The sequence below is a fragment of the Mustela putorius genome, unplaced genomic scaffold, assembly GCF_011764305.1.
Source record: "Mustela putorius furo isolate JIRA1106 unplaced genomic scaffold, ASM1176430v1.1 tig00003834_pilon_pilon_pilon, whole genome shotgun sequence".
Classification (NCBI taxonomy): Eukaryota; Metazoa; Chordata; class Mammalia; order Carnivora; family Mustelidae; genus Mustela; species Mustela putorius.
Genome location: NW_025421987.1, coordinates 136,600,417 through 136,822,624, shown reverse-complemented (window position 1 = coordinate 136,822,624; position 222,208 = coordinate 136,600,417). Strand labels below are relative to the sequence as shown.

The window sequence follows — 222,208 nt, the reverse complement described above, 5'->3', positions numbered from 1 at the left end:
CGGCAAAGAAGGTGGCCCATAACTTCAGGAGGAGCAAAGTTTCTAGTTAAATAAGACATAAAAAGATGGTATAGGAAGATGGACATTAAAATTGTTTCTAGAGACACCTTTCTAAATGAATCCTGAAGGAGTTGGGGCTCACTCTTGTATCTGGTTTAAATCATCTCTTATACTGGAACAGTTAGATCTTCTGGATGAAAGTTCGACCTGAGGACGCTTTCCTGGCACGAATTTAGGTGCTGAGGATGGTCAGACTCCTTGTGAAAGTGAGTTCTAAAGAACTGCACTGTCCCGTACTGAGCACTTGAAATGAAGCTAGTTCAAACCAAGATACAATGAAACTAAAATACCCACCAAATTTCAAAGACAGGATAAATAAAAGAATGTAAAATATTCCATCAATTTTTTTATATCTATCTCACATTGAAACGGTGTCTTGGAAATACTGGTTAAGTAAAATAGTAAAATTAATTCTTTTCAGTTCTTATAATGTGACTGATAGTATATTTGAAGTTATATGTAGCTCACATATTTCTGTTGCGTAGTTCTATTATAGAACGATGCTTAGGAAAGTTTTTGTCTAGACAAATGCCTTTTTAAATTAATAAAGAAATGTGAATTTAAGGAGTAGGAATTGATAACAAAGCTTCTTAAGCAAAACTGGCAGTGATAACTTGGAGATAAATTACATATGCTGCATTTTAGTACAGACACATACATTCATTTATTTATGTGTTCATTCAGCAAAATATTATTTAGCACTGTTAAGTGCCAGGCAATATATTAGGTGCTGGAGATCCAGTGGTGAGTGCTCATAATCCTGACATTCTTAGAGTCCCAGGGTAAGGCAGAAATTTAATTAAACACGTAAATAAATACGGAGTTAATTATAATGAAGAAAAATAGTTAAAAGACAGGAAAGAATCCCTGAGTCAAGACGTGAGGATGGAGTTAACTTGACAAGGAGAGGATACAGTCCAAACAAAAGTCTTGTGGCGGGAGAGAGCATGGAATATTCCAAGAATTGAGGACCAATGCTTTGAGTTCAGAGAACAAGAGGATGGAAAAGGCAGAGGTTATACCCAGCAGGGTCTTTTAGAGCAATAGCAAGCTGTTGAAGGAGTTTAAACAGAGGAGGAAGGGAAATGATCTACATTTTTTTCTTCCAAATGTTTAAGTTTTAGTTAGTTACGATCTGCATTTTTGAAGAATGATTCAACAAATGTCCGTTGGGTACCCATGATGTGCCAGGCATTGCTCAGGTTTGTTGCTCTCGACGATGTGGTGGTAACCTGCCAGAAATGCCTTGTAAGATTGTTGGGTCCCACTTTGCACCTGAAGAACACTGAAGTCATGACATCCTTTTAATGTGCAGAGTGTCCAGCAGTATGTCTAGAAGTTCACTTTTCCTGAAAGGAGAATTGGCCTTGGGTAATAATTCATAGTACAAAGCTAATTGTTTTGCCCAGTGGTCAATGACATTGGAAAGAGCAAGACTGGAGAACTGGTGACAAGGAATATTTGGGAGGGGATATGCTAATGGACCTAGCATAATGAATCTTATGAATCAAATAGATGAAATGAACTGCTTTATGGAGGAAACTTAGCCTCCTTTTCCTTTTCCAGGCTCAGTGCTTACTCAATGGAATCATGAATGAAATGGAAATGATAGCAGGACTGGAGCTATGCCTGGGATCACCAAACCACTGTTGAGTGTTCAGGTTGCCAGCAGCATTGACCATTTCTGAGTTGGTGAGATATGCCCTGCTCCAGGAGGACCAGCCAGCCACTCAGAGGCAAGTCAATTCCTTTGACCCAACCCAGTCAATGAGAGAGAATAGTTATTTTCCTCTCTGAAATTGCTTACTCTAGATTTAGATTTGCTTTCCTGCTTCCTGTGCTGCTGTCAGTACCACCATCTGGGGATTTATTGAATGTTTTGTACATAGTCATTGCATCTGACACCATGTAGCTTCTGACCAAAAAACTCACCCTGTAATGAAAGAAGTGATGCAGTGGGTTACTGCCCATAGAGTTCATTGGTCTAATTGTATCGTGTGTCACCAAGAAGCACATGTCTTACTGAAGACTTAGTTATGATGCCTTCTGGGAGATAGCCCTTTTTGCAGCAAATGCTTTGAACTGGTGTCCAATAGTTAGGACTTTTCGTTCATGTCCTTGCTGTCAATTGTTGTATAGCTACCTCCAAAACTTAGTGGTTTAAAACAACTGCAACATTTACTTTGCTTTCAAATCCATAACTTCTGCAGGATGCAATGAGGACAGTTTATCTTGTTCTACTGTCCACTTGGTACCAGCTGGGGCAGCCAAAAAATTGGGGGCTAAAATCATCTAAAGTTTCACTTTTTCACGTGTCTGGGGACTGATGCTTAGTCTGCAGCCAGAACACCTACTTCTGGCCTTTTCACAGTGCTGTTTGGTTCCTCACAACATGGTAGCTGGGTTCCAAGGGCAAAACATCCCCAGAGAGAGAAATCTGGATGGGAACTCTAATGCCTTTCTAAACCAACAATGGAAGTCCTGCAGTGTCACTTCAAAATCACATTGGTTCATTAGGACTTAGTTACTAAGGATAGTTATGTCAAAGGAAACTCCTTTTCTTTCTTTTCTTTCTTTTTAAAAAAAGTTTCTTTAAATTCAGTTAATTGACATATAATGTATTATTTGCTTTGGGGGTGCAGGACTGTGATTCATCAGTCTTATATAATACCAAGTGTTCATTACAATGCATATCCTCCCCAGTGTCCATCACTCGGTTATCCCATCCCACTACCCCCACTCCCCTCCAGCAACCAGAGACTCCTTTTCTTAATGGAGAAGGGTCAAAGAATTTGTGGATATGTTTTAAAACTATCAGGCTTCCATATGCAAAAATAATGGATTTAGGAACAAAGGGCTATTAATTTTTTCTTAACTGCCAGTCTCAGAGATTCTGGGTTTTGCTGGTTTAGAGGTCTGTTACCAAAGAAAGGAATTATTCCAACACAGGCTGAGCAGTGGTTCCATTGATTTGGGGATGAGACTGCTATCTAACCATTCTGTGTGTCTTGAGTCATTGGATAGGCAAGAGAAGGAAAAGGAGAAGAACAAGGTTATGATACTGGCTAGAGTGATTCACCCTGATCATCAAGCAGAAATAGGTTTGCAGTTATACCTTTATTATTTATTTATTTTAAAAGATTTTTATTTATTTGACAGAGAGAGAGATCACAAGTAGGTACAGGCAGGCAGAGAGAGTGGGGGAAGCTCCCCGCTGAGCAGAGAGCCTGATGAGAAGCTTAATCCCAGGACCCTGAGATCATGACCTGAGCTGCAGGCAGAGGCTTAACCCACTGAGCCACCCAGGCATTCCAGCAGTTATACCTTTAAACAGATAGTTCTATCAAATACACAGACCCCTAAGCAATGAAGGTACTGGCTGAAGGCAAAGGGAACACAGAATGGCTGATGGAGAAAGGAAGTCACCAAGGATGGTGCAGTCCTCATCATCAGGGAAAGAAATGAAAGCTGGCATCTTTACTTGAATCTCCTATCTTGATGAGTATCATATGCACTTTTATGTGTTTAATTTTTTATTTTCTTTCTTTGCCCTCTATTTCACTACTGTATGTAGGGTGTGCTATTGTTCATAAACTTGATTATTCAGCCTATAAATTGCAAAGGATTAGATATCAACTAGAGGTTTTAGACTTAGAAATGGACAGACGGATGTGGTAACTGATGAAACGTTGGCTGACTTTCTTGGAGGGTAATAGAGTGAGTGCATCTTTGACTGGATGAAGGATATTTGCAACATTTTAAGTGGCAAGTATTTTTGAAGTATAAGCATTGAAAGCAGTGGTTGTACCAGTTTTAGGCAGCCAAAGGGATGACTTTGAGTTAGACATTTTTGTGGTTTTATTTTTTGCTGTGCACCATTTTAGTTCTTTTTCTGTGTTTGGGGAATTACCTACAGTGTGTCTTGGTGGTGATGAGCAGTGCTTACAGAAAGTGAGAAAGACGGTTACTCACTTTTTCTAGCCTTCTTACAGTGAGAGTATAGGCATGTGACCTCAGTTTGCTCAGTGAGATGACATCTTGAACTACAACTTTGTGAGAAATTGAGCCAGCACATTCAGCTAACATGATCTCAAATTCCAGATCTATAGAAACTATCTAAGGTAGTAAGTCCTTATTGTTTAGGTACCTTCCTTTTGGGATGATTTGTTACAGAATAATAGGTAACTGGTACAATCCTCCCTCCTCCATAAGGAGAGGAAATGTCACAGCCTCTTCATAGCTCTGCAAAGATATTCTCACCCTCAGCCTCTGCAATCGCTCTTTCATTCTTTGTCTTCTCTGGTGTAACTGCCAGGAGGCTTATCCTGGCAGAATTCCTTCAGCAGTTTCATAGCACTTCCTGCATGGGCAGATTGGCATCTTTATTCAAAATGTAAGAAAGAAAAAAAAAAAGTAAGAAGGCTTGACACCTATTATATTGTTCTTAGATGTGGAGACACTTGCCTTTAGAATTCTGAAAAAAAAAAAAAAATCCACACACATATTAAATAAAAATGCAGTAAATATAAATTAGAGTTATAGAAGACTTCTACTTCCAAATAAAAGAGATATGTTCTTATTCAATCTTTCTCTGGGGGTTGGTCCTTCCAGTTACACATATATTGTGGTTCTTACGAAGGTAAATGAGATAATCTTAGCATAGTAGCTGGTATGCAGGAAATATTCAATATATTTTAGGTATAATTTTTGATCGTCACCTTCTCAGGGAATATTGCCAGAGTGCTATATTTTCCTAGGGTAGATTGTCTCAGAAGTTTAATGTAATGTAGGCTCTATCACCTTTTAAAGTTTTCAGACCAATTTGAAATTTCATACCTTTTGGTCTTACTTCCTCTCTTGTTCTCAACAGCCTGGAAAAAGATCCATGAAATGAAGGTTGTCCATGCTTAAATTCATGTTTTATGGCTCAAAGATCAAACCATTTATTGAACAAAGTGAAGGTAACCTTGTATGTCTTTGTACCATATCCCAGATTTGCCGTCACCAGGAGGAGACATAAATGTTGTCATGCTTTTTGTTTTAGTTGTCTAAGATGAATTAATAAGTTTTGAAAATTCGTTTACAAACATAAAACCCTATAGAGCCTTAGTTTGCAACTACTACTGTTTGTAGTACCTAATGCATTAATTTGGATATTTGAAAGGTGAATTTTTAAAAGTGTCAGATTGGGGTGCCTGGGTTTTTCATTCGGTTGAGTGTTTGTGCCTTCAGCCCAGATCATGGTTCCTGATCCTGGGATCCAGTCCCGCCTCAGGCTTCCTGCTCAGCAGGGAGTCTGCTTCTCCCTCCTCCTTTGCCACACAGCCCCCCCCCTCCCCAAATGTGCTCTCTCTCTCACAGAAATAAATAAAATCCTTAAAATTAATTTTAAATGTCAAATTTTAAGCCTCACACAGATGTGCTAAATAAACTTGTTAATGTAAATCTGCCATGATATCAATCAGAAACGTGGAGAAATTGAGAAGCTGCATACATTTTCTTTAACTCTTTAATGATTTTCTACTAAGAAGAATGTTTCATTTATAAGAGTACATCACCATAACTACATAAGTATGTATAAGTAAATCAATTTCATATAAGTAAATATAGAAACTCAGAATGTTTAAGATGTTTACCTCAAAAACTGTGTGCTATTTTGTCTTGTCAGTAACTCCTTGGGTTTAAATGTGGCCTTAGAAGGCATGGTACTAAATCACTCATCATTCAACAGTTCACTTATTTCTGAACATACTGGGAGAAAAATAGCCTTTGGTTCTTCTTATTTCTTTCTATCTATATTTTTACATGCTTATGTAGAAATATATACCAGTCTCTTTCACTCCAAAAATGTTACCACCTCCATCCAGCTTCCCACTGGAGGGCAGTAGAGAAACATTGATATCATCCCTGATTTTGGCCTTCTCTGGTTGTAAGGTGACAAAATCAAAACTTAGAATGGATTTCCTACTGCAAAAATGTCATAACCGAAGTACCTTTTTGGGAAATCTACTTGTTCCCATAAAAAAGCCATAACTTATTAGAAAAATTCAAGAAAATATAGCAAAAGTTATGCACTTATAAGCATTTACTAAGTGGAAGAACAAAATTAAAACTACATCAGAAATGTACTTTTTTGGGGGCACCTGGGTGGCTCAGTGGGTTAAGCCGCTGCCTTCGGCTCAGGTCATGATCTCAGGGTCCTGGGGTCGAGTCCCGCATGGGGCTCTCTGCTCAGCAGGGAGCCTGCTTCCCCTCTCTCTCTCTGTCTGCCTCTCCGTCTACTTGTGATTTCTCTCTATCAAATAAATAAAATCTTTAAAAAAAAAAAGAAATGTACTTTTTTTGTGGTGGGGCTTTTGTACCATAGCTGACTGGCTGAAGCTTCCTAAAATGCTAGTCCTAAAAAGTACTTTGAGTATGAATATTGCTCTATAAATTTTGGTATATAAATATCATATGAGATTATTAAAATTATATGAAGTATAATTTTGAGCCCTCAGCCAGTCAAAATGATGGTAAAGTCTACCTCAGTCTTTGCTTAGACTCCCCTAGCCATCCTGATCCATGATAGTGAAGGAGCAGGAGGCTGGCTGAGGACAAAGCAAAAGCTGGAGCCTTGCACCCCCCCTTCACCCGCTCCCCTCCATATGTGTAGCATTCCTCAGGCACCCCTGACTGCCATAAAACGATAAATAGTTAACTTGCAGAGATCACAATCCTGCAAGGTAGGAGTCTCCCCTGGTTTGCAAATATCCTTGAGATTTACAACAAAGAAGTTACCTTATCAATAGCTCTAATGTCACCCTCCCCTCCATGAAAAACCAAAGGAGGCCGCGGGAGGTAGAAGGAAAAGTAAATACTTCTAAACCTAAATCTCATTAACAGGGATGCTTGATAGCAGGAATGTAACATTCCACCAGGAGACTCCCAATTGTGTTCAAACTATCAATCAATAAGCTCAGCCCCACCCGAAACTTGTTTGTATCTGTCTATAAAAATCCTGCACCGACCCAGCTCCGGACCTCTTGGCGTTATCGGCAACAAGCCGCCCAGAGGTCCAGGTTCGAACCTGCAATAAACGACCCTTGCTGATTGGCTTTGACTCACGTCTCTGGTGGTCTTTTATTAAGGTGGGGGTAATACTCAATTGGCATTTCATTAGTCACCCATAGATTTTGGGAGTCACCCACAGGTAACAGGAAGCATCAATAGTTCCAGTCCAGAGTGGTTAGGTCTGAGATGCCCAGTGTCATTTGAAAGTGACGAGGCCTCTGGTCTTTTCCTGCACTGGGACTGGGATTTTTTTTTTGTTACAGTTGGAATTCTCAGAGCCTCAGTCCCTGCCTCCCTAAGATCACTAGCCATTAGCCATGTTTGATCAGTTTCTGTCACTGTTCAGAGGAAAAATTTTCATTTACCCTTCAAGGTTCTTTTGGCTGGCCGAATTCAATTGACGTGAGGCAGATTAACAGGAAAAAAAATTAAATTTAGTTACATACATAGTTACATACATATTTAGTTATATACATAATAGGTGGACTCATAAGAATATGAGAGCCATAGTCAGGCAATTGAGGCTTATCTAGAGCCAAGGAGAAGGAGGTGGTGGTCTGGGACTTCATGAGGAAGAAAGATAAATCACAGGAAGATGAAAAAGATAAACATTTGGTAATCTGATGCTTGCTGGACCATCCAGAAACAATGGACATAGGAATTTACGCAAACAGACTTTGCTACCTTGCTCCCTGTCTACCACCCCAATTCATATTATGCTGTAATTTTCTATGGTGAATGCTCCCTTCCTGGAGCAGGTTCTATGTCTAAATTCTTTTCAGTCAGGGGGACAGTCAAAGCTTCTTCCTGAGCCTTTTGTTTCTTAAAAGCAAATCAGCTGAAAATAATTCACATGCCAAAGAGACACATTTTGGGGTGGCAGATTTTCTCCCCTGCAGTCACCATCCTGGATGCTTTCAGCAGTATCCACAGGTCGTCACCCCTGGCAGAACCTGTCCTCCTGATTTCATTGACTTCTCTGCCCTCCTAAGAGAATGGATTTTTCCTCTGCACACGCTTTCCCACCTCGTTTAACCTTTTCAGTGAGTCCAGACTTTCACTAAAGGCAGACCAGAAGTAGTCTTTAGGCTTAAGGCCCACTAAGCACTGTGAACTGGCAACAATCAGCAGAAAGTAGGGGAGGGTGGAAAATTGCAGCAAAAACAAAATACAGTCTAATGTCTCAACAAACTATCCTCCACAGAAGCTGGAGCTGGAGACAATTCTTTTCCTAGTAATCTCCCTATGGAAACCACAGGCATTCTTCTTGCCTCTAAGCACCTTTAAACTGCATTCAAAATTAGGGTTGTGAGTCTGGAAATCTTTCTTTGCTAATTTGTTGTTACATGAATGCCTGTAGAAGTGCTTGAATGGTAAATGCTGTGGGAGGGGCAGTTTCCATGGTGACTTTTCAATGCATCCTTTTTCTTGCACTTCAATTAGATTTTCATTGCTGAGGGATTGTGAATGAGAAGGTGAGGACTCAGTCACATATGGAGGGCAGGAGGTTTGAGAGACATAGCCTTTCTAGATGCAGGTACGTTCTAAATCCACTGAGTTGTGCTATGCTTGCCTGGCCCCATCTCTTCACTGTAGCCCCAGCTCCATTGTGGGAAAAGATGTTTGCAACACCCATGACAGAGGACCAATCTGTTATTATTAACAATATCAAAATAATAGAAAAAAATGGGCAAAGGACATGAATAGGCAGCTTACAGATAAAGAAAACTGATAGTTTATATTGTATGAAAATTTGCCAATCTAATCCATAATGAAAGAAATACGTGTTTAAGTTAAGATTCCATTTTTTACCTACCAGACTGGAAAAGATCTAAAGGTCTGATAATGTGCTGTGGTCAGAGAATATGAAAAACCATCATTTTTATACACTCTTAATGGGAAGATAAATTGGTATAATTTCTTCGGAGAGTGATTTAGTCCTAGGAAGTCATCCTACAAGTGTAATTAAATTTGACTTAAAAACACAAGTAAAAGCATATTTATCAAAGCCTTGTTGAAGCAAACGACTAGAGCAGATTAAATGAGTTACTGATACATACAGTTACTCACACAGGGGCAATGAGAGATAAAAATAAAGTTGGGTTTTCCACAGATCCCATAAGTTGTATGTTCAACCAATTGGCTAAACACCGTTAAGAATAATTATCAAAAAAAAAAAAAAAAGACTCTCATGCAGATATAAAATGAACACATGCTGCAGATTTAATTTCCTTGTAACAAAGGAAGTAGGCAGATGTCACCACTAGCTCACAGGAGAAATCAAAGAAGGACAAATTTCTGTGGAGTAAAGGAATGTTGAAATAAATGAGCAAAACGGGCAGTAAAGGAATGTTGAAATAAATGAGCAAAACGGGCAAAACTGGTTTTTCCACTGGTTGGGGAGCTTGTCCCTGTGATGAAGTCCCAGAACCTAAGTCAGGTTCGGTGGGGTGAGGTTTGGAGCTGACGACTAAAGAAAGAATTCTTAAGACATCTTTGGTGCAAAATGGTGGTTTATTAAAGCACGGGGACAGGACCCGTGGGCAGGAAGAGCTGCTGCCGCGGGTTGTGAGGAGTGGCTGGTTATATACACAGGAGTTGGGTAGGTGAGGACAAAGGGGTGTCCAGAAGGGCTATTGGGGCAAAGAATACTATCAGGATATTGAAGGCTTGGTTACTATCAAGTAAAGACAATTGAGAGTCTCCTGGTGGAAGAGACTCTCAAGCATCCTTGTTAATGAGATTTAGGTTTAGAAGAAATTTAACTTTATTTACTTTTCCTTCTACTTCCACCTCCTTCGGTTTTTTTATGGAGGGGATGGTGACATTAGGCTTGAGGAACTGAGTTCTGTGTCTTTGGAAATTGGGCTATTGATAAGGTAACTTCTTTGTTGTAAATCTCAAGGACATTTGCAAACCAAGGGACACTCCTGTCTTGCAGGGTTGTGATCTCAGCAAGTTAACTATTTATCATTTTATGGCAGTCAGGGGTGCCTGAGGAATGCTACACATATGGAGGGGAGTGGGTGAAGGGGGGGTGCAAGGCGCCAGCTCTTGCTTTGTCCTCAGCCAGCCTCCTGCTCCCTCATCACCTGTACTGGCCGGAATTGATTTGCGTGTGGACAGACAGGAATTACTTTGCATTGTTATCTGTAATTTACAGAGTTGTAAAAGAGCTCTCAGAAACTGATTCATTTAGGCTGCAGAGTGTGCTGAGGCTCAGTTTCCACTGTAGCTATTTTCTGTACAAGATTTAAGTGATTTAAGTGATAAATGCAAGGAGTCTAACAGAGTGTAAAACACTGGGGTCCCAGTTATATTCAAAAAAAGATATTCAGGTATACACACATATATATGTACATATGTATATATATTATATATAATATATATCTTATATATATGTTCTCTATATATATATATATTTTTTTTTTCATTCTTCAGGGAAGACAGAAATCGGTAATTGTGGCTGACACACTGGAGAGGGGCTGAAAGTTGGGAATTTGAGGTGAAAAAAATCTGTTTTTCATTATACTCTTAAATATTGCTTGCTATATATATTTTTTTACTTTTGCCATGAGCATGTATTATTTTTCCAAGGCAATCTTTCATAAACCTCCATGTCACAAATAATAAAGCAATGACATCTATAAATCCAGCATTGCAAGAAATACAAGGAGAAATGGATAAAAATGTAATAATTGGGGGAGGGGAACCCTTAACAAACCTCTTTCAGGTTTTGATTGTTGAGCAGACAAAAAATAAAGCTATGAAAAGCAGTTTTTCAACATGGATTGCAAAGGAGGAATAATTAAGGGGTTTCTTTAGAAAAGCTTTTTTATTTCAAACCTATGCAAAAGTAAACAGACTGACCTAATGAATCTGGGGTACCCACCACCTCAGCGCTGGCAATTTTACCAAGTCATGGGCAGCTAATTCTCTACCCACTTTCCCCCTTCCTATACTAAAGCAATCCCAGAAATCGTATATATATAAACATTTTGTCCAGTGAGAGCTCTAAAATATAAGGAATCTTTTAAAAACATAACCACCAATACCATCATCACTTTTTTAGAATTAAAAATTTGTATGTTATGCCCAGGTTTTCGCGTCCCAGAGACCACCAAGGAGCCAACACTGATGCAATCACATGGTTTATTTGACAAGCTTAAGCTTGGGCCCAAGTATACCCGATGCAGCGGAGTAGGGACTTGGACCCCAACGCTAGTTAAGGCAGGGGTTTTTATGGGTCATTTCAAGAGGCTTGGAAGGGAGAGGAGGAGACGTTTCAGACTTTTCTGCAGTGAGCTGATTAGCTGTTGCTGGGCTGTTTACAGGGTTAGGTACTTTCTTGGAAGTGTTTACAGGGTTAAGTATTCCTGTTACTAAAGCAGGGTGCTGATTAGCTATTGCTGGGCTGTTTACAGGGTTAGGTACTTTCTTGGAAGTGTTTACAGGGTTAAGTATTCCTGTTACTAAAGCAGGGTGAGGATCCCTAGAACTAAAGCAGTGTTGGGGGGGGTCCCTGGAACTAAAGTAAAGTAGGGGAAAGGTCAGCCCTTGGGCCTGAGATGGCTGCCAAAGATAGGATGGCTGTACTTGTGCTAATGCTAAACCTGAGGTGGGATGGACTTAATTTTCTCGGCCTCCACACATAAGCACAATATCGTTATCATATTTGAAGAATAAATAGCAGTTCTTCAACTTCATCAAGGATTCAGTGTTCAAATCTCTCATTGTTTTATTAATGTCATTAAAAAAAAAACCAGTTTTATTTGAATTAGGACCTGAATAAGGGCTACACATTTGGATTAGTTGATGGGTCTCTCAAGTCTTTTATTGTAATTTATAGGTTATCTTGGGGAGTCATGCTTCTAGAAACTATTATTGTCTAAGTTCCATCCCCAAAGCGTTGAATTTTACCTGAGCTCCTGGAAAATAGGGACAGTTTAGAAATACACACACACACACACACACACACACACACACACACAACCTCTTTTGTGTTCTGGAAAAGAATTACTGCAAAGAACCATCCTTTCCCATATGACTTAGGTAAGACTCACATATGCCCCCTTATTTACCTATGGCAAGATTAGGCACAGACCCTCCCGCCCATGGCCTCATGAATGATTAGCTGAACTGCTTGTTTCTACTGACCAATCAGAACAAAATGCTGGTTAACCAAACCCTGGTTAAGATTCTCTCCTACTGGGGTGCCTGGGTGGCTCAGTGGGTTAAGCCGCTGCTTTCGGCTCGGGTCATGATCTCAGGGTCCTGGGATTGAGCCCCGCATCGGGCTCTCTGCTCAGCAGGGAGCCTGCTTCCTCCCCTCTCTCTGCCTGCCTCTCTGCCTGCTTGTCATCTCTCTCTGTCAAATAAATAAATAATCTTTAAAAAAAAAAAAAGATTCTCTCCTACTTCCAAGTCTCTGAGCTTTGACCTGCCCCCAGCATGAACCAATGCATAACTCCTTCATAACAATCTCTCCTTCTAAGGAGTTAGTTGGACAGTGAGGTAGTCCAGGCCAGGGTCCCCAACAAGAAAATATGGAGTCAGGATAGCTAAAATAAAACAGCACTAACATCCTGTTTTGCAGCTTAGACAGGACTGCACTGACATTCTGCTTTGCAGCCTTCGCAGAAATGACTTCTGCAAAACGTCCTAGAATAAGACAATTACCCACAAAACATTTGTCACTATCACAGGCAAGGGGCAGTTAAGACATAAGCTCCCAGATGTTAGCAAAAAAGACCCCTCAGCACGTTGACGTTAACCTGATAGGTAGATAACATGATGAAAGTACTGTTTGGTGTGACGCAGCACACCCTGATTGCTTAAGATAGTTCCACAAAACAGCTCATAAAACCTCCTAAATTGGGGCGCCTGGGTGGCTCAGTGGGTTAAAGCCTCTGCCTTCGACTTCGACTCAGGTCATGATCTAAGGGTCCTGGGATTGAGCCCCACATCGGGCTCTCTGCTCAGCGGGGAGCCTGCTTCCCTCTCTCTCTGCCTGCCTCTCTGCCTACTTGTGATCTCTGTCTGTCAAATAGATAAATAAAATCTTAAAAAAAAAAAAAACCCTAAACTTAGAAACTCTGAGGGCAACCTTCTTGAATCTTTCCCTCTCTGGGAGCTTTGTACTGTCACTCAGTAAACTTGCTTTGCTGCCTACCACTCTTCTGGTCTACCTCTTCATTCTTTGAAGCAGCATGATCAAGAACCGCTAGTGCTAAAGGCAGAGAATTCTTGCTCAGGGGAAAACATTCTGTGATCTACTCTTTAAGTCACTCTTTCACCCCACTTCTCCACACCTAGTTCCTTCTAGTCTTGTTTACTCTTCTCTATAAAGAAAAACTCCTTCGAGATCTTATGTCATAGTTTCTCCTTGCAGCAGCAGTTCCTCTCACCCCCTTTGCATTAGTCCTTTCCAGTAGTCTCTCCTTACTAAATCTGGATGTTTCTTATTTGACAATACCTAGAAATTTTGATGTATTTATTTCCAGTTGATTATAATTTGAAATGAGATTTGAGAACCATGCTTAGCAGATGGGAACTGTACAATTAACTAGGATAATCTAATACATATATATCTGTGTTAGTCTGTGTTCCTCCAGAAAACAGATTCTGAGGTGAGGTCTTGTGCAGATAGTTTATTTAGGCAGTAATCTCAGGAAGCAAAAGAAAAAGAGCAGGGACAGTGAGCCAGGAAGGAGGAAAGTCCTGTCCAGGGTGCATTATGAGCAGGTTTCACATGTGGGTAACTGAAGTTCAGTTGCTGTGGGAGATCCTTTGAAGAACATATAGAATGTATCTTAGATATGACCTCTCCAGGGACAGCAAAGCTGGAATATTTATCCACTTTCCTCTGTCCTTCACTTGCTGAGAATTATCTCTGAGGGTTTTAAGTTCCAAACATTGCTGGCCATTTTCAAGCAGAGAAGAAGAGATGCATAGGTTTTTGAGGGGACTGTCAGCACATTGTCGCTTATAGCTGCAGGCAAACTCAGAGGGAACCAAGGGGGTATGGATGGGATCAAGAGCCTGTATACTGTATTGAACTTTATATGTTCAAATATATACTTTTCATTTCTTGCAAGTGCCAATTGAACAGCAAAAGTTGACCAAAAAATTCCCAAAACTTTCCCCAAATAGAAATTTTAACTAAGATTAGTTGAGTATTTCCTATATGCTAAATGATTTACATGTATTGTCTTAATTTAACACTCAGGACAAACACCTGAGATAGGTATGATTATTACTTTAATTTTACAAATGAAGAAATTGAGCCTTAGTTTAAATTCTCTGCCCAAGGTTATATAGCCAGAAAAGACAGAGCAGGGATTTAAATCTCAGATTTTTGACTCAAGAATGCAGCTGCTAACCACTATGGGGTATGCTTCCCCACAGCCTTTAATCACAATGTGAGAAAACTACATTAGTTATTGTTAATTATGCTAGAATAATACTAGAAATTCTAGTTAATGTTAGGAAAAACAATGGTATAATAATCCAACAATATATACTCCCATCATTTGGGAATTTAAAAAAACTGTCTACAGAGAAAATGAAAGCACCAATAAGAAAAACCCTCTAGAAGCAAGGGCAAAATGAACTATTGGGACTTCATCAAGATCAAAAGCTTCTGCACAGCAAAGGAAACAGTTAACTAAACCAAAAGACAACTGACAGAATGGGAGAAGATATTTGCAAACAACATATCAGATAAAGGGCTAGTATCCAAAATCTATAAGGAACTTATCAAACTCAACACCCAAAGAACAAATAATCCAATCAAGAAATGGGCAAGGACATGAACAGACATTTCTGCAAAGAAGACATCCAGATGGCCAACAGACACATGAAAATGTGCTCCACATCACTCAGCATCAGGAAAGTACAAATCAAAATCACAAGGAGATACCACCTCACACCAGTCAGAATGGCTAAAATTAACAAGTCAGGAAATGACAGATGCTGGCAAGGATGTGGAGAAAGGGGAACCCTCCTACATTGTTGGTAGGAATGCAAGCTGGTGCAACCACTCTGGAAAACAGCATGGAGGTTTCTCAAAAAAGTTGAACATAGAGCTACCCTATGATCCAGCAGTCACACTACTACCCTAAAGATACAAATGTAATGATCTGAAGGGGCACGTGTACCCAAATGTTTATAGCAGCAATGTCCACAATAGCCAAACTATGGAAAGAACCTAGATGTCCATCAACAGATGAATGGATAAAGAAGATGTGATTTATATATATATATATATATATATATACACACACACACACACACACACACACACACACACACACACACACACAATGGAATAGTATGCAGCCATCAAAAGAAATGAAATCTTGCCATTTGCGACAATGTGGATGGAACTAGAGAGTATTATGCTTAGCGAAATAAGTCAATCAGAGAAAGACAATTATCATATGACCTTCCTGATATGAGGAAGTTGAGAGTCAGCGTGGGGGGTTTGAGGGGTAGGAAAGGAATAAATGAAACAAGATGGGATTGGGAGGGAGACAAACCATAAGAAACTCTTAATTTCACAAAACAAACTGAGGGTTGCCGGGGGGAGGAGGGGAGGGAGAGGGTGGTTGGGTTATGGACACTGGGGAGGGTATGTGATATGGTGAGTGCTATGAAGTGTATCAGCCTGACGACTCACAGATCTGTACTCCTGGGGCTAATAATACATTATATGTTAATAGAAAAACTAACAAGAAAAACCCTCTATGTCCAAATTTATGAGTTCTGGTTAAAGCTATGCTGAAAAGAAATATTGTTATAAGTAAGAGTGACATTATATGAATTAAACATTCTGCTCAAAAGGTTAGGAAAAGAATAAACTAGTTGGATAATGTAAGGAACGAATAAAAATGACAATAGAGTAGACTTCTAATTCAGCTCAAGATGGAGTAACAGGAATTGGAAGTACCCTCGCCCCTGAGCAACCAAAAAGCAGACAAAACATGTAAAACGGGGATTTTTCAAGACACTCAATATCAAGCAACATAGGACTAGTGATCTCTTGACAAGAAACAAGGTGAGTCCTGCCAGGCCTTGGTGGGGGAAGGGAAACCCTGGCAGAGCCCAGCAGACTCCATGAGTTGAGGAGGAGCTGAAAGTTTGGAGGAGAACAAGAAAGCTGGAGTTCTCAGGATGGGTTACCAAAGAGGAGAGAACTGCAATGGAGAGAAACCCAGAGGCCTGTAGAGTGCTCTCAAGTATTCAGCAGAATATAGACCAGCAAATGCATGTAAGGAAACAACTTGAGTTGGGTGCCTCGGTGGCTCAGTCGGTTAAGCAGCTGACTTCAGTTCAGGTCATTATCTCAGGATCCTGGGATTGAGCCCTTTGTCAGGTTCCCTGCTCAGTGGAGAGTCTGTTTGTCCCTGTCCCTCCACCTCTGCCCCCTGCTCATGCTCTTTCTCTCTCTCTCTCAAATAAGTAAATCTTAAAAAAAAGAAAGAAAGAAAGAAAGATAGGAAACAACATGAGGATAGGGAAAGCAGCACCAAATTATGAGAGGTAACAATACAATGTACAGTGCTCACATAGAATAGTTCCTGCCCACCAGCCAGACTGGGAAACCTCAAGATTTACAGGGCACTGAGTAAAGTACACAGAAGTGTCTTACCTCTGTAATGGGAAATGATTAGCCCTAGAATGAGCACTGTGGAAGTCCCACCTAACACATCATCAGAGCAAGACCCAAAAGAATAAATGCACTTTTCTTTTTTTAATTTTTTTTAATTTATTTTTTTTTATTTTCAGCATAACAGTATTCATTATTTTTTGCACCACACCCAGTGCTAAATGCACTTTTCAAGTAACTTAATAGTGTCCCAGAACAAAGCTCAGGAATGTTTATTCAAACACTAATGTCCATTCCTGACAAGTAAATTTTACATCTTCTATTCAATAAATAACTGCCAGGCAACACAAAGAGGTAGGAAATATGACCCATAACGAGGAGACAAATTATTCAGTCGAAACCACACAAAATGGACACAGAAGAGTTAGCAGACAAAGATATTAAAAATTACAACCATGAGGCAACCTGGGTGGCTCAGTCAGTTAAGTGTCTGACTCTTGATCTCACTTGGGTCTTGATCTCAGGGTTGTGAGTTCAAAGCCCATGGTGGGCTCTGTTGGGGTCCGTTATCAAAGAAACAAGACTGAGACAAAGTGAAAGTTATGCAAAGCCTTATTCTATGCCAAGCATTATAAGTCAGACTGACCGGCTAGGGGCTGCCTCTGAAGAGAGTGACCCCCTCCTGATCCCACAGGCTGGTTTTATAGGGCATAACTGCAGACCCAAAGTACGTGGCTTCTATTGTTAAGGCGTTTACTCCTGGAATCGATACCCAGAATCATACCAGGAACTACTGGGGCATTTATTCCCGGAATGAAGTCCGTGGATGTAAACAACAATATGGCTACCTAGGCAATATCGAGTTTCTCTGGCTAAGCAGGCCCTAATAGTTAAACAGGTTTTAACATTAAATTGGCCCTAACAGGCTCCATGCTGGGCATGGAGCCTACTTTAAACCAAAAAATGTCCTGACAATATACATATGTTCAAAAAGTTAAGTAGAGACATGGAAGATGTTTAAAAAACACTCAGAGCTTTCAGAGGTGAAAATTAATAAGTGAACTGTAAGACAACTTCAAGCAGCCTAATGCAAGTATAGTTGGAGTCTCTGGAGAGAGAGAGGGAAAGAGAGAAAAAAATATTTAAATAAATAATGATTGAAAATTTCCTAAACTTGGGCCGCCCTTGGATGGCTCAGTCTCTTAAGGATGTCTGCCTTCAGCTCAGGTCATGATTCCAGGGTCCTGGGATGGAGCCCCACATCAGGTTCCCTACTCAGTGGGGTACCTTCTCTCTTTCCCTCTGCCACTCCCTCTGCTTGTGTTCTCTCTCTCTCTCTATCAGAAAAAAAAAATCTAAAAAGGAAAAAAAAGAAAATTTCCCAAACTTGATAGGAAGTATAAATACTTACATACTGATGTATATATATGAAATCTCACAAATACTCAAGCATAAAAAGCATGAAGAAAACATAGAGGCCCATCATAATCAAATTGCTTAAAACCAGTGATAAAGAGAGCATCTTAAAAATAGCCAGAGAAAAATAGCACGCCATGTATAGAGAAACAAGAGTGAAGATGATTTCAGATTTCTTTTTGGGAAGAGAAGATAATAGAGCAGAAGATAATAGAGCAAATGAGAAGATAATAGAGCAATATCTTTAAAGTACTAAAATTAAAAAAAAAATACTGTCAAACTGGAATTCTATACCCAATAAGAATATCTTTCAAAAATGAAGGTGGAATGAGGTGAAAGATGTTGTTAGACTTAACAAAGTCTGAAAGAATTAAATCACTATGACATCGCATTCAACAGGAAATATTAAAGGATGTCCTTCAGGCAGGAGGAAAATGATTCCAGATAGAAACCTGGATCTATACAAGGGAATAAAGACCACTAGTTATGGGATCATTTGTTTTTTTCAGCAGGCTCCATGCTCAATGTGGTGTTCAAGCTCACAACCCAGAGATGAAGAGTCACATGCTCTACCAACTGAGCCAGCCAGGTGCCCTGAAATAGGATCCTTTTAATGCTTAATAATGCATATCTCTGAGCTGAGTGGATGCTCAGGCAATGCCTCATACTTGCAGCTTTCTCAGGAGGATTATCCTTGAACAACCAAGATTATTTGCCCAGAGGTGCCTGGGAATGATGCTGCTGCTTTGTCCTGGCAGCCTATAGTCAATGACTGACCAAGGTGGAAATGTAAAGCCCTTGGCTCAAGATGGGACATGTTCTGTGGTAATTGTTTACCCTCCATACCTCCCTGTGTAATCAGAATGAAGCTAGACTTCACCTGAAACCACATTCTTGCTTTCCCTTTCCTACCCTGCTTCTCTCATTCCCTTATCAGATTCTCTTGAGAGTGCTTGAAAAATAAATCACAGATATATGAACCTCTGTCTCAGGTTCTGTTTTGAGGAACCTGATTAAGGAGAGGCAGATACATATTTGTATCCAATGTAAATACCGACCAAAAGGCATCCATGTTAAGGGAGCCTCACAACAATGAAGTGGATAACTATCCTGTTGATATGAGTGAGTTCTCTTTTTTTCAACCACCATGTTGCTCACTCAGTGTTCATGAATAAAGTGGCCATGGCATCAGAAAGGCAGGCCATACCTCAGTTTAACAACATGGACCTTTTCACACTATGACTTATCTGGCTGTTGCTACTGTCGAGCACACAATATGCTAACAGCAGTGCTGAGCCCCTCATATGGCATCATTCCCTTGAGGAACTAGCCAGCCCCACCTGGTGTGGTAGGTCAGTTACATTGGAGCCCTTCCATCATTAAGTAGGAACTAATTTGTCCTCACTGATTATTCTCTGAATATGGGTTATTTCTCTCTGTCCATTGGCTTCTGCCATCACACTTGTCCATGGACTTATTGGCATTCAACGGCATTTCTTTTCACCATCACGGTATTACATACAACATTGCTTCCAACCAAGGAACTAATTTTACCATAAGCATATGCAGCAAGAGATTCAACTAGTCTTATCATGTGTCTCAAAATCCAGAAGCAGCTGGTCTTACAAAAATGTTGGAATGGTCTGCTGAAGACTCGGTTATGGTACCAGCTTGGAGACAGCACCTTACCAAATTGGAGTGTTATTTTATGGGTTATGATTTGGACCAACAGTTAATATATGTTGCTTTTTTTTTTTTTCATGACAAGAGCACACTGTTTGGGAGGAGCTTCTCACAACTAATAACACACTTGTAAAAGTTTAGCCTCTCATTTCTGTAACCTTAGCTCTTCTCATCTAGAAGTCTTAATTACCAAGAGTAGACTGTTCGCACTAGAATACATAACAATGGTTCCATTGATGTGGAGGTATTTCTCTACATAGTGGAGACAGATAAGACTATGTCTGGAATTGGGATTCACTAGGATGCTGCTTCTGCTGTTGCTGCTGCTGCTACTTTTTCTTCTTCTTCTTTAAGTAGGCTCCATGCCCAGTATGGAACCCAACGGAGGGCTTGAACTCACAACATGAGATTAAGACCAGAGCTAAGTGTTGGACACTTAACCAACTCAGCCACCCAGGTGCCCCTCATTGGGATGCTTCTTAATACTTGTATGTTCAATAGGTGTGTGGGGGAAAGGGTTACTAGCAACCCCAAAAGGCAGGATGATTAAGGACTAAAGTCCATAAAGAATGAAGGTTGGTTTCCCCTCACTAGGTAAAGAATTCCAAGCAGCCAAGGTCTGAATGAAGTCAAGAGTAACATGGAATAGGTAGATGAAGACGGATATGACAAATATCTGTAATGGCCTTATGATCAGTTATGAAGTTGAGAACTAAGGCTGCTATATTATGTGTATTTTAACGAGTAATTTCAACACCTCCTTTCCTTCTCTGTCATTTTGCATAGAGTTTTGGCAGTGCTTAACTTTATAATTTAATTAAATGGAAACCAGATTATGAGGAGTCACACTCAGACCCGTCAGCGCTGCATATCCCTTGGAGATCCTAGACTTGATATGGACAACATGGTAGATGGAATTATATTTCCCCTTGCTGTGGAAAGGGTGTGAACATCTTCATTTGTAAGATACATCTTCTGCCTGACATTTTATTATGTTGGTCTCAGGCTATTCATAGTGTTGCTGTTGGATAGGAATGCCTGAGGCACTTGTCCAGACCTGTATTACTTTTAGCAAGCCCCCACAGACATTTCCCCACCAGGGCCAGTCTTGGCTGGATTAGCCCTTGTGATTTTTATTATGATTTCAGGATGCATTTCAGCAAAAAACCATCAGAGAAATTTGAGGAACATGATTTATTACTCACAAGTCCTGAAGGATATACAGCATGCTAGGGGGACATACAGTGAGGTCAAAGGTAAAGGGAGAGAGAGAAAGGACCTCGGGCTCTGCCTTGATTAGAACCCAGGGGTGGAGTATTTCAGGTTTCATGGGTTTACTCCTCACTGGCTAATTTAAAGCTTAGAAGTGAGAATTAGGGCATGGCAAGGGAGAAGTGGGGCATTCAAGTGGTCAACTGTCTAGGTTACCCAGGGCTTTCTGAAAGAGGAAACTTCATGGGTAATGATGGCTCAATTCCAAATCTGATTGTTTTCCTAATTCCATATCTGAGTGTTTTCCATACAACTGGCAAAATGTGTACTCAAGATGGATGTCTTTCCAAAATGGATGCCTCAGCAATCAAAATATATTTTTTTAAGATTTTATTTATTTATTTGACAGACAGAGATCACAAGTAGGCAGAGAGGCAGGCAGAGAGAGAGGGGGAGGCAGGCTCCCTGCTGAGCAGAAAGCCCGATGCGGGGCTCGATCCCAGGACCCTAGCATCATGACCTGAGCTGAAGGCAGAGGCTTAACCCACTGAGCCATCCAGGTGCCCCAGCAATTAAAATCTTAATGCTAGGCACTCACGCTGCAGTTTTGTTAGGTAGAAGCATGAAGTTGTTTTAGAGAGTTAAGTATGGGTGGAAAGATGGGAATGAATGCTGAGTAGCAAAAGGGGTGGACTGTGCTGATGTGGCTCTTGTTTATGCCTCACACTTGTACCCTCCGACTGCACTTTCCAGACCCTCATGTCCATTGGCTTCTGGCTGGGTTTAGCACTATTGGAAACCAGAAAGGAAAATAATGGAGGAAACTAGGGAATTTCTTCCTCTTCCTCTGTTCTGGGCATCATCTCTGGCAGGTTTCAGGTCTCCTCCATAGACCAACTATGGCATGTACAAACGTTTCTGTATGTGACAGTGTATGTGCACTTCTAAAATGTGCCACTGAAATCTGTCTCTGGACCACTCTGTTTACTAGATCTGCCAAGAAAAAGGGTTGGAAACACTATTATTAAAAAAAAAAAAAGATTTTAATTATTTATTATTTAGAGAGAAAGAGCACGTGTGCACTAGTGTATGTGTGATCAGGGAAGGGGCAGAGGGAGAAGGTGAGAGATAATCCCAAGCAGATTCTGTACTAAGTGTGGACCCCAACACAAGCTCGATCTCACCATCCTGAGATCGTAACCTGGACTGAAATCAACAGTCAAGATGCTTGACCAACTGAGCCACCCAGGTGCCCCCTGGAATATGTTCTCAAATGATACAGTCTATTAAAGGTGGTTTCCTTTGAGTGAACATTATTGATGACTTTTCTTCATTTGGTTATTTTTAAAAAGAAAAAAAGTATATCCCCTCTCACCTCTGTTAATACACTGATGAATAGTGCAAACTGTCACCTGGTATTTATTTTCATGAGCCCCTAATTGCAGCTAATCAAGCATTTACCTTGCACTTACAAGCTCTTGCTACAGGTACATTTTTATATATCCTCTGTAAAGAAACATAATTGCAGTAGAAGTCATAGAAATGAACATAAGAAAAAGTAATAGATGAGTATCATCACTTATTACTTAAGCATAATTCCTTTTTTCTAGCCTCATAGAGATCAGGAAGAGAAAACAGCATCTTAAATAGAATTTACAAAGCAGAGAAGCTGTTGACAAGATAAAAACCCATGGCATTTGCATGTAATGGAACTGTATCCAGAATGCTAATTTTATTCAATGAATAGAATTATAGATTTTTAAATTTGTATTTATCAAAGAGCAAATCAAATATTATTTTCTTCTCCAAAATGTTTTTATTTCTATGGTAAAAATAAAAGAGTTTCCTCATCTAGATCAATCTGACTGACCTGCCTTTGCTGTTCAGAATATTTTTGGTAGAACATACAGTAATTTTTAGACTTCATTGTAATCTTAGCGACTGTTAAGGGCAGCCCTCTAATTTAACAGGAAATTGAGACCAAGTGCCTTGGTTAGGCGAGTAAGAGGCAGAGCAGAACCACAAAACATTCTCTTGACTTTACCTTCGCTGCTTGTTATACATACTAGTGGTTCTCAAACAGTGGTTTATTCTTCAGATCACACCTACCCTGCCTCAGCATTCCCATTCCTGTGATTCTCTTTTGTTCCCTTCTTCAGCTGAAAATCAGCATATTATCATCTTCCACCTCTCAAATCAAAACTTAGAATCCCTAATTTACTATGCTATTATCTATTGATTTTCTGCTGTGGGAGATACAGAGTTAGCTATCTCTTGCCCCTTTTTAAGCCCCCTGATCCTGTCCCCAGCCCCTAACATGCTTATGTCATACTTTTGTTTAGACAATATCAGTTTACATGTGAATGCTTTTCTCAGCTGAGCCATGCCGTATGCCCTGGATACCTTCCTTCTCTGTTCGATTGTCTCTCTTCTCTAGAGTTTTAAGGTTGTTTGCTTAGGTCTACTTGACACTAGTGTAATTCAAACACTCTAATAGCTGTGTAAATCAGCAATTCTCAAACTTTTCGGTCTCAGAATCCCCTTTCACTCATAGTATTATGGAGGATCCCAAAAAGTTTTCATTAATGTAGGTCATATCCAGTGACATGTGCCATGTTGGAAACCATATTTATATATAAATAAACACTGAAAAATATTTATATAAACATTCAAAAACATTAATAAATCTATTTCATAGAAACAACACTTTTTATGAAACATAACTGTATTTTTCAAAACAAAATAAACTTAATAAAAAAAGAGGTATTACTTTATATACTTTCAAGTCTCTTTAATGTTGGGTTTATTAGTAGACAGCCTGCTTCTCATTTGTACTTCTGCATTCAATCTGTCATTTGTATGTTGTATGTTAAGTAGCCTCTGGAAAACTCCACTGTATACTCATGTGAAAATAGTTTGACCTTGCAAATTCCTTGATAGGGTCTTGAGGACCTCGTAGGGTCACTGGACTTCACTTTGAGAATGACTGGTCTACATATTTTCAAATGCAACAAGTATTCCAAAAATTTAATCTTTTAAAATGGAATTGTTTCTGGATCCTTCTGACTGCTCCAATATAGCCTGGTTTCCCTCTGCACCCAGTGCTCAGCTGTTATCCTGGCATCTGCCTTCACTTCTCTCCAAAGGTAATCAGGCCTTTGTTTCATATATCCCAAGGCTTCCATTTCTTGTTTTGGTGGAGTATATCCCACAGTAGCTTTCTTTGAAATGAGGAGACACATTTTCCTAGACCTTACATATCCAAAAATATGCTACCTTCATACTACATTGAGAATTTGGCTGAATTTATAATAATTTGGAAATTATCTTTCCATCATTATTTTGAATACATTATTCTCCATAGTCTTTTAACTGCCTATATTGCCATTGATAACTCAAAAGCCATTGTGACTCCTGATCCTTGTGTTTTACCCTCAGGGAACTTTTAGAGTTTTCTCTCTGTTCCCAGTGTTCTGAAATTTCACAGTGATATGTATTGGTGTGAGCCCACTATGCTGGCATTTCCTGGGTCCTTTCAATTTGGAAATGTATCACTTTGTGTGATATTGTGGTATAATAAGAAATACATATTTTGTCTTCATTTCTGATTCCTGGTATAAAGCTTTTAAAAGCTTTGGAATTTCCTGAGTGGTAGGAGGGAGAGGAGAATCTTTTGTTAATTATAAAACCTCCCTTTCAACCGTACCTGAGTTTATGTTAAGGAAGTGACTCTTGAAGGTTGGGGGCTGGTTGCTAGAGGAAGCAACCATGTGATTAGAGGGTTGGAACTTTTAGCTTCACTTCCTTACAGGAGTTGGGGAAGGGAAGGTAGGACTAGGAATTGAGTTAAACATCATTGGCCAATTATTTAATTAATCATGTCCACATAATGGAACCTCCATAAAAACCCTAAATGAAAGGGTTTGGAGAGCTCCTTGTTTGGTGAAGCTTGGAGGGTGGTGCCCCCCAGACTTCATGGAAACAGAAGCTCCTATGCTTGGGACCCTTCCAGACTTTGCCCTATGTACCTCTTCATCTGGCTGTTTATTTATATGCTTTATAATACATGGGTGATATTGAGTAAAGTGTTTCCCTGAGTTCTGTGAGCAATTATAGCAAACTATCAAACCTGAGGAGAGAGCTGTAGGAACCTCCAGTCTGTAACCAAATCAAACTTATGACTTGTGATTGGTGGCTGAAGTGGGGGGGAAGTCTTGTGTGATTCAGTCCTTAGCTCATAGGGTCTGTACTAACTCTAAGTAGATAGTGTCAAAATATCTTGGTGGGGTAAAATGTGACACCTAAACATTTGGTGTCAGAAGTGTTTTGAGTAGGAAAAAAATTTTCCTTTTACTTTCCATCCTGTGAAAAATTTCCTTGAATCTCTACTTTGATGATACTCTCACTTAAATCTTTTCTCTTTCTGGAACTATTATTCAGATGTTGGGCCTTCTGAGCTTGTCCTCTAACTCCTGGTCCCTTTTTTATGTGTCTGATTTATTTTCCATTTCTTCTATTGAATATTTATTTATTTATTTATTTTATCTATTTATTTGACAGAAAGAGAGAGAGCACAAAGCAGGGGAGCAGTAGAGAGAGAGGAAGAGGCAGGCTCTCTGCTGAGCAGGGAAGCTCAAAGTGGGGCTTGATCTTGGGACCCTAGGATCATGATCTGAGCCGAAGGCAGATGCCCCGATTGACTGAGCCACCCAGGTGCCCCTTCTGCATTTTTCATAATTTCTTGTAATAGCATTACAGTCCTCTGAAAGTTACTTTTTAAAATAGTGTCTTTATACAAGAATACTAATTCAAAGGATTCAAGGATTCATGCTTCCTGGTGTTCATAACAACATTATCTACAATAACCAAATTATGGAAAGAGCCCAAATGTCAATTGACTGATGAATGGATAAAGAAGATGTGGTGTGTGTATGTATGTATGTATGTGTGTGTGTGTGTGTGTGTGTATACAATGGAATATTACTCAGCCATCAAAAAGAGCGAACTCTTACCATTTGCAATGATGTGGTTGGAGCTAGAGGGTATTACACTAAATGAAATAAGTTGGTCAGAGAAAGAGAAGTACCATATGATTTCACTCATGTGGAATTTAAGAAACAAAACAAATGGAAAAAGAGGAAACAAATAGAGAAACAAAACAAATGGAGAAAAGAGGAAAATCAAGGAACAGACTCCTTTAAAAAAAAAAAAGATTTTATTTATTTGAGAGAGACAGAGAGAGTGCACACATAAGTGGAGGGAAAGGAGCAGAGAGAGAGGGACAAGGAGACTCCCCACTGAGCTGGGAACCCAACATGGGGCTCAATACCAGGACGCTGGGATCATGACCTGAGCCTAAGGCAGTCACTTAACTGACTGAGCTACCCAGGGGATCCCCCAAGGAACAGACTCTTAACTATAGAGAACAAATAGATGGTTACCAGAGGGCAGATGGGTGGGGAGTGGTTCAAATGATGGGGATTAAGGTGATCGGGATTAAGATGAGCACTGGGTGATGTATGGAAGTGTTGAATTACCATGTCATACACCTGAAGCTAATATTACACTGTGTGTTAACTAACTGGAATTTTTTTTAAAAAAACACCCTTGAAAAAAAACAGTGTCTTTATCTTGTTCCATGCCTGTAACATCTTTTCTTAGTATTCTGAGGATATTGATGACTTTTTTTTTTCTGTTTTCTTCTCCTTGGAGAATCTCTGTTTCCTTTAGTTTGCTTTTATCAGTAAGTTTGCTAGTCTCCATCTTTCATGTTAAAAACTCTCCCTAGATGCCTGGCATTCTTGGTTGGTTATATAGTGGTAGAGCAGGAATTCCCCGATTGGCCATATCAAATGTGGGCTTCACTGGAGGATTATCTGGCTGGGTCATTTATCAAGGAAACTTTAATGTCAGTATCATTAGGTCTTTTTTCCTGTGTTGGTCAGATTCCCCACAGAAGGCCCTTTCAATCTCCTGCTTAGAAGGTTGTAAAAGAAAAATACTCCTTACTGTAGTCTGAATGTCTTTGTCCTCCCAAATTCAAATATTGAATTCTTAATGCCCCATGTGATGGTATTAGGAGGTAGGGTCTTTGGGAGGTGATTAGGTCACAGGGCTCTCATAAATGAGATTAATACCTTTATAAAAGAGGCCCATCTTTATAAAAGATGCTGTTCCTTCTGCCATGTAAGAATACACTGAAAGGCCTGTGACCTGGAAGAGGGTGCTCACCAGAATCTAACCATGCTGGTACTCTGATCTCTAGCTTCTACAACTGTAAGAAATAAATTTAAGTTGTTTATAAACCACCTAAACTGGTATTTTGTTATGGAAGCTTGATACTCCTTTTTTTTTTTTTTTCCTATACTGTTGTCAATTTTGGTTACTAAAATGTGTGGACTTTTTCCCACATCAAGCAATTCTTCTTCAACACTCTGGTGGGCCTGATTGGGTTTCCTGTGATGTAATTCAATTCTGATGCTATCTACCTGGAGACAACGTAAGGTCTCACAGGTTGAGGGTTCATTTCCACCAGGCTTCCCCTATTTTGGACACAAGTCCAGGCTGTTACCTGTGCTTCTGACAAGCTATGAATTGAAGGCTCCTATGATCCTTTCCTTATGTTTGATCAGTTTGCTAGGGCACTTCACAGAACTTAAGAAAAGTTTACCTGCTATCATTCATTTATTAAAAGGTTACAGTCAGAAGAGAGATGTAGGGGGTATTATGCTAAGCAAAATAAGTCAATTGGAGGAAGACAATTATCATATGATCTCTCTGATATGAAGAATTTGAGGGCAGGGTGGTGGGAGGGGGGTCATGGGGGAAAAGGAAGGAAAAAATGAAACAAGATGGGACCGGGGAGGGAGAAAAACCATAAGAGACTCTTAATCTTAGGAAACAAACTGAGGGTTGCTTGGGGCAGGGGGATGGGCTGGCTGGGTTATGGACCTTGGGGAAGGTATGTACTATGGTGAGTCCTGTGAATTGTGTAAGACTGATGATTCACAGACCTGTACCCCTGAAGCAAATAATACATTATATGTTGATAAAACACATAAATCAATTTAAAAAAAGAGAGAGAGAGACATAGGGCAAGGTATGGGGAAGAAGTGTGGAGTTTCCATGCTCTCTCCAGGTACAAAACCTTTCCAGGACCTTCAGGTTGGTTACATCCTGGAAGCTCTCTGAACCCTGTCCATTTATGTTTTAATGGAGGCTCCATTATGTATGTTCAACTGATTGAATCATTGGCCTTTAGTGATTAACTTAATATAGTCCCTGTCCTCTATTGGGAGGTCAAGGGGTAAGATTATTAGTACCAACTCTCTAATCACATGGTTGGTGCTCGTGGCAACCAGTCCCCCAACCTGAGTCTATCTAGGAACTTTACAAAAATTACTTCATTAATGTAAACTCAGCTGTGGTTGAAAGGGGCTTGTTATACATGAGCTATTTTAGGAACCAAGGACAAAAGATAAAATATTATGGCAAAAGACGATCCTGTCATGCTTTATCTTTTAAGATATTTTAGGAACTCTGTGCCAGGAATGGGAAAAAGACCAAATGTATATATTTGTTATTACAAATTACAATCTCACAAAAGTATATACAGGTTCCAGTGTTCTGTAACACTACGAAGGAAGAACACTGGGCATCTTAGCACTCAGCAAATAAATACTCAGTCTTCCTAATTTCAGGATGGTGCCTGTTGCAGACATTGTTAGTCCACCTAGAACTACCCCTCCAAATCTTTTTAAAGTTTTCAATATACTTTATTTTTTAGATCAATTTTATGTTCATAGCAAAATTAAGTGGAAGGTACAAAGATTCCCTAAATTCCTTCTGCTGCCACACATGCATAGCCTCTCCCACTATCAATGTACTAAACCAGAGTGGTACATTTGTTACAGTCAATGAACCTATACTGACATCATTATCACCCAAAGTCCATGGTTAACAATAGGGTCCACTCTTGATGTTATATCTTCTAAGGGTTTTAATGAATATATAATGTCATGAAGCCACCACTATAGTGTCACATCGGATAGTTTCAGTGCTGAACCTACTCGTTTCCTTCTTCACCCCTAACCCCTGGCAACCACTGGTCTTTTTACTGTCCTCATACTGTCCAGAACATCATATTGTTGGAATAATACCATATCTAGCCTTTCCAGATTGTCTTATTTCACTTAGTAGTATGCATTTGAAGTTCCTCTGTCTTTTTTCATGTCTTGATAGCTCATTTCTTTTTAGTACTAAATAATATTCGGTTTTTTATGTACTGTAGTTTTTTTCATCCATTCACATATCTTTTGCCTCTGTGCTTTTGTTTATTATCCCCAATGGTGAAACTCAGCTCTCTTTTTACTTCATAAACATATTCCATTCATACAAAACATCCTTGAGTAAAAAGATTTTATTATAGCACTGGCCATGGGGCATATTATGGACAAAATAAACTTACAAGTTCATGATTTCATAGTCTTTGTATCTCAATTAAACTTCTTCATACCTTATTGGTTAAGAATCATTGGTGAGATTTCAAAGCTTACTATAAACTATAGTAATCAAAATATTGTGGTACTAGCATAACCAGGTAGATGAATGGAATAGAATTGAAAGTTTGCCGATAAACCCACATATCTCTGGTCAACTGACTTTTTTTTTTTTTTAAGATTTTATTTATTTATTTGACAGAGAGAAATCACAAGTAGATGGAGAGGCAGGCAGAGAGAGAAAGAGAGGGAAGCAGGCTCCCTGCCGAGCAGAGAGCCCGATGCGGGACTCAATCCCAGGAGCCTGAGATCATGACCTGAGCCGAAGGCAGCGGCTTAACCCACTGAGCCACCCAGGCGCCCCTCAACTGACTTTTAACAAAGATGCAGAACTGTTCATTGAAGGAAAGAAAACACCTTTTCAAAAAATGGTACTGGGGCAACTGGATAACCACATGCTAAAGAATGAAGGTGGACCCCTTGATTCATACCATATACAAAAATTAACTCAAAAATGGACCAAAGACCTAAATGTAAGGACTGAAACTGTAAAACTCTTAGGAGCTAATACAGGTATAAACCTTCATGATCTTGGGTAAGGTAATGGTTTCTTAAATATGACACCCAAAACACAAGCAACAAAAGGAAAAATTAGATAAATTGAACTTCATCAAAATTAAAACTTTTGTACACCAAAGGGTACTATCAAGAAAGTGAAAAGGCAACTCACAGAATGGGGAAAATATTTGCAAATTGTAAGATCTGATAAGGACCGCATATCTAGAACAATGAAAGAATTCTTACATTTGAACAAAAAAGAGATAACCCAATGGATATTTCTTTTAAGAAGATATACATGTAGGCCAGGAAAAATAGTTTTCCCTGTACCCTTCCAGGTTCTTGGCTGAGATCCCCCTACAATAAAAAGATTAACAGGAGAAAACAAGTTTAATTACATATGTATGTACCAGAACCCCATAAAGATATGAGACTCAAAGAAGCGACAAAATAGGAAGATCTTATACCTTTTAGACAAAGAAATAACAAATTTCTGAAGAATTGACTAGTAAATGGGTTTGGATTAAAGGTAGTTAAATGATGAAGAAGAAACAAGGTTTGTTTATACACCCTTTTTGACGCTGAATTCCCAGTTTCTAGCGATAAGGATACTTCCTACCCTTCTGGCATAGGGAGAGGGACCTATTACATGGGAGATTTATCTCCCACTTTCAGAGGGACAAAGGCAGGTCAGAGTGTCTGTCTTGCACTGGCTGTTTCTTGTAAGGACCTATTTTACTGTCCCTACTCCCTTTCCCCAGGGGAGTTAAAAAACAAGTCCTGGAAACAAGTTCCAGGTGTGGAGGCCAAGAAAAACAAGGCTGTACCCACCTCGAGTCTAGCCCTGACATAAGTACAGTCATCCTGGCAAAGCAAAAGCTGGCACCTTGCACTGTAAAAGTGGGTTAGTGTAAAAAAAAAAAAAAAAAAAAGTGGGTTAGCGTAAGAATGGCCATCCTGAAGGCCAGGAAGCCATTTTTCTGAGCGTCCCTAACCAGCCCACAGGGTGCACATAACTTGAGATAAGAGAAAGTAGCTAAAACCTAAGAAACAACTTAATCATATACCACCAGGGCAGTTAGGCAATGGCACCACAGGGACCAAATGTTAAAAACAAATAGCTAACTTGCAGAGATCACTATCCTCCAAGACAGGAGTCTCCCTTGGTTTGCAAATGTCCTGATGATTTATGACAAAAAGGGCTATCTCTTCAATGGCCCAATTTCCAGAGACAAATGGCTCAGTTTCTCAAGGCCTAAGATCGCCCTCCTCACCATAAAACAGGGAGGCTGAGGCAGAAGGAAATGTAAATAAAGTTCAATTTCTTCTAAACCTAAATCTCACTTAACCACCAGGATGGCGCCAGGGTGATGCAGGGGTGTCAAAAGGTTAAACAAAGTTAAACTGTCAAAGTGGGGTGCAAGATATGTATGTAGCTATGGAAAAGTGCCTTGAAAATGCTATATAAACCCTTGTCTTTGAGTGCTCGGGGTCCTTGTTAAAACCCGCTGCGCCGGGCGGATACTTGGACCCCAGCTAGCTGGAAATAAACCTCTCTGTGTGACTTGCATTATCAAGAGTGTTCTCTGTCTAATTGAGGGGTGGTCGACTCCGAACCCTAACATACTCCAGTTTAATTCAAAATAATCAGTATGCCAAATGACAGAATTTGGGGTGATATATCCTGAGCCCTAACGTGCAAATAGTCAACAAGCACATGAAAAGATGCTTAACATCATTAGTCATTAAAGAAATGCAAATCAAAATCACAGTATGTTACTGATGAGGGAGCAGGAGGCTGACTGAGGACAAAGCAAGAGCTGGCGCCTTGCACCCCCCCCTTCCATCCGCTCCCCTCCATAGGTGTAGCATTCCTCAGGCACCCCTGACTGCCATAAAATGATAAATAGTTAACTTGCTGAGATCACAATCCTACAAGACTGGAGTCTCCCTTGGTTTGCAAATGTCCTTGAGATTTACAAACAAAGAAGTTACCTTATCAATAGCCCAAATTCCAAAGACACAGAACTCAGTTTCTCAAGCCTAATGTCACCCTCCCCTCCATAAAAACCGAAGGAGGTGGAGGTAGAAGGAAAAGTAAATAAAGTTAAATTTCTTCTAAACCTAAATCTCATTAACAAGGATGCTTGATGGCAGGAATGTAACATTCCACCAGGAGACTCTCAATTGTCTTTACTTGATAGTAACTAAGCCTTCAATATCCTGATAGTATTCTTTGCCCCAATAGCCCTTCTGAATACCCCTTTGTCCTCACCTACCCAACTCCTGCGTATATAACCAACCACCCCTCACAACCCGGGGCAGCAGCTCTTCCTGCCCACGGGTCCTGTCCCCGTGCTCTAATAAACCACCATTTTGCACCAAAGATGTCTCAAGAATTCTTTCTTGGTCATCGGCTCCGGACCTCAGCCCACCAAACCTCACCTAGGTTCTAGAACTTCATCATATGGCGCCCAACGTGGGGCTGTGAGTCTTTACATTTGGACTCTGAGCTTCGGTGCAAAATTGGTGAGTACTTTCTTTCCATTTACTCTGATTTCAGGGGCTTTTCAAGGAGTATGGTCTTATTGGAACACTTGCATGTCAATTGCTCAGGCTGTAATCCTCTAGCCCGTGGCTACTCTATGGGGAGGAGAGCGTCTGCCTTTTGGCTGTAAGCTAGTACCCTGGCCGGAATGGCAATAAGACCCAGAAACTTGATGGCCTCACTCTATTCCTGTTCTTATAGAAAGTTGTCTCTCTTGGGCACGGGACAGCCAACTAAGTCACCAGGACGGCTGCCAATCTTAAGACTCCCGTGTGAGGTTTCCTCCTGAATGATCTAATGTGATCCCCTCCACATGCCCGGTCTAGCCACTTCTGGCCGCGGGACCTCCACTGGGAGCCAGTCAAAACCAGTACCCGATTGAATTAAAACGCAACCGGGGACCGTTTCCTAGGGAAGTTGGCTGCAAGGACCACATGTGTTGGAATGTCGCATAGACCATGATGGATTTCAATCTTTACTGTTTCTCATCAGTGTCTTCTGCAAACCGCCTAAAGCTATGAAATTGGGTAATTTCCCCTTGCCAAACTTTTCTAGTATTTCCATGGGTTAATATGACAAAACCGTATGCAGTCTTCAGGACATACGATAGCATGGCACAAGAGTTTTAGTCCATTCACCAGGCACCCATCAGCAGCCTAGGATGTGATGGGGAAGTGGAGGGATGCCGGCACCCCTCCAGGGCCTTTAACGGCAGGAATGCCTTCCCAGGGAAGGCAAAACGGTGATCAATAGCGATTTTTGTTGAGGGACGCCTCCGGTCGCTTTTGACACACAGGAACCTCTGACATATCCTGCGTGGGACGCTACCCAGGAGTCAGGGGGGATTTGGTAATGGACCTTCTTTACTTTTCTGGAAGCATGGCCTCAGTAGACTTCTTCAGTTCCCAAGGACTCTACCTTGGGGTGCCTTTTAACCCACTGGAAATAATTTGGATTGCAAAACTTAGGAAAGGACTGAGCTCCTGTAACACTGCATGGCCTCAGTGGGATCTATCAGTTAGATCTCCTCTGCAGGAAACAGGGCAAATGGACCTAGGATACCTTCACCGCTCGTACCTAGGCCTTCATTGCTCTACACCAGGACCCCAGACTAAGGGGCTTTTGCGGAATGTGTTTGCCCAAATGAGTCAGCTAGTAAACTTTCTCCTGACATATTGGATGGTAATTACGTAAATAAGCCTTCTAGTAAACCCAGGTTGCTGGGCCATCCCTAGCAAAGGGGACTCTGGCTTTATTTCTCTCTGTTTCTCCTAATAGATGTGGGGGCTTCTCCCTCACTCACTTCCCGTGTTAATGGCTATAACTGGAGCCAACTGGGGTCGGTCTAACTCGAGACAGAGACTATAAGGAATATTCCCAAGCAGCTGCCGAAACTCTCTTTGTTTCGGGGAAGTTTCCCTATGTTCTCTGGCCTGACTTGGACTGCCTAACCCCTCCCCCCTTGCTGGTGGGAAAGCATGGCATCTGCTCCTCTGTTGGGGCTTATGAGCTCTGAAACCGGGAATCCCTTCTCTGCCTCCTGGCAGCACTTTGTTTCCTCTGTTTTCCCCTTCTGTTTCTGCACCAAGGTGCGTGCAGCCTGCATGACTGGCCTCTAGATCATGCACCACAGCTCCTTCTCTCTCCACTGTAAAGGAGCAAGAAGAGCACCCCTGGACCTAACACTCCCCACTCCAGATCTTCCCACGCATGTCTCCGGTAAACATGCAAAGTGGAGTGGGCCCAGGTGGAACGTAAATCAGTATTGGAACTAAGTTAAGTTTGTTGGTTTAATTAAGATAGATGCATCTTTGAAGTTAACAGCAGTAAATGTGAAGCTTTATTCTATCAAAGTTTACTGAAGGTTAAATAAGCTTGTGTTATTAAAATTTGTTAGCAAAGAAATGACTAAACTGATGGTTAATTGTCTATCTCAAAGTTCTAATGGGTAATTGCTGAAGTAGCTTTCAAAGTCTTTGGTAACCTGAAAGTTTTAAAGTTTTGCTTGGATGACAAATGGAATTAAATTGTGGACACCTGTATCTTAACCAAACAGGATAAAATGCTAAGTTGTTAATTACTGGATGTAGGTTTGTGCTTTTTGACTTCTTACTGCAAAGAAACTAAGAGTATTTAAATCTGTTGGTAAACTTGTTTGCCACTTAACTGATTCATAAATTGCCACCTGAAGAATTCTGTTGTAACAGTTCACAATTGGTTAATAACTAAAGGTGTTTCTAAGAATACAAAGTTCTGCTTAGTGTAACTAAGACTGATGGAAATAAAGGGAAACTGTATGTAGGAAAGTAGGAGATATGTAAGAAAGACTTAAGGAATGGGAATACATTTTGTTGAAGGTAAAGGAAGGTAATTTTGTCCTAAATGAGATGGTTGTTTAGAAGGAAATGGCTTGGGACAAAACCTGAATGCAAAGGAAAGTTGTAGAAGGTTTGTGAAGGGAAATCTTCAGAAAAGGAATTTTAGCTATAGTCAAGAATGAACGAAGATTGAAATGAATGGGTTTTAAAGGTACGTTGGAACAAGACTGAAATTGTCTCTGTTCAAAAGGACAATGTTTTCTTAGATCAATTGATCTGCTGTTAAGAAAATGTAAATGGTTTTCTCTTTGCCTGGCCAGAAAAACCAGTTTCTATGCTTTGTTTTATCAGGTGTTTAACATCCCTAATTATATTTAGGCATGTGCTTCAACACTTTCTAAGATTTTAGCAAATGTTGACAAGATTTAAATTGTAAATCTCTTTAACTCAGGCTTTTCCTTGGTATGTGAAGTTGCTCATGAAGTACTACTGAACCAGTGACAAACCTTGGATTACATTTGGGAAAATGCTATAACTATTCTAGAGATTCTACACACTTCCTAAAGTTTTAATGTTTTGAGAGATCACCGCTTGATACTGTAATTATGGAAATGTTATGTATCACAGAAATAACCTGATTTCCTTGCAGCTAAATTGTAAACTCCTGTGTCTCTTTAGCTCTAACCATACCCACTCTGAATTTTTGTCATTTATAATTGTTTTAATTCTCTTGTAAAATTATCTTCAAGGAGATTCCTATAAAGGACTTTCAGGACAAATATAGATATTTGATATGCTTGAAAATCCTAAAACTGAAATGGGTAAGAATTTCCAAAACTGACTAAAGCCGCATTCACCAGAATTAGTAACATGGGACTAAATTAACTAAAAGATTGTAGTGTTGTGTCTGTTAATGTTTTGTCTTACTTTAAACATTGCTGGTTCTCTCTACTGTTTGCTCTTACAGACTAGGGATACTCCCTCCTAGTTATCTGTAACTTATAGAGATGTAAAAGTGCTCATTTGTAAAAGTGCTCAAAGCATTCACCTTTTCTCTTTATCTGAACCCTCTGAAACCAAAAGGTCTCAGTAAGTATTCTTTCTTCCATGGCAATCAGTCATTTGCACAAGTTCAATAAGAATCTGTTCTCCTTGTAACAGGAAAGAATTGGAAACACGGTATTTTACCAAGGCTTTGACTGGGATGTCATATTTGAAAAGACTCAGATATGACCAGACAGCTTTAAGGAACTAAGGTTGACTTTATGAAACCTGGAGCCATAAAGCCCCTTGGGACTGTTGGCCTGATACCTTGCTTACAGAGTTCCCAGCAGCCTCACCAGGTGAGTAAAGAATGTCACTCCTTGGTAGGTGCAGTCTCAGGAAGAGGAACTTGCCCAAATCAACAGGTATTGCAGGCATGCCTGATGGCAAGTACAGGGCTTGGCTTCTGGCCCGGAGAGGCTACTAAAAGTTCAACCTAGAGATTCCTTATACAAAGTTCCAGCAAAGCAGATTCTAAAAGATCTATTGATCACACTCACTGTTCTTGCTGAGCTTATGTAAATAATAGGCCAAGTTTGTTAAAACTGGACTTGTTTCACAAGTGAATTAGTCCTGATTTGGCTATCTCTGTAAATGAGGATTATTTTAGAGAGAAAAATTGTTTTAGTAACACCTTTATGGATGTTAAATTCTAGATTTGATTGTCTTTAAATGTTTGTTTACCTATGCTAAACAATTTGAGGTAAACTTCAGAAAAGTTGCACAATAGCTTCTTTAGTCGATCTTATTATTTTGTGGATATATGAACAAGACCCCACAGCACATGATTAAACAACTGGAAAATGGGATTGATTCCCCTACAATTGTATAACTTAACTAACCCCTTATGTGTGGCTGGGATAATGAAATTGCCTAAAAGCCACCATACCACACTCCATAGGATTAACTATGTATGGACTTGTGGAGATAATGGATGACCCCACTTTCTTTATGAGTGGATTGGATGATGCATGGCGGACTCCCCTTATCTCTTGACAAGTTTTCTCACTTGCCAGTGATCCTCTGTAATCAGGATATTGTTAAGGCTGGACCACTCAAAGGTCTTATTGGTTTTATCCCTTAGTCACATTTATCTTAGAAGTCACCTCTGTTGAGGTGCAATTGCAAACAGATGCTTTAGCGAAACTTAGAACAGCCCTCCTCATAAAAAGAGCCTCAAAGCTCACTATGGGACAGTCCTTGACTGTAATGATGTCACATCAGGTCCAGATTTGTCTTAGAAGCCAAAGGCCACCAATGGATGATGTAGGCCAACTAATTAAATATTGGACTATACTTACAGATATGCCAGAAATAATACTTAAAATTTGTCAAACTTTAAACTGAAAGACCCCTCTCCTAGACAAACCCCTCCCCTAGTAGATAGATAGGATAACTAACTGCTTGTTTGCTTTTCTGTAAACCGCTGGCTATTAGGTATGAAATTAGGTTAGGTTATTAATTGTGTGAATTGCTCTCTTACCTTTCTCTAGCCGCGTGGCTTATAGAAATAATAGAGACGCCATGATGACACTCCTCCCTTCCCCCAGGGTTGAATTCAATGTAACTGCTCTTTTGCCTTTCTGTAACTGCTTGGCTTTTAGGGCATGACACTTGACTCCTGTTTGAACAAGATACCCTCTCCTAATAGCAGGGGCATGGTCATGTAGGCAGGGGGCCACATAGTCACGTAGACAGGATGTCTTTCTGCTGAGTAATAAGGTCTAACTTCCCCTCTTTGTTTCCCCCTTCCCGCCGCTCTCTTCGCGCGCGTGGGTCCCTGGAGCCATCCCGCAAACTCCAAGTATGCCTTTTTCAAAAGTTCAAACTGTCCACCAATCAATTGCGCCCCACCCAAAACTTGTTTGTACTTTCCTATAAAAGACCCTGCTTCACTCCGGTCGGTCGGTGTGCTCGGTTAGCTGTGCTCGGTTAGCTGGAGCTGCCGACCACCCGCCGGTACCTGCGTGACAATAAACCTCTTGCTGTTTGCATCCAGTGGCAGTGTTGGATTCTTGGGTAAGGGGATCCGCGGGTCTTTCAAAACCTAGTTACCTGTATGCCTGAACCTGACTACTGTACTTCTTTCTCTATAGAGCAAAAAGGTTATTGATCTTGCTTACTCTATTTGTCCAGATTTAAGATGCCCCTGTTAAAAATATGAATGACAGTTGGTTTTCTGATGACAGTAGTTTTCATAGAAAGAATAAGAAAAGCTAGGTGTGCCATAGTGCTCACTAGCACTTTGCAATTGCCAAAGCCTAAGAATTAACATTTATATTGACTCCAAATGTGCTTTCCTGGTACTACATGCCCATGGAGCTATTTGGAAGGAAAGGGGATTGCTGTCAATCCATAACTCCCCAATCCAATATGGGCCTAAGTTCCAAAACCCTCCTTATTGCTATACTAAGGATGGCCTTAGATGTCCTGACAGCAGCCCAGGGTGGCACATGTGCAATTATCAAGACAGAATGTTGTGTGTACATTCCAGACTATCACAAAAATGTCACAGGACTAATAAAAGACATGAATACCCAGATTAAGGCCCTACAAGATCCTTCTCTCTCAGTGAATGGTTAAGTTCCTGGTTTGAAGGAGGACTATGGCCAAATCTCCTTTTCGGGCTTCTCATTCTTATCGCCTTATTAACTTTAATATGTTGCTTTGTTCCATGTTTCTCTACTTGGTGCCGAGACTCCATTGCTGCAATGACTTCACCACGACAGATGATCCTTACCACGTGCAAAGACACTCCTTCACTGTCAGCGCTGGATTCGGCTGCCTCCGCCTTTCGTAACTCCCCTATACATTTCTCCACTGATCAATATTGACCCCAGTAGGTAGGGACAGCTCTACGCCCCTATTCAGCATGAAGAAGTTACAGAAGATGAGACCTTCCACCTTCAGCCACCTTAAAGATTTAAGGGTCAAAATTGTTCAGGGGGGAATGATGAGGGAGCAGGAGGCTGGCTGAGGACAAAGCAAGAGCTGGCGCCTTGCACCCCCCCCTTCCATCCGCTCCCCTCCATAGGTGTAGCATTCCTCAGGCACCCCTGACTGCCATAAAATGATAAATAGTTAACTTGCTGAGATCACAATCCTACAAGACTGGAGTCTCCCTTGGTTTGCAAATGTCCTTGAGATTTACAAACAAAGAAGTTACCTTATCAATAGCCCAAATTCCAAAGACACAGAACTCAGTTTCTCAAGCCTAATGTCACCCTCCCCTCCATAAAAACCGAAGGAGGTGGAGGTAGAAGGAAAAGTAAATAAAGTTAAATTTCTTCTAAACCTAAATCTCATTAACAAGGATGCTTGATGGCAGGAATGTAACATTCCACCAGGAGACTCTCAATTGTCTTTACTTGATAGTAACTAAGCCTTCAATATCCTGATAGTATTCTTTGCCCCAATAGCCCTTCTGAATACCCCTTTGTCCTCACCTACCCAACTCCTGCGTATATAACCAACCACCCCTCACAACCCGGGGCAGCAGCTCTTCCTGCCCACGGGTCCTGTCCCCGTGCTCTAATAAACCACCATTTTGCTTGGTCATCGGCTCTGGACCTCAGCCCACCAAACCTCACCTAGGTTCTAGAACTTCATCATTACCACTTCCTACCCATAGGTTGGCTATACCTAGTATGCAACATTGTGAATATACTAAAAACCATTGATTGTATACTTTAAAATGGCTTAAGTATTGAATTTTATGTTATGTGAATTTTACCTCATTTAAAAATACTGAGTTCAGGAGGCTGATGTAAAACTTGGACTCTTTGGTATGATCACAGTATTTATTTATCCATTTAATAAATGTTAAGTGAGTGTCTTCAATGTGCTATATAGTAGAATGCATGCTAATAAAATTAAATCATGACAGCTATTCTCAAAAACTTGAGTCTAGAGGAGGAGGTGGATTATCTAATTAGGTTACATGGGGTAAGTGTTGTAACAGAACTGAGAAAAACTTGTTTGAAGCACAAAGGAAAGGGAGAACAACTTTGGAAGAGTTGAGAAAGTCTTTACAGAGGAAACGTTTGAACTTGATCTTGAAGGAGAACAGTTTGCTGAGTCGTCCAGTGGTATAAAGAACATGTGCAAAGTCAGGTATGAAAGAATGAGCTATATTCCAAGAATGAATTTCCCTATTACTATGCAAGCCTTGAAGACTTGTATAGCCAGACCCAATCCAGTCCAGATCAAACGAGGCACAAACCCAGAATCTCTCAACGGACTCCCATTAGGAGGAAGGGGTTTTAAGCTTTGCCAGACCTCAGCTAATCTATGTGAGGCATAGACCGAAATACTTTGCCCCCTAGAGTCCTTTATAGTGTCTACAACAGTCAAATTGGAATGCAGCTTACTTTCAGTAGGTGGCAGTGTTCACAAAGCAGATATTTTTGTGTCCCGTTCCCTTGCCTCCGGATTTTAGCTGTAGTTGTTGAACACAGCCTAAGGGCTCAAACATAGGAAGCTAGACCCTGGAAGGACCTTGGCCAGCATCATTTAGGTTCTAAATGACCACCTTTACCCCCAGTGGACTCCTCACATTTCTCCCAGTGGAGTCCTTCCACCCAGAAACTGCAGTGCTAATTCCTGGTTTTGAGTGCAAAGGAAACTGCATTATCAGAGTGTTTATTATTGGAGTACCCATAATTACATGTTGGGAAGCAAAGGTCCTCCCAACATGAAATGTTCACTAGCAAATCCTTATAAAGCCAGTCCCCCTTCACATCTCTCTCTGGCTTAACACTGACATCTACTCCCACCCAACATTAATGTCAGATGTTTTCACTGTGATTACTATGTCAAACAATTGCAAAGTGAAATTGCCAGTCTTGCAAAAGACTTCACTAAGATAATGGTAGTGTTGGTGGAGAACTGATTCAGTAATTATTATTACTGAAGCCTCCAAGAAATGAGGGTCTGGCAGAGTTTATCTGGTCACAACTGAAAAAGAGAAAATCAACAATGATGATAGCATAATGGAGGCTTCAGAAAGGGATGAATAGAAATTCAAAAATTAAGAGTAAAGTGGTAGAAAAGTGATAAAGCCCTTGACTATTTTGCAAAATTTACTTTCTTTAAAACTTCACTGTGAAGATCCAATGAAAAGTGATGGGTGCCATATTTCGCTATCTTAATAATTTCTTCTTTCAGAAAAACGTATGCCCCAAACATGATTTGATTCATTTTTCTGTTCAAAGAATTAGTCCATAGTTGAGTTATAATCAAAATGTGGCTAAATATAAAATAAATTTACTATAATAATTTTTAGTTCTTTTGAGATAAATTTCTTTTTTTTTAAAGATTTTATTTATTTACTTGAGAGAGAGACAGTGAGAGAGAGCATGAACGAGGAGAAGGTCAGAGAGAGAAGCAGACTCCCCATGGAGCTGGGAGCCCGATGCGGGACTTGATCCCAGGACTCCAGGATCATGACCTGAGCCGAAGGCAGTCGTCCAACCAACTGAACCACCCAGGCGTCCCTTGAGATAAATTTCTATCACCCCTATCATTTGCTATAAAATGTTGCTTAAAGTGACCTTTTGCCAGGACCAATTCTTTTTCCCTGGAGAATTCCTTAATTTTACCCTGCAAGAGCTTATAGGGCCCACTAGGCATAAGAACATTTTAGATGTGTTGGTTAGTGGAAATTACAGATCTGGTTCCAGATCACTGGCCTAGCTCCTTCCCCCAAGAGGAGTGAGGTGTCCCTATTGTTGGGTCCATGGTCAAAGGAGCGAGACTGATACAAAGCGAAGGTCAAGCAAAGCTTTATTTTGCGCCATGCATTGAGAATCAAACTGACCACCAGGGCCATCTCTTGCAAAGAGGTGACCCCTCCCAGTCTCACAGACTAACTTTTATAAAGCAAAGGCCATGTGGTCGAGCCTGGCCACACACAGGTGGCCAATTGAATTACAATTTACCCTATAGTAGTTATTTGAACTAGCCTGTCACTCTGGTCAGAACTGGCACCCAAAAGGCAGGGTCCACATTCTTGGGTGGTTAGGGAGGTATTTTCCTGATTGGATGTCTCCACCTGACTTGGCTCATCCTTGTATTCTGGGCTCTGTTATCTCCCCATGACCTGACACGTCCTGGTATATGAGCTCTGTTATCAGGGACTGGTCAGTCATATTTTACTGGTTTCCCAGACTTGTTTCTAAGTAAGTTCCTCTTACTTAGGGGATAGGGTCAATCTAAGTTTACTGTATAAACAACAAAATGGCTTGCTCTGGCTAAGTAGGCCCTTACACTTACGATGACTGCATCAGTTATCATAGACTAGAATCATGAAGATGTTGATCTGGCTCATAGAAGTTGCTCTCTGGGCTTTGTGAGAAATTCAGCTGCTGATGTAACTGGCTGTTCTTCCTTCCTTTAATGCTGTAGTTACATTTCTTAAAAAGTGGTACATGTAAATAAAAAATTTATTAAATGAGTCAATTCTGTGGGAGGGGCAAAATCCATGTTTACAAAACAGAGAATCCCCCTGATGTAGTAGGAGGTTGTTAAAGCAAAGAATCCTTCCCTTTTCAGAAGGGGGTTTTATGAAAATCCTTCCCCCATCCCTAATTTATAGATATTTAGTGTATCTATTTTTAATTTTATTTTTTTGGAAGATTTTATTTCTTTAACCAATGGAGCCATACAGGTACCCCAGTGTATCTCTTTTTTAAATTGCGTGACAAGGGTGAAAGTGGGGAGGTCAGTTAGGAGGTACTTCCACTAAGGGAAGCAGGTACTGATGGTTACTTAAATTGACATAGAGGCAAAGAAAGTGTTCAGATCTGGTTGGCTTTGAAGGCAGACCCAACATTTATCCTGATACATTGGATATGTGATGCAAGAGAAACAAAGGATGATTCTAAGTTTCTTAGTTACTAGAAGGATTGAGTTTCCATCAGCTGATGGGGAAGACTATGTTTCAAGTGTGAGAAAATCTTAGCAGTTTAGTTTTGGATATGTTAAGTTTAACATCCCAGTGGAGATATTAAATAGGCAGTTGAAAATAAAAGCTTAGAGATTAGGAGAGTGGCATAGGCTAGATATATAAACTGGAGATATAAACAACCCTCTATTGTTATCAATAGATAGATGATAAAGTCACGTTGATAGATGAGGTCACCAGGGGTAGTAAAGAAGAAGAGAAGGGGCCCAAGATGGATTTCCCAGGCACTAACACGTAAAGGTGTTGAGGAGAATAGGAGGACCCCAAATTGAAGACTGAGAAGGAGCCACCAGAGGAGAACCAGGGGAGTATGGTGACCTGGAAACCAAGGGAAGAAAGTATATATAAAAGGAGAGAATGGTCAGCTGTGTCATATGTTACTAAATGGCTGAAAACCAGTCATCAGGTTTAACAGCGTGGGCTTCAGTGGTGACCTTGACATGAGAAGTTTTGTTATAGGGGTAGAAGCAAAAGCCTAGTTAGAATGGGATTCAGAGAGGACAGGAAGAAAAGAACTGGAGACAGCAAGAATTAGACAACCATTTTGTGGAGGCTGAGAGTGAAAGGAAGTAGAGAATTGGGGCAGAAATTTATAGGGGAAGGGGGTAAAGAGAAGGTTTTGATTTATTTTTTAGTATGGGGGAAATAGTATGTTTTTAAGCTGGTAGGAATGATTCTTTAAAGTGGGAAACATTTTTGATGCAGAAAAGAGAAGAGAGAAATGATGAAACTATGTCTCTAAATTTACAAGAGGGGATGAGACAGATGGCGCTAGTAGAGGGCCTGGTTTTAAAAAGGTCATGGAGATGTCACCCAAGGTAACAGGGAATGTATTGGTTAGCTTTTGTAGCATAACAGATCACCCCGAAACTTAGTGGATTAGCGGATCAGTGGAGTGGTTCTTTTTGTCTGGGCTAGCTTGACTGATCTTTGCTGGGCTTGCTGTGGGTCCACTAATAGGTTGGCTAGAAGTTGAATCATTATTTGGCACTCACGCACCACTCGTATATCTGGCAGTTGGCTGTCAACTGGAGTGCCTTGGTTGTTTTCCACATGGCGACCACTCTGCCAGGAGGCTTACTTGAATTTGTTCACATGGTAGTCTCAGATTTCCAAGCTCAGCAAGGGAAGACCAACCCCAATGCGCAAATATTTCTCAAGCCTGTATTTGCATCACATTGACTAATGCCCTTCTGGCTAAAGCAAGCCAGATGGCCAAGCCCTGATTCAAAAGTTAAGAGAAACAGATTCTACTTCCCGATAAAAAAAGCTGCACAATGACATTGCAATGATATGGATTCAGGAAAGGGAAGCATTTGTGGCCATTTTTTTGCAATTGCTACAGGAAGGAAGGCAATGAATATGGATGCAGATACCAATAGGTGAACAGATATAATTGTAGGATTTGGGGGAATTCTCTTCTGAATGCTTCAGTTTTCTCAAAGATAAGGTCTCAAGTTCAAGGCCCACACCAGGCGGATGTTGATTTATTCATTTACAAAGAACGACAGAACTGCTTAGAAAACTAGGTCTTTATGGCCCAAGGTCCTTCTTTAGGGAAATGTTTCATGGAAGCCACCCAACCATGAAGCCTGGGGTTTCTGCAAAAGGGGCTTATTGGATAATTGATGACTGATGTCATGGAGCTTGATGCAAGATGTACCCATCCTTGAAAAGGACAGACTCCTCAAGCCAATTGAAATATCCCATCTGTTAGGCACTCCCCACTCTAGACAGTGCTATATGAGCACCACTGGACTCTGCTTTTTGACTGTATTTTCTCTGTGGACCAGGCCCTCTCTTGTTTAGTATAAATGTATTTGATTGGAAATTAATAATTTTAGAGGGAGGAAAAGAAGCTAAGGTCAATTTTAGGGACTGAATATTAATGTCCCCACTTAGTATATTGAAACCCTAACCCCCTCTTTGATGATACCATAGGAGGTGGGGACTTTGGGAGGTAATTAGGTCTAATTGAAATCATGAGGTGGGATGCTCATGGTGGAATTAGTGCCCTTATAAGAAGGCACCAGAACTTATGCTCTGCTATCTCTCTTCATCATGTGAGGATACAACAGTAAGTTGGCCAGGAACTGTAAACTAGGAAATGGTTCTCACCAGATACTGAATCTATCAGCACCTTGATCTTGGACTTCCCAGCCTCCAGAACTATGAGAAATATTTGTTATTTAAGCCTTCGAGTTACGGTATCTGCTATAGCAGCCTGAGATGACTAAGACAGTCATTATAATTGTGAGACATCTAAATATGGGGTGACCTGGTTGAGAAAAGGCAAGACATGGTTTGGTTCAATGCTTCTAAGTGGCACTGGAGATTCATTTTTGGTAGGGCTCTCTTTTTGCTGATTCCTGTAAACTTGATCTTAGATTTTTCAATGAGTAAAACTCCCAGGAGTGCCCCAGGTCTGGGATCTGTTGCCCCTGTCAAGACCCTTTAGAAAGTTTCTTTCTACTCCTATGGGCACCCCAGAGAAGTCCAGGTGGCTCCCCACATACTTGGGAGACACAGTCACCCCAAACAACTAGTCAGAGCTGACCTGTGACAGAAAAGTGAGTTGGGAGAATCAGATTTTCCTTTCCTCTTCTCACTGCAACTCATTCCCTGGGGCTGAGTGGGCCAAGTGGAGCATTACCACTTCTCCTTCAACCAACTGTATCTGTCCTTGAAATTCAAGAAAAAGCACTGGATTAGAGTCAGGTCCCATCTGGGCAATGTGATGCTTGGCAAGTCACTTAACCCATCTGTGCATTGGTTTCCTAATCTCTAAAATAGTGTCTATGCCACTCTGATGGGGTTGCTATAAGAGTTAAGTAAGATCAAATGTGTGAAAGAATATTAACAAAATGTAATAACTGTAATAGTATTTTTACTATTTAAAATGAGTCAAGTAGAAGGTAAGGGGATTCCTCTTTTTGTTGATACATGAGTCATTTATATAATATGCATGAGCAGGAGTAATGGGAAGTTGACTATCTATGGGGGAAAGATGGATCAGCCAAAGGGATGCAGGTTGTCTGTAAAGACCGATAACAGAAGTCAGCAGTTATATTGAGTAAAATTGTGGACCTAGGGGAGAACAGTAGATTGTCTATTAATGTTTTGAGGCATAAAAGCACAGGTTATATGCTTTTAGGCAGAGACAGGAGGATTGAGCATTGAACGGCATGGATGAGTTGGCCATTGAGATCTTTACTCTGTAATTAACCTTGATGGATCAATTCATCAGGCCTTCAATGAAAAGCTTCACTGATAGAGGATGTGTGGAATGCAAAGGATGCGTTGAACTGTTCTGGCACTCCAGGATCTTGGGGAGAACAGATTTATGAAACAACTGGGAACTACTTGCAATCTAAACTACAAACTGAAAATTCAGCTGTTTACCAGGACCCAGCAGGTGATGCAGCTGAGGAGGCAGGCCATTTGTAAGAAAAACCAGTGCCTAGAGGCAGTATCAATGGCATTTGGCCTTAGTTTGAAAATACAGGGAGTGGTAAAGACAGACACAAGCAGGACATGTGTCCTACTGAAAGAGCCAAGAGCCTCAGCTTGGCTTCACAGGGCCTCGTAAGAATGCAGGCCGATAATTGCTGAGCCTTCTGGTTTGGTCAAAAGAAGTAAGAAATCCAGCTGTTTATGTGGAATTTCTCAATTTTTGTAAGTTCTCAACTAATTTTAAAGATTGCCAAACACAGTTGAGGGGCTCTCTTTGTTATTTTTGCAAACACATGGTGGTGACTGGAAAGGTGGGAGGCTCTGAGGGAAGAGAGGTTGGGGTAAGCCTAGCTAGCATCCTGGGACTGAAGGATGGGCCTTCTGACTGGCAGGATGGTGGGTACCCAGCTCATTCTGGGCAGGGGACAGGATGCAGAGGCTCATCTCCCCTGCATTACTCCTGTAGCCCAAGCACTGGCCCTGGCTTGGTGTGCTTCACCCTCTTGACAGCTGCATCTCTGAAGGGAATGGTGGGGCCAGGGGTGGAGGGTCTTCCGTTGCCTCATTTTTTAGCCAAACAATATTGAATTATAAAAGTGGTTCAAGGCAAAATTTGCTCACATTTGGAGAGTATAAAATAAAAAGAGCTCCTTTCCCTTCACTTCCATTTCTTTTTGTCATTTTTTCTCTTTCATTTTTTAATTCCCATTTCTAAGAGGTAATCACCAATATTATGTTTTTGTGTGTGTCACTCCAGAAATTCGCTAAGCTTATAAAGCCCTATACCTCATTCCTTTTCTTCCCAAGAGTCGGAAGAAAGGTACAATTAGCCATTGAACAAAGAACACAGTCCCACCTCTGAGCCTTTGCACCTGTAGAGTCTCCTCTTTTCCTTGTCCCCTCACCTCCTTGTGATGGTACCTTGAAAGGCAGCACAGCGTGGTGGTAAAGAACACAAATCCTGAATCAAACTTTCTGGCTCCATGGCCGCTCTACCACTTGCTAGCTAGCTGCTACTCAACTTTTTCATGCTATGATTTTCTCATCTGTAAAAGGGGGTTAAAATCAGTCTATCTCAAAGAGTTGTTAAAAGGAATAAATATGTTAAAGTGTATAAAGGACTTGGGGCAGGATTTGGCACAGACCAAGTGGTATATAAGTGTTTACTATTACTATTCTCAAAAGTTTAGTGCTTATTTCCTCTCCACTAGGAAACCTTCTTCAGTTATCCCTAATCCCTGCTCCTCTGCCCCTCTTCTGTTTATCTCTTTTAGGGCTAATCACGCCACCTAATTGGCACCCCATTATATTGCTCATACTGTCTCACAGTCCTTCAGTGTGTGCGTGTACTGTGGACCTGCCGGGCCAGGCAGCACACCTCTTACTTCTTTGTGTCTTTGTTGAGGCACTGCATGAACAGAGTTAGGGCAGGAATGCAGGTGCAGGTGCCGGGGACTCCACTGCAACAAGGAGCCTGGGACCCAGCTGCCCCTCTCCTCCAGGCCCCGGGGCGAGAGGTGAGAGGGAAATGGAGTGCTTCTCTTGCTTCGAGCTGCTCTTCATATTCCCCAGAAGGTACCCTGCCAAAATTTAGAGCAAACAGTTTTAGAAACCCTTCCCCAGCATCAGGGCCCCAAGGGCGGCACTGCTCGGCACTTCTCTTGTCCCCAGGGAGCTTCTGAGATCATCTCAGTAAAATTTTAATGCCTGGAAGTCAATTAGAGTGATTTCTCCTGTAATCAAAAAAGGCAGTGCTTTTATTGGAAAGGTGCAAACTAGAGGGAGGAAGGATGGCAGCTGTGTGAGGCTCTCCAGCTAATGGCTTGGGCTGGTAACGTTGTTCCCACTGAGTCAGGCTGTATATCCCAGGCATCAAGCCGAGGGGGCTGTGGAGTGGGCAGGGTGGGAAACAGATGGAAGGCGGCCTCAATGATTATCCCTAGAGTGTACTGAAGTGTTCTCAGAGCCAGTTTATGCACTTGCTTTCCTGGACCCCCCACCAGATCCACCAAGTGAGAATCATACCCCATCTCTCATTTTATAGATGAGAAACTGAGGTTCAGAGAGGTTAATAGGACACTGGACTTGAAAACCCACTTTGTCTGCTTCTTTCCAGAAAGCAGACCGGGCTGGAGTGATGAGTATGAATGGGGTGAGGGGAAAGCCCTGCTCTCTCTAAGCACATCCTTCATAAGAGCCACCTTTTTTTGCCTGCTAAGGGGATTCTGGAAATCTGTTAGAGGAAGTCATGTGAAATGTATGACTTAGACGTTAGTAGGCAGAGGCATGGCTTGCCCATGTCTGTTCCAGTTACTGCTGCATAACAAGTCACCCCCAAACTGATTGTCTTCCAACAACCATTTTATTATATTCACAGGTTGTGTCGCTCTGGAATTCAGGCCAGGCAACAATGAAGATGTGGTATGAGGTATGTCTGTTCCATGATGCCTGGGGCACCAGCAGGGAAAACTTACTGGTGGGGGTCACTTGACTTCTGGGGTGAAAACCTTCTAAGGGTCCAACTGGCTGGATATTCAGTGTTGCTCATTACATGTCTGGAAGTTGATGTTGGCTGTCATCTGGGAGCTCAGCTAGGGCTGTTGATTAAAGCTTCATTCCACATATGGCCCCTGTAGCATGGCAGTCTCAAGATATTTGGTGCTCTTATATGGGGGCTGGCTTTCCCCAGAGGGAGCATCCCAGGAGAACCAGGCAGACCTTTTTTGATCTAGTATCACTTCTACACTAGACTCAAAGGAAGGGACACAGGCCCCACCTCTCAATAGAGCCAAAGAACATGCAGCTGTTTGTTTGTTTGTTTAAACCACTGTGTTGTCTTGTTTCTTTATGTCCTTATTTCTTTATTTATTTTTATGACCCCACTAATTCCTAATTAGTTTAGAAATTGTAGTTGGAGTCAGCAGGTGCTGAAATCCTGACTTGGCTTTGCCACTAACTAGCTGTGTGACCTTGGAAAAGTCACCCTAACCCATCCAAATTTTGTTTCTTATTTATAAAATAATTTATGTGAAATAAGTACACCTTTAGATATCTTTTATCACTTATAAAGTATCTTTAAAACGTAGCTGTCCTAAAAAACTCTGAACAGTATTATTGGAAAGAAATGGAATATTCCCAAACTGTAGGCAGAACTCTTTTGCTGGGCAGAAGCTTGGTAACAATGGAGAAATGTGGAGAGGGTGTTGAGAGCAATGGTGGGGAAATAGAGTGGACCTGGAGGTGAGAGACATGTATGAGACCACCTGAGACAGGAAGAAACTAGAAGGTGACCCAAGAGGACAGCTGTGGGCTGCAGAGCTGCCACTGCTGCCAAAGACAGGAAGAACATTGTAAGGAAGAGGAATGGGGTTGTCCAGAAAATTTGGCGATGGAGACCACAGGATATGTACCTGCCCAGGGAGGTCAGAAGATGAAATTGCTGTGACATAATAGAGGAAGGAAGAGTTTTTCTCCTTCAGTGTTCTGTGTGCCTCAGCCCAGGGTTGGAGGGAGCACATACAAAGACTGGGTGGATGAATGTCAATGGCAGGCATCAAAGCTGTGCACTCAGGGGAAGGAACAGCTAGGAAGGACTGATTTTGTGTATGTGCAACCTTGTACAGACACACAGAGCCTTGCACTTAGAAAGACCTTGCACTTGGTTTAATGCTCTGCTATTACCATTTTGAAATTCTTAATAATTTATGAAAAAGGAGTCTCACAGTTCAACTTGCACTGGTCCTGCAGGAAGGGCAATTTGACTATTGCCTTCAGGCTTAATCCTGAGGCTCAGCTGCAGAATTTGTGCCAAATCCCTCACGGGATAGCAAAGTTGAGGTATGTGCTTCTATGGATGGAGGCTGAAGATGGGGGCAGAAGGAGAAATGTCCTGCTGTAAAGTTAGATGGGCATAAGGCAGGGTCATTTCTTAAAAGAACCCTTCCATAAGGACAGACCTGGCACAAGAGAGCACCTGCTCTCTCAAGCAGACCTGAGTCTTTCCAGAGCCTGGTCTTTGCATTTTTAAGTAAGACTCAGTGAATCTGATCAGTTAGCATTCACAGAAATGTCAATGCCCAGAGTGAGTTTGATAGTTTTCACAATTTGACTATCTCGGGACTCAAGTCACTGCCCTTCAGCTCACAGGGGTGGATAGCTTTCTCCTTCCTGTGCAGCCTGCTTAGGAGCAAACTCTTGGGTCTCAGAGTATCTTGGAGAGATTAATACCTTCCTCAGTACTCAACCCACATTCCTTGGGGAATCTTTGAGAAGTTTCAGACACTGGAAGAGAACCTGTCACCTGTGGCAGAAGGCATAAACTATAAACATGGGTCCTAGGCATGCCTGTGCCTTTAGTTAACCCTATAAGGTCATGGTGATTCCTGTAAAATAATATAATATAATAAGTTAAGATAATAAGATATAATATAATAATAATAAGATATAATATAATAATATAATAAAATAAGAGAGGGATGTGTGTGTCGGGGGCTAATTCTTACCTCTTAACACTGACTAGTTGCCTTGGTTGATGTCTTTTACATTTCAGCTCCGGGTTTCTTCTTCCTTCAACAGATATGGTTACCTCCCCATATCATGATTCATGAACTCGTGTGGGCTCCTCTATATATTCTGAACCCTAAACAGGAATCCATGAAATTTTTTGGCAAGTAGGGCTTTGTGTCTCTCCAGCCCAGCTCCCCCTTCAGTGGAGGAACAACTGGCCCCACTGAAGTCCATTCCACACATCTGGAATCTCTCCCTTACTTACTCATTTATATATCTATAATCTAACTATTCTGCTCCAGCCTTGCCCATTCTCCAGGTCCCTTCTTCCAGTCGGGTCCCTCCGACACCCTCACTGGCTCTGTCTATACTGTGTTCTGACATCTGAGTGGAAAGTGTGGGAACCAATCATCAAGACAGCCCCTAGTGATTCTTGCCTCTTGGGATTGTGCCCCTCTCACACTGAATAGGGCTGGTCTGTAATGAACATCACTTGCCTGGAGTAATGCAGCTGCCTTGTTGTAAGGACACTCAGGTAGATTGTGGAAGGGTCCAGGTAGTAAGTAATGGTTACTTGGTAACCATGGCAAGTAAGTAATGCTGCCAGTGGCCAGCACTGGCCAGTGAGTGAACCACGTGCAAAGCACATCCACCAGCCCCAACCAAGACTTCAGGTGATGTGACCCCAGCCAAAAGCCTCAGGAGAGAACATGAGTCAGAAGCACCCAGCTGGTGACTCCTGAATTCTCGACCACAGAAACAGTGAGATAATGACAATCTATTGTTATTTGAAGCCAATACATTTTATGGTAATTTGTTATGTAGCAGTAGATGACTAATAAAATGACAAGTCTTTCCCATGGTTTTTACCATACCAGTAAATGGCAACTATGGAGTTGGTTTAGTCCAAAATCTAAGAATAAACCTTGATTCTTCTCTTTCCCTCACACCCTATACCAACAAGTGTTTTTCTTTTTTTTTTTTTTAGGTGAGAAGGAGAGAGGGCACACGTGCAGGGTGGGGGGGGGGAGAGGCAGAGGGAGAGGGAGAGGGAAAATCTTAAGCAAGGGTCATGTCCAGAGTGGGGCCCAAAGTGGGGCTTGATCTTATGACCCTGAGATCATGACCTGAGATGAAACCAAGAGTTGGATGTTTAACTGACTGAGCCACCTAGGTGTACCCACCAATGGGTTTTTAAAGTCAACTTTTCCTTAAAACCATATTGCAAATCTGTTCACTCTTCTCCATCTCCACCTCTCTGACTTGCACCCAAGTCATGGTCACATCTTCCTGGATGCCTGAAAAAGTGTCTTCCCTGGTCTTACTATACTTTCTACACTTGTCTTCCACAAGAAGCTCTCAAGACAGCCAGCCAGAAGGATTTTTTTTTTTTTTAATCAGAATATGTCACTCTGTTCAAGCCCTCCAGTGGCTCTTGCCAATCATAAAACCCAAACCCCTCACTGCATCCCAGAGATGCTTCAGGATCCAAGTTCTGCTTAGCTCTCTCTTCTCATCTTCTCTCTTTCTATTCCCTTGCTCAATTACTTGGCTTTAGTCACATTGGCTTCCTTACTGCTCCTTGATGATGTTCCCTGCCAAGGTCTTTGCATTCTTTGTTGCCTTCCTAGAATGCTTCTTCCCAATTCTTTGCCTACCTTGGTACATACTTAATTGAAGGCTCAGCAGAAATTTCATCTCCTTAGAAATTTCATCTCTTTCTTTTTCTTTTTTTTTTAAAAGATTTTATTTATTTATTTGACAGAGAGAGAGATCACAAATAGGCAGAGAGACAGACAGAGAGAGAGATGAGGAGAAGCAGGCTCTCTGCTGAGCAGAGAGCCCTATGCGGGACTCAATCCCAGGCCCCTGGGATCATGACCTGAGCCGAAGATAGAAGCTTAACCCACTGAGCCACCCAGGTGCCCCTTCATCTCTTTCTTGACAACTCAGTATAACCAATTCCCTTTTATCATCTATTCTCTTGACTTCACCAGTAGGTACCATATTGAAGCTAGGGTTCTTGGGTTGAAAGCTATAAAACTAGTTCTTTCCTACTTATTATTTTATTTTATTTTGGGGTGGAAGGGGTAGAGGGAGAGAGAGAGAGAGAATCTTAAGTAGGCTAAAAATGCCCAACACAAAGCTCAGTCTCACAATCCTGACATCATGACCTGAGCCAAAATCGAGAGTTGGATGCTTAACCAACTGAGCCACCCAGATGCCCCAACACTTTCCTATGTAAACAAAAATAGCAATCTTGAGAACCCAGGAGGAGCACATTTGATTGAAGGCAGTGCTGAAGAGCCAGGAAGAAGCAGGTATTGGGCAGTTCTGAACAGGAAGTTTCTGAATAGAGTACCTGCCCCTGTACAGGGGCCTCAGTTGAAGAATGAGGAAGCCCAACTGGAGAAATGTGGTTTGCGACAGCTGCTAGTGAAAAGGACTGGTCATACAGCAAGACTGCTCCAGGATTTGAGGAGGGGGTGCAGAGAAGAAAGAAAGAGAGCTTGGGGAAGGATGACCACTGTAGAAACCTTCCCAAAGCAGTTGGACAAAAAAGAATTAGAAATGTGATGAGCAGCGCCTGACTTTGCCCCATTCTTCTGTGAACAAATGAGTAAACTGCTCTTTATCTATATCAGAGGCCCATTTAGGAAACAATGGAAAAAGCACACAGACCTAAAGGATTTGTAATGTGTAAGTAGTTTCTGTTTCTAACTTCCTGGTGGGTAGAACCCAAAACAAGCTAGCTTAAGTAGAAAGGGTTTTTAAATTTATTTTATTTTTATTTTTTTATTAGAGATAGATCATTCTTTATGAACCTGCAGGTGTCTCATGATGGCCAAAGGACTGGGACCAGAAAATTCAGAGTATTTAGCAACCTATAGGTGTTCTTCCCCTGCTTCTTATAGCCTCCCTGTGAGGTAGGGACTATTATGAACTTGTAGGCAAGGAAACCAAGGCATAGAGAGATTGAGTAACTTGCCTTAGGGTCACACCTTGTCTTGCCTCTAGGATAGGAAGGTCATTGTTCATCCGCATAGTCTCTGAGGGTTTCAGTATGTCCTTGTTCATTCTTCCACCACTTCTTTTCCCCATTCAAATGAGATTAAACTCCTGGCTCAGGTGAGGGCAAGCTGCAGATAGCCCGGTATCCACTGAAATTCTATTTCACAGGGCACTGTGGTACCCGCTCTCAGTCCCCAGCCCTCCTGATTCCTGTGAGTTCTCGAAGGTAGGGGGGATATCCAGCATCCACTATTTGAGGTCTGACTTTTGAGGAATGACCACTCTGGGTAGGCTGACACGGAACAAAGAACATCAACTCTCAGGGTAGAGGCGGGATCATTAAGACCATTGACTCCAGGGGCCACAAGCCCACTTGCTGCAAGAACCATTCAGATACTGTAAACAAAGTAAAGAGTTGGGTCTAGTGGTCCCATTTAAAAGAGCATGGCTTCTACTCATTTCTGACTTTTTCTGCCATGTTGGACTGGCACCCAACGTTGTCAGACTTCCTGATTTTTTTCAGAGAAGTCAGAAGTGTTCTCCTACTTCATCAGATCACTGTGACAATTAAATGAAATAACCCACATGAGGTGCTTGGAGCATGTATTCAGCCCTTGGTGGAAGCTCTTGCTATTATTAATACAACACCTTCACGAATGTGGAAGCCAAGGCCCAGAATGGGCTCCAGCAAGATTACAGTTACTGGTAGGTGTTACATGACAGCCCAGGTTCCTGGGCCAGGATTGTCCTTCCTGGCTTCCCTCTCCTGCCCCCTCCCCTTTCCTGAGCCATCAACCATCTTTATTATGTAGCATGACACATTTCAGGTAACCATGTAATGCTTTGCTGTTGTACTTTAATGCATATTGCTGCTGTTTCCCTATTTTTACAGAAATCTCCTTCCCTTGATAAATGAAACTGTTCTTAAAGCTTATCCCAGTAGAATAGTCCATAAGGTTCTTTTATGTTCTTTTAGGTTGATATAGGAAGAGCCGCTTTAAAGTAGCTCCCCACCCTGCTTTATCAGCTCTGTGGGGTTGTATTCTATAAACTCAGACTTTTCCATTTAAATCAGGGGCTTACCTACTGTTTACCCACAGACCATTAAACCATTAAGGAAAGTGGTGCCTAGCGGGCCAGGGCAATCTGTGCACTTTGTTGGGAGTAAAGCTCATTTCCTCTTGCTCTATGGAAAATACCCTTTATACTCATGAAAAATTCCAGGAATTCTGTATCCTGAGCTGGCCCAGGTGTGGTTCCCAACAGGGATACCATTTCCTCTGGAGTACTCAGCTTTTTGGCTCCCCCTCCCAGCTTTAAATAGGCCTGGTGTTGACCGTCATCCCTACTTTTGTCTTCTATTCATTCCCATAGTTCTGAGTCAGTGCTGTCTCACTTTGTACTCTGTGTCAGATTCATCCCATTCCTTGGAAAGTCTGAGGCCAAGTGGGATCATTCCCTGTTCCTCATGATTTTTGAACTGGAATTTTCCTGTTGATTGCCCTGTTGCTAACCTCATTCTTTGCCTTAGGATGGCTGCTATTGCACTTGACTTCAATAATCTGCCATAAGCTGAAGGCCTGCTGCCCTTTCCCAAGACTGTGGATGAGAGTGCAAAAATAGAGACTCAAGACTGATCCCTAAGGACATCCCCATAGTCCTGGGCCTGGGAAGCACTGGCTGCCTTGGTTTTCAGCTCTCAGCTGACAGAACTCTGATTCATACTAAAGCTGACTTGAAGCCATTTTCCAGGTCTGTGTTTCTGAACTTTTCTTGGGGGTAAAGGACTGGGTGGTGATAAGATGGCGGAGAAGTAGGATGTGCTGTTTCCATGGGTCTCCCAAAGTGAACTGATTATCTACCAAAGAACTCTGATCACCCATGAAATCAGCCTGAGATTAGAATTATACACTTCTGGATCTCTACAGGGACAGAAGATGCCAATGGACAGGTAAAGTGGAGTAGGAACATTGGATTGATATCAGAAGATAAACAAAAGGGGGAGGGAGCCACCAGAAGGGACCTATGTGAGGGGAGATGGTTGCACCCTTTGCATTTGTCCATCAGTTCAGGAAGTGACACCTTTGGGTAATAAGAATGTCGCTAATAGATGGGAAGCCCAACTCTAGAGAAGCCTTATGGTTGATTGGAGGCTAGGGTTTTTCCTATTGAAGAAGATAAGGATCCACATCAAATAAACTGTAACCTTGGAAACAGTGACAGGGTAATGACAGACACAGACAGAAGGGTGGAAGTCTGCAGAGGACTAGACAAAGGAAGACCGGAGAAAACCAACATCAAGGTTTATTCAGCTGCAGCCCAGGGAGTGAGGCACTGTGTCTGGCATTCTGGTGTGTCTCACTCTGGGTTTTAGGCATACCAGTTCTCTATTGCATCAAAAATTTCAGGCTCTGTGTAAGTTTAGGGTATAAAACAAAACAAAAAATGTGTCCCCAACTGCCTTGTCCCCTTTGCCTCACTTTCACCCCCAATGAAAAAACTTCTGGTTACTAATCTGGCTTCCCTGGAATCCTGATACTGGGATGAGGCTGCCCAGGATAGCAGTCACAATTGTTTTACTAAATAAATAAAATGTTTCTGATGCATCAAAGCTTAGGACCAAATTTTGGGTCTGACCTGGCCCAACTGTGAGCTCCTCCCTGCTAGACACTACCAATTACTAGAAACTCAAAAAGCCCCCAAATCTCCACTGGTCTCAGTTATAATCTATAATCTATAATCAGTTATAACTATAATCTATAATCTCAGTTGTAATCTCCTGATTACAGTTATAGCGTCCTCTCATACATTGCTCCTTGTTCTCCTGCCTTTCCAGTGGCATTCGGTTTACAATCTGTGTGGTACAGACTTGGAGAGGACAGTGACCTTTCTGCACTCTGCAGTGAGAGTGTGGGGTAGCTGTGAGGCCTAACTCCCATTAATGACTGAGATCACCATGCCAGATTTGCCTGCAGTGGTTCTGGGTCTTTTGTGGCACTGCTCACCCATTAACTTCCCTTCCTGGAAAGATGTTTTAAAAACCACTTTGCCTTTGGAAGTGAGCCCCTTCTTCTTCAGTGCTCCATGATTTCTCCATACGAAGTAAATTGTTCTTTTCTTTCAAGGTAAATTGGTAATTTTTCTTCCTCTCAAAGAAAGCAGAAAGAGATCCCTTCATTCACATCCAGAGTAATGCTGAAAAGGATGACTGGTCCCAACACTTAGGTGCCCTGAGCAGCCAGTGCTGCCTGTTTCTCTGAGCATCTCCTCAGGCCTGGCTCTGACTCACGCACAACCCTCTTCTGCTCAGTCCCCAGCACAGGGCACTGCGGTGCACGTGGTGTGTGCTGTAGGCAGGCTACAGGCCTGGTTTCAGTCTCAGTGTGACCACAGAACAGCGTCCTCGCTTGTGGACCAGAGAGCCTGAATGCAAGGTTGGGGCCATGCTGAAGAGGGTTTGAACTATTTGCCAGGGAAGTTTTGAGATGTTATGTTGGAGGGAATGGGAGATTTAAGTTTTTCAGCTGAGAGGCAACCTGCTCATACATGAATTTTCAACTGTCTAGAAAATCAGTTAAAGAAGATGGGCTGGAGGGGAGTGTTGTAGTGGTCCAGATGCCAGAGGGCACACATTAGAGATTGGCAGTGGGAGATGGGAAAACCAAGTCAGAAGAGGTTTTGGAGGAACATCATGCAGACTTGGCAGAGAAGGGTTTTAGAAAGGGTAACATTTAAAGGTTCAGGGAAGTCCATTTTAAACTTTATTAATTACGTATTTATTTCACATATCGAAGTCCCTTTCTGTTATAAGCTCATTTGTATGACATGGAGCAGGTCTGCAGAGAATGAACATAGTAATGGCAGCATCTAGAGGACTCAGAAGGTTCAGAAAGCTCTGACTCTCAAAACCTGTGAGCAACACACCACACTCTACCTCCGTGATCCCAGAAAGCAGTTGTGGCCTCACTGGAGAGAGCTTGCAGCGCAATGCCTCATTGTCAAATCAGAAATACAGAAGTGGAATAGGGAAGGGAAGACTCACACCTACAAGGAATTATAAGACTTTACTACTTGATACTTGAAAAACCTAGAATCATTGATTGATTGATTGATTGATTGATTCAGTCATTCATTCATTCAGCAAATACCATTAAGTAACAACACTTGATTCTAGAAATTCAGTGGTGAGCAGAACCAACAGTGTTCAATAGCCCTGGTGGAATTTACATAATCCAGAGACAAAGATGGATGTTAATGGATCCCATAAGCAAATGGAAAAGTATGGCTAGGAGAAATGCTGAGGAGAGACCTGCAGTGCTCTGAGACTTCAGAGGGGGTGGATTTGGTCCACTCAGGGAGGTTTGTAAAGGTTTTCCCAGGGAAATATCTTACACTTGTATTTGAAAGGCTAGAAAGTGTTTAAGTAAGCTACGAGGGTAGGAAAGAACGTTCTGAGCAGGAGAACAGCATGTGCAAATACCCTGTGGCTTCAGGAGGCATGGTAAATGAAGGAGCAGGAGGCTGGCTGAGGACAAAGCAAAGGCTGGCGCCTTGCACCACCCCACTTCACCCATTCTCCTCCATATGTGTAGCATTCCTCAGGCCCCTGACTGCCATAAAACGATAAATAGTTAACTTGCAGAGATCACAGTCCTGCAAGGTAGGAGTCTCCCTTGGTTTGCAAATGTCCTTGAGATTTACAACAAAGAAGTTACCTTATCAATAGCCCAATTTCCAGGGACACAGAACTCAGTTCCTCAAGCCCTAATGTCACCCTCCCCTCCATGAAAACGGAAGGAGGCGGAGGTAGAAGGAAAAGTAAATAAAGTTCAATTTCTTCTAAACCTAAATCTCATTAACAAGGATGCTTGATAGCAGGAATGTAACATTCCACCAGGAGACTCCCAATTGTCTTTACTTGATAGTAACTAAGCCTTCAATATCCTGATAGTGCTTTTTTCCGCATGCGTGGGCTAACCGGCCAGTTCTGCTTCTGTAAGATTGCTTTGTCTGCTTTCCCGGGGGGTCCCCTGACCCAATTCACTGACGCCAAGTATGCCTGTTCAAACTGTCAATCAATCAGCTCAGCCCCACCCGAAACTTGTTTGTACCTGTTATAAAAACCCTGCACCAACCCAGCTCTGGACCTCTCGGTATTATCGGCAACGAGCGCCCAGAGGTCCAGGTTCGAACCTGCAATAAACGACCCTTGCTGATTGGCTTTGACTCATGTCTCTGGTGGTCTTTTAAGGTGGGGATAATACTCTATTGGCATTTCAGTAAACAATAAGGACAGAAAGGAAACTGTTGTGGCCAAGTGGAAAGGATAGGGAAAGAATGAAGGGATCCAATGCTGGAAGCACAGGTCAGACCTAATGTTACCTTCATGATATTATTATTCAGGATTACTTTCTATTTATGGCAAGTGTTATTAGTTTTAAATGGGTAGTGGTAACATTCAGATTTTTTAGAAGAACATATTTAAGATTAAAAATTGACTTGATTTAAATAAGAATATGATCCCAGCGTCCTGGGATCGAGTCCCGCATCGGGCTCCTTGCTCAGCAGGGAGCCTGCTTCTCCCTCTGTCTCTGCCTGCCATTCTGTCTGCCTGTGCTCACTCTCTATCCCTCTCTCTCTCTGACAAATAAAATCTTTTAAAAAAATAGTAAGTTTATAGTTATACAGGCGGTAAACAGAACTGGCAAAAATTACAAACATGGCTCAGAGACAATTCTTGTGAAATGAGTATAGATACTGGAGGAAACGGACCTGGTTTGAAATGCTGGTCCTTCCACCAGTAGCTCAGTGACCCTGGCAATGAGTATCAGTTTTCTTGTCTGTAAAATAGGGATGGTAACACCTATGTTATGTGGGTTCTTGCAATGAGTAATGAAATATTGTAGAAGGTTCTGGCAGTGCTTGGCACATCACAGGTAATCAGAGAATGTTCTTCTAAGGAGAAGATAATTTTTGGAAGCATCAAGTATGGTGATAATGGTGGGGAGAAGCTGAGGATGGTTTGATTATTCAAATGTTTCTGGCTGGAAATGGTACAGATTTGATACAGAATAGTAGCAGGAAGAGGAAGAGAAGAGAAGAGAAAAGAAGAGGAGAGAAGGTAACACTTGAGTTTAAAAAATGACCCATCTGCCTATTAGCCAATATGTAGAGAAAAACCATGCATCTAAGTGGAAATTACAGAGTAAGCCAAAGTACAGAATTGGGAACTCATAGGCATATTTAGTGGGGGATATGAAGATGATCCAATTTGAGTCCCAGTGGGAAATGAGTCTAGAAAGGCAGGTAAGGGTAAGTCCATAGTGTGCAGCTTTATCTGCAGTGTGGACAGTGCAGTGACCAAAACAAGACAGAACAAAAAATAACATAAACAGTGTAATGACTGACATTTGTTGAGTGCTTATGATGTGTCAGGCAATGTTTGAAATGCTTTACAAACACTATTCATTTTCATATCAACCTCATGCGTCATGTGAGTTATCGTTTTCTATAACTTACAGATGAAGAAACTGAGGCACAGAGAGTTTAAGTGACATGTTCAAGGTTGTGTAACTCTTATTCAATGGCTACCAGGGAGTCCTCCAAGCCTCTGAACAGCTCTGGCACGTGTAGGGCAGATGGAGGGGAGGAGGAACGGAGGCAGGCTGGCCAGGGAAGAAACCGTGGCAACATTTCAGACAAACAATGAGAGCTGGACTAGCCTGGAGAAATTCCCAGTGAAGTAGAAACCCACTCGTTTTGTTTTGTTTTGAGTAATCACTATGTACTCATCAATAATAATTTTATTCATGTTCTCTTTTATTTTTTATTTTTTTTTAATTTATTTTTTATTTATTTTCGGCATAGCAGTATTCATTATTTTTTCACCACACCCAATGCTCCATGCAATCCGTGCCTTCTATAATACCCACACCTGGTACCCCAACCTCCCACCCACCCGTCAATTCAAACCCCTCAGATTGTTTTTTAGAGTCCATAGTCTCTCATGGTTCACCTCCCCTTCCAATTTCTCTCAACTCCCTTCTCCTCTCCATCTCCTCTTGTCCTCCATGCTATTTGTTATACTCCACAAATAAGTGTAACCATATGATCATTGACTCTCTCTGCTTGACTTATTTCACTCAGCATAATCTCTTCCAGTCCCCTCCATGTTGCTACAAAAGTTGGGTATTCATCCTTTCTGATGGAGGCATAATACTCCATAGTGTATATGGACCACATCTTTCTTATCCATTCATCCATTGAAGGGCATCTTGGTTCTTTCCATAGTTTGGCAACTGTGGCCATTGCTGCTATAAACATTGGGGTACAGATGGCCCTTCTTTTCACTACATCTGTATCTTTGGGGTAAATACCCAGGAGTGCAATTGCAGGGTCATAGGGAAGCTCTATTTTTAATTTCTTGAGGAATCTCCACACTGTTCTGCAAAGAGGCTGTACCAACTTGCATTCCCACCAACAGTGTAAGAGGGTTCCCCTTTCTCCACATCCCCTACAACACATGTTGCTTCCTGTCTTGTTAATTTTGGCCATTCTGACTGGTGTAAGGTGAGATCTCAATGTGGTTTTCATTTGAATCTCCCTGATGGCTAGTGATGATGAACATTTTTTCATGTGTCTGATAGCCATTTGTATGTCTTCATTGGAGAAGTGTCTGTTCATATCTTCTGCCCATTATTTTTCTGCCCATTTTTTGATATGATTGTCTGTTTTGTGTGTGTTGAGTTTGAGGAGTTCATTATAGATCCTGGATATCAACTTTTTGTCTGTACTGTCATTTGCAAATATCTTCTCCTATTCCGTGGGTTGCCTCTTTGTTTTGTTGACTGTTTCCTTTGCTGTGCAGAAGCTTTTGATTTTGATGAAGTCCCAAAAGTTTATTTTTGCTTTTGTTTCCTTTGCCTTTGGAGAGATATCTTGAAAGAAGTTGCTGTGGCTGATATCGAAGAGATTACTGCCTATGTTCTCCTCTAGGATTCTGATGGATTCCTGTTTCACATTGGGCTCTTTTATCCATTTTGAGTTTATTTTTATGTACGGTGTAAGAGAATGGTCGAGTTTCATTCTTCTACATATAGCTGTCCAGTTTTCCCAGCACCATTTATTGAAGAGACTGTCCTTTTTCCACTGTATATTTTTTTCCTGCTTTGTCGAAGATTATTTGCCCATAGAGTTGAGGGTCCATATCTGGGCTCTCTACTCTGTTCCACTGGTCTATGTGTCCGTTTTTATGCCAGTGCCATGCTGTCTTGGTGATCACAGCTTTGTAGTAAAGCTTGAAATCAGGTAACGTGATGCCTCCAGTTTTATTTTTGTTTTTCAACATTTCCTTAGCAATTCGGGGTCTCTTCTGGTTCCATACAAATTTTTGGATTATTTGCTCCAGCTCTTTGAAGAATACCAGTGGAATTTTGATCGGAATCAAACTACTAGAACTCATACAGCATTTCAGCAACGTGGCAGGATACAAAGTCAATGTACAGAAATCAGTGGCTTTCTTATACACTAACAATGAAAATACAGAAAGGGAAATTAGAGAATCGATTCCATTTACTATAGCACCAAGAACCATAAAATACCTGGGAATAAACCTAACCAAAGAGGTAAAGGATCTGTATTTGAGGAACTACAGAACACTCATGAAAGAAATTGAAGAAGACACAAAAAGATGGAAGACCATTCCATGCTCTTGGATCAGAAGAATAAACATTGTTAAAATGTCGATACTGCCTAGAGCAATCTATACTTTTAATGCCATTCCGATCAAAATTCCATGTTCTCTTTTTTTAAGCGGAAATGCATGTGGATCCAAATCCACCATAAGACATCTGATTAAGAGGGTCTGTGGGAAGTTTTCAGAGATTTGCTTCTCAGCCTTGGTTAGGAATCTCTGCTCTCAAAGGATCCACACTCTGAGCAGTATTGGATATTAAATTATTTCCCTCAGATACTTCTAGTTCTACATTTAATCATAAACCGCTTCCTTCTGAGGGGGAAGTTTCCTCTGAGTTTGGACAGAGGGATTAGAGAAAGCGGAGTTGCTCGGAATGAAGAGCAGGGAGAATTGGAGACCCTGGTTGCCAAAAAGAGGGGTGTGGGAGGGAGAAGGATTAAGCCAGTGAGGTCACGTGAGGCCTGAGGCTTTGAGGTGTGACCAAAGAACTGTTCAGATCAGGAGTGTCCAATCTTTGATTTGAAACAGTTTGTGTTTCTGTAATGTACAGGCCTTGCCACCATCTCCCCAGGCCCTCAGGAATACCCCCTGTATGCAAAAATGTCTCATGTGATGTGTGAGTGGCCAATGCTTTGATTGTGTAAAAACTGAGAAACAATTCTCATACATATGGAAACTCATACAGATTTGTGATGGTATGTGTATTTTTTTGTGATGGTATGTGTATTTTTGTTCTTTAACTTTCATTATCTGTTTCCTTATGTTTTAACTGTGTCTCATAACAAACCTACAACTGGATTTTTAATTTTAAATCTCATATGACAACATTGTTTGAAACTGGAGAGCTCTATTAACCTTTATAGTGATTACTGATATACTAAGATATATTCCTACTATTTTATTGTTTTCCTTTTTAACTTGCTCTTTTCTAATTTGTTAAAACAGTCTCTTCTTTTTTGTTTTGTAAAAAAGTTGTGATAAAATACACATAACGTGAAATTTTACCATCAGTTACTTTAAGTGTACAGTTCAAGTGTTAAGTATATTCACATCATCATGAGACCAATCTCCAGAACTCTTTTAGCTTGCAGAACTGAAACTCTATATCCATTAAACAACAACACCCTACTTTCCCCTCCACCTAGCCCCTGGCAACCACCATTCCACTTTCTGTCTCTGTCAATTCACTTCTCTAGGTACCTTGTGTATGTGGAATCCTTTTGTGATCGGCTTATTTCACTTAGCGTAGTGTCCAACAATCTCCATCCTTGCCTTTTTATCTTTTTCTTTCTAAGATTTTCTTCTCAACTTGTTTGCAAGTTATACACTCTGTGCCTACTTCTTAGCAAGTTATTTTAACATGCCTACACTAGTTTAAATTTAATCAACATTTTAATCCTACTTAATTAGACAATCTGAGGATCTAAGAATGCTTTAATCCTTCTCCCTGATATCTAGTATTTTACTCTCTAGCCTACCTGTCACACCTCAAATTGAGCATTATTATTGTTACTGTTATTGTTACTAACTTTTAAGTCAGTGTTTGTTTAGTTTTACCCACATAGTAACTTATTTTTTATGTTTGTAAGTGTTAAATTAGAGTAGACATTTACACCAGTGTGGAACGTGCTTAGCATTGTATGTTCCAAAACACCAGGACAAAAGTTTACCCATCACTAAAAACCAATTACCTCCCTCCTAAGATGTCACACTGGCAGGTAACTAGATTAATAAATCTAATCCAAATGAATAACTCCTGTACTATGCAATTTCTGTTTTAGAAATGCATGGGAGAATGATTCAGCTAAATAGCAGATGTTATATGATTTAAGATCATCAGTATTTTTAAAACTGGATATTACTGTGCACAGGTAGAAAATACTGAGTGACAAAAGATCTTTAAAACTGTGCATGAAATTCCTTTCTTGTTTACCAAAAAAAAAAAAAAAAAAAAAAAAAAAAGATCCTGGAAAATCTGTTTGTTGATAATTCTCTCCCTGTGTGTTTTAGTAAGTGGTGATGCTCCCATTCAAGGAATCCATTAGCCTAATTTTCTAATGGAGGAAGATGTAAAAGATACTCACCACTTTCCATGGAACAGGCATCTATCAACTTAAAACCAAAATTAATAGTAATATAGGAAATTCAGAAACAATAAGATTTTTGCCTTATGTTTCATGGACGGTGCTGCTGTTCCAACCTTGTAAAGCAAACCTGCTGCTTTCCAAATCCCCCAAAATTAATATACTCCCCTATCTTACCATACAAACCAGTGCCCTTTGGTTTCTTTAGAAAAAGGAAGGGCTAAAGGGCTGTTGATCATGAAAGAACAGTTTTGATTTGGGACCTTCTACACACAAAAATCATGCTGAGTGGCCACTTATTTTACAGAGCAATTTAAATATTATGCAGTAGCCAAATTATCTTGGTCCATCCACCCTTTGGAGGGGAAAAATTCACTTAGTAAGATGTGTATCAATAATAAGTAGCTTAAACTATCACCAACAAAGTATCTAGTTTGGTTTTTAAAATGGAAAGTCACACATTTTTGAAAGTAAATATAGTTGAAGCTGTGAATCAATTATAATTTTGAACTTAATGAACTATGCAGGAGCAAGGGTTAATAAACCAATGTGCTCTGCATTTGTCCGAGTACTGATATTTCTGTATATAAAGATTTAGCACATATAAAAGCTATTATGAGAAGTGAAATATAATTTTCCCCAGCAATGAAAATATTAAAACTAAGTTAAAATACTAAAGTAGTATTTCACACAGCATAAAAATGGACAAATCAAAGTTTACATGACCCAACTGACCATGTATGAAAATGCAAAGTGGGTATTAAAATTGATATTATGTCCAATATTTAAAACTAGTTTGTAATTGGGAGAACATCTAAATCCTTATGTAACAAGTGAAACAAAGGCTTTAAATTGGTATACACTATTCACACATGTATCTCAAGTTTGGAAATGCGTATTTCCAAGCAGCAATACAGAAGTATTCACGAAGAATGCGTAATCTCTGAAAATTATGAAAACATCGCTGCTACCAATACATGTCTAAATGCAAACTGACTCCCATATTGTTACTTCTGTGTAGTGAGAGAAGGTTCATTTTCAAAGCACATAAAATTCAGTCTTTAGGTATGAATGGTATGAATGACAGTCTTTTTTTTTTTTTTCTTTTTTAAATCTTAAGTTGTTTGGGATCCTTAAGCATGCAAAACCTCAGATGGGAGGGTCCACAGAAGAACCAAGATTGTCTTATGGCATCCAGTTAAGGCAGAACTGGGAATGCCTCAGGATCAACTATGCCAGGAGTAGAAGCACTTGAGTTGTCACGTCTGTTGCCATGGTTTGACATTTTGATGTCCACCATGCCCAAGGCCATATTATCCTCTCCTGCCACCATATCCTGAGTGGCTAAAGTCTCCAAAACTTATCTGCAGCTGAGATATTGTGTCATTAGCTGGCTTCCAGAAATGATGGTCCATAACCCAATCAAATGATAGTCCAAGAACAAATCCCTTCTTCCACTGCCCTTCCGTATCTTCATTTAGTTTTCAGATATTAAATTCTACTTTTGCCCAGTTCTTATTCTGAATAGCTTTCCTCTCTTCCAAAGTCATTTCTTTTGGACCCTCTTCCCTTATTTCTTCAACATCATTCTCCATATCGTCAGTGTCTGCAACTGGATATTCTTCACCTTCTGGTGTTTCCTCAGTCACACTTGATTGATCCAAGTTACTGCAATTATAACATACTTGTCTGAATTGTATTTTGGGGACTCTGTTAACTCATCTTGACAGTTCTCCAGTTGTGAGATCTGCTACCTCCACATTTGTCCTCGTGCTTCAGGACACTATAATGTCACTTCCATGATGCCTTTCAAATTCATGTTTGTCACCAGAATGAAATCTATTTCCTTGGCCCATTCCATGTCCAGAGTCTCCTCAACCTCTTCCAAGACCCTACAGACTTGGATAAGCCAGTCAGTAATCTGTCCACCCACTGAAAAGTCTCCTCCTTCATCCTTTTCTTCAAGTGGCTTTTTATTTTATTTATTTATTTTTTTTACACTTGAACCAAAGGCAATCTTTATTTACTCTTCTTTTTAAAGCAGTCTAGTTTAAAAACGAGAGATCAAGAGAGAAGAACAGGAAAACTTCCATAGATAGACAGGCATGCGTGCGCGCGCACACACACACACACACACACATACAGACAGATGGGGCGGGGGTGTGTCAGATCTTCTCCATCTTGGAGATGAGGTCATCACAGATCCGGGTCAGTTCCTCATTTTCCTTAGTCTTTTGCTCCACTGTCTTCTCCAGTGAGTGGATGCGCATCTGCTCCTTCCTCAGGCTGGCCTGGAAGGCCAAGGACTCTGCTTGGGCCTTGCTGCGCACCTGGGCAATCTCCTCGCTAGCCAGTTGGAGCTTCTCCTCCGCATGGGCCTTCAGGGCCTGGTACCGCTGGCCCTCCTTTTCTATCCTTGCAATGTAACCCTCCACACACTTCTTCAGCAACTCTTCATTCTTGCGGTAACCCTCAATCACCTCCTTCTGTTTCTCAAACCGTTTGAAGAGGTCAGAGAAAGACTTTTCCATGGAGCTCAGGTCTGCAGTCAGCTGCTCTTTTTCCTTTAGGATCTTCTGGATCTCTGCTTTTGCAAGTTCCTTCTGCTTCTGAGCCTCCTCCATCGCCTGGTACACGATTCCCTCAAAGCCATCCATGATCTTCCCCATCTCCAGGTTCCTGGCGCGCAGTGTCTCACACTGGCTCCTCAGCAGCACGTTCTCCTCGCGTGTGGTCTCCACCACTGCGTCCAGGTCCTTCTGGCTGTACTGCAACACGTCCACGATGGAGCCCATGGACAGTGGTGGCCCCCCAGGCCCAAAGACACAGGGAGGGGGATCCAGCATGGGAGCATCTGGGGGTCCCAGGAAGTCAAGTTCCACGAGCTTCGCCTCTGGCAAGTTTCCTGAGGAAGGCACGGCCACATCCTGTGCACTGCTGGTCTCTGGAGCCACAGGCCCTGGTCTCTGAGGGCTGTCCTTTAGGAGCGGGTCAAACTTGAGGTACAAATACTGTTTTCTCAGGGCTGACTCCTTAAACGAGGAACCCCCAAACTGCTCCAGATAATCCACCTCAGCTCCAGAGCCTAGAACCTCAGTGGGGTCTCGGAACTGCTCCTCAGCCAGCTCTGCGGTGGGCTCCAGGTCCTGTGGAGTGGGGGGTGCTGGCTCACCGCCCAGGCCACCCCTGGAGGTTGGTGCACCTGCAGGGTCCGCAGCTCCCTCCTTGACTGCTTCACCTGGGGTCCTGGCTGCGGTCTGCACCCCAGGCGTGTCATCCGAGGAGAATGAAGGCACCTGCAGGCTTGGAGAGGAGGGCCCCGTGGCCTCGGGACTAGCAGACACCTCCTTGGCCACAGGCCCGGCTGGCCTGCTCTGTGGGCATTCTGAGGGCTGGGCCTCTCCTCCTTCAAATGGGTTAAAGATTGGGTCATCCAGATTGTTCCAGTCCAGGCTGGAAGACCTCCGGGGCAGGGGAAGGGGCCCCTCACTGGCCTCCTCAGGGGCCTTTTCTTGCCGTGGTTCTGACATCCTAGGGGAAGGTTTAGGGCTAGGTCTCGTCCCCAATTCCCTCAGTGCAGGCAATGTTTTGCTGGTAGTATTGTCAGATAAATCAAATTCTAGCTCTATGGGCCTGCCATTCCACGAGGTGGCTCTCTGGCCATCAGCTTCTTTCTTCTGAGGACTTGGGGCTGTGGCCCCTCCAGCCTTCAGATGGCTGGCCAGTGTGGCATCTTCAGGACCTGAGGGCTCTTCAGGCAGGTCTACAGGGGACCCTTCTCCACCTGCTCCTGCAGGGTGAGTCATAGGGGACAAAGCAGCCACCCAGTTTGGGCTTTCTCTGGTGGCTTCGGGAGGGTCTTCTGTTTGGTCTGGGGTAGCCATCTGGGAAGGGTCTTCTGTGATTTCCAAGGTGGAGGGAATACTCTTTTCTGAGAAATAAGAATGAACACTTTCCTCCAAGGCTTGCTCGGGGCTCACAGTCATTTGTCCTAGAGAAGCCACTTGATTTTCAAGACGTTTTGGCATCTGGGGAGAGCTTGAGGGATCCAGACTGGCCAGGTGAGCTGAGGTGGGCCCACTGGAATGCTGCCAATCTTCAGGGGTTGCTCTCACATCTGCTGGAGCGGGGATGGCATTGGCCATCATTGGTTTGTGGAGAATTCCATTGGTCATTTTGGTGTCCACTTCCTTGGTGAACTGTTGGTTCTCTTTCTGGGTCTGGTTTTGAGGAGAATTTTCTAAGCCAACAGTATCCTCCAGAGCAAAAGGAGCCTCGAGCTTGCTGCTCATGCTAGGACTCAATATCCGGTGTGTCTGTGGGTCCCGCAGAGGAGTCTGGAAAGTCACTTTCATAGTTTTGAGTACGCTTTTGGGTGGCACATTTTCTTTCTGTGACAGACGAAGAACAGATAGTCCCGGCGGTGAAAACAGGAACTCACAGTTCTCTGCACTTTTGTCACCAGTGACGTTTTCATCATTGTAGATCTGCAGACTCATTCTGCTGGCGGCCACACAAAACCGAGGGAGCGGGAGGCGCGGAATCCGGGAGCCCGTTCGCCCGCCACGGATTCAAATACCGACGGTTGGCGCGCGCGGCCTCAAGTGGCTTTTTAAATCATCATCACAAGGTGGTCACCTTTCTGGTCTCCTGTTAATTATTTTCCCTTCATGCTGCAGCTGTTGATTAGGTCTTCTTTGAACACCTCTTATTCTTTCTTTCTTAAACGCCATGGGCAGTTACATTTCCTCTTTCTTGTCAGCCACACTAACGTTGGGGGAGCAGCAGGCAGTGGGTTCTTATGGTCTTTCTGGGACTCTTTAGGCAGCTGTTTGCCTTCTGCAGTGGAGTTGGTCTGGACTGTGGCTTGAGCTGCCCTCTTGGCCCCAGGGCCCCCAAAACCATTTCCACTGGTTTTTTCTTGTTCTCTGCTGCTTCAATACCTCATAGGGGTCCGAGTCATTGTCAGATTACCAGTCGAATCAGTTGGTCACCACACAGCTGAAGCTTTCTTGTAAGTCCGTGGCCCATTCCTCCACAGATTGCAGGTGGCAGTGCTGAGCCAGGAGCACCTGCCTGAGCTCTTCCCACAAGATGGCTGGGGCCCACATTAACATATTTTTACTCGGCATCCTTTTATGTGTCTCACACTTTCCATCTGGGAAAATTTTTCTTCAGCTTGAGGTATATTTTTAGTGAGGATCTTTTGTTGATATTTTTCTTAGTTATTGTCTTAATCGTCTATATTTCACTCTTGTTCTTAAGGATATATTTGTTAACTTGGAATTTTAGGTTTACCTTTTTCCCCCTCTCTTGTCCCATTGGACATTTTATTCTGTTCCTTTCTGGATTATTTTTTGCTGTTAAAGTGTCAGCCATCCATCAGAAATGATGAATACCCAACTTTTGTATCAACATGGATGGGACTGGAAGGGATTATGCTGAGTGAAATAAGTCAAGCAGAGAGAGTCAATTATCATATGGTTTCACTTATTTGTGGAGCATAAGAAATAACACAGAGGATATGGGGAGATGAAGATGAAAAGGGAGTTGAGGGGAATTGGAGGGGGAGATGAATCATGAGAGACTATGGACTCTGAAAAACAATCTGAGGGTTTTGAAGGGGCGGAGGGTGGGAAGTTGGGTGAGTCTGGTGGTGGGTATTATGGAGGGCATGTATTGCATGGAGCACTGTGTGTGGTGCATAAACAATGAATTCTGGTACACTAAAAAGAAATTAAAAAAAATTACAAGTTAAAAAAAGTGTCAGCCATCAATTAAATTACCATGCATTGGTACATGATTTGTCTTTTCTCCATAGAAGCTTTTAGAATGTAGTCACTTTTGGTATTCTGAATTTTTTTATTAAAATTTTTTCCTTTCTTTGGATTTATTGAGATTCTTGGACTTGAAGATTAATCTTTTCTAACAATTCTGGGAATTTCTCCACTATTATCATATACTTTGAATGTTCTTTTCTTTCTTCTTTTTTTTTTTTTTTTGGTTTTAAAGGTTTTATTTATTTACTTGACAGACAAATCACAAGGAGGCAGAGAGAGAGGGGAAAGCAGGCCCCCTGCTGAGCAGAGAGCCCGACGCGGGCCTTGATCCCAGGACCCTGAGATCATGATCCGAGCTGAAGGCAGAGGCACCAACCCACTGAGCCACCCAGGCGCCCCTGAATGTTCTTTTCTTAATTCTATTATTTCCTTATGAAACTTCAATTTGAACTTATGTTAATTGGGCTTAATCTATCTTCCATGTCACCTAACTTGTCTTACTAATTTTGTATCCTGGGCTGCACTTTGGTCTAATTTCCTTATATTTATCTTCTAGTTTTAAATTTTTTCTCTTCATATATGTCTAATCTGCTGCTTTATTTCTGTATTGCATTTCTAATTGTAGTTACTAAATATTTTATCTTTTAGATATTCTTTTTGATTCATTTTAAAATTTGCAAAGATCATTGTTTATAGTCTCTTGTTCCCTCATATTTTTAAGCTTCTTTATTAATACCTAACTTTTCTGTAAGATAATTCTAGAAACTAAAATTTTTATGTTGTCTATTACTTTGACTCGTTCTCACTCATGATGACTTACTTCCTTGTGTGTTTTGTGATTTTGATTGTGGACTGCTAAGTTTTTTTTTTTTTTTTAATTTTTATTTATTTATTTTTAAAAGATTTTGTTTATTTATTTGTCAGAGAGAGAGAGCGCACAGGAAGCCAGAATGGCAGGCAGAGGCAGAGGGAGAAGCAGGCTCCCTGCCGAGCAAGGAACCCGATGCAGGACTCGATCCCAAGATGCTGGGATCATGACCTGAGCCGAAGGCAGCTGCTTAACCAACTGAGCCACCCAGGCATCCCTGCTATTAAAACATTATTGTGGGAATTTTTTACGGTCCTGGATCACAGTGCAACTTCTTCAGAAAGGATTTGTGTTTACTTCTGCCAGTCTCCTTCTATAGGCAGATTTTATTTCTTGTTCACCTTGCATTATGGACATAAACCCTTTGATGCTCCTACCTTACACAGTGGACTATTCTTAGATATCCCACTTTAGATGGGCCCTAGGCTTTCTGGCCTGACCCACACCCCGTGAAGACATGTATTGGAAACATAAGGTCCCTAAGGCTTGTCAGAGATCCTTTAGAGAAAAGGTGGTTCCAATACTTTTCCATTCAAGGGTCTCTGTTTTGTCTATCTGTAGAGTCCTTAGAGCTTTTTAAACATTTTAATTTTCCATATTTTATTTATTTGTTTATTAATTAAAAGACTTTGTCAGAGAGTGAGCGTGCATGTGTATGCGCTCAGGCAGCGGGGAGTGGCAGGCAGAGGAAGGGCGGAGGAAGAAGCAGGCTTCCTGCTAGGCAAGGGGCCCAATGTGGGATTTGATCACAGGACCCTGGCAATATGACCTGAGCCGAAGGCAGCCACTTAACTGACTGAGCCACCCAGGCGTCCCTTATTTTATTTGTTTTCCCCTTATTTTATTTTTTTTAAGAGAGAGAGTGAGAGTGGGGGAGAATCAGGAAGACAGAATCTTAAGCAGGCTCTGTGCTCAGTGTGGAGCCTGATGTGGGGCTCAGTCTCATGACCCTGAGATCATGACTCAAGCTGTGCTCAAGAGTTTGTTGCTTAACTGACTGAGACACCAAGGTGCTCCTAATTTTTCATCTCTTACCATTTTATCTGGTATATTAGTTGTTTCAACTGCACAAAATTTTCAAGGTATCTAACTCTCTATACTGTTGGAAATGTTGCTCCAGGGTCTTTAAGCTCACATTTTCTAATACAAAAGCCATTATCCCGTATTCTGTTCTTTGTTAGCATTTGAATTTTGAGATGTATGTGTGTGTAGTATATGTAAATATATATATGTATATATATATACATATATATATATGTATATACATATATATATATGTATATATATATAATCACTTATATGTATATATATAAAATCACTTTTTTCCCCTATACTGACTCCTGACTCTAAGAAGAGCCTGTAAGCCTCTAATTAACAGTCTTGTGAACAAGTTTTTTCTCCTGAGATAACATTTATTTACACAAAAACTTAATGAAAGGAGTATAGCAATTAAAAACTTTTCCTTGTGATAAAACTGTAGGTTGAGAATAGTCTTTAAACCTAAGATTAAATATAAATTTAAATTTGTGCTTAGGAAAAAGGATATGGTCTTCAAACTTATACTTGGTGTTATATCTTATAACCTTCTTTTTCTATTTCTGTAACCATAAAAATGTCTCTTGGTAGTATTTGTTAAACTATCTTGTAGACATGTAGACTTCAACATTTGAATGTTGTCTTCCATATCAAGTAACTATAACTCTCCAAGCCTTGCTAATTAATTGTCGTGTAAACATTATGTGTGAAATTCCAGTCTTTAACAGTTCTAATGTTTCTAAATTTCTTTCTTTGCTGATGTTACCAGGCTCGCTTTCCCTGCTTCTTCGCTCTTTGGCCACAGGATTATTAATAAAATCCCAGACTCTAACAGATGATTTGTCTTAAACTAAACTAAGTGTTAGAAAGATTTTTTATTTTTATTTTTTTCTGTGCAGCCCACAAGTTCAATGTCGGTTCTCTCAACTGAGTAAAGGAAGAAGCTGTGTCTTACTCTTTTCTGGGTCTCCTTAACCCTCTCCCCCACTAAGTCCTTTATAATTTAGTAGGAACTTAGGTTATATATGTATACTGAATAGAACAGAAGCATAAGGAAAAAAACTGTCAAAATCTAAGTTTTTGAACAGAGATTAAATCTGTTATTGAGGCTACCTGGCTTTCTTTAGGGTGAGAGATATCTGAGTGGGGTTCTATGGGGGCAAGTTTGGTGTTTAGATACTAAGGGATCATAAGGTGACCTCCTGACTCTCATACCATCTCTCTGACTCTCTCTCCTTTAGGACACTTGGCTGTAGACAGCTACAGCCTGTAGGGGAGCAGATTGTGGATAATGGGACAGGGCCACTGCAGGGGGCTAGGGATTGCGGTTGGCCCCATGCTTGTCATCCCTGTATGATGGGTTTGTGGTCCTGGAGAGGCTACAAGCCTGAGACTGCTGCCACCTCCCATCCTGTTCAGCCAGGCACAGTGCTTTGTTCTCTCCAATTAACTGTGCATAACAACAAGGAGTGAAACCAAGTGATTTAAGCAATAATTTATCATATTCAGTTCACCATTAACAGCCATCTAGTGTTTCCTTTGCCCTTTTAAATGAGTCTTTGTTCTGGTGCTCAGCTCTTCTGTGTATTTCATAAGCTTTTAGTGAGCCTTTCCCTCCCTCTCTCTCCCTCTCTCCCGCCCTCCTCCTGTTTTCCTCGAGCTCTGAAGCACGAGTGTCTTTCTGGAAGCAGCTGAGCCGTCTCTCATCTAGCTTCCTTCATTCCATTTAATAGGGAACTTGAATGTTAATTTATGACCATGAACTCCAGGCTGGGTGCTGCTTGATGCAAGGGAAGAGGACACAGTCTTTGCCCTGGACCAGCCTGCAACCTAAATGGGGGTGATGAGGCTCATCGAACATGAAATGAAATGGGCAGAGGAGGAAGTGGGGGACAGTCGATGTCACCAAAGTAAGACCTTGCTGTGAGAAAAGCTCCCTAGAGGAGAGGCTTCAGCTGAGTTCTAAATGTTGGTGTGGATTCAGGAAGGACATAAGGGATAGGCCAATCTGTGAAGGGTCCTAGCAGGAGCATGGTGTGGATTTGGGCATGAGCCTCCAAATAACTTGAGAGTAGGCCAGCATCACCCAGGGTGGCCATTTGTCTGCCTGCTTTTGCTTTGTCTCCTCTTTGGGATCACCAGGTCTGTGAGCCTCCCTTTCTCAGCCTCATGGTGTTTAGGGTATGGGGAGCCCAAGCTTACAGAAGAAGTCAGGTAGTGGCCCCAGGGAAACTTTATGTTTTCTGGGTCTTATTTACTTTCACGTCTCTTTTCTGCTGGGTTTCCTCTCTCTCTTTCTTTCTCTCTCTCTCGCTCTATGTATGAGTGAGTATGAATGCATACCTGGGCTCCCAGGGATCCTCATCAGACACTTGTGCTCTGGATTTGGGCCTGGGGTGGTAATAAGAAATTTGGGGTAACAGGGCTGTAGCTTTGAGTCACTGAGACTGTGAGACCCTCGGACCCCACAGGGACCCTGGTAGCAGCTTTGTCTTCTGTTGAGGTCTGTTGGGCTCCCTGACAGTAGAAGATGTGTCTAAGGGTGTGGAGGTAGGGAAGCCTAGGCCTTCAGAGGACCTGAAGGAGACCCATATGGGCTTTTCTCTTGAGCAAGGTACCAGGGCTCTGGGAGTTCACTGAAGGTCCCATCATCAGGGTGCGCCTACTGCCGACTGACCTGACCCTGTCTAAGAAAAAAATTCATGCTGGGTGTTATGGGGGAGTGATCTCACTGGCCCTAAGGGGCTTAGATGATGACAAGTTGGACTGTTCAGGGCATAGATAATTCAAGAGTAGAGAGGAGCAGAGGGGGAAAAGCTGCAGAGGGACTCCAGTGGTCTGACTCTCCAGGCATCTAGGAACCTGTATATGGTGTCTTTTAAGACTAAGCTGCCTTAAAAATAAGTCATCAAAAAATTAATTGAGATTTCTGGTATCCATTTTAATTTCTAAAATTAAATGTAAAATTGACAGCAAACAAAGTAAGACAGTATTACTTTTAGTTCCAAATTATGGCAGTCCAATGAGGTGGAGACATGCTTCTAACTAAAATTTCTTTTGCAGAGAACATATATTTATTTGAAGGGAATACTCAGATAAATTGCTTGAGATGGCAGATGAGACCCAAGGGCATGCATTTTAAAAAAGTAGGGAATATCGTTCAAACTGTTAAACTCAAGTCATGGAAAGAAATATGCCTCATTCTTGAGAGGAAAGAGGTAGGAAATTAAAGTGAATGAAAAGAATTGAGGGCCCAGTGGGGCTGGGGAAGGCCAAGAGAGATTTCCCCAGGCCAAAAGCGAGGGACAGCAGGAGTGGGTCCAGGAGACAGCCGAGGGGCAGACAGCTAACCTCTCTGCCACAGATAAAAGGATACATTCTTCCGATAGCCACTGATGGCCACAGGCTCAAGTATTCCAGAGGTTTTGGTAAGGCCACCTTTTATGGAGGTAGCCGGAGGAGCTACTGTGCCCCGGATTTCGAAGAGAGCTGAGTCATGTTTGGTTTCTGTGTGAAGCACTTATCCAAGATGCAGCTGAAGAGGAGGATCCTTCCGATACCTCCTGTGACACCCAGTCCCTCTGTTTCTGAACTTGAACCTCAGAAAACCTTGTTTCTCTTCTATACACATTGTGAATTCATTTCCAGATGGCTTTACATTTGCTCCAGAAATACCAACATACATTTTCTGCTCAGTCAGGAAAAAGCACAGAAAAAGCTGAAATGACAAAACAACTAGGGCATCATGAGGCAAACCTTTCCGAATTCTTCAAAGCACACTCAGCTGCAGCCCCAAGACCACCTTTCAGCCTCTAGGGTATTAAGAGCTACTGGAGAGGAGAGTTGAGGAGGGGGGCTGGAATGGGTGGTCAGGCAAGGCAGCTTCATAGGTCAGATGTATTTCTTCCTGTCCCTACAGCTCAACTCTCTTCCTCTCTGTGTTCTCTGAGGAGTGAATGCACAGAGGTCTAATGTCAGGCAGGCCCCTGAGTGCTCAGAGCCTAGACCTGTTCCTCTTGTTTACGTGTTGGGAGTGCTGTCCCTTTAAGATTTTTTTTTCCTTGCCTTTTTCCCTTCCCTTCCTCCTCACCAAGGGCAAACAGAGAAGAATGAAGCCAGGGTAAATTGAGAAAATATTTGAAGCCTATTAAGTGTGGCTACAAGTTTATTGTGATTCTTAAGTTAATTATATCCTTTTTGACTTCCAGCCAGTCCCTTCACTGGGCTTGCATATAGACTTGGCCACCTATCCCAGCCTCAGGCTGGCGGCATGCCTGTCTGCCTGCCTAGTTCTCGGCCTCCCTCCCTTCCTTCCTCCACCTAGTCCCCTCTCCCTCCTATGCAGACAAGTTAGCAATCCACTGTAGCTTAAATACGGGAGGGGCTGTGGTGGATATCAAGAATTTGGAACGTGGGTACTTGTGTCTGTGGGGGTGGGGTGGTAAGGGCACTGTAGTTAGCAGTCAGCCACGTGTGTGAACACTGACTCTTACCACAACCACCTACATTTATTTTAGCTTGTGCTTTACAGTTCACAAAGTGGTGTAATCCCCCGATCATTTAAACCTCATGAATGCTGTGGACAGTAGGTGTTATCAGTGCCATTTCTGGAAGAAGAAACCAAGATTTAGAGACATTTTAAAAAGAGAGCTCATGGCTTTTAGGTGGCACAACAACGTAGGATTGGTGTCCGGGTCTTTTTGGTTTCCAAAGATCCATAAAGTTGTATCTTTGTTTAATATTTAAGAGTGTACAAAGAGAAGTTCATACAAATTGCCTCATTTAATTCTTAAAACATTGTGATGTTGGTGCTGTTCCCATTTGGGGGTTCTTTAGGAGCTGCTTCTCCTGGATCCATTCTCAGCTTGTCAGTGAGAGCTGCCTGACCTCCAGCTCCCTGACCTCTGTTGATGGTTCAGAGTCAGGTGCTGGAACCAAGTGGGATGATTCAGGTCTTCCTCAGGGATTTTTGTGTCCCAGAATAAAAGGGCTTTGCATTTAAACACATAGGTCCACTAGGACCACAGAAAGCTAGTGTATAGTAGAAAAGTGGAGCGTTAGAGGCTGAGGAATAGCAGTAGAAACAGGAGATGAAGAGAGATGGAGCTTTCTGAGTTTCCTATAGGTCTTCAGTTTTTGGTTCTATCCATGAGGGTTCACAGCATTTCTTCCTTGGATTCTATGTGACACCTGTAATCCTTGTCAATAAAGTCTCTTTTCTGCTTATACTGCATACTGTGCTTAGGATTTTGTTACTTGCAACTAAAAGACCCCTCAATACCACATACCAGAAATACACATCATATCAGCATACATATCAGAAAGTAGAAGCACAGTGAACTAAATACTAAATGCAGGAGCCAGAAATGAATTGTGGAAGTTAGAAGATGAAGCAGTCTTCACTCTTGTGTTGCAAGAGACCTCAGGAGCTGGACATTGAAACCTTTGTCCAGTCTCTACATGTATGTGCAAGCCTTTGGCTGACCCTGTGGCATTAGGTGAAGGCAGAATATACAAGAACCAGCTTTTAGGTTTCTGAGTAGAACAGCTGTTTTTGGTACCACTGCTACATTTCCTCAGATCACCTCTGACTTCAGCTAAATCAGTCACAGCCAATTAGTTCCCCTTGGTTAGTTTGCTCCCCCCAAATTTTCCCATAAATGTTCCATCCACTTTCACTGCCACACCTGCTGTGGTGCATGTCACTACCCTCAGCATTATCCATGAACATTGTTTACTTGCATGGATGTCTTATTGTCAGTGAGATACCAATGGGGTGCACATCAGGGAAACAGAAGATTTTGGTGGTTATAGGTTATCAGAAGCTTAAGATTTTGCCAGTGCCAGGCCTGTGACTCAATACAAGTTCAAGTTCAAACTCAGTGGTTTTCAAATGGTATGCAAGGCCATGCAAAATTTCCTTTTCCCTAGTGTCCCTCTCCTTGTCACCTCTCCATCCTCATAGAACCACTTGAGATTCTCTACACATGTCCTGTCCTTCCAGGCCTGTGTGTCCTTGTTCCGGCTTTTCCTGGAAAGTCCATCCCTACTTTCTCTGCATATTGAGTTCTCATTCATTGTCTCAGCTCAAATCCTACCTCTTCTTGGAAGCTTTCCCAAAATGAGTTGCTCCCGGATTCCTTCTGTGGAGACCTCTTTTTGCATCTTGCTTGCAGCTTCTTGATGTTGTCTTTCTTGCTTATAGTTCTTTGTACATTTTTCTTTCTCATGCAGCAGATGGCATGCTCCTTAAGGACTCAGGTCTTGTTTTCGTATTTTCAGATATTCAGAATAGTGGAGGTTCAATGTCATCTTTGCTAAATAAACAGATGGATGGATGGCTGCAGTTAAAGCTGATGATTCTGATTTGGCCACTGATGGTGGCCAAGAGAGGTGACAATGCTGAATGGGTCCAAGAAAGCAAATGTGGGGCATCCTGACCCTGTGCTGATATTAACATCTTCTTACTATGAGGACTCAACACAGGGATTCTGCTCCAGCTCTCTTTTTTCTTTTTTTAAATTAACAAATAATGTATTATTTGCTTCAGGGGTACAGGTCTGTGAATCATCAGTCTTACACAATTCATAGCACTCACCATAGTGCATACCCTCCCCAGTGTCCATCACCCAGCCACCTTATCCCTCCCATTCCCCTCCCTTCCAGCAACCTCAGTTTGATTCCTGAGATTAAGAGTCTCTTATGGCTCCCTGGTCCCATATTGTTTCATTTCTCCCTCTCTTCCTCCACCACCCAAGCCGGGCTTCTCAAATTCCTCATATCAGTGAGATCTTACAGTACTGGTCTTTCTCTGATTGACTTATTTTGCTTATCTGCTCCAGCTTTCAAATGCATATTTGCCTTCCCCAAGTTCTCCAGCGAAGGAGTGAGTCTGGGGAAAGTCCTGAATGCAAACCCCACACTGTTCGGCTGGCCTGTGTTTGTATGTTACTCTTTAGAAGCCCTTACATTTGGAATCATTTGCATTCACCTTGAAGATGAAGCTAGGATGTTCTCTGAAACTTCAGAGTGGGAAGTCAGAAAATGACTTAATAGCTTAGGAAAATAATATTTGCAAAGAGTTTATATTTAAAAAGGCCAGGACCTTTTAAGATAATGGATTTAGAGGCCTCCTTTACCTCTTGCCACACGTTTTTATCCATATAAAAATGCTTATTTATTAACTCTAAGTACTTCTCCTCTTCTTTGGCCTTCTGTTATTCTGAGAATCACTCTGAAATCAGAGAGGGTTAGAATTTCTGATCATCACTGCTTTAAAAAGTGAGGGCATATACATTGTGCCAAGCCTGGTACTAATCCCATGTCTGTGATTTCAGTTTTTCTGTGTGGGATCTAGGTGTTGAGTCAGTTGGGGGATAAAAAAACCCAGGCCTTTTCCCTCTTAAAAAGGAAGATACTTACATCCAGTGTTTGCAGTATAGCTATCATCACATTTGCTTCTTAAGACTAAGGAGGTTTGAAAGAATTATCCCATTTTATACAAATAAAATTAAGATTCAGAGAAATTCAGTGCTTTATCCAATACCATGCAGCTTTACTGGTAGAGCTGGGATTTATGCCCAGTTCTTTTGACAAGTGTTCAGTGCCACTTCTGGCAGGACCCAAATCTGCCTGTAATTCTACTCCAACATTCCTTTAAACACCTACTTCCTACCTCCTGCCCCCATGTAAACACCCATCTTGAATTGTTTATCCCTGTTGGCTGTCAGCTAGCCTTTGGAAGGTGACAGTGGCTGAAAATAGCTTATGGTGTGACACTTTACAAAGAGATCCAAGTTGTCCTTGAGAATTAGTAAAACAAAAAGCTAACTCGGGGGAGTTTGGGGTTTGAGGACAGATACATTTCTGGAGTTGCTTTGGAGGCCAAGGGATTTTCTTGGTGTCCTTTATGACAACCACATAGGCAAGCATGTGTTTTCCTAAGTGGGGACCCCAAGTGTTGGTGGCAAAGAAAAAAGAAAGAAGGAGCAGCTGACTGGGTACCTTATGAACAATTTCACATTGTGGGCCTTAGTAAGTCCTGGGGGGCAAAACCCCAGAGTGCCTGGTTTAGATGGCCTGCAGGCTACACTGCTTGGAGAAGCCCAGCATGGCTTTTCAGATGGACTCTTTGCAGTTCTCTCACCCACTTGGATGAGGTCAAAGAAAAGAAACAACCTGTTTCTTTATTAATGATGCTTTCTGCAGAGTTAGATTAAGCGCTGATTAAAGGCAGATGCTTCCAAAGTATAAATGTAAGTACCATCTCAGTCACTTCTCCGGTTACAGGGTTTCCTACACGATTCTTTAAAATCACTTTGGCCATGTTCCCATTTGCCTTCCTCACGCTCTCCACCCAGCTTCCGAGCCGCCCCTCCCAGAAGGCCTCCAACTGCCAGGAGCAGGAGCTCAGACTCTGAGAGACTTGCGTGGAGAGCTTTGAGAGGTACCACTGGGGCTGCGTGTCTGGAGCCACCTAACCAAGGCAGGTAAGTCCTCTGGGCTGGGGCAGCCCTATTCTTCTGTGCTTTCAAGGCTAGACTTGTCACTGTGGAACTTGCTGTGTTTTTTCCATCAGGATGGGGTACAGGCCTTTTGTAATCATTTCCTGCTCAAATCAGAGTCAGGAACCAGGTACAAGATGCATGGCTCAGGTTACCGGGTCCATGGAGGTGTTTCTCCTCCTGTCAAGTGCTCTGAGAAGGCCTGAGGCCATGGGGACAGGAGACAGCTACCCGCCTAGTAAGTGCTTACAACACTGGCCTTCATGTCAGGAATTGGGTTTTTCTAGAGAAGATATGTTCAAGTCCTGAGACTATCATGCAAATCTTCCAAATAGTTTCTGAGTTCTTTGTGCCCAATTAATTTAATCAGAAATTAATGTATACTTAAAATTTTTTTTTTCTGAAGAGCTAATCAATCTGGGATTGATTTTGGATTGAGATCAGTAGTGTCGAAGTCTGTTCATGTTCATTTGTTTTCTGATTTTCTTATGGGATGTTATTTTTTGTGAGCCGCATTGATGGACCTGCTTCTGTGTCACCAAAGTTAAGATCTTGTTGTTTAGACAACCACCCCAAATGGACAAAGGGCCATCTTGTAGGGTACATTACCATTGGGCTGTCTGGGTTGGGTGTATGGGAAGGTGTCATGGTGGGGCGGTGGAATGCATGTGGGAGTGACAGGTGAATTCAAAGGTGGCAGTGAGGCTGATGTCCTGGGAAGCACATCACACAGTGAGGGTGTCATAGACCCCGCCCAGCCCAGCTGCAAGCTGTGTGGCTTTCTTCTCCTGACTCCCTTCTCTCACCTCCTTGAGGTGTCTTAGCTTGGAGTACGAAGAACTAGGCAGGTAGGTGGATTATATGGTGGTGATTACTTGGGACTGAGTTTCTCTAGCATGTCCTTATGTGATCATAGGCAAGTATCTCAATTTCTCTGAGGTCTCCTGTTCTCTTCTGTAGAATGTGGATGATATACCAACATCTACCTTGTAGATCTCCTGGGAAGTTAAGAGAGATTATGAGAGATAATCTACTTAAAGCATTTGACCCAGTGCTTAGCCCATAGTTTAGAGCTCTTATTAATCTCAGTGCAGAGTTTCAGATTGAGTATACCAAAGCCACATCGAAATGTTTTGGTCGTGTAGTTGCAAACCTCTGGTGGCTTCCCCAGTGACTTCCCCTGCTGGTTAGGGTAAAGTGTGAGGATCAGGTTGTCCAGTTTGGCTTCTTACTGACAGAGAAAATTGGAGAGAAACAGTAGTCTAAGAAGACCTAAGGTTAAAACCCCTGCCTATTAAAAGAAGGACACAAATAGTTCCCCTTCATTCTAGATGACTATTCCCTTTCAGAAACCCCCAACAGATAATATTTATCTCATGACATTGTTCTTTTTCTCCATGAGATTGTTCTGAGGATTAAATGAGATAATGTAACGTTAACACACTTAAAATTTTACCTGAAACAGGATAGAAGCCATTAAATGATTGCTATCACTGTAAAAATGTTTGTAATACCACATTAATTGAAAAGTTTATCAAGGCAAATTGCATATGCATGACAATGTCAGCTACTAAATATATGGACATAAAGATTGCCAGAAAGAAATATACCAAAATGTTAAAAAACGTGCATATGCTAGGTGGCTTTTGTTTGTGGGTGATCATTTCCTTTTCTTGTTTTCTAAATTTTATTTAATGGATGATTCCATCATCCAGGGCCCTGGCAGGAAACAGATGGCACATTTAAACTGGGCATTTTGAGGCTATTTTATTAAAGGGATATTTTTTAAATGGAGGCAGAGTTCAGGAAGAGGAACCAATGAGGGTGCAGTTTTCAGGTATGGTGAGAACAGGGTATCATTAGACCTACATTTGAAGGGGCCCAGGAAGGGAGGTTTTACAGAACCAGGGAGAGCCCTGTGGATGGGTCACATGGAAGGAGCTGTGGTACATGACCGCCATTGGGTGGAAGGGTGGGGAGGAAAAACCGGACTTCACCCTCCTCTATTCTCTGGGTCTCTTGCTGGTGCCTCCCATCAGCCAAAGCTAGCCAGAAGCCAGAGTCCAGGGATCCCACTAAGGGGCCCATGTGAATCAGTTGCACAGGCTCTGAGCAGAAAGAAGAGGATAGGGAAAGGTCTGGTGGGCAAACTGCTGATGTGTAGCACAGTGAAGTTATGCAAATTTTATAATGACTGGTAGAGTCATAAATAAGAAACAAAAACCCTTGCTGCCCTCAGTGTTTTCACACATGTGCACATCTCCCATTGTCCTCCCAGCTCAATGATTTCTGATTCTTCATTAACCACTGTGTCCTCTGGGTTCCCACAGCAACTAAATTTCTCCCAAGTGCAGCCACACTCACTGTATGGTTTCATCCTCTATCCTTGACTCACCTAAATTCCCACGTTGTAAGAACCTTGAGGGCTGGGATGGTGTTTTTTTTTCTTTTTCTTTTTTTTTTTAATTATTTTTTTAAAATTTATTTTTTATTTATTTTCAGCATAACAGTATTCATTGTTTTTGTACCACACCCAGTGCTCCATGCAATCTGTGCCCTCTCTAATACCCACCACCTGGTTCCCCCTACCTCCCCCCCACCACTTAAAACCCCTCAGATTGTTTTTCAGAGTCCATAGTCTCTCATGGTTCACCTCCCCTTCCAATTTCCCCCAACTCCCTTCTCCTAACTCCCCATGTCCTCCATGCTATTTGTTATGCTCCACAAATAAGTGAAACCATATGATAATTGACTCTCTCTGCTTGACTATTTCACTCAGCATAATCTCTTCCAGTCCCCTCCATGTTGCTACAAAAGTTGGGTATTCATCCTTTCTGATGGAGGCATAATACTCCATAGTGTATATGGACCACATCTTCCTTATCCATTTGTCCGTTGAAGTGCATCTTGGTTCCTTCCACTGTTTGGCCACCGTGGCCATTGCTGCTATAAACATTGGGGTACAGATGGCCCTTCTTTTCACTACATCTGTATCTTTGGGGTAAATACCCAGGAGTGCAATTGCAGGGTCATAGGGAAGCTCTATTTTTAATTTCTTGAGGAATCTCCACACTGTTCTCCAAAGAGGCTGCACCAACTTGCATTCCCACCAACAGTGGAAGAGGGTTCCCCTTTTTCCACATCCCTTCCAACACATGTTGTTTCCTGTCTTGCTAATTTTGGCCATTCTAACTGGTGTAAGGTGATATCTCAAATGGCACAGGGCTCTGATTTCTAATTCTAGTTGGATCAATTGATTTTTCCAGTCACCCTGGAATTTTTTTATTGTGTGCTTGGGTTAGGTGCCCCATGTTTTGGATTTCAAGCATCCTCCGTTTTTTGGCTTCTCTTTTCATTGTTTGGGAGCATATACTCAAATGATTTTTTTGTAAAGAATCATTCAGTGTCTGAAAAATTTGCCATCATACTTGATTATTAGTGAAGCTTGGAAAAGAATTGTATTCAGCCAATTTGATTCTTCAACCAATTTTCCATGCAATGCAATCTATTTTCTGTAAGAAAAATTTTCAGAATCAAGTATTTGAGGTATAAGTTTCACAATGAAGACTTGAATCATTCTAAATTTTATCAGTTACACCATATTAAATTTTATTAATTTAATTTTGCATGCATAGCCTATATTTCTATAGTCCATTTTTGAGTCTGCGTTTATTAAAGATATTTGATTCTTTCATCAGTTTTTTCAGTTATTAAGAAAATTTTACTGCACGTCATTTTATTTCATCAGATTTACTTAAGTTGATATTATTTATTTATTTATTTACTTATTATAAAGTCCTCTTATTTCCGGGTCAATTTTTATAGTTTCCAGTGTCAACTTTAACATGTAGTTCTTTAGTTATTTCAGCATCTATAACAAATTTTAATGTGCACACTTTGTAGGGGTCTCAATTTTATTTTGTGTTACTTATTTCCATCAAGCCTCTTTTCTACTAGAAATTGAGTAAAATATTCCCAGCTTCAGAGTAACGGGGTCAGAGTGTCCAGTTTCTTCTTTAAGAAACGCTGCACTACATTCCTTGCTATCACTTAGCATAAGGTCTAGTTTATGCCATCCAGGGTCTTTCAAGGCTCATCTATTTTCTAGGATCACCTAACTTTCATATGCTGTTGACTGCAGAGGAATTCATCCCTGACTCAAATGTCTTTCGTGAGCACTAGAACTAAATACAGTAGAATCTCTTTATATTTCCACTTCATTTATACCAATTCAATCATATATGTTTATGAGAGAAAGGGGAGTGGAATGGAAGGGAGGGGGAATGGAGGGGTGGGAAGAAAGAGAGAGTAATCTAAGTAGTGTGGCCAATTCCATCATCCAGGAACATCCAGGAACATCCATCATTGACCTTGAATGAATAGAACAGAATACAGTGAATCTAGATTCCCTATGTCATTTCAGTTGATATATGATATATACCCACACTGTGGGCTTCAAATTACTCTTAGTATGTTTAAAGACATATACATTGCCTTTATCATGGCCCTTAAACACAATTCAACCAATCTGTGGGTTAACTGAAGAAAAGGTGACTAGTCTGGCACCAGAAGAAAAATTGTCCATATTCACCTTGTTGACCACATAGGTGGGATGCTTCTTCAGTTTGGTGCCTTCCTGAGGAATTTTCAAGAGAATTTGATTTTTTTTTCTTACATGCTTTTTTCAAAGGCTAATGTGTGTAAGCTATGATTGCTCTGTGTTCAAATGCCCCCTCATTCTCTCCACTTGCAGGTGGAGAGAAACAGCTTCAATTCCATCTGTTTTAAATTCCCTCTTTTCCCCAAAGCTTCTTCCTTCCATAGTACTCTCTGTCTGAATGGGTGGCACTGTGCTGACCCAGCTGCCCAAGGCAGGAACCTCAGCTCCTTCCTGTCCCTCAAATCTCTCCCTCCCCATAAATCACTGATCAAGGGTATTTCTTAAGTGACTTTCAGATCCACCCACTCCATTCCGTCATCCTTACTGGTTGTGATTGTTGGAACATTCTCTTCAGTTCCAGCTCCTCACCTCCTTTAGCCCCCGGTACTAAGTCCTATCCATTCTCATCAGTAAGAGAGATATTTTTTTTAAAAAACCTGATAGTGTTACTCCTCTGTAACAACGACGACCACCACACACTCTTTAGCAACTCTCCATTACCCTCGGGGTGAAAACCATGATATTTACTAAGTATTATACGGCCCCACATGCTCTCTTAATGCTGACTGGGACCTTATCTGACAATTCCATTCCACAAAATCTCCATCCCAGGCAGACAGAACCTGTTGACAGGCACCATGTTCTTTTTCACCCATGGGTCCCTGTACATGCTGTTTGTTTCTCCTACGACATTCTAATGTCCTTCTTTTTTCTTGTCTGTGTCTTATATCACCTTTAGGTCTCAACTGGGACATTAAAGCTTTGGCATATCATCCCTGATTCCCCGGGATCGGTTAGACACCTAACCCATGCACAAACATAGCACCCTCTACCTCTCCCTATATTAACATCTGTCTTACTCTATTGTAATTTCCTATCTTTTATCTGTCTTCACCACTACTACACCCGGGCAGCATAATTTGTAGGACCAGGAGGAGGGGCTGTTGTTTCTTCTCCATTAGTGCCTAGCCATGTTCTTAGAACAGACACTGAGCATATGGTTGCTGAATGAACAAACCAATGCTATGTTGGATTACCCACTGTAATTCTCTGGAGTGCCTTGGAAATCAATATTAGATTGACATTCAGGTATATAAGAAAGGAATAGTGTGCTTGGCATGGGCAGTGAAGGCATTTAACCTGAGCACTACTGCATTTTCTCAGAGCCTACTTTTAAACTTCAGGTTGTAGAGGAAGTCTTTATAGAAGGGACTGTCAGGGATAGGGGCCAATACAGCTATTATCCCATGGCAGAATGACCCTGTTAGTTTTGGCAAATCCTTGCTGCTTTCTTGGGGTCTCATTTCTGCCAGATCAGGGTTTCAGAAGTAAGAGAGTTGGCTTAGAATCATAAGTGTTAGTGTAAATGTTTGTGCCTGTGTTCGTAACCTTTTTGTTTCCATTCCACCACATTTTAAGACCTTTGCTGACCAGTGAGAAGACACGTGCACTTATAGTTTTGATTTTGCAACTCATATCTATGTCCCACTTAATTCCCTATCCTTTCTGCTCCTGTTCACACTGCGGCCACTGAGCCACCATCTGCAGGTCCAACTTTAGTAGTTTGGCAGGTTCGGTATTACTGTCTTGCTCAAGGCTCATCTATTTTCTAGGATCACCTAACTTTCATATGCTGTTGACTGCAGAGGAATTCATCCCTGACTCAAATGTCTTTCGTGAGCACTAGAACCAAATACAGTAGAATCTCTTTATATTTCCACTTCATTTATACCAATTCAATCATATATGTTTATGAGAGAAAGGGGAGTTTTAGAGACTGGGCTTCTTCTGCCCATTGTTCCTGAACTTAACTTGCCACTTACATCCAGGTCCTCCGGGAATGATGGCCTGTTTTGGTCTTCCCTGTGCCCCAAATCCCTGCTATATCGACAATGGTTGTCACCTCTTCTGACCTGCTCCACAGCCAGTGAACTCCCAAGTCCCCTCACTTCACTTAATTCTTATAGCTGCCCATTGAAAACATCCTTAGAAAGTGGAATTCCAGGACAGGCTGTGTGGTTTCTACCTTCCAGAGCTCTCTAAGGACCTACCACTTATCTCTCTCTTGAGGATGAAGATGGATGACAGGTGCTACCCAGTGATCTTTCCAGATGAGCGGAATTTCCGTCCCTTCACTTCTGACACCCTGGCTACAATTGAGAAGGGGATCGCCATCCAAAAGGAGAAAAAGAAGTGCAAAGACCAGACAACCTTAGAACCCCAGCCTCGGCCTCAGCTTGACCTAAAGGTCTCCAGGAAGTTGCCCAAACTCTATGGTGACATTCCCCATGAGCTGATAGCAAGGCCTCTGGAAGACTTGGACCCATTCTACAGAAATCATAAGGTAGTTGACTGGGGGTCTGGGGTGTTCTAACCATGCAGTTATAATGACAGTTACAAGACTCTCCAAACACTGATCTTGGAGCTTACAGGGATGTCTGTCTTTCTCCTTTGCTATCACCACTTGTTGATGCCTTTGTACTGCTGAAAACCTTTTTCAGTTCTCATTTTCTTTCTGTATTGTATATCTTGGCAAAGAGGAGGAAGACTAGAAGCAGCAGGAAGCTTAAAAGGAAAACAGAGGGAAAAAATGGTGTCAGAAAGAGGACTGGACTAACAGAAAAATTGGGTGTAGGCCATTTAAGTGATTGGCTTTTTGACTTCAGATAAGCCACTTCACTAAGCCTTATTTTTCTGATCTGTAAAATGGGGATCATGTCTGCTTCCTATAACATGGGTATGATATGGAAGTACTTTATAAACTGTAAAGCATTATTCCTAGATGAAAGATGAATATCACTGTCCAAAAATGTCCATTTCAGCAGTAAGAGTTTTCCTCATCAAACTTCTCAACTATAGGCTTTTTAGGCTACTAAAGATTTTTCAAGGCCTGAGCCACAGACCAACATGACACATAATAGAATAAATGAAGTCCAAGAATATGGCAGTCAACTGGGCATATGGAAAATTTTTTTTCACAATTACCTGCATTTTATTGACAACAGTAAATGAGCAAAGTGCTACTGCCATAAATATGCCTGCTCTCTTGTTATCTTATATCTTTTTTTATTGTATTTTATTTTATTTCATCTTATTTATTTTATTTTATTTTATTGTCTTATTTTATTATCTTTATTGTCTTACATCTTATTTTAAGTCAATACATTTATGCTAATTTATAAAGTCTTAGGAGACTGGAATCTCTTCCATATATTCTTATTTATAAATCATCAACAAAACATCACAAATTTTAGGTATTTAGCAAATGAATTTTGATGGTGATGCTGACTTTTTTTTTTATTGTAAGTACCCTTTATTAACATATAATGTATTATTAGCCCCAGGGTTACGGGTCTGTGAATCGCCAGGTTTAACACTTCACAGCACTCACCATAGCACATTCCTTCCACAATATCCATAACCCCACCACCCTCTCCCTACCCCTCACCCCCCAGCAACCCTCAGTTTGTTTTGTGAGATTAAGAGTTCCTTATGGTTTGTCTCCCTCCTGATCCCATCTTGTTTCATTTATTCTTTTCCTACCCTCTAAACTCCCCACATTGCCTCTCAACTTCCTCATTATCAAGGAGAGCATATGATAATTGTCTTTCTCCGATTGACATATTTCTTTAAGCATAATACCCTCTAGTTCCATCCACATCGTCACAAATGGCAAGACTTCATTTCTTTTGATGGTTGCATAGTATTCCATTGTATATATATACCACATCTTCTTTATCCATTCATCTGTTGATGGACATCTAGGTTTTTTCTGTAGCTTGGCTATTGTGGACATGACTGCTATAAACTTTCGGGTGCATGTGGGCATATGGAGAATTTTATGTAAATCCATGTCAATATGTGATAGGCTTGCTGTTTAACTTACCTGAATGTAGTTCTTATAGGGATATTCTAGTAAAAGTTCATTAAAGGGACTCCTGAGTGAGAAAATGTGAGCTCTGGGTTGTTCTGATGGCTGTTTGAAAGACTGGGGCAGTGAGAACAGTCCTCTCCTTTCAAGAAAAGCTCAGAAGACCTTACCATTATCATATCACCCAGCAGAGAATGGAAAATCTACCTCACCAGACTGAGTTCAGAGAGGAAGGAAATTTGGGGAGAAGTCCTAGAAATACGAGACACTGAAACCATTTTATGCTGGCAACCATAAGAAATTTATCTTTCCAGAGAAATGTTGCCTGGTATGTCCTTATATTGGGACAGACCTAGGGTTACTAGGCCAAATGGGAACTGTGTATATAGAGGAAAATGGGGTGTGAGTTGGAAAATCAAGAAGGGGGATGAGAGATGAGGGAACAGAAACAGTCCAGTATTTCTCCTTCTTATGCCCCAGAACTCCAGAGTCTTCTTGGAGGCAGAGTTGTTAAGTATGGGTTAACTGTTGGAGGTCTTCTGCCTCAAGACTGGAGCAGGCAGCAGCTTGGTGTGCTGTAGACAGTCCTGAGAGGATAGATTCCTTCTCAGCTTGGGCTCCTGCTTTAAATCAGAAGACATGATACTTCTTTAGAACTTTGCATACCCATGACTCCATATGGCTGGCTGGTACTCTCAGAAGTCATGTGAGATATATGTGAAAGTTAGCACTCCACCTCGCAGATGAGGGAGATAACGACTAGAGGGGGCAGTGGATTAGGCCGGGCCAAACAACCAGTAAGGGATGGAGTTGTGACTCAAACCCAAGGGCTCCTTCTGTAGTCTAACGCTACTTCCTATCTTTAGAAATTTCCATTTTGAAGAGCTACAGAGACAGGGGTGGGGTCAGTAAGCAGACAGAAGGAGCTGGTACCTATCATTTTAATAATTTAAACCCTGACAAGTATAGTTAAATACACCATTAGTTGAAATATTTAAAACAGTCAGAGATGGCATTAATAAATATCAAGGGACACAGAGACAGAGCCATATCATGCCACCTATTAATCTGGGGTGACCCACCTCAGGGAGAGGTTTGCTTTCTGCCCTGAAATTATCTTTCTATTCAAAGGAAGGGCCCAGAATCCCTAAAGTGGGTCTTGGGCTCCTGAGCTCATAACTTTCAGAGAACTCTGTGGCCCATTTCCTTTTGTTGTAGAGGCAACAGAAAATATCCTACTCCATTTTTTCTTGCAGCCAGATGGCCAGCAGACAAGTAAGTTCCAGCAACTCAACGAAGGGTGGTTGATGGTTGGCAGTGACTGAAGTTCTGGTACCTCAGCCAAGGCAGCATCCACCCTCCTATATTGAGCCTGGGTGACAAGGCTTATCTTTTCTGCATAAGAACATACTGGATTACATGTCAAGTAGTACTTTTGCAAATCTTAAAGGAGCAGAGATATGGGGAAACAGGGACAATCCTCATTCTGTGAAGACTTTTGTAACTAATAACTTTAGGGACATATAAGGAGACAGCCAGATTATGGCTTAATGGAAAGAAGAGGTCTGGGAGTTGATGTTAGGAGCCTCTGAGTGATGGATTGTTGTCTGGAGGCTGCTTCATTCCCAAAGCCCAGGAAGACATGGTAGGAAGAAATGGGTGCAATTATGGTATTCTTCAGTGGATCCCAGTGGGCATTTTGGATGGGACAGCATACCATTTAGCAGATCTGTCCTGGGTTTGGCATCCATGGACCTACCCAGTAAAGGTCAGTAGGGCCTCCAGTAATTGTGACAGACAATCAGAAACACCCACATGCATTTCCAGATGCCTTCTGTAGGGCCTTTCCCACCAGTTGGGAACCATAGGTGGATTTGCCTGAATGTCTGTAAGGAGAATGGGAGAGCAAGTCTGGGAACCTTGATGACTTTTCTTGATGATCCTCAAGGTTAGAATTGACTTACAGACTATCTCATATAGAACAGCTCAGGTACAACAATATGGGCTCTCTAGGTCCTTGACTATTCTAAGGTTTGTTATGAAGTTTTCATTTATAATCAAAATAATTTAAAATAATCTGCTGAATATGAATGTTCAATACTACTTCCATCTCTCCAAGTTCCTTCTAGTTCTTATCTCCATAGATACATACCATGGAGTATGAAATGAAGGATTTTGCTTGTCCTGGTTACTAGCCTCTGCCCATGTTTTTCTGCAGGGTGTATATGTTCCATTTCTGGAGCCTCCAGAGTATTACACTAGGTAAACCGTCCACAGCCCAGTACTTATCTTGGGATTCTGAGTGAGACCTAGGCCACGTGGTGCATCTGTTGGTGTCCAGAGTCCCAGTGTAGACTGGTCAGAAAGTACCTCGGGCTTCAGAATAACAGCACTGCCATCAGAAACTGTCAGGGTCATAATGAGCCAAGCCACACCTCAATCTGTGGTTCCACTAAATTTTCTCTAAATGAAATCATGATAAATATTGTTTTGTTACTGCATGTAATTCTTGTTGTGTTTTTTTTGTTTTTGCAGACATTTATGGTGTTGAACAAAAAGAGAACAATCTACCGCTTCAGTGCCAAGCGTGCCTTGTTCATTTTTGGGCCTTTCAATCCAATCCGGAGTTTAGCCATCAAAATCTCGGTCCATTCATATCTTTTCATTGCATCTTTTACTAAGTCCAGGTCATGTTAAAAGTGCAAGAGCCCCAGATTGTTCACATGCTTGTTGAGTGGAAGTAGCTTGTTCTTGAAACAAATTCTGGCTGAGGGCCTACTGCTGTGTGGCAGGGCCTCTGCTACTGCTATGTGTGAACAAGACTTGGCCCTGCACTAGGATCCTATGACCTCAGAAGGAGATGGGCCTTAAAGGAAGGCAATTTCGTTAGTGAGATGGGCAGTTTGGGAGGAGTAGTAGTGCTTTGGAGGCATCCAGGATAACTTTCTGGAGAAAGGAACATCTAAGTTGAGACCCAAACAAAGGTTGCAAACTATTAGCCTTTGCTCTGTATTTAGCTGCTCAGTGTGTTGTGCTGGACCTACACAGTGTTTAAAACTTTCTGGAGACACTCTATAATGCTAAAAGTCCAGATTTGCAGCATCTTTTGAAGATGGAACCTCTATGAAGACTAGGCCTGCCTTCCTACCTGGCAAAAATCAGTGTTGTGAGGAAGCACTGCCTCTTTCAGAGGAGTTGTGCAAGCTCTGCTTTACCCCATCTCAGCCCCTCTCTGTGACCCCGCATCTGCCCACCTCACCCATTTAAATGAATCCCTGAACTCTTAAGACTTTGAGATTCCATCCTCAGTGTTAAAGAGTAAAGACAGTCAGCACTGCCAATATGGGCAGCAGGTAGTGGGGACACCAGACAGTTTTAGACTGGGAGACAAGAGTGCTAGACATAATGAAGTACTGGGGAATGGGAAGGGGTAACTATTCAGGTTGGATTCTCTAGAAGCAGAGCCCGAGATGGAGATTTTTATTTAAGTGATTCAGTTGCAGAGTGCTCTCTGGAGAAGGAAAGAGGGAAACAGGATGGAGCAGAAAGTGAAGGCTAGTGAGGATGGGGTCTCAGCTGATCCCACATCAGCTTGAGCCTGCCAGGAGCTCTGGAGCACTAAATAAATCACAGAGCTGCTCCCCTGGAAGCAAGGGGCAAGCTTTTCTATGTCTCAGGCCGTCAGACATGAGGAAGGGAGCTATAGCCCTCCAGGTGAGGAGGCTGCCATTTGGCTGAGGACAGTTCTTCAGGGGAAGGGACAGCTATAAGTTGTTCTTTGCCAACACTCACAGTAAGCAGACAGGTGCACCTGTGGAAAGGAGACCTGGAGGTATGCCCACAGCCTTCACTGTGATTGATGACATGTGCCACCCTGTAGTGTATCTGCCTTAACGAACAGCAGTCACATTGTTCAGCATGTTCATCATCTGCACCGTCATCATCAACTGTGTGTTCATGGCCACCGCCTACAGTAAGGAAAGCAGTAATGCCGACAGTGCTGAGTAAGTGTTTGTCCTGCGCTTGTCTGTCCTAAGGTTTTAAAAAAATTCACCTAAAAGACTTGTGATTACATCAGAGTTCAGATATATAAAGACAAACTCACCCATAATCCCACTTCCCCAGCACAAATGCTGGCAGAGCCCATTTTAGTTTGGTATACATATTTTTATTTTGTTTTTTAAAGACATTTTAAAATAATAAACAGCACACATACAAATTTTATGTCTAGCTTTTAAGTGGTTTTCCTTGGGTTTACATAGTCTTTATAGGAATCTACTTTTATGGTTATATAATATTTTACCAGGTGAATAAACCATAATTAACTTCTAGCATTTTACTACTATAAATATTGGAACAAGCAACATTTTTGCATATAGCTACTTTTTAAAAAATTACTATTTTCTTAAGACAGAGTGTTAGAAATGGGCTTGCTGGATTAAAAGTTACATTTTAATGCTTGAAAAATATATGGTGGCAAAATAGTTTCCAAAAAATTTGGAAAAGTTATTAATTTATAGAGTTGAAAATATTTACATTTCCTTAATTTCTGGTTGGGTTGGACTCTTTTGTTTTAGTTTGTGAATTGGGTATTCCCATCTTTGACCATGTATCATTTTTGCTTTTACCCAGGTGCATTTTGGTGAGTTTTTGTATAACTAAAATATTTACTTTTTGTAATTTTTAGTTGGCTATTCAGTCATATAAGTTAATTTTTCAACTCAGAGAGTACTGTATTTTAATAAATATTCTCTTATATGTTGTCTTGGTTTTTCTAATTTGACATATTTACTGCTTTAGTTTTTCAGGAATATATTAAATAAGAAATTGACAGAATAATAAGAGATCTCTTATTTTGATCACATATTTAATTATGTGATAGAAACCACCACAATCAACATTACAGTACATTCCAGACACCGTAAAAGTTTCCTCATGCTTCTTGGCAGTAAGTCCCCTAACCCCAACTCCTAACGCTAGGCTTGATCTGCTTTCTGTCACTCTAGGCTAGCCTTGCCTTTCTAGAATTTCATATAATGGACTCATATGGTATCTATGATATCATACTTTCATGTCTGGCTTCTTCCACTTAGCATGTTTTGAGGTGCATCCGTGTTCTTGTTTATATCACTAGCTTTCCCCCTCTTTGTTGTCGAGTTGTATTCCTTTGTATGGGTATACCACAATTTGTTTTCCCATTCACATGTGGGTTGTTTCTATTTTTGGTTATTATGAACAAACTTGCTATGAATATTTCTGTATAAAAGTCTTTTTGTGGCTGTATGTTTGCATTTCCCCTGGATAAATATCTAGGAGTAAAATTGCTGTGTGTTATATGGTGAGTAAATGAGTAATAATAAACTGCCAAACTTTTCCAAGGCGGCTGCACTGTTTTGTAATTCTGCCGGCAACATATGAAGGTTTCAAAGTCTTTATTAATTTCATCCTTCAGTTTACTTTGAATTTAATTGCTTTTGAGTTTAATTTGCTTTTCCATTTCTAGCTTCTTAAAGTAGAAACTTGGTTGGTTTGAGATCTTTCTTCTTTCCTTGTACAATTGTATAAAGCTATAAATTTCCACCCAGGTACTGCTAAAGCTTCATCCCAAAGATATTGATACCCTGTGTTTTTATTTTATTCATTGCTTAAACATATTCCCTACTTCTTCTTATGATTTCTTCTTTGTCCCATACGTTATTCAGAAGTGTGGTTTTTTAAATTTCCAAATATTTTATATTTTTCTAGTTGTCTTATCATTGACAACTTCCAATTTAATTCGGTTGTAGAGAATATACTCTGTAAGATTTCAACCTTTTGAAATTAGGAGAAATTTATTTTATGGTTCTACCCTGGGAAATTTTTCACATGGATTTGAAAGAATGTGGATTCTACAGTTGTATGATATGATATTCTGAAGATGGTCAGTTAGGGTGGTTGATAGTGTCATTTAGATTTTATCTTTTTACCATTTCTATTAGTACTTCTATGAATTACTGAGGAGAGGTTTCAAATCTCCATCTATGATTGTGAATTTGTCTATTATCCTTTTCTTTTTGGTAAGTTTTGCCTCGTGTTTTTTGCAACACTATTATTAGGCACATACAGATTTATGGTTATTATATCTTCCTAATATGTGCATTCTTTTATCATTATGAAATGTCTTTCTTTATCTCTAGTAGCATTCCTTTAAGTATTTGTTTTGTCTGAGATTACTATAGCTACTCCAGCTTTCTTATGCTCATTGTTTGCGTGGCATGTCTTTTTTCATCCTTTTACTCTCAACCCTTTTTTGTATTAATAGTGTACTGTATTTTTGTATTTTAGTGTTTTTGTAGTTATAGTGTATCTTTTGTGCTAATAGTTGGTTCTTGTTTATTATGCAGCATATTTTTCAATCTCTGCCTTTTGATGGAACATTTATTTCATTTGCATTTAATATAATTATGAATATGCTTGAATTCAGGTCTGATGTTTTTCTATCAGTTTTCTGTTGATCTCATTTGTTTTTTGTTCCTTTGTGCTTCTCTTGTTCTTTCATTCCTGCCTTTTTTTTTTTTTTTTTTTTTGTTAATCAGGTACATGTAATATTTCATTTTAATTCTCTGCTGTTTTTTTTGTTTTTGTTTTAGCTTTCCTTTTTGTTTTATTTTAGCTTTTCCTTTGCATTACTTTTTAGTGATTGCTTCTTCTCTGTTGCTAAGTAAACTTGGGATTTAGTTAAGGCCAGTGAGTTCAGGGCTGTGCCTTGGAGCAAGGGGCATGGACACCCCTGAGAATAGGAACCATCCTGACAATATTGCTGGGGAAATGGTCTCACCTATAGAGAGTTGGCTATTCCATGTGAGGAGCTAACTGGTAGTGCAGGGGCTGCTGCTCCTTGTTTACTGCAGTGTCTCTGGAAACCTTCGTGGTCAACCAAGTGAGATCTATGGAGGAGGCAGATCCAGGAATGGGGAATGCTTCCGTAGAAGTGGTCTGCCCTGCTAGCATTTCTTCTGGTGAGATACAATGAGTCTTCTTTTTCTGTTGATGGAAAGCAGTGGCCCAATTGGATGCTAATTTGCTCAAAGACCATTTTCACTACTAAAACATATGAACATCTAGGCTGAAGGGAAGCTGCTGCTGTCCCCTGGTGGCATAGGGACTAGCAATGGATTCATGAAAGTAGGAGTTGGAGAAGGCTGTTGATAATGGTTTTATAAAAGAAGGCATGTAACTGAGTTGTTAGGCCCATGACGGGGAGAGTTACCTTAGTTTTGTCAGTGTCCTTTGGTTAGAAAACTTTTAAATGGGAAATTGATTCCAAGCTAATAGTTCTCAGAGAATGAATGCCAAAGTGCCCTAGGATAGGTCATGGTGTTAACCTATCTGGACACCACTCATGGCCCTGACTGGATACCCTAACCATGCTTGAACTGACAGTGACACACTCCAGAGGGCCTTATTTGCCTGGTGGTTTGGGATTTCCCTATCACGGAGTTCCCAAGCCCTGTTCCTGGTGGTGAGCATGGCTTTACTCCCTGTCATGTTGGTCTGCCTGTCCCTCTATTGGCCAGGCTTCTGCTGGAAAAGAGAGAATGGGAGGGGATGGGAGGTGGAAGGCAGAAATGGCAGTCAGAGGCTGTTTCCTCAATGGTCTGAGATCTAGAAGGAGACTTGCAAAATCCCACAAATCTGCAATTACAGCCTTTTTCCAAAAAATACCCTTCATTTTGTAAATTATACCTCAGGTTTAATAATGGTATTTCAGGGCAGATATGATTTAATCTTCTGTGTTCATTTGTCACCTAAAAGGTGATCAGCTTAAAAAAACAAACAAACAAAACCGAAGCAGAGAGCCACTCACAACTATTTCTCCTCTTAGATTTGGATTTTTCAAGTTCCCAAGACCTCAGTTCTTTAGCCTTGTGGACTGACAGTGGCTGGGTATTCTATCAGAAAAGATCCATTTCTTTTACTGTGAAATGATAGATTGTTTAGATTGTTTGAATTGTTTCTGTCCCTAAAGGGAAGCCTGTGTGTGTGTGTGTGTGTGTGTGCGCGCACGCGCGCGCAGAACCAGCATTTTTTTTTCTTCAAAAAATCAATTACTTTAATATATACTTATCTTTTCTTTTCTACAAATCAGGTCATGCTGTCTGTGAAGCAAAACATAACTCATTGTCATAACCTAGAATTAAGAAGGCCTAAGTAAACTGTCCCCACAAATAAATTTCTAGTTAAATATATATTATATATATATATTTTAAAATATATTATTTATATTTATATTATATATTAATGTTTATATGTTTATATATAAATATATATTTATATAATTTATGTAACTTTATAATTATAATAAATATATAATATACACTATATATAATAATATATAATTTATATATAAATGTATAAGTATATTTATATTATGTATTTATGTTATATTTATATTCATATTTTATATATAAATATAATACCTTAAAATATATTATATATATTTAATTTATTCTTTATTTTTTATTTTTTTTCATTTATTTATTTTCAGCATAACAGTATTGATTATTTTTGCACCACACCCAGTGCTCCATGCAATCCGTGCCCTCTATAATACCCACCACCTGGTACCCTGACCTCCCACCCCCCCACCACTTCAAACCCCTCAGATTGTTTTTCAGAGTCCATAGTCTCTCATGGTTCACCTCCCCTTCCAATTTCTCCCAACTTCCTTCTCCTCTCTATCTCCCCATGTCCTCCATGCTATTTGTTATGCTCCACAAATAAGTGAAACCATATGATAATTGACTCTCTCTGCTTGACTTATTTCACTCAGCAGAATCTCTTCCAGTCCCGTCCATGTTGCTACAAAAGTTGGGTATTCATCCTTTCTGATGGAGGCATAATACTCCATAGTGTATATGGACCACATCTTCCTTATCCATTCGTCTGTTGAAGGGCATCGTGGTTCTTCCCATAGTTTGGCAACCGTGGCCATTGCTGCTATAAACATTGGGGTACAGATGGCCCTTCTTTTCACTACATCTGCATTTTTAAAAAAAATTTTTAATTTTTCTCTCACTTTTAAAAAAAAATTTATTTTTAGTGTAACAGTATTCATTGTTTTTGCACCACACCCAGTGCTCTATGCAATCCGTGCCTTCTCCAATACCCACCACCTGGTTCCCCCAACCTCCCACCCCTCACCCCTTCAAAACCCTCAGATTGTTTTTCAGAGTCCATAGTCTCTCATGGTTCACGCCCCCTTCCAATATCTCTCAACTCCCTTCTCCTCTCCATCTCCCCTTGTCCTCCATGCTATTTGTTATGCTCCACAAATAAGTGAAACCATATGATAATTGACTCTCTCTGCTTGACTTATTTCACTCAGCAGAATCTCTTCCAGTCCCCTCCATGTTGCTACAAAAGTTGGGTATTCATCCTTTCTGATGGAGGCATAATATTCCAGTGTATATGGACCACATCTTCCTTATCCATTTGTCCATTGAAGGGCATCTTGGTTCTTTCCACAGTTTGGCAACCGTGGCCATTGCTGCTATAAACATTGGGGTACAGATGGCCCTTCTTTTCACTAGATCTGTATCTTTGGGGTAAATACCCAGGAGTGCAATTGCAGGGTCATAGGGAAGCTCTATTTTTAATTTCTTGAGGAATCTCCACACTGTTCTCCAAAGAGGCTGTACCAACTTGCATTCCCACCAACAGTGTAAGAGGGTTCCCCTTTCTCCACATCCCCTCCAACACATGTTGTTTCCTGTCTTGCGAATTTTGGCCATTCTGACTGGTGTAAGGTGAGATCTCAATGTGGTTTTCATTTGAATCTCCCTGATGGCTAGTGATGATGAACATTTTTTCATGTGTCTGATAGCCATTTGTATGTCTTCATTGGAGAAGTGTCTGTTCATATCTTCTGCCCATTTTTTTGATATGATTGCCTGTTTTGTGTGTGTTGAGTTTGAGGAGTTCATTATAGATCCTGGATATCAACCTTTTGTCTGTACTGTCATTTGCAAATATCTTCTCCCATTCCGTCGGTTGCCTCTTTGTTTTGTTGACTGTTTCCTTTGCTGTGCAGAAGCTTTTGATTTTGATGAAGTCCCCAAAGTTCATTTTCAGTTTTGTTTCCTTTGCCTTTGGAGACAGTATCTTGAAAGAAGTTGCTGTGGCTGATATTGAAGAGGTTACTGCCTATTTCTCCTCTAGGATTCTGATGGATTCCTGTCTCACGTTGAGGTCTTTTATCCATTTTGAGGTTTTTTTTTTTTTGCGTACGGTGTAAGAGAATGGTCGAGTTTCATTCTTCTACATAGCTGTCCAGTTTTCCCAGCTCCATTTATTGAAGAGACTGTCTTTTTTCCACTGTATATTTTTTTCTGCAGAACCAGCATTTTTGACAGCTTGCGTTTATAACAAGAGAGATGGAATATTGTGGGGGTTTGTTGTTGTTTTTTATTTGCTTATTTTATTTGTTTTTGAGGGAGAAAGGGGAAGAAGGGAAATAAATTAGAGGATAGAACGTGATGAAGGACTCAGGGAAGAGAATAGAAATGGGTTTTTCTTTTTAATTGCTGTAAAATATATATTACATAAAATTTACCATCTTAGCCATTTTTCAGTGATATTAAGTATATTCACAGAATTGTGCAACCAGTTACCACCATCGATCTCCAGAAGTCTTTCTATTTTGCAGAACTGAAACTCTGTGCTTATTAAACACTAATTCCCCTCCAGTCCCTGGCAATGTATTTGACTGCTAGGTACCTCGTTTAAGTGGAATCATACAGTATTTATCTTTTTGTTTTTAAAATATAATTTAGATGTTATCTGGTGGGGGCTTTGGGATATAGCATTCATTTCCCTTAGCAGAATTACTTCAAGGTTTATCTACATTGTAGCATGTGTCAGGAGTTCCTTCCTTTTTAAGGCTGAATAAGTCTAGTTCCATACAAAATTTTTACGATATTATTGACTGTATTCCCTATGCTGTACATTACATTCCCATGTCTTTTTTATTTTATAACTTAAGGATTGCACCTCTTAATTCCCTTCATCTATTTCATCCATCCCCCATCTCCCATTCTCCTCCCCTCTGGGAACCATCAGTTTGTTCTCTGTTTCTAGGCATCTATTTTGTTTTGTTTGTTTTGCCTTTTAGATTCCACATATAAGTGAAATCATACAGTATTTGTTTTTCTCTGTCTAATTTTACTTAGCATAATACTCTCTGGTCTATCTTAGTTGCCAAGAATAGCAAGATTTCATTCTTTTTTTAAGGTGGAGTACTATTCTCTTGTGTATATATACCATATCTTTATCTGTTTATCTGGTGATGGGCATTTAGATTGCTTCCGTATGTTGGCAGCTGTAAATAATGCTGCATTGAACGTAGCAGTATGTATGTCTTTTCAAATTAGTGTTTTGGTTTTGTTTGGTTAAATACCCAGAAGTGAAATTGCTGGATCATATAGTACTTCTATTTTTAATTTTTAAATGAACCCCTACACTGTTTTCCTTTGTGGCTGAACCAATTTACATTCCTATCTACCGTGCACAAGGACTCCCTTTTCTCTCATCCTTGCCAACACTTGCTTCTTATCTTTTTGATAATGTTTATTGTGATAAGTGTGAGATGATAGCTCACTGTGGTCTTGATTTGCATTTTCTTCCTTATTAGTGACCTTAAGTGTCTCTTCGTGTGCCTGTTGACCATCTGTATATCTTCTCTAGGAAAATGTCTATTCAGGTCTTCTGCTCATTTTTAATAAGATTGTTTGCTTGATATTGAGTTGTAGGAGTTTTTAAAATATAATTTAGATGTTATCTGGTGGGGGCTTTGGGATATAGCATTTGCAGATATCATCTCTGCTTCATAGGTTGCCTTTTTCATTTTGTTGATGATTTCCTTTGCTGTGCAAAAGCTTTTCACTTTGATGTAGCTCCATTTGTTTACTTTTACTTTTGTTGTCCTTATCTGGAGAGACAGAACCAAACAAATATTGCTAAGACCAATGTCAGAGAGCTTACTGCCCAAGTTTTCATCTAGGAGTTTTATGCTTTTGGTTCTTACGTTTAAGTCTTTAAATCCATTTTAAGTTTATTTTTGTATATGGTGTAATTCTTTGTTGTTATTAAGTTGTATATCTGGGTATTAACCTCTCATCAGATATATGATTTGCAAGTATTTTCTTCTAGAAGTTGTATAGTTTCTGCTCTTGCCCTTAGATATTTAATCCATTTTGAATTAATTTTTGTACATGCTGTAAGATAGGGGTCCAACTTTATTTTTTTGCATGAGGATGTTGAGCTTTCCCAGTACCATTTGTTGAAAAGACTGTCCTTTTCCTGCCGAACAGTCTTGGCATCTTTTTTGAAAATCATTTAACTATATATGCTAGGGCTTATTTCTGGGCTTTCTGTTCTATTCCAGTGGTCTATATGTCTGTCTTTATACCAGCTACACACTGTTTATATTACTTTTGCTTGGTGATAAGTTTTGATATAAGAAAGTATGAGATCTCCAACTTTTTCTTTTTCAAGATTGTTTTGGCTATTCAGGGTCCCTTGAAATTTCACATGAATTTCAGGATGGATGTTTTTATTTTTGCCAAGAATGTCATTGTGATTTTGATAGGGATTGCACTGAATCTGTAGATGACTGAGTAGTACAAACATCTTAATAGTATTAAGTCTTCAGACCTATGAATATAGGATATGGAAAGATCCCGTTTTCAGCCTTGTCACTTATGGTTCCTTTGCCGTCACCCCCTTCAGTACATCACAGTGACAACTCTAGAGTAGTAGTGACAAAATAACAGTGACAACACCCATTCCTAAGGTCCCAGATTGGCTAAAACGACTCTCAAGAATATGGCTGTAGAGCTAGGCATTGAATAGCACTTTTACAATTTTATCTGTGGGCCTGTTTCTCAGAAATTCTAACCACTAGAACTTCCTTAAGGAACCTACTACACTGAACTGTGGTTTGCTGATAATCAGAATGTTGAATGTCACATTGAAATGGAAAAACTGCATAAAGGCTAGATAAGACAAATGGGCTCTCTGCTGTTCACACCACTTACCATCTTCCTTCTTGTTCTGAATGCTTTGCTTTATAGGTATGTTTTCACTGGGATTTATATTTTTGAAGCTTTGATAAAAATATTAGCAAGAGGTTTAATTCTGGATGAGTTTTCTTTTCTTCGAGATCCATGGAACTGGCTGGACTCCGTTGTCATTGTAACAGCGTAAGAATGTCAAAGTTGTTTATTGAGGAAACTCGGGGTGGGAAAGAAGCTCCTGGGCTTCCACCAGGAAGTGTGGGTCCATGTGAGTAACTGTGTCCTATTAAGGCCAAGAGTTCTGAGTGCAGTGTTGATTGGCCCTGAACAGCACCCTGCGGACGATTGGCCAGAGGCCTCCAGTGTGAATCCATTTCTAGGCCACATTCATGCTCTCATTCTTTCAACCATTCACTTCCCAAACACTGGCCTATTATGGGCCAAGTTCTGTGCAAGATACAGGGGTTGTGATAATGAAAATAAAACAAAACAAACAGACATGGTTCTTACCCTCTTGAAGCTCACAGTCCAGATGGGAAGAGAGAAAATTAACAACCGTCACAGTCTGGTAGGGTGAGTGCTAGGACAGGAATTGGGCATATATTTGGCTGTTAGAACGTGTAGGAGGAACTACAGAGTCTTAAAAATCTTTGGCTACTGCAAGCTCTCAAGGAGTTTTTTTTTTTTTTTTTTTTTTTTTTTTTTTAATTTCCATTTTCTCCTAGAAGTTTTATAGATTTAGCTCTTACATTTTAGTCCATGGTCCATTTTAAGTTAACTATTATGTATATTGTATATGACATGAGGTGAGAGTTGAAGTTCCTCCTGAAGGAAAGGACATCAGTTTGGCATCTGAGTGGTGAAACGGAGTCAGCAAAATAAAGAACAAGAAGAGCAATGGCCCCTTGCCAGCACAATAATAATAAACCTAACATTACTTAGTTTGTGCCAGCCATTGTTTTAAGCACTTTGCATATGTTTTCCTATTTAATATTATTCACAAAAGCCCTTTGGAGTAGATACTATTAATATCAGAGTTTTACCCTTGAAATTCAATGATTGGGCACTGCTGGCTCTTGAAAAGTGGTGTAGTGCAGTGGTGAGGGCTCTGGAGTCAGACTGCCTGGGTTTCTTCTTGGCTTGGCCACATAGTGAGACCTCAGGGAAGTGCACTGGACCTGGAACTTGGTAGTCAATAAGTATTTTGATTGATTTTTGTTATCAATGGATGTATCCACAACTGCATAGTATTTCAAGGAATCCTCAACTCTCTCCAAATATAACATTTAGCACAGCCTGCAATCTGTGGTCCACAGCAATAGAGAATGGTATTACCAGACCCCGTGATGAAGGTGAGGTTGGGAAGGTGAGGCCCCCAATTCCACCATGTTTATTTGTGGCCTTTGTGGAGATATACAGCATGGCTATACGACCGAGAGTAGGCCCAGACTTCTCCTGTACTTTGTCTTACAGGTTTGCAACATACATACCAGAATCCAGGAAAAACAGCTTCGGTCTGTCATCCCTGCGTACCTTCCGAGTGTTCAGAGCTTTGAAAGCAATTTCAGTGGTTTCAGGTAAATCACTCTGATTTTTCAATACTGCCTCTTAGCAGGAGGAATGTTCTTTTATATTTAAAATTTCTCAAGATGTCATATAAACCAAAAGCAAACAAATTCTGCTTTACTCATTTATTTGATCACTTAACAAATGTGTATTTGAGCATATGTCTAGACACTGTGCTAGCTGCTTGAGGTATACCATAAAGTGAGCGAACAGACAGAGGTCTCTGTGTTCATGGAGTTTACATTCTGAGTTGGGGTGGGGAGAGAGACACCAAGCAATAACTGTAATTAAGAGGTCATTAGCTATCCTGTTTAGGAAGTGAAACGTGCCATGGAAAAATAAAAAGGAAAAGTAAACAATATGAGGGCTACAGGAAGTCACAGGGATTCAGGGATGCAGGATGCAGTTTTCAATAGAGTAGTCAAAATAGGGGTCATTGGGTGGGGGGAGATGAGAGTGGATTTGGAATCAGTGAGAGAGTTTCATAAGCAGATACATGGGAAAGAGTGTTCTGCGCACTAGCAACAGCCAGTAGTGCAGAGACTGAGGAATAGAAAGGATAGAGTGAGGGGCCAGGTGGTAGAGGAAGGACCGCATAGGGGAGGGGAGGCACATAACCACTAGGAGGATTTGGGCTGTGCTCTGAGATAAGTGGGAGCCACGTGAGGACTTCAAGCGGAGGGGTCACATGATCTGGCAGGGGTTTTTGTTTTGATTTGTTTTTATGGAAGTATAGGTGACACACAATGTTACATTAATTTCAGGTGTACAACATAGTGATTCAACAATTCTATAAATTATGCTGTGCTCGCTACAGCTATAGCTCCCATATGTCACCATATGATGCTATTACAATACCATTGACTATATTCCCTATGCTGTACCTTTTGTCCCCATGACTTATTTCTTCCAAAACCGGAAACTTGTGCCTCCCACTCCCTTTCACCCTTTTGCTCATCCCCCTCCTCCCAAACCCCGGGGAACCACCAGTTTGTTCTCTGTATTTATGAGTTTCCATTTTGTTTTGTTTGTTCATGTGTTTTGTTTTTGAGATTCCACTTGTAAGTGAAATCATACAGTATTTGTCTTTCTCTGTCTGACTTATTTCACTAAGCATTAATACCCTCTAGGTCTATTCATTGTTTTTGTTGCAAATGGCTATATCTCATTCTTTTTTATGGCTAATATTCCTCTGTGTGTGTGTGTGTGTGTGTACACATCTTCTTTATCCATTAATCTGACAGGTTTTAGATGGACTACTCTGGCTGTTGTATGGAGAATAGAATGTGGGGGAGTGAAGGTAGAAGCAGAAAGATGAGATAGAGGCTTGGTGATCATCATGGAAATGTGCCACTCACATCTCCTGCTGTAGGGAGCATAGCTGAGTGATGATCCCAGCTGCCACATCTCTGGATTCACAACTGCATTCATGTTCATGCCAAGATCACACTTTCCCTGCATGTCAGGGGGACTAGTGAAGGCCCATTCCTTAAGGATAAAGTCCTGAAACTTAAGCTCAGGGGCTCCTTGGGAGCGAACCTGGTTAAGACTCTCTCCCAGTGGCACTCTAGTCAGAGGCTTTTCTTGTCCAGTCCTACTTCCTTACCACTCTCCTTTCCCAGGTGTCAGCTCATGTCATACTCTGATGTTTTCCCTGCCAGCTGTACTTGCTTTCCCTTTTTCTTTGCAGACATGTCACCCAACAGATCTCTTGCACTTCTGGTCCCAGAGTATCTGCTTCTCAGAGAAGAACCCAAAATGACACAAGAGACCACTGTTAAAGAGATGGTTGTGCTCTTAAATCAGTTGGTGGTGGAGGAGTTGGTAGACAGTGGTCTGACTCTATGAATTTCAAAGTAGAAACAATAGGATTTCCTGATGGGATGACTGTGTGTGTGGTGTGAGCAAAAGAAAAGAGTCAAGGATGAGTCAAGGTTTTTGGTCTGAGTGACTAGAAAAATGGAGTCATTGCAGACTGACACAGAAAATGTAACCTGCATTTCCTAAGAAGTCAGATAACCTGACTATGGAAGACAGAAGATATACATCTCTTTAAAAAATAATTAAATCTTCATTTCAGAGTCTTATCAGGAAACTAGTTTTACAGGAGACTAAAAATAAGCTTGTTTTCCCCCAAAAGTCAGAGAAGGAACCTTTTCCTGTATTTTCCTTCTGTTTGTGAGTTTTGAGCTTCAGACATAGGACTAAAAAAAAAAAAAAAAAACCCCATGTGAGATATACAGCTGATATACAGATATATAGCTCCTCTGTGAGAGGAGCAGGTCTGGAGGTTGCATGAGAAGTTAGCTTTGGATGTGTTCTGTTTGAGATGGCTATGAAACATCAAATAGAAGTATCAAGTAGGTAATGAGGTCTACAGGTCTGGAGTTCCAGACAGCAGCTTGGGCTGGAGATACCATTTTGGAAATAATGAGCTTATAGAGGATACTTGGAGCCATGAAATCTGATGAGATCACCAAGAGAGTGAGCCTAGATGAAAAACAGAAGAGGGCCAAGGTCACTACCACCTTAAAGGTGAGGGGAGAAGGGAAGAAACCAGCAAAGAGGATGAGCAGGAGCCACCAGAAAGTAAGAGGGAAATGTAGATCCTGGAAGCCATGTAAGGAAGGTGTTCTGTGAATCAAGATGAAGCTAAGGATGGGCTGTGAATATGAACCAGATTGAATGCTCCAGCTTGTCCAGAAGCCTTCTCCTTGTGTGGCATCGCACTTCATGGAAGGCTCATTTGCTGCAGGTTAGGCCTTCCATTTGGTGTCCCTTTCTGTTCTTAAGTCTACCAGTCATGGTTTATACCGATTAGTTGAAATGTTGCCACTTTGTGTCATCTCACAAATTGTTTAAGTTTTGTCTGGTTGTTTAACTCTCCAGCTACTCTGAGAGCAGAGCCCCTGACTCAGTGGTGTACTGGGGCTGACTTGTTTTGGTGCCTCAGCAGCAGGTTGTGCATGTTCCTTTTCAGCTCTGCATCCAGTGATGTTGTGTAGTTTAGGTTGAAGCCAGCATGCTGAGAGGACTCTGTGGAGGAAGAAAAGGGATCTGCACTACAAAATTCAGCAAAGAAGTCTGTAAATGCTATAGATGGGACTTTCCCTGCACACACGCTCCTCCCCGACAGAGAAAGCGTTTTTGTTTTTTTTTATCTTTAAAGGACTTATTTATTTGAGAGAGAGAGAGCGCTGTTGGGGGGGCAGAAGGAGCAGCGGGTTAGAGAGAGAGAATCCCAAGCAGACTCTGTGCTGAGTGCAGAGCCTGACATAGGGCTTGATCTCATGACCCTGAGATCATAACCTGAGCAGAAATCAAGAGTCGGATGCTTAACTGACTGCAGCACCCCGGCACCCCCAGAAAGCTAATTTTAAACATTTACCATTGTACCACAAGGTTATGTCTTTCTTATATTGTAACTTGGTAGCTTAGCAGTGTGCCATGGACACAATAGGTGCTTAGTAAATATTTCTTGAATTAAAAAATAAAACTATTTTAAGTAATAATATGAGTTTTCCCCCCCCAGAATATTCTCATTTTCTTGTTCCAGACAAAGATCCTCCTTCTAGCTCCCTGCCCCCCAATTTAGCACTGTCTTATGGCACCTTGCATACCTTGAATGTTAAATACAGGTCTGTCTCCTCTAGGGGAGCCTCCTTTTGGTCTTGGTGCTACATGGAATCCCCAGCTGTGAGGTGTCTGCACAAGTGTAATCAAGTTGTCTGTATGATATGTTTCTACTCAGAGTCTTCTCACTAACTCTTCAGAGCAACCCTGTGGCAGACACCAGGCAGGATGGAAAGGCTGAGCTAGACTGGTGGACTACTCAGTGCCATGCAGCTTCTCAGGCAGAGTTGGAACCAGAACCCATGGCATCAGAATCCTCAACTAGGCCAGTTTCTGATTCTAGCCTGCAGCCGGGTGACGTTTGAGGCCCTGGCTGTTCCCTCCCGTGTGTCTGCTGTGTGTGTGAGTGGGCACTTGTCCCCACACTGGTCTTTCTCCTCCCCAGGTCTGAAGGTCATTGTTGGGGCCTTGCTGCGCTCTGTGAAGAAGCTTGTTGATGTGATGATTCTGACTCTCTTTTGCCTCAGCATCTTCGCCCTGGTAGGTCAGCAGCTCTTCAAGGGAAGTCTGAACCAGAGATGTATCCATAAGGACTGTGAGAATATCAGTAACCTTGATGGTAAATATTCCACCTTTCACACCTTGGTCTGTGCACGGTTAACTTTTATTGTCATCGCTCATACTGTCTATAGATCTGCATTACAGAGTCTCTTAGGAGCAAGGATGACTTCATCCATCCAGAGTTCTCATGTGGGCACATGTGTTTCTTAGAGAACTGCTTTGTTCTTTGGGTTTCCATGGAGAAGGCAAAGCCTGCAGCCACAGCCACATAAGTGATATCAGCTCCTATCCCTTCCCCTGTGGATCTGCGCAATTCTTTGTCATGTTTTGCAGAAGTCTTCAGAGTGCCTGGATTTGTCCAGCAACTTCCCAGCCCTCCTCCTTGGGTATTTTCTCCAATAATATCACTTTTTTTCTGCTGCATCCTCTCCATACTGAGGTCAATCCTATAGCAATTTCATGTGTCCTGGATCTCATGTGGCTAACCTCTCTCTCTCCATGATTGTCTTGGTTTATGCACTTCTCATGGGCTGAGTCTGTGTCCAACTTCCCCCGGGCATGATCTCAGGTTCAGTTTTATGCACTGAGAGGCCTCAGGGGCATGGTGGTGTCACTGCTTCCTCCTCCCCCTCCTTCTACCTTCCTCCTTACCCTCCTTTTCTCTTGCTCCTTCCTCAGGGCTTAAGCTCTGGTTCCTCTCTGGCCATCCACTTTGATCATTTCTGAGGATTCCAAACCATTTGTTTCAACCAAATCTGGCATATTTGCTATTCTCTTTCCCTTCAGGTTTTTTTTTTTTTAAATCTGAATTTATGATTCTTTCCTTCTCAGAAAATTGTTTTGAAAAGAAAACTTCCTCTGAATTCAGAATGTGTGGTACCTGGATGGGTAACAGGTAAGAAGTTCATATCTCCATTTTTCTCCCAAGTACAGCACTGGTGGACCTTTTTTGGGGTAATGTGGCAGACAGTCTTCATCTAATGACTTTTGGAGCAGTGATGGCAGTAGGCAAACAGTACTGATTAGGCAAACAGTATTTAGGCAAGTTTACACATGCATTATTAAGTTATTAATAATTCATTATTATAAGTGTTAATAATAAAATCAATCAATTTAAAAATCAATAAATTAATTTAAAAATTAATAATAAAATGATATACTTAATTATAATTAATATTTTAATAATTGTTTCCAAGTGTTTAGAGCAGCTTTCTCCCCAAGTCATGTTGAATTTATAACTGAAAAAATCTACTGAAAATGTGATCATTTGTTGATCACCACTGCCTCTAATTTCATAAACAGTTGTATATGTATGTTCATACACATTCACCCCAGTGGTTCATAGCTCTCTGGCCCTTTAGGGACACTCTTTTTTCTTCCAGAGTATCAGTGCTCTCTGTGGCGAGAAATTCATTTCAGAGTGATTTAATGAGTACATTTCAAATCAAGATAATATGCAAGTCACTCTGATAAAATAGGCTAAAAATTTGTTCCTCAATAACAAATATGTATCAAAGGCTGAGAGCATGCCAAACCCTGTGCTAGGCCCAAAGAATGCAAATATGAACTAGAGATCACTTCTCTCTTGAATCTGGCATCTCACAGGAAGGAGAGAAAGTGTGTTTTACTCCTTCAAAGTGTGATGAATGTTTTAAGAGAGACATATAGATACTGAGAGAGATTGAACAGAGGGTATAACCCTGTCTGTAAAATGAGGGAAGTGTCTTCTAATGCTACCTGGGATAGTCATAGGTTTATATTTGGTCAAACTCACAAGACATCATAGGGTTTAGTGTAATACAAGGACTACTGAATTCTCTAAAATGATCCTCGGCAGACACACTGCCTCCACGGTGCTTTCATTTAATGAGGAGACCAACAGCTGTTATATACAGTGCTTCCTTGACTCCATACAGGGCAGGTACGGTTACTGTAGGTAAAATCCAAGGTGGGGTGAGCCACTTGGACACATAGACACGGCAGTCTTGGCTTCCAGCTGGTCCTTATTGTGTCCTCATCTCTCTAAGCTTGTGTAATAATCATAGCTCTCTAATCTATGTGTAGTCCCAAAGCTCAGAAGTTGTATAGAAGATGAACTCCTAGAAGATGACCTTCCCCATTGATCATGACATGGTGGTTTTCAAGGAGATGACAGGTCTAAGGTCATAGGTCACCTTCATAGGCAGCTCTCTGTCTGTCTAGGGCCTAGGCCTGGTTTTTAGCCTTTACTCTCTGCCTCCTTCCCTAAGAGCCACAGTGTGGTGACTGGTGACCACAGTGTGGATCTAAAGCATAAGTAGGGAGTTCTGGTAGGTGAGGAGATAGAATGAACAATTTCAGTCCCTAGAATAGAAAGGGGGAAGACTCTGGGCATGAGGCCACGAGATCAGAGGCAGTAAGAAGCCCAGCAGCTTGTTAGGCAGAGAGGAAGTTTACAAGAACTAACTCTGCAAGATCTGGTAGCCCATCAGTGCCAAATATTTTGACATTGATCACAAAGGAAACAAGACCTGAGCAGATTAGTTGTTTGTAAAAGTCACTATGGCTGCTACATGAGAATGGATGCATAGAGTGGATGAGACAGCCACTTAGAAGACTCGGTTGATACAGATGAAAATCACAAAACAGTGCAGTGGAGATGATGAGAAATGGATGGATGAATTCCAAACACATTTAGGAGACAGAAAGAACAAGATTGTGAATTGAAGAAGGGGGTTAGATGTACACTGTGCACAAGTGCATGTATGGGAGGATGGCGGGGTGTTTTGAGGGGAGAAAACTGTTAGAGATGTTTCTGTTGCTTCTGGGGTGAGTTACTGGTGATGTCTTTGCCAAGATGGAAATGCTGGAGGAGAGCTTTAATCACATGTGTATGTTGATAGGAAGGATATCCAGACAAGGGGATATTGGGCAAAATAAGCTAATACTTTGAATGGTGACTAGGAAGTAAGATAAATTAAGTATGTTAGGTTCAGCCCCAGTAGGTTCCTTGAAGATAAGGGCACTGGGATTTCAAGGGTTTCCCTGAGGTCTGGTGGGAAAGAGGACACAATGGATGTCTTCCTTCTGAATCACCCTAATGCAAAGCCTACCACTCACTGAGGGCTATGTTGCCCACTAAGCAAATTCCCAATCAACTTGTCAGGACCTCTGATTAAATGCTACTGAATAGCCCAGGCTCACCAGATAGCTGAAGGAAGTCTTTGGCATAAAGGGGACTGAGAGAAAGAAATAGGGAAAATGAATGTTGTCATAGTTCAGGCAGCTAATACAAAATACAAAATACTGTAGACAGGGTGACTTATAAACAACAGAAATTTCTTTCTTCACAGTTCCTGAGGTTGGATGTCCAAGATCAGGGTACCAGTTTGGTTGGGTTCTAATGAGGATCCTCTTCTGGGTTGTAGGTGGTAGTCTTCTCTGTTGTGTCCTCAAATGGCAGAAAGTGAGCTCTGTGAGCTCTCTTTTATGAGGGTGTGACTCCTATCATGAGGGCTCCACCCTCCCCCACTAATCACCACCCACCCCACCTCCCAACAGCATCACACTGGAGATTAAGATTGTGATGCAAGAATTTCAGAAGGATCTGAACATTCGGGCTCTAAAAGCTGTGGACAAAATAACAGTTCAGAGAGAGAACTCAAAAGGACTTTTAAAACTTTAAATAGGGTCTTCAGTAAACTTAAGAGACATATTGTATACATAAAAATAAAAATAGCTCATTATGAAAAAGGAACAACTGTTCCTTTTCACTAAGTCACTAAGAAAGACTGATTTTTTTTTTTTTTTGGTAACATGATTACAAAAAATCAGAACTAGAATTAAAAGATCAAGTAGAGGAAATAGTCCAGAAAGTAGCCACAAAAGAGACAGAAAATTATGAGAATAAATATCAAACCAGAAGTTCCAACTTTTGACTAAATAGAAATTCCTGAAATAGGGCACAGAAAAAAACAAAAGGGAGAAAATTAGCAATGCCACAATATGGAGAATTTTCCTGAGCTTGAGGATGCAAGTCCCTCACCATCCCATAAAGTGCCCAACATAATGAGTGAAGAAAGCCCCTGCCAAGTACCTGATTATGGCCTTTCAGGGAAAAGATCCTAAAACCAAAGAGAAAAAGGTCACCCACAAAGGAACAAAAATCAAAATGGCATCAGAATTCTCAATAGCATCACAGGATAATAACTGCACAGTTCCTTCGTATTTCTAAGGAAAAAAATTTTCAAACCAGATTTCTACTTCTAGCCAATCAATCAATCAGCTCTGAAGGTAGAATAAAGAAATACTCATATATGCAAAGATCACCCCATCTTCTTAAGAAGCCATTTGAGATTTGTTCCAGAAAAATGAGATAGTAAAACTTGGAAAAAGCAACACACAAAAACAAAGAAAAAAAAGTATCCAACCCCAGAAAACAGACTCAGGCCACAGTATTTCCTTGGGAGGGGGAATATAAGTAGTGATGAAATGGGATGGGAGGTTGAGGAGCTAACCCTCATCTTAGCAGGAACTTAATCACCAAGGACTAAAGTTGGTATATATCATAATAAATGTTATCTTTAAAGATATGGACATAAAAGAGTTACAAGTTGTTGACTTTGCAGTAAGCAAATGATGGTTAAAGAATGATGGAATGGTTTTCATTACAAGCCTGTTGGTGCCACATGATTTTTAAACCACATGCATGTATTACTTTGATCAAAATAGTATATTTATCAAAAATGAGGAAAGTACCTACCCTTGTATTATCTGAGAAATGCGTTTAATGATGTGTGCTTTGGTGATGTGGGTGAAGACTTATGGGCAAGCGATAAAGTAAGACCCATATGTTTATGAGAACAAAAGACTGTTAACAACTGAAACCTTACATCTTCATCATTAGCTGAGCAATTAAATAAATCATAGAACCGTAAGACATGAAAAGAAATATTTCCTTGTATGCTCGTGTGGAAGGACCTCCAAGCTATATTGTTCCATGAAAAAAGCAAGGCACAAGAGAGTACTCAAAGCACACTCCCATGTATGTATTATAAAAGATGTATACTGGTACATATGTGCTTCTCTTGCCTGTCATTACTACTAATTATTCACTGTATCATTACACTTAATTTTTAATGAAAAACTAAGAATATGAGCTTACTAATTGATCCATCTGGAAAGTGAGTGAAGGCTTGGCAGGCAGGGCATGGTCCCTCTTACAGATACTCAGCACCCAGGGCTTTTCCATATGACCTCTCGGCCCTCAGAAAAGCCTGTGCCTTGGCTAGGATGAGTGGGGGTAGGAGGGAAGCCAGCCTGCAGGGAATGTAATTCTTCCTCTGTTCCCTTGTTTCCATCTAGTGCCTGTTCTGAAAATTTTAAATGCACACACACCAAAAGGAATCCTGACTATAATTACACCAATTTTGACAACTTTGGCTGGTCTTTCCTTGGCATGTTTCGGCTTATGACCCAAGATTCCTGGGAGAAGCTTTATCAACAGGTTATTTAATTATTCTCTCTCTCTTGTTCTCCTCCCCTGCCCTCCTCCCTTCCTCCTCCCCTCCTCCATAGCTCATCTATCTTTCTGTCATTTATTCATAACTTACCATCTACCCTCCTTCTCTGTCATCTGTTCCTCATCCTCAATAGTTGTACTATTAAATTCTACCTTAGATATTGTGTTAGAAACATCAAAAACTGGGCGCCTGGATGGTTCAGTGGGTTAAAGCCTCTGCCTTCAGCTTGGGTCATGATCCCAAGGTCCTGGGATTGAGCCCCGAACCCGGCTCTCTGCTCAGTGGGGAGCCTGCTTCCTCCTCTCTCTCTCTGCCTGCCTCTCTGCCTACTTGTGATCTCTGTCTGTCAAATAAATAAAATCTTTAAAAAAAAATTTTTTTTAAAAGGAAAAGGAACATCAAAAACCATCTCCTCCTCCTAGAAATGTTAGCCCTCTCTGGATTCCCTTCTACCCATAGTTCTACTACCAGTGCTTCCTTCAGTTTTTGTTTTTTTTTTTATAATAATTAATTTTTTAAAAAAATTATTTTCAGCATAACAGTATTCATTGTTTTTGCACCACACCCAGGGCTCCATGCAATCCGTGCCCTCTATAATACCCACCACCTGGTTTCCCCAACCTCCCACCCCCCGCCGCTTCAAACCCCGCAGATTGTTTTTCAGAGTCCATAGTCTCTCATGGTTCACCTCCCCTTCCAATTTCCCCCAACTCCCTTCTCCTCTCTAACTCCCCTTGTCCTCCATGATCAGTTTAAAGCATTCCTTCTTCTGCCTTTTAAATTCTAAAATGCAACTACCCTTGAGAAAGTCCTAACAAAGTACCACACCTTACATGGGAATGTAGGGATGACATCTGCTCATTGATGGGCGTCAGAAGTCCCTGGGTTATGGGAGGTTATAGACGATACTGTGGACAGCTGACCTGAGCACTGCTGGGGGGAGGATCTGTTGCTATTGTATCATGTCCCCTTGAAGTGACAGTCACCCCTCTATAGAGAAAGGCTGGAGAAGCAAGTATGTGCTCTGTCTTTTGCAGACCTTGCGTACCTCAGGGCTCTACTCAGTCTTCTTCTTTGTGGTGGTCATCTTTCTGGGCTCTTTCTACCTGATTAACTTAACTCTGGCTGTTGTCACTATGGCTTATGAGGAACAGAACAGAAATGTAGCTGCTGAGACAGAGGCCAAGGAGAAGATGTTCCAGGAAGCCCAGCGGCTGCTGAAGGAGGAGAAGGAGGTAGGGGCACGCAGTGTCAGACAGTGAGGTCTGCTTGTGGGGGTGTGGACTGCAGAGGCTGTGAGAACTGGTCTCAGAGCTTTCTCTACTGGTGCTTTTCTGATAATTTAAGACCTGTGAAGACAGGCTGTGCTGCTGTCTCTCATTACAATGTCCAGGCACAGAGCTCTTAAGAATCGGGAACCCTAGGTTTTCTGAAACCTGGGCCTTCTAGGACAGACCCCAGACTGCTGGCTAGAAGATAAAATGTGCATAAGTGTAAACCAAGGCTTTGCTGCAGGATTACTAATGGGAATCTGGAGATGTTTGTGTTCCAGGTCTTTGCCTGGGAGGGCTTGGGAAAGTAGTAATGGTGCTCTAAAGACAGCAGCTGTGATCACCTCTCTCTTCTTGAAATTCCTGTCATATTTATAGCCCATTTTCATTGTTTCCTTGGTATCATTTTCCCAATTCTAAGATTTCAGGAACATGTTTTATACTCTTTCTCATCCTGCACAGAGATTTTTCAGTGGGGAGTCCATCAAGTTTAATACCTGCTTTGTCAGGCACAAGCATTTATTGAGTGCCTAGCACATCCTAGACTCTGTGCTAAGAGTTAGTGAAAGAGCTATGGAAGAGTTAACCTTGCCTCTGAGATTGCATTTTCTGTGGATAAACAAACAGGGTCTGTGCCCCTGCTAAAAAATAACAAAGCTAGCATATTCCATGTAGGTGATAAGCGGTCTAAATGGTATGATGCTTCCAGAAGAGAGGAGAGAACACTCACGATTATCTATTTATTAATTGCTTTTGTTCACTTTCTAAGGCTCTGGTTGCCATGGGAATTGACAGAAGTTCACTTAATTCCCTTGAAGCGTCATCTTTTTCCCCAAAGAAGAGAAAGCTTTTTGGTAAAAGTAAAAGAAAGTCCTTTTTTTTGAGAGACTCTGGGAAAGACCAGCCTCCAGGATCAGATTCTGAGGAAGATTCCACAAAAAAGGCAAGTCTTAGCCCAGGAATTAATGATACTATAGCACTGTTAGGGGAACAGGTCAAGTTGGCAGTCTAATTGAAAGGATTCCTTCATTCATTTACTCATTTATCCTCTCATCCATTTGTGCATATTTTCTCACGTCCATGTGTCTATTCAACTACCCATTTATTTACAAGCATCATTCGAAGTTTTGACAGTGTTTACTCTCTGCTTGGCATTGGGGTAAGTACTGGGGATACATGGGATGTATGAAACAGACAACAGAAGACACACTAACAAGGAGGCAGTTACTGTTCAGTGTGATGACTGACATAATGATTGCTATGGGAGAACAGAGAAGGAGCAGTGTTGTAGTGGAGGTTCCCTCCAAAGGAAGTTCTGAGATGCTAGAGTGCAAGTAGATTATTTGGGAAGTGATCTCAGGAAGCACCAAGAGGAGAGGGAAGAAAGGATACATGGAAGAGAAAGGTGGCCAGTTAAGGTTCATTATCAAGCCAGTTACCACTGAAAGTAGTTGATGTTTAATCTCCATGGAGTGAGGACACTAGAGCATTTATATGCCAACATTGGTCCATCATTATTTCCAGACTGCTGGGTTTTGGAGATAATCATTTTTGCGGATTTCTGACTTGGCATCCATTAGGTCAAAGGGTGGTCAGGTTGCCAGAGAAAGCCTCAGGTAAGACCCAGGGACAAAGATTCAGCCAACAGCAGCATCTGCTTCCAACAACCAACCCAGAATTGGTGGAAGTGGGAGAAGCATGGATTGGAAGCAGTGTCTGTGCTGAGAGGGTGAATTAATGTTTCATCCTTTGGTAAAAAGTGAATGGAGCACCAAAGGTAGAGGGAACAGCACATACAAAGGCCTGGAGGCAAAGGAGAGCTGGAGAACATGATCCAATGGGACACTTGGGAGTGTATGTGCACATGCACATGTGTGTATGTGATGAAGCTAGAGGGTGGGTGGTGAGAAACTGTAGTAGTAAGATGGGATCATCACAAAAGGCCATGAAGCCAGCTCAGGGGTTCACCCTTTACCTGGAGAGCAAGGACTAAGCAGTACTGAAAGGTTTTAAGCAAAAGAGTGACAACCAGATTGATAGTTTTAAAATCCCGAATGCATTGAAGAGATGGGATGGGACTAGAACAGAATTGGATGCAGCCAGTTAAGAAGCTGTGGCAGTAATCCAAGTGGCGATAGGGGCTTAAACAGTCATTAGGGCAGGAGGATGAAGAGAGAATGACAGGGTGCAGTGATCTCCAGAAAATAAGATTCAGCAGTCAAATAGATGTACGGGGAGGGGAGAGGTGTCCGGTTAATGGCTTGGGTAGACAACTTGATAGAGGGCAGTTTACTGAGACAGGAAAGGAACATGTGCTGGGAGTGCAGAAGAAGGCAAGTTCAGTTTTGGGCATGGCAAGTTTGAAATGCCTGTGGGGCATCCTAGCAGGGATGTTGAGTAGGCCATAGGATATGCAGAAAGGAAGCTATGGGGGGATATGGGGTAGGAAAAAAGCACCCCCTCTTTTTAAAAATTTTATTTTTTTAAATTTTTAAATTAACATATAATATATTATTAGCCCCAGGTGTGTGAATCACCAGGTTTATACTTCACAGCACTCACCATAGCACATACCTTACCCAATGTCCATAACCCAACCATCCTCTCCTTACACCCCTCTCCCCCACAACCCTCAGTTTGTTTTGTGAGGTTAAGGGTCTCTTATGGTTTGTCTCCCTCCTGATCTAATCTTGTTTCACTTATTCCTTTCCTACCCCCAAAACCCCACACGTTGCCTCTCAAATTCCTGATATCAGGGAGATCACATGATAATTTTCTTTCTCTGATTGACTTATTTTGCTCCCCATCCCCTTTTTAAATCAGTGAAGTAGGGGACGTTCAAACATGTTTTAATTGTGAAGAGAGACTTCAGAGGGGAGGAAAATGTGGAAGATACAGACCATGGAATAACGGCTAGAGCCACTTTCCTGAGGTGGAAGGAGGAGGTGAAGTGGTCAGAAGGGGCCTGTGCACACCTGAGGGTGGGTCAGGAAAGCGGGTCTGCGAGTCTTTGCTGAAGTAGGTGATCAGAACTCATTCACTCCTGTGAGCAGCTCTCTCATGGAGTGACAGGGACCGATCTCTTGGTTTAGAGACTTCTTTAATGTCAGGACATAGCATATTGAAGAGACTGCAACTTTTTTTTTAGTGTTTTGAGGGGTTTTCCTCATTTCACAAAACAATAGACCAAGACCAGACAGCTAATAAGAAGTCTTAAACCAAAAGAGAAATAGCTATAAAAAGACTATAGGTTGCCTTTAAAATAGCTTATCGCAAGGGATAGTTTGCTCTGGGGCCCTGGTTGGTCAGGACTTTGGGGAAATAAATAATTATGGATAGGTTTCTGAAGATGTGTGTCTTTTCACCTCCAGAGACTTCAGAATTGGAGGTAAGGTGAGAATCAAGCTCCTGGGCACAGCCTGAAAGAGTGCTTGACATTTAGTATATAGATTTTGTTGTATTTATTTTGGCTGTTCTTTCTAGTTACTGACTGTTTCAAAATCAACTTAGGCAGCCATTCAAGGCACTTCACTATCTGACCCCAATCCACCCTTCTGGGTGTATCCCCCACTTATGCCACTCAAAAACATTGTTTCTAAATTCAGCTTTTTATTGATTCTGTGCTCTCAACTGTTATTCATTAGTTTTTGTAAAATTTTGTTTGCTCTTTGTTGACAATGAATAAATCACAGAGAAAGAAAATTTTCTGTCACTGGGACCCTAGAAATGTGCATGAATAAGAAATATGAATGTTCAAACTATATTGCACTTATCTACTAAATATGAAATACAAAAACTGAACCTTCAGCGTGCCATGAAGTGGAAGCGAGTGGACCTCTATGAGATATGAAGTGTCTTTGAGGCATGTGGCATTGAAACAAAGTAGCTTGTGAGGTTTTGAGGAGAGGCAGTTCCTTTGCTTTGAAGGTCCACCATGCCTGCCTTCTCTTACAGCCACACATCCTAGAGCAAACCAAACGACTATCCCAGAATCTGTCAGTGGATTACTTCGATGAGCACGGGGACCCCTTCCAAAGACAGAGGGCCCTGAGCGCTGTCAGCATCCTCACCATCACCATGCAGGGTAAGCTCTGTCTCTCAGCCGCAGGGAGAGCTGAACTTCCGTGATGTCTCTCCATTCTCCTCTCCTCCCGCAGAAGCTCTCTGAAGCCCAGTGAACTTCCTGATGAGTCACTTCTTCTGTCTAATTTGAGCATGCAAGCTAAGTGACTCAGAAGAAGTGGGCCCACCCTGAGTTGGCCCTTGGGTAGTGGTGGGAACTGGCTAGGCTTGGGATGGGACTTGGGACCAAGAGTACAGACAGGACCTCCCAATCAGGCCAGGGAGTCACAGGAGGTTGCAATGACAATGATAGTGACCAAAGATGAGAAGACACAGAAGTTACCAGTGGGATACGGTTATATTCGAAGTTAGTGTTAGGAATCTGGCATGGACAATGGAAGACCATGTAGATAGGCTGGAACCATCTGATGGACCTCAATCACGGCAGGTAACCAGGATCCAACTAAGAGTTTGGTGATCAAAGGCAGGACTCAAGTCCTTACAAGGATGGGGTCCGATTGATCCTTAGCACTTTTGAGCCTGTCGTATCACCTCATTTGGCTTGCATGGGTCCCTGAAATGGTGCCAGGGAAATCAGGGGTCCAGTGGCCTGATGGCTGAACTCAACTAGCTGGAGAGTACTTTTTCTTTAATACTTCTCCTTCCCTTGAGCCTTGGTAGCTCTGTGCACCTCTGTTACAGCTCTCACCCTGGTTTTCCTTGAATGAACATAACTTGATTTTCTATTTCTCTCTATCATGGGTTCACATCCAGTGTTGGCTTCCATATCTCTATCTCTAGCAGTGCAGCACAGCTCCCAGATGCTCAATGAAAGTATGAAGACTAGATGTACATGGCTATACCACATGGAAGTTGTGTTTGGGAAACCTTTCCAGCTACACCCATCAGCATTCTTCTTGGTTGATCAGGTTCATAGGAGACCCTAAGGACGTGGGGAGAAGATATGCACTCAGGCCAACAGCAGCCAGATGGATTCAGAGCTAACTACTCAATTGCTCTTTCATTCTTCTCCAGAACAAGAAAAATCACAGGAGCCTTGCCTCCCATGTGGGGAAAACCTGGCATCCAGATACCTTGTGTGGAACTGTAGCCCCCAGTGGCTGTGCATTAAGAAGGCCTTGAGAACCGTGATGACTGATCCTTTTACTGAGCTGGCCATCACCATTTGTATCATCATCAACACTATCTTCTTGGCCATGGATCATTACAAAATGGACAAGAGTTTTTCTTCTATGTTGCATATAGGGAATTTGGTAACTTTAGGCTTTTTAAAAGATAAAAATATTTCAAACTGTGAATTATAATTCTTTCAAAGTCTAAACCTGTCGTGAGTGGCCGAACCTAGCCTAGGTCTTTGGTCCCCTTAAGTAGAGTAAAGGGAAAAGATGACTATTAGGATTTTGTTTTTACCCAGTTCAGCAATTTACCATGGGGCCTGTGTTGACCCTCTGGTATGCCTTAGCATCTCTTTAGTCATCCTGTGGGAACCCAGAAGCCAGCAGACATGTTAAAAGTTCAGCCATTTGGGATAATCAAGAAAATGTTAACCATATCCAGAGACCTTGGTAATGTGTCCCCTGGTCCCCGGTGATATGGATGACACCGTTTGTCACAAAATAATGTGACTGCCAATACTAGGTGTTATTCCCCCTAGAAAGGCGGGTCAGGGCCTGGCAGCTGTGGGAGGCATACATTCCCAGGAGTTGTACAGAGCTTATGGGATAGTAGGGGAGCCTCTAGACTTCAGCCTGCTTCAACATGTTTCTCATTGGATGCATCTAGTCCCAGTTAAACTAGGAAAACTAAGAGAGGAGAGCAGAACCCCCCATGAACTATTCAATTTATTGTTTGTGGAGAAGGCATTCTCTTTTTCCCCCTGAGGATTAATTAATCCGAAATATCAGAAATAACAAATAATTATCCACTGAATGTTCTACCTTAATTAGCTAATGAGTTAATCTTACCAGACATCTAACCATTTATTCTTGAAGTTTTATTTTATTTTTCCAACTTAAGAAGCAATACATGCTTTTTTAAATTTTTAAAAAAGGAAAGTACAGATAAGGGAAATACAAAGAAGAAACTTATTTCCTATGGTCCTATTAGCAAAGATGACCATTTTTAGCATTGCAGAGGATTTCTAGTCAATATGTAGGCATGTATTTTTTTATTATTTTACACTGATCAGAACCCACTGTACCTACTGAATCAGAAGCTGGTCCACAGAGCTGCTTCTGTGCATCAGGTTGAGGTTACCCTCAGTTCTGTGTTCCTCTCAGGGACCACAGTGCATGGCTAGAGTGGTTCTCCGTACAGAAAGTGTGCATTTAAGTTTCTTTCCCCAAACTGCCCTTGAGAAGAAGTGCTCTGTAGGTGTGTGTTGGTCAGATTAGATTTCATGCTGCACGACAAACCTAACACACATGGTACCTTTGAACAGGCTGGTGTTTTCTGGGCTAAAGGCCAGGGTATTCAGCTCTCTCCAGATGATGTATCCCAGAAATGTGTTGACAGTGTTATTTCACTTGGAGACAGAAAGCTGTGTCTGCAGGTTCCTGCCTCAGCAGAGTCAGCAGACCCAGCAGACCCATGTTTCAGCACCTCCTGGTAGATGGATTTATTAGCTAAGTTCCAGAGAATACCCAAAGTACCCAGAATCTTGCCTCTAGGCAGGGCTTCCTAGTTTGCAAAAGTGGTCTGTCCATCCCTTCATTTGCTGATCCAGCTGTGGAAAGTGACACAGCCACCCTTTCAGATTTCCCACTGACTAGGTATTCTGGGTATTGAGATGAAGCTACATTTTGCAGTCAGAAGCTGGATAATTAAGTGACATTCTTCTTCACTCTCTCCAGAAAGGGTACAGAAGGAGGCACAGAGATATTGTTGATGTCTGAGTTCACAGGTAGCAGCTGTGCTTCAGGCCCTGAAAACTGATGAGAAACAGGCAGAACTGGCCTTGTGGCCTGTGCTTCCATTCCATGTGCCCCATTCCCTAAACTAACACAATATGTTGGGGAGCCTGGGTAGCTCAGTTGGTTAAGTGGCTGTGTTCAGCTCAGGTCACGATCCCAGCGTCCTGGGATCGAGCCCCACATTGTGCTTCTTCCTCCCTCTCTCCACCTCCTCCATCTCATTCTCTCACTCTCTCTCTTAAATAAATAAGTCAAGTCTTAAAAAAAAAAAAAAAAGACTTAACACACAATGCAAAGGTGGTAGCCACCTCATCTTCTGTACCCCCATAGCAGTATGCAGTGGTGAAGGGAGGTTTTGGAGCCTTGAGTTCCCAAGAACACATCCCTTCCTCCTCTGACAGGTGGACCAGGGTTCAACTGGCCTGTGCAGTTCTGTGGGACTGGACTTGGAAATGGACTCTCTAAGCTTTGGTATTGCTTAAATCAGAGGAGTACACTGTAGGGCTAGACCCCTAAAGCTTGAAGGAGACAGGAGAGAGAGGTGGAGCTCAAAAAGGGACAGGGATCAGTCCAGCACAATTAACTATAATAACACTGCATGATTTTAGGCACTGGTTGTGGCTCTGAGCAGAAGCAGATAGCGATATTTAAAGGGAAAAAAAAGATAGATACGAGCTTAGGGTTTTCTTTGCCACCTTGACTTCTTTTCTCTTTGTCTATCTTGGATTTGTCTTTGCCTATCCTTTTTTAACTTGTGTCACTTTATTTTAGGAATTTTTAAAATAAATAGTCAGCAAATTATTTATAAAAACAGATCATCTGTTACTTTTAATAAGGAGATTTTTTTTCATTATGGAGACTTAAAAATCATTTCTGAGTTATTTTTCTTTTCCAGCACTGTGGAGGACAGCCTTATTATTGACAACCTTTTTAATATTACCTTATTATTTTCATACTATTGTTTTCTCATATCTATTTAGTTGTGTCTATGTTAGAATGTGCTATTTGCTATGAAGAAATGCTTTGTTTTATCTTCTACAGAGATGTAGATGATAGATTTAGTTTTGAATTTAGCTACCACTAATTGAACATTGTGCAATGTTTTTAAGCCTGTATTTATCGAATTTTCGAAGACAAAAACAAAAGCACTTATTTGTACCCATGGAAATCACATAGTTTAGCACTTTCTTAACTCTTGCCCTTCCTTTTAATGCTTTGGTATTTTGTTTTGGAATAATGAATCCTGCATTCTGTGGGTGAATAATAGGATTTAGGATTATATCCCAACTCACTGACCCTCCTTTCAGTCATAACCAAGATATTTATCCCAAGATATTCATCATATAGGATAAGCCTATATATTGAGTTGCTTAATGATGTTTTCCTGTTCCTAGCAGTGTTTTTCAGTTCTTTGCTCTGGGCCCCTTTTAATTTTTTTTTTTTTTCTGATCAGTGTTGAGATTGAGTGATTCTGCTTTATAGAGGATATTTATCATCAGTTTTTAGAGCTGTTATGTATCCTGCCCCTCCCCTCATTTGGGAGGTTGTATTGACATTTTAAAGGAACTTAGAGGGGAAATTGCTTGACACTTTCTATCACCCTGCCCTCTATCAAAATCCAATTGTGCCTTGGGAAATAATATCTTATTCTCCACCCTGATGTCTGTGAGCTTGGTAATATAGTAATGGGCACTGTGGTGGGGAGGGGTGAGAGGAGCAAAGTAAATAAAAATGCGTTTTGTTTTTTTGTAATCTCTGCAGTTCCCTTGGACCATTCTGAGAAGTGTATCTTCAAGGAGAGATAGTTTCCTTTTCTCATTCTTCCGTATGTCACCGTAGGTTTTCGCTGGCGTTTTCATGGCAGAAATGTGCCTAAAAATTATTGCGCTTGACCCCTACAACTACTTTCGCCGGGGCTGGAACATTTTTGACAGCATTGTTGCTCTTCTGAGTTTTGCAGATGTGATGAACAGTATAGTTTTAGGAAAAAAAAAAAATCTGCTGTTTCTCCGTCCCTTAAGAGTGGTAAGGCACTATTTCGTTTTACTGACTCAGCTGCCAGAATTGACAAAAGTCTTGACTAAGTTCAGTGGCTATTTTGCATTAAACATGAACTCATCTTACCTTAACCAGAGAATCAGAACTGAGCTCCTCCTCCCACCCAGGTTTGCATACTCCTGGGGAGTCCCAGGACGTCTCCTCCCAGCTGAACCCCTGCCTCCCCCATCCCACCATGACTCCTTAGATAACCTGACGCAACATGGTGTGTTCTGGTAATCAAGATGCGGCTTCTTGCTCAGCGTAGCCCCCTCCCATGATCTCTTTCCCACCACCCACCCCTGAGCTCTGCGCCAGGCACCCTCATATCTGGGCTTACCAAGGGGGAATAGACTACAGAGTCCAGGAGGGGGCTGGGCGCTGCTGGCAGATGCTGTCTCAGTAGTTTCCTCCTGACTGCTTCCAGTGTCATTCCTGTCCTGTGGTCTTTGTACTCCAGCTGCTGACCATGGATGTATTCTGGTGACCTTTGCAGATGCACTTGAGAGGAGCTGACCTAAGGAGCACTCCAAGCTGAGAAAAGTACTATCTTCATGAAGTTTACCCTTTAGACATGAGACAAGAGAGGGCCAGAAATGAGGCAAAGTAGAGTGTGTGACAGACACCGTGAGAAGCATAGATAGAAAACTACAGGGAAACCACACCTGATAGGGGAATCGGGAAGCCATAAAAGGAGACCCTTGGTCTCTTTCAGAGATTTACTTTTTCTTTTGGCAGGGATAAGCCTACAGAGTAAGGCATTTGTTTCAGTTACGTAGGCATACAATTTATACTTGGGATATGTTAGGCGCTCACACTGCTCAAGGTCAGAAATGATTAACTTGCTCTCCTAGAGTTTCACTGGCACTTAGGTGAGCAAAATTATATTTGCTTTACAATTGTTTAGGCTTATTACAGCCATGCTCTGAGGGGAGGAACTGTACAGTATTGTCTGTGTATTACAGAAGCATGATTTCTCCCTTAGGCGCCCCAAGTACCCTTCTGAGGACACAGTGCTGTTCCTTCTCCTGGGTCTTCAGTCTTACTGACCTGCAGTATTTCCCCCAAATAGTTGATACTTAACAGGGTTGTACTTTGGAGTGAAACCACACTGGTTTATGTTGGAAGTTAAAATAAGAGATAAGCTTTGAAACTGGTTGTTGTGTTGTCTCCCATAGGTCTGTAAAATTTCATGGGAAAAAACTTCTGAAAAAAGTGTGTGTGTGTTTGAGTAGCTGACTGCTTTTTCTCTCTTGGATATAAAGTACTGTATTCCTCCTATTATTGTTAGAAAGTTTAGATTCAAATTTGTGACCTGACTTATATGATACAGGAGTTAGCAATTTTTTTCTGTAAAAGGTCAGATGGTAAATATTTTCAGTCTTACAAGCTGTATGGTCTCTGTTGAAATCACTCAACTCTGCTGTTGTAGCACAGAAATAGCCATAGACATTTGAGAATGAATGGGTGTGGCTGTGTTGCAACAGAACTTTATTTACAGATGCAAAAATTTGAACGTAATACTATTTTCATATGTGATGAAATACCCTTCTTTTGATTATTTTCCAACCATTTTAAAAAATCTAATTTAATTTTATTTTTTTCAGTGTTTCAAAATTTATTGTTTACTCACCACACCCAGTTCTCCATGCAGTACATGCCCTCTTTTACCACCAGGTTCACCCTACCCCCATCCCCCCAAAACCTTCAGTTTGTTAGGCCACACAAAAATAGGCAGTGAGCTGGATTTGGCCCTTGGGCTATAGTTTTTGACCCTTGATATATTATACAGGATTCCAAAACATTAACTTCATGCAATAAACATGTATGCTTAATTCTATCTTCATGACTCCAAAGTCTTTATCATTTAACAAAAATTAGAACAAAATGTTTCCATTTTCAAAACAAAAAGTTTTGCCTCTCATGGTGTTTGTGTTTGTCACACACTCTACTTTGCCTCATTTCTGGCCCTGTCTAGGTATTATCATGGGCCAAGGAGTGGATGACTATGTTTAGAATGGTTTTGACTTTGAAAAGATTTTTGGAAGTCATAAATGCTATGGTTTGGGAGCATGTCATTTGCTATATAGCTGAGCAGATGGAATTTGTCTTTAACTGGCGTTTCTTCTTTTGCTTATTGTCTTTTTTTTTTTTTTTTTTTTTTTACAGCTGAGGGTCTTCAAGTTAGCCAAATCCTGGCCAACTTTAAACACACTGATAAAGATAATTGGCCATTCCGTTGGAGCCCTGGGAAACCTCACCGTGGTCCTGGCTATTGTGGTCTTTATTTTCTCAGTGGTTGGCATGCAGGTTTTTGGCTCTAAATTCAGTTCTGTAAAAAGCAATAAAACATCCTGTGGACCTACAGTCCCATGTCTACGACGCTGGCACATGGGGGATTTCTACCATTCCTTTTTGGTGGTATTCCGCATCCTCTGTGGGGAATGGATTGAAAACATGTGGGAATGTATGCAAGCAACAAATCAAACACTGTGCGTTGTCGTCTTTCTGTTGATCATGGTGATAGGAAAACTTGTGGTGAGTTTCTTAGATTTTTTTTTTAACATATGGATTACACAAATGTATTAGCTTCTTTTGCAATACTTTACTGGTAATTATTATTCTAAATATGATATTGCACATTCAATGTTTTATAATATTAAAATCTGCATTTGAATTTGACTCAAGGAAATTATAAAAAGCATGAAACAAAACCTTCTTTTCACATACTTCTCATATTGAATGATACCCAATATCTGTTTTATTCCAGGTGATTATTCTAAGATAATTGTATTCTCTTTGTGAATGAATAGCTGAGGTAGGAGTTTGTGACTTAATTTGATCAATAAGTTGTAAAGGGATATCTAGTGAGAAAGTTTGCTTGTTCTTAAAAAAAAAAAAAAAGGGATGAGCTAAAAAAAAAAATGGTCCTTTTACTCTCTCCGGACCTTTTTAGGACTATGATTCCTGGTAGAACTGCAAACGTAATGCAAGCATGAGAAGAACTACCCTAAGATAAAGCCAGCTGAGGAAGGTAGAGGGAAAAGGGGAAGAGACCGAACTTCGTATCATAATTGGTCCTTCTGTTTTATTTTCAAACTTCTTAACTTACGTTTTCTTCTTGTGTAAGTTGCTTGAGTCTGTCACTTGCAGCTGGAAACAGATCTCATTAGCTAATTGGGTACCCAGTAAGGGTATGCAAAGACAGAAGACACACAGGATACCTGAGCACAAGGTCTTCAGAATCAAGTTGGGGCTCTCATGCAGATATACTGAACCATCCACATGCACACGATGGCTTTATCTTATGTGACTGACCAGCAATGTTAGATAGACAGTAAGTGGTACAAAAGATCAGAAGAGCAGAATATCAGAATATGACCGGGACGCCTGGGTGGCTCAGTTCGTTAAGCAACTGCCTTAGGCTCAGGTCATGATCCCAGCGTCCTGGGATCGAGTCCCACATCGGGCTCCTTGCTTGGCAGGGAGCCTGCTTCTCCCTCTGCCTCTGCCTGCCATTCCGTCTGCCTGTGCTCACTCTCCCCCCCCCCGATAAATAAATAAAATCTTAAAAAAAAAAAAGAATATCAGAATATGACCAATGGGAGTGGGAAGAAAGTGTTAACAAAGGATACGTGAAAGATAGAGTACTTGAGAAGGGAGCTAAAGAGGCAAGGAGCACTTGGCAAACAGAAAAGCTTGAGCCAAGGTCTGCAGCTGGAATTCTTGTGGTGAAGCTGTGGGAGACTAGACCCATTCACACTCATAAGACGCTCCTCCCTGAAGGCTGTGTATTTTTGAGTCAGTGACAGCCACAAACAAAGGAATTTGTGGAGGTAAAGATGATGAATTTGGAGGGTGTGTAAATGTAGGCAAAAAAGTCCAAGTAGGTAGCTGATGAGATGATCTGAATTTAAAGTGATCCTTGCTTCAACAGAAGAGTTGCAGATTTGATCCAAACCCCTCCAGTTCAGCTCCAATACTTTGTTGTGGTTTGGGGAACAGGACCTAAGGATCCTGCACAAAGCACATCAATTCTCAAGCTGTGCCAGCATGGGTGGACCCCATGACAGTATTAAGCATCAGACCCGTAGCCCATTCCAGCAAAGCCAAGCTCACTATTTGACTGTTCCTTAAGGAATATATATTTTTTATTTTACCAGTGATCACATAGTTATGCTTTACCCTAGCCATAATTTACAACATGTGTTGCTTGTATGTGGACAAACTGGTCTTGGCTGTTGGCGCCCTTTCACTTCAGATTTTCTTTCATCTTATCTTCCTGTCTTCCTCAATTTTGTCTCCTTTTATTTATTTTATAGGTGAGCTTTCTCAAGAGACAGAGGACATAGCATCTCATTTGACTTAGTTTTGGGTCTTGGTGGAAAAGTTGTTCTAGAAACCTACTATATCTTTCCCTTTGCTGTAATTCCCATTCACCTTGTGTGTCCCCCCCCTCCCCACCCCAGGTACTCAACCTCTTCATTGCCTTGCTGCTCAATTCCTTCAGTAATGAGGAGAGAGATGGAAACTTGGATGGAGAGTCCAAAAAAACCAAAGTCCAGATAGCCCTGGCTCGGTTCCGCCGGGCTTTTTGCTTTGTAATACACAGTCTTCAGCATTTTTGTCACAAGTGGTGCAGGAGTCAAAACTTGCCAAGGCAAAAAGAGGTGACAGGGGGCCCTGCTGCCAAAGGCAAAGACATCATTCCACTGGTCACAGAGATGAAAAAGAGCCCAGAGAGGAGGGAGGAGTATGATCGGATTTGGTTGGCCCCACTTGCAGAGGAAGACGATGGTTTTGAGTCTCCTGGTGAAAATAATACACAGCGTGTCACACAACTTGAGGCTGGACAACAGGTATGAAGGTTCATATATAGATGTGAAGGTCATACAAAACTAGAGCTGCCATGAGACACTGGTTGCCTGCCCTGTTCTGAGCACGATGCAGGGATAAGAAGGGTGTAAAAGGTGGAGGCTGCCCTTTAGTACTCCCTCACTTAGAACCTAATGCTGGTTCTAATTATGGTTTTGCACATATGGAGGTGGGAGATGGCAGAGAAGTTCAGAGGGGAGCCAGGTCAGAGTGGGCCAGGGCAACGGGAACCAAATGACTTTGTTTGAACCCTACAAGAGGTATGAAGTTTAGATTAACTGAAAGGTGAGGAAAGTGAACTGAGCAGCATAGAAAAGGAGACAGTGGTGGGAATAAGCTCAGCCTCTGAAGGGACCAGTGGTTGAGGAATGGTGGCAGATGAGGGCTGTCAGGGAGTGGAGGTATGATAGATACCCCAATAAATAACTACAGACTTCATTCTGGATGCAGCACAGCTGTCTGTATAGTCCTGAATTTTCCACAATGGTTGAAACATAATGCATAGCCTGGCAATAATTTTAATCATTCTTTTGTTTTTTTCCATTCTTTCTTTTTTTGCTTTTTTAAAATTAATTAATTTATTTTCAGCATAACAGTATTTATTATTTTTTCACCACACCCAGTGCTCCATGCAATCCGTGCCCTCTATAATACCCACCACCTGGTACCCCAACCTCCCACCCCCCACCACTTCAAACCCCTCAGATTGTTTTTCAGAGTCCACAGTCTCTCATGATTCACCTCCCCTTCCAATTTACCCCAACTTCCTTCTCCTAACACCCCTTGTCCTCCATGCTATTTGTTGTGCTCCACAAATAAGTGAAACCATATGATAATTGACTCTCTCTGCTTGACTTACTTCACTCAGCATAATCTCTTCCAGTCCCGTCCATGTTGCTACAAAAGTTGGGTATTCATCCTTTCTGATGGAGGCATAATAATGGGTTTGTGGTGGTGCCTTGTGGTTTCAGGTTTTTTTTTTTTTTTTTTTAAAGAATTTATTTATTTGACACAGAGAGAGAGGTTGCAAGTAGACAGGCAGAGAGAGAGAGGGAAGCAGGCTCCCTGCTGAGCAGAGAGCCTGGTGAAGGTCTTGATCCCAGGACTCGGAGATTATGACCTGAGCCAAAGGCAGAGGCTTAACCCACTGAGCCACCCAGATGCCCCGTGGTTTCAAGTTTTATTTCACTGAAAAATAATGATGTTGCCTAATATATCTTCCTTGGTAAAGTGTCTATTGCCCATTTTTGCTGAGGGATTTCTTATGATTGAGGTGTAAGAGTTTATTACATATTTTGATACAAGTCCTTTGGTATGTGCACCACACATATTTTCTATCTGTGGCTTGTCTTTTACTTTCTTCATGCTATCTTAATGAGCAGAAATTTTTAATTTTGGTGAAGTATAATTTATCAATATTATTCCTTTGAGAATTTAATAGGTTCACCTCTCAGGATCAAGTCTGTGATCCATATCAATTTAATTCAATGAGCTGTATCATTTTTTCCCTGTATATATAGCTAAATCATTCTAGTATTATATATTGAAAAGATTATTCTTATGCCACTGAATCACTTGGTATCTTTGTCAGAACCAAATTGGCTATATCTATATTAATCTCTATCTGTTTGTCTATCTATCTGTTTATCTACCTATCTCTCTCAGAACTTCTTCTGGATTCTTAATATGTTTCATTAATCTAGCCATCTGTTTTATAACAATACTGCCCTGTCTTGATCACTGTAGCTTTATAATAGTTTTGAAAGCACATTGTAAGATTTGGTTCTTTATCAAATTTGTTTTAGCAATTGTAGGGCCTTTACATTTCCTTATGCATTTTAGAATTCAGTGTGTTACCTTTCCATAAAAAAAGATTGTTAGGATTCTGTTTGGTGTTGCACTAACTATTTTGTAAATTATTGGTATCTTCACAACATCAAGTCTTCTGATTCATGAACACATCTTTTTCCTACCTATTTAGGTCTTCTTTAATTTTTCTTAGGCATGTTTTCTAGTTTTCAGTGTATGAGTCTTGACATATTTGGTTATATTTATCCCTAAGAAGTTAATGTTTTTATGATATTGTATAAGTAATTTTTAAATTTTCAGTTTCCAAGTGTTCATTATTAGTACATTGAAATGAATGTATTTTGACTTTGTATCCTGCAATGTTGGTAAACTGACTTATTAATTATAATAGCTTTTTTGTAGATTCCTTAGAATTTTCTACACATGTAATTATTTCATCTGTAAATAAAATCAGTTTTTTTTTTATTTGTATGGGTTTTTTTTTCTTGCCTTATTACATTGGTTAGGACCTTTCATAAAATGTTGAATAGGAATCATGAGAGTGTACTCCTTGCTTTGCTACTGATCTTAGGGAGAAACATAAAGCCTTTCACCATTAAGAACTTAGTTGAGGAAGTTCCCTTTATTCCCAGTTTGCTAGGAGTTTTTATTTCTCTTCTAAATTATGAATATATATTGATTTTTCTGAAATGCATCTCCTAAATTGATTGGGATAGTCATATCATTTATTTTGAATGTTGAATCATTTATGCATTCCTTGGATTAACCTTATTTAGTCGTGGCATATTATCCTTTTATATATATTTGGATCCAACTTGCTAATATTTCATTAAAGATTTTGCATTCCCTAGGTTTTTCCCTTTGAATTGTCTGCCTTATTTTGGTATCAGGTTAATATGGGCCTCATTAAATGAGTCTAGAGATCCTTCTTTTCTATTTCTATTCTCTTTATCATTAGCTTTATGATATAATTGGTATATAACATTGTATAAGTTTAAGGTATACAACAAGTTGATTTGATATATTTATATATTACAGTATGATTACCGCCATAGCATTTGCTAACACCTCCAGCATGTCACATAATTATTTCTTTATTGTGGTAAGAATATTTAAGTTTTACTCTCTTGCAACTTTCAACCATATAACACAATATTATTAACTATAATCATGATGCTATACATTATATCCTATGAACTTATTCATCTTCTTACTGAAAGTTTGTACTTTTTGACCAATATCTCCCTACTTGCCCCAACCCCCAGCCCCTGTTAACTTCCATTCTAGTTTCTGTCTCTGCAAATTTGGCTTTTTCAGATTTCACATGTAAGTGATATCACACTGTATTTGTCTTCCTCTGTTTTGTTTCACTTGACCACAATGTCCTCAGGGTCTATCCTTCTATCCTTCTGGTATTCCTATTACATGTATGTTTCATCTGTGTAGTTGCCCCATAGGTCTTGGGTATTCTATTCTGGTTTTTTTTTTTTTTTTATTCCATACTTTTTTTCTTTAAAAAATAAGTTTGACAGAGAGAGACACAGTGAGAGAGGGAACACAAGCAGGGAAAGTAGAAGAGGGAGAAGCAGGCTTCCCGCCAAGCAGGGAACCCGATGCAGGGCTCAATCCCAGGAGCCTGGGATGGTGACTTGAACTGAAGGCAGACGCTTAACCAGACTGAGCCACCCAGGCACCCCTTTTCCATACTTTTTTTCTCTGGTTTTCAGTTTTGGAGGTTTCTATTGAGAGAGCCTCAAGCAGAGATTCTTTCCTGTCTACTAATAAGTCCATCAATGTCACTCTTCCTTTCTGTTACAATGTGTTAGATTTCTAGCATTTTTTTTTGTTTGTTTAGAATTTCTATCTCTCTACATGCATTGCCTGTGTGTTCTTGCATGATGTCTACTTTATCCATTAGAGCCATGAATATTTTAATCGTAGTTATTTTAAATTCCTGGCTTGACATTTTCAACAACTTTATCGTATTGAATGTGGTTCTGGTGCTTGCTCAGTCTCTTCAAACTATATTTTTGCATTTTAGTATGTTTTCTGATTTTTTTTCTTTAGAGTCAGACATGATGTACTGGGTAGATGGAAATGCTCTAAATAGGTCTTTATTAATGTGTTGGTGAAGCGTGAGGAGAATGAAGTAGCTCTGTGGTTCCTATGAGTAGGTCTCAGGCTTTTAGTGAGCCTGTGCTTCCGGACTGTGAACAGTGCTTGTCAGTGTGGCTAGTGTGAGCTGGACTTGGAGATCTACCTCCCTCCAGATGGAAATCTAGACCTGGCCAGAATTGGGTATCTCCCCCACCATAGGTCAGTCAGGTCCTGATAAAACCCTAACAGGTTAGGCTCTGGTTAATTAGTTTCTCTTGAGGGAAGGCCTTGTGAAGAACAGAATGCATGTGCATCTTTCAAAATGATTCCTTTTATTCTCCCCCAGCTGGAAGAAACTGAGGATTTTCCTGCCATACTCACTGTGAGAACCTGGTAGAGCTCCAAGAAGTAAAACTCAAAAAACTGTGGGGGCCACTGTTGAGTCGGTTCCCCTAGCCTGGGGGGTACCCTTGGGGGGGCCATTTTATCTCTTAGACTTGTCCACACTGAGCCTCCAGGAGTTTGTCGATTATAGTTCAGGTTTCCTTACTCTGGAATTGGTTCCCATGGAGTTTTTGTTCCTGGGTTTCTGCTTTGCTAAACTGTAGTTATCAGTATTAGCCTGTCTTCCTCTCCAATTTGGGGGGAAGCAGTTTGCCCTGGACCTCACTGCTCTTATGACTCTAAGAAGTGTTAATTGGTTTTCCAATTTGTTTAGCTTTGTACATGTTGGGATGGAGTAGAGACCTCCAGGCTTCTTACATGTCAGACCAGAAGCTGGAAATTTTTATGGGAAGTTTTAAAATTACAAACTCCATCTGTTTACTTATTATAAAGATTACAGGACTATTCAGATTTTTCTCTTTCTTCTTGTGTCTATTTTGGCAGTTTTTGTATTTCTAGGAATAGGTCAGTTTTACTGAAGCTGTCTAATTTGTTGACATACAGTTACTTGTAGTATTTCTTTGGAATTCTTTTGATTTCTGCAAGGTTGATAGCAATGTCCCCTCTTTCCTGATTTTAGTAATTTGATCTTTCATTTTCTCTTGGTCAGTCCTGTTAAAGTTTCTATTTCTATTCTCTTTACCCTTAGCTTTATGATATAATTGGTATATAACATTGTATAAGTTTAAGGTATACAACAAGTTGTATTTTTGTATTTTGTAATTTTGATGTCCTTTTAAAATAATCAGATATTGATTTTGTTGACCCTATTATTTTACTAATCTCTGTTCATATACTTACTATATCCGTATTTCTGCTTGTTTTGAATTTCATTTTCTCTTCCTCTCCTAATGCCTTAACATGGAAGTTTAGGTTATTGATTTGAAACTTTTAAAATTATAGGTATTTATAGCTATAAATTTCCCTCTAAGCACTACTTTATCTACATGTATCCAACAAATTTTGGCATATTATATATTTTTTTCCATTTATCTTAAAGTCTTTTCTAATTTCTTTTGTGATTTCTTCTTTTTTTTTTTTTTAAAGATTTTATGTATTTATTTGACAGAGAGAAATCACAAGTAGATGGAGAGGCAGGCAGAGAGAGAGAGGGAAGCAGGCTCCCTGCTGAGCAGAGAGCCTCATGTGGGACTTGATCCCAGGACCCTGAGATCATGACCTGAGCCTAAGGCAGCAGCTTAACGCACTGAGCCAGCCAGGCGTCCCTCGTGATTTATTCTTTTATATGTGATTTATTCTTGACTTATTTGACATTTAAGAATGTTTTGTTTAATTTCCACCTATTTGTGAGTTCTTCAAATGACTTTTTGTACTTCTAATTTTATTTCATTATGATCAGAAAACACACTCTGTACAGTTTCACTTCACATATGTATATTCTGCTGTTTGGAGTTGAGAGTTCTGCCGGTGTCTTTTAGGTATAATTGATAGATAATGTTACTCAAGCCTTCTATTTGTATCTTCTACTTAGTTGTTAGATTCATTTTTGAAAGTGCATGATTGAAGCCTCCAACTATTATTGTTGAATTGTCTATTTCTCCCTTTAATTCTGCCAGTTTTTGTTTCATATATTTTGTGGCTCTTATGTTAGATGCATATATGTTTATAAATGTTCTTTCTGATATATTGATGTTTTTGTCATTGTGAAATGTCCCTCTTTATTTCTAGTAAATTTTTTTCTTTCAAAATCTATTTTGTCTGGACACCTGGGTGGCTCAGTAGTTTAAGCATCCAACTCTTGATTTTGGCTCAGGTCGTGATCTCTGGGTCGTGAGATTGAGCCCTGTCTCAAGATCTGCCCAAGGCATGAAGCCTGCTTAAGAGTCCTGCACTTGTGTGCTCTCTTTCTCTCTAAAAAACAAAACAAAACAAAACAAAAAAACAAAAAAGAAAACACAAAGTCTATTTTTTTCTGACATTAATATAATCATTCCAGCTTTCTTATGGTTTTTGCTTGTATGGTAGCTTCTTCCATTCTTTTACTTTCAAACTGTTTGTATCTTTGAATCTTAAATGTGTTTCCTAAAACAGTACCTAATTGGATCTTGTTTTTTTTTTATCCAGTTTGACAGTTTCTGCCTTTTTGTTAGATTGTTTAACTGTATACTTTTAATATTATTATTGATCTAGTTTATCTATTTCTAGTATTTTACTTTTTGTTTTTATGTGTTTTATGTGTTTTTATTCCTCTTCATTGCCTTACTTTGCATTATTTGAATATTTTTCTTTTTTTTTTAAGATTTTATTTATTTATTAGACAGACAGAGATCACAAGTAGGCATAGAGGCAGGCAGAGAGGGCAGGGGGGAAGCAGGCTCCCTGCTGAGCATAGAGCCTAATGCAGGGCTCGATCCCAGGACCTTGAGATCATGACTTGAGCAGAAGGCAGAGGCTTTAACCTACTGAGCCACTCAGGTGCCCCTATATGAATATTTTCTAATTTAACATCTTAATTCCTTTAATAGTTTTTCACAATATATTTTTAGTCATTTTCTTATTGATTGCTCTAGGGGATGCCACAACCATCTAACTTATCAGAATTGATGTCTGTTAAGTTAACTTAATTCTAGTGAAATATAGAAACAAACATCACTTATGTATAGTTCTATTCCCTCTACCACATTTTCGTACTATTCTTTATTATACATATTGCATCCACATATGTTAAAATCCCAGCAATGTGTTTTTATTATTGCTTCATATCTTTATATGCTTACTAATGAAGCTGAGAAAAGAAAGTAAGATTATATTTATAGAGTTCATTTTATTAATTTTCTTATTTACCATTTCCAGCTGTCTCCATTTATTTCTGTGAATTTGAGGTAACTTCAAGTGTCATTTACTTACTAGAACTTCACTCCCATTCACTTCTTTGGTGCTGTTATTACCACATATATTTTATGTTTTTATGTTACATGTCCAAGGCATCAATTTTAAACTGCTTTAGACAACTTCATTTGAAGTCAGCTATAGAGAAGAAAGGAAAATAAATATGAATTTTTCTCATCTTTTATAATTATGGACCTGTGTTCTTTGCTCTTTTGTGTGGATTTTTATTACCATTTAGGATCATTTATTTTTAGCCTGAATGATCTTCTTCAGTATTTTTTGTAAAGTGGGTCAGCTAGCAAAGAATTTTCCATTTTTGTTTATGTACTATTTTATTTTACCTTCATTTTTGAAAGATGGTTTTGCAGGATAATAAAATCTTGGTTCACATTTGTTTTTTAATTTCAGCACTCATGGTATCTCATTCCATTGCTTTCTAGTCTCCACTGTTTCTAATAATAAGTTAGTTGTTGGGGTGCCTCTATGGCTCAGCCCATAGAGCACATGGTTTGTAATCTCAGGGTAATGAGTATTGGTATGCTTCATGGTGTTTTACATTCCTTTGAGCTTCCTTTAAGTTTACATTCTTCCTTCTTTCCTGTGCTCTTTGGATTGCATAATCTTTCCTGATCCCTCTTCAAGTTCACTGATTCATTCTTCTGCCAGTTCAGATTTACTGCTGTTCCACTTAGTGGATTTTCCATTTCAGTTATCACACATCTCAACTCCAGAACTTTTATTTGTTTTTTAAATAATCTCTGTCTCTTCATTGATACTCTGTATTTGATTATACATTGTTATCTAGCATCCTTTATTTATTAAATATTTTTTAAACTTTTAACATACTTATTATGACTGCTTTGCATTCTTTGTTTATTAACTCTGGCATCCAGATTCTCTCACAGGAAGCTTATGTTGCCTGCTTTCTTCCTATGTGTAGGTCACACTTCCCTAGGTTTTCCCCATGTTTTATCATTTTTGTTTAAAATTGGACATTTTTAGTAATATATTGTAGCAGATCTGGAACCGATTCTCTTTTCTCCTCTCTGGGGCTTGTTTGGTGACTTGGCTAGAGTATTCTAGTGAAGTCTGTTTCTTCTTTCCCCCACCTACCCTCACCACACACACACAAATGTGAAGTCTTTGGTGTTGCTTCTCAGAGGGCACACCCTTGGGTTTGCAGACAGTCACTGCAGGGTGATAGTTATTTTAGCAGGGCCCTCTTGACTATCTCTTTCCATGGTCTTCTATTAATCTGTCTGCCTTATTTGGTATCACACCCAGATTTGGGGTGAACTAATTGCTGGCTAATTGCTCTATTGTTTTTGACAATACCACAGGCATTAATTCCTCTACAGTCTGATCTAATTAATTTCAGGGAGGGACACTTTTAAGGCCAGTCTGAGATTTGTTCTGACCCCAGGGAGATTTATTTTAGCTGTCTCTTTCCCTGTTTTTCTGTAGTGAACTTGCTGACCTGTGGTTTAATTTGTTGCTTTTAATGAAGAAGAGCTACTAGTCTCTTCTTATTTGTTTACCATCAAAGTCTCCATTGTTTTCAAGAATACCCTTAGGCTTGAACCCCCACATTATTCCAGTATAAAGTCAGTTCTTTTTCAGGAGAACTTGAGGGTTCTTGTTTCTTATGGAATGCCTCCTACCGTAGAGAAAATCTCTTAACTAATAATCCAAGTCCTTGGAGGGGCAGTAGCCACTCATCTTCTCCGCTTCCTTCTTTCTGCATGGAACCTCTTTCCTAAAAACTAGCTGGGGTGAGGGTAACCAGGATTCCAGTATTTTCAAGCTGTTGAATCTGGAATAGAGTCTCTGTCCTATGAGTAGAGGCTGGATGGAAGAAGAGTCCAATTTCTTGGCCATATTCAAGAGTAATGTAGCCTCTTCAACTCAGAGTTGGAGAAGATGAGAAAAGCTGGTGATCTATACCTCCTACTAAGATACATATCTCTTGATAGGGGGCTGAGGGTAGAGGATTCCTCATCTTCTTGGTCGCAGCTGCCTTGAGTAGGGCTTCCATCAAACTGAACTGGAGAATAGGGAGAGAGAAGGAAGCTCATGTTTCAGTTTCCATGGACTCCTGCTACTATTACTGAATTCTGAAGATTTTTTTGAATACATGTTTCTTCACTTGCTATATGCCTTAGGACAATTTCCAGAGACTTTAAATGACTTTTTAGAAATATTTTTTATCACTTATGCCTATTTCCCTGGAGATCATGTCCTTGGAGATCCTTATACTGCCATGGAGGAAGTAAACTATATATATCTTTTTCATTAATTCCTAAATTTACTCATTTTAATGACACTCTCAGATTATTATATTAATTTAATTTTTTTCTCAAGTAAAGTCACCTCCTAGTAGTTAATTTTTAGGGCTACTGATTTTGTTTAGCTCTTCCTACATTTTGGAATGTTAGTTTAAATTTCTCTTTAGTGAGAGGATCTGTCACTCTCTCTGCAGTCTAGGTTCTGTGATGTCTTTAATAGACCTTCCTAAGGCAGCCACTACAGAGCCAAGTCTTTTGTTGACAATTTAGGATTCTTGTCTATTCATGATACGAGGTGTATTTCAGATCCAGTGGGTTCCTTTACCCAGGCCTATTTCTGAGGCTGTACTTCCTCCTGCCTCCATAGACATGCAGCTGTGTATAATTTTAATTCTAAGCATTGGCCACAACTAGTTTTGGCTTTCTCTCTTAAGTGCAAGAACTTCAGCCCAGTCCATAGTTTCAAGCCTTTAATATAGCTGTGATTCTCTTCCTCACATGGGGCACTTCTAGTCATCATTACCTGCTACATGCTTTAGATTGTCACTGCTTTATATTTCTGTTCTGTGTCTGGTCAATAGCTATATTCACTTGTTTTTTGTGTGTGTGTGTGTGTGTAATATATCAAAGCATGTGTTCAAATGAGAGAAGTGTTTTAAATTATGATCTTACACTGTCAGAGTTGCAGGAATACTCACAATAGATTTTAAGATGAAACCTTCACCTAAGGCATGACTTTGCACATCTTTCTTGGATATACCTGCAAGTCCTCAGACAAAATTTATTTTTTATTTTTACATAGTAATACATTTTCATTTTTCTCTTTATGCCCTTTTCTATTTCACTAAGCCAAACCTCTATAACCCAAAGAATAAAAAAATTATTTTCCATATTATTCTTTTAACATTTTTACTCATCTGTTTATATATCAGTGTATCAAATCATTATGGATTTTATTTTTACTATATTCTGGCATTATATTTTCAGGGATAGCTAACTATATGACTTATTAAATAATTTATTATTTAGCTGTTGAAGTGAAAGGATACAGTAAATTTCACCTCTGCATTATTTGGTGAATTTTTTTTTTACCAAAACCATATTGTTTGATTATATGACTTTTGAGTAAGTTTTATTACCTGTTTCCTATAGTAGTTTCCCCAGAATTATTTTATGTTGACTTTCTCCAGGAGCAGTTTTAAAAAGTAAACAGAAACAAAAGTAATGTCACAACTTAAACTTGTTTTATCTTTTTTTTTTTTTTAAGATTTTATTTACTTATTTGACAGACAGAGATCACAAGTAGGCAGAGAGGCAAGCAGAGATAGAGGGGGAAGCAGGCTCCCTGCAAATCAGAGAATCTGACATGGGGCTCGATCCCAGGACCCTGGGATCATGACCTGAGCTGAAGGCAGAGGTCTTAACCCACTGAGCCACCCAGGCACCCCTGAACTTGTTTTATCTTAAGTGAGATTTCCAGGAAAACTATTAATTCTACTCTGGGCTTTTTGGTGTCAGGCCTTTGAACTCCATCAGGTGACCAAGAGGTCCATCAGCCCAGGAGCTCAAAGTGTGGAAATTGATGTGTTCTCTGAAGATGATATATGTTTGTCAGGACAGGATCCCAAAAAGGTAATTTTCCCAGAGTGTTCCAGAAAGAACACGTAGCTTGTCCATATACATTCTCCAACATAGCCACTGTGGCTATCAAGAATAAAATATCAGGATTAATGCAGAACAAACTGCCAGAATTAGATCTTAAGCAAAGGCCAAGGTTTCATAACCTCTCCACCAGTACATCTGGGGCATGATAATTCCTCCTTGTGCTAGGCAGTTCTGTCTGTTGTAGGATGTTTAGTAGCATTCATAGCATCTACCCACTAGATGTCAATAGTTGTGAAATTGAAAGTGTCTTTAGATATTGTTAGTATGTCTACTTGAGGTCAAAATCAATGAGAATCACAAGTCTAGACCTATTATTCCAGGATCTGAAAGAGCTAAAAATTAGTCTCAGTAAAATAGCCTTCACCTCATCATACAGCCTCCCTGTTTGGAGTTAGATAGTATCAGAGAGATGATTTGTAGGGAGGAACAGGTTGAGATACTGTGTCTTTATATACCTCACTTTTTTCAGCTAGGGGAGAGCAGTTAGAGAATTCTCTCCTAAAGCCAGAGCTAGTCAGAGCATTTTAAAAAGCACCCGAAGAGAGGGGCACTTTCTAGCTATACCTATACCTAGAATCCTTTGTCTAGCTAGCTTCATTCCTAAAAAGTTATACACTAAGGTATTGGTGCTACCATTGTGAAAGTCAGTCTTGGTAAATAATTCCCCTTTTCCTTTGTTCTGATGTGCAGAAGTGTGATACTACCAGTGTGCTCTCAGAATGTAGCACCATTGATCCACAGGATCCCTTTGGGCAGATACATAAAATTATTCCCAAAAAAGAACCAGAGAGATGTTTTCCCAAAGGTAAGTGTCAGTATTACTGCATCCAGTTCACAGAATATTTGGATGAGTTTCTGTTCTTTGAAGCTCTGGGATTTTGTTAGATGTATTATTTCTACTTCTACTGGAAACAGAAGTGAAGAGAGGGCATCCATAGATTTTTGGGGCCATTATCAGATCCAAGCAATGGAGATTTCAGGAAATTCTTGATTTAGGTCAGCTCAACTAACACAGACTAACAATGAGGGTAGAAGCCCTAGGAAACTTTCCTATTGCCCAGATTATGGGCTCAACAAATGTAGATAGATAGGTAGAGACTTAAATGAATGAATAAATCTAAAATTAAATTTTTTTTCATAAGTTTGACACTAGACTGGTCTTAGAACAGACACCAAGAATGAGCTTCAAACTAATTCCAGGTTGTTTGACAGCTCCCAAAGTGCACATGTGGTCAGAGGTCAGCCTAGATATAGATTACTGTTAGTTATCCTGCCTTATATTTGGACTGTTGCTTGAGGTGTATACAGGATGTCAAGAGTGAAGTTGGAGAAGAAACAGAGTAGAGAGCCCAGATATGGACCCTCAACTCTATGGTCAAATAATCTTCGACAAAACAGGAAAAAATATACAGTGGAAAAAAAAAACATCTCTTCAATAAATGGTGCTGGGAAAACTGGACAGCTATATGTAGAAGAATGAAACTTGACCATTCTCTTACACCGTACACAAAAATAAACTCAAAATGGATAAAAGACCTCAACGTGAGACAGGAATCCATCAGAATCCTAGAGGAGAATATAGGCAGTAATCTCTTCAATATCAGGCACAGCAACTTCTTTCAAGATATGCCTCCAAAGGCAAAAGAAAGAAAAGCGAAAATGAACTTTTGGGACTTCATCAAGATCAAAAGCTTCTGCACAGTAAAGGAAACAGTCAACAAAACAAAGAGGCAACCCATGGAATAGGAGAAGATATTTGCAAATGACAGTACAGACAAAAGGTTGATATCCAGGATCTATAATGAACTCCTTAAACTCAACACACACAAACAGACAATCATATCAAAAAAATGGGCAGAAGATATGAACAGACACTTCTCCAATGAAGACATACAAATGGCGATAAGACACATGAAAAAATGTTCATCATCACTAGCCATCAGGGAGATTCAAATTAAAACCACATTGAGATACCACCTTACACCAGTTAGAATGGCCAAAATTACCAAGACAGGAAACAACATGTGTTGGAGGGGATGTGGAGAAAGGGGAACCCTCTTACACTGTTGGTGGGAATGCAAATTGGTACAGCCTCTTTGGAGAACAGTGTGGAGATTCCTCAAGAAATTAAAAATAGAGCTTCCCTATGACCCTGCAATTGCACTCCTGGGTATTTACCCCAAAGATACAGATCTAGTGAAAAGAAGGGCCATCTGTACCCCAATGTTTATAGCAGCAATGGCCACGGTCGCCAAACTATGGAAAGAACCAAGATGCCCTTCAACGGACAAATGGATAAGGAAGATGTGGTCCATATACACTATGGAGTATTATGCCTCCATCAGAAAGGATGAATACCCAACTTTTGTAGCAACATGGAGGGGACTGGAAGAGATTCTGCTGAGTGAAATAAGTCAAGCAGAGAGAGTCAATTATCATATGGTTTCACTTATTTGTGGAGCATAACAAATAGCATGGAGGACAAGGGGAGATGGAGAGGAGAAGGGAGTTGAGGGATATTGGAAGGGGAGGTGAACCATGAGAGACTATGGACTCTGAAAAACAATCTGAGGGTTTTGAAGGGGTGAGGGGTGGGAGGTTGGGGGAACCAGGTGGTGGGTATTGGAGAGGGCACAGATTGCATAGAGCCCTGGGTGTGGTGCAAAAATAATGAATACTGTTTTTCTGAAAATAAATAAATTGAAAAAATTTTAAAAATACAATGAATACTGCTATGCTGAAAATAAATTAAAAAAAAAAAAAAAGAAAGGCTAGTCTCTAGAAGAAGGAGGAATGGCATAAAAGACAGAAAAAAAAGCCTTTTAGGGAGATTAACCTATTGATGTTCTGAATAATGGAGGAGGGCAGAGGCTGACTGAGGACACCTCACAGTAGCTTAGGAAGATGATGAGGAAAGGAGTGTAATGTTGTAATCACCGTGAAATTAACCTCCATGGAACTTGGAGGATGGTGATGAGGGGAGAGGATGATGTAATTCAGCTGAAGGCTGGTGTGTGTTGAGGTTAAATGCTTAGCTATGTGTAAACACCTTGACAATTGATCAGATTGTGTGGTTTGGGTGGTTCACGGAGTCTGTGCCCATCTTTACTTCATTCCCCTCAGTACTTAGGACACTGTTTACTGTTGCCAAAAGAAATTGCTGCATGAAAAACAGCCAGGAAGCCTCAGTGGCACACAATAATAAACATGCATATACAATACTCCACTCATCTAGCCTCATTATTTCTGCTGATTTTGGAGGTATTTATTCATATGAGTGGTAATGATTGGGAGTTGGCCAGTCTGGCCTGGGCTTAACTGAGCCCATTGTCTCTGTACCACATGTCCTTTCTCCTTCTTCTGAAACCAGTGGCTGGCCCAAATATTCCTTTCATTATGGAGATGGTGCCAGAGAGCAAGTACAAATATGCAAGGCCTCTCAAGACCAAAGCTCAGAACTGGTAGGTGTGATTCCCACTCTGTTCTATTGGCTAAATCAAGCCACATGGCTGAGCCCAGATTCAAGGGGTTGGAAAATGACTCCACCTCTTCAGAGGGAATAATTGAAGAAGTAAGGGGCATGCATAAAGGGAAGAGTGAAGAGTTAGGGTTATTAATTCAGCTCATTACAGACCCTAAGAATAATGCTACTGTTCATTCCTTGCAGGCCTGGGTCACTGCTTCCCATGCTGTGCCGTGGACAAGAGAAAGTCCCCCTGGATCATTTGGTGGAACCTGAGGAAAACTTGCTACCAAATAGTGAAACACAGCTGGTTTGAGAGCTTTATTATCTTTGTGATTCTGCTGAGCAGTGGGGCACTGGTAAATTAACACAGTCTTGTTAGGACATTGGGCATTGGGTGGCTAGGTTACATTCTGATATGGGGCTGTGAATATGGGGAGACCAGGCAGAAGGGGGATCTTTGCTGCTGGTTTCCCTTAAGGGCAGGATTTTGCACAACTTCTGGAGTCCTGCTCCCAACTAGGAAGTCCCAAGCCAAAGACACTTTACTTATGGGGAAACATGATTCAAATCAACACTTTAAAGTGGCTACTGGAGTCTCTCCCTGAACTTTATGCTTATCCCTCATTCTTGCAGAATTTCTAGAGATTTTCACTGTATCCTATATGTCTCTTTCTCTAGATAGCATTGTTCCTACCTCTCTTTTCTGGAAAACCATAATGCTGCTTTCCTAAAGGTAGAACATTAGGAGGAGAAGGCTACAGGGACCAGATTTTGATTTAATATTCTGTCTTGGTATTTTCTATCAGTCATGGTCCCTTGAGAGGAGACAAACAGATACTGCTTTATTCACATAGCAAATCCTTCCAGATCAAGGTATAGTGGTCCCGGTGAGTTTTGGAAATAACTCTAAATCCATGCCTCCATAGCATATAGTCATAAACTCCTTCCTACTCTCTCTCCTCACTTTTTGGTCCTTCTTGCCTCTCTTATTTGAGCGACAGCTTCTTCTTTCTTATCACCTACATGTTTCTCTCTTTTTCCCTCTCTCCCCTTCTATCTTGTATTTTCCCTTAAAATGGCCATAATGTAGAACTAAACTCTCTATTTGTTGTGTAAGTAAGTGGAGTCTTAGATTCTCCCTTACTGATTTAGAATCACAGAGCATTTCACAGTAAGTCACTAACAATTAGAAGGGACAAGGAAATGTCTTGCTTCTTTACCGTTGCCTTCCTGGTTCGTGCTTTACACTCGTGTGATCTCTGGGTGAACAGAGAGGAGTACATACCGTGAGCTGCTAGATCCTATGATCAGCACACATCTCCATTTATCTACTTACTGCAGGTAAATTACTTCTCACACAAAACATAAAAAATAAAAAAAGTAAATCTCTAAACCATGCCAGAGAACTCTCTTAGTTAATTTTTATTGCTTATCCTTGGTCTAGGATTCCATGTAGCCTTCGGGTACTTGCATTTTCACTGGATGTTTACTCTTATTCAAGTAATAGCGTTCTTTCATTTATTCCACAAATGATCATTGGTGTCTACCAAGCCCTGTGCTAGTCAGTGGGGGAAAATAGTGTTGTCAGAAGGTCAGGGGCACATGCTACCATCCTCCTAGTTGTCATCTGTGATCTGATGAGGCAAGTGTAGGTTAGGCAGAGGAAAACAAAGCACACAATGCAGAGGGTTCTAGGAGAAGGACTCAGGTCCTATTTCACTTTACATAGTTGTAGACAAATGGAAACAAGAAACATCTAATCCCTTGCCACTGTATGTGGTATATTGATCAGCAGTCTCAATATTACTTGCAAGCTTGTTAGAAATGCAGTCTTGGGTCCACCCCAGACCTGCTGAATCAGAACCTAAGTGCTTTGGGACTCATTAGAGTTAGGGAAACAAAATCTGAGCAACTGGGTAAAAATGGGAACTTTCTGGACAAGGAAGTAGTCTCATTATAATGTGGGAGTCTCCCAAGTTTAGTGGCTGATATTGATCTACTCTTCAATTGGACAAAGTGAGATCTGCTGAGCCAGGCTTTTGCTCAGCTTCCAAAATGAGAAGGGAAATGAGATTCTAATACCATTCAGATTTGCCTCTCTTCAAGTAGGCACACAGACCAAGTTCCTGACTTCCAGGAGCGTGGAGTCTAGTAGGGATGACAGATGGGGTCCAAACAATTATGGACAAGGGCCATAGTGATACACTCAGAAAAGCAGTGGATGACATGGGGCCATGCAAAGCAGGCCCCTAATTGTCTTGGTGGAAGAAGGAAAGTTTCCAAAGAAAATATTAACTGAAATGAAACTTTAACAGTGACAAGGAGCTGGCAGGGGACAGGAAGAGGTAGAGAGCCTTCTCCAATCAAAGGTTCACTTAGGAGCTGGAATTCAGACTGTTTTATTCTTTTGCATTTTTTTTTCCTCCAGGGCCATGGGGCTATGAGATTACCTAAATATCCAACAATAGGACCAATTTCATTCTTGCCTTCAGTTTTTGCCCAAAGGTCTTGACGGGTTCAGTACCAGGGACCCTTATCATCATCATCTTCTTCTCCTCCCCCTCCCTCTCCTCTTCCTCCCCCTCCCCTTCCTCCTCCTCCTCTTCCTCCTCCTTCTTCTTCTTCTCTTCTTCTTCTACTTTTTCCCATTTTCAGTAACTCTGTAGAGGCCAAAAGGACAGTTTCTACCCTAGTTATATAGACCCCTAGAATCACGTACACACTTAAGGTGAGGTGGATGTTTGGATGTAACATGAAAAACGGTCTCTCCAGAAGCTAGAATGTCTCACTTTCATGATTACGCTCAATGAATGTTTAATATTCAAAGTAATTTAGCCCTAGCCCAGAGCATCCCCAAATTTTGTGTGTCTAGGTACCCCAAAAATGGGCTCATACTTAGGGAGCACTGGAGTAAGTAAGTTTGGCTGTTTGTTATAGATTTTTGGCCTCAGGGTTGGTAAAATCTAGCTGAAGACTAAGGTGTTTGGAACTAAGGTGTTATGAGCAATGAAGAGCCACTAAATAGAGCCACTAAGGTAACTAGGAGGATGATAGAGATGGAATATGCCACTGGGTGGTTCTGGAAAAGTTGGCATGATATTGTTAGCAAGAGTTGAAAGGGTCAGGAAGACCAGGAAATTATGTGGTGATCTGTTAGGAAGATATTTTCATATTCCAGGGATCAGTGATGAGAACCTAGGGAGATATTGTGGCAATAGAAGTCTAGAAATAGGATTTTCCTTCTTCCAGTTTTACTGACTCAAGGAATTTATTCCGCTGGGAAATTTCCTTCTTAATACCTTTTGAGCAAAACCTTGTCACCAAAAGAGATGCTAGTTTATTCAGATAAGGAAGAAAAATTTAAAAAGTAAGGTCAGCCAGTCGTTCTAAGCAAATATTCAACCTGGCCTATGGCTATGCTTTATCATTTCAGGTATTTGAAGATGTTGACCTTGAGAAAAGACCCAATATCAAAGAACTACTTAATTGTACTGACCATATTTTCACATACATTTTTATCCTGGAGATGGGTCTAAAATGGGTGGCCTTTGGATTTAGGAAGTATTTCACCAGTGTCTGGTGCTGGCTCGATTTCGTCATTGTGATTGTAAGTTTACCATCTCTGTTTTCCACGAAGGCAGGGGTTGGGGGAAGGGAGGGGAATATGCTTTTCCTGTGTGCCTTGTTTGGGTGCCTCTCCAAATACTTTTCTTCACCGTATTTGTAAGTAGTTGTCATTTATCTGTCAGCTGTCCTGCTCGTCCTAAGTCCCATTCCTCATACTGCACTTCATATTCCCACTACCCCAATAGTTTCCATGATGGCACTCATCCACTTCTCTCCATAAACACTGCTTATGTCTGATGTGTACCTAGAATAATTCTGAATGTCCCAACCTTCTCCTTCCAACTTTCTATTTTCTCTTGAGACTTCTCAAAGCAGGTCAGTGGCCAACAGACTAGGCTGGCCTCCCTCTTAATTGTCAAGCAACAGAGGATTATTCACATACATTCTTTCATTTAATCTGCACAACGATGTTCCCACCAGAGTTGTACATTACCTACCATATTACAGATAAGGAAACTTGAAGCTCAGATGGTCAGTAACTTGTTTCAGACGAAACTGGAATTCATACCTTGGTCTGTGTGATGTTAAGGTTGATAACAGTACACCACATTTATTCAGTGCTTTCTCTATGCCAGGTGTTCTGCCATATGCTTCATAAGCATTCTTTCTTTGTTATCACAACCACTCCATGCAGTAGATGCTACTACTTTTTCTCTTATACACAGGGAGAAACTAAGTAACAGAGAGGTTAAGAAACGTGTCAAAAATTGGCCAGCTAGAAGTAGTGGAGATGAAACTCAGACCTAGTAAGCCTCTCTCTGAAGTCCTTGATTTTAACCTCTATTCTTTCTACCATGTGCTAATTAGTTAGACTTTGTCCCTGCTATTTAAAGAAGTAGACACGACAGATGCATAAGCATAAGCCGTGTGGTCAACATAGCAACTAGAGAACCCTAATGTTGTTAATGTTGTTGGTGGACATAAGTAGGTAGGTGGTTTGGGCATTTTAGAAAGGCATCAATGCTATGGGAGCTCCAACAGAAATAATAAAAAAGAATAAAAATAACACATGTCTATAAACCCTATCAGTTTCCAGGGTTATCTTATAGTATAGAGAAGAACCCATAAGATAGTGGACAGATGATTAGTATCTACATTCTAAGAAACCGTGGTCTACTAACCTAAACTCAGGAAACTGATCCTAAAATTATCTTGTCTGCTCTCTTTCTGTGTACCTTAGGCAAAATACTTCCTCCTTTTGATAAGTCTTCACCTTAATAAAAATGAAAGTATAGGCTACAAATTACCCAAATTAGACCAGATACAAATGGAAAACACGAATCTAACAATAGCCATTTAAAATATCAAAACAGTAGTTCAACACCACACTGTCAAAAAAGGACACCAGGCCCAGATGATTTTGCAGGCAAGTTTTACCAAACTTTCAAGGAATAGTGCTATATACTGAATGTTTGCATCTCCTTAAAATTCATATGTTGAAACCTAACCACCAATGTGTTTATATTTGGAGGTGGTACCTTTGGGAGATGATTAGGTTATGAGGGCAGAGCCCTCATGATTGGGGCTAGTGATGTTATAAAAGAGACCCCACAGAGCTTCCTCACCCCTTCTGCCATGTGAGGACACAGGGAGAAGAAAATTATCTATGAGTCAGGATGTGACCTTTCACCAGACACTGAATCTGCTGGCACCTTGATCTTGGAATATCCAGCCTCTAGACTGTGAGAAATTAATTTATGTTATTTATAAGCAACCCAGGCTTTGATATTCTGTTATAGCCTCCTGAACTAAGATAAACAGCTAATTCCAACCTTATTTAAATTGTTACAAAGAATAAAAAAAGAGGAAACTTGCACACTTTATTTGATGAGACAAATATAATCTTGGTAATAAACTGAATGGAACAAAAATGAGTAGAACAAGAAAAGAAACAATCTTGTAATTATTTATTTCTTATAAATCCCAGAGAAAGCACTTGATAAGTATGGTCCACTGTTACTATTATTAACATTAGTATCATATAGACCAAGGTGTGAATCCCAGTTACACCTGAAACAAATTGCTAATCCTCTGAGCTTCAGCTTTCTTTGTCTGTAACAGGGCAAATGATACATCATGCTACTTAATTCAGAACATTATTGTGCAGATTTTTAAAAATTAAAAAAAAATCTTAGAGAAAGTATGTGAGTGGAGGGGTCAGGGAGGGACAAAAGGAGAAAGAGAATCTTAAGCAAACTCCATATTCAGCACAGAGCCTGCCATGGGTCTTAATCTTAGAATCCTGAGATCAGGACTTGAGCCAGAGTCAAGAGTCAGATGCTCAACGGACTGAGCCACCCAGGCACCTTGTGAATAATCCTTTTATGTTGCTTGTTAATCAACATTATATAAAATGATCTTTATAGTTTTGAAGTATAAAAATAGAAATACAGCCACAAAAAAAAATGTATCTAAATTCAACTATTTCAAATTGTAAAACCTTCGGTTTTTTTTATTCAATAGAATTATAATTATAAAGACAGGCTAGAACGTGGAGATAGTACTTGCCACATGCATAACAGAAAATGATTATCTATAGTCTATAAAAACTCTCTACAGATCAATAAGAAAAAGACAACTTAGTGTAAGAATGGGAGAAAGACGGGGTGCCTGGGTTGCTCAGTTGATTAAGCGATGGCCTTCAGCTCAGGTCATGATCCTGGAGTCCCAGAATCAAGTCCCTCATCCAGCTCCCTGCTCAGCAGAGAGTCTGCTTCTCCCTCTGACCCTCCCCCCATCTCATGTTGTCTCTCTCATTCTTTCTCTTTCAAATAAATAAACAAAATCTTAACAAAAAAGAATGGGAAAAAGGATGCAAACAGGCAAGGAAACACAAGTTACTAATAAATATATGAAGAAATACAAACTAGATTTATCACCAGTTAGCATAGAAGTGAATATTAAAATGAGAGGCTTTGTCATCAGACTGACAAAAAGAATTTTTTTTAAGGTTTTATTTATTTATTTGACAAAGAGAGATCACAAGCAGGCAGAGAGGCAAGCAGAGAGAGAGGAAAGGAAGCAGGCTCCCCGCTGAGCAGAGACCCCCCCCCCAATTCGGGGCTCGATGCCAGGACTCTAGGATCATGACCTGAGCTGAAGGCTCCAACCCATTGAGCCACCCAGGTGCCCCAGACTGACAAAAATTTTAAAGTTAGATAATTTCTAATATTAAGAAAGACATTACAAAATGGAATCTCTAATCACTGCTAACAACTTTGGTAACAGTTATTTTAGGGAAAATTTTGCACATTAAGTAAAATTACAAATGAGCCCAATTTATTATCCAGAAATACCACTTCTAGTTATACATCTATGGAAAATTCTTGTGTATGTATGCAGGGAAAGTGCACACATCTGTCCAGTCTGTTGTTCATAATAGTAAAAAATTGGAAATAACCTAGATACTCACTAAGGGGGAATGGATCCATAAAATATGAATATTTCTATGCCATAATTTTTTAAAGTTAAAAGGAACAAACCACAAGAATATATCAAAATGGTGAATGTCAAAACAGTACAGAGTAATAAATGAAAGTTAGATAGAAAAAAGATAAAATCAGCAGAAGACTTCCCACCTTAAGAGTACTATAAAGTAGAAAAAAATGTGGGTACTTTTATGTCTGCGTGTCTCATCAGTGTTTCCCAATTTGATGGAATAGAGACTGAGGATAATTTTATCAGGCGAAAAGGTATACAGTGTCCCTCTAGGGACCCTTTTTCCCCACCTGTGATAAGAGTTATTTGGTAAAGCCAGAAGAACTGCTAAACTGTGCAATCATTTTCCCTCTGGCTAGGAACTAGGTAGAAGGAGATATTTGTGGGGGGCTGCTGAAATAACTCCCAACAGATAATGCTATTACAAACAAAAAGCCTATTTTAGAAAACCTTTGTAAAAAAAAAAAAAAAATCATTTATTTATTTATTTATTTGACAGAGAGAGAGCACAAGCAGGCAGAGAGGCAGGAAGAAGGAGAGGAAGAAGCAGGCTCCCTGCCGAGCAGAGAGCCTAACGTGAGGCTCGGTCCCAGGACCCAGAGATCATGACTTGAGCCAAAGACAGTTGCTTAACTGAGCCACCCAGGCACCCCTGGAAAACCTTTATAAACAAAAGCATTTTGAATTGATGGTGATTTTTAAAAATTAATTATACATTTAAAATTTTTATTATTCTGCCATATTAACTCACTTAATTTCTCTCAATTTGCTAGTATTTTACCACTATGATGAGATTGGCAAGGGTATGATTTTAGATAATAGTGAACTCTGATATCAGCGTAGTCAGTCATATGATAATTCACTTCCTGTCCGGCTGAACAACGCTTCTTTCAAGTTGAACCTCTGCAGGCTCTGCATAATCAGTAAGAATGACTAGAATCTGCAAATAGTGGTCTTCAACATAAGCTCATTATGTTTAAGTTTCAGTTTAGTGTATTTGTAGAACTTTCTAGTCCTTAGTCCTGACCCATTGGGAAGAAATATGCTGGGAGAGAAAATTTAATTCCTCCAAAAAGGGGCATCTGAGTGAGGGGGACTATTAGCAAATAGTTTATTATTTTGTTGTAACTTTTTATTATATCATTTCAAACTTACAGAAAAGTTGCAGGAAATAACCCATATACTCTTTCTCCAGGTTCATTTCATTAGTTATTAACAGTTTAGTTATTAACATCTGCTTGTAATTTTCTCTCCATTTTCATTCTAAATTGCTTGAGATTAGGTTGCAGTCACCATACCCCTTTACCTCTAAACAATCCAGTGTGTGTTTCCTAAGAAAAAGGATATTGTCTTACACAGTCACAGCACAGTTATCAAAGTTAGGATATTTAACATGACTCAATAGCAAAACGCATCTCCATTTTCAAATTTCATCAGTTGTTTCAACAAGGTCCTTTATGGTTAATCCTTTCCATCCATCCACAGTGGCCTCCCCTCTCCTCCCCCCAATCCAGGATCCAATTCAGGACTCAAGTGACGTATTATTGTCATGTCCCTTTGGTTTCCTTTAACTCACAACAATTTCTCAGCTTTTATTTGTCTTTCATTAAACAAATAAAGTAAATGCATTGTCCTTACTTGTATGGGCTATAGGTTTGACAAACAAGGAGAAAAATAGCATCTTCTCTTGCCATCCCACTTCCTGCAAGGGCTTGCTGCTTTCTGTTTCTGGATAATCCACTGAAGGCACCGTGTGTCTGACTCTTAGAATGAGGGCTGCCAGTCCCCCACTGGCTTCCCTGGAAACCAAGTCAGGTGCACTACCTGTGGCTTCTCTTCCCACCAGGTCTCTGTGACCAGTCTCAGTGACTTAACGAGCTTGAAGTCTTTCCGGACCCTAAGAGCCCTGAGGCCCCTGCGAGCATTGTCCCAGTTCGAAGGAATGAAGGTACCTTCTTCAGGCAGATGGGAGGAAGGTCAGCTGTCAGGGAAAGGTGGAAAACCAACTGCTCTTCTTGGGCTGGGCTTCCCTTAAACTGCCAAGCATTTCCTGGGCTCCTTCCTATCCAGTCCACTGCTTAGAATTTGAGAGATGGAGAAAAATTTAAGATATAACATCCATTCTGTGATAGCCAAGATGGGCTCTGGTTTCCCTTTTCAGTCCCAGGGTAGGTGTCCTATATCGGTAATACTGTCATCAAAGTACACTTCTCAAGTGATCCTTGGTGACAACAGAAGGGACCCATTATGTAAGGAGCTAAGAGCAAGGCTTACCATAGGAAGCAGGGTTGGGGTGGGTTGGAAGTAGAAAGTAAAGACAGAGCTCCAAGAGATCCAGTCCCCACATGTCAGGCCCACCCTGAGATCTAGAGCTTGATGAATCCTATGCATCTGTTATGTATTTCTTCTGTTTTGTTTTTTTAAGGTGGTAGTCAATGCTCTCATAGGTGCCATACCCGCCATTCTGAATGTTTTGCTTGTCTGCCTCATTTTCTGGCTGATATTTTGTATCCTGGGAGTAAACTTCTTTTCTGGAAATTTTGGAAGATGCGTTAATACAACAGATATAAACTCAGTTATAAATTACAGCACTATTGAAAGCAAAACTCAGTGTGAAAATGGAAATTTATCTTGGGTCACCCTTCCAGTCAACTTTGACAATGTGGGAATGGCTTACCTTGCCCTGCTGCAAGTGGTAAGTGCTGTTTGTGTGTTTTTCACTGTGAGGACAGAAACCTTAAAAGAAGCATAAATCATTTCTCAGTTTAATAAAAACACAGTGACTCCATTGAGATAGTAGAATCAAATCCCAGTTCCCCATGTGGAAACCAGTGCCCTTTGGAATTGTTCCCCATTAAGCATCTCCAGCTTTACCTCCAAGAAACCTCAACCTCCATACAATGCCCCTTTCCATCTTACCCTGTCCTATATGGTACTACCATCCAGAGTTCCAGCCAGAGAGAACTGGAGCCTCAGATGCAAAGCCATACCATTAGCATACCATTAGTTCTCTTTTGGAAGTCAATCCCCTGGTCAAACCACAGTTGCTAGGTCTTCAACAGACATTGCAAACATGTGGTATCAGAAGAGCCTCAGCCATGCTCTTTCTGGCAGTTGTTATGCAGCCTCTTTAGAAATTTTTAAGGCAGAAGTTTCCTTTTAAGAAAAGCTTTTCATCTTGTGCAAAGGAAGAAGAAAAAAACCCCAAGACACCTGTTTTTTAATTCCCTCCTACAGTTCTTTTATCTGGACATTCTGTCCTGGACATTCGGTCCTGGGCCTTGCTTGCTGTTATAGGGCACTTCTCTGTTGATAGCAAGTCTGTAATTATGTTCATGTTTATTTGCTTTTGTTACAGGCAACATTTAAGGGCTGGATGGATATTATGTATGCAGCTGTTGATTCCAGAGGGGTGAGATTTTGTTCTACCGTGTTCTAGAGTGCTAAGGTCAAATCAGGGATATCATGACTGCATAGACAGTATAGAACTTCCCACATCATATTTCCATCAGCCAATGTTCTTTGCTTTGTTTTCCTTGGGACAGTGACTATGAAACAGGGATAAAAGAGGTTCCTTTTCATCCTTCCATGAGTATTATATCTTATCTTGCTCCAAAGTCCAGTCCTGTTTCTCCATAGTAACCAAGGAGTAACATCTTATGGAGGAGATGCAGCCAAAAACAACAGAATCACAGAATGCCTTGATTTTCCTCTCTTACTTCTTTTCTAAATGGGTATCAGGCAGAAACCAAATTTCAAACAGTGCTAGTCCTGAACCATGTGAAAACCTTACAGCTAGACTAGGGTCTGATAAGAGATACCTTCCAATGGCTCCAGGCTGAGAGACTAAATGGGTTTCTGGTGGTTGCCAACAACAAAATTCTAGTTAAGTAAGAAGTAATCATGGATTCTGAAAGTTGGAAGAGTACTCAACCATCTGGTCCATTTCTGTGTCCCAGTTGGGAAAACTGAGAATTGGAAAGGAAGAGTGTTGCCCAAAACCATGGAGTAAGCAAATGGTTGAATCAAGAATGGAATCAGCATTGTTTATTTTTTTCCTGTAATCACACGCATGATGCTGTTCTGTTTGAGAGTCTGCAGAGTTGATGCCTGGAACATAGTAGGTATGTGAGCTTATAGTGGCAGTGGAGGTAGTATGAGAAGTGGGTTATTTTTTTTTAATGTAAGCTCCATGCCCAGTGTGCAGCCCAACATGGGGCTTGAACTAATGACCCTGAGATTAAGACCTGAGAGCTGAGATCAAGAATCAGATGCTTAACTGACTGAGCCACCCATGCATGCCAAGAAATGTTATAATTGTAGTATTAGAGACATTTTATAACAAAGACAGCATTTTAAATATTTATGTGTTTTTTCTGTTGTTGTCTTTTGAATATATGACTTTCACCTTAGTTTAACTTAGGCATCAACGTGCCTTGAGGTGGAGATGGGGAGGAAATCTTATGCAGATGTATTCAGGAAGAAGTGTGTGGCTTACATGTTCCCTGAATGAATGGTAGGTGGATGGAGGTGTGTGGAGGGATGCCCCTCCTGTTGCTGGTCGTGGGACAGTATAGCTGGTGTGTATGTACTGACTTCTAGCATGATGTTGCCCTGGTCTGTGTAGTCATAGAGATTCTTCCTGGTCTCAAATATTGGTGAAACCATGGGCCTTTCTCCCCACTCAATTCCTCCTGGCCTCAAGCACTGACTTGCTGCCATGTCCTCTACATAGTCCCCTGGCCAGCAGTCTACTCCCATCTCTTGCCGAAAGCCTATCATGGCAGGCCTATGGCTATTGACTTCATGTACAACTCTCATGAAAACTGAAAAATTTGAGAGGCTCTCTCTGTCTTTAGCCTCTTAAGTCATCCTGCCTGTGCAGTATTTCCCAGGCCTTCCCAGTGCAGCTCCCTTTTAGAAAAATCCAGAATTTGAGCAAGAATACCCTCTTTGTACCCCCATGTTCCCTTCAATTTACTGGGTCCCAAGTCCATTCTCCAAACCCAAAGAGGCTGAATCAAGATACACATCTCGTGGCTCTGATGTTCTCTGTCTGTCTCTCTCTCTCTCTCTTTTCTTTTTTTCTGACAACTCCCTAGGTACAAGTGGGGTGATCTTTTATCCTTTCCTCTTCCTATCTGAACCTCTCTTTGCAGGACTTTAATCTTGTTTTAAATGTCAGAGGCTGATAGTGATTCTTTCCGTTGTGTTGTTTCTGTGCTAATGCCTTCCCTAATGCAAACAAATGGACATCTCAAGCCAACTGGGACTAAGGTCATGTACTCTTCAAGGCAAAAGACAAAAATATTTTCAAATATAACCTTCATTGCATTAGTCCGTATGGTGGTTGTTGAACAACAAATATCATAAAAATATTCAACAGGTGACAGAGCCGTCAACACTCATAGCTTTATCTTTGAATGTGATCTGGAGAAAGAAAAGAGAAATTGTCCTGTCCCCTATGCCCCACCTGCAAAAATCCAATGATAATGTGAAGAACTTGGATGAAAAGAATTTTGGATGCTTTTGGTTATACTTTGAGTTGGGGGAACTTGGTTGCAGTCCATTTTTGTGTCTGTTATACAGTTTGACTATTCATTCACTCATCCATCCATCCATCCATCCATCCATCCACCCAAACATTCATTCAATGTGTATTGAGAATCTGCATGTCACAAAGTATACTAGGCCCTAGGAATTCAAGAGTGACAGGACACAAGCGTAGACCAAATACAACAGTGAGCTCTAATAGGAAGGACGTTATCATTCATCAAGAGTTGGTAGTCAGTCACCTGTGCCTGATGGGATTCTGCCCCTTCTCCAGTGGCCTCATCTCCAGTCTGGCTCCCTCCAGTTTTGTGTCCATATAGACATCCTAGACAGTCTCTCAAAAAAGACATGCATTCATGCCGTTCCCCTCTCTTACAACCCTTTTATGATTCTCCATTGAGTAGAAGAAAAAGTCTAACCCTCATGTCACATGTCCTCCCTATTGCATGGTACCAGTCAAGCTCCTCTAGGGGAAACTGAAAGAGGGTTTCCCTGGAGGAGCCATGGCTGTTCAGGACCCTGAGTAGTTAATGCTACTGCTGAGAAACACTTTGGTCTTCCAGATAAGGCAGTTAAGATGGATTATACTTTTCTCCAGTAATTGTTTTCTTTTCTTGTTTAAAAAATCCCTAACAGGAAGATCTACAGCCAGGGTTTGAGGAGAAACCAGAAAACTATCTTTTCTTCGTGGCTTTTATCATCTTTGGTTCATTCTTTACTCTGAATCTTTTTATTGGTGTTATTATTGACAACTTCAACCAACAGCAGAAAAAGATAAGTATGGGGGTTCCCTGATTAGGTATTTTTACCTCTCTTTTCCAAAGGGAACACAGTTTTAATGGATGGAACACAGTTCTAACCTAGATTATTGTGCAAAATAACCTTATCATCTACATGGGAACAAAGTCACCTGGAGAAGATTCTTGAAGATATGCCTGGAAAGAGACTGAGAACAGCTGGGTTTTATTAAATCATTGTTTTTACTTTCCATTCTACCCTTTTAAATGGAGGGCATTGTTAAACCCAACAGAAAGACAAGTACCAGGATTAGTATTTATGACACTAGAGTCATATTTTAGTAACCTTTCAAGTATACCTTGTTATCCAGGATAAAAAGAAAAATTGTCTTCTTCCAGCAAACTTGTGTTCTGGCTTCCAACGGATTTATTGAACTTGGAAAGAAGATGTTTGAGAAAGCAGTGGGCTTTTTTTTAGGGAGTTTTTTTTCTTCATTCATTGTAAAAGCATACTTATTTTTTTCTGATTCTGTATTTCATAGGGGATTTATAGTAAATGTGGAAACAAAGAAAGATTAAAAAAGATTTTAATCACCCGTAAGGTGACCACAAAATGGTAACAATTTTAGATTAAGCTTCATCATTTTGACATACTCTCTTACAGTTACTCTCACTAAATATGTATGTATTCCTTGTACATGATTGAGATTACATGATACTTTTAATTTTGTAGTTTTCACCCTTCCCCATTAGTTATGAGTCCGTGTGATGAAGTCATCTTTGTTATAAGAATTTTTAGGGCTAAATTGCATCCTATATTTTGGATAAATAATAATTTTTTTTATTACTTTTTTTTATTTTTTAATTTTTAATTTTTAATTTTTTTATAAACATATATTTTTATCCCCAGGGGTACAGGTCTGTGAATCACCAGGTTTACACACTTCACAGCACTCACCAAAGCACATACCCTCCCCAATGTCCATAATCCCACCCCCTTCTCCCAAACCCCCTCCCCCCGGCAACCCTCAGTTTGTTTTGTGAGATTAAGAGTCACTTATGGTTTGTCTCCCTCCCATACCATCTTGTTTCATTTATTCTTCTCCTACCCACTTAAGCCCCCATGTTGCATCACCACTTCCTCATATCAGGGAGATCATATGATAGTTGTCTTTCTCTGCTTGACTTATTTCGCTAAGCATGATACGATCTAGTTCCATCCATGTTGTTGCAAGTGGCAAGATTTCATTTCTTTTGATGGCTGCATAGTATTCCATTGTGTATATATACCACCTCTTCTTGATCCATTCATCTGTTGATGGACATCTAGGTTCTTTCCATAGTTTGGCTATTGTGGACATTGCTGCTATAAACATTCGGGTGCATGTGTCCCTTTGGATCACTACATTTGTATCTTTAGGGTAAATACCCAATAGTGCAATTGCTGGGTCATAGGGCAGTTCTATTTTCAACATTTTGAGGAACCTCCATGCTGTTTTCCAGAGTGGCTGCACCAGCTTGCATTCCCACCAACAGTGTAGGAGGGTTCCCCTTTCTCCGCATCCTCGCCAGCATCTGTCATTTCCTGACTTGTTGATTTTTTAGCCATTCTGACTGGTGTGAGGTGATATCTCATTGTGGTTTTGATTTGTATTTCCCTGATGCCGAGTGATATGGAGCACTTTTTCATGTGTCTGTTCGCCATCTGGATGTCTTCTTTGCAGAAATGTCTGTTCATGTCTTCTGCCCATTTCTTGATTGGATTATTTGTTCTTTGGGTGTTGAGTTTGCTGAGTTCTTTATAGATTCTGGACACTAGTCCTTTATCTGATATGTCGTTTGCAAATATCTTCTCCCATTCTGTCAGTTGTCTTTTGATTTTGTTAACTGTTTCCTTTGCTGTGCAAAAGCTTTTGATCTTGATGAAATCCCAGTAGTTCATTTTTTCCCTTGCTTCCCTTGCCTTTTGCGTTGTTCCTAGGAAGATGTTGCTGCGGCAGAGGTCGAAGAGGTTGCTGCCCGTGTTCTCCTCAAGGATTTTGATGGATTCCTTTCGTACATTGAGGTCCTTCATCCATTTTGAGTCTATTTTTGTGTGTGGTGTAAGGAAATGGTCCAATTTCATTTTTCTGCATGTGGCTGTCCAATTTTCCCAGCACCATTTATTGAAAAGGCTGTCTTTTTTCCATTGGACATTCTTTCCTGCTTTGTCGAAGATTAGATGACCATAGATTTGAGGGTCTATTTCTGGGCTCTCTATTCTGTTCCATTGATCTATGTGTCTGTTTTTGTGCCAGTACCATGCTGTCTTGATGATGACAGCTTTGTAATAGAGCTTGAAGTCCGGAATTGTGATGCCACCAACGTTGGCTTTCTTTTTCAATAACCCTTTGGCTATTCGAGGTCTTTTCTGGTTCCATATGAATTTTAGAATTATTTTTTCCATTTCTTTGAAAAAGATGGATGGTACTTTGATAGGAATTGCATTAAATGTGTAGATTGCTTTAGGTAGCATAGACATTTTCACAATATTTATTCTTCCAATCCAGGAGCATGGAACATTTTTCCATTTCTTTGTGTCTTCCTCAATTTCTTTCATGAGTACTTTATAGTTTTCTGAGTATAGATTCTGTGTCTCTTTGGTTAGGTTTATTCCTAGGTATCTTATGGTTTTGGATGCAATTGTAAATGGGATTGACTCCTTAATATCTCTTTCTTCTGACTTGCTGTTGGTGTAGAGAAATGCAACTGATTTCTGTGCATTGATTTTATATCCTGACACTTTACTGAATTCCTGTATAAGTTCTAGCAGTTTTGGAGTGGAGTCTTTTGGGTTTTCCACATATAGTATCATATCATCTGCGAAGAGTGATAATTTGACTTCTTCTTTGCCGATTCGGATGCCTTTAATTTCCTTTTGTTGTCTGATTGCTGAGGCTAGGACCTCTAGTACTATGTTGAATAGCAGTGGTGATAATGGACATCCCTGCCGTGTTCCTGACCTTAGCGGAAAAGCTTTCAGTTTTTCTCCATTGAGAATGATATTTGCGGTGGGTTTTTCATAGACGGCTTTGATGATATTGAGGTATGTGCCCTCTATCCCTACACTTTGAAGAGTTTTGATCAGGAAGGGATGTTGTACTTTGTCAAATGCTTTTTCAGCATCTATTGAGAGTATCATATGGTTCTTGTTCTTTCTTTTATTGATGTGTTGTATCACATTGACTGATTTGCGGATGTTGAACCAACCTTGCAGCCCTGGAATAAATCCCACTTGGTCGTGGTGAATAATCTTTTTAATGTACTGTTGAATCCTATTGGCTAGTATTTTGTTGAGTATTTTCGCATCTGTGTTCATCAAGGATATCGGTCTATAGCTCTCTTTTTTGGTGGGATCCTTGTCTGGTTTTGGGATCAAGGTGATGCTGGCCTCATAAAATGAGTTTGGAAGTTTTCCTTCCATTTCTATTTTTTGGAACAGTTTCAGGAGAATAGGAATTAGTTCTTCTTTAAATGTTTGGTAGAATTCCCCTGGGAAGCCATCTGGCCCTGGGCTTTTGTTTGTTTGGAGATTTTTAATGACTGTTTCAATCTCCTTACTGGTTATGGGTCTGTTCAGGCTTTCTATTTCTTCCTGGTTCAGTTGTGGTAGTTTATATGTTTCTAGGAATGCATCCATTTCTTCCAGATTGTCAAATTTATTGCCGTAGAGTTGCTCATAGTATGTTCTTATAATAGTTTGTATTTCTTTGGTGTTAGTTGTGATCTCTCCTCTTTCATTCATGATTTTATTTATTTGGGTCCTTTCTCTTTTCTTTTTGATAAGTCGGGCCAGGGGTTTATCAATTTTATTAATTCTTTCAAAGAACCAGCTCCTAGTTTCGTTGATTTGTTCTATTGTTTTTTTTGGTTTCTATTTCATTGATTTCTGCTCTGATCTTTATGATTTCTCTTCTCCTGCTGGGCTTAGGGTTTCTTTCTTGTTCTTTCTCCAGCTCCTTTAGGTGTAGGGTTAGGTTGTGTACCTGAGACCTTTCTTGTTTCTTGAGAAAGGCTTGTACCGCTATATATTTTCCTCTCAGGACTGCCTTTGTTGTGTCCCACAGATTTTGAACCGTTGTATTTTCATTATCATTTGTTTCCATGATTTTTTTCAATTCTTCTTTAATTTCCCGGTTGACCCATTCATTCTTTAGAAGGATACTGTTTAGTCTCCATGTATTTGGGTTCTTTCCAAACTTCCTTTTGTGGTTGAGTTCTAGCTTTAGAGCATTGTGGTCTGAAAATATGCAGGGAATGATCCCAATCTTTTGATACCGGTTGAGTCCTGATTTAGGACCGAGGATGTGATCTATTCTGGAGAATGTTCCATGTGCACTAGAGAAGAATGTGTATTCTGTTGCTTTGGGATGAAATATTCTGAATATATCTGTGATGTCCATCTGGTCCAGTGTGTCATTTAAGGCCTTTATTTCCTTGCTGATCTTTTGCTTGGATGACCTGTCCATTTCAGTGAGGGGAGTGTTAAAGTCCCCTACTATCATTGTATTATTGTTGATGTGTTTCTTTGATTTTGTTATTAATTGGTTTATATAGTTGGCTGCTCCCACATTGGGGGCATAGATATTTAAAATTGTTAAATCTTCTTGTTGGACAGACCCTTTGAGTATGATATAGTGTCCTTCCTCATCTCTTATTATAGTCTTTGGCTTAAAATCTAATTGATCTGATATAAGGATTGCCACGCCTGCTTTCTTCTGATGTCCATTAGCATGGTAAGTTCTTTTCCACCCCCTCACTTTAAATCTGGAGGTGTCTTCGGGCTTAAAATGAGTTTCTTGGAGGCAACATATAGATGGGTTTTGTTTTTTTTTATCCATTCTGATACCCTGTGTCTTTTGACAGGGGCATTTAGCCCATTCACATTCAGGGTAACTATTGAGAGATATGAATTTAGTGCCATTGTATTGCCTGTAAGGTGACTGTTACTGTATATGGTCTCTGTTCCTTTCTGATCTACCACTTGTAGGCTCTCTCTTTGCTTAGAGGACCCCTTTCAATATTTCCTGTAGAGCTGGTTTGGTATTTGCAAATTCTTTCAGTTGTTGTTTGTCCTGGAAGCTTTTAATCTCTCCTTCTATTTTCAATGATAGCCTAGCTGGATATAGTATTCTTGGCTGCATGTTTTTCTCGTTTAGTGCTCTGAAAATATCATGCCAGCTCTTTCTGGCCTGCCAGGTCTCTGTGGATAAGTCAGCTGCCAATCTAATATTTTTACCATTGTATGTTACAGACTTCTTTTCCCGGGCTGCTTTCAGGATTTTCTCTTTGTCGTTGAGACTTGTAAATTTTACTATTAGGTGACGGGGTGTGGGCCTATTCTTATTGATTTTGAGGGGCATTCTCTGAACCTCCTGAATTTTGATGCTCGTTCCCTTTGCCATATTGTGGAAATTCTCCCCAATAATTCTCTCCAGTATACCTTCTGCTCCCCTCTCACTTTCTTCTTCTTCTGGAATCCCAATTATTCTAATGTTGTTTCGTCTTATGGTGTCACTTATCTCTCGAATTCTCCCCTCGTGGTCCAGTAGCTGTTTGTCCCTCTTTTGCTCAGCTTCTTTATTCTCTGTCATTTGGTCTTCTAGATCACTAATTCTTTCTTCTGCCTCATTTATCCTAGCAGTTAGAGCCTCCATTTTATTTATCTAAATCATTCCCTTCTTTTTGGACATTTAGATCATTTCCAAATTCCTTGCTCTTCTAAAACAATCATGAACATGCTTGAAATTCTCTCTGTATCTGTGGTTATTTCCTTAGGATAGGTTTCTAGAATTTGAGGCATTAAAGATAAATATCGTCAAATAACCTTTCAGAAATGCTGTGCTAGGTACTCTCCTTTTGCAAGATGTAAATATGCCTGTTTGCTCTGTTCTCAACATTCTTAGTTTTATAATTTTAATGATCTTCTCCAGCTTGATGGTAAAAGTGTTATCTCATTGTTTTAAATTCATTTATTTGGTCATTTGTGAGGTTATACACTTTTTTCACAGATTGATAGCTGTAAGTATTTCTCCCCTTGTCTCTTTTTTTAAAGTTGAGATTGTCATCTTTTTCTTATGTTTTCAAATATTAAGTCTAATTTGTGACTTCTTATATTTCTATAATAACATTTTAATTTATAGACATTAGGGTTTTTAATGGAGTCAGATTCCATTGCTGCTGTCATTTGGAAGTGTGCTCTGTAGAGTCACCTCTGTAATATGTAGCTTGATTGCAATCAGTCCCTGCAATTTGGATGTCAGGCCTTCTGATTTTCGATGGAAGTTTACATTTGAAATCACTGTTTTGATCAGGCTGTGGCACTTGGTTTTGTTTTGCTTTACTTTTCATTACAGAAAATCTCCATCATGCACAAGAGTATACTAAAATGAACCTACAAGACCCATCACCCAACACGTTTATTGACTTAAGAGCATCTTCATGGCACCTATGCCCTTATCCAATCCTGCCACCAGATTTTTTTTTAAGAGAACAATTGACATTACACTGTTTTACCCACAGATATTTCAAAACATATCTCTTTTTAAAGGTAACCACAATTCCATTACCACACCTAAAAAATTTAACACGAATTCTCTAGATTTGTCAAATATCAGGTCAACATTCAAATTTCCTTGAGTCTTTCATTTTCTTAAAATATTTATACATTTATTCATTCTTTGATCAATTGATATTCTTTTTAAGTCAGGATTAAAATCCGGTCCTCCCATTTGACAAATTCCTTGCTCTCTGGAATGACAAGATACTCCAAGTTAAATCATACCACTTTTGTGCCAGATCAAGAATCAGCTGTTTCTCTAAGGGGTTCTGCTTTTGGGGGAGGTGGTATTCCAAGATCACACCCTGAAATGCTCATTGTCTTTGCTTCAATGCTTTTTGGACAGAGCTACTTCAAATTTATGACTTCAAAGAAATGTATATGAAAATATGAATACTGGTCATTCAAGTTCAGATCTACAAGATTTTCACTTAACTTCTTCTCTAATAATGATCTGTATCTCCTCTTTTCCACACTGAGAAAATTAATTCTCATGGGCACAAGAAATAATAGAATTAAAATTTTTCATAATTACTCCTTTTTGTCTTATCCCCCAACACACACATAGGACAGTATCAGAATAATAATATTAATATGTACTACCATGAGGAAAGTAATTACTGAAGACACTTGCATCTGCCAGGCATCCTGAAATGACCTGGTTAACTTCTAAGGATGCATTTTTTTTTAAATCACAAAATTAATTTTACTGTGGTACAATATATATAACATGAAATTTGCCACCTTAAACATTTTTTGTATACATTTCAATGATAGTAAATACATTCATAATGTTATCCAATGATCACCACTATCAATCCCCATAATTCTTTTCATCTTGTAAAACTGAAACCCTATACTTATTAGACAATAATTCCCCATTTTCTTTCCCACTTGGCAGCCACCATTCTACTTCTGTTGCTATGAATTTGACTGTTCTAAGGACCTCCTATAAGTGGAATCATATAGTATTTGTTTTTTTGTGATCGAGTTATTTCACTTAGCATAATGTCCTCAAGTTTCACCCATGTTGTTGCATATTTTTAAATTTCCTTCCTTACCACATTTTGCTCATACATTCATCTGTTGATGGACACTTGGTTTGCTTCCACATTTTAGCTATTGTGACTAAAGCTCTTGTGAACATGAGCGTGCAAATATGTTTGAAACCCTGATTTCAATTCTTTCAGATATACATCTAGAAGTATAATTGCTGGATCATATGGTAATACTATTTTTCAAATTTTTTAGGAACTACTGTACTGTATTCCATAGAAGCTACCATTTTACATTCCCATCAACAGTGTAATTCTGATTCTCTTCATGCTCATTAATGCTTGTCTTCTCTTTTTCTGATAGTAGCCATCCTAATGGATGTGAGGTGGTATCTCATTTTGGTTTTTATTTGTATTTCCCTAATAACTAGTGATGTTGAGTGTTTTTATGTGCTTGTTGGCTATCAGTTTATCTTTTTTAGAGAGATGTCTACTCAAGTCCTTTGTCAATTTTTGAATCAGATTGTTTTATTTATTTGTTTGTTTATTTATTTATTTAGACTATAACTGACACATAATATTAATTTCAGATGTATGCATAGTGATTTGACAAGTTTATATGTTATGGTAGGTTCATCGCAAGTGTAGTTACCATCTGTCACCATGCAACACTATTACACTATCACTGATGATATTTTTTATACTTTTTAAAGAGATTTTATTTATTTATTTGACAGACAGAGATCTCAAGTAGGCAGAGAGGCAGGCAGAGAGAGAGAGAGAGAGAGGAGGAAGCAGGCTCCCTGTGGAGCAGAGAGCTCAATGTAGGGCTCAATCCCAGGACCCTGGGGTCATGACCTGAGCCGAAGGCAGAGGCTTTAACCCTCTGAGCCACCCAGGCACCCCTATACTGTGCCTTTTGTTCCCATGACTTATTCATTCCATGACTGGAAGACTATACCTCCCTCACCGCTTCATCCCTTTTACCCATCCCCCACCTCCTTCCCCTCTGGCAACTGTCTGTTGTTCTCTGTATTTATAGGTCTGGTTCTGCTTTTTGTCTGTTTATTTATTTGTTTTTAGATCCACATATGAGTGAAATATGGTATGTGTCTTTTTCAGCCTGACTTATTTCATTTAACATAATACCCTCTAGGTCCATCCATGTCTCAAATGAAATTAATTAATCCTTTTTATGGTTGCATAATATTCTTCTGTGAGTATATGTGTGTACATGTGTGCACATGTACATGTGCATGCACATGTGCACACACATGTATACCACATATTCCTTACCCAATCATCCATCAGTGGACACTTCTTTCATGTTGTAGCTATGATAAATGAGGCTAACTATAAAGGGGCACATGTATCTTTTCAGATTAGTGTTTTCATTTTCTTTGGGTAAATGCCCAGTAAAAGAATTATTGGATCGTATGAAGAACTTCCATATTGTTTTCCACAGTGACTGAATCATTCTGCATTCCTACTAATAGTGCATTCTCCATGTTCTTGCCAACACTTGCTGTTTTTTGTGGTTTTGATTTTAGCCATTCTGGCAGGTGTGAGGTGACATCTCATTACAGTTTTGATTTGTATTTCCCTGATGATTAGTGATGTTGAACACCTTTTCATGTATCTGTATCTTCAGGTCCTCTGCCCATTTTTAAATTAGATTGTTGAATTGTATACATTATATATTTTGGATATTTACCTCTTACTGGATATATCATTCGCAAATATCTTCTCCCATTTAGTAAGTTGCCTTTTGTTTTGTTGATCATTTCCTTCGCTATGCAAAAAGTTTTTATTTTGATGTAGTCCTGATAACTTATTTTTGCTTTTGTTTCTCTTACCTCAGGAGACATATCTGGAGAAATGTTGACAAAATCCCATACTCATTCATGATAAAACTCTTACCAAAGTGAGTTTAAAGGGAATAGAACTCAACATAATAAAGGCCATATATGAAAAATCCATAGCTAATATCATACTCATACATTCATCTAGGAAAAAACTGAGAGCCTTTCCTCCAAGATCAGGGACAAGAGAAGGATGTTCACTCTTGGCACTTTTATTCAACACAGTACTGGAAGTCCTAGCCACAACAATCAGACAAGAAAAATAAAAGAGTCATCCATTTTGTTAAAGAAGAATTTACACCATCATTATTTTCAGATGACATGATACTATACACACAAAATCCTAAAGACTCCACCAAATACTACTAGAAGTAATAAAGGAGTTCAGTAAAGCTGTAGGACACAAAATTAATATGCAGAAATTGGTAGCATTTCTGTACACTAACAATGAAGTAGCAGAAACTACTCAAACAATTCCGTTTACAATTGCACTTAAAAGAATAAAATACCTAGGACTAAATTTAGCCAAAGAGGTGGAAGACCTATACCCTGAAAACAAAAACACCAATGAAAGAAATTGAAGATGACACAAACAAATGGAAAGATATTCTATGCTTGTAGATTAGAAGGCTTAAAATTGTTTAAATGTCCATACTACCCAAAGCAATCTATAGATTCAATGCAATCCCTACAAAAATACCAGCAACATTTTTCACCAAGCTAGAATAAATAACACTAAAATTTGTATGGAAACACAAAAGACCCTGAATAATCAAAGCAATCTTCAGAAAAGAAGAACAAAGCTGGAGGAATCATAGTTCCAGATTTTAAGATACGCTTCAAGCCTGTAATAATCAAAACAGTATGGTACTGGCACGAGAATAGACACATAAGTCAATGGAACAGAATAGAGAGGCCACAAACAAACTCATATAGTGAAATAATCTATGACAAAGGAGGTGAGAATATGTAATTGGTAAAGAACAGTGTCTTCAATAAATGGTTCTGGGGCGCCTGGGTGGCTCAGTGGGTTAAGCCGCTGCCTTCGGCTCAGGTCATGATCTCAGAGTCCTGGGATCGAGTCCCGCATCGGGCTCTCTGCTCAGCAGAGAGCCTGCTTCCCTCTCTCTCTCTCTGCCTGCCTCTCCATCTACTTGTGATTTCTCTCTGTCAAATAAATAAATAAAATCTTTAAAAAAAAAAAAAAAAAAAAAAAAAAAAATAAAATAAATGGTTCTGGGAAAACTAGATAACTGCATGTAAAAGAATGAAACTGAACCATTTTCTAACACCATATACAAAAATAATCTAAAAATGGATTTAAGACCTAAGTGTGAAACCTGAAACCATAAACATTCTAGAAGAGAACACAGGTAGTAATTTCTCTGACACTGGCTGTTTGGGTTTTTTGTTGGTGTTAAATTTTAAGAGTTTTCCATATATTCTGATTAATCCCTTATCAGATATATGATATATAGATATGTTTCCCCATTCTGTGGATTGCCTTTTTCCTTCATTGATAGTATCTTTTGATGCACATAATTTAAAAATTTTCATGAAGTCCAATTTATCTATTTTTTCTTTTGTTATCTATGCCTTTGGTGTTATATGAAAGAGATCATTGCCAGATCTAGTGTTGTGAAGTTTTGCTCTATGTTTTCTTCTGAGTTTTATTGTTTTAGAGCTTACGTTTATGTCTTTCATGTATTTTGAGCTATTTTTTTTTGTGTATGATGTTAAGTAAGAATTTAACTTTATTCTTTTGCATGTGGATATCCAGTTTCCTAGCACCATTGTTGAAAAGACTGTCTGTCCTAGGGCTGAATATTTTTGGTCTAAATGGTAGTGGTGAAAATTCAAACCCCACACTGTTATCAAGGCAGGCCTCGGTTCACAGATTGTCAGGAAAGACTGGGTTTTTACCCATAGGCCAGACTAAGACAGTTTCCTTCCTGTCTTCCACTGCCTATTGACCGATTCTGTTTTCTTCTTCACCCTTTCATTGATAGCACTTAAGAAGGAGTCTCAGATTCATGTGGGACCTTGGCATAAGCCCACAGACTTTTCCTCATGATTCCGTTGTAGTTATTAAGGCCCAAGATTCTAGTTTTCACAGAGATTAGCAAATGCTCTTAGGCCAACAGTGGCTTCAGGATAATTTACTACTCTTTGATCACTGTTGATTTTCAGACCCTCGAGATCTTCCTTACTTTTGTGCAAGTTTAGCTGTACATTTTAAAAGAATTCTGTTCTAATTTACCCAGCATTTCTAGATATTTTACTTCCTCCTAAAATTTTCAGAAATGAAAATTCTTATTCATATATCTTTGTTCTTGTTCAATAATGAAAACATTTAAAGCTCTCTAGGTTTTTTTTTTTTTTTTCATAAGAGTGGGTCTGGAAAATTTTATGAAATTTTATTAAAAGATATATGCTTTAATTCATTTATTTAGGAGAATTTTAATTGCCATTTGGTCAGATTTTGTTTAAATTTTTATTACTAATATCTATTTTTCTTGCATTGTGATTTGATTTATGTAACCTAAAATATAGTTTTTTAAAGGTATAGTGGGTGTTTGCAAAGAGTGTGTAATCTTTGTTCATATTCTAAAAACTAATATATAGCTGGTAAAAGTTACATTTTTTCTCTTTTCTTTAATTTAAATCTTATTTCAGCCCTCCTATAGAGAGTCCAGTCTCTTTGCTTCCAATTGGAATTTTAGGAGTTGTTGATAGAATGTAATATAACTTTGAAACTACTTCTGAAAGTTCAGATCTTGTTTCCAAAAAACTTTTAATAATAATTAGCTCTCATCTTCTCCATATACTTAGGTGGCGAAGACATTTTTATGACAGAAGAACAGAAGAAATACTATAATGCAATGAAAAAATTAGGATCCAAAAAACCTCAAAAGCCCATTCCAAGACCTCTGGTGAGAGCAATTGATTCATTCTAAATACATAGATCCATTAAGTGGTCTTGAGCTCAGATGTTTGCAGTGCTGTTCTTTATTCTTTAAGTTTATAGACACTATCTAAGAAATCAACAAAGACCCAGACACACTGATGTCTGGCTCAAGTCCTTAGGAAAATTAGACATTTGAATTCAATAACAAGAACTTGAGCAACACCTTTCATTTGCTTTCTGGTGAGCACACAATAGGTGCTTAGTATATACTCATTGTAATGATATAAACTTAATAGTTTGTTTTAACTAAATTTTTTTCTTATTTTTAAAGTCCTACAATATAGTTAACATACAGTAGAATATTAGTTTCAGGTGTATAATGTAGTGATTCATTCAGCACTTCCATACATAACCCCGTACTCATCATGACAGGTGCACTCCTCAATCCTCCCCCAACCACCTCCCTTCTGGTAACCATCAGTTCTCTATAGTTAAGATCTATCTCTTGGTTTGCCTCTCTCTCCACCCCCTTTGTTCATTTGTTTTGTTTCTTAAGTTCCCTATATGAGTGAAATCATATGCCATTTGCCTTTCTTTGACTTATTTCACTTAGCATTATTCTCTCTAGCTCCATCCACATCATTGCAAATGGCAAAATATCATCCTTTTTTATGGTTGAATAATATTCCATCTTATAACTACCACAGCTTCTGTACCCATTCATCAGTTGATGGACACTTGGGCCTTTTCCATAACTTGGCTATTGTAGATAATGTTGATGTATATATCGCAGTGAATATATCCCTCTGGATTAGTATTTTTGTATTATTTGGGTAAATACCCAGTAGTGTGACTGTTGGATCTTAAGGTAGTTCTATTTTTGAGTTTTTGAGGAAACTCCATACTGTTTTTTCCACCAGTTTGCATTCCCACCAACAGTATATGCATGGTCCTTTTTCTCCACATCCTCACCCACACCCGCTGTTTCTTAAGTTGTTGATTTTAGCCATTCTGACAGGTGTGAGGTAATATCTCATTATAGTTTTGACAAAATATTGACCAATTAAAAATGTATTTATAATATCTTTTACCAACTTTTCTGGTGTGAAGTCTTAAGTCATGCATACTGGCTTCCACTTCACCAGTATTTATGATAAAAGTTCTATATCAGGAGTTGACCCAAAAAAAGGGTCAGATAGTAAACATTGCAGGCTTTGCAGGCCACATGGTCTCTGCTGCCACTGTTCAGCTCTGCCATGTAACACAAAAGCAGCCATAGATAGTACAGAACAAATGTGCATGGTTGTGTTCTAGTGCAACTTGATTTATAGTCACTAAACTTGGATTTCTTTAATTTTCACATGTCAAAATTTTATTTTCCTTTTGAGTTTTTTCCCAGACATTAGAAAATGTAAAACCCATTCTGAACTCACAAATTATACAAAAAACCAGTAGTGGGCCAGATCTGGCCTACAGGATATAGTTGGCTGACCCTTACTCTCAATGAATCTTGCTTATCAAGTGCTCCAAAGCTGCTTCGTGTTGTGGTCTAATAGAAGAGCTAGAACTTGATCACATCAGATTATAAAGTAATACACTAGGCATAGTTGGTAGCTCTAACAGGTAATTTTGAAGGTTTTCAAGGCAGGAAGGGTCAGTGGGGAAGTTCGGGATAGCAGTATGGAAGAGGAGCTTGATATCCAAAGCATGTATAGGCTTTAGAGATTTTCATTTGAACATGAGACCCCAAATTATCAAAGGTATGTTTAATCTACTGCTATTCCCAAAACTCAGAAAAGAGCCTACAGTGTATTCTCAGTAATTATTAGTTGAATGAAAGAGTATGTTTTAGGGTACACACAGAGTCCATCCCACTAGGACTGAATATTTGTGTTGCAGTAAAAATATCTGGGAATGTTTACTTTAGAACAAGTTTGCAGATAAATAGTCTTGAATGCAATATTTGTTTATTCCAAAAGAACATATTTATAATAAAATCATTGTAGAAGGAAAAAAGAAATATTTGGGAATGTTAGGACAAAGTGTTTAGAATTTAAACAATGAAGAATTTTTTTACCAAGAGGTTAATTATGCAACTATATTTGGAGAGCTCTTATTTGAATTTGAGCCAACAAAAAAAAGACAAAGAATTTTTATTTACATGTGCAACCACTGACTTAATACCAGTTGGTCCTAGATTTGAAATTAACTAAGAGAATCATGAGACACAATAGGCTCCCACATATTTACCCATTTATTTCATAATATGAACCAAGCAAGGCAGCACATAGCCAAAGAGAAGTTGCAATGACATAGCTGCAGCTTCTAGGTCTCTCCCCCGCCCTGAGCATGCTAAGCTGCAAGGGAAGAGCTTCATGAGGGCAAAGACTACATTACTCGAAGCAAGCCTCCAACTCCATGCTTTAACTATGTCTTCTGGCATGTTCATCACGTGGTTCATCCGGGAATAGGTGTCATGCTGTAGTCCTCCCTGTGTAGCTACAGCTTACTAGTCAGGGCTTCACAAGGAGGAATTCCAACAAGCAGGTATCATCTCCCCAGTTAATGCATCACATTTACCTTAACTTCTATATTCCAGGGAGCAGTGTTGCATGAGATAAACACATATTCCAGATGTCCCTGAGTTTAAGACTTTTAAATCAGCTGTTAGCCCTTAACTCACAACTTTAGCTCCCCACAGACGTTTTTAAATCTCTAAAATCTAAATATGATTTTTGACCTTTGGAAAAAATGAATAGCAGTTACATGGGGACAGAGGGAATCTAGCTGTTCTAACCTGAGCAGTGATGTATTTTATTTTTAACAGTAGAGGAAGGGATCTGGAACCATTTCTGATTCTTTCTGAACCATCCACAGGGGGGGCTTCATTACTGATTTAAAAATGATACTGGGTAGAATTCACTGTATATTCTCTTTTTTTTTTACATTTTTACATTTATATTTTACATTTACATTTTTATTATGTAATTTTTTTCTTTTATTTATTTTCAGCATAACAGTATTCATTATTTTGCACCACACCCAGTGCTCCATGCAATCCGTGCCCTCTATAATACCCACCACCTGGTTCCCCCAACCTCCCCCGCTTCTTCAAAACCCTCAGATTGTTTTTCAGAGTCTATAGTCTCTCATGGTTCACCTCCCCTTCCAATTTTCCCCAACTCCCTTCTCCTCTCTAACTCCCCATGTCCTCCCTGCTATTTGTTATGTAATGTTATTTTTTATATAGTGTTATGTTAGTCACCATGCAGTATATCACTAGTTTTTGATCTAGTGTTCCAAGATTCATTGCTCACTGTACATTCTAAAGTGATACCCAATGTTTTTTTTGATATCTATCAGTTTAGGGAACTTGTATTCTTGATCTCCTCTGTTTCTCTAAATATTAAACTATCAGGCCTAGGCTTACTCTCCCTCACTGTTATTCTTGCCACTCACTGTGATTTCCTGGAAAGCACCCTTAAAAGTATCTTCTTCAGGTCCTTTCTGACTTCCTAGATGCATTCTCACACAGCAAATGCAATTGACTTGCAAGTTTCTTCTCCAGATTCCTCGATAAAAGTTTTAATGATTGTGGAACAAAATTTGAAAAACACAAACTTAAATGTAGTAGCCCTCCAGTGCTGTCCCTACCCTCTCTCATTGCTTTTGCTCTCACTTACTGATACCGTCCTTCTCATGGTTTTAATTCATGTCGGTATTGGTGCCATTGAACTCCACATCTGCATTCCAGCTCTGCACCTGAGCTCCAAACCCATACCTTTACCTGCCCAAGGCCCTCGGATTCCCCACTGGCCCCTCGAACTCAGTGTTCTCGGGGCAGATCTTAATCGTGTTCCTCTGAAATGCCTCATTCTCTGTTCTCTTAAAAGGCTCTACTAGCCAGAAACTGTAGCCTCAGGCCATCATTTTCCCATAGTCACCTCCACTCAAACAGTCTATGACTTCCGCATCTACTTCCATATTAGCTTTTAAATCTAAATGTTTACATCTCTCTCCACTATTATCACCACAAACCAACATCATCTTTCACCCAATTACCATTACAGATAGCTGGCATTCTAAAAGTGATTCTCAGGAGTTTAGGCATTTTCTAAATAGACTACTGTATATGTATATTTTGATTAGAGGATAATATAATATAAAATACCTTAATGTATACGTATATTGTAAAATAATCAATTAATAGTCAAGAATGCCATACAATATTAGTGTCTGAGTTTGTGTTTAAGAATAATTTTCTACTAAGTAAGTGAAGTAGTGCTTCATAGCTGTTAAATTATAGAAAATACAGTGAGACGGCTGAGTTATTTCACTGTACATGGTAGATTAGGCATGCGAACTTGAGCTAGGGCCTGTACCAGAGCAATTAGCATATACTTACTTTGTGAGCAGTATGACTATCTATGTACCAACCAATATGTAAGTTCACCATCAATAATAACATGAAATAATCAATTTTTCTGTTTTTAGTAATCATTACAGCACAGTCCCATTTATCTAGCATTATTTTCAAGTGAATGGGATTTAGAAAATTGGCATTTAAGAACTGCTTGAATACAGAGTTTTGGTTAAGTATACTTAGGCCTCATTATTCTGAATTAACAAATGGAGGCTTGGGGATGTTAATTCCATTTTGTCCAACATAATTACATGAGTAGGAATTCTCAGCATTAATATTATTGAAGCTCAAATAAAGAAACAGATGAAATATAGAAACCGAAGTTCATCTTTTTATTATTAAATCCAACTCGAGTTGTTTTATTTCAGCAAAACATCATCCATCATATCAAAGTTACGTCATTACCAAACATTTTTTTCTTTTAAAATGGAATTAAAGCTATAAGCCTACAACTTCAAAACACTTACGTAACTGAATTTAAATGAAAATGTAAACACAAGAATTTCTTGTTGTTTAAAAAGGGTATGCATTTTTCAAGAAACTGCTTCAATTGTAAGAGAGGACAAATTCTGTTGTTATGTGCCTTTTTTATGTATGTGATTTCATTCTGACAATGCAAAATGATCTAAGATTCTTGTTTTCTTTTCCCTCTCAGAATAAATGCCAGGGTCTCGTGTTTGATGTAGTCACAAGCCAGGTCTTTGACATCATCATCATCATCCTCATTTTGCTCAACATGCTTTGCATGATGGCTGAATCAGATGACCAGTCCATGGCCACGAAAGTCATCCTTGAACGTCTCAACCTGGCCTTTGTGGTCATCTTTACAATTGAGTGTCTTGTCAAAATCTTTGCTTTGAGGCAATACTACTTCACCATTGGCTGGAATTTATTTGATTGTGTGATCGTGGTTCTTTCTATTGTTAGTAAGTAATATCAGAAGCCTGAGGGGCTTTAATCTGAGAGCTAGAAGTAAATCTTAGCATTTGGAAGTATGTCCAAACTATCCACAAAGCAACAAATTAGGTTTAATGTGGTTTCAGGAAAAAAAAAAAAAAAGACAGGTGTACTGCTGCCATTCTCTACTGGGAAGTTGCTAGGAGATACAGCGCAATTTTCATTCCTTTGACTGTTTACATAACTGAAACAGAGAGTTAAATAACTGTGTGGATCCATTTATTCAATGGACAAAATTAAGATGACCTTAAAGTGTCTATGGGGATATCTGGGATATCCATAACTGAGTCAGAGTTCTACCTTTCCTGTGCAACTATAAGCTCTCATGAATGTCTTTAGTCTTAAGGATTTGATGCTTAGTTCCCATGGTTTTCCTTAGTTCAGAATCCATGCGGCTATCAGATCACAGTTATTGCACCCCTGTGACACTGCTAGGCATTCTCTCACCTCTTATTCAGGACCTCCATGGCCCAGCCTAGACTGTGCTTCAAGAGTGTGTCATGAGGACAAGCAGTGCTTGCTTTTTATTCTGTATTCCATGTTAACTTAAACCACAGCATGAACTATGCTTATCTCAACTGCTTGGACCCCATTCACCAACCAGTCTTACTCCGTAATCACTATATTTTTCTTAACATAGGCAGGATTAACTATAAGATTTGTGGAAGAAGAATAGAGAAAAAAAGGATTGTTTCCATTTACGTTTTTATAACACACACGCTCACATACTCCAACTTTGAAATTAAATTCTTCATGGCTAAGCCATGAGAGTTTACACCTTGGGTTTTGCAGTTTTTTGGTTTTTTTTTTAAATAATTGTGTGCAACCACTCAGGGGCCATTCTTATAGTTCAAAAAGCAATGGAAGAAAAAAAAGCAATGGAGACAATGAAAACTGATTTCACAAGTGGAAGCTTTTGTACTATTTCAGAAAGGATGTGCTAAACAGATATGTGAGATCAAAATATTTTGTTCCTATCACTACAGCAGCAATGCAGATGTTTCCAAGAACAAGAAAATGGTACAGCTCATAGTCTGTTCTGGTTCCTAAGCCATGAATTCGATGTAGATAAAGTTTAGCAATAGATCCTTCCACACACCTCCAGTGAAACAGATTGTTAAACTTTATCAGTCAATTATAATTTCAAGTACTGGTGAAACTGACAGCAGTATTAAGCTCAGAAAATGATAGTAGAGTGACTCTGGCACAGCCCTCTGAGAACTTGAAGAACTCCTTCCTCCAATATGCAGAGAGCAACTCATTTATTCTACCACTTACTGAACTCCTTCCAGGCAGTGCCAGCCATCATGCAGGTTGTGGAAATATTTCTTGTTTCTGTCCTTTGAACAACTGCTAGGCAATTGCAGTTACACAGCAGAGCACTGTATAGTATTTTGCTCCAGTGGATGAGGAAAATCCAAACCTTGAGCCAAGTCCTACTCACTAACGTAGGCAGCATTTTATATGCCTTTGCCAGTAGATCTGCCACCCAACACTAAGCCTCTACACTTTCCCAAGCTCTTTACTAAGCTTTTTAGAGAAATACAAAATGAGTGTGAGTCAAAGTGAATCCTTCTCTAGGAGTTAACAGTGTAGTTTAACTATTAAGTATTAAAGTATTGAGTTTATGTTTTAAGTACTTAAAGAGTCAGAAAAAGAGAAATTAACTGCACACCAAATCCCATGGTACACAGAAAAACTGAGCTCAGATAACAAATAGATTACTGTGGGTTCCATTAGTCAAAGAAATACTAGTGAAGGAGGTAGCCTTAAAGGGTGGATCTCCTCCAAGTGTTGTTAAGTTGGAACTGAATAAATTCCACACCTCACTACTGTTGGCTGCCCAATTAACATGTGAATTTGACTTCATGGGCACTGTTGTGAATTAGTTCTCTTAGTCATTAGGTGATAGCCAACAATTCTGGCTGCCCATCTCCCGTAATGCCTTTGAGGACCCCCCCACCCCCACCCAGAGGAAGAGCAAGGCCATGTCTACACAAGACAGACATGTTCCAACCATTCTATAATGTTTGGGCCAAAATGTGAATTGTTTCAAATCTTTTATCATTTGCTTACAGGATAGGCAATGAGAGAACAGGATGACATTTTAGGCCAAATATTTAGCTGTTTGCAGAAACCTCTGCTCGAGATCCTATTTTTGGAGGTGTCTACAACAATAAGGAAAGTATCTCCAACTTAGTCCCTTAAGCCTTCTGAGTGGACCTCAGGAGTCCTTTCTCAGGATGAGCATATTGATAAATATGAGAGCTCTGCGGCAGCTTCCGCATAGAGTTGAGCATCCCCAAAACACCATCTCCCTCCAGCCCTGCCCTGTCCTTGTCTATAGCAAGCTGTGTTCAAATTCCCCTATACAAATAAAAACCTCCCTTTTTAAGGAGTTTTGGGGTTAGACATTCCACAATTTCCGCTGGCAGCTCAGGCTCAAGCCAACCATCAATCAGTGTCAGAAGTTTCTCCTTCCATTAATTAACCTGAAGGACTATATAGTTAGTTTATCTGCTTTCCATTCTTTGTATCCAGTAAATATGGAAAACTATTACATTTGTTATCCCATCAGTGACTTTCAACACCCAACACAGATAACACACTTCAAGTGTATGAGATAGGTCACAAAATAGCCTTTCATAAATGGCATTTTCTTTCCTTTCCTTGGGTGTCTCCAATATGATAGACATCTTATTTTATCTGAAGTCCCATCTAAAGTTGTATGGTGCTTGGAAATTATTTTCTAAGTTAAGGCACAGATAGACATTTTCACTGATATTGTTAAAGAAATTTCTTAATTTGTGCAGCATATAGATTATAAAGTACTGATTAAAAATTGATCCCAGTAAGAGTTCAAGGCAGGAGAGGCAGGCTGGATCTGAAAGCAGGGTGCCTACTGGAAATTAATTGCTCTATCTCCTTCTCCTAAGGTGCAATGATTTCTGCCTTGGAGGACCAGCAGCACATTCCTTTCCCTCCAACACTCTTCAGGATTGTCCGCTTGGCTCGGATTGGTCGGATCCTGAGACTTGTTCGCGCCGCACGAGGAATTAGGACTCTCCTTTTCGCTCTGATGATGTCTCTTCCTTCTCTGTTCAACATTGGCCTTCTACTTTTTCTGGTTATGTTTATTTATGCCATTTTTGGCATGAGCTATTTTTGCAGAGTGAAGGAGGAACATGGAATTGATGACATATTCAACTTTAAAACTTTTGTTGGCAGCATACTGTGTCTCTTCCAGATCACCACCTCAGCAGGCTGGGATGCTCTCCTGAAGCCCATGCTGCAATCAAAGGATTCGGGAACCCCCAGCTTAGACAACCGTTACTTCCATGCCATAGCCATCACCTACTTTGTTAGTTACATCATCATCTCCTTTCTCATTGTTGTCAACATGTACATTGCTGTGATTTTAGAGAACTTCAACATAGCCACTGAAGAAAGTGAGGACCCTTTGGGTGAAGATGACTTTGAGATATTCTATGAAGTCTGGGAAAAGTTTGACCCAGAAGCAACACAGTTCATCAAATATTCTGCCCTTTCTGACTTTGCTGATGCCCTTCCTGAGCCTTTACGGGTGGCAAAGCCTAATAAATTTCAGTTTCTCATGATGGACTTGCCCATGGTAAGTGGAGATCGTCTCCACTGCCTGGATATACTCTTCGCATTCACCACTAGGGTACTTGGTGACTCCGATGGCCTGGACAGCATGAAAGTGATGATGGAGGAGAAGTTCATGGAAGCCAACCCTTCCAAGAAGTTATATGAACCCATACTCACCACCACCAAGAGGAAGGAAGAGGAAAGATGTGCTGCTATTATTCAAAAAGCCTTTCGAAAATACAGGCTGAGGATGTCCATGAGTGCCTTGGGAGACAGGCCCTGTTCACAACTCCACACACTCTGCAATGGAGACCTGTCCGCCTCTGGGGCTGAGGGCAAGGTCCACTATGACTAAGCCTCTACTTCCACTCCTACCTCACAGCCTCATCACCTGGCCTCTGGCGTCTGAGCTCCAGAGGTCCACAGCTCAGTGTGTGAATAAGCAATCGACTCCCCAAACTGACCATCCCATTTTTTTCTGCCTAAAAGAAATGGTATTTCAAGTGTTTATTTCAAACGGATCTTACAGGGTTAGAAAATAAGGCTGCCTCACTATGAATCACTGGTACTGTTTTCTCAAGGAGAAAGACACCAGAAGGGCTGTAGAGGACACAACAATGTTAGGATTGAAACACAGTTTAGGTTACATTAAAAAAAAAAAAAAAAAAGAAGAAGAAGAAACAAAAAAACTTGTTAAAAATTTAAATAGTGTTTTTCCATATTGTTTCTAGGTACATTGTTTAATACCTTTGCTCAATGTTTTCCCCAATGCACATATGTGGCTTATCACATGTAACTCTCTTGCATGCTGAGTAAAAATTCAAAACTTGCTAATAAATAAATAGCTTCTTACAGATATTTTTACCAACATTAGTATTTTGGGTGTATTTCAAACAAAAGGCATGATCTTGGCTTGTCATTTATCACCCTTTCACCAGCTACAATCTCCGTTATATACATTTGGAAAAAAATAAATACATGAGACTTTCAGTTTATATTTTCATTCAGATGGTACATTCATTCAGATGTATTTCATTCAGACAGTACCTTTCTTTCAAAAAATCTTCTTTGGTGGCTGCATAAGTAGCCATTCAAAAGTGGTGCTTTGCTTTGGAATTAAGATGGGAGCCCATCATATGGGGATAAGTGTGTAACAACTGGCTCTCCAGAAAAAAAAAAAAAAGTGCCACAATTTGTAACATGCATCGATTTCTATGGTGAATACTTCCATCAGGACTGAGTTCAGGCTACCACCATGATATTCCTGAATGTGAAGTTGGGAAGAGATGCCCAGTTAGTTCTTGTGAGCTGGCCCTAGCTGGTTCCAGCCCACCACGGGCTGGAACCAGTAAGAAAGCCTCACTTAAAAGATCTGTGGTGGCCACCTTGGACTGAGAGAGCACCTTCTTAGCTACACCTGGACCTTGTGGTTGGAGATCCAGAGAATGTACTGGTTAGCCAGCGACCTTAGCTTGATGACCCTTTCAATTCTGGCTGAATGTTTGCGTGAAATGCAGTCCAGAGAACAACCCAGGCCTATCAAAAGACCTAGGACTTCCCTAAAAACTGGAGATTCCCAGAGACCAAAGAAAACATCAGGCCTGGCAAGAGGCTGCACTGGAGGTGGAGAACCTACATCATGATAATTGTAGTGTGGAGGAAAACTCTGTGCGAACCAGTCCCGCGGATAGGCTGGAGGGGCTGCATGCCATCAGGAGCCCAACGTCTGAGCTCTGAGCCTCGGAGCCTCTGACCTGCTCCTCTTTGCCCAGCACTGGGTGCTCTGGTGCACTGAACCGGTGGTTATTTTCAGTGTGTATTCATGTCCAGTCCAGGATTTGAATTTTTATGAGTTTTGTAGGCAGCCTTATGCTCTGGAGCATTGGCAAAATAACAATACTGTCATTATCTAATCATATTCAATACCTAATTTTTACTTAGTGGTTGCTGTGCCTTGGGCACCGGCGGAGCATTTGTCATGAATAATCTCAGTTGTACCTCACAGTAACCCAGTGAACATGCGGTCACTCACCTGGTGGAACCTGAGCCTTTGTGCTGGGGAAGAGGAATGGGTGGTCCCAGAGCCAAGAAACCTTTGAGACAGGGCCATCAGGGCTCTCCAGCAGGGCTGCAAGGGCCTTGTAAAAATGACCAGTTCCAAAGTCATGACCAGTTCCACCTGAGGCACTTTGGATGACTGATGAGTTCCCTAAAAGATGCCTCTGATTATGAACACTGAATGTTTTACAGATGCCTACCAAGTTTTCTAAGCAAAGCGGCTGGCCATCATTCTAATAGGGATACCTTCCAGCTGGAGGCAGGGGAGGCTCTGGAAGGATACAGTCTTGCCCATCCCAGGTTAAAGTTTAGGGGCCTGGGTGTGATCTGTTCTGTGCAGAAGCTTTGTCTCTCCCATACACACCTGTGCATCCCCAGATGGTCCCTTTTTGCTTTTTTGCTGAGACTGGGCTCCCAAAGCCAGCTCTCAGGGAGAGCACAGGATCCTCTTAGCTTTAGCAAGAAACTGAGCCACACTTCCTTCACTAGATGGCAGCAAATCCTCAACATGCTCTTTTCTGCGTACTGTACAGCATCTGTGTGTGAGCCTGGTCCTCAAAGAGTCAAAGGGCTAAGGGAGGAAAGTCAAGGCGGGAAGTGGTGAATTACCTAAATCATGGATGGGTGTGAGAAATCTCCCTCCCCTGAGAAAGCTCTCAATGTGCGAGGACCCAGGTCCCCCCAAGACTCAGAGATGATAGTCTGAACTCCATCCTCCTGGGGCCACACTGAATGTCCAGGACAAACAGCGCTACAGGCACAAGAAACCAGATGTCTTATCTTCAGAGTCTTATTTCCAGGCAAATCAGCCACTGCTTAATTCAATCAACAGACATGTTCCTGAGGGCTGGTGCAGTCCCATGCTGTATAAACCCCTTACAATCTATGGCCCTTAGCCTAAGAGCATATATGCTGATTGGGAAGAGTATTAGATAAGCATTCATGTGATGATAACACTATGCAATATAACAAGTACAGTAAACTGGGGATACCCCTCTGCTCTGAGTATCACTTAGGCAGGCTCCTGGGAAGGCTTCATGGAAGAAAGTGGGATACCTGAGATGAGAGAGGTAGATGTGCAGGATTGTGACTGGGAGAGGGGTTGTTTGAGAGGTTTGAAGTAGAGGGGATGGCAGAGTGTAAGGAGTATAAGGAGAGAGTGGAGAAAGTGTAAAGGGGTACCAGCTCTCCAAACTGGGACTTAAAAGTACAGTTAGTGGAGCAGTCCCAACAGAATCTTAGAAATGGGCTGTTTTGTGGAGAGCCTTAAATGCCAGAGTGAGAAGTTATATATTTAGGTAATAGGGAGGCATCGAAGGTATTTGAAAGGGGGAGAAAAGTTAATCAGACAGAATATGCAGGGTGCAATGAGCTGGAAAGAGAGCAGAATACTGGTCCTAGAGGGTAAGAGGCACTGAGTGAGGAGAGAGGCAGGGACAATGAAGTGTGACCCTAGGATGTTTGTGCCAAGGCAAAAGGGTCTGAGGAAGCCTTGGGATTTTTGTCGGGGTGACAAGGTAGGTAGCAGTACAAGTTACCAAGTTAATGAGTATAGGAGGGCAAGAGTTTATTTGTTTCCATGGTTATAGCAGAGGAAAATTTTAAAATTCAGTTTGGAACACTTTGAAGGTTTAAGATGCCAGGTCCAAGTGACAGTATCCAGCCAAGAACTTGAGGATACCGACATGAACAGGAGTCCTCAGTACAGGGATGACATTTGAAACAGCAGGAACAGATGAAATTATGGGGGAGTGTAGCATACCCAGATCTAGAAGGTGAGGACTCCTCCTGGGGGCATGCATTCAGAGAGTAAAGATGAGGAGAAGAGACAGTTCAGGGAAGGGTGTGGGGGGTAGGTGAAGGTACACACCGTGACATGTAGTTTGGGCATGGAGCAGACTTCATGAGAAACTCACAGCCAGCAAGATAAGTGACATGGTCCCACCTTTTCCTCCCTTCCACCAAGAAGCAGCAAGGAGCCAGGACACAGTGTAGTCGTGTTCTAGGGAAGGATCCCACTAGAGAGCGGATCTTCTGCCTTTTTATTGAGCAAGCATGAGAGTTTGCCTTATAAACAACCCAGGCGTAGGAGCCAGCTGTTCTGGGGAGCTGAATTGGAATGTCAGCTACTAGTGCTCAGTGCCCTTGAAATCCTGTACATCTCCTCCTGCTCAAGGAGGGGGAGCCACTGGTCCCAGATAGCTTGTTGCCTGGCAACCCAGAGAGAAGCTCCAGGGTCATTCGTTGGGCAATCCTGTCCATTGCTGCACAAGGAGTAATCATAAAGGCAGTGAGAAAACAGGTGCTAACATTTATTGAGCACTTACTCTGGACTTGGCTGCCACTTGAGCAGGACTACCCCCTCTTAATCTGCACGACAGCTTTATTAGACATAAACTATTTTTAATCTTCATTGCTCTGTTGAGAACGAGGCATGTAGAGGAAGTGAGAGCCTAGTTCAAACCCAAGCAGTCTGGACACAGAGCTCAAGCTATCAACCACGACACCCCACTGGCCAGACACCAGAGGCTAGTGTAACTGCCATTGAAAGAGGACACCTAGTTCCCCTGGTAACATTCTGTAACCGTCTCACCATCCATCTCCTCTCCTCTGGAGATGCTGCATGTTTTCGAAGTTCTTCCACTGTGGAAACATCCACTACATGGGGAGATGCAGATGGGGCGTCCCTCTGCAAATTCTGCATCCTCAGTTCTGCCAGTGTATTCAGTTCCCTACTATTTTGACCTAGTTTCCATCCTTTTATCATTCTCTCCCTCCTCCAGGCAAACTCCTCTCACAGCTGGTAGAAAGAGAGTAGAACACGGGTCCCTTCTAGCAGAGGGCAGGAGCAGAATCTCCCCTCTTTTCGGACAATATAGGTACAGCTATTAAGGCAGGCTTCAAGTGTGCTAATGTAATAGTGGTGACATGAGAGGTGACATGAGATGTAGGGGGACCCTGTGGATTTAGTCTGCCATAGTCTTTGTCAGTCCCCCACCCTAAACCACCCAGAAGGAGCATACGGTCCGACGAGACCACTGTGTCTGCTGAGCAGTTGCTACTTCATGTGCCTTCACCTCCTCTAAGCCCTTTCTATATTAAAAATCTCTTCTGGATCCAAACCACAATGAGGATGCGTACTCTGTCCCCCCCCCCCAGCTTTACTGAGGTATAAAAATTGTATATGTTTAAGGTGTACAACACGATGATTTGATCTATGTATACATGATGAAACGATTAACACAATCAAGGTAATTTGCACATCCAATACCTTCATCCCCCCCTCCTTTTTTTTGGCATGCTGAGAAAAATGTAAGATCTACTTTCTTAGCAAACTTGTAGTATATAATACAGTATTATTAGCTATAGTCACCTTGCTGTACATTCAATTCCTAGAACTTATTCATCTTATACCTTTATATACCATCTGTTTCCCTCACTCCCCCACGCGCCCCGCTCCTGGTAACCAAACACCTTTCTACTTTCTGGTTCTATGAGTTGGACATATTCTAAGGATAATTTTGGAATAATTTCTATTAATATCAACTCTGAAGCTTAGTTTATGTGGGGTAGTAGTTATTTGTGACCTAAGGATAATTATGAGTTGGACTTATTTTAGATTTCATATATGTGAGGTCATGAGGTATTTGTCTTTCTGTGTCTGGCTTATTTCAGTTAACATAATGCCCTCCAGTTTCTTCCATGTTGTCACAAATGGCAAGATTTCCTTCTTTTTCATGGCTACATGGTATTCCATTACCATTCCAAATGATATCCTATTCACATTTTTAAAAAGATGCTTATTAAATTGTTCATTATAATAAAATAAATGACAAATACCACACTAATCTCTGACTCACTGTATCTGAGTATACATCCAATATATTGTTTGTTTTTGTTTTTTTAAACACTTTATACATTTTTTAAACATTTTAAAAATTTTAATTCAAGTAATTAACATATAATGTATTATTTGTTTCAAGGGCACAGGTCTGTGATTCATCATCTTATATAATACCCCGTACTCATTACATCACGTGCCCTCCCCAATGTCCATCACCCAGTTACCCCATCCCTCCACCCTCTCTCCTCCAGCAACCCTCAGTTTGTTTCCTATGATTAAGAGCCTCTTATGGTTTGTCTCCCTCTCTGGTTTCTTTCTTTCTTTCTTTCTTTTTTTTCTTTAATTTATTTATTTGTCAGAGAAAGAGAGAGAACACAAGCAGGGGGTGTGCAGGCAGAGGGAGAAGCAGGCTCCTCCTGAGCAAGGAGCCTGATGAGGGACTCAATCCCAGGACCCTGAGATCATGACCTGAGCTAAAGGCAGATGTTTAACTGATTGAGCCTCCCAGGCATCCCTCCCTCTCTGGTTTCATCTCGTTTTATTTTTTCCTCTCTTCCCCTAAGAACCTCTGTTTTATTTCTCAAATTCCACATGTCAGTGAGATCATATGATAATTGTCTTTCCCTGATTGATTTATTTTGCTTAACATAATACCCTCTATTTTCAGCCATGGCATCACAAATGGCAAGATTTCTTTTTCTTTCTTTCTTTTTTGAAGGCTGACTAATATATATATATATATATATCTATCTCACATCTTCTTTATCTGTTCATCTGTCAGTGGTCATCTGGGCTCTTTCCATCGTTTGACTATTGTGAACATTGCTGCTGTAAATATTGGGGTGCAAGTGCCCCTTCAGATCACTACATTTGTTATCTTTGGGGTAAATACCCAATAGTATAGCTACATTACTTTTTAAAGATTTTTTTTTTTTTGACAGAGATCACAGGTAGGCGGAGAGGCAGGCAGAGAGAGAGGAGGAAGCAGGCTCCCCACTGAGCAGAGAGCCCGACATCGGGCTGGATCCCAGGATCCTGGGATCATGATGTGAGCCAAAGGCAGAGGATTAACCCACTGAGGCACCCAGGCGCCCCAGTATAGCTACATTATTTTTAATACTACTGAGTTTTAACTTTTTTTTTGGTGTAAAAAAGGTGATTTTATTAAAGCATAGGAACAGGACCTTTAGACAGAAAGCTGCTGCAGACTTTTAACTTTTATACTAGAAATAAAAGTGATATATGCACCACTGTTAGTGTTAGGCTGTTCTGAATTTGACTATATATGTACCTTTACCAATGAATTTTATACTTTCAAATGTTTTCCTGTTGGCCCTTAGCATTCCTCTATTTCAACCTGAGAACTCCATTTAGCATTTTTTACGGCAGGTCTAGGGATGAACTCCTCTAACTTTTGTTTATGCCTTTATCTCTCCTTCATTTCTGAAGAACAGTTTTGCTGGATATAATATTTCTGAACTTCAGACTTAAACACATTTGTTCTTAAAAGACACTGTTAGGAAAATAAAAAGGCAAAAAAAAATGTTATGAAGAAGCTTATTTTTAAAAAAAGAAAATGAAAAGGCAAGCCACAGACTGGGAGAAGGTCCCTGAAAACCATACACCAGACAAATGACTTGCACCTAGAATATGCAAAGGATTCTTGCAACTCAATAAGAAGAAGAAAAGCAATCTAAAAGAAAAATGTGTGAGTGATTTTGAAGGATGGATAAGGAAGAACCTGAAAAGATATTCAGCGTCATTAGTCAATAGGCAAATGCAAATTAAAATCTCAGTGAGATACCACCTCACATTTATTAGAAAAATGAAAAAGAAAGGAATGGGGAAAGTCAAATGTCCATTCACAGGTGAATGGATTCTCCCCACGAGCAGAAGCCGAGTTACCTGTTTCTTCTCCCCTACCCCTGCAGTAGGCACCTATTGCACAGGCACGACTGCTGGAGGGCTGTTGGGCGGACAGTTAGCTCCATCCTCCCTTCTGCCCCTGGAGTTAATGAGAACCAGTTGGCCACTGAACCCTGTATCCTGGTCTGCATTCTCTCCTGGGCCCTCACCCCTTTTCTCCCTCCCAGGGGACGGCTCCATACTGCAGCCCTGGGCATGAGCTTTTTTGCACCCCAGACGCTGCCCCAAGAGGCAGGAAATGCCAGGCACTTTCCTTCTCCCTAAAGACCTTGTGAGATCATTCCGGTAAAAATTTAATGCCTAAAAGTCAATTACACTTAAGAATGCTCTGATGAGCCCCACGGCAGCCTTTTCTCAGAGCCACTGGGGCCTGCAGCTGCTTTCCCGCTCCCTCTACACGATGCTGAGAAAACCTCTCTGCCCTTCCTCACAATGCAGCAGGGTCCCAACCTCTGCTTTGCCACCTAATCGCTACGTGAACTTGAGCAAGTAACTTTGTGGGCCTAACTTGGATGTAAGTAAAAATGAAGGGCTGCCTTGGATGCTCTCTGAGGCGTGTGGTCACCTGGTCATTCTCACAGTCCCCCATCGCTGGGTGAGCAGAGAAGAACGGGAAGACACATCTGGTTAGAGATCGGGAAGGGAATGGCGAGGGGCAGAAATGCCACAAAACAGAAGTGTTGGGAAAGGGGGAGAAATTCTGGATGGGTTTCTGTTCTTTTCGAGGATAAACACATTACAACTAACATGCAGAGATGTATGCGAAGCACACAGGTTACAGTGACCTGGCCACCTTTCCTCTATGGCATTCAACTCCCTGTGCCATACCAGACATCTCATCAGCTGGCCCCAGGTGTGCCACAGCTGGTTTCAGGCACGGGTTACTCTCAGGCAGGCCCCAGGGCCTGGTTCTTCCTGTGCAGACCATGATGAGGAATTTACCTCTCATCTACCCACTCATTACTTCCTGTGTGTGCCCTGCCATCCCTCAGCTGGCCTTTGCGTAATCCTGGTGGTTCCTGCCCCCCAAATCCTCTTCCCCTTCATCCTCTGCACTGGAATACCCTCCCCTTCTTGTACCCTTCCAAAGAAGCTCTGGGCTCCACCTCAGAAAACCTCTCTGCCTAACTTCAAGATGCCTTAGAAGATTCCTATCCTTACACTCTACATATACCATCACTCTGCAGGGAACAGCTCGGACATAGTGTGGAGGAGGCTCTGTCCAGAAGCAGAAGCTTTTTCTGCTCTCCCATCACATCTCTGGGGCCCCACAATGGGTAAAATGCCCTGGTGGTTCTGAGAGATTCACTCCATGTGTTTAAAGCAGCTCTTTTGAGCCGGGGGAGCCCTTCCCCATGGGATTCGACAGCCTGATTCTGCTCTGGGTTGAGGCTGCTTCAGAAATGTGGGACAGTGTATGAACCGGAGGCTCCCCCTCCTCTAGCCAGAACTCCCTTATTGAACTCTCCTTGGGCCATCATTCTCTGCTTTGGTTCCAGTTATTTCCTTTGCTGTGTTTTCTAATCAGATGCGGTATTCAAAATATTTACACCAGTAAGACTTGGGCACTGACCAGACAGAATGGATGTCATGAAGTCCTAGAGGGTCCTTGAGAATGGCCAGTGTACAGGCAGTGAGTGTAGGGATTAGAGGTATGACCAGCATAACCCTTGATTACCCTTGGATCACAGGACATAACTGGGGTTGGGGGTCATAGGGAAGAGGCTGGGGCAGAGGGGGTGGCCAGAAAACACTTGGGGGGTGATGGTTAGAATCCATTTATCCACATGCTAACCTTAGATCACTCTCTGCCATCCTTCTTTTGTCCTTTCAGGATGCATCAGTTGGACTCACTTGCCACCTGATTTCCAGCTGGGTTCACTTCATCAAAGGTACCTGAAGGAGACGAAGGGAAGGGAGAGGAAGAAGTCAGGCTATTTCCCCTGCTTCCTGCTTGCTCCAGGCTATGTTGCCAGCAGTGGCTGTGTCCTGCTATATGCTCCTCTTCCACAGGTCTAGCTCCCCTTTACCCCTTTGGGTCTGAGGGTAGAAAAGCTTCCTGCCATTGAGGGGCTCTGAGTGCTTCAACATCCTTAATGCCTGCAGACGCAGTCTCCAGGATGGCCCCAGGGACCTTTCCCTTCTGGGACTCATTGTCTTGGCTACCCCCCACCCACCCTGTGCTATGTGTGTGTTGTATGGGCAATGGGATAAGCAGAAGTAATGTTATGCCTCTTTGGGGAATAGACCATGAAAGACTATAGCCTTCTGTCTTGGGTACCCTCTGACTTACACTCTTTCAGTCACTCATTCGGGGGGTGGTAGGCCACCAGGTCATGCGCAACTCCAGGGAGAGGCCCACATGGTCTAACTAATAGCCAGCAAGGAACTATGGCTTGGCGACAGACAGTCCCATGAGGGAGCCTAGCCATGGGCCCTGCAGCCCCAGGCAAGTGTTGACATGACATAGGCCTTGCAAACAGCTTGACTGCCCTCTCATGGGACACCCTGAGCCAGAACCTCCCAGCTAAGCCATTCCCAGGTTCTCATCCTTCAGAGACTCTGTGAGATCATGAATGTTCATTGGCTTAAGCTGCAAAATGTTGGGGTAATTTGTTACACAGCAGTAGATAACTAATACAAAAACATCCATACCTCCATAAATGGTTGCTCTAATATGTTTCCTGAACCATCTGAGGTGGATTCTGCTTTCTGGATAATAGAGAGGCTCAAGCCAGTAGCCACTTAACAACCGGCATGGAAAAAATTCAGTATCTTTTTTTTTATTTTTTTGTTTTATATTTTATTTATTTATTTATTTGACAGGCAGAGATCACAAGTAGGCAGAGAGGCAGGCAGAGAGAGAGGGGGAAAGCAGGCTCCCCACTGTGCAGAGAGCCCAATGCAGGGCTCGATCCCAGGACCTGGGATTATGACCTGAGCCAAAGGCAGAGGCTTTAACCCACTGAGCCACCCAGGCACCCCCAATTCAATATCTTAACAATGCTGTGGTTGTACCAGCATGTTCCATCTGAATATCTTCCTTTCCATCCACCACCTGAGACCCAGAAGTTTGGGGTGGAGCCGTGGCCCTCACTGAGGATGTTGGACAAGGCAAGCCTGGGGGTTGAGGCAGGAATAGGACAAGGGTGAGAAAGAATAATGAGGGAGGGGTAGATGACAGAATAGAAGATTCAGGTCTGAGTTAGTCCACAAGAAATCAGGAGAGTCATTTCCCTGTCTCCACTTGCTCATCAAATAGGATCAAGGTGACAGCCAAAGAGAGTCTACTACAGGTAAGAGTGTGGGCTGGCAGCTTGGTGTGGTTATTACAGCATTATTTCTAGGTGAGTTTTCTTGAACCACCAAATGCTGTGTGTGGGGGCTCTCAGCCTGACATGCTGCTCTGTCTCTGTGGACCAGCATGCCAGCAGTTCCCAGGCGCCACAGACAGACACAGCCTACAGAAGACAGCATGGGCATGGACACACACACACACACACACACACCCGTGGGCGGGTGGGGCACCTTCTTCCTGCAGCTGCCAGCAGCCTCACATTACGGCGCAGGGGGCCCCTTTGTAGAGTGGAGCTGCCTCGGGGTGCCCTCTGTGAGTCATTTCCTGTTATTCTCCTCGGAGAAGTCCTGCCATTCTTTAAAGCAAGATTTGACATTTTTATAGGACTAACTTCTGGGGCCTTCTGGTCAAGAAAAAAAGCAGGGATCCTTTCTTTTATATTTACAAAGCCATTAATCGGCTTCTTTATAAAATTAGACTCCATTATAAGCTCAATTGGAGTGGGAGCACAGCTTTATTTAGTCCCAAACACCAAACAGCCCTAAAGGATTCTTTTTAATAACCAAGTGTTGAGTGGCAAGAAGACTGGCAAGGTAGGCTCCACTTCCTTCTGCTGCTGAAAGCCAGTGGCATTGATTCAGTGGTGTACACACTGCACACCCATGCCCCTCGGCTGTGCCCACCTACCCTGGAGGAGAGAAAGGGTAGAGGGAGTCATGGTTCAGAGCCATCTCCAGAGCCCTACCTGTAGCTCCTGCCACAATCTCCAGGTACCCATCTAGCTCCAGAGGAGAAGTGCCAGATGAGGAACCCCCAGCTGATCCTGCTCCTGACCTAGCCTAGGCATCTATCTACAGTACCAGTGGTGGGACTCTCTATACTCCCTGACCTGTGATCTGCTGGTCACTGAGCTTTCAGAGGGTGTTAATCTGTGCTCAGCCCAAAATGCGGATGACCCACGTTGGGGTGACCAGAGATTCTGCATTCTTAATAGCGAAGGTGATGTTCTTTGTACAAGACCACGCCTCACAGAGCAAAGGTCTGACGTGTGCTGCTGTTAAAACAGGCAGGAGGACTGAGCTCTCTCAAGATAGTTAACTAGGCTTGAGGAAGTGGGGAGAGTGACTCTCTCAAGATAGTTAACTAGGCTTGAGGAAGTGTCCTGGGCGAGCTGACTTGTCTCTGGTCACCTGGCCTCCCTTAGGAGACAAACACTCAGCTCTTCAGAGAGTGCTTCTTAAGCTTAAATATGTACCTGGATCACCTGGAACCTTGTTAAAATGCAGATTCTGGCCATTAGGGCTGGCATGGGGCTAAGAATTTTCATTTCTGGCAAGCTCTTGGTGGTGCCAATGCTGTTGGTTCTTAGACCCCATTTAGTAGTGCAGTCCTGGACAATGGCAGTACCATATTCTATGAGGTGCTGTTATGTGCATTAGCTCCCCTGAGACTCATAGCAGACAGGACATAGCCAAACCAAACACATTTTTTTTTTCTTTTTTAAAAGATTTTACTTGGGGGGGTGGAGAACATGAGTGTGTAGGAGGAGCAGAGGGAGAAGCAGACTCTGATGAGCTGGGAGTCTGATGCAGGGCTCAATTTTGGGACTCCAGGATCATGACCTTAGCCGAAGGCAGATGCTTAACTAACTGAGCCACCCAGGTGCCCCCCAAACATATTCTTCCCCCATACATAGGTGCTTTCCTACCTGAGGCCAAGCCACAGACAGCCTATGCTATTGAGGATGCTGCTAGAAAGAGTTTAGAACTAGCCACGCTCATCTCAATGTTTCTGATGGTCAAGTCACTTAAAGTTTAATCTCTATAAAAATGCTTCTGATGGCTGTCCTTGACCATTGTGACCTGAATCAGGCCAAGGCAAAGTTATAGCCAATGGTGTAAGGGGCTCACCCAATGTCCACTCTCTCCTTTTCTTAGTCAAAGAAATCAGATCTCATTAGTGGCACCAAACTGCCCACCTTAAAACAAATCCAGTTCCAACCCACCCTTAAGCTAAGAGTGGACTTGCACTAAGTTCTGGCCACTGAGGTATAAGTGACCAATATTGGATGAAGCTTTTAGAAAACCTCCTTTAAAGGGGGGGGGGTTAACTCAGTTGATATGTAATTTTTTTATCCTCTTCCACTTCCTCCTTCTTCCTGCCTGGAATACAGATGTGATGGTGTGGCTCTAATAGCCATCTTGTGACCTTGAGGCATGCTAAAGAATGGAACCTTAAGGATGGTAGAGCAGAAAGATGCAAAAAATGGAGGCCCAGTGGACTCATGCATCTGCTGTGCTGGCTCAGAATCACCTACTTCTGCATACCACATTACAATAGAGAAAAAGATCCACACATTCTTCAAGCCACTCTTTAGTGAATCTCTGCTTCAAGCAATTGTGGGAATTTTCTAACTGATACAATGGTTGTGTCATCAGCCTTGAAGGGTAATACAACATTTCCTATGTATTCCATTCCCAGAACAAAATAATGGAGTTTAAATTGGATTTAAAATGACCAGATCCTGAGGCAAGGGAAACAAAAGCAAAAATAAACTATTGGGGCTACATCAAAATAGAAAGCTCCTGCAGTGAAGGAAATAACCAACAAAACTAAAAGGCAACCTACAGAATGGGAGAAGATAATTGCAAATGACAAGGGGTTGATATCTAAAATATACAAAGAGCTTATAAAACTAAAAAAATTGCAGTATTTGCAATTTTTTGCAGTATTTTCAGTATTTGCCCAAAAAGCAAATACTACAATTAAAAAATGGTCAGGGGGCACCTGGGTGGCTCAGTGGATTAAGCCACTGCCTTCGGCTCAGGTCATGATCTCAGTGTCCTGGGATCGAGCCCCGCATCGGGCCCTCTGCTCGGTGGGGAGCCTGCTTCCCCCTCTGTCTCTGCCTGCCTCTCTGCCTGCTTGTGATCTCTCTCTCTCTGTCAAATAAAATAAATAAAATCTTTTTTTAAAAAAAATGGTCAGAAGACATGAACAGACACTTTTCAAAAAAAAAAAAATCCAGATGGTCTACAGGTACATGAAAGGATGCTCAACATCACTCATAATCAGGGAAACACAAATCCAAACTACAATGAGATACCACCTCACACCTGTCAGAATGGCTAAAGTCAAAACCACAAGAAACAACAACTGTTGGCAAGAATGTGGAGAAAAAAGGAACCCTCTTGTACTGTTGGTGTGAAAGCAAACTGGTGTAACCACTGTGGAAAATAGTAGGGAGTTTCCTCAAGAAGTTAAAAATAGAACTTTATGATCCAGCAATTGCACTACTAGGTAGTTATCCAAAGAATACAAGAACCCTAATTCAAAGAGGTACACACATCCCTCTGTTTAGAGCAGCATTATTTACAATAGCAAGATATGGAAGCAGCTCAAGTGTCCATTGATAGATGAATGGATAAAGAAAATGAACGGATAAAGAAAATACGTACAGCAGAGTATTGCTCGCCATAAAAAATAATGAAACCTTGCCATTTGCACCAACATGGATGGAGATGGAGAGCATAACGCTAAGCAAAATGCCAGTCAGAATGGGACAAATGCCATATGATCTCACTCATATGTGGAATTTAAGAAACAAAACCAACAAGCAAAGGAAAAAAAATAGAGACAAATCAAGAAACAGACTCTTAATTATAGAGAACAAACTGATGGTCAGCGGAGAAGGGAACCTGGGGGACAGGGGAAGTCTGTGATGGGGTCTAAGGAGTGCACTTATTATGATGAGCACTGCTAACGAAACTGGAATTAAAACAAAAATTTAAGGGCACCTGGGTGGCTCAGTGGGTTAAGCCTCTGCCTTAAGATCAGGTCATGATCTCAGGGTCCTGGGATCGAGCCCCGCCATTAGGCTCCCTGCTTAGCAGAGAGCCTGCTTCCCCCTCTCACTCAGCCTGCTGCTCTGCCTACTTGTGATCTCTCTCTGTCAAATGAATAAATAAAATGTTTTTAAAAAATAAAAAATAAAATGACCACAAATGGTTAAATGTAGGTGGTGGGAGATAGAGAGGGTGCCACTGGGTCTACAAGTGCAGTCTTACCACAACCCTACGCCATCCTCATTGCAAGGACTCTGTTTTCTCTGGGCCCCAAACATGACAGACCATGGAGGCCACTTGGGTCTCATATCCACGGGCCAAATAGCTGGTGTGAGCTCGGATTCCTTCTACAATCTCTTTGAGGCTGCAATCATCTAAAAATTGGGGCTGATAATGACCACACCTACTTAATGAGATATTTGTGTTCCTTAGATGAGCACGGCTCAATTTTTATTATTATTACTGCATATTATATTTATTGCATGTATATTTGTTAGATTTTAAAGAGTCAGAATGGGGGTACAAAGGTGACAAAAGGGTAGTCCCGTTTCCCTCAAGGAATTCCCAATCTAATGCCTTGAAGAGAATTGTTGTACATCTTGGATTGTTAAGAAATCATTCAGATGCTGCCCAAGACGTGACCCCCTGGGGGAGCCTGTTTCCTGGCGCCTGGTCCCCCAAGCCTCCAGACTCCCAGAATTCTCTAGCCAGTGGTCCCTTGGGACTCTGAAGGGTGAGTTCTAAATGGGTTTCTCCACTTGCCCCGACAGTGCAGAGATCTTCAAGGAAGTGGCCACCTTAGTTATCCTGCCTGAACTCTCTCTTTGTGACTTGGAAAAATTTGCCCCTAACTCAGCCAGGTTGAGTGAGTGGCATTAAAATGGGAAAGATGAAACCTCTAGGCTCTCAGGCTACTGTCTTGTAGGTGAGGAGGTTGGTCTGTGTCCATCCTCCCTCTGCGGAGTGTGGACCCACTCGGATCTCCTTCTCTACTCTTCTCTGTCTGAAGGGTCTGCCTGCCAGCCCGACTGGCTGCTTCCCTGCGGGCTGGCCATGGGGAACTGGAGTAGGGCCCTGGTGCTAGAACAGAGTTCTGGGGGAGCACAAAGAGGGGGAGCTGCCTAAGTGATTATGACAAATGGACACTGACACCACTAAGGGAGTTTATGCTCTGCAAGGCAGCGAAGGCAGCGGCTGCCTCTGACGTCTGAGTCTCCTAGGTCTGTCTGACTAACAGGAGCTATACTCCAGAGAAACAACCGGATGGGGTGAGCCTTTCTTGCCCTCTTCTGAGAGCTGCCTCCTTCTGTCTCCCGCCTCCCAAAGGCGGCCTCTCCTGGCAGAAGCTGGTCAGAAAGAAACCGGTGGATACCAGGAGGAGGGAGAACATGGTTCCAGGGGCCAGAATTGGACAGGGCGGGGGTCCTGAGAACAGTGCCCTTTGCTTTCTCCCTTTCCACGCTTGCTGCAGAGCTGTGACTGGAAGGACATGGACGCACTTGCTTTCTCTACCAGGGGTCACTGCCAGGTAGTGGCTGAAGAGTTCAGGGCCAAGTTCAGGGGGAAGACGCAGAACTCACTTAGCATATTTTATCAGAGGGGCTTTGGATCCTCCCTCTCCCTTGTGCTCCACTTGATCCCGCAGCAAGCCCTGGCAATCCAGCCTTCCCAAAGGCACTCATCTAGCCCCCTCTCTTCATCTGCTGCTACCCCACCTTGTCCACACACATTCTGGGACTGAACTGAGATGATCTGTATGAGGCCTTTAATAAGCACCAGCAAGGGTCAGCCCATGGCATTGCTATAGTGTTAGTGTGGTTCTCCCTTGCTCTCACCTTCCTTTGTAGTCAGAACAGCTTGCTGCAGAGGGTCAGTGCTGATTAAGGAATGTGGAGATGCACCCAGGCCCCCTTCCCACCCTGCCACAGTGGCAGCATGCCCAGATCAGGATCTCAAAGGCAGTAAGGGGCTCCCCACTTCCCTGATGGCTCATGGACTCTCAGCCAAACACAGTGGGTTCTGCACTCCTCAAAGGGAGTCTCTGGATCTTCTCTCCCCACTCTGTGGTCTGGTGGATGTCCTTTTACAGACACCCCTTCCCATTCTGAGCTCGGTGAAATCTGGCTGCAACCTCTGCACTTCATTAGCGTGGGGAACAAATGTGAAAGCTCTCTCCCCTAGCTGCCTGCCAGAGCTCTGAGCTGGGTGTTTTGCCCATGTTCTGGAAAAACAAGTGTTCTTGTGCTAACGGGGACTACCTTGGAGCATGGAGTGTATGTGTATGTGAGTGCGTGTTATATGTGCGCCTGCACGGGCATGAATGCATGTGTCCCTAGGATTTCTAGAAGTACGACGTGTTTTCTGATGAAGTCCCTGGCAATGTTATGGTTAGCAGAACTATGTAAATTGTAAGACTAAGCTGGAGCAGGGGAATCAGGCCCACAGCAGATGAGAAGAAGAGCCGGGCCAGAGTGAAGGTGGTCTCAGGGATCTGCTCCTTCCCTGGAACTTAGGCAGGTCCCTTCCCTTCTTTGGATCTCTGTTCCTCATTTGCAAAACAAGGAGATTGATGAGGTGAGTTCTCAGTCCTTTCTGGGCCCTGAGGTTCTATGATGTGCTCACTCTTGGAGAGAGATTCTTGTGGATCTCTTTTGGTCACATTACTTTTCAGACAGGAGATGTACCCCCTGATCTTCCCTGTCTTCCAGGCCTGGTTGATCTGCATATTGTGCTCCAGATTCCAGACACCCTGAACTCCAAGGAATCTGCTAGGGATGGGCCATTAAACACTGCAGGGTACCAAGATAGCAGCTTTCCCCTGTTCTTCCCCGCCTGATCCCAAAAGGAGGATCTGCTTTGCTCCATCTCAGGCCTGCTGGGCCTCTCCCACAGCAGGAAGGCATAGGGCAGTACACCCACTGCCTGGGTCTAGGGATGAAGTGGGCATTGCTTGGAACTAGGAAGAGGATTTTCTTGCCTGCCAGAAACTCAACACTTTGGACCTTTTAATTCACTTTGGCTAGAGAGAAGGTTTTTTTGTTTTTGTTTTTGTTTTATTTTAATATTTTATTTATTTATTTGACAGAGAAAGGGAGAGGTCACAAGTAGGCAGAGTAGCAGGCAGAGACAGAGCTGGGAAAGCAGGCTCCCTGCTGAGCAGAGAGAGCCCGATGCAGGGCTTTACCTCAGGACCCCAAGACCATGACCTGAGCCGGAAGCAGAGGTTTTAACCCACTGAGCCACCCAGGCGCCCCGTAGGAAGAAGTTTTGAGCTAGGAGTAGTGCTGGTGTCCAGGAAAGATGACAGAACCAGAGCAAACTAGCCATGATACCACAGGGAAGCTGCATTCCAAGCCCTGGGTGCCTCAGCCCTGGCAAAAGATGTCCCAACAGGCAGGGCACCAAGCAACCACCTACCACCTCTGAGAGACCATACAGGTTTAGATGATAAGCATGGCTGCTGTGACAGGTGTGTCACCAAGGCTGGAGCACATTCCCCAGGTGTTTCAGACATTGTAAGGAGACCTGGAGAACTTCACTCTGTCCTAGGAGGATGTAGAGAGAGAGGAAGAGCCCCAGGGATGACTGAGGTGGGGTTCTCATTTCCTGGATGGATGGGAACTCACAAGGCATTTAATCCTAGAAAATTCTAGAAAACTAAATTAATGTAGCATTATTTGTCCCAAGCATTGTGGCGCACTAAGAACCCTGCTTGCTGCACACAGTTTCTCCGGTGATCTGAGACAGGAAGCCTTGGCATCAGTCTCTCACTTACACAAGATCCTTCGCCAGAGTCTTAGCCCCTCTCACTGAGTGTCTTTCACCTCCCTCTACCAGGTAGTCAGGCCCCACTATTCTATGGAGTGGCATCTGCTATGGACCAAATCGTGCCCTACCCCACCCCCCCCCCGATTCATAGTCTGAAACTCTGACTTCCCATGTGACTGTGTTTAGAGATAGAAGGTAATTAAGAAGATAATTAAAGTTAAATGACGTCATAAGGATGGGGCCCTCACCTGATAGGACCGGATCTTTATAAGAAGAGCAAAGGGCACCAGAGGTTGTGTGTAGAGCGGAAAGGCCGTGTGAAGACACTGTGACAAGGTGGCAGTGGACAAGCCAGGAAGAGAAGTCTCACCAGAAGCTCAACCCTGCCTGACGTAATCTGGGACCTACCAGCCTCCAGAACTACAAGAAAATACATTTCTGTTGTTTGAGCCACCCGGTCTGTGGTATTTTATGACAGCCCATACTAATACACTACCCGAGATATAATATCCACATCCTGCTCCAGAATCATCCAGAGTACTTGGGCAAAATGCAGATTCATGGAATCTACTCCAAACCTACAAAGAAAAGAAAAGAAAGAGAAAGGGGGAAATTTCTGGGATCACTTCCAGATGATCCCAGAAAGGGACAAAAAAGGAAAAAGAAAGGAAAAGAAAATATCTCTAGAAATGGGGCTCTGGACTATGCATTTAGGATCACCCAAAGCAATTCCTAAGGTTGACAGGGGCTTCTGGACGGGATTCTCCTGCCACTGCCACTTGGCCACCCTCTGCTTGAACACTGTTGGGTCTCCCTCTGCTCTGCCTGTCCACCCTCTCTGTCTGGAGGAGCCCTGCCCCTTCCAGGTAGGCACCAGCCCACCCTGACCCACCTCCAGTGAAATGCTCAGATGAAGTTTCTGCTCTGAGTGCCAGGAAGTGCCTTGGGAGTGCCTTGGGAGTGCCTTGGGAGACCTAAAATGGTTTACCATGTTGTAGTCTTTTCTGACCGGAGAAAGAAGTCATGGGCCAGGACGCACACTTCTCCTTTGCATTAATAGTAGCTTCTGAGTACACACAGTCTCTACCCACCTGCTAGGCGTCCTTCTTCAGCCTCAGACGGCACTACCATCTTTAGTGGCCCCAAGCACAGATTGTTTTAGAATTACATGTGCCCAGTGCATGAACCTCCACAGCCCAAACCGTGGTCTTACTGAGGGATAGGCCATCTGAGTGTCCTCCCCTGAAATGCCAATTCTGCACACAACTCCTGACACACAGAGATTCGGGCCCAGCTGATTCACTGCCCCAGTCTTGCTGCCCAGTATCTGCGTTCATCTTTCACCCCATGTTGGTTCATGGGAGAGAAGGGCCTGGGAGGGCAGACCCCTCCCCCTCAGGAATCTCTTACCTGAGAGAACAGGCTCTTGACCAGCCTCCCATCCCCAATTCTGACCTTATTCTAATGATCAAGCTAATATCTTTTCACCGTAGAAAACTTGGAAAGCACAGGAAATTAACTGCATTATTATTGTTCATTTTCAAGAACCTCTGACGATTTCAACTTCATTCATTCATTTAATCAATCCTTCATTCAGCCAATACTTGAGCTAAGCGTTCTCGCCCAAAATAAGCATTCAAGAGGGAGAAAATAAAAGTCACAGAGCAATTCCTGTTCTGCGTGGAATTGCTAACATCATTTTGATTTAAGATATGGAGTTCCATTTCAATTAAATATATATCATATTGAAATGCTCCTTAGACTCCTATTTCGTCTTGGATTGAGATCTCCATTAACAGCCATTCCATATTTCCTTTGTCCATTTAGATGAGGTTGTATTCCAAGCTCCTGATTCTCCTGGGCATGGCATAGCTCTTAGAGTGCACCCTGCTCCTTCCAGCCCATTTCTGAATTTTTCCTCCAGTCAAGGGCTAAGATAGTTGAGATCCAAACTATCTTATCTGTTTTCTCTTCTTCTAAATATCTCTTTGGCCAGCTTCTCCTGAACCCACACCAGGCAATACATTTCCCTTTGAATGGCACTCTGTCCAATGAGATGCTATCGGCTCACCATGGCACCTTCGGGTCTCTCTGCCACTGCTGATTTAGGCAACTTTTCTTCCAACACTTTTTTTCTCTCACTTTGAAGTTATGAAAATGCATATCAATTATGACTCTAAAACAATTGTCATTTAAACAAATGTGAATCTAGTTCAAAGATAATGTGAGTAATAGTGCCGCTCTCCTGCACCACCCTCATTCAGTCCTATTCTAACAAGGAGCTTGAGGTAGAAAATAAAAATCACATCTCTTTTAGTATTCAAATTCATATAACTCTGCAAGCCCCATTCTGTTTTCTGTAAGAATGTCTTTCTTCCCTAGTGCTGCCTGTTCATGCACTGTTCCATGATGTTTATTATACCTGGTCTATTTGTGTCTTGGTAAGTTGGAACCACAAGGAGGAAAAGCCACGGTATCACTCCATCTCTTTCCAGATGACCCCTTGACCACTGTGTAGAGTTCCTTTTTCATTCTGGTGACCTTCCTGTCTCAAGAGTTTGGGGTGGGAGGTGGTTCAATGAATCTCATACCTACAGAGCCCCAGGCCTCTCGAACAAATGTCTTTTTATATCCTTCCTGAGTGCAGTGGGCATTCTAGGTCATGGTAGGTTTCAGATGAGTCCCTGTAGTGTCTATGCCTTATGCCCTCAGGTCTCAGCTAAGCTCCAGGATTTAATATTGGCTCCAACACTTGCAGGCTATGTAAACTCTGGGATCACCTCTCTGAACTCCAGGCTTACTATCTGTAAGTTGGCATCAAAAGCATCTACTCAATAGCAGCCACTCTCAATCATGACTTCTGAAGCAACAGGGGCCCCTTCTCCCCTGCCTGAGGCAGCAGCGGCCATCCTTAGGGAGAGAGAAGCTGCTGGGGAAGTTCAGTGCAGAGTTTTAGGAAGCTGGGAGGGCAGAGTTAGCAGAACCCCACAGAGGCCATCACACCTGTGTTCCTCACAGTAGAGTCAGGATCTGCAGCATCAGCATCTGCTGTACTTTTTAGGAATGGGGACCCTCACCCAGCCCCCTCTCTGATGTCTGGAGACAGGATCACTGCGTGGGTTGGGAATCTGTTTTTAACAAGCTCTCCAGGTGACGCTAATGCACACTGAGGTCTGAGCACCACTGTTCTAAACCATCCTATTGCATCTTTCCCCACCCTTCCTATACTTCTGGTATTTTCGCATCAAGAAACCCAGAGACCCAGAAGCAAGAGACCAGACACGCTGCTTTCCTGTGTGGAATGACTCCTCTTTTACCACAGGACTCAACCCAACCTCTGCAGCCTTCCACAGGGGAGGCCTGCACATTCCTCCAGCCCCACCTCTACCTTCCCCTCTTTCTACAGCACACAAACTTTGTTACCCCACAGAGCATATTCTTTCTGTGCTTGGAATGCCTACTGCTTCTCCTCTGAAACTTCCCCAGAGCTGATCAGTGCCTCCTGTCTCTTGTTCCTAGTTCCACTGTTGCCGGGCCAAAATGCATTGTACCCACCAGCCCCATGGGCCATTGTCCTTCCTTCTTAAGGGTGGGGACTATGCCACTGCCACCTTGGTGCCCCTAGGTCTTGGCATGGGGGAATGCCCCATGAATGGCAGAGAAAGCCCCATTGTGCCATCTTCTTAAGTCTACCTACCTGTTTGGGGGACAAGGGTACCTGAAACTCGGTCTTTCTTCCGAAGGCTCTGAGCAGGAGCTGCTTGAACTGCAAGGCAGTTTTGATCTGGGGATCTGACCACAGGCAGCATGTGCCCAGAACCGTCCCCATGGGAACCATGTCAGGCAAAGCTCCAGCTCAGAATGAACAGCCTGCCTGGGGCCTGAACCCAGTGGGGGCTGATGTGGGCACAGGGCTTGCCTGGGCCACCCACAGCCCTCGCCTCAAGGGCTGGAGAGGGGCTGCAGCTGCAGGGACCTGGTGGGCAGGTTGCCATGGAAACCAAGCTGCTCGCCTTTCCTGGTGCCTGGAGTTCTGACAAGGAGGACAGACTCCACAGAGCACCCTTGCCCCAGGCTCCCCCTTGCCCACACAACCTGTGTCCAGGGCACACCACAGGCACAGAGATGGATGACAGGAGCTCAGAGGAGCAGGGAAAGCAGAGGAACCAAGAGCTTGGCAATGATTCTCTCCCTTCCACTCATCTGACCACTGCTATGATTCCAGGGGACAGTTACTGCCTGAAAAGAGTTGGCTTGCGCCAGGAGTAGTAATCAAAGGAGGCAAGAGTCACATCAGGGCTATCTGTGTTGCCAAGAGCCTTGGAGCAGGAGACTTTGAGTTCTCCTCCTTGTCTTCATACTGCATGGCTGGGTGCTGCTCCTAAAGCTTCTCAACCACTCTCAGCCCAGTTTCCCCACATAACATAAAATGAGGACCATTTGCCCCACCAGACATTATCGGGTTTCGATATGCAAAAGTGAAATGTAAGCTTAAAGCCCTTTTACAGATAAGGTATTGTTGCTACAGCAGGCTAAGACCATAATTTGTATTCAAGAGAATGAGATAAATGCATTCATGGCAAATAGTTGATGGATTAAAAAGAACAATTCCTTTTAAGTGTTAGCTTGGTGCCTCTCTAGACAAGCATGGTGCCAAGCTGGTGCCAGGTCCCAGGTAAGTCATGGGTCCTTCCTGAGAGGAAGTCCCAGGTTTCCTTCTTGATGCACTGTGTACCTAGCACTGTGAGGTGTGCCAGAATAGGCATGGACACGCTTTTCTCAAGAAGCACGAAAAGAACTGCTAAGGGAAATGAACACAAGACATATACCTATAAGACACAGGGGGCAGTTGTAACTTACTGGGGAGAAGACTTTCAGGGGCGTCTTTACTAGGGACAGGAAAGTCCCTAGGCTGAAGCACAGGTAGAGAAGTTTGGGTAAAAGGAAGTAAAATGGGTCTGCATCACCAAATAATTCTTTGTTGTCTGGGGCAGAAGAAATCTTCTCAAAATATGTTGCTTTCTGGAAAATTCTTCTCTTCCTTTAATATACTAAGAGTGTCCTGAGCTCCCGATTCCAACAACTGGGCGTGGGTGTGTTGGGGGGCTCCCTCATGTCCAAAAGGCAAGCCTCCAACACTAGCTGGGTGTCCCACAGTTCAGCTCAGTTCAACAGTCGCTGGGGTTGGCAGCAGATTCCCCAGCTCAGGGGTCAGACCCCCAAGACTGATTTTAAAGGACAAAAGTTCAACTGAATCAATTTAAAGATCTAATTGGCTTTATTCAACAGTTCATGAGTACAGCGGCATCCCATCTCACAAATGGAAAGGATCTCCACTACCCTATCCTGCCACCACCCCACTTCCTCCACCAGAAAGGTTTTTAAAGGCAACAAGGGGCACAGGAAATGGAAATTATTAGCAAAGAATGCACTGCTTCGGGCAAGATCAATTTCCTAAGGGGAACAGAAAGGCTCTACTTGGCAAATTCCTCACTAGTGCTGACCAGGTAACTCCATGTTGACTGGCTAAAAGTTGCATTCCCGAGGGGTTGAAGCTGCAGCAAGGTCTCGGCTTGCTGATGTGGGGTTTAACAAAAATGACTCCATTGTGGACCTCCCTTCTCCTTATTAACACTGTCTTCTGCTTCAGATGCTAATCGTGAGCCCAGGTTGTCATCTGTCCTTCTAATGGACCAGCTATAAATCGAAGGTTCCCCCAAACCCCTTCTTTTTAGAGTGGCTCACAGAACTCAGGAAAACTGTTTACTTTTTAGATTACCAGCTTATTATAAAAGGCTATTACTCAGGAACAGCCAGAAGGAAGAAGTGCATAGGGCAGAGTATGTGGAAGCAGAAAAAAGCATGGAGCTCCCATATGCTCTCCTAGCACACCACTCTCCCCAAATCTCTACATGTTTGCCAATCCAAAAGCCTTCCAACCTCACCCTTTGGGCTTTATGGAGACTTCATTACACAGGCATGACTGATCAAATCACTGGCCATTAAATCACTGGCAACTGGTTCAGCCGTTCCCCAGAGGTCAGGGACAGACCCTCCACTCACTGGCAGGTTCTCCCAGCAACCAGCTCCCACCCTTGGGGAGTTCCAAAAGACATGGTAACAGCTCATCACTGGAAACTCCAAGCCTTTCAGGAGCTCTGTGCCAGAAACAGGGGAAGGCCATGTATGTATTCCTTCTAAACCACATCATGCATGTGTTCATTAATTTTTTTCTGAATACAATTTTTAAATTTTTTGAGCCTCCTGTTAATGATTGAAATAACTGTGGTAGTTGTCTGACACAAACACCATAGTGTTTTGACTCTGCATTCGCTAATTTTTTAATTGCTTATTTTCTACTTCCCTTTCTAGAATGTAAGCTGCATGAGAGGGGAACTTCATCCTTTCCTTTTGGTATCCTCAGCACTCAGCATAGACATGGAGTAGGTTCTCCTAAGCCCTGGTTAAGTAAGTAAATAGTAGGGAAGATAGACATTAAACAAATGGCTTGAAGGAGTGTTTTATATCCTCAGTCGTTTAAGCAGCTCATTCCCTTGGCTTTTTCCTATTACAACTAGCTGCACAGTAGAATCCCGCCATAATGACTTAAGTGAGGCCCCCAAAGTTTGTTCGGGTCAGATGTGTGATGCATTATCATGAGGCTCACGAGCCAGCTGCTAAGAATGAGAGTCAACCCCCATTGCTGCCTGAATTTGCAAAATTATGGCTATGTCATCACAGGACGCCTTGTCATGGTCATTATCAGAACTATTTGTTCAATATCTCTCTCCCACACTGGACTGTGGGCTCTTGGCACACATAGGTGGCTTTCAATAAAAACGTGTTGAATGACTGAAAGAATGAATTCATGGGAAGGTATAAGATGACTATCTACTTATGAGTACCGACTTTGGAGGATCAGGCAAGGTATCCTCCAGAGACAGATGTCTACTCTGAGGACTGAAGGATAACCAGATATTGGTAAGTGAAGGAAAAGGGAGGAAATTAAATGCAAGGAAACAAGAGAGAACAACATCCACAGGGACTCCTGAGTTCAAAGGCAGCGTTGTGTTCAAGCATCTGAAGGCAACCCAGCATCACTGGGGCACGGAGATGCGGTGGGTGGGCCACTTAGTGGTTGCCACTAAGCCAAGAGAATGCAGAGAGTTCACAACCCCTGCCTTCAGAGGTTTCCTGCGGAGGGGATTTCTGATCAGAGGTCTATTACAGAGAACACTCTAGCTACTGTGTGGAGAGTGTACTGGAGGGTGGAAAGAAGTAGTGGAGAAAATGAGGCCCAGAGAAATCAGGTGACTTGTCTAAGGACACAAAACATCCCTGACATCAACCCCAAGGCTGTTCCCCTTAACAATGCCACCCTTGAGAGCGCTGAAGTTGCTTTCCCATAGTGATGAAAGGGTTTAACAAACACCCTGGGGTGCTCAGGGAACAGCCCCTAAGTGCAAGGACCTCCTTCTTCCAGCCAGCGTTCCCAGCAGCCCCTCCCTCCTACCTGCCAGACCAGGACTTGCAGAACAGAGACCCTGGGAGCTGGAACCCTAACCATGTTCTTTAAATATTGTCTTTAATTACCATATTTATTGTGGAAAAATTATACAAAGAGAGGTTTAAAAAAGGAAAAACTTAAATCACTCCTAATTCCACTATGTATGTGTGTGTGTGTGTGTATACATATATCCAAATAAATAAACTTTTGGTGTCTTTCCTTCCAGACAATATTTTTTGCAGATAGCTAGAGTATTTGTTCATAAAGTTTAGGATCACTATAGTGTCATAATCCACTTTTCACAAAGGAGCTTAAAGTTAATGTCTTTGCATGACCATTGGCTTTAAAAACTTTTTTTTTTTTTTGTAGGGGCACCTGGGTGGCTCAGTGGGTTAAAGCCTCTGCCTTCAGCTCAGGTAATGGTCTCAGGGTTCTGGGATTGAGCCCTACGTTGGGCTCTCTGCTGTGGGGGGAGCCTGCTTGCCCCTCTCTCTCTGCCTGCCACTCTGCCTACTTGTGATCTCTGTCTGTCAAATAAATAAATAAAATCTTTAAAACAAAACAAAACAAAACCTTTTTTTTTTTAGAAATTCAAACACATACCAAACTAGTGAGAATAGTGTGGTAAATCCTTACCTACTCCATTTCCCAATTAACTACGCATGGCCAATCTTGCTTCCTTTTCACCCCACTGTACCCACTCCCTTTAGATTATTTCGCAGAAAATCCCAGATAGCATTTCATTCCTTCCATAAATACAGCTGACACTTGATCAACACAGGTTTGAACTGCGTGTGTCCACTTATACACGGAATTAAAAAAAAAAAAAGAAATACAGTACAGTACTATAAATGTATTTTTCTTTTCCTTATGATTTTCTTAATAAAATTTGCTTTTCTCTAGATTACTTTATTGTAAGAATATAGTATAGGACACATATAACTATGAAATACGTGTTAATTATCTTTGTATGCCATTGGGAAGGCTTCAAGTCAGGCTACTAATAGTTAAGTTTTTGGGGAGTCAAAATTTGTACCTAGCTTTCCGACTTCAAGAGGGGTGCCAAGCACCTTTAACCCTTTGCATTGTTCAAGGATAACTATATTTCAGAAGCACCCTCTTTGGGGGCACTGCAGATTCCATTGCTTGGGTGGACCACATGAAGAGGCGTCTTGAGGTTATTGCAGTGAGCAGGTAGCAAGGAAGCACCATCGTTCTTCCTCTTCCTCCCATGGTGTTGTCCCAGCGCCCAAACCCTCCAGCCTCCACACTTTCTACCGAGCTCTGCCTTGGAGCAGGCATGCTGGCTCTTCTTGGCCTGACCCTTTGAAAGTTGTGGTCCCTGCAGAGAGAGGTCAACATTTCATATGATCTGAATCCTGAACTGAAGAAGCTGCTTTTGGTTTGATTTGGGAGACTTTGAATAAATAGAGTTGTAATACAATAAACACCCATCCAGTTAGCATTCTGTGATATAAACTGGCATTGAGGGATACTTCCTGTACCAGCCCACATCGTCTCACGCAGACACAGAGGGTCAGGATGGGCTGTTACCCTTTGCATACCTCGCCTCCCTCCTGGTCCCATGGCCATGTGTACAGGTCATTTTCCTCTGCCCTTTTCTTCTATCAGATCTGGGGTTTGAGACCTTTTCTATAATTTCATTTCAAACTATTGTTTCATACGACCTGGTCTATTACTGAGTATGCATGAAGAATATGAAAATTACTCAAACTTTTTTAAATTAAATTTTTCCAAAATGCAAAAGAAATGTATTTTTTTCAGGTTTCTATTGGGGAAGGGAAAAAAGTTTTAATAGACATAAGTGTTTGGAACAAGGACCCAGAGTCAAGGAAGGCACTGTATGAATGGGTGCAGCTCTGCACTCTCTCGGGTCAGTGGTGGGAAACAGACCATCTAGCTCTCTTAGGCAGCCTTCTGGGCTGGTAGTCTATTGTGCATGCTGGAGGCATCCTTATCTAAGTGCAGCCTCTTTGCTTCCTCCGGTTTCAGCATTTCCCACGAGACCATTTAAAATCACATTTGTTACTTTACCATCTAATCACACATAAGCTTCTCTCCACACCCCCTCCCCCACCCCCCCTCTGCTTCCGTCCAAGGAGTGCACTTTTCTGGAGCACCAGCAGCCAGGGTGGGACTCGTAACGGGAAATGGGAATGGCACCCAAGGAAGCACGAGTCTTTGCAGTTCCCTGAACACCAGGGAGGTTCCTATCAGACAGGCCGGAGCGCATTCACTGAAGGCACAAACAAGTGTAAGTCTTCGCAGAGCTGGGGTGTTGGGGGGGGGTGGTCTCCGACGGACCGCCCCTACCAGAGCTACTCACTAGCCTCTCCGGCAGACGAGGGGACAGACGGAGTTTCTTCTTGCTCTCCCTGAATGTGTGTTCCAGGAGCTCATGGATTCCAGTGGAGGAGAGCTGGGATAGAAGAGAGGATCCCTTACCTAGAAGACAAGCGAGACTGAGCCAGCAAAGGTTTGGCTGTGGGACTTGGGGGCCAATCTATGGCTAATGGTGTAAAGATATATGCTTGGGGTTATATGGGAAGGATTGGAGGTTTTACCTGTGAGCCAAAACAAAGCACGGTTGTGGACTGTTTTGAATATATGACCTTCCCCAAACACCCACAGTTCTTAGAAAACTAGTATGGTTAATCTATTTTTATAGAACACTCCCATTATTTCCCATCCTCTGAAAGATAAGGGGGAAAATTATAGTCAAATCCCCAAACTAGCAATCTCTACATGCCAAATCAATGTCAGGTTTATGTTCTTCAAAGAGTCATATTGATACAAAGAAATGTTTTATTAGCAGATGCTATTTCAGATAGTTTACCAAAGCTGTGGTAACAGAGGCCAAATATCCTAAAAGTATTGACTAAAATGTTACATCTAAGTAAAAATGGACATAGAACGCACAGGTATAGTCTGTGGTAGTCTGCATAGTCTGCAGGTAGGAGGTGATACACTCCTTCACAGATAAGTTTTGCTTCAAACTCAAGGCAAAAGTACTCTTGTTAGAAAAGTGTGGATAAGATTGAGCACAGTGGTTCCCACTCTGGATTACACATTAGAATATATTGGAGAAGCTTTTAGAGACACAGACTCTTGGACCCTACTCTAGGTCTCGACCTAAATCTAAATGTCCAGAGCTGACAGCCAAGCACTTATGTTTTTTCAATGGTTTCCTCAAAACTCCAATGCACAACAAGCTTGAGGGACACCTGTTTAAAGATATTGTGATGAAACAAGAGAAATCCAGGTGACCAAGGCTATTTTCGTCCTGCAGGGAGCATTTATACATGTCCAGAAAGGTGACAACAGGTAGGGCCAAAGTCATCTATCCTTTGTTTTTAGCCTAACTCTGAAATCCAAAAGAATGATTGGTTGAGAGATGAGATTTCTGTGGTTCTGGCTTTTCCCCCATAGCTCAAGTGCACTTGGTAGAAATTGATTCCTGATCATGATTTTGCTTTTTGAGATTACCTGACTGGATCAGTGCCAGAAAAAGAAAAGTCTGCTATGATTTTTTTAAAATGTAGATTTAGTCACCTTCCCTGGACTTGCAAAATGAAGCAGGAAGAGTCAACTGCACTTATGTATTTTTGTGCAGTAGATGCCAAAAGTTGGGCTTTCTAGCCACATGGTGTGGAAAGAAGGTGGAAATGACGCAGAGAAATTAATTGCTTTTAGTCTGATGGAAAAATTTGTTTTGAAATGGCATAAACTTGGTTTGAAATGTTAGGAAGATTTTAGAGTGGTCTTAAAAAGCAATTTCCTAGTTTCCTGTTCACTCACTTAGCAGTCAGCTAATGTTGATAATAATAATAATAAAAATAATGAATGGGCACTGAAAGTAAGCATCGTCACATGAAAGAACATATATGCAAAAAAATGGTTTTGAGAAAATCTTCATCAGAAGGAAATGGAAAAAGACCCTGAGGATATTCTGTAATCATAAATGGTGGAGAAAGAGTCTTTCATAATTAAATATTGCTAAGGTAATGCTGTTCTAGGAGGAGGAAAACCAGTGACCACTGACTCTAGGCAGGTGTCCGGCCATGCATTCCCTTATATCAGAAGCCTATCAGGTCCAAAAGATTCCTGGGACCACAGCTCCTTCAAGAGCAGCAGCCCCATGCTTCCCATTCTCTCTCCTTCCCTCCCAGAGTCCCTGAGCCCAGGGACCCATATACAAACAAATACATGAGCTTAGAGTCCATGCCTCTTGAACCCATGAAAGACACACTTTCCCGTCACCCTCTGGGGCTGCTGTATCCTTTTTCATAATCCTTCATCCACTGGGCTCAACTTTTCTGCATAGTCATTTCCTGCGCAGACCTTACCTCTCCTTCAAAGTCCTGGAGAGACCTCATTCTTCCATAAGACCTCATGCCCCATCTCCCTTCTTTGCCCTGCCATCACCTTTTCATCTATGTTTGTGTGTATGAGCATGTCTCCAATTACAGTGGCACTTTTGTTGGTGTCTGCTCCCACCAAACTGAATTTATGAGTGACAGCGTCTCGGCCTCCTTGATTTTTATACCTCCATCAAAACTTTGTACATATTAGCAGTTCACTGAGTGCTTCCTAAGTAAAAATCATGGTTTTTTGCCCTGGATCATATGGGAAGGAGTTTCAGATATGACAGACAAAACCTTCTTTCACCTCCCCTTTCCAGAAAATGTGGTCTCTCCCTTCCTCACTGGCAACAGTTCTGGGAGACTCAGAACTCTGTCCTGAGTCAAGATGTCACTCTGGTCCATCTTGCTCATTAGAGCCCATGGTCACTCTTTTTACCTTGCTCCTAGCTGTTGGAGATGCCTTGTTCACATTCTGTAGGGAGGGTGGAGTGAATTGTGATATTAGGATTATTATTAATTATTATAATTACTTTGAGGTCATTTCAGAGATGACCAATAGGACAAATCAGAGAATCCTTCATGGAAGACTTGAGCATGGGCTTTAGAGAGATGGAGAAGATAGGGGAGGTTGCTGTGCCCTGGGTGTGGTGACATGGGCTCAGAGACACCTAAAAAGTGCTGACTCTGACGGCAGCAGTCACGATAGTAATCATCTCAGGCAGGGCCAGAGCAGCCACTGGAAAGGCATCAAACTCTAAATTTAAGATTAGTGCACCTCATTTATTTTTTAGACATATATTCTCCCTTTATTTTAAAAAAATCAGCAATAATTCTACTCCCCAAGAGTAATCTGTGTTCATATTTTTATTCCTTACCTTCTGGACAGAAGAGGTAAGAATAATGACTTAGGCTATGACCTTGGCTAAGCCAGCCTCAAGGCTTTAGTGCTTAGTCTGTGGAAATGGGTTAGTAACAGGGTAGACCACCTATGATCCTGTGAGGATTAAATGACACGATGTATGTGAAATACCCAGCACTGAGCCCCACATATACAAAGTAAACAAGAAAACATGTTTATTAATAAGACCATCAGTTTTTTTGTTCAATTTTTGAACAAATGAAGTTGTGATTAAAAATTTTTTTAAAGACTGGCTGGCTCAGTGGGTGATCACAGGTCAAGTGTGGGGCAGCGTCATTCAGAGGCTGCATTCAGAGTGCCTCAGAGCTTGTTGGCGGGCAGGCATGCACAGATCAGGGCGCTCAGAAAATGTTAGCTTATTCTTGGCTCAGTGCCCAGCTGTAACCGAGTGAGGGGAGAGGAGGGACTCACCATGTCCTGCTTGGCCCACTGGCTCAGTGCTCATCCAGACACCACACTGTCTTTCCTGCTCCAGTGGATTCTGATCCCAGCTTTGTGGGAAATCAGGATGAGGGAAGGAAAAAGGGAATCCTGAGGCAACTGATAGCATTGATACCGGAATACGGAAAGCACTAGGAAATCTGGGTTGTTGTCCCAACTCCGCCTTTTTCTAGCTGAAGTCCTTGAATAAGATCCATTATCCACCTGGGTCATAGATTCTTTATTGGTGGAGATAGTTGTAGTCTAGGAAGACTATATGTTGTGAAATAAGCCTGATTGTGTGACACCTCTGTGTCAGCTTCTTAAAATTATCACATTCCCTTGGGGGAAAATAACATTAGCAGCAAAATTAATATAACGTTTCTAAAGTTGTATGCATTGTTCAAAGCACTCATTTCTTTCTGATGACCACCTCATAGTACTATTATTATGCCCATTTTATGGATGAGAAGATTGAGAACAGAGAAGTTATATAAACTTCCCAATGTCCCACAAATAGTAATGTGCACAGTGGTGATTTAAGCCCAGATCCAGAATCCAAGAACTTAACCATTACACTCTCTTGCCACTATACATTTTGATTTCTTAGCCAGTGGAAAGTAGCTTGTTATATTGGGTTAGAGATATGATAAGTGTAAAAATGTGTAAAAAAAATGTAGAGGACGCAAATATTAGATGCAATCACACAACGCATTTTGAAAGGTCTGAAACACGAGCATAGGCTACATGATCATGAAACATTTCACTGAGACCCCACTTTTACCTAAAGACAACATTTCATGCTGTACATGGTGCCAAACACTGGGGACACAGATTTATGGGCAGAAGAAAGTTGTTTCTGCCCTCACAGAACTGACAGTCTAGTGGTGCACACACATATTAAATAAACACACAAATAAATATAATTATAAACTGTGACAAGGGTCAGGAAAGACCAGGATTCTTTGGGAGATCATCTTAAAGGCTCCTAATTTAGAAAGGCAAGATCAAGGAAGGCATCTCTGAGGAAGTGACATTTACGTGGTGGTCTAAAACGAGCTACACTGGGGCGCCTGGGTGGCTCAGTTGGTTAAGCAGCTGCCTTCGGCTCAGGTCATGATCCCAGCGTCCTGGGATCGAGTCCCACATCGGGCTCCTTGCTCCGCAGGGAGCCTGCTTCTCCCTCTGACTCTGCCTTCCACTCTGTCTGCCTGTGCTCGCTCTCGCTCGCTCTCTCTCTGAAAAATAAATGAAATCTTTAAAAAAAAAAAAAAAAAAAAAAAAAAAAATAAAACGAGCTACACTATTTTTGTCAGAATTTGCTATTTGGAAGTAGCAATTGAGGACCAAATCACAATGTGATGTGTGGACAAAAGACGAATTCCTTCAATGTCAGGAGCTGGGCAGAAGCAACGGATTTTCTGAGTACCCTTTGCTTCCCTGGAATAAACTGATGGGCTGCATTATATTGGTTGGCATTTACATAATATTCACAGGGCTCTTGCCTTAGAACCTTGTCCAAAACCCATTTCTACCTGTCAGAATTTGCAAATTTTTTCTTTAGAAACTTAGCAAAGAAAAAGGAGGATTATTGTTCATGAGAAACATATTTGGCTCTAAAATAATTAATGTTTAAGAAGATTAACAACCATAGAATTTCCTCATGAAAAGAAGTCTCATATAGGTGCTTCTGCTTTTAAAAGGTGTTTAGCCAAGGCCAGAAAGTGCCCCAGAGGGAGCATTAAGCATACCCATTGAGTATGCATTTGCATATTCTTCAGGATTCCAGACCCAGAGTATACTTAAGGCCTCTCAAGCTAGAACATAGAGATTCATATTGTGAAACATATGAGGTCATAAAGATGAAGATAAAGATATATCATAAACATAAAGATGCTCTACAAATAACTTCCTCCAGGAAGCCTTCACTGAGCTTCTCTTGCCTATTTTGGTCCCTCCCTTCTTTAAAACTTTGAGGCATTTGTCTATCTTTTTAAAACCCCATGGCCAGAACCACCCATTGGAGCCCTTATTTATTTTTCTAATTATTTCCTTTTCTTCTTTTTGGAGAAAGAGAGAGCATGCACAGGCATGCATGGGCATGGTGGAGGGGCAATGAGAGCTGGAGAGAGAATCTCAAGCAGGCTTCATGACCAGCACAGAGCCCAACACGGGGCTCAATCTCATCTCATCTCATGACCCTGAGATGATGATCTGAGCTGAAATCAAGAGTTGGACATTTAAACGACTGCCTCTCTCATAAAGGCACCTCTCTCAAGGTTTCTTTTCTCCCTGAGAAGACTCAAAGGCCTCCAAAATAAGAAATTTGGTTTCTTGTCAAAATGAAAGGATCTCAATATATTGCTAGACAAATCCCCTCTTTGTACAGATGAACAAACTGAAGTCCAGAGATGGAAAATACCCAAAGACTAAATATGGTTTATTATAGGCTGATGGCTATGACTCCAGTCTTGTGACTTCTGCCCAATGCTCTTCTTTCTACACCACACCATCTTCCACAACATCTAGTAGTGCTAAATTCACAGTAATCCCTCAACAATTACTGAGAATGAAAGAATTTCTGACTATTTGACAAAATGAGGGAGAGCTAAGTGTTCCTGACTCACCCCGCAACCTCTGGCAGCTCAACTGGACACTTCCAGGCTGTGGCAGTTTGAAAAGAGAAGCCTCTGAAACTTATAGGCATATATTTGAATGTAGCTAAGAGAACACAGTTCTGTTGCTTCTCCTTCCCTAGGAAGCCAAGAATAAAAATAAAGATGAAGCACAATTCTCTTATCCCTCTAGGAGTTGCAACGAGAAGGCAACTGAAGGGACCAATCCTGTGAGGGAGAAATACTTGTGCCAGGTCATGATCAAACCCAGTCCTGCTGCTAGGAAGTTAATCTGTCTTCTTGAAAACTACCTAGTCCTTCATCAAACAAAATCTTAGTTTCCTCACAAGATCAGAATCAGAACAAATCAAAGCCATAGCATTACTTCCATGTTCATAAGGTACCAGATCTCACAAAGGAAGCGTCCGAGCACTTCCTCGTCTTCCTGTATGTAACTGCTTCTCAAATAAAAACAAACAAAACATATTCAACATGAGAAAGCAAATCAATAGAAGGACCAAAAGTGAACCCAGGTCTCCTCACTCTCTAGTCATAGTTCCTTCCATTGCATCACAAGGACTCCCTCTCAGTACATTCACTGAATTCTCCTTCAGTCATCTTCTCCCCCATTTCAGTTTTCTTGCATCCATGGACAGCTCCAGGATTTTTTTTCCTACACCAGAGAAGCTGAGTCACTAGAGGACAATGAGAAAAATCTCTTTCCTCTAAGGTCAAATCAGGTACATGAACAACAGAAACATTAGACTGAACAATCATAGATCATATTCATGATGCTCCTCTAACATAGTTTGTCTCTGAGAGCCACCGCCATTCATTCACCTATTCTTTTACTCAACAAATATTTATCAAACACTTACATGTGTCATAAAGGAAAGTAAAGGCTTCTGTGCAAATGAATAAGAAGCAAACTAGTCTAGGCCAGAGGGTCAGGAAAGACTGCTCTGAGAAAGTGATATTTAAAATAAACTGAAGGAAAAATAGAAGACAATCAGGGGGAAAGTATAGAAAAGGCATTAATGAGAGGAAAAGATGCATGTGTGAAGCTACCAAAGCAGAAAGGAATATGGTAAATTTGAGAAACTGAAAGAGAACCAGGGTAACTACTGGGGAAAAAGCCAGGGAAAGGGAGATATAGATGGAGGAGATGGGCATGGACCAGATCCAAGACTTATGTGCCACAGGAATGAATTTAGACATTGTCTGAAGGGCTTTGGAAGCCATTGAAAAGTATAATCAGAGGAATGATATGAGATTTACATTTTTAAAAGATTGTGTTGGTTGGTATGTGTATAGAGAAAACAGAATGTACAGAGAGACTTGTTAATGAACAAGCACAGAAGCCAGATAAGAGATGGCTGAGGCTTGGTGTTTGAGGCATATGTGAACAGTGAGGGAGAGGAAGAGTCTATGGGTTTATGATGGCAGTAGCCATAAAGGTGCTTGATGGTGCCATTTAACAAAAGACGGAACTGGAAAGAAGCTAGTTTAGATGAAGGAAATAAAAAAAAAAAACAACAACAACAGGCAAGTAGTCAGGTCTGGCACAGAAGAGAGGTTTGAGTGGAAGTTAAACCCATGGGAAAGGATTAGATTTCTATGAGAGGGGATGTAGAAGAGAGTTAGGACAGAACCCAAAGAAGCTCAGTATTTAGCATGCATATAGAAAAGAAGACTTTGATAATGTCTCAGATGTGACAAAGAGAGAGGATTTCAAGAAAAATGGAAGGGTCAACTGTGTCAAATCCTGCTAAGAAGTCAAGTAAGTAGAAATCTAAAAGTTTGTATGGATTTGGCACCTCAGAGGTCATTTACAACTTAGTAAAAACTTTTATGAAAGGGACTGGAAGAGACATACTAGAGTGTGTTGAGGTGTAATGACATGTAGTAAAGAATGCATCTGTCATGAATGTCCTTTGTGATCTTATGTCATCTAGCTAATTCTAATGCTATGAATTTCCAGGATCCCTAAAAATATTAAGCAATTATAAAATTCACTGTCCAAATTCTACTGTCCACCAGGATTTTGCAATGGCAAAAAATTGTCTATGTGGTAATTTCCATATTCTTGTTAAATCAAGCTTGCACTTTATCCTTACAATATCATTGGATTATTTAAATATGCTTGGGCACAGTTAAGGCACAGTTTTAAAAATTAAAAGAAACTCACTTGCCAGACACCCTTCTTTAAAAAAAAAAAAAGATTTTATTTATTTATTTGACAGAGAGAGATCACAAGTAGGCAGAGAGGCAGGCAGAGAGAGAAGGGGAAGAAGGCTTCCTGCTGAGCAGAGAGCCTGACATCGGACTCGATCCCAGGACCCTGAGATCATGGCCTGAGCTGAAGGCAGAGGCTCTAACCCACTGAGCCACCCAGGTGCCCTACCAGACACCCTTCTGCAAGAATTCTGAAGGTTTGTTAGTGATATATTCTGATAGGGTCCTTTTGAATAGAACAGGAATTCTGTTAGAGAAGAGAATTAAGAATGGTGGAAAGAAATAGATTTTATATGTTTTACATCAAAAATTATATCCACATCATAAATCCCCTTCAAATTCTTGAGTCTATTGTAATTTGTATTACCCCATTAAATAAATATTTTTATTTAGGGTAGCAGAACCATATTCAAAATATTCACACATTAAAGTTGGGAGATAGAGAAATAAAGTGGCAACATTATGAGTTCTTTACACCGCTTAATTGTAAATGATCCAACATGTTTATTTCATTTATATGCTGAGAGCTAGTGGTGTCGAATTGAAAGAGGCTAAGTGGCTATTGGCCATTAAATGGCATGTGTAATGGGAAATATTAAAGTCTATATTGTGCATTTGTACAGCACTTAGCTTACAAAATGCTTTCACATACATTATTTGATTCTCCCAACAACAGTGTCAAATTAGCAGAGCAGATGTTATCATCACCAGTTTACAAATCATAGAAATGAGAGAGATAATTCAGAAGATCTACTCAGTATTAGAACTAAAGTTTTCTGTTTCCAAGTCAAGTGTTGTTGTGACAAAACCACACCACCTCTCTGGGTTTCTTGAATAATTATAGCTTGAAGTATCTAAAGCTGACTCAACCCACCATCCTGAGTTTCTAAGTCCGCAACACTGCCAGGAACTTATGATGTGATAAGACACTTATTTTCTTCCTTAGTGATGAAAGTATTTTTCCTCCTTCCAATCTCATTTTCAGTGGCATGGGGGAAATGGTAGGGAGGTAAAGACCATTCACGAAATAATATTTTCCTCCTCTCAAACTTCATTTGGATATCAATTTTGTTAAGTAGAGATGTTATTACTTAAATGCCTTTTGGGCACTTTCTTCCTGAAACTCCCAGCTTTCTTTCTTCCTTTAATTATTCCGTTCTTCTATTTTAGCCCCCACAAAAACTCACTTATTCTCAGCATTTCAGCCTGGCACACTGATTCAGCATTATAAACATATCAGTTATTCACCACACCTCACAGAAAACCATTCCCACTAAGCTCTTACCCATCCCCAGAGTTCTTCTTCAGAACCATGGACAGCTCAAGACCACAATAGATAGGCTTGCTCTTTCAGAACCATGGATAGTACATGTCCTCCCTCCCCACCCACCCCCCACAACGCCACCACCCCCGCCCAAAATACTCCATCCCTGGACAACAGATTAGCTAGCTATTATCTCTGAATTATTTGGAGGTAAATTACATTCAGCAAGGATTTCCATAACTCCATTCTTTTAGCACCAGGGGCAACTCAGGACTATTCAACTTTAAAGACAACTTAGTGATATTTTCCTGGGCCACAGATAGCTGAGGCTCAATTTTTGACTACTGGACAGGATCACAGATAATGTGGTCTCACTTTCTTCACTGAAAAAAGCTTATTACACTTTCCCAGTGGCATAGTTACTTCAAATTCTATCTCTTCCCTGGCCAACTTGCTCCCCTGTCCAGTGCCCTGTTGCTCCAATTAGGTGCCTAATGATTAAAATTTTCAGGGAAATGGGTAGCTTAGATAGGCAAATGTCAGCATCACTGATGATCTAAAATTCTGACATCTCAGGGAAATTTCTAAGTCTTGACTACTCTGGCCACATCTTCCCAAAAACAGGACATTTAATTCCATGCTCCCATTAGCTTAGAGAGTCCAGCGATAGCACCAATGTCAAAGCTAAGTTGTTTGCTCATTCCATGAGCTAGAGAGCCTAACTACACTCTGAGCACCATGTGTGACAACACATGCAATACAGTTTCACTCAAATGTGTCAGTAGAGTGGTTACTATTTCTCACCACCAATTCATCTTTCTCTCAATCTAGTGGTATGAAAGGTCCCACTATATTCTCAGTCTTAGTGACATCCTGACAAAATGCTTGATGTTCCATCAGGCAGCCAAGTCATGGCAACAGAACATGGAGCAGTTCATTTTCCTATTACTGTTCTTTGGGTAATGTAATTAGTTTATTCAACTTTGCAGTTATTCCCATACTCCAATCTGTCTCTTTCAACAACTCAAACGATCTAGTCACATCCTCTCCACTCAATGGTACTTATTCACACTCTCCCTGACTAAAAACCATTCACACTATTAAAACAAAGCTCAACAGTTTTTAAAACTTGCCTTCCTACTATTTCTATGACACCAAGATTTCCCTGTTTTTCTTCCTTTTTGGGTATAGTATCTCTATAATGTTCAGTGCTTCTCTGCCCCCACAGCCCTCCAGGTTCCCGTCTTAATTTTTCTCCTTTCACCTTAGAGATCAAACTTTATTCAAATCAGGGTGGGTTTCCTAAAACCTTTCCTAAAATCTTAAACCTTAAGTTGTTATTGAACAGACAACCTTTTATCTTTTTTCCCTGCAACATGGGAAATGGTTAGTTTCTACCCACTCTGGTCTCACAGTTTAAGTACTTGTGTTTGTTTTCCCCAAACCCAATTCTGCTTGCAGATAAAAATTTAGCAATATTCTGTAAGTATCTGATACCCATTCCGGATACCTTGAGTTTATTCACTCTGTAATCCACAAATGTTTGTTATCATATAGTATGTGCTGAGCATTGCTCTGACTGTTAAGGATTCAACAGTTAAACAAACAGAGAAATCCAAACTTTCATGAAAGCAAAAGTACTAGTTTAGGAAGATAGTAAATAAATAAAGGTTAATTAGTTAAAAGTGCTTTGGTTTGGTCCATGGAGGAAAAGTGAAGAGAGGTCAAAGGGTAGAGATTGGCCAAAGGCCTTCATTTTGAATGGTCAGGCGAGGCTTTCCTAACAGGTGATATTCAAATGAGCCCTGTGGTTATAAATGGGAAGAGAATAGTATGCAGAAAAAATAACAAGTTCAAACACCTTGAGGCAAGAGTGTACTTGTTGTGTCCAATAAACATCTAGGTGGTCTATGGGCCTGGGTTTCAGTGAGTAAGGAAGAGAATGATATGTGTTGAGCTCAGAGGTGAAGTTTACAGCAATACACTTCAAAGGATCATTCCTGTTGCTTCTAGAAGTGTATGCTGCAAAGACTTGAAACAATCCTAGCAGTGAGACATTTTGAAAAGACGGATTAGTGACACAAGCAGGACGTGACAATGGTTTGGTCCATGGAGGTAGCAGCAGTTCAGTGACAGTAGTTTAGACCATAACAGGAGCAGTAGAGGAGATGGTAGTGATTTGGGTCATAGGCGTAGCAGTGGATAAGGGTGCCAGTGGTTGGACCAGGGGAGTAGCAGTGGAGGTAGGTGGTAGTGGTTTGAACTATGGAGGTGGTGGCAGATGATAGTGGTTTGAGCTATGCAGGTAGCAGTAGCTGTGATAAGAAGTAGACAGCTGAACTTCCAATGCAAGTTGATTCAAGTTTTCTGGTCATCTAAATGTGAGATTAGGTAGAGAGAAAATGAAGTAATGGATAATTCTAAAGTTTCAAGACTCAGGGTTTGAGTCTTGGAAGAATGAAGTCTCAATTTATTGAAATCATCATGACAAAGGGAAAAACATATTTATTTAGGGTAAGGATGTCAGTAGTTAGGCTTTATACATCTATCAGGCATCTTTGTGAAGGATAATAATGGTTAGCTAAATATAACAATTTAGAATGTAAGTGAAAGGTCTTGGCTAGAGATATAAATTTAGATTTATGTTTCAAATGTGACTCCAGACTTCCAATGATGTCATCATAATTTCAATATTTTCTGGAAAGTCTCTCTCTAGGAAGCTGGCCTAAGTTGGCTGAGACCCAGAGATACATTTAAGCTCCCAAAAGTCTATAGTTTTTTTCATTGCTGTATCCGAGGAGTTTAAAACATAAGGGAGGAAGACTTGTGGGAGAAAGAGACACAAAGAGGACCCCCTAAGCCTCCATTTTAAAAAATGGTTATGTAATTTACTGATATAGGGAAAAAGGAGGCAGAAAAGTTGGGGTGGAGAGAGGATAGAGAGATCATGGAGGACAATGACTTTGAGGTGTCTGTGGAGTATCCAAAGAACTATATGTCAAAGACATTGGATTAGTGGGTCCAGAGCTCAGAAGAAAGGTTCCAGATTTAGGACTCACATGCAAGAAAATGATCATTTTTGTTGTGTGTAAATGGATGAGAACAACCATAAGATGCATGAGAATATGCAATCCTACGTGGGATGGGGGCTGATATATTCACCTACTAATCAGGTCCTGGAAAAATTATAATTATCTGTTTGCTTACATCATAACTGCCTTACAGAGGCAAAAAGCTACATTAGTGGGGAAAATCCCCCATCAATTTCTTAACAGCATCAATGAACAATATAACACAAAGAGGCTGTTCTGAGACCCCTTGAAACTTCGTCAAATCTGAATGCATTCAGATCAATCCATACCTTTCAAGTCCCAGAGCCCTTCGATGATACCGCAGTCAGTAGGATTCCAGAACTGCTTCAGCAAGTGGGACCCATCCCAGAAATGAGAGCACTGGGTATGGAGTCAAAAAACTCAGAGATGATCTTGTTTAGTTCAATAATCTCTTTATAACCTATAGTAATCACTGATTATTAATTCTCTTATATGTAAGAAAATGCCTTCTACCTACTCTATAGGATTTCTGTGGGGATTAAAAGAGATCATTGTGAGTGTGACTGGGTGGCTCATTCAGTTAAGCATCCGACTCGATTTTAGCTCAGGTCAAGATCTTGGGGTCATGAGTTGCAGCCCCATTTTGCTGAAGATTCTCTCTCCCCCCTCCTTTTGCCTTTCCCCCCAGCATGCATTTGCTCACACTCTCTTTCTCTCCCTAAAAAGGGAGAGAGATAATTGTGCCCACTCTTGTTGTCACTGTGGATTGATAATTTAAGTAAGTCTTCTCATGATGCTCAGCCATCTTTGTGAGCTCCTCAGACTTGCTGCAAGACCACAGAAACATTTGTTCCACGAATAACAACAGAGGCTGGAAGAAAAAACCCTTTGTCCTGCTAAGATGTTCTAATTATCAATTCTAATAGGTGTGTGTGTGGGGGGGGGGTTTCCTACTCCACCAAGGTGCAATTTTCCAGACACAAGTTGGGTGTTCAATAGTTCAATTAGCATCAGCTCCCACAGGATAAGGGCTCAGTTTTACAAGACTGACCCTTGCCCACATATACAAAACTTCAGATGCCAATTGCAAGCCAGATTTTTCCCTGTGCTTCTGAACAATTTAGAAATCTCTAAACTAGAGGTTTCCGTGACCTCCTCCTTGGGTTTGATTAATTTGCTAGGATGGCTCACAGAACTTAGAGAAACATTTTACTTACTAGATTACAGGTCTTTTATAAAAAGATATAACTCGGGGACAGCGAGATGGAAGAGACGCATAGGGCAGAATATGGGGAAAGGAGTGCAGAATTTTCATATCCTCTCTGAGGTGATCTCTCTCCCCAATCTCTATGTATTCAACAACCCAGAAGCTCTCCAAATTCTGTCTTTTTTTATTCTTATGAAGGCTTTATGACATAGGCATGATTGATTAAACCATTGACTGTTGGTTATTGAATTCAACTTCCAGGCCTCTTTCCTCTCCCTGGAGGTCAGAGGTGAGATGGGGAACCTAAACTTTCAATCTTCTAATAGTTGGTTCTGCTGACAATCAGTCCCCATCCTTAGGTGACTTTCAAAATGTACCTCAATATCATACAAAACACATCACTTAGGAAATTCCAAGGGTTTTAAGAGCTCTGTGCCAGAAATGGGGACAAAGGCTAAACATACATTTCTTATTATAAATCACAATATCACACCTGCCCTGTCCACTGTCATTTCAAGGAAACCTTCTTTTGTACCCTTATTTACATCCACCTCCATTTAGCAATCCTCAGTCAGCTGGCCTTCCTATATTACAAATCATGATTAAAGACCAAACAGTTATGGGGCGCCTGGGTGGCTCAGTGGGTGAAGCCACTGCCTTCGGCTCAGGTCATGATCTCAGGGTCCTGGGATCGAGTCCCGCATCAGGCTTTCTGCTCAGCGGGGAGCCTGCTTCCCTCTATCTCTCTCTCTGCCTGCCTCTCTCTGTCTACTTGTGATCTTTCTCTGTCAAATAAATAAATAAATAAGGCCAACAAGTTATTTCCATCACAAGTGAAATGACAAATGTGAAACTCCTGTTATCTATTCAATCACCTTCGGTCCTTCTTAGAAACCGCCTACTACCAGAGCTCAGAAATCTAAGTTAAATAGACGCCTGCCTTTATGGTCCATCCAGAGGAGATCCAGTAGGTCCTTTTGTAGCCCAGAAATCCCAGATACAGAGCAAATACCTACAGAAACTTAATCCTCAGAAACAACCAAATTTCACTCTTTTTTTTTTTTTAAAGATCTTATTTATTTTTTTAATTTTTCCAAATTTCACTCTTTGTTCCAATTCCCTGAGTATAAGCTCCCTGAGGTTTCTGGCCAGATTGCCCTCATTCTGATTGCAGAAGGGAGGAGGTCCCAAAGTCTGCCCCACCAAAACCTCTGAGGAGTAGGTTTCTTAGGATGGTCACTCAACAAGAGTGACCACTTGATGCCAGGTCTCGTCTCTAATCCAACCAACACTGGCTTCTGACTTCCCTTTAGAATCCAGGAAGACTTTCCTCCAGATTCTAGAGCTGTGGGAGCAGGCCACCAGATCCTACTTTGATTTTATGACCCTAATCTTCATTCCATCTCACATCCACAGTTGCAGTAACTTCCGCTGCCTCTCAAAGATAGAACACTTCAACAGTTCAGCTATGAGCCTGTAAAATGCAGCTTTCTAGATCTCACCTTAGACCTATTGATTGAGGATCTTTGTAGGTAGAGGTCCAGCTATCTGCATCTTAACTCACACCCCCAGTGAAAATGACGCAGTTGGTGTAGCACCACATTGTACACTGGCATTTGAAGATCTCTGCACTAGAGTAGGTGGGAAAACTACATTATCCACAGATCCAGTGTTG

The 222,208-nt window shown here is 41.2% G+C and overlaps 2 protein-coding genes and 1 pseudogene across 5 annotated transcripts; 1 reads left to right on the top strand and 2 right to left on the bottom strand.

Moving 5' to 3' along the window:
• Window positions 1-65,689: 65,689 nt before the first annotated feature.
• LOC106006542 lies at window positions 65,690-66,680 on the bottom strand (annotated as a pseudogene).
• A 35-nt stretch (window positions 66,681-66,715) lies between these two features.
• LOC101692736 (transforming acidic coiled-coil-containing protein 3-like) lies at window positions 66,716-69,256 on the bottom strand. Its single transcript, XM_013060033.2, has one exon. The coding sequence runs from the start codon at window positions 69,211-69,213 to the stop codon at window positions 66,880-66,882; it is 2,334 nt and encodes a 777-aa protein (XP_012915487.1). The 5' UTR covers window positions 69,214-69,256; the 3' UTR covers window positions 66,716-66,879.
• SCN11A (sodium voltage-gated channel alpha subunit 11) lies at window positions 69,213-179,187 on the top strand. Of its 4 annotated transcripts, XM_045089156.1 has the most exons (28): window positions 69,213-69,344; window positions 80,758-80,886; window positions 87,632-87,905; window positions 91,968-92,086; window positions 93,341-93,436; window positions 102,545-102,673; window positions 103,961-104,064; window positions 108,072-108,245; window positions 109,019-109,082; window positions 113,531-113,672; window positions 114,726-114,923; window positions 115,729-115,902; window positions 118,914-119,043; window positions 120,057-120,295; window positions 123,794-123,979; window positions 126,161-126,529; window positions 128,461-128,850; window positions 139,870-139,983; window positions 140,707-140,821; window positions 143,684-143,838; window positions 146,916-147,089; window positions 152,394-152,495; window positions 152,973-153,242; window positions 153,906-153,959; window positions 156,737-156,874; window positions 169,121-169,225; window positions 174,279-174,549; window positions 177,517-179,187. In XM_045089156.1, the coding sequence occupies exons 3-28, from the start codon at window positions 87,633-87,635 to the stop codon at window positions 178,542-178,544; spliced, it is 5,313 nt and encodes a 1,770-aa protein (XP_044945091.1). In that variant the 5' UTR covers window positions 69,213-69,344; window positions 80,758-80,886; window position 87,632; the 3' UTR covers window positions 178,545-179,187. The 4 variants fall into 4 exon arrangements, with proteins under 4 accessions (XP_044945091.1, XP_044945090.1, XP_044945093.1 ...); XM_045089155.1 differs by lacking the exon at window positions 69,213-69,344 and having other exon boundaries at window positions 80,191-80,886; XM_045089158.1 differs by lacking the exons at window positions 69,213-69,344; window positions 114,726-114,923 and having other exon boundaries at window positions 80,191-80,886.
• The last annotated feature ends 43,021 nt before the right edge of the window (window positions 179,188-222,208 follow it).

Coding starts and splice junctions, on each gene's coding strand:
- LOC101692736 (XM_013060033.2), bottom strand. CDS start 69,213: ATGAGTCTGCAGATCTACAATGATGAAAACGTCACTGGTGACAAAAGT.
- SCN11A (XM_045089156.1), top strand. CDS start 87,633: ATGAAGATGGATGACAGGTGCTACCCAGTGATCTTTCCAGATGAGCGG. Junction 126,530..128,460: donor TGGTGATAGGAAAACTTGTG/GTGAGTTTCTTA, acceptor TCCCCACCCCAG/GTACTCAACCTCTTCATTGC. Junction 153,960..156,736: donor CAGCTGTTGATTCCAGAGGG/GTGAGATTTTGT, acceptor AATCCCTAACAG/GAAGATCTACAGCCAGGGTT.